The 240,637-nt window shown below is 49.2% G+C and overlaps 64 protein-coding genes across 64 annotated transcripts; 31 read left to right on the top strand and 33 right to left on the bottom strand.

Moving 5' to 3' along the window:
- Positions 1 to 1,385: 1,385 nt before the first annotated feature.
- On the top strand, positions 1,386 to 2,044 carry PG997_003941 (uncharacterized protein; the record flags this gene model as incomplete). The annotated part of the gene is made up of 3 exons (XM_066808256.1): positions 1,386 to 1,487; positions 1,630 to 1,895; positions 1,978 to 2,044. 3 exons carry the CDS (start codon positions 1,386 to 1,388, stop codon positions 2,042 to 2,044), a joined length of 435 nt encoding a protein of 144 aa, XP_066671874.1.
- A 564-nt stretch (positions 2,045 to 2,608) lies between these two features.
- On the bottom strand, positions 2,609 to 4,380 carry PG997_003942 (uncharacterized protein; the record flags this gene model as incomplete). Its single annotated transcript, XM_066808257.1, has 5 exons — positions 2,609 to 3,583; positions 3,639 to 3,801; positions 3,856 to 4,061; positions 4,136 to 4,180; positions 4,240 to 4,380. 5 exons carry the CDS (start codon positions 4,378 to 4,380, stop codon positions 2,609 to 2,611), a joined length of 1,530 nt encoding a protein of 509 aa, XP_066671875.1.
- Positions 4,381 to 8,621: 4,241 nt separating this feature from the next.
- On the top strand, positions 8,622 to 10,947 carry PG997_003943 (uncharacterized protein; the record flags this gene model as incomplete). Its single annotated transcript, XM_066808258.1, has 3 exons — positions 8,622 to 8,646; positions 8,740 to 9,421; positions 9,588 to 10,947. The coding sequence occupies 3 exons, from the start codon at positions 8,622 to 8,624 to the stop codon at positions 10,945 to 10,947; spliced, it is 2,067 nt and encodes a 688-aa protein (XP_066671876.1).
- Positions 10,948 to 11,353: 406 nt separating this feature from the next.
- On the bottom strand, positions 11,354 to 12,620 carry PG997_003944 (uncharacterized protein; the record flags this gene model as incomplete). Its single annotated transcript, XM_066808259.1, has 2 exons — positions 11,354 to 11,972; positions 12,187 to 12,620. 2 exons carry the CDS (start codon positions 12,618 to 12,620, stop codon positions 11,354 to 11,356), a joined length of 1,053 nt encoding a protein of 350 aa, XP_066671877.1.
- Positions 12,621 to 13,474: 854 nt separating this feature from the next.
- Positions 13,475 to 14,362, bottom strand: PG997_003945 (uncharacterized protein; the record flags this gene model as incomplete). The annotated part of the gene is made up of 2 exons (XM_066808260.1): positions 13,475 to 14,005; positions 14,129 to 14,362. 2 exons carry the CDS (start codon positions 14,360 to 14,362, stop codon positions 13,475 to 13,477), a joined length of 765 nt encoding a protein of 254 aa, XP_066671878.1.
- A 1,711-nt stretch (positions 14,363 to 16,073) lies between these two features.
- On the top strand, positions 16,074 to 17,594 carry PG997_003946 (oxalate decarboxylase family bicupin; the record flags this gene model as incomplete). Its single annotated transcript, XM_066808261.1, has 3 exons — positions 16,074 to 16,725; positions 16,761 to 16,850; positions 16,903 to 17,594. 3 exons carry the CDS (start codon positions 16,074 to 16,076, stop codon positions 17,592 to 17,594), a joined length of 1,434 nt encoding a protein of 477 aa, XP_066671879.1.
- A 533-nt stretch (positions 17,595 to 18,127) lies between these two features.
- PG997_003947 (sulfate permease) lies at positions 18,128 to 20,502 on the bottom strand (the record flags this gene model as incomplete). Its single annotated transcript, XM_066808262.1, has 8 exons — positions 18,128 to 18,229; positions 18,304 to 18,450; positions 18,522 to 19,066; positions 19,104 to 19,684; positions 19,739 to 19,803; positions 19,847 to 20,088; positions 20,194 to 20,308; positions 20,350 to 20,502. 8 exons carry the CDS (start codon positions 20,500 to 20,502, stop codon positions 18,128 to 18,130), a joined length of 1,950 nt encoding a protein of 649 aa, XP_066671880.1.
- Positions 20,503 to 23,137: 2,635 nt separating this feature from the next.
- On the bottom strand, positions 23,138 to 24,991 carry PG997_003948 (Cytochrome P450; the record flags this gene model as incomplete). Its single annotated transcript, XM_066808263.1, has 6 exons — positions 23,138 to 23,546; positions 23,615 to 23,696; positions 23,764 to 23,901; positions 23,960 to 24,176; positions 24,232 to 24,548; positions 24,616 to 24,991. 6 exons carry the CDS (start codon positions 24,989 to 24,991, stop codon positions 23,138 to 23,140), a joined length of 1,539 nt encoding a protein of 512 aa, XP_066671881.1.
- A 1,704-nt stretch (positions 24,992 to 26,695) lies between these two features.
- Positions 26,696 to 27,792, bottom strand: PG997_003949 (uncharacterized protein; the record flags this gene model as incomplete). Its single annotated transcript, XM_066808264.1, has 2 exons — positions 26,696 to 27,085; positions 27,130 to 27,792. 2 exons carry the CDS (start codon positions 27,790 to 27,792, stop codon positions 26,696 to 26,698), a joined length of 1,053 nt encoding a protein of 350 aa, XP_066671882.1.
- Positions 27,793 to 28,416: 624 nt separating this feature from the next.
- PG997_003950 (uncharacterized protein) lies at positions 28,417 to 30,930 on the bottom strand (the record flags this gene model as incomplete). The annotated part of the gene is made up of 5 exons (XM_066808265.1): positions 28,417 to 28,556; positions 28,627 to 29,914; positions 29,975 to 30,009; positions 30,079 to 30,383; positions 30,794 to 30,930. The coding sequence occupies 5 exons, from the start codon at positions 30,928 to 30,930 to the stop codon at positions 28,417 to 28,419; spliced, it is 1,905 nt and encodes a 634-aa protein (XP_066671883.1).
- A 1,049-nt stretch (positions 30,931 to 31,979) lies between these two features.
- Positions 31,980 to 32,908, top strand: PG997_003951 (uncharacterized protein; the record flags this gene model as incomplete). The annotated part of the gene is made up of 2 exons (XM_066808266.1): positions 31,980 to 32,334; positions 32,418 to 32,908. The coding sequence occupies 2 exons, from the start codon at positions 31,980 to 31,982 to the stop codon at positions 32,906 to 32,908; spliced, it is 846 nt and encodes a 281-aa protein (XP_066671884.1).
- A 379-nt stretch (positions 32,909 to 33,287) lies between these two features.
- On the top strand, positions 33,288 to 34,376 carry PG997_003952 (uncharacterized protein; the record flags this gene model as incomplete). Its single annotated transcript, XM_066808267.1, has 1 exon — positions 33,288 to 34,376. One exon carries the CDS (start codon positions 33,288 to 33,290, stop codon positions 34,374 to 34,376), a length of 1,089 nt encoding a protein of 362 aa, XP_066671885.1.
- Positions 34,377 to 34,451: 75 nt separating this feature from the next.
- PG997_003953 (uncharacterized protein) lies at positions 34,452 to 34,760 on the top strand (the record flags this gene model as incomplete). Its single annotated transcript, XM_066808268.1, has 1 exon — positions 34,452 to 34,760. The coding sequence occupies one exon, from the start codon at positions 34,452 to 34,454 to the stop codon at positions 34,758 to 34,760; it is 309 nt and encodes a 102-aa protein (XP_066671886.1).
- Positions 34,761 to 36,351: 1,591 nt separating this feature from the next.
- PG997_003954 (uncharacterized protein) lies at positions 36,352 to 36,789 on the top strand (the record flags this gene model as incomplete). The annotated part of the gene is made up of 1 exon (XM_066808269.1): positions 36,352 to 36,789. One exon carries the CDS (start codon positions 36,352 to 36,354, stop codon positions 36,787 to 36,789), a length of 438 nt encoding a protein of 145 aa, XP_066671887.1.
- A 754-nt stretch (positions 36,790 to 37,543) lies between these two features.
- Positions 37,544 to 39,439, top strand: PG997_003955 (uncharacterized protein; the record flags this gene model as incomplete). Its single annotated transcript, XM_066808270.1, has 1 exon — positions 37,544 to 39,439. One exon carries the CDS (start codon positions 37,544 to 37,546, stop codon positions 39,437 to 39,439), a length of 1,896 nt encoding a protein of 631 aa, XP_066671888.1.
- Positions 39,440 to 40,028: 589 nt separating this feature from the next.
- On the top strand, positions 40,029 to 40,445 carry PG997_003956 (uncharacterized protein; the record flags this gene model as incomplete). Its single annotated transcript, XM_066808271.1, has 2 exons — positions 40,029 to 40,101; positions 40,204 to 40,445. 2 exons carry the CDS (start codon positions 40,029 to 40,031, stop codon positions 40,443 to 40,445), a joined length of 315 nt encoding a protein of 104 aa, XP_066671889.1.
- Positions 40,446 to 40,930: 485 nt separating this feature from the next.
- PG997_003957 (potassium transporter 12) lies at positions 40,931 to 43,759 on the bottom strand (the record flags this gene model as incomplete). The annotated part of the gene is made up of 6 exons (XM_066808272.1): positions 40,931 to 41,999; positions 42,079 to 42,251; positions 42,306 to 43,070; positions 43,160 to 43,346; positions 43,422 to 43,469; positions 43,530 to 43,759. 6 exons carry the CDS (start codon positions 43,757 to 43,759, stop codon positions 40,931 to 40,933), a joined length of 2,472 nt encoding a protein of 823 aa, XP_066671890.1.
- A 2,211-nt stretch (positions 43,760 to 45,970) lies between these two features.
- On the bottom strand, positions 45,971 to 47,355 carry PG997_003958 (branched-chain amino acid aminotransferase; the record flags this gene model as incomplete). The annotated part of the gene is made up of 2 exons (XM_066808273.1): positions 45,971 to 47,193; positions 47,280 to 47,355. The coding sequence occupies 2 exons, from the start codon at positions 47,353 to 47,355 to the stop codon at positions 45,971 to 45,973; spliced, it is 1,299 nt and encodes a 432-aa protein (XP_066671891.1).
- Positions 47,356 to 48,251: 896 nt separating this feature from the next.
- On the bottom strand, positions 48,252 to 50,050 carry PG997_003959 (uncharacterized protein; the record flags this gene model as incomplete). Its single annotated transcript, XM_066808274.1, has 4 exons — positions 48,252 to 48,442; positions 48,516 to 49,198; positions 49,293 to 49,681; positions 49,754 to 50,050. The coding sequence occupies 4 exons, from the start codon at positions 50,048 to 50,050 to the stop codon at positions 48,252 to 48,254; spliced, it is 1,560 nt and encodes a 519-aa protein (XP_066671892.1).
- A 1,753-nt stretch (positions 50,051 to 51,803) lies between these two features.
- On the bottom strand, positions 51,804 to 54,697 carry PG997_003960 (glycosyltransferase family 20; the record flags this gene model as incomplete). Its single annotated transcript, XM_066808275.1, has 5 exons — positions 51,804 to 52,508; positions 52,561 to 53,179; positions 53,233 to 54,440; positions 54,473 to 54,575; positions 54,675 to 54,697. 5 exons carry the CDS (start codon positions 54,695 to 54,697, stop codon positions 51,804 to 51,806), a joined length of 2,658 nt encoding a protein of 885 aa, XP_066671893.1.
- A 2,617-nt stretch (positions 54,698 to 57,314) lies between these two features.
- On the bottom strand, positions 57,315 to 58,245 carry PG997_003961 (uncharacterized protein; the record flags this gene model as incomplete). Its single annotated transcript, XM_066808276.1, has 3 exons — positions 57,315 to 57,416; positions 57,541 to 57,634; positions 58,103 to 58,245. The coding sequence occupies 3 exons, from the start codon at positions 58,243 to 58,245 to the stop codon at positions 57,315 to 57,317; spliced, it is 339 nt and encodes a 112-aa protein (XP_066671894.1).
- Positions 58,246 to 62,254: 4,009 nt separating this feature from the next.
- Positions 62,255 to 64,194, bottom strand: PG997_003962 (uncharacterized protein; the record flags this gene model as incomplete). Its single annotated transcript, XM_066808277.1, has 4 exons — positions 62,255 to 62,305; positions 62,420 to 62,487; positions 62,806 to 62,869; positions 62,974 to 64,194. Coding segments are annotated over 4 exons (1,404 nt in total), but the record flags the coding sequence as incomplete, so codon positions are not given.
- Positions 64,195 to 64,933: 739 nt separating this feature from the next.
- PG997_003963 (uncharacterized protein) lies at positions 64,934 to 67,979 on the top strand (the record flags this gene model as incomplete). The annotated part of the gene is made up of 9 exons (XM_066808278.1): positions 64,934 to 64,991; positions 65,069 to 65,607; positions 65,668 to 65,989; positions 66,040 to 66,080; positions 66,131 to 66,400; positions 66,449 to 66,536; positions 66,585 to 66,985; positions 67,035 to 67,458; positions 67,513 to 67,979. The coding sequence occupies 9 exons, from the start codon at positions 64,934 to 64,936 to the stop codon at positions 67,977 to 67,979; spliced, it is 2,610 nt and encodes an 869-aa protein (XP_066671896.1).
- A 1,678-nt stretch (positions 67,980 to 69,657) lies between these two features.
- On the bottom strand, positions 69,658 to 70,647 carry PG997_003964 (uncharacterized protein; the record flags this gene model as incomplete). Its single annotated transcript, XM_066808279.1, has 1 exon — positions 69,658 to 70,647. The coding sequence occupies one exon, from the start codon at positions 70,645 to 70,647 to the stop codon at positions 69,658 to 69,660; it is 990 nt and encodes a 329-aa protein (XP_066671897.1).
- A 2,147-nt stretch (positions 70,648 to 72,794) lies between these two features.
- On the top strand, positions 72,795 to 74,326 carry PG997_003965 (uncharacterized protein; the record flags this gene model as incomplete). Its single annotated transcript, XM_066808280.1, has 2 exons — positions 72,795 to 72,938; positions 72,977 to 74,326. The coding sequence occupies 2 exons, from the start codon at positions 72,795 to 72,797 to the stop codon at positions 74,324 to 74,326; spliced, it is 1,494 nt and encodes a 497-aa protein (XP_066671898.1).
- Positions 74,327 to 74,533: 207 nt separating this feature from the next.
- On the bottom strand, positions 74,534 to 77,261 carry PG997_003966 (uncharacterized protein; the record flags this gene model as incomplete). Its single annotated transcript, XM_066808281.1, has 3 exons — positions 74,534 to 75,617; positions 75,659 to 77,067; positions 77,130 to 77,261. 3 exons carry the CDS (start codon positions 77,259 to 77,261, stop codon positions 74,534 to 74,536), a joined length of 2,625 nt encoding a protein of 874 aa, XP_066671899.1.
- A 1,264-nt stretch (positions 77,262 to 78,525) lies between these two features.
- Positions 78,526 to 78,804, bottom strand: PG997_003967 (uncharacterized protein; the record flags this gene model as incomplete). The annotated part of the gene is made up of 1 exon (XM_066808282.1): positions 78,526 to 78,804. One exon carries the CDS (start codon positions 78,802 to 78,804, stop codon positions 78,526 to 78,528), a length of 279 nt encoding a protein of 92 aa, XP_066671900.1.
- Positions 78,805 to 82,181: 3,377 nt separating this feature from the next.
- On the top strand, positions 82,182 to 83,499 carry PG997_003968 (peptidase S8/S53 domain-containing protein; the record flags this gene model as incomplete). Its single annotated transcript, XM_066808283.1, has 3 exons — positions 82,182 to 82,478; positions 82,556 to 83,045; positions 83,138 to 83,499. The coding sequence occupies 3 exons, from the start codon at positions 82,182 to 82,184 to the stop codon at positions 83,497 to 83,499; spliced, it is 1,149 nt and encodes a 382-aa protein (XP_066671901.1).
- Positions 83,500 to 84,393: 894 nt separating this feature from the next.
- PG997_003969 (endo-1-4-beta-xylanase) lies at positions 84,394 to 84,903 on the bottom strand (the record flags this gene model as incomplete). The annotated part of the gene is made up of 1 exon (XM_066808284.1): positions 84,394 to 84,903. The coding sequence occupies one exon, from the start codon at positions 84,901 to 84,903 to the stop codon at positions 84,394 to 84,396; it is 510 nt and encodes a 169-aa protein (XP_066671902.1).
- A 1,508-nt stretch (positions 84,904 to 86,411) lies between these two features.
- PG997_003970 (DNA mismatch repair protein Msh3) lies at positions 86,412 to 89,737 on the top strand (the record flags this gene model as incomplete). The annotated part of the gene is made up of 2 exons (XM_066808285.1): positions 86,412 to 86,511; positions 86,592 to 89,737. The coding sequence occupies 2 exons, from the start codon at positions 86,412 to 86,414 to the stop codon at positions 89,735 to 89,737; spliced, it is 3,246 nt and encodes a 1,081-aa protein (XP_066671903.1).
- Positions 89,738 to 90,345: 608 nt separating this feature from the next.
- PG997_003971 (uncharacterized protein) lies at positions 90,346 to 92,460 on the bottom strand (the record flags this gene model as incomplete). Its single annotated transcript, XM_066808286.1, has 5 exons — positions 90,346 to 90,745; positions 90,798 to 90,849; positions 90,896 to 91,244; positions 91,299 to 91,946; positions 92,020 to 92,460. The coding sequence occupies 5 exons, from the start codon at positions 92,458 to 92,460 to the stop codon at positions 90,346 to 90,348; spliced, it is 1,890 nt and encodes a 629-aa protein (XP_066671904.1).
- Positions 92,461 to 95,265: 2,805 nt separating this feature from the next.
- Positions 95,266 to 96,977, bottom strand: PG997_003972 (MFS general substrate transporter; the record flags this gene model as incomplete). Its single annotated transcript, XM_066808287.1, has 5 exons — positions 95,266 to 96,089; positions 96,161 to 96,301; positions 96,367 to 96,377; positions 96,448 to 96,505; positions 96,575 to 96,977. The coding sequence occupies 5 exons, from the start codon at positions 96,975 to 96,977 to the stop codon at positions 95,266 to 95,268; spliced, it is 1,437 nt and encodes a 478-aa protein (XP_066671905.1).
- Positions 96,978 to 98,360: 1,383 nt separating this feature from the next.
- On the top strand, positions 98,361 to 99,276 carry PG997_003973 (maleate isomerase; the record flags this gene model as incomplete). The annotated part of the gene is made up of 3 exons (XM_066808288.1): positions 98,361 to 98,425; positions 98,504 to 98,891; positions 98,962 to 99,276. 3 exons carry the CDS (start codon positions 98,361 to 98,363, stop codon positions 99,274 to 99,276), a joined length of 768 nt encoding a protein of 255 aa, XP_066671906.1.
- Positions 99,277 to 99,566: 290 nt separating this feature from the next.
- On the bottom strand, positions 99,567 to 101,046 carry PG997_003974 (uncharacterized protein; the record flags this gene model as incomplete). The annotated part of the gene is made up of 2 exons (XM_066808289.1): positions 99,567 to 99,961; positions 100,011 to 101,046. The coding sequence occupies 2 exons, from the start codon at positions 101,044 to 101,046 to the stop codon at positions 99,567 to 99,569; spliced, it is 1,431 nt and encodes a 476-aa protein (XP_066671907.1).
- Positions 101,047 to 102,376: 1,330 nt separating this feature from the next.
- Positions 102,377 to 102,990, bottom strand: PG997_003975 (uncharacterized protein; the record flags this gene model as incomplete). Its single annotated transcript, XM_066808290.1, has 2 exons — positions 102,377 to 102,498; positions 102,897 to 102,990. The coding sequence occupies 2 exons, from the start codon at positions 102,988 to 102,990 to the stop codon at positions 102,377 to 102,379; spliced, it is 216 nt and encodes a 71-aa protein (XP_066671908.1).
- Positions 102,991 to 103,920: 930 nt separating this feature from the next.
- PG997_003976 (uncharacterized protein) lies at positions 103,921 to 106,291 on the top strand (the record flags this gene model as incomplete). Its single annotated transcript, XM_066808291.1, has 4 exons — positions 103,921 to 104,076; positions 104,147 to 105,686; positions 105,739 to 105,756; positions 105,828 to 106,291. The coding sequence occupies 4 exons, from the start codon at positions 103,921 to 103,923 to the stop codon at positions 106,289 to 106,291; spliced, it is 2,178 nt and encodes a 725-aa protein (XP_066671909.1).
- A 525-nt stretch (positions 106,292 to 106,816) lies between these two features.
- On the top strand, positions 106,817 to 108,023 carry PG997_003977 (Metallo-hydrolase/oxidoreductase; the record flags this gene model as incomplete). Its single annotated transcript, XM_066808292.1, has 2 exons — positions 106,817 to 106,912; positions 106,989 to 108,023. The coding sequence occupies 2 exons, from the start codon at positions 106,817 to 106,819 to the stop codon at positions 108,021 to 108,023; spliced, it is 1,131 nt and encodes a 376-aa protein (XP_066671910.1).
- Positions 108,024 to 108,235: 212 nt separating this feature from the next.
- PG997_003978 (uncharacterized protein) lies at positions 108,236 to 109,062 on the bottom strand (the record flags this gene model as incomplete). Its single annotated transcript, XM_066808293.1, has 2 exons — positions 108,236 to 108,699; positions 108,759 to 109,062. 2 exons carry the CDS (start codon positions 109,060 to 109,062, stop codon positions 108,236 to 108,238), a joined length of 768 nt encoding a protein of 255 aa, XP_066671911.1.
- A 967-nt stretch (positions 109,063 to 110,029) lies between these two features.
- On the bottom strand, positions 110,030 to 110,894 carry PG997_003979 (uncharacterized protein; the record flags this gene model as incomplete). The annotated part of the gene is made up of 2 exons (XM_066808294.1): positions 110,030 to 110,772; positions 110,840 to 110,894. The coding sequence occupies 2 exons, from the start codon at positions 110,892 to 110,894 to the stop codon at positions 110,030 to 110,032; spliced, it is 798 nt and encodes a 265-aa protein (XP_066671912.1).
- A 1,264-nt stretch (positions 110,895 to 112,158) lies between these two features.
- Positions 112,159 to 114,047, top strand: PG997_003980 (uncharacterized protein; the record flags this gene model as incomplete). The annotated part of the gene is made up of 4 exons (XM_066808295.1): positions 112,159 to 112,192; positions 112,248 to 112,661; positions 112,718 to 113,643; positions 113,694 to 114,047. The coding sequence occupies 4 exons, from the start codon at positions 112,159 to 112,161 to the stop codon at positions 114,045 to 114,047; spliced, it is 1,728 nt and encodes a 575-aa protein (XP_066671913.1).
- Positions 114,048 to 115,075: 1,028 nt separating this feature from the next.
- PG997_003981 (aldehyde dehydrogenase) lies at positions 115,076 to 116,661 on the top strand (the record flags this gene model as incomplete). Its single annotated transcript, XM_066808296.1, has 2 exons — positions 115,076 to 115,114; positions 115,171 to 116,661. 2 exons carry the CDS (start codon positions 115,076 to 115,078, stop codon positions 116,659 to 116,661), a joined length of 1,530 nt encoding a protein of 509 aa, XP_066671914.1.
- Positions 116,662 to 116,974: 313 nt separating this feature from the next.
- Positions 116,975 to 117,894, bottom strand: PG997_003982 (uncharacterized protein; the record flags this gene model as incomplete). Its single annotated transcript, XM_066808297.1, has 2 exons — positions 116,975 to 117,794; positions 117,872 to 117,894. The coding sequence occupies 2 exons, from the start codon at positions 117,892 to 117,894 to the stop codon at positions 116,975 to 116,977; spliced, it is 843 nt and encodes a 280-aa protein (XP_066671915.1).
- A 716-nt stretch (positions 117,895 to 118,610) lies between these two features.
- Positions 118,611 to 119,399, top strand: PG997_003983 (Protein SVP26; the record flags this gene model as incomplete). Its single annotated transcript, XM_066808298.1, has 3 exons — positions 118,611 to 118,680; positions 118,760 to 118,993; positions 119,053 to 119,399. 3 exons carry the CDS (start codon positions 118,611 to 118,613, stop codon positions 119,397 to 119,399), a joined length of 651 nt encoding a protein of 216 aa, XP_066671916.1.
- Positions 119,400 to 122,208: 2,809 nt separating this feature from the next.
- On the top strand, positions 122,209 to 123,000 carry PG997_003984 (uncharacterized protein; the record flags this gene model as incomplete). Its single annotated transcript, XM_066808299.1, has 2 exons — positions 122,209 to 122,349; positions 122,416 to 123,000. The coding sequence occupies 2 exons, from the start codon at positions 122,209 to 122,211 to the stop codon at positions 122,998 to 123,000; spliced, it is 726 nt and encodes a 241-aa protein (XP_066671917.1).
- Positions 123,001 to 123,409: 409 nt separating this feature from the next.
- Positions 123,410 to 125,357, bottom strand: PG997_003985 (uncharacterized protein; the record flags this gene model as incomplete). Its single annotated transcript, XM_066808300.1, has 5 exons — positions 123,410 to 124,025; positions 124,058 to 124,802; positions 124,864 to 124,898; positions 124,984 to 125,260; positions 125,321 to 125,357. The coding sequence occupies 5 exons, from the start codon at positions 125,355 to 125,357 to the stop codon at positions 123,410 to 123,412; spliced, it is 1,710 nt and encodes a 569-aa protein (XP_066671918.1).
- A 1,131-nt stretch (positions 125,358 to 126,488) lies between these two features.
- PG997_003986 (Isocitrate dehydrogenase subunit 1 precursor) lies at positions 126,489 to 127,894 on the top strand (the record flags this gene model as incomplete). The annotated part of the gene is made up of 3 exons (XM_066808301.1): positions 126,489 to 126,521; positions 126,710 to 127,740; positions 127,810 to 127,894. The coding sequence occupies 3 exons, from the start codon at positions 126,489 to 126,491 to the stop codon at positions 127,892 to 127,894; spliced, it is 1,149 nt and encodes a 382-aa protein (XP_066671919.1).
- A 2,139-nt stretch (positions 127,895 to 130,033) lies between these two features.
- PG997_003987 (ste ste20 ysk protein kinase) lies at positions 130,034 to 132,193 on the top strand (the record flags this gene model as incomplete). The annotated part of the gene is made up of 3 exons (XM_066808302.1): positions 130,034 to 130,143; positions 130,226 to 130,542; positions 130,620 to 132,193. The coding sequence occupies 3 exons, from the start codon at positions 130,034 to 130,036 to the stop codon at positions 132,191 to 132,193; spliced, it is 2,001 nt and encodes a 666-aa protein (XP_066671920.1).
- A 1,761-nt stretch (positions 132,194 to 133,954) lies between these two features.
- Positions 133,955 to 135,570, bottom strand: PG997_003988 (uncharacterized protein; the record flags this gene model as incomplete). The annotated part of the gene is made up of 4 exons (XM_066808303.1): positions 133,955 to 134,513; positions 134,589 to 134,996; positions 135,076 to 135,183; positions 135,380 to 135,570. 4 exons carry the CDS (start codon positions 135,568 to 135,570, stop codon positions 133,955 to 133,957), a joined length of 1,266 nt encoding a protein of 421 aa, XP_066671921.1.
- A 7,941-nt stretch (positions 135,571 to 143,511) lies between these two features.
- PG997_003989 (proteasome-associated ECM29 like) lies at positions 143,512 to 149,184 on the top strand (the record flags this gene model as incomplete). Its single annotated transcript, XM_066808304.1, has 5 exons — positions 143,512 to 143,673; positions 143,737 to 143,783; positions 143,847 to 144,527; positions 144,629 to 147,938; positions 148,048 to 149,184. 5 exons carry the CDS (start codon positions 143,512 to 143,514, stop codon positions 149,182 to 149,184), a joined length of 5,337 nt encoding a protein of 1,778 aa, XP_066671922.1.
- Positions 149,185 to 150,340: 1,156 nt separating this feature from the next.
- On the top strand, positions 150,341 to 152,066 carry PG997_003990 (uncharacterized protein; the record flags this gene model as incomplete). Its single annotated transcript, XM_066808305.1, has 2 exons — positions 150,341 to 150,902; positions 150,964 to 152,066. The coding sequence occupies 2 exons, from the start codon at positions 150,341 to 150,343 to the stop codon at positions 152,064 to 152,066; spliced, it is 1,665 nt and encodes a 554-aa protein (XP_066671923.1).
- Positions 152,067 to 153,246: 1,180 nt separating this feature from the next.
- PG997_003991 (uncharacterized protein) lies at positions 153,247 to 154,067 on the top strand (the record flags this gene model as incomplete). Its single annotated transcript, XM_066808306.1, has 2 exons — positions 153,247 to 153,462; positions 153,540 to 154,067. 2 exons carry the CDS (start codon positions 153,247 to 153,249, stop codon positions 154,065 to 154,067), a joined length of 744 nt encoding a protein of 247 aa, XP_066671924.1.
- Positions 154,068 to 154,345: 278 nt separating this feature from the next.
- PG997_003992 (uncharacterized protein) lies at positions 154,346 to 155,872 on the bottom strand (the record flags this gene model as incomplete). Its single annotated transcript, XM_066808307.1, has 4 exons — positions 154,346 to 154,458; positions 154,555 to 154,788; positions 154,875 to 154,962; positions 155,090 to 155,872. 4 exons carry the CDS (start codon positions 155,870 to 155,872, stop codon positions 154,346 to 154,348), a joined length of 1,218 nt encoding a protein of 405 aa, XP_066671925.1.
- A 1,318-nt stretch (positions 155,873 to 157,190) lies between these two features.
- Positions 157,191 to 158,855, top strand: PG997_003993 (uncharacterized protein; the record flags this gene model as incomplete). The annotated part of the gene is made up of 1 exon (XM_066808308.1): positions 157,191 to 158,855. The coding sequence occupies one exon, from the start codon at positions 157,191 to 157,193 to the stop codon at positions 158,853 to 158,855; it is 1,665 nt and encodes a 554-aa protein (XP_066671926.1).
- Positions 158,856 to 159,336: 481 nt separating this feature from the next.
- On the bottom strand, positions 159,337 to 160,653 carry PG997_003994 (chromo domain-containing protein; the record flags this gene model as incomplete). The annotated part of the gene is made up of 1 exon (XM_066808309.1): positions 159,337 to 160,653. One exon carries the CDS (start codon positions 160,651 to 160,653, stop codon positions 159,337 to 159,339), a length of 1,317 nt encoding a protein of 438 aa, XP_066671927.1.
- A 751-nt stretch (positions 160,654 to 161,404) lies between these two features.
- PG997_003995 (uncharacterized protein) lies at positions 161,405 to 162,210 on the top strand (the record flags this gene model as incomplete). The annotated part of the gene is made up of 2 exons (XM_066808310.1): positions 161,405 to 162,026; positions 162,110 to 162,210. The coding sequence occupies 2 exons, from the start codon at positions 161,405 to 161,407 to the stop codon at positions 162,208 to 162,210; spliced, it is 723 nt and encodes a 240-aa protein (XP_066671928.1).
- A 212-nt stretch (positions 162,211 to 162,422) lies between these two features.
- Positions 162,423 to 163,853, bottom strand: PG997_003996 (Urmylation protein; the record flags this gene model as incomplete). Its single annotated transcript, XM_066808311.1, has 1 exon — positions 162,423 to 163,853. One exon carries the CDS (start codon positions 163,851 to 163,853, stop codon positions 162,423 to 162,425), a length of 1,431 nt encoding a protein of 476 aa, XP_066671929.1.
- Positions 163,854 to 164,318: 465 nt separating this feature from the next.
- On the top strand, positions 164,319 to 165,038 carry PG997_003997 (uncharacterized protein; the record flags this gene model as incomplete). The annotated part of the gene is made up of 2 exons (XM_066808312.1): positions 164,319 to 164,321; positions 164,397 to 165,038. The coding sequence occupies 2 exons, from the start codon at positions 164,319 to 164,321 to the stop codon at positions 165,036 to 165,038; spliced, it is 645 nt and encodes a 214-aa protein (XP_066671930.1).
- A 1,631-nt stretch (positions 165,039 to 166,669) lies between these two features.
- Positions 166,670 to 167,670, top strand: PG997_003998 (uncharacterized protein; the record flags this gene model as incomplete). The annotated part of the gene is made up of 6 exons (XM_066808313.1): positions 166,670 to 166,711; positions 166,769 to 166,808; positions 166,881 to 166,895; positions 166,955 to 167,004; positions 167,066 to 167,188; positions 167,254 to 167,670. The coding sequence occupies 6 exons, from the start codon at positions 166,670 to 166,672 to the stop codon at positions 167,668 to 167,670; spliced, it is 687 nt and encodes a 228-aa protein (XP_066671931.1).
- Positions 167,671 to 169,124: 1,454 nt separating this feature from the next.
- Positions 169,125 to 170,285, bottom strand: PG997_003999 (uncharacterized protein; the record flags this gene model as incomplete). The annotated part of the gene is made up of 1 exon (XM_066808314.1): positions 169,125 to 170,285. The coding sequence occupies one exon, from the start codon at positions 170,283 to 170,285 to the stop codon at positions 169,125 to 169,127; it is 1,161 nt and encodes a 386-aa protein (XP_066671932.1).
- A 2,395-nt stretch (positions 170,286 to 172,680) lies between these two features.
- On the bottom strand, positions 172,681 to 175,354 carry PG997_004000 (uncharacterized protein; the record flags this gene model as incomplete). Its single annotated transcript, XM_066808315.1, has 6 exons — positions 172,681 to 173,712; positions 173,771 to 174,110; positions 174,169 to 174,372; positions 174,426 to 174,556; positions 174,617 to 174,782; positions 175,014 to 175,354. 6 exons carry the CDS (start codon positions 175,352 to 175,354, stop codon positions 172,681 to 172,683), a joined length of 2,214 nt encoding a protein of 737 aa, XP_066671933.1.
- Positions 175,355 to 176,329: 975 nt separating this feature from the next.
- PG997_004001 (uncharacterized protein) lies at positions 176,330 to 176,727 on the top strand (the record flags this gene model as incomplete). Its single annotated transcript, XM_066808316.1, has 3 exons — positions 176,330 to 176,337; positions 176,420 to 176,547; positions 176,645 to 176,727. 3 exons carry the CDS (start codon positions 176,330 to 176,332, stop codon positions 176,725 to 176,727), a joined length of 219 nt encoding a protein of 72 aa, XP_066671934.1.
- Positions 176,728 to 177,289: 562 nt separating this feature from the next.
- PG997_004002 (uncharacterized protein) lies at positions 177,290 to 180,092 on the bottom strand (the record flags this gene model as incomplete). The annotated part of the gene is made up of 6 exons (XM_066808317.1): positions 177,290 to 177,691; positions 177,741 to 177,773; positions 177,831 to 178,317; positions 178,380 to 178,449; positions 178,506 to 179,653; positions 180,061 to 180,092. The coding sequence occupies 6 exons, from the start codon at positions 180,090 to 180,092 to the stop codon at positions 177,290 to 177,292; spliced, it is 2,172 nt and encodes a 723-aa protein (XP_066671935.1).
- A 358-nt stretch (positions 180,093 to 180,450) lies between these two features.
- PG997_004003 (Nucleolar protein 12) lies at positions 180,451 to 182,286 on the top strand (the record flags this gene model as incomplete). Its single annotated transcript, XM_066808318.1, has 4 exons — positions 180,451 to 180,461; positions 180,510 to 180,579; positions 180,635 to 181,803; positions 181,851 to 182,286. The coding sequence occupies 4 exons, from the start codon at positions 180,451 to 180,453 to the stop codon at positions 182,284 to 182,286; spliced, it is 1,686 nt and encodes a 561-aa protein (XP_066671936.1).
- A 676-nt stretch (positions 182,287 to 182,962) lies between these two features.
- PG997_004004 (uncharacterized protein) lies at positions 182,963 to 184,708 on the bottom strand (the record flags this gene model as incomplete). Its single annotated transcript, XM_066808319.1, has 4 exons — positions 182,963 to 183,444; positions 183,501 to 184,315; positions 184,377 to 184,435; positions 184,697 to 184,708. The coding sequence occupies 4 exons, from the start codon at positions 184,706 to 184,708 to the stop codon at positions 182,963 to 182,965; spliced, it is 1,368 nt and encodes a 455-aa protein (XP_066671937.1).
- Positions 184,709 to 240,637: the final 55,929 nt, after the last annotated feature.

Genomic DNA, 240,637 nt, shown 5'->3' on the forward strand with positions numbered 1-240,637 from the left:
AAGAACATCGCATCATGCCATTGGCCCGAAATCGTGGTTTGCCAACTTGGTAGTGCTACTCTTCCTACCAGGCCGTATATATTAACTGCATATTCATATCGTATGCCCACATCGAATCCTCGACCTGACCCAAGGTATCCATCCATCCATTATCACCGCTCTGATGTAGGTGCCCACGCCGTTTGGGTGACTGCATTGCGATCCTAGTAACATGGAGGTAAGTAAGGCGCTGATCAGTTAACAACAAACGACAAGCATTGACTCATGGCCGTATCGGGGAGTCGGTAATTGCCACCTGAGCTCAACCTTCCTCGAGGTCGTACAAACCTGTCTCGAGGACAGAGTCGAGTTTCGGTACGCAGATTGACAACGACGCAGGGCCAAACGCGGTCTGGCCTCCCCTGATCCAGATCAATCTAGATTGAAGGAGGGTATTCTCACTCAGTCGCTCGCCCGACACCATGCCCTTGCTGCTCTTGCTGCTCTTGCTGCTCTCTCATCGGACCATTTGCGAGGAATGGCGCTTCCCTTCCATGCACGACGAGGCTCAAGGGAAGCCTCCTTACTTCGTACCCCCTGCTCGTGACATGATTTTCTATGTTTCAGACCCCAATGCGATCAGGAGCACGTTTAGACAAGCCACCGTCGCAAGCCGATATTGTTGTTACATAGCCTTATACTTGATTAACGTGCTCATATGGCGGACAATTCCCACATATTTATAAATATCGAAAATTCCACGAGGGCATTAGAGACCCGGAGAACCTCGCCAGCCTGTCGTATGGAGTTGCCAGCGATAGAACCAAAGCACGCAGCCCCGACTAAAGCGATGCACGTCGAGTCTCCAAAATTCTCAGAGTAACTGAAACTGTACACGAGATTCAAATCTATCGATCAGTACAACTCGGCTGCCTTGCCGTATAATGATCCTGTCGGTGGGTACTATCAGGTCTCATGCAGATGGCACATATGAAGGCATCTCGACAATGAGTACACGAGATGTTCGCGGAAAGAAAACGAACATATTTCTAGCGACGACCACCCTGATGGCTATGATGATGTAAACGATCCTGGATAGGGATTACTGGGTAGAGACTAGAGACCTAGCAGTTTTGAGTCTGTTGTACCCGCCAGTTAGCTTGCGAAGGTCCATCTCAATATACGATTGGATTGATCCCACAGCGCAAAACATCTCGCCGGCGCAACTATCAGCTATCATGAAATCCTCTCGAAAAGAGGCTCAAGTGTGACATATACCCCCTCTTCTCGGATACACATAAGTTCAAATCCTCTGGCATTCCAAGTTGGATATTCTTTCCTCTACTCATCATCATCAACCATCTTCCACCTCTCCTACACACACCATCGCCGGTACACTCACCACCATGCACTTCCTTCGTCTTCTCGCCTTCCAGGCCCTTGGGGCTTCCGCATTCACCTCCTTGGTCCCAGACCTCGCCGAGACTAAGGCCGCCGCTGAAACAGAGGTAAGAATGCACCCCTCCCCTGCTACTAACCCCCTCTCTCCCACAGCCGTAAGAGCTATACGGCGCGAGAAGTGCTTGTGAGCCAACGGGGGTATGCCATTTGGAGATGTGCGTGGCTGATCTTTCTTGGACACAACCCAAGCCCATCGACAGTGCCTTCTTCCACGACGCCAGCATGGCTCTGGCGACCCAGCTCACCCAGAACTTCACGCGGATACCTAGTGCCGCCGACGCCCCGGGCTCGCTCAGAATCCCAAACGACGAAAAGCTCGACCCCAGAGTCTATTGCCCTCTGGCTTGCAGCGTGCTTCAGATCTTCATTGTGGGATGGCTTGAAGCACTGAAACTGAACAATACGATTCCGCCGGAGATCCCCTCCGAACAGCTTGCAGAGGAGTCCTTGATACCGTAAGTTCCACCGACTGTCTCCGTCTTTCCTTTTACTCTCCCCGCGGACGGATTATTGGTACTGACCGCAATGATTGAATAGATGTATCGGGAATTGCGAAGACGCACGCCAGAAGGGGGCGCAACCAGAGAAGCCACAGCAACAGTGAGGCACGCAGGGGAATCAGCGGAAAGGAAAGTGGCCTATGGTACTTATGGCCAGCGGAGTCGTTGGTTATATATTTTATACTCAACCTTGGGCGTAATTGTTGTTTAATAGAGCCCACATTACAAGATCATTCAACAAACAATATTATCACCAGCTTTGAAGTCATCCCTTCCCTCATTTGCTAGAGTTTTGACGGAACAAACGTCTTCGCCCATGGTCGGCGTCTAATGTGACATTGTGAAAAGTCCCGGGCATTACTATTGATGCAAGATACATACTTAGTACACAATTCACCACGCTGAAGAATGACGACATTAAGCAAATATATAGCTCAAACGAATCTGTCTATGAGGTTGTCCGCCGTTCTCTGCATCGCGCATTTGTAGCAAACTAGTGGCCTTGCCAGGTCTAAAGATGTAAGGGCAACGGTGCCTCTCTGTAGAGGACATCTTAGATCTTGCTCCTCATGAAACCAAAAATGGGCATGCAACAATTCGACGTCCAACTAACTTCTCACGGCCGATCTTACCCGAATCTCCGAACCCTTCCACGCCCGAAACGCAGCTCAAAGCGTGTAGATGAAATCGGGGCGGCGGTCGCCGAGTAGATCGATTTCCTGCTCCGTCTTTCCTTCCATCAGGTAATCGCGCTTTCCCTCTCGACGCTTCCTATTCTCGATGCGCAATAATGTCGTCATGAGAAGACTACCGCCGAAAAGGAACACGACCATGTAGGCAAGGATCACTGCATGACCTTCCACATACCGAGGTTGGTGAAAGTAGATGTTGGAACTGACGATCCCGTTGAGATTGCCCCATCCAATCACGAAACCGAGCACGACACCTCGCTTATAGACACCCTCTATATTGTTCGCCATCCAGCTGATGGTATTGGAGATGCATGGGTAGATGCCAAGCGCCCCTAGGAAAGTGCCTGCGTATTTGACGGCGGCGTTGTTGGAACCGACCATCATAGCAAACCCAGCAATGCCGATGGCACTAACAGCAATGTTGCATAGACCACGCTGGCGCGTGCGGTCGGCGACGAACCCAATGATGACGGTGAGGATAGCGGCGGCCACGTAGGGAGGGACACTCATGAGTTGAGCGCGGACAACGTCCTCCCCGTCAGCACCGCTCCAGCCAAGTTCGGAAACGATTGTGGGCAAGAAGAGCGAGAACGCATACAAGGGCATATCGCAACCCATATATATCGCCATTCCAAGCCACATCTTCCAGTCCTTGATCCCATCCCACAAGTACGAGGATTTCCAGTCCTCGTGCTGGGCTGAAGCCTGCTGGTCCAGCTTAAGTCGTCGAACCACACGAGCACGATCCTCGTCCCCGAGAAACTTAGCATCGTCGGGGAAGTCGTGAACCATCCAGAAGGAGGCAACACCAAAGCAAACGGTAAGGAGACCTTCGAGAATGAAGATCCACTCCCAGCCCTTCTTGCCACCGATGCCATCCATCCTCTCAATGGCAGCGGCGAGAAGGCCACCAAAGGAGCCAGAGATGGCGGCGGCAGAAAAGAAGATTGCCTACAGAGATAAGTGAGAAGACTGGCCCTATGACATATGTGCTAGAGTAACTCACGGCTCGAACACCAAACTCCGACCGCTTGTACCAGCAGGACAGGTAGTAGTTGACTCCAGGGAAGAGACCAGCTTCTGTTAATCCAAGGAACCAGCGGGCAGCCATGAGGCCAGACCAGTTGTAGACGAACCCCATACCCAGCATCGAACAGCCCCACAGGACCCTAGACCCAGGATTGTCAGCATAGCACCATAAGAGACCAACAGCAGCTGCTTACATGATGATGGGTATGAAAATGGAAGGACGGAGCTTCTTGAGGAGGACATTGGTAAGCGGCTCAAACACCGAGTAAGACACGAAAAAGATGGTCAACGTTGCGTTGTAGGAGGGCGTAGTGAGGTTGAGATCCGTGGACAGGCCCGCGATTTTGGCGTTGCCTATGTTTGTTCGATCTAGAAACGCCAACAGATACAAGACACAAAGCTGTGGAGTCCATGTCAGTCTCCGACCGTGATCCAATGGTATATCACAGATTGTGCCGTTGTTCCCATACTTACCCAGGGGATGAGAATCCAGTCTAGGCGCCAGACCAGAGCGCGGTCCTGGTATTCTTGTCAGTCAACTTGTCAGGAGGACTCAAGCGCAGTCACGAGGTTCTCACTATCTTTGCCCTTTCTTCAGGCGACAGGTGCGCGTCTGGGTCATAGAGTGATCCATGGTTGTATCCGCCGACTTCTGGTGAAGCATCACTCTCGTGGCGGGAGGAGACTGCCTTCCCTTCGCTCTTTTCGAGGTCACTCATCTTATGGATGTTGAGCCAATGTGTAAAGCGTGCCCCAGAAGAACAATTGTCGAATGGTCTTGATCCCAGTCGAAGCCAAGGCGCGCAGTGACAAAAGCCCGCAAAGGTTCTCGTAACCAGAATTGAATGTCTCCCGCCAGATCCACCGCGGCGTGCCGAAAGTTAAACTTGGGAGAGGATGGATTGCAAGTCCAATGCGGGTATGCAGTGGGTGTTGAACTGTGTGCTTATATGTAACCCCTATGTGGGTTTACGTATACAAATATATGAGAAGGGCCGCTTTACAGAATTGTGAAGAGGGCGTGGCGAAAATGAACAATGAAGAAGAAAATGGTAGGGTCAAGATACAGGTGTAGAGTTGGTGGAAGGAAGTCCCACGACCGGCTGTAGGGTAGATATTTGACCAGTCAGGCAGGGCGGGATCTGGGAGAGAAATGAGTGATCGACATCTGAAATATGGACGATGAATGAAGGGAGAGAGTCCAGGTTATTTTCTTATCCTGGACATGGACTTGGACTTGGACTTGGACTTGGACATGGGGGAGGGGGTGTGTGTGTGTGGTGCTCAAGGCGGAAGGAGCTAAGTACCTCACTTTTTCTGCATACCTTCCAATACTTACCACATCAATCAATCGGCACATCCATTGCATCTGGCGCCAGGGGACACACGCCACACACCATGAAATGGCTGGTCACAGCCTGCCTACTTGCAACAATCAGGAACCTTCACATCAATCATCCATGTCGTACTTATTCAGTTGATGTGCATTGCATTTGTCAAGGTACTTCGTCTCGGTAGTTCCGTCCCGCCATGAGGACTGTTGGGGAGCTACGGATGTTTGAGCCTTGCTTATGAATGCGGAATCGATATCTTCTCTACCTACTCCAGCTCTTAGCCAGGTTCGATACTCTAGTCGAGCTTCAACAACGAGGGGAGTGGCATTCATCGAACCTCTTATTGCGTGTATATCCGTCCTGCCAATCATAGTAATTCGTTAGGCGAGCCCTGTCTCCTGCACAGGCAAAGAGAGTCGGAACCTACGATTCGGTGTGGCCGTCCCGCCATCGCTGTCGGTTCTACATGGCGTCGGCTCAGACGCCGTTGTTTGGTGGCAGTTGTTCGTAGGCAGGTACGTGTCCCGTCTGTTTTCCCCATCACCAAGCATTATCGTGTACTTGTAGATCACCCCGTGGGATAGCCTTAGCTTGAGGCATGGTTCTTGGCGCGGCAAGCTTTAGACAAGCCGGGCGACTGGAGATCGTAGCAGTGCGGGGGCTAGGCTACGGCTCCCGGGTCAGGTAGGACCCTCAGGTAGTACTCCTACTGACACTGTATCCAAACTAAGTAGGTAGCCTGCCGAGAGGTGTGAATTATGAAGTCATCTTCAACTTATACTAAGCCCCCTCTTGCAACTCCAGCGAATTCCCTTTGCTCGATATGTGCAATATCCCACCCTCTCCGCACCCATGCCATGATTGCAGCAGAGACTGTCACATGGGTGTGGTATCCCAAGAATGTGCGTAAAATGGCCGAAGGCTGTGCTTGTGCTCCCCCAAGCTCAGGGTACAAAACGCAAGCATTGCACTCGAAGGCGTACAATTTGCGTGTTGTGTTATATTCAAAGTTATACGTAGGCCGGTAAATAACAACTAGGGCAGCCAATTCGCCTGGAGATCGGCCGGCTAGTTTTCGCTAAAGTACAGATAGATTCCTTGATGAGAATGATACATTGACGGCCATCCAAAACTTTGCTTGCTCTTGCGGCCGAAGCATCGCTCTCAAGACATTGAGGTCTTTCCATGGCCTGAATCCGATGCCCCCTACATAAACCCGTCGGCAAGGCTCTGTCGTACGAGGCAACAGCCAGGTCCGCGGTGGCCGTCTAGGCAGGTATGTAGTCTTGGTCATACAGATCGCTGCAGTGCTGCACAGGCAACCTGCCAAGTAAACAACAATCACCAGATACTTGCGGAATCACGTCGGCCTGGCGAGAGACTCAGACGAATCACACCCGAGGTAGTATCTTGCAAGCAACTAAGAGAAAAGCCCCTCGGAAGCAGCACGGCATGGGCAAACGCCATACATTTAGACCGAGCCGTCGAGTATTCCCGGAGCAAAGCTAAGCAGGGGGCCCAGTTATGATCCCCGTCGTCCACCATTCTACCCCGCGCGGGACCATTTACAGTACTGTACTAGTATGCTAGTAGTACTAGGTACGCACGCTATCAGACAGGAGCTTGAGGGCTGCTGGAGGGAAGCGCGGAACTTACGACTCGGCAGTCAGTGCCAGTATCGCGATTTCAAATCACTCGTGCCACTCGAGTCGATGCAATGCTATATCGAATCGAGAATGACTGAAGCTAGTGCGGAGTCTCCGGACGCCGTCATCGCCCTATTATCCACAACCGATGCTGCTGCCCGTCCATCCTGGTGCCCTGAAGGGGCCTGCCCAATTGCAACCTTATTAGGAGGGACTGGTGGGGACCGCATCTCGTAAGAACTGGATGCTCTGGCAGGTGTTCGTTCTTGAAGATGCCCTATCCCAGCGATTTCTTCTCCGGCCCCCCACCACCTCCCAAAAAGATATTCGAACGAGGTCTATGTAAACGCCCCTGAGCCAGCGCCCACGAGCCCCCAGGCTGGTGACACTCAATTCCACGCGACGAAGGTGACTCGAACCACTTTCTCGGCGCGTGGTTTTTCGTAGCACAGCCGGGGTTAAGGCATCCCATCTGACTCACCCTGGCTCGCCGTAATCTGATTTATGAGATCAGGCAAGACAAAACCGTACCGCTGTGCGGCTCGTAGGGACTTACCGGCCTGGCTAGCTCCCGTACGGAGATGCATTGCATGGAGAACTGTTGGGGCTGTTCGCGATTACGAGTAGCCCCCGGAAACAATCTACCGCACCCTACACGACGGCGATGCGACGCAACGATACCGTGAGTTCCAGGGGTTGGTCAAGCTGCGTTGTATATCCATTAGCATCTCACCCTGGCCCCCTTTAGATATAGTTTTATAGGAATAGCCACGAAGGGTTCGGGTGGCCACATGGTCGCTGCAGTTATGTCACGGTTGCAGGCTTTAGGCTGTTGGTTTTGTGAAAGCTGAAAGGCTTACGCCCGCCGGAGCTGTACGAGCCAGAAGAAGAAGAAGAAGAAGAAGAAGAAAAAGAAAAACCAGATGGACGGGCGGTCGCTTCAGCAAGAGACGGTGTTGTGGATGGTAATATCTGCATGGAAGCTGAGGAATGCGTAGAAGGCTTGGCAAGAAGCAGGGATGCTTCAGAGACATGTGGTGAGAGGCAGGAACCTCGACCAACAAAACCCAGTCCATGAGCCGGGTTGCACTTGATGACAAGCTGGCTCCGGCTCTGCTACCGGCCGGCACGGGTCTTTGAGTCTTTCGAAATGGAGCTTCGTGACCAGCAGTCTTTCTGGCTCTGTCTGGTCCAGTTTAGGACGTACGTGGGTCGGTGGCAGATTGGCGAGGATGTCTCGGCTATTGCCACTAGCAACGAGGCAAACCGCTTCAAGATGAAGTACGAGGTCAAGAGGATTATAGTGCTTTGAGACAAATATCCCAGCCATGGCGGGCGACCAGGAAAGGGACGGAGCCCATGGGTCAGCCACATGGAGGCATGGGAGATGCCGGTCGCAAGAGCTGGTCAATGTTCATCTGTGCCGGGCCCGATTCCGAACATCGCGTCTGTCAAACTACGGGTGCGGAAGTTGTTCCATGCGCATCTTGACTGTACAACAAAATGGATCTGAGTTGCGCAATAGTCCATGCTGGTGAGAAGCGGGCCTCTCAACACGTATCAACAAATGGCGAGCGTTATAGCTAAATGACGCTGACGTCCGATTGCTTATGAAGCATCAAATCTAGAATGTGAAGACAGAGCCCACAAGATCTCATCTCACCTAGACAGACAGAGGAACAACACTTTTCCACGTGGCAAGCATATACCACTGTTTCAAGTTGCTGCGTACATCCGGGCTTTTCAAAACGCCTACCTAGGTACCATTGAATTGATCAACAATTTGTAGTCGCCAAGAACTGTAACCCTTGGCTTGGGGTTTAGGTAGATCTCTCTTTAGCGCAGACCGCCTCCCCACCCAGCCAGCCCGTCGTTGGAATTGGTTCAGCGCTCGCCAAAGATCTGTTGTGGAGCAAACTCCGAGCCTCTTCTCCCGCCTGTCCACGCTCCTCTTTTGTGCGCTTTCGGCAACCCTGAACCATGACAAAAACCGTCTGCATCGTTGGTAAGCCGGTTCCTTAGCCACTTCTTCCCTGCTTGTATATCCCATACTCGCGATCGCAATACGCCAATACACCCCGACTCACTCAGACCTCAGGCGCCGGACCTTCGGGCTTGGTTGCAGCCAAAGCACTGCTGCACGATGTGGCTCCAGCAACCTTCAAGGTCACCATCTATGATGCGCAGCCACGGATCGGCGGACTATGGCCACTGACCAAGGACGATGCCGCCGGCTTAGTCCATCCGCTGATGGTGGCCAACCAGAGCAAGCACACGGTGCAGTTCAGCGACCTCGCATGGGACGACAATGTCCCGCAGATGCCAAGGGCATGGCAGGTAGGACAGTACCTCAAACGTTACGCAGAAAGGTACGGAGGTGCAGACGTGAGGCTGGGCCACAAGGTCGTCCGGACCGAGTTGCAGCAGGATGGCGCCTGGAAGGTTGAGACCGAGTCGGAGGAGGGGCCGCAATCTCACACCTTCGACCATCTGCTTGTCACGACCGGCTTCTTCGGCAAGCCGATCTGGCCCGACTACTTGCCGAAGGAAGCTGAGGTTCCCATACTACACAGCAGCAAGTATCGGGATTTGAAGGACCTTCTGGCCAAAGGGAACCAAAAGGGGCACAAGATTCTAATCGTTGGGGGCAGATGTCAGGCATCGAGATCGCCGGCACCATCGCCACTCACCTTTCCTCCGCGGTGCATGGCCCTGGGGAAAAGCCTTTCGAGAACCCGGAGAAGTATTCGATCCAGCACATTGCTCAGCGACCTTCTTGGGTATTCCCATTATTCACTTCCGCCAAGGTAAGGCCCATGCCCACACCGACCAACATAGTGTGTTTCTAAGTATTTTTTCCAAAGCCTGCTGCTGCTGCACCCCTTTTCTACCCTGCGATCTTCCGTCTTACAACTTAGCGAATCGGCCTCAACCCTTGATCAACAGCTCCGGACATATCAGCGTGGACTCGGCCAAGACATTCAACTCGATTTTCCAATCAGTTCTTGGGACCGACCAGGGCGAATTCTCTCCCAACATCAAGATTGGCGATGACCTCATAGAACAACAGCCATTTTTGGCAATGAGCAGTCACTACGCCGACTTTGTCAGATCTGGTTTGATATCTGTCAGCCAAGGTAAAGTGTCGTCCCTATCTGGGAACACGGCTGTGCTCTTGCCCTCAACTGAGAAGATTGAGGATATAGCCGCTGTTGTCCTTGCGACTGGCTTTGATCCTTGCCCATCCCTAGACTTCCTCCCATCGGAAGTTCTAGAAACAATCTCATATGCCCCCTCGCACCCCAGCCTCCCAGCTGCTCTCGCTTTTCACGGGACACATCACCCTTCTCTCTCCACTCTCGGCTTCGTTGGTTTCTACCGTTCACCTTATTGGGGCGTGATGGAAATGCAAGCTCGATTCATCGCCCGTCTTTGGGCGACATCAGAACCCTCTCAAGCGTGGAAAGAGGCGCTTGAATGTGATAATTCCATTCAAAATGTAATGAATCTTCGCTCAGACCCACGACTGGCACAGTTTCCGATGGGTGACTACGCGTTCCTGATGCAAGAATTTGCGAAAGCCCTGGAGATGAAGATCTCGACGCCTAAGGAGACACCGCCCTTAGCAAATGGGAAGAGCATGGATATTCTCACCCCTGCTCGGTATGTGTCTGAGGGAGCAGCCCAGTCACAGATTGCTGAGGTAGAGAAGAACCTAGCGTGCACGCACGAAACCGCTCTAGGTGGCTTGACTAAGGCCAAGTTCGTCGCCCAGGCCGTCTTTAGGTCATTACTGGGGGAGTGGAAACTGGAACGCGATCTGGTGTCGAAGCTGCCATCCCACCCAAGTGGGCGCTTTGTTGGAACAGCCAAATTCATTCTGCGACAAGGCACGGCGGACGGCCGCAATGCCGCGGACCAAGACGATCTGGGCATGGAATACTTGTACATTGAAGACGGCGACTTCATGGCAAGCAACGGGATGAAATTCCGAGCCACACGGCGCTACGTCTGGAGATACGACGAAACCCGGGATGTGCTTAGCGTCTGGTTCGCCAAGGCGGACGACAACATGCGAGCCGACTATCTGTTCCACGATATCGAGTTCATTGTCCCGGATGCCGATGATGAGGCAGCGCAGACCAAGGGATGGCAAGCTAAGGCGAGCCATCTGTGCATTGAGGATCTCTACAATGTGAAGTACGAATTCAAGTTCCAGGCTGTCAACCTGAAGGAATGGAGAATTGGGTACTCGGTCAACGGCCCCAAGAAGGATTATACTATTTCTGGGGTATATAGACGATAGATAAGACGTGTGTTGTTTCCCTATATACTGCATATCCATCGCTCACCCAACCCCCTTTCCGATAAGGGGGTCCGTGGTGTTTTCTTGTCAAGGTACATATACATATATCTATATAGGTTACGCAATTCACCTTGGAATATTTTGCCGCCAAGAAGGCAATCATAAATAGATAAATTACCATAGGATCATCTTGCGCTCTCAACTTTGCCTAAAGCAGTGTATGCAGTACATTTGTTTCTGATTAGGGCAGCAGCCGAAGCCGAGCTAGCTATCCATGTAATGTCCACTGGTGTATATGATACCTGTTGGACACAAGTAACAGCCTAGGCTTTCCCGAGTCTAGAACTGGCTTGACGCGTGACACTGTGAAGTTACTCTGGGCCAATCCCCCATGTCAAATAAGCATTTAGATGCGGACCGGGACAGAATCCCTCTTGACCAGGGCGTGCCCCTGAAGGACAAGCGAGTTCTTGCACTTGCGCCGCTGAACGAAGTCGGCCAGGTTGCGTATGGTGCAAGCCCCAATCTCCGACAGCGCCTCGTCGGTGAAGAAGGCCTGGTGCCCGCAGACGAGCACGTTGTGGAAGGTGGTCAGGCGCATGAGCTCGTCGTCGTCGATGATCTCGCCCGAGTGGTCCTTGTAGAAGAGGGCGCCCTCGCCGTCGTAGACGTCGAGCGCCAGGCCGCCCAGGTGCTTCGACTTGAGCGCGGCGATGACGGCCTTGGTGTGGATGAGGCCCCCGCGCGACGTGTTGACGAGCATGGCGCGCGGCTTCATCTTGGCCAGCGAGTCGCGGTTGATGATGTGCTTGGAACTGTCCGTCAGCGGGCAGTGCAGGCTCACGATGTCGCTCTGCGCGAGCAAGTCGTCCAGGTCCGTGTAGGTCCCGCCGCACTTTTTGAACTCGTCGTTCTCGAAGGGGTCGTAGGCGATTACTTTGCAGCCGAACCCCGCCATGATCCGCCCCAGCGCAACGCCGATCTTGCCCGTCCCAACTAGACCCACGGTCTTTCCATGCAGGTTCCTAGAGTATGCATGCAATTTTAGTAATGAGTTCTTAGGTTCAGTATGCAAGGACAGGCACGAGGCTGTGGTTGTGTTCGCATATCCAATATGTCTCCTGTTTTTTATTACCATTAAGGGGTATCTCAGGGGTTGATGGGCCAATGTAGTCACATGATTCGTGTACCAGGGAAGAACCCCCAAGTTTTGAGGTTTAGATGTTAACTTTTACATACCTGCCAAGCAGACCGTCCAGATTGAAGTTGGCCTCGCGTACGCGGTTGTAGGCGCGGTGGGTGTTGCGGTTGAGAGTCTGAATCAGGGCGACGGCGAACTCGGCGACGGCCTCGGGCGAGTACGAGGGCACGTTGGCGACGAAGAAATCCAGACGCTTGGCGGCCTCGAGGTCGACATGGTTGTAGCCGGCGCATCGCAGCAGGATGGCCTTGACGCCGTACTGCGCGAGCGCCTCGAGCACGGGGGCGTCGACGGCGTCGTTGACGAAGACGCAGACGGCCTGGGCGCCGCGGGCCAGCTCCACCGTCTCGAGCGAGAGCGGGAAGTCGTGGTAGATGACCTCGATGCCGGCCTCCGGGGCGAGCTCCGCCGCGTGCTCGGTGGTGAGGTAGAGCTTGTCGTAGGGCTTGGCGCTGAAGACGGCGAGCTTCATGGTGGTTTTGGATTTGCTTCTTGAGTAACGGTTACGTGATTAAAGGTAGGAGATTTGCTAACGAGTTCCACCAGCTTGGGATCTTTTACACATAGGCTGACGATAGCCGGAGAGAGCGAAGCTTGGCGGCGTACGGTGAGCAGCAGGCCGGAAGAGCGGGGCAAGTAGCATGTACAAGGAATACATATCACATCCTTACGTAGGACAAGACATGACAAGAGGGTGCAGGCTGCCGAATTGCATATACGAAAAGGCTGGTGCTACCTTGGCAAACAGGCAAACATGCAAAGATCCAACGATTTCGAGCAAGCCCCATCGGAACACATGGAAGGAGCACACGCACCTGAATCACTTGCACATACTCAGTAGAGTGAGCAAGGGGTGATTATGCCAGGATCGTTTCCTTATCTAAACATACCAATTCTAAGTATACATGATTATACGCTATGACCTAGGTAGCATCACTAGCATTGGAAGAGTGGAACATAAGGCTAATAATAATATGGTGGTAAAGTCCATTCGGACTATTATTAATTATAGGCCCAAATCGACCATCTGAGGCTTCAGCTGTAAATCGTGGGGTTGTTCTAGGCCTGAATCACCCGCTGAGCCATCCCGCTGGGTTGCAGTGGCCCAAACCCCACAGCGCTGCATGATGACGGCGATCTCTTCCATTTCCAAGCTACATCTTGCACGTGGTTATCTTTAGTTGATCGATTGTATTATATGTAATGGTATTTTACACAGTTTTAAACGTATACCATAGCTCAGACAGGCGGACTTGCTCATCCAAAAACACCCGCACCGCGCTATCTGCCCCCGCTGGCATCACAGGTTTTGGTCATGCCGAACCTTCATTGATCGGCAGCCGGCCAAAGAAACCAGGTGATGGCAGCAAGGAGCTTCAGTCCAGCTGCAATCCACAGAACCCCAACAATACCAACATCATTTCGAGACAATAAACCGCCCATGACAGCACCAGAGAGGAGCAGGAGGGCCGCCCCCACGCGTCGGTTCCTCTCCGGGTTGTGAAATGCGAACAGTTGCGTGTCCGAGAACAGATCGCAGTAGATGCTGGTCAGTACGACGCTCGTAAGCGAGTTGTACTTGAGCGCCCGGCTGGTGACGGCTTGGCCGCAGCTCTGGAAGGCGACGAGGGCCATGGGGACGAGGACGTTCCAGCTGATGCTGTCCCTTTCGTCGGCAGCAGCGGGCGCCAACGTCATGACGCTGGCGGCGGCGACGATGAAGGCCATCTGGAGCAAGAACGAAGTGCACAATACCCAGCGCCGGCAGGGCGAGAAGCGCCGGTGGAAGCGACTGAAGCAAAAGGATCCCACGCAAAACGAGATCAGCGAGACCCCCGACTTGACCCAACGCTTCGACTCATTAGGGGGCAGCTAATCCAAGGCCGATGTACACTGTGTTTCCTAAACGAAGCATTGATTAGCACGTATGTTTTCCATCGTGCCCGGGCTGCAATGAGAGGCACCTGTTTGCATGGAGACGAAGGATCCCCAGGTCGATATGGCCGCACTGTCTAGCAGGCCAGTGATGCTGTAGCACACCAGCAGCACCACATCTGCCCAATCGCGATGGACGTCTACGGTCAGCTTCTCGCGCCATATCGAGGTTTTTGCCGAATTCCTGCTGCCCAGCAAAGGGTGCTCCTCGTCGGCGTTGCGGCGAGCAGCCGATCTGGAGTGGCTCCTCAAGGAACCGTAGGCGCTGGAGGATGCCATGACGTAGTACGTAGGGGTTATGCAGGTAAGATTTACCCAGATAAAGTGTACGGTGACAAGAGAAGCGAAAGCCAACCGCGTTAACGATTACAGGTGAGAAGGTATTTCTCGAGGGGGGTGCTCAAGTAAGTAGATTGGCCCAGAGCAGACTACCGGCCTCGATAGGGACTGACTCGCATCGATCTGACGTATGCTGGCAGAACGATTACATACCTAGAGGTTCGAGCTTTTTCAAGTTCGTCTAATCTAAAACCAGATCGCGGACTGGCAGACTGGGGCTGGCATCGGGAATTGGATGCCGGGTATTGACCGTTCTTGCCGTTCTAGTTGTTCTAGCGCTGCGAGCGATGGGCAAGACGGGGCAGTGGGTAGCAGCACCCCTAGCAGCCTGGGCTTCACTTGTTTCAGTTGGCCAGGGCTGACATTTCAGCTTTTGTTCAGCTGCTACCGACTGTCTTTATGTGCCTAATGTAATTTGAAGCCCGGTGAGAGACGCGACAGAAGGTCCGAGAATCTGTTCCCGGTGTTCTTACCATTGGAACATAGTACCAGTAAATGCCACACTGGGTAAGTATGCTAAGTTGAAGGATGGGATCTCGCCTAATATTTTGTCTTTTCACAGGCCGCCCACTGCGAGGCGCAAAACTACTGACACTCGGCCCATCTGTCGGCGACAATTGGCCTGCAGCAGTCGGTGCATCTTTGTGGCTGAAGCATATCGTGCAATACCTATCTCGTACGAGAGTCAAACCTTCATCGCCTGTAAAGTAAAAGGAAAGATCGAATGTGTGCATTGCAGCCGGTGCTCATTGGAAAGTACATCATAGCTAGCTGCAAGCTTGTGCTCACTCACTTACGGTGTGTATGATGCGGCCAAGTGATGCACCAAGACCGATGTTGGCGGTGGTAGCATACATACATAAGAAGTATGTAGTTGAAGGCTAGAAACGCCTTCGGCCAAACTTCAGCTCATATATCTTTTCGCAGCAATCCGGGGGCGACTAGTAACTATGTACATGTACTGCTAGTGGCATCTGGTCTTCTGGCGCCATTCCGGAGATATCACAACGTGACACGACTCTTTCCCGGATCGAACTTGGAAGACGGCAAGAAACTAGGCGCGTAGTGTGCCAAGGTTCCAACACGCGGCCTCCGGTTACCACGGCCGTGGAAGACCCCGTCGCGGCTAACCCGGCATGGCGAGAGACTGCTCTCTTCACAGTTTATTGCGTTGCGCCTACACGTGTGATATGGGGCCTCCCAAGATCTCTTGTCATGGTTGCCAGGATCCCAGTCCCGAGAAGACCAACCGACAGCAGAAGCTCTACCCAGTCGACCGTTCGGTTGCTACTGTAACACCCACGCGGAGATGTTTCAGCACCCAACATAGCATGCGGCCTGCTAGTAGGAGGTGGCCTTTTGCCTTTTGGTCGGCATGCAAGTCATGACGAGACTTTGTGTGATCCCTGTCTGCATCCCCACTCAAGCTCCAAGCACGAGTGATCGCATACGTCAACAAGAAGTTGCAGACTTGCAGTTGCGCTCGCCCATTGACTGTCGTCGTACTTCATATGTAAAGTAGGCTTTAAACCCACCAGGGAACCTTACCGTAAGCCCCGGCTTGTTTCTCTCTTGTCTGCATTCTCTAGGTACTTCTCAGTGGGCTGGGACCTTGCCAGCATACCTACACACCCAATACCCGATCACCACCATGCAGCTTGCAAGCTCCTTTTTAGTCCTCGGCGCGGCACTGAGCGAACTTGGGCTCGCTGTCTCGGTTCAGGACAGCCCGCGCCAACGGCTGCTCGATGGCCATCCGCTGCCTGCAAACTTCGGAAAGAACAAGTCTCCTCATACCCCCGGCTTCAGGGACCCTCTTGATAAAGCAGTCGACTCGGTCGGCGATAAGCTGGATCCCCTTCCCTACCATACTGGCCTCGGCGCGTCCGTGCTGGGCCCCTGGAACTGGGAGCGATCCCGGCAGGGTCCGGATATGGTGCGCCCGCCATCCACCGACCACGGCAGTATGAACAACATGCGCTGGAGTTTTGCCGATTCTCACGTGAGGATTGAGGTAAAGTTCATCTCACGAGTCGCGAAGCGGCTTGGCCCCCCTACTCATTCACCCACCGCTAACGCATTGCTGCAGGAAGGGGGCTGGACGCGACAGACCACTGTCCGCGAGCTTGGCTCCAGTGTAGAACTGGCTGCGGTGAACATGTGCCTGGATCAAGGAGTCGTTAGGGAACTACATTGGCACAAGGAGGCAGAATGGGCTTATGTCTTGGACGGAGAAGTCCGTGTCACGGCCATCGACTATGAAGGTGGTAACTTCATGGATGACTTGAAAAAGGCGACCTCTGGTATTTCCCCAGCGGTGTTCCTCACTCACTTCAAGGCTTGAGTCCCAATGGTACCGAGTTTCTTCTCATCTTTGACGATGGGAGTTTCTCGGAGGAGTCTACGTTCATTCTGAGCGACTGGCTTGGTACGTAATCCCAGGTATACCCAGCACATGCGGATAGCTGACGTTGCCATAGCCCACACTCCCAAGTCGGTCATCGCCAAGAACTTCGACTTGGCACCAGAGATCTTCGCCCATATTCCAGAGAGTGAAAAGCACAACTTCCAAGGTACCAATCCCGGCTCTATTAATGAGGAGCGACCGACAGGCAAGGGGGTGAAGAAGTCCAAGTACAACTTCACCCATCGCATGCTGGACCAGGAGCCTAAGAAGACGAGCGGCGGAGAAGTGCGCATAACCGACTCCAACAACTTCGAGGTTTCCAAGACAGTGGCCGCCGCCCATGTCACTATCCAGCCTGGTGCTATCCGAGAAATGCACTGGCACCCCAACGCCGACGAGTGGTCTTTCTTTATTAAGGGTCGCGCCCGCATCACCATCTTCGCCGCCGAAGGCACTGCCCGCACTTTCGACTACGTGCCAGGCGACGTTGGCATCGTGCCTCGCAACAACGGCCACTTTGTCGAGAACATCGGAGACGAGCCCGTGGAGATGCTCGAGGTCTTCCGCGCTGACGAGTTCCGCGACTTCTCCCTGTTCCAGTGGATGGGCGAGACGCCCAAGAAGTTGGTCGTCGATCACCTGTTCAAGGACGACCCCGAGAATGGCGAGATCTTCTGGAAGAAGGTCCAAAGCGCAGAGAAGGACGAAGTCACTCAACCCGATGTAGACCTTGAGGAGGCACAGATCAGGGTTGATGAGCTGTAGGAAGGGTCGTATCACGGAAAATCAAGATGGAACACGATGGCGAAAGGTTTTAAATGCCTGCTAATCACTTCTTGTATCTAACCTGGGCAGACAGTTTCGTTGTACAATAAGAAGGTGTTTGGAAAGTCGAGATCTGGCAGGTAGACAAGCCCCTGAATTGACCAATGTTGCGCCAATTGCTGACAAGGATTAACCAACACCCGCGTCTCTCGCCTTGGCCTGCGCCGAAAGGTGGAAAAGGCACCTGCGCCTTGGAATATTCATTCCAGGAACTCAATTCTCGTGGGGTACATCGAATAAAGACCCCTTCCTATGCAGCTAACTTATAACCGAGACATGGAAAGAGTGGATGTTGAGATTCCTCAACAGCAGACCTAATACAGATTGCAAATAGCACGAACCTCATGGCAAAGTAAATAAGTAATCACATTGAAACATTCCCTGAATACCTAGAATCCGATATAGATGAACGCCAGGGTGCAAAGGGAAAGCTAGCCCACTTGTGTCATGCCAGCATGATTTCCCCAACCGTCTCAAACCTTCTCCGAAACGACGGCCTCGAGCACGTTGCCCCGTCGGCCCTGCACGGCATACTCCAAGTTCGGGTAGGCCACATCGGTGTCCAGCACGTCGGTCTCGGCCCCCAGCGCCCGTCGTTCGGGTCGAGGTCCGCGAGCGGCCACTCGGCGCGGGCGAAGCGCTCGCGCACCGCGGGGGACATGCCGACGACGCGGAACTGCACCCGCGGCCCGCAGTGGCCGCGGATGTCCTCCTTGAGCTCCCCGAGCGCCAGCACCGCGGTCACGTCGACGAAGGACATCATGGTCAAGTCCAAGACCACGACGGCGAGGGGTTCCTCCCGGACCGCCGCGGACCCCCGCCGCCGCGCGCCTTGCGTAGTCGCTGGATCCGCTGCGCCGTCGCGACGCTCCAGGACCGCTCGCTGTCCGACGCGGCGGCGGCGGGCGCGGCCGCGTCGTAGACGAGCTGCACGGCTTCGAGGGCGGTGCCCTTGCCGCGCTGCGCGTTGGGGAAGAAGAGCGCGTCGGTGAAGCGGATGATGATGGTGTCGTTCGGGATCTTCAGGGCCGCGCCCGTGGCTGTGGCGGTCGGGGCGAAGTTGTAGCTGAAGTCTGTCACTGCGTCGTTCGGTTTTTCGGTGGAGTGGGAGGAGAACGCCGCGGCCCGGTAGGAGGAGGAGGAGGGTGGAGAGAACTCGTCGTCGACCTTGCTGTCATCTAGTTGCACCAGAGGCTTGACGAAGGCGGAGCGGAGAAGTGTGTAGATGACGGACCACGCCACGGCGACGCCGATGCCGATTTCGGCCGAGACGAAGACGGTCATCCAGAAGGAGAGCATCGATGCCACAAAGTCGGCGAAGGAGACTCGCCAGTAACGGTAGAAGAGCGAGACGGGGCCGAACAGATGCACGACGGCCATGATCTGGAAGTTTTGCGTGTTAGACGGTGTACCTTGCAGTATTTAATAAGGGTCAGGCATGTAACTTACAATAATTGCAGAAAGGCGTGGCCTTGGGCAACCAAAAGAGCGCCGGCGAAAGGACGTAGATGGTCAGGAGAATGAAGCCGGCCGTAACCATGCCGTTGAGCGGGCTCTTGACGCGGCACTCGGAGTTGACCGCTGTGCGGGACATGGCACCGCTAATCGGCATCACGCTGAAGAAACTGTTGATGACGTTGGTGAAACCGAGATAGTTGAGCTCCTGGGTCTGGTCGATCGAGTAGCCATTGCGTCGCCCAAAGGCTTTGCCCACGGCCAAGTGCTCCAACGCGCACGCCACCAGCGGAGCAAAGGCCCGGGAAGCGACTTTCAGGAGCAGCTCGATATCGTGGGACTTCGGGGCCGCGATCCCCTGAGTCTTGACCTTGGTGATGGACCAGAGAGGCTTCGCGCCACGGTCCTTGTTGACGAAGAAGCTGACGAGGGTAAAGAGGACCATGACGAAGACGGCGCGGCTGGACGCGACGTACTTGATGACGAAGTTCTTCTTGCCCCAGGTCTTGCCCATCTTTTCGAGCGCGAGGAGGATCGCGACGGTTCCGAAGCCGATGGCGCATGTGGGACCGTCCCTATACGCACACAAAAAAAAGGCTATGTCAGCTACTTTCGAAACCCGAAAATACGGAGGGAAGACGAAACTGAGCAGGTAGGAGAACTTACCACTTAGGGAGCCGCTGCAGCACTTATCCTATGATGCTGAATATGCCGTCAGGGGTATCGCTGAGACCAACCAGGCTTCCAAGTTGGCCAAAGCCAATGGTCAGGGAGGTCGCAGATATGAAGCCTGTGAGCACAGGGACCGAGACGAATTCCAACAGGAAGCCCAGACCAAAGAGGCCCAGCACCAGGTTGTACACCCCGACCATGAACGCGACGGCGCTGGCAATGGCCGTGGGGCTGTACTCGGCCGACAGATCGTGGACAATCTCAGAAGTCAAAAGGCCCAAGACAGAGGTCGGGCCGGATGAGAGGTCTATATCACGCATCGTCAGAGCCGCTCGTAATATGTGTTACGTCGTAACAACCATATGAGACGAATGAACACACCTTTTGACGTTCCCATCAGGACGGCCATGACGGCGGGGGATCCAGCCGGAATACAGCCCATTCTCGATCGGTATTGTGGCGATCTTGGCATAGGCGAGGCCTTGGGGAATCAGCAGCACGCCGATCGTCAGACCGGCCATGAAGTCCTGTATCAGCCAGGAGGGTGGTAGCGCGGGAGCCATTGCACGATGGGGAACTTGTCGAGAAGGTATTGCCCGGCCGCGCTGGGGAGCTTGGGGGCGCCGACGACGACGAAGCTCTTGACTCTGTTGGTGGTCGTGTCGGTTCGGACGACGTCTTTCGCCCATTCTACCTTCTCTCTCATGTCCAGTCTCGCCATGGTGCCTGCCTGGTGTGTTGTCACGGAATTTAGGGAAAGGGGGAAGAAGCGCACAAGTCCAAGCACTGCTGACTCAGGATGGCGATGCGTCTCTGGTCGAGGCAGTGGCATGTCTTGATTCCTTCCCGATGGGAGACCCGAGTCCTGCCACTGCTTCCATGGCCGAGTCAGACGTTCGTTGGTAGAAAGGCTATGTTTGGTGTGCGTTTAGTCTATATCGAGACTGAGCCACGATGCACAGGGATCGGGCAAAGCTGGTGGCCTGTTCGGTTAGCCGACATCATCGGAAGGGTGACTTTTCTGCTTCTAACATGCAAATGTTTCCAATAAAACCCATGATGGCCGACTGGTCCTTGTTTCCATTGATTATGAGGGTTATGTTGGCCAATGATAAGTGTGTTGCATTGGGCAGGCTGGCTGACAGTGCAAGGTGACTGCATCTGGATAGGGGTATGCTGGCTCTGATCTGCCAGGCTCTACCCTTCTCTACACCGGAAGGGCCAGTGGGAAAGCCCAAGAGCGCCAGATTAATTCTGACAGCCATCCATCACATATATGCGCGAGGGTTGGCCCTCACGATCTTTGGTATGCATGCAACCAACTAGGTGGAGTGGAGGAGGGGCCGTAGACGCGGATCCGGGGATAACCGGCATCCCAAGCCTTACGCCCCATGACGGGGACAGCGATAATACCTCGTAGTTGAATGCGAGGATACCCTGCATGGCCTACAGGCCGCTTGCGGAACCCAGAGATATCCGGTAATACTAGCGGGGGCCCCGTGAAAGACTCCGGGGTTGATCCCGGGGGTCGAGCGAGAGAAAAAGGGGGGGGCGCAGGCAGGCAACGGGAAGGGAGGCACCAAACACGGACCAATCCAACTTGATTCAACAGAGAGAACAACTGTCACATCAATGACAAGTGCAGTTCGACCATCAGTGTAAATGGGGGCTATTTGGTCAATTTTAGAAGCACACTTGCCTTGAGGGCTAAACCCATCAGACGCCAAGAAATGCGCGAGTAACAACCACAATCACACCACACCTCACCACAGATGCTAAAAATTCTCTATTCCAATAGCAACAACGGATGATGGCATCGATCGCCACAGGTGTATGTACAAGAATACACCCCTTCCCAGCCGTCATGGCATGGTCATCGAGCCCGTGGGCGGAGGGAGCGAGCATGGCGACGGCGATCATATTGGCTGCGCATCGGAGATATACCCGTTTTCGTCCGTTCATGGGATAATAAGCTTCTCCTACCCGCGGCCCCGGTCATTGTGGCTTTTTCCTGTTCCGTTTCATGCACTAAGCGGTTGCGGGAAGTTACGGTGCTAAAAGGAGACCGCCTTCACTCGCCTCGTTTCAACCCACACAGGCCCTGGGGCGAGAGGCTATAGAGGCTATATTACTGCCGCGGCATGCAATAGCGTTTAGAGTTTGCTGATGACAGATGTCGGATAAGGGCTATCGGTATACATCATCATATTATAAACGTCCCTTTTTAAGGTTAAACCATGGGTAATTGACAGAGTTCATAGCCACTATACAGATAGATGGGCTATACCGATCCAGAGTATAGCATCTCAACCCCCAGAGCATACTAAACAAGCAGAATACAAGGCAAGGCAACGGAAATTGTCGAAAAACGATGGCATTCCCCGACCTCACAATACACCAGCCACTATGGATCTACGATGAGTGTGGGTTGCCAAGAGAAGCTTGTCCTCGTCGTTACCGGAGGACCCTCCGTCTTGGCTCGTGAAGCCCAGGTCCTTGGCATGCTAGTTTCACCGCCCACCTGGTGAAACGAGACCGATTGGACCTCCTTGATTTGCGATTTATACAAACGTTTCCACACGCACGCTGTGCTCGGCACCAGGTCTATGCACACTGGGGTAGGTGGAGCTGCCGACTGCCCACTTAAGTAAGAAGGATATAAGATGGCCTCCACTGTTCCGTAGCGCTCTTCCTATCCGCTGTCTCTTGTGCGGCTCTGGCTACAAACAACGTCTCATACCAAGGCAAGGAAGCCCTCGGTCCCATGAGTGAGTTGATATAAATATCAGCGAATGGGAGGAAGGACCTCCTCGATGGGGAACAGGATCGCAAACCAGGCACTACTTCATAGTTTCATCATGAGGAGCCTGTAGGCAGGAATGCTCTTTGTTTATTGTTTCCAGGTCGCGGCATATTAGAGATCGAGTCGGTCTTGAGACTGGGAGAGAACGGAATCACGAAAAGCATTGATCCGAATAGAAGCAGTATTGACTATAAATAATCAGGATTGAGACGAAACAAGCAAGGAAAAATACTCAAAACGCTTCTACATACGAGGAAGACGACACTGGGCCCGTCTGCCCAACATTTGTGCCTTAGTCATGGGTGTTTGTTAGGGGAAACTAGAATCACAAGAACACCGAGTGGGCATGCTGAGGCAGTTTCGGGTACAATAATACATGATATGTGGTTTGTAATATGACATGGACACGAAATCTGTCCACCTCGAAAGCCCAGCTCAATTGTTTCTAATGCTCGCATCGATGAACAAGTTTCAACAAGTTCAACCCAGAGGTTCCCTCAGCCATCTGGAGCACACAAACAAAACAATCTGCAATACAGTAAACCCGCCAAATCTAAACCTTCAACTTGTCTCGAACCCCGGCATAGCCCGCGAGGACCTGGGCGGCGCGCTCGTCGCTCCGGGGGTTGATGTCCATGGGGAAGGGCAGGGGCTCGAGGATGACGTGGGCGTTGGTGGCCTCGCTGTCGAAGTCCATCTCCTCCCCCGTCGAGGGGCAGCGTTTCTTGCTCAGGTCGAAGGCCCACAGCGCCGCGGCGCCCGAGACAAACATCTCGTCGTCGACAATGTGCTGGCCCAGGCACGTCCGCCGGCCCCAGCCGAACGTGTGCATGCCTTTGCCTTCGCGGAAGTTCGGGTACCGGCTCAGCGGCTCCTGGTACGTCGGCCAGCCGGGCTCCAGGTACCGCTCCGGGTGGTAGTTCTCGGGGTCCGGGTACACCTCGGGGACGCGGTTCATGCTCCTGTAAGAAACGTGAGTATACTGTCTCTCTGCTGGGAGGGGAAAAAGGCGAAAGAGGGTGTAACGTACCATTCGCACGCAAGGACGATAGTGCCGGCAGCAATCTTCTCGCCCATATACTCGTCGTCTTTCTCGGCTTGGTGAGGGACCCCTGGTTCTTAAGTTAGCATCGGGATATGATAACAGGAGCAAGAAGAATAACGAAGGTACAAACATACCGAGGGGTACACCAGAGCGCCAGCGTAGCGTCTCCTTGAGGCAGGCTCTGACTGTCGGTAGGTTGGGCGAGTCAGCCGTCGTAGGCATCCGGTCGCCACAAACGCGGTCGATCTCTTCTTGAGCTTTCTTCTGCCATTCTATATGATGCCGTGGTCAGCAGTGGAACAGCAATTACCATATTCCTGCTCGTCATACCTGGATTCAGTGTCATGGCCATAAGGAAGAACTGCATCGGGCCACATATCGTGACGACGCCAACGAGGTTGTGGAAGCCCAACATGCAGCTCGCAAACTCCTCGTCCTTCTCGCTCTGCTCGAGGGTCGTATTTCCGCCCTTGTAGAGGTTGTCGAGGTAGCGGAACGACCATGTCTCCACGGGCAGGTTGCCGCTCAGGTAGCGCTGCTTGGCCAGCTTCAGCGAGTTCAGCCACCAGGCGCGCTGCTTATCCTCGCGGGCCCGTTCGAACTTCTTCCAGGGGTTCAGGGCCCACGGGATGGACCACAAAGGGGGTCATGGTGTTGACAATGGGGCCCGACACGGACATCTGGGTCAGGGTGCAGTCGGCGCTGTCGCCGTTCTCCTTGCCGATCGACGCATCGTCCCACGCGAGCCTGCTCATGATGCGGCCGCAGTGCTCGCGCGTGTTGGCGTGGAACTTGGCCGGGTCCAGCATCAATACCGCGAGGTACCTCTTTACCTCCTCCTCGATCACGCCGTGGAAGTGTGCCCGATGGAAGTCGGCCATGGCCGCGTGAATCCACTTGCGTTGCTTGGTCCATGTATCTGTGAGGGCATCGAGTGAGCTTTCAGTACGGCAAACAGATGTAGTCATGGGTGGTTCGTGACTCACCAGTGCGGTCCATCAAGGCGACGTATCCAGGCCCCGTCTTGTGGTCAAAGAGAGCCCGGATCTGAGGTCGGCCGGAGTAGATGTGCCCCCTCTTCACGAGTAGCTCCTGTGCAATGGTTTCGTCTGATACGATGATGAACTGCTGGCCGAGCATACTTGTGCGATAGATAGGTCCATATATGTCCGCCCACTCCTTGAACTTTTTCCACATGCTGAAGCGGTCCAGATCGTGCACGCGGCCTATCACTGGATACTGCTTTGGGCCTGGGATGGACCGCTTGGGGCCCTTCTTCCTCCATGATAATATCTGCTGTAACACCGAGAACAGCAGACTGGGGACAGCCAGGTAGAGGAGGAGAATCCTGACGCCTTCCATGTTTGGCTGGTTTGTGGCACAGGGCGCAATACTGGTGAGGGGCTTCAACTGGTAATTATCAGTTGGTTGTATGTGGAAAAGAAGCAGAGCTGGACCCGAGGAGCGAGGGGACAAGAGAGGTAGGGCATTTTAAGGAGGATGGTACCCAACTAGGCTGACTCGCTGCTATGTGATTGCCCCCAGGGCAGCAGCATAATCGGCCGGACTATGATTATGGGGACTCCACGGTCCCGTCGTTTTTGTTGTGGCTGGCGCTCCATAGCTTTGCATTCCATGTTGGGCACATTCGGCTGACACCATTCCCTTTTGTCCCCGTCCAAACAGGTAGGGAGTCCGGCGCTAGATATTGCTTCCAGAAGGGGGTGGATAATAGTTGACCATTACTTCCGCTGACCGGTTTATGCGGTTTAGTATAGGTACTCAGGATCATGTATCTCCTCTGCCGGGACCACCAGACCCCTCTTGTCAGATCTCCGCACCCTCCCCTCTCCTCCCCCTGTTACCAGTGACCGACTGACCTCATTGGTCCCTGCCACCAATGCCTCTCCTCCAGCTTGTGTGGTGTGGAACCCAGGCCAAGCTTGATCTTGCATGTCAAGCTGTAAGCACCAGCCCTGCCAGGGCAACGAACCTCCCTGCTGCGTCACTGTCTCAAATCAGGTCCCTTGATCTGCAGTCAATACTGCGACCAAATTCGGAGGATCTTCCACTGCTTCACAGTTAGCGCTTTGTTCTGTTTTTGCACCGTGTATATGCGGGGGTATGGTAAGTCACTTGGCCCGCCTTCAGCCCGCGTCGGCATCTTCACACCCACCCACAGACGGACACCAGGAAATCTGACGCGGGGACGTACATGATGGGGAGTTTCATGTTTATTCGTCAGTTGCCAGAGAGAAGAACCCATACGGCCTTGATAAAATGCCGGTGCTGATGTGGGGATGTCCGGTTTCGAGGTGCAGGGGGCTTTTCCACGGCTCCCCGGCGTCCACACTGGCCAGCCTCGATTCAATGGTTGGTCAGACTGGGGGCGGCAGCCTGTTAGTTATCGCTCTGCAGCTTAGTGCTACCGAAAATTCCTGTGCCTAGAGTAGAACGACAGGGTATGTTGTCTTATAATTGCCGCATGAACTCGTAGTAAGATGATGCTAGGCTCTGCTCTTGATATGAACGCAACCCGGCATGGATCGCAACGGGAAAATGAAAGAAGAAAAAACCGAAAAAAAAGAGAAGGAAAAAAAAGCAAACAGCGACAGGACGTGTTTGCTGCGTCTAGCAGTCCTGTATTGGCTAGTATGCGGCTCGTAGCGAATCGGCCGCCACAGTACTTTGCTTGCTTGGCGCATGCACCGATCGATAGGAGGCACTAGCTGCTTATGATGCGTTGTCGGAGGCGCCAACTACTCGACGGTATTGTTTCAGCGCCGAGACATACAGCTGCCACGCCGCCAAGCGAGACAACACGAGGCAGCTTGTTGTCCAGGACCGCTCCAATGGTATGCTCCAGGCTAGCTATTACGCCCTCATCCGCTATTCTTGGCGGTGATCTCGAGATATAAACAGCGCAGCAAGTTGCCCACAATCATGGTATCAAGACGGGATCGTAAGGCAAGGGATTGGGTATCACATCATAATAATGACAAAACTACAACGCCACCAGACAGACAGGAATAGACCAAAAGCAAACGCCTCTGCCTTCCCTCTCACTCACTCCCTCTCGGGCTCATCGACATCCCGTTTGACGGAACCCACCCCGGTGGTAGCTTGCTCGAAGATCAACTCCCTAGCGTGCTGAAGCTCCGCCCGAGCCGTCTCGAGCACCTGCGCCTTTTCCTGGACCACCTGATCCTGCTGCTGAAATCTGCTGCGGGCATCGGCGAGCTGACACTCGACGTCCAGGCGACACCGCCCTACCTCGGCCCTCGAGGCCTTGATCTTGTCGTGGAAGGCCATGTCGGTGAAGATGTTGTCGAAGACGACGTCGCTCATGATGCTGCCCGAGGCGATGTGCACCGGTAGCAGCGGGGTGACCTGACGCTTCGACTGGCGCTGGGCCTGCTTCATGAGCCGCCGCGCCTCCTGGATGGCCAGCTCGGCCTTGTGCAGGGCGCTGCGTTCCATCATGTCCATGATGGTCCCACCGCCAACATGTCCATCCGGCTGTGGTCCAGCGCGTCTTCGATGTGGTACAGCGCCTCGTCCATTCGCTGCATGACCTCGCCGAGCGTCTTGATGACCTCCATCTCGCCCTCGGCCCGGACTTTGGCGTCGTGGTACGCCTGCAGCGCCTCCTTGGCCACCTGTTCCCTGCTGTCCTCCTCGGGGAACTCCGGCGTGGGGCCATCGAAGATAGCATCGTACATGGTGTCCAGGTCGTGCTGGGCCGAGTTGTGACGTGACATCATACCCTGTAGCTCCGTCCTGTGGACCATGGCTGCCTCGTGCAGGGCCTTGAGCGTCTTCTCCTGCTCCTTCGCTTTGTGCTCGTCCTGCAGCGCGTCGAAGTAGTCGCGCTCCTCCTTGGCCGCCTTCTCCTCAAATTTGTCATTATTTCCCGAGACCTTATAAGCAAAGCGCTTCACAACCGAGTCCCGATAGTTCATATGTTCCTTCAGCTCCTTTTGGCGCCTCTTGTCCACTTCTTTGACCCATTTGGTGGCATCAGCAAGCTGCCGTTCTAGATCGCCGAGGTAAAGCTCATGCTGTTGCAACGACGGCTTTGCATGGTCCGTCTCGGAGAGGATGGAGAGCAATAGACTATTCCTATCCGAATTCGTCTGTATGCGCTCTGTGGTTGAAGCCATAGTTTCTCTTTTGCCGATGAGAGTCAGTTGCGGTCGGTAATAGTGGAGACAGATGACAAACGACAGCACTCCTGCTTCAATGTGAACATCATGGGAAATGCTAACAATTTATCGAAACGCTGAGGCGAGCCGATGATGCCATGATTACTAGGCAGACGTTCCTGTTGGTCATTGCCACCCCCCTTTGCCTCTTGGCTCACGTAGCGAACCAGACCGGGCCGGCCAACCCAGGGCAGTGGTTCGTACTGCGCCCCAAAACAGCGTATGCACCGCCACCCACCATGGTACGATATCTTAGGTTCTACATCCACTACCAGGCATGATTACTGAATACTGCCACAGTACAGCCTGCGCTTTTGTTGTTATCAGCCCGATCTGGCAACATCACGCGCTCAAGGTTTGTATACCGCAACAATGCGACTGAAAGAATTAGTCAGTCTGAATCATGTCTGCTTCTGGTGTGAGCACACCATGTGCGGCCACAAAAGAGTATATGTACGTCCTCAGTTCGTATCACGGGTAGGTTGTGAGAGACTACATGTCTAACCAACAACGACTTGACTGAACATGATTTGTGTCCTCATCAAAAGATGGATGCCGTGTAGTGCAGAATATGGAAGAGTTTTAAGCGGTCGCCACCCACGACTCTGACGTGCCGACTTCTTGTCCACCGTCAATCATTAACATCACGGGCTCTTCAGTTCTTGGCCCAGGCATATCCACAGGAAAGTATGTAAAAGGCAAGCGTATATCCCAGAAAGAATCTAGATCATATTAGCCGTCGCTTCGTAAAAGGGGTATACACCAGTCTCTAGGTTTGTCTGCCTCACTCACCTTGGAAGACTTCAGATGGCATTAGATCAGTCGTGAAAAAGGCTGGCGAAGAACTTGCGTCCCCCGGCTCTTGTTGAGCGAGTGTCTCCTCGTCGAGCCGATTCAGGAATATGCGTAAGGCTTCGGCCGCTTTAGCAGCCTCAACTGATGTCGAACTGGCTTCGATCCAAAGGCCTTGTGATTTCCGTAGAAGTCTCTTGGTTTCCTGGAGCTTCTCGAACTCCAAATTGGCCCGATGATGCTGAAGGTAAAAACAGACGGCAAGGGCCCCAGCGAATAAATCATAGCTGACCAAAGAGTTGAACATAAACTGGCTTGAGTATAGTTGCCCGTGTGGTTTGCTCTCCTCCACAATGATGTGATGCAGTCTGAGGATTGCCAGTCCGGCCTCCAATGCCCTTTTTCGGGAATATTCGTACTTCTCCAGCCCCTGTTGCTGTCCCTGGGATGGGATATACTGGCGGTGAAGTAACAGTTTGCTCTTTTGGTAGATAGTATGCAAGAAGAACTTCTGACTGACAACCGCGGTGCTCGACAGGATGGATTCAGACATGCCTTCCCATCGAAAGACGTCTGGTACGTTTGCATATACATCGTCCAGAATGGCATCAATACGAAGGACTTCTTCATAAGAGGGTATTTGGACCTCTGTAACATGTTCCATAACCATGCCGATGACCCTCACAAGCCGGGTCTTTGTGATTGTGTACAGTAATGGTGTCACATCTGTTTCAGCTCTCGGAGCTGGCAGCTGGGCTGTTGAAGAGTCAAAATCGGTATCTGAATAATTGCCTGGCAGTCGAGTGTCCGAGACACTGTCGCGGATCAGCTTTGGCATCCCCATTTGCACAGATATGCTGAGGTCCACTTGGTAAAGAGTAGCCCAGACACGTCTTCTCATTTCACCCTCGTAGGGAGAGAGCTGCGGGAAGTGTCTGGGGTCGCGGTGGTAGCCTTGACGCATTGCAATGTTGACTGTGACGCTAAGGATGAGCCACGACTCGATTTGGGCATCCATGCTCGTGAAATGTTCGGCAGTAAAATAAGCCAGTAGTGCCTCGACAACATAAGGGCCGCCCTTGGTATACTGGCCAAGCATAAGTGCCTGGACGGCTTTTTCTTGGTAGCCGGATGTGGTCTCTGAGGTAGGCTTTGCTTGTTCTTGTGTGGACCGGTCCCTTTGGAAGCCCACAGTGTGTTGGACGCGAGAGGCGATGCAAAGGACGGAATACAGCATACTTATCCAGATAATGGAAACCGACGATGGATCGTCCCAGAACCTCTTGTACTGGATTAGGTTAGCTGAGACAAACATGACGCAAGTCAGTCAATTTCTGGGTTGACTTACGGCATTGAGAAATTCTCCGCTGTGAACAATTGCAGCTATGAACCGCATATAGAATTGTTAGTCTCTGCCGATGTCTTGGTAACTAGATTTATTGCTTTACGCACCTGCAGCTGAGTCCAGAAAGTTGAAGAAGGCAGAAATGAGGCGATCTGAAGTTCTCCTTGGTGGCAGTGATGCCAGAATATCTGCTCGAGTGGCGGGCGGGCAGCTGTAGAAGAGCTTCGGCCCCGGAGACGAGGGATGGCTTGAATGATCCGATTCCGCGGGGGACCGACTACTATCCGATCTCTGCTCTCTGCCCTCCGATATACCATCAAGAAGGACAGACCAATCTGTGGCGGTACCAGGTATGTGGTCAGCGGATACCAAAGCTGCAAGCGTGTCGCGAGGGGTAAGACAGGAGTAACGCCTACGATTCGAGTTTACCCAGGTGCATGATTGTAAGCTTAGCCTTCCTGAATCGAGGTCTCTGGGTACCGTCCCCACCCCGGAAGCGTCATATCTCGCTATATTTCCCATGTTGGTGTTTGAAGATGGGTTGGGAGTCCCAGAGGGTCTCGATGGGTGAACGTCACTTGTACCACGGTGCATCAGATCCCCAATCAAACTCTCCAACTGGGATACTCTGTCTTGGATGCCAGTGTATGGAGAGCTAGTGGGTGTATCACCTTGCCTGCCCCTATGTGACCGAGGAGCGTTTGCATAAATGCATTCCAAGTTCCTCCTTGAGCAAGTTCCACATGGCTGGTGCCTGTCACAGCGTAATCTAGGGGGTGTGAGATCAGCACGTGTTCAGCAATACAATTTACAAACACTCACTTCCGTCGGCGGCAAAGGTTGCAGCTCAGTTGAGGCTTGTCTCGTCGGCGATTCAGGGGTGGACGAGGCCGGCTTTGAGGCGTGGAGGACCGTGACGCGTTGTCGCCTATGCCGTTCTGAGGAGATTCGTCGGACATGGTGCAACACTGGCCATGTAGGATTCTGAAGGTAGGTTCATCAATACTGTCGGATGATATGTCTAGGACGGGCATTGCTGAGTGTTGAGTGGGATTTCCTTGTTCTTTCGTCGTCCGACCATCCGACCATTCGACCATCCGTTCCGATGCTCCGACCCTCCGACGCCCCCACCAATCAATTGATTCATCGCCAAGATGTCGACATGATCATCTTGCATGCTTGTACTCAGGACCATGGCAGTGTTTTTCAAGTTTCACGATGAGATTGGTGAAAATCCCTTTCCTGGTGCCATCTCAGAGATCTCTGGTTGAGCCTCTCGAGCCGCATCTCGCATAACGTCTACGGCGCACCAGCTTTGTCAGACCATACCACTGTAAGACCTGGAAGCAATGGCAAGCAAAGCAGACAGTAACATGCATTGCTATATCCATACGCAGGTACACAGGCATCACTGGAGGACCCTACTCCAGGCAGAATTGGCCCAGAAGCGGAGGCATGAAGTAAAAGTAAGGCCAGGGTTCTGCCATGATGCTGTGTTGCTGATGCTGTCATGGCCGTTGATCGAGGCGCCCGCCACGACGAATGACCCACATAAGCTGTGGCAGATAAGATTGGCAGCAACAGTGGCAGCAACAGTGGCAGGCATCCCGAGGGCCGAGGACGAACGACTTCTCCCCCGCCTTCACCTGCCACGGAAACCACGCTGTGCGCGCTTCCCTGCTGCCACGCCCAGGACGATGCCGGAAACCAGCACTGTCCAGACCACCTTCCTGGGGAAACTGGGCAAGCCGGGGAAAGCTGATGGCGACCCTATATAGGTAGTCCTATCACCGGCGGAGCTCTCTCTCCGTACATTGATACATTGATGCATCGTCACCCACACGTCATAAGCTGGATTGAAGTACCACTATCATTGATGCGACGAGGCCTTCATTGACAGCAGGAACAGCAACCATAATAATTCCCAACAAGCCTCAGCTACGCCTTTCACCTCGGAGGCTTAATCACATCATTTTCCTGCCTCTCGCCGCGACCCCATCCGACTACCATGGAAGACAAACCAATTGTGCCGGTCCCGGCACCATGGAAGCTCAAGGGTACGGTATACACGGTCAGTTTCTGGGCGCAAGCCAGTAAACTGCCGGATTTCGCCTACTCACCACTCGAGGCCGAATCCGACTTCTCCGACCCGGCGCGATCGGGGGAACATCTTGGTGGTATCAGCCAATTCCAGATCATTCGCTACACGGAAAGCCCGGTCGGGCCCTATGACGAGCTCATTGTCTGTCCCGGTTTCTTCAAATACCAGACAGAGGAGAACGGCCAGGTCAAGACGAAGAGAAATGCGCGCATCACCCGGATCTACGTCTCGCAGAAGTACACGTGCTGGAACGGAAGGAAGAGTGAGTTTGTCTCTTTCTCGTCCCTTGACTTCCTACCTAGCCTGACGAGGTGCAATTGTCCGCTGACACGGGTGCGGCTGCAGATTGGAACATACCGAAACACCTTGCGCGATTCGAGTTCAATGACCTGCCCGATAGTTCAACAACGGTCAAGGTCTACCCGCACGATACCACTGGCGATCTTGCCGAGACCCAGGCGAGCGAAAGCCCCTTCTTCCAAGCCACGATCCAGCCCTTGAAGTGGACCCCGTCGTTTCCGTTGTCATTGAACTTCTTGAAGTACATTGGAATCGACGCATCACTGGTGCAGCCGCCGCTTCCGACTGGGGATGGTAGCCAGCAGGAGCTACCGGGTACGGAGCACTGGTGCAAAGTCTACCCTGGGCAGAAGACGAGAAAGGCCTGCATCGCCTGGGTAGACATGAGCCAGAAAAGCGAGAAAGAGGTGCCACGAGCTGGCTACGAGAACTTCTGGCCGGGGTTGGGACGATGGCAATTGGGCTTGAAGATGGAAGACGCCGAGATTGAGTTTGGAGAGCCCATCTACTGGAACCCCTCACAGGCCAAGCTATGATGAGGTGCTGAGCGGCGGTATGCAGATCAGATTCTAGTGCGAAATGCCTGAAATCCAAGTTGAAGCTACGGGGGATGCTCTTACTAAAATGACCTTTGAGACTATTGACAAGAAGTCGGGCGGCTATTGCTATACTTGACATACCACATTGTCAATGTTCACGCTTGCGCTTTCCTATACACACAATGTCGGCCATCCCGTGTCGCATAACCACTGTGCCCGGCGTGATAAGGGGATCTACTCTCACGACGAACATTCTTCGTCATATATGACAACTCTACCACATGCTCAATCGTCAGCTCTACTACATGTCCAACTGGCAGCTCTACTACACATTCAACACTGGTCTATATCAATACAGTATCCCAAAGTCGGAATCATGAGTAGCTGGGCTCAGAATTCTCATCGCAACGACCCTGGAGGTGAAGCCATGGCTTTTGACCTTGAGGAAATACCCTCGTTATTCCTTGCCACGAATGGAGACGAGGTACACGAGGCTATGAATGATGACGGAGGTGACATATACGAGATCTTCAAGGGCTACAATGCGCTCCACTGGCATTGTGACACCCCCTCCACGTCGCCCAGTCTCATCTGGGCCCTCGTCGAGTACGGCATCGACATCAACGCATTTGATCAACACAAGCTACCACCCAACTCCGGTGCCGGGCGTCCTCCCCTCGCGCGACGAACGGCACTGGGCTACGCGTGCTTCAATGGCAACGTCAAGGCTGTGCGTACGCTGCTTACGCTAGGTGCAAACCCTCTAGGGGGCCCTGGCTCCTTGGAAACGCCATTTGAAAAGCTGCAGCTTGGAGGCCAGGAGAAACCAGCCGCCCGCCCGAAGTATCCCAGTCCACTACAAGACCTGCTCAGCCAGCGGATCGGTGGCCCGACTGGGGTCTGTCCCTTTTCCTACCATCTGACGACGAGTATTGCCGCGTCTGATGACAACAATGATGACGTGCCCCGTTCGTACTACCAGATACTCCATGGCTGTAGCCACGGGTACGGCTCAGGTGCTTCACGGCCCGAGTGCAAGTGCTGCAGCTTCGGCTTCGATGTCGTCGCGGCCGCGCGTCTTGATGCGGCAGGCCGTGCATCCCAAGCCGCCCGCGCCGAGGACATCTATGCTGCGCAAGTGGAGTTCGCAAGCATGCGAGTTTTGAAGTGCGGCAAATTTCTCCTGGAAAACATGAAAGACGAGCAGCTCTCCCAAGGCCACGATGCAACCCTACCGTCGCCCATTGACTGCCTGCTCCGTTCGGTGTGGCACTTTCTGGGGCCGACCATGTTGTGCTGGCGAAACCGCTTCGCGCAGAGATTCTATGGGCTCGATACGGCGACTCTCACCCGCAGGGAACTCGTCCGTTTCATAGCGCAGGACCCTTCCGTGACAGCCCTCGATCTGCAGCCGTGGGCCAACCTTGTCGTACACGCTATGGCAGCGAGTCCGCCTGGACCTTAGAGGAGTCAGACGGGTGAGCTAGCAGTCTCTCCGAATATCCTCAAAAAGACGGGCGTGGACCGTCTCCTGGCGATGATGGAGGCTTATCCCGGTCTAGATCAGTGCCCTGAGGGGCAGTACGTTGATGTCACGTTCGGCATGCTCCCCGGAGGTCTACCCAAGCCTTTACCACAGCCAAATGGCATCAGTAGCGACGAAGAAAGGGCTAGTGACGAAGAAGAGGCTAGCGACGAAGAAGATAGTAGCGATGACCAGACTGTGCAGGGTAACAATTTTGATGGGTCCGACATTGTTACAATCTACGATGGCAATGGCGACCCGTGCCAGCTGCCAAGGGAGGTATACGAAGAGTATCGCCGCGGGGGATACAAGTTCTCTCAGTAAAGCAGGAGTTGTCGAGGGCTCCGGCTTATGGCACGCCAGTTGAGAGCTGACGTACGTGTATAGCAAGAAGTAGGATGATGAGACTATAGCACTAAGACGACGTTGTTGTCTAACAGGCGACACGTCAATTCGTTGACAAATGTCTTTGCCCAAAATAGAACAGCGGCGGCATTTCTCCGTGCCGGCCGGCTTTAGCCGTACCTAACGTGCCTCCACCAGGTTCCCTTTGTTCCGTCCAGCCAGCGCCATTGCCAGCGTCCCATCGTCGGGCCAGGTTAAGTAAGTACTTAGCTAGGCTTTCTTAAGAACTCTTTCTAGAAAACGGAGTAATTGTGGAGAAGGAGAATGCAGAACAAGGTAGCAATTGTTCGTATTATGGTTGACTAGGTAACCAACCCATCGAACGGGCTTCTTTTCGTGTCCTGCTCGCCTTGCCCATGATGTGGTCCGGTAGTGCCGTGACGAGGCGAAGGGAGGGGCCGCGGGCGCAAGCGGGCGCGAATGCCAGATCGGGCAGTAGGCACATACCTACCTGGTAAGCACATACATTTTAAGACAGCAGCTGAAGACAGCGGACTACCGGCTGACAGATCGATCGAATGCGGCCCCCAAATCTAGTTTGATGTCTCTCTGTAGTCAGTTGGCAGTTGGGTGTGTCTACTGGGATTGGCTTGGGATTTACTGGACTAGGTATTCCGTCCGAAAGTAGTCGGATGCGAGCGTTTGCCTGGCAGCATGTGTGAAGTGTCCAAGTGGTGGCTTCTGGATCGGGCAATCGATAGTGCAATGTTGTCTAGGCTCCCTGGCTCCCTGGCTGGCTCCTATACCTCCATGAACTTAGTCGCCCGAATGGAGGCCCACTGAAACCCGCTTCTGCGCTTCTTGGGGGATACGAGATCAGCTGAGTGCCGATCACCTCGTGTCCCTTCCGCCCCGGTCTGCTGCCGGCGAGCCGCAACTTTGGCAAGCCACCCCGCCCGTAAGACCTAACGACGGTGGGGAGAGCTGAGTGGTGTGGTTGAATGAGGAGAAGACAGCGCAGCAGGCAGAGGATACGCCGGCTTGACACTTGGCAGGCTGGGCTGGCCTTCGCTTTCGCTTCGTATACGCACGCACATATGCACGTATACGCGCGCGCACGCACGCACGCACACATGCACGCACGGTACAGTACAGTACGGGTGCGGTGCATGGAAATAGAATCAAGATGGAGATCGGAAGGGGAGGGGAGGGGCAGGCAGATGCAACGTTGTCGTTCTGGGCCCAGGGCTTCGGCTCGTTCGACGATCTCCCCAGAGACACAGAGACAGAGAGAAGGGAAGAGGCGGTATGTTCGGGATGATGTAGACCGCGAATGGCATGGCCGTCCCTCTGGGATCTTGAATATATAAAGCGCCTCCTCATTCCCTCATGGTTGGGATCGATCGCTATCATCATCAGGATCTCATCTCATCCCATCACTCACATATAACACTACTAGTATTATAATCACCACCTACCACCTCCACCGACACTCTCTGTAAGGCCCTTTGATACCAATAACCTCTAATCAACCAAAACACCAAACGAAACATTAACATCAACCGCCACCATGCTTTACACCAGTCTCGTCAGCACCCTCTTCGCCGCCGCCGCCCTCGCAGCCCCTACCGCCAGCAAGTCCATGATGGCTTCAGGCGAGTGGACCATCGAGTCGCTGAAGCGGACGTGCAACGCCGACGACACGTCGTGCGACTGGGAGTTCAAGATCAACACCAACACGCCCGGCGTCGCGGTGCAGGCCTGCAAGGTCACGGCCAAGGGCAAGCCGGCGTCGCAGACGGACGTCAAGGAGCCCCAGTGGTGCGGTCCTTACCGCGTGACCACGGGCTGGAGCGACCAGTTCGGCAAGGACAACGGCTTCACCACCCTCGCCGTCGTCAACGAGGCCAAGAAGCTCATCGTGTACCCCGCCTACCAGGACAAGCAGCTCAAGAACGGCGTGCCCGTCGTCCCCGACCAGAAGTACACCCCCGCTGCTCTTCCTTAAGCGAGCGGTTGAGGCCAGACTTGTCAACGCATCAAGATGATGGACGGACGAATGAATGAATGAATACACGGATCAATCAATGGAGGGTTTCTGTACAGGGCAGGAAACAGGCCAGTAATGTTTAAACATTTGGTATCGGGGGCGCATATGATATGTACTTGCCAGTCATTCCTTTAATCAGATCAAACTCGGAATATTCCATACCAACCGTTGCTGCTCGTTGCCCTTCTCTACTTAAAGTGTACCGGTTGTCGTCGAAAGTTGCGGCTGGTAGTCCCAAGATCAACATGAATCAACTGACTGACGGATGAGAGCAATTGAGCAAGTAAATGACAGCCCAGCATCCGGGCGGTTACCGCCTAAACGGGACCTATCGTCGTTGGGCCCAGGACGTGCTCAGGACGTGCCCAGTCACCACGTCACAAGACTGGCCCCGAAATGGCTCCAACCACTGGCATTATCCACTGCCAGGCCAGGCGGTTAGGCGGTATAGGGCCTAGTCACTGCCTGGAAGGCCCCTAGCGCACCCGGAATGATGGGTCTTTCCCACAGCTGATTAGATTGATAAGATGAAACCGAAAGCGTACCGAAACCAAGAAGAAATCATTGCGGCCATCGGAGTCAGCAGGGCAGCAAGCGAAGACGTCTAGCACCTGCTTTCCACCAGGTACAAATATGGATCCGTCTGCTCAAGTCGTCTGCTTGCGTACAAGTCGCATCACACCGCAGACGAAAGAGCGCAGCGTCGGCGATCATGGATGAAGCTGCCACGCCGTGGGCTCGCGATCTCCTCCGCACAAGCCTGCGATATGCCAAGTCTCCTCCGTCTCCAGGCGATGTCGTCATCACCGACTTTACAGACGACCCCGACAAGGTCGAGTATATCCGAATCCTCATCTATCATATCCTGCATGGACGGGACATAGTTGCTTGCTATAACCTGGTATTGGCCGTCGTACTGGCCGGGTTCACGGTTCGCCACTTCGTCACGAAACGTCGAGACCAGGCAAGATGGAACGGCAGAGCTCATGCCCCCAGTTCCTCGGAGCGAGCAGACAAGTTGCCATCTTCGTCGTCGGGCACTACCTTGCAAGGCACCCGATCGCCTCGTGACTCGGTCAAGCTGGACGTGGACCTTGAGCGGCAACCGTTGCTGGCTTCCACAGCGCGGCCAGACCATCGAAGCCTGTCCAGTGCGATACAGGCATGGCTCATGTATCAACCGCGACCTGTTCCCTTCGTCAACCGTACACTACCTCCCAATGAGATGTCGCTTTTCGTGCTAGCATACATCGCCCTCAACGTCTTCTTCCAGTTCTTCCAGAGCCCCCTAGAGCCCAAGTACTTCTTTGCCTTTGCCGACCGGATCGGCTATGTGTTCATTGTCAACTTGCCTTTGCTCTACCTCCTTGCCGCCAAGAACCAGCCTCTAAGCTTCCTCACGGGCTATTCTTACGAGTCGCTCAACATCTTCCATCGCCGTGTCGGCGAGCTCATGTGCTTCGCCGCATTCGCCCACACCGCCGCTTTCGTGGCATGGCAAGTCTGGTGTTGTCCGACTTGGCTACTCGTTGGCGGCCTTTGTGATTTCTTGATAGAGCAGCGCAACCTTCTAGGCATGGGCTCCCTTATTGCTTACGAACTGCTCTATGCCACTTCTCTGGCCAGCTTCCGCGCCCGCTGCTACGAATTGTTCCTGGCGTCACATGTGATACTCCAGGTCGCGGCTTTGGCATTCTTGTATCTACACTTCTTCACCAGTCGGCCTTACGTCTTGGTCTCTCTGGCCATCTTCCTGATTGACCGTCTGGTCTGGCGTCTGAGTCTCAAGTCTGAATCCTTCACGGCCGACTTGGAGGTGTTGGAGGATGGGCAGACCTTGCTTCTATCGGCGAACTGGAGCACGCTTCACCAACCCGACCAGCCATTTTACTCCTGGCTACGACACAGCATCCGGCATGGTTGGAAGCCGATGGACCATGTATTCATCACCATACCATCGCTGGGCCGCACCCATTCATTGCAAACCCACCCATTCACCATCGCCTCGGCGGCACCAAGGCGCCATGATGCACATGAGGCGGGGACGCCACCACATGCGTGGCTCTCACTTTTGATTCGAGCGCGAGACGGCTTCACCCTGGACCTGCTCCAATATTCGCGTTCCCATTCGAGTGTCCCAGTGCGGATAGATGGGCCATACGGGAGCCCCGGCGCGCTCGAGATGCTTCGCGCATGTGACAGTACTGTGCTCATTGCCGGGGGTTCGGGCATCGCCGTGGTGTTTCCGCTTGCCTGGGCTCTCGCACAACATCGGCCATCTGCTGTCGCGCAGGGCCGACAAGACATAAACCTGTTGTGGGTGGTGCATTCGCGCAGTCATCTCAGCTGGCTGCCCCGAGAGCGACTGGACGAGCTCGCAGAGGCCGGCATCCACGTCACGATACCGGGGCCTACGGCAGAAGCTGGGCGGCCTGATATCGCAGGCTACCTCGCCGAACTAAGCGCCCGAGCCCAGACGCGACAGCAGGAGCTAGGAGTCGTCGTTTCGGGACCGGACAACCTCAATCGAGCTGCGAGGAATGCATGTGCCCTTGCTGTCAAGGAGGGCGCCAAGATAAGACTCAGTGTCGAGAAGTTTGGCTGGTGATATGTTCTTTGTGAACAAATCCAAGAGTCTTCTGAAATTGCATAGCCTTTTCTTTCTTTTACGGTTTCTTTGTTTCCTGGTATTTTTGGAGTTGTAAGGTGGCAAAGTCCCCAGCATAGCCGCCTCCCTCGCATCGCGGCGTACGGCTGAGCAAGGAGAGATGCCAAAAGGGATTGATTTAGAGGCAAACATAGCAATGACCTGAAGAGGTCTCATGACCTGAAGGTTAGCGTTCAAAGACAATTGCCCCTGTATAGGTATTGACGGTTACTATCTACTATGTCGACAGGTGAAGCCGCATTCAGATGTCACGAACAAAGATGGCCCTATAAAGAGAGTCTGGTCGCCCTCGGACTTGCAGAGACAACTCCATATACGGTAACACAACACTCACATTTTCTCCAAAACATATACACCCATTCGTACTTGACATATTTTACGTACAAACTCGAAACAATGATGCTCTCCTATACTCGCGCCCTCGGGCTCTGGGCTCTGCTCGCCCCCCGTCGCCCTGGCCATCGATATTCTCCAGGGCCAACAGTATGAGGACAAATGCACCTACACGACATGGATTGGCGAGACCAGCATGGAGTCGCCTCTGGCCGACGACTGCCTGGCACTCGCCGCCAAATTTGGGAAAGGTCATTACGGTTGGTTCGGTAAGTCCCTATTCGCCCCCTAGCACACTCGCACTCTACACTCCCATCCTTGTTCGGAAGAGAGAAGAACCCGATACTAATATGTGTGGTGTCCCATAACAGTGAACCAAGGTGACCCCAAAATTTACACACAGCTGTGGTGGCATGGCAGTTGCGCCTTGGGGGTGCGCCCGGTGACCAAGGGCGGCAAGGCCAACTTCTTCTTCGGGTCCACCGATGCCCACGACGTCGTCTTCGACGCGACCATGAGGTTCAAGAACAGCAAGACGGGGAGGATCGGGGCGCGTGGCGTGGCGCATTGCGAACTCTCCGACGTGGAATGGGCCGTCTTCCACAAGGCTTAAAGGACTCGTTATGGCTTGCTTCGATCTGGGGTTGTTGGGAAGGCTCACTCAACTCCCAGTCCTTTTTGAGGGGGCGGCTTTTGCTTGGGGGTTTAGCGGAAGCGATTCCACATTTCTTGGTTACTTTATTACTTTATTCGAACGAGAGATTACCTACTCTAATAAGAAGTTGAGACTGTCCTATTGATAAAGACCCCTTTGTGGCCCCCGTAATAACTCCGAAGTAACGACACGGTGACATCCTGCCCCGTAGCAGATACCTCAATCTTCAGTAAATCTGCTGAGCGCCTGTGTAATTAAAATATTAAATATATCCAATCCTTTTCAAGACAGAGATTCCCCAGAATAAAGTAAACTGTCACAACTCCCGCTGAAAACGACAAAGTGGACATCCAAGTAAACATAACATACTGAACGAAACATCTCGATGCCTGTTTGTTGCATGTGTAACTGCGCCCCCTTGCGCGGGTTCTGATTATGGTCAATCAAATCTCCTTCACGAAGCCGACCTCGACCACGCGGTCCATCGAGAGCCGCAGGTTCGCAATCTTGGCCCGGGTATTCTCTCTGATCCACAGGAAGGTGGTCAGGACAATGCGCCGGAATATCGAGGTGTCCTGCTTGATCTTCATCTGCTCCTTGCCGACCACATACATCACTTTGGCCGCGTACGAGCGATCGAGCTGCGCCAGCTCGGACCTAACAGCCTCGTTTCGCAGCTCGGGCGGCTCTCGGACCTTGCCTTTTTCTTGGGCACGTTCGCCGCTCGTCTCGGCGTCGGCTCGCTCTTCGACTGTCGGGCCGGCGGCAGCCGTGTGCTTGAGATGGGCGCTCTCCGGTTTCGCAAGCCCCGTAGTCATGGCTTGGTCCTCCCCTGGCTGCGTGTGTTCTTCTTCTTCGGGCAACGTATCGCCGCCGGCTTGACGGACGATGAATTTCCTTATCTGTTCGTAGATAAGAGCACCCAGGTCTGGGGAGATAACCTCATCCATGAACCCGTGCTTCACGACCAATCGGTAGCAACCTGGTATCGAGCCGAGGCGCGCTATGGAATAGCGCTCGCCATCCGGAACCGTTGGGGCTTCCACGGGATGGAGGTGGAAGAAGATCAAGGTGTCAGGTATGGCGCCAAATTTAGTCACGAACTGGGAAAAGACGGTTGGTGTCAAGACTCCCGTCTTGTCAAAGTAGATTCCGAGTCCGCGGATCTTGGAAAGAGTGCCACCGCCCCAACGGTCAGCAAGCGACAATTTTCCGTCTGCTTGTTTCGTGATCAGATACGATGGCTTGAAGCGATCCTCGGCTTCGGCGCGCCATTGGTTCTCCTTTCCGAAACGCCAAAGGAGAAACAGGCCCGCGAGAATCCCGGCGATCGTAAGTGTGAGCCATGCGCCATCTGGGACTTTGACAAGGGAAGACGATAGATACAGTCCGTCGATTGTCGCGAAGAACAACCAGGGAAGGAAGACGAGGAACGGCGAGAACTTCCAGACAATGAGCGAGACTAGAGTCACCATACAGGTATCGAAGAACGTCACAAACATGACGCAGACACTGGAAAGGGAATATCAGTTAGCCACGGTTGTCGTAGGACGACGGTTTGGGCTACGGAGGAGGACGGAGGACGACCCACCCATAAGCATTTCCGAGACGTGTCGTGTTGGAATAGGCGCAAGTGACGACGATAGTGAGGACCATGAGAATCCAGTTGAGAAATGGAACGTAGAGCTGCCCATGAAACGTTTTGGACGTGTGTACAATCTTCATGTGCGGGCAATACGACAGCTTCATAATCTGACTCGAAAGCTGTGTAGACTAGTCAGCTACTAGTCGCGATATTTCCAGTGCAGTATCGCTTACCTGGTATGTCGCCGTGATGATGGCCTGAGAGGCCACAATGGCCGCAAGGATGGCGACGACAAGGCTAGGATACAACATTCCGGGCGGGAGGCAGTTGTAGAAAGGGTTGCTGTAGGCGTCAGGGTGGACGCTGATGTAGGCAGCTTGGCCAATGTATGCCAGCAACAGGCAGGGATAGGTATAACACATCCAGCTCAGTTGGATCGCTCTCATGCTGAAGGCGCCCAGGTCGGCGAAAAGGGCCTCAACGCCAGTGAAGGCCAACAAGACTCCGCCGAGCATCCTCCACCCATCCGTCTTGTTGTCGATGAAGAAGTGGATGGCGTAGTAAGGAGAGAAGGCCTTCAGCACGGAATGGTCGTACTGGACCAGGTTGTAAATGCCAAAGCTGGCATTGAAGGCCAACCACAGGATGACGATGGGCGCAAAAGTGCTGGCCAGCTTGGAAGTGCCCAGGGGCTGGAGCACAAATAGCAAAACCAGGATTCCGCAGGTAGTTCCTACAATGGTGGACGACGAGATGTCGGGCTTCACGACGTTGAGACCCTGCACGGCTCCGAGAACCGATTGAGCAGGCGTCAGAACGCCATCAGCCATGACCATGGAAACGGCCAGGACTCCGATGGTCTTGAGTAAGCCGCGGATGAAGCTTGACTTCTCGATGCCGGAACGAATGGACTTGTTAGTACGATACAGATCCTGGGTCTTGTGCCGCTCCATCCTCACGAGCAGAGCTTCTCGCGGGTCCCGCTGGGTAATGTTGGCCTGTGTGTGTGTGCGCGCGCATGTCAGTATTACGCTGTGACGTGCATCTTATTCGAACAGATCGTAAGCAAAAGAAAAGCTTTGCTCACATATCGCGTCAGGAGGGAGTAGCAGCTAAACGTGCCTCCTTCTCCCTCATTATCGGCATGGAGAATGATGAGCACGTATTTGAGGGTCACCATGATGGTGAGAGACCAAATGATGAGCGAAAGCACTTGAAGTACATCATTGTAGTCTGGTGTGGCGGTGAAGGTAGACGAGAAGACGTATAGAGGACTATCAGACCATGTCAGTGATTGCACCTCTCGTCAAGGCCGCTCTTGTTTGGGGGGGGATGTTGGGGTCTCTTACCTGGTTCCAATGTCGCCGTAGATGACTCCCGTTGATTGGTAGGCCAGCCTATTCGACAGTAAGTGGTCAGATTGGGGGTAGTACAAAGCCACAGGCCATCAGTCTTACCAGAGTAGAGTGGTCCCCTTGAAGACCTGTTTCTTCCGGCCATCGTCGCGGTTCCAATCCTGCTCATCCTCGACGTCGCCGGTCTGGTCGCTATGCTCCTGCGAACTCCTGGAGGCGCTTCGCGCACGGGCGTCGTGACTGCGCGTACGGTAAATACCCCCGGCTTGGGATGATTTCTCGGGTTTGTCCAATGCCAAATCGTCCGCGATGGTGATTGTCGGGGCCGTCATGGCTGCGATCGTATACGGAACCCCGTGAGGAACGCAGTACGTAAGAGCAACGGGACGCAGCGGCAAGCAGCAGCGGAGGAGTGTGTGAGACAGACAGGAGCAATGGGAAGAGTTCCAGGTGTGGGTGAAACAGGGTTCGGTCAGCACATATAAGCGACTCCAACCAGCTGGATCAGGCTGGATTGTCGGAACGTGAACGCCACGTTCCCAGCGAGCCGATCGGGCCCATCCATGTCTATCTACCGTACATCCCTTATGTATGTACGGGCTGCCATACAGAGTTCATCGCTTATGGCGTCGTGGTGTGAACCAGAAGCTCGCATTGGACAGTTGGGACGAATCAAGTCGCTGGTCAACCGCATCCGAGGGTCCCAACCTACAGTACGTGTAGTCACTCACAAAAAAACAGCCCCAGGCAGGCAAGCCTGTCCTGTCCTGTCCTGTCCTGCCTTGTTTTGTCCTCCTGCTGCTGGGCTCAAGCCTCAAGGGAAGGAAGCCGTCCTCTGAGGCACAAGACACGGTGCTGATTGGGCAGATAAAGGGGGAGAGGATGGTCAGGACGCTGTGTAAAAGAAGCCAAGGGCCGGCTCGAGATAAGCTTTTCATTTGTCGACGCTAAGATGCTTGCCCACGCCCCCTTGGCCCTTGGTCTGCGGCACGCTGTTTACGGCTTACGGTATGATGTCAGTGGATTTCGCGGCCCTTGATCAACGATATCTATCTCCCAGCCGAGCCAGTCGAGAATGCCAAGATCTACCCGGGGCCTGCAGTGTCACCACGGAGAGATTGGTTGCCCGCGGCCCCCGTGAAACGAAAATGCCGCAGCCTGGCAGCGTCCAGTAGGCATGTAAAGAAGCTGTGGACGTGGGGGGTCGTCGGTGAGATCTTTACATGTGAGCAACGACCCTGAAATTGGGAATCCGTAAGTGCGGGTTCGGTGCGGTACTTGGACATACTTCGTGGGCTGGGGTCGATGGTGGGGAGGGCGGTTGGCGGTTCAAGGGCTAGACCATTCCATCGTTAGTGTACATACTTACCTAAAGTACTTCCTTACAGGTATGTAGGTAAGCATCAACAGCATCCATGGTACATATTCATATTCAGCAATCCCATAGCACGGAAAGACGGCAGAATATTATGTGTAACGCGTTTTCCCTTCTTCCTCTTTTTATTTCACCATGAGTTCACAATTACATGGTTTAGTCACCAGCCTGACGTACACTCCTCCAATCGAAGTGACCAGGATTGCCATGTACTGGTAGTAGCCAGTGGCTAGGTTCGATAGCTTCGCTGTTCGCAGCCATGCATGCCGTGCCCTGGCCATGGCATCCTCCTGCAGCCTGTCCCTGTCGGAGGCCGCCCTCGTCACGAAATGAAGACCGCCCACCTCAGCTTTGCACTTGCACTCTCTCTCCCTACAAGCAGAAGTATAGGTATAGAATGTATGGACGAGTGCTTATACAGATACCAGCAAGTAAATCCCGCAGTGTCCACTTCCGAAAACGCCTTCATGGTTTACACTTCAGCATGGGGTGGGCAGTCAATCAATTGCCGTTGCCATTCGCCGTTACATCGAACGGTCTGCCACCACAGCTCCCAAGACCATCAAGGAAGATTTTCGATTCCACTCTACACGACATGCGGGCATATGGCAAGCGTACATGGATATCAATTCTGCTGGCTATTTGTACATATGTAGTTGATCTTCTTAGCACTCGCGGGGATCCGAGCAAGCCTTGAGCTGTCGGGAAGAATGCCGACGTTAAAGGCGTGCAAGGCATTGGCCGCCGTGTCCGTAGGCCAATTTGCGTCAAAGACAGCTTGGGTGTAGCAGTGCATGTCGTCTACCTAGCCCCTCATCATCTCTCAAGACTCTCAAGACTCTCAAGATTTCGAGTGACCGGATCCACTGTTCAGCCAAGCTGAAGTGAAGTCGGGTGCTGTCGTTGGCTCGTCAAACGATTCCCTCGCCGCCTGCTCGTTCGCCGTCTTGTTGATGCGATGCTGAGACATTTCTGGGTGCCAGCGATCGACACAAACCCAAGCCAGTCACGGAGTCGTATCTGCGCGGCTCCATCAGCCCACCTTCAAGCATGGCCTGGAAGAAGTCCCTCATATTGAACACCCTAGATCTTGTTTTCTTTTTATATATACCATTTTGACCCCATCTATTTACACTTTTGTTTTTTTCTTCGTGTTGCCTACACCCGATTAGTCCATCTGGTCCACGGTCTGGCCGTTTCCGTTGGTTGCCGACGGAACACCTTCGACCTTGGAGCCATCGGCGGCGCTAACGGCAGCGTTCCATCCAAACTGGTCCTTGGCCTTTCCTTGCTGGATGGCCTTGAGCTGTGTCAACAGCTTCAGGCAGATGGGGTCGGCATCTTCCTGGCTCTCCTCGATGAAAGTGACCTTCTCGGACTCGCTGTCGCTCGACAAGCGGGCGTGCTCCTTGACGGTGGATGTGATGGAGGCTGACGTCGTAGGCGCCACGCGACGGGTGATGGAACGGATGGGCACCAAAGCAGCAGCGGTGCCAGCAGCCATGACCTCGGAGAATTGGGGAAGCTCTCCGTACTTGATCTGCAGTTGGGGGATATCCGTGTAAGTGAGTGCCAAGCTTCTCCTGCGGGGGTTGTTCATCATGATCCTTCCTATTAGATGAGTACTCACCGAGCGCTTCTCCACCTTCCAACCAAAGCTGCGGCCAAGCTCCTGGATGCTGTCCGAGGTGACACTATCAATGACCGCCTTGGAGTCGGGCACGACCAGTGTCACGTCCTCGCCGTTCTTGATGGCCCCGATGAAACCACTGGTGCTGAACTCGTCAATCTCCGAGTGCGAAGCGCTGTCCAGGTGCAGGGTGATGCCGAAGCCCTGGTTTCGTGCTCTCTCGCTCCAGCGCAGCACCGGCGCGTAGTTGCCGCCGACCTTGGCGCTGCCGGTGCCGTTGGGCGCGGCGCGGTCGAACTCGTCCAAGATGAGGGCGTTGACCGGGTGCGTGCCGTGGTAGACACCGGTGGGCAGGACGTAGACGCAGAACATGTACTCCTCGGGCGGATTCAGGCCCAGCTGGGCGCTGGAGCCGTAGATCTGGGGGCGGATGTACATGGCGGCGCCGGTCTCGTGCGGGGGCACGTACTCGGCATTGAGGGAGACGGCGGCCTTGACGGCGTCGACAAACAGGTCGTTGGGGACGGGCGGGCAGGAGATGAACTCGGCCGAGTGCTGCATGCGGGCGGCGTTGCGGTCCGGGCGGAAGACCTGGATGTCGCCCGAGGGGGTGCGGAAGGCCTTGAGGCCCTCATAGGCGGTCTGGCCGTAGTTGAGGGCCGGGGCCATGCCGTGGATGCGGATGAAGGGGTCCGTCACGAACTTGAGCGGCGACCAGTTTCCGGTCTTCTGGGAGTAATGCGACTCGATGTGGCCGTTGACTACGACACGGGACGGAGGTCAGCGCACACGCAAGAAACCATGGCTATACATGACCAAGACACGGCAGCTTGGGTCCTATGCACACCTTCTCTGACGCGGAATCCGACGTTGGACCAGTCAATCGTGTTGACCGGAGGCGGCGGGAAGGCGGCGGCGGCCATGGTGTGCGGCGGGGGATCGTGTAAACGGCGGTGACTGACTCGAGCAGCTCGAGTGGCGGTTGTATTGTAAGGACGAGGTTGGGAGAAACTGGGCTCTCAGCTAGGCAATTGGTTCAAAGACTATGCGATACAATACAGATCGAGCAGGCTATCAAGACTGTATGTAGTGAATACGTGGTTTGTGTTATCTTCTGATAGGTCGAGTCAAGAGTCAAGTATTACATACTACTATGTCCGTCCGGGGGACCTACCAAACTTACTCATCGCGCGACTGGATACTACTAGAAAATGTGCCGATCTTCGGAGGTCGCGGGGCACTTTTTTTCTATTTTACTTTTTCACCCTCACTTTGGGCAGGCCGACGTCAGATCATTGGCGGGGTTGTGACAGTGCCAAGGCTCCTTGCAGCGAACGCAATTCCTGTTCATGCGATATCATCCATGCAACATAAGTAACAAACAGAACTTTCAGATCAATGTAACCTGCGCGATATTGCTTACTGCTTTACATTAAGTAATACAGCCATACTTGCACACTTTGAAGAAAGACATCGCAGATCAAAACAGTGAAGGAGGTGGGCAAGGTGGAATTCTACTTGCCGACCTAAACGTGGATATGTAAAAAGTACATACTTAGTGTACTCTGTTGTCTGTAGTGTGTCTACATGTACTCCTCCCTCCCATCGTGCCACAGTCGCATGTTGCATTAAACTAACGGGTATGTCTCTACTAAGAAAAATATAAACAACTCCTCAGCCGACTACGCAAGTATCTAACCACGCCTCCGTCCGCACTATCCCGCACCGCTCGAAATAGCGGAGGGGAGGGGACCCCTTCGTACATTAGATAAGCCCCTACTCGTATAGGTTCCGTGGCCCGCCGGCGAAAACTCCGCCCTCACATAATGATACGCCAACTCGCCTGTACGTGTCGTATCCTCGCGCCGTACATGACCAACAAGACGGCCCCAATCGCGATGATGCCCACGAAGATGCCGCACTGGGTCCCGAAGCAGTTGATGTAGCCCGCCTCCTCGGCCCAGGGCACGATGCCGTACAAGAATCCGAAGGCGACGATGTTCTTGAGACCTGTGCATCAACCAATTAGTCGCCCGTGTACCAATAATTGACTAGGGGCTGCAACGCTTGGTATTGTGCTTACCATTGACTAGCATCAACGCATCCGCATTGACCGCCAGCACGCAGTCACTGACGTAAGCCATGGTGATGGTCGGCACGGCCGTGAGGGCGAAGCTGATCATGCCGTACCCGAAGAAGAGACTGGTCCAGTGGAGGGCGCGCTCGACCCCGTAGCCGAACACGAGGCATCCCGCGCCCGTGATCAAGGTAGGGAGCACGAGCAGCGCGAGCCGGCTCTCGGGCTCGAAGACGCCCTGGTTCTTGCGGGCGCGCCAGTCGCTCCACACGTCGACGAGCCAGCCACCCGCGTAGGCGCCGCAGACGTTGCCAAGGAACCCCGCGATGTTGATCAGGCCGCTGATCAGGGGCGACCAGCTGTAGGGCGGCGCCTGCAGCACGAACGGGTTCAGGATGTTGACGGCCACCGTCAGCACCAGCGAGACGGCGTACCCCAGGAACGCGTATATTACACACGGGTACACGATCAACGGCAGCGGCCGCACAAACGACTTGAGCAGCGTCGTGTTGGGCGTCACGCCCGTCCAGAGCGCAACCTCCTGCCGGTACGTCTTCTTGGGCAACTCGGCCACGGCGTAGCGCTCCGGCGACCGAGACCGTGAGCATGTGCTCGGATGGCCGCTGGCGGTGGCCCGGCTCTTCTCCGGGGTCGGCGATGGGCCCGCGGGCTCCCAGCACGTAAAGAGGCTATCTGGGCGGGCCAAGGGTGCGGATGGCACCTCTTCTGGCACAAGGCTGTCTTCCCCCGCGGCCGCTGGGCTTGTCGCTCGTCCGGTAGTACCTGGTCTCCGGGACGAAGAAGAGCACCCCGACGAAGGTGATGGCCGTCAGTATGGTGGTGATCCACTTGTGCCAGCGCCACGAGAGCCCCTGAAGGACGAACGAACAAAAGAGCGGCCCGATGGTGTTGCCGCCGCTGATGGCGTTAGTGTAGATGCCCATCTTGGAACCTCGCTCATGCAGGAAGTATAGGTCATTGACCATGCTGGCCCCCAGCGCTTCAGTCGAGCTTCCAGCAAATGCGCCGATAATGTTACTCCACAGGAGGCTCTTGAAGCCATCGGCCGTCGCGCCCCATATGGAACACAGGGTCAAAAGCAGGCTGGCAAAGACGAAGACAGGCCGCTTGCCAATGTAGTTGGCGACGGGGACCCAGAAGAAATTGAAGGCCTTGATTGGGGTCAGTTACTTGGCTCGAGTCACGATGGCTACGTAATAATGAGGGGGCTTCGGAGCGCTTACGCCAAGAACCAGGATCGGCCAGAGAAGCAGGTCGCTCGTCTCAGGCACCGTCTTGTCGAACTCCTTTGAGAGGATGTAGAAAGCCGGCGCCAGACCTCCGATGCCGTAGTTTGTGAGGAAAGCAAAGGCGCAGACAGATCCAAACGCAACATGCTTCTTCCATTTCGGCCACCGCAGCGGGTCGTTTGGGTCAGTCTCGTTCGGCCGCGGCACCAGTTCTAGGGTTCTGTTGCCGCCTTTGTGCAGCTGTACCGTGCCCTCGCTGTTATCGAGCTCGCGGAGTGTGTGAAGACGCATCTTTGGCTGCGAATGTCGAGCCAAACCGTAGATTCTGTGAGAGGGTGTGCCTATAGATGCGAGTTCATCACCCAGTTCCAGAACCAGGTGGAATCACTCGGGATAGGCACCGAAGGTGAAGTTGTCTGGCCGCTGGGAGCAGCTACCGTTGTCTCCGCTTCTGGCATTGAGTTGGTCAGCGTCTAGTGTTCTGTATTGACCGGCTGGAGGAGAGACGAACGTGTCTTGGACGGAATGTTAGGGTGGACGCCGGCGGTTTGCACGCTTTTATCAAGGCCAGCATTCTCGCTGCTGAACAAGCTTCCGGGATGAGTGGCCCTTTATCTCTCGCACTAAGGTCCCTGGAAATTCTAATCCTGCATACTCTTGCATTTGGTCGGCTGGCCGAACCCTACACATCGTTTCCCGGACATGGTTGGGGTAAAACGGATGGGTGACCCGATGACCAGTGTCTGAGACTTCCCTGGGCCATTCATTCATTCATAGCATATCCCCAGTGTGCCGAAATCACAAAGGCCAGTACGTATAATTACCAACGTACGTTGTAGTCCATGACCTCTTGACATGAAACGTGTGTAGCAGGAAGAGAACATGGGTTGAACGGGACCTCGAGTTGTCACGGAAGTCCGTGTGGATCCGGCGCCGGCAGGCTTATGGTCCCACAAAAGCCGGCGTTTTGTTCGCCGAAGGGTAGTCGGCCATGTACCTACAGTACAGTAACATTAATTGGCCTGGCCTATCAGAGGACAAGGGATGGCATCTAAGAACCTTACTTCTTTTTCTTTTTCTTCTCGGTCTCGGGGAAAGGCTTGCTGGACTGTTGTTGGATCGAATCGCTTAATAACCTGCTAGGTACGATGCCGCCCCCTTACCATGTGAAAATACTCATTTTGCCACTGCACCTGGTCGATTCGTATAGCCCCATCCGTCGCATTGTGGTGGTGTGTTTTTTGTTCATGTTAGGTCTGTGTGTCTGGCCAGAAACATAGCGTGGGCATCAACACAAAGGCCGAGGAAGGGCCTAGCGATAGACACTTGCCTAGCCAGGCTCCAGCATCGGCTCACATCGGGCGCCAGCCAGGCTGCCAGGGGCGCCTACAACGTGCATATTCCGTGCCGCCAACCCCCGCGCACCGACGCATAAATATGCATTAGGAAACCTCGACAGGCTGATCTACAAGAGAGGTGGAGACCTCTGACGACTTCGGCGGGCGGGCTATCATGCAGATTTCCGGGCTATTGGGCAAGCCCACTCGGCATGGGTGCGGCGCTGAAGCTTGAGCAAAAAGGTGGAACGTGCCATCGCGATATCGAGAAGAAAAGAGAAGAAGCACCATATGGTTCGCGGGGGCTTCTCCAAATGCGATGCGTCCTATCACAAGGATGTATTCATGCCTTTAATAGTAAATAACTATCTATTCTATCCCTGCTTCTATGCCGACTCGGTTCAGAGTATTCCATCGCTGGTGTCATGTTTACCCACCTCGTGCCCCAGTCATTCATTCCATTGTCCAGGTTAATGAGCGTACACGGCGTACGATTTCCTTCGGTTCCAACTCCACACTCCGTGCTCCATTGGCCATACAAGAAAACAAACGAGATTCAGGAAAACTCAAAGAAAAGAGGACAATTAATGCCCATGAAGTCCGGCACAGCTTGTATCAGAGGATGCGAGCGTAGGAAAGCTACCGACTCGTCCCTCTCCTCCACCGGCTCCACCGAGTCCTCACTGCGTCTGCTGCCAGCTCATTGATTAGGGTGAGTTGGCCAGCTTCTGTAGAGTGACGAGGACGCCGGTGACACCTTGTGTCAATGTGCTGGTTGCTTCTGTGTTGCGGTTCCCAAGGCTCACGGTGTAAACGTCCTTGACAGCAGTCTTTCCTAAGCAGTTGGCCCATTTGAAAACCTTCTCATCTTCGCGGCCGTCGCCAACAACCATCACGAAGTCGACGGGGCTGGCCTTATCAGCATAAGGCGCGTTGTTCTTCATGTCATTGTAGATCCGCTCAGCTGCAGTGTGTTTCGTGTAGTTGGTGGACTCCACCACCACACAGCTGTCCAGTTGGGTGGCGTGTACATGCTGTCCCTCGCAGGATTCGTTGATGTGCCCGGTCCAGTCACTCGCTTGTCGTTCGGCAGTGGAGAAATCCTCGGCGTGCTTATAGTCGAAAATGAGGGAGCAGCGTCGGTCCTCAACCTCAACACCAGGGGTGCGTTCAATGTAGTATTGCAGAGTCGAGCGAACCGACTCCTTCCAGGCCGCAACACTGGAACGATCGGCTATCTCAGTCCAAGTGCTGTTGCCAGTATACTTGATGAAGGAACCGTTCTCCGCAATCAGGCCCAGATTGGGAACCAGGCGGAAAAGCCTGTCCATCTCGTCGGGCCTGCGACCTGACATGACGTAGACTGTATTGCGGCTATCCTCCACAAGATCATTCAACACCGAAAGAGTACGCTAAGAAACAGTCAGTAGGGGGTTCGGTAGTAGTAAAGACACCGGGACATACCTGAGCATTCATAGGCACCGTTGAGTTCATAGGGTTATTCGGGATAAGGGTGCCCTCCAAATCAAGGAAGAACACGCGTCGCTGAGATTGGGAATATCTCAGGCTAAGCTTCTGCAGATTAAGACGCGGAATCGACGTCTGGCTGTGACGATGTTGCTCCTCGAAGGCGTCATCCAAGGTCTTGAGGTACTTGGTAAACCATTGACCGCCCGTGTGGTTCTTGATGGTCTCGTGGAGTTTCGTCCAACGCGTCGCTTTCTCTTCGTCCGACATCTCAACAGCCTTGCCAATGGCGTCAGAGCATTGACGGTAGCTCCAAGGGTTGACCGAGAGTTCATTGCCACCGAAGAGTGACGAGGTGCCAGTGAACTCCGAAAGAATCAGGGAGCCGTGCTTCTGCTCGTCGCAGACGCCGTCCTGGCAAGCCAGGAACTCGTGAGAAGTCAAGTTCATGCCCTCGCGCTGACTGGTGATCATCAACGCGTCGGCAATGGTAAGCAGAGCCAGATACTGCGAGTATGGAATATCCTGCTTGAGATATACCAGGGGCTGGTATGCAAGGTTTGCCCATGACGAGTTCACGCGCGTGACAATGTCCGAGACGGCAGCATCGAGGTCACTGTTCTCACCCCCGACAACGCGACTTGGATAAGGACAATCTTATCACGCCACTGAGGGTTCTTGTTGAGGAACAGCTCGTAGGAGAGCAGCTTCTCGCGCACACCTCGGACATGGTCCAACTTGTCACGAGCGACAATAATCTTCTTGTCCTTGTACCGGTCCTTCATAATGCTGATCCACTTTTGGACTTCGTCATCTTGGCGATGTTGGTTGAGGCTGACGGGATCGATACCAATAGCCTGGGCCACCACGTTGACGAATCGGTCTTCAAGGTGGATCCCTTCCGCCGTCGCCTCCACGTTCAGGATCCTACTGCATGTTTGCAGGAAATGTCGGGTGTATTCCGGAATCTGGAAGCCAATCAAGTTTGCCCCAAGCATGCCCTCCAGGAGCTCCTTTCTCACGGCCAAGCAACGGAAGACCTCAGATGAAGGGAAAGGGACATGCAGGAAAAGACCAATTTTGGCGTCTGGGATCTTCTGGCGGACCATGGCTGGAACCAAGAGCAGGTGATAATCATGTACCCAAATGGTGTCGCCGCGCTTCCAGTTCTTGACGATCTTGTCGGCGAAGTTCTGATTGACATTGACATAGAATTTCCAAGAATGGTCTTCGTAGGCCTTGCTCTTGGGGTTGTCGGGAATTTGATAGTGGAAAACGGGCCATAGGATCTGCTTGCAGAAGTGCGAGTAATGGCCATCAAAGTCCTTGTCAGAGCAGAAAACAGTCAACATGTTATACTCGGTCAAAAGGCGATCGTGGATGTCATCTCTCTGCTGCGTTCCCTCGAGGGCATCAGTCGGCATTCCCAGTGTGCCAACCCAAGTGTATTCGCCCTCGTAACCATCGCGCAGTGCGGCCTCGGCGGCATTGCGCAAACCGCCATTGCCCTGGTCTGAGTGGACAATGCGCCAGTTGGCGTTGGCAAAGACCCTGTCGTGGCTGTCGCTGCGGTGTTGACGAGGTTGCGTTACACCCTGGCGGCCCAATTCCTTGGCCTTTTGGAGGATCCGCGAATGGTCGAGTATGGAGGAGGGGGGTGGCGAGTTGGCCCGCGACGTTGGCTGATCCCTTCGGGCGCCCCATTTGGGCGACTCTCGGTCAGTCGGCCCAAGGTCTACACTGCTGTCATCATCCGAGGCAGTGGTGACGTGCAGCCGCACGCCGTCTTCATTCGTGAAGAGGCCATCGTTCATGCCGGCGTGCTCATCCTCAGTGGGGTCTCTGGAGGGGTTACGGTGGGGTTTGGCGCGAACAGACTAGGTCGGGTATCTAGAGCAGGGCGAGCCACCTTGTTGTTGGCTTTGGGAGGCTTGGCGTTTGGCGCCTTCTGCAGACGATCTCTTTTCCTGGGAGCATCTGGCAGCTTGAAGTGAACAGTTTTGGGGAGGTTGCTGATTGTGGTTTCAGTAAGCGCATCTTCTTTTCGTGTTGCGGCGACAATGGCAACAGGACGGGGAGGGGGCCCAGGATCCAACAGAAGGGCGACTTACAGAGAAGCTAAAAACACCGTCATGGTGGGCTAGAGGTCTGAGATCGGATCTCAGAGGCGTGTGTTCGAGTTTTCCGGTCTCTGGGGGCAGTGGTATGTTCTGAGGTATGCAAGTAGAATAGCAGTAGGTATTTGTGTTTGGGAAAAGCGGATGCGTTCAAGTTTCCCTTTGAAATACGCTCTTGCTGCAACAGAACAGACGACCAGTCCGTGTAAGATGAATAATAAGCAAGTGATAGCTCCAGCTGTCAAGGGCGAGTGGCGAGGGTGCGACACCTGAGACTTGAGGCTCTGTCAGCTATGGTGGACGAATACAGCCGCTGTTCAGTGTGCAGCAGTCTGGTCAGGGAAGGGAAGCAAGTCCAGCAGTGGTGGTGGCAGTAGTGGCAGTTGGTAGTTGAGTAGATCAGGTAGGTAGATAGTGAGTAGTAGTAGTAGTAGTAGAGTGCAGAGTGCAGAGTGCAGGGTGGTTGCGGTGCAATGGCAATGGATGTAGGTTGGGATGGAGACTCTTTGGGTTTTGAAAGTGACGGAAACTGTCATTACATAAATGCGAACCTGAAGTGAGAGTGTGAGCCGCCGTGGTCCCAGTTTCAAAGATCAGGTTGATGTCAGTGGATGTAAAAGAAACTGGGCCCGACGTTGGAGCTTACTTAAACTTTCACGTTGCGCCAGCCAGAGACTGCCAGACTGGACATGCACGCCGAGAGACGGGTCTCCACCAGCGAGCGTCGAGGTACTGTAGGTACTGTTCATCGCAACATAAACATCAAGAGCGAAAAAATAGACTCCAGGCCGGGGAGGGACGGACCAGGGTCAGGGGCAAAATAAGGTAAGAGCACAACAAGAGGATAATCATTACGATCGGGGTGCCTGTCCGCGCTGCATGCTGCTGCATGCAGTGTGTACTTACACACGCACGCTGTCAATGTCACTGTCACTCACTGTCTTCAAGGCTCGCTCCCTCTGTGCCTCCCTCCCCGCTCTCTCTCTGCCTGCACGCACGGCTATACGGCGCGGCTGGCGAATGGAAGGGAACGGAGACGCCCGTGACGTAACCTGATTTGTTCGGGACTGCACTGCATCTGCCCATCCACAACAACTGCAGGCACCACAACAGCCACTGGGTTGAGGTAGTGCGACTTGGAGAGGGGCTGAACCTGCGAAGGGAGGATTTGGTGGTGCTTTGGGCTCGAGGGGCTAGAGGGGTGGTACCAATTGGACACAAGCGCCATCCAGACAGGGGGCCCTAGTCCGACGGGAAACAACTTTAGAAACCGCTAGGCTGAATTGTACGTACCTCTTTTTTTTTTCTCCCTCTCTTCTTCTTTCTCGGCGCTACTGTAGCAGCCAGCAGGACCAAAATCAGATTGCAAAGCCACAAGCACGCACCAGCAGGCTGTTCTGCAATGATTTCGCTTGTCCCGTTCGCACCAGGGCTGGCAGCTGAAACGTCATCCGGCGGCTTTCTTTGGCACCAAAACTGCTTGCAACGCGGAGCATGCAGAGGGATGGGGAGATGGATGGGTCGAGAATGTTGTCGTCTGTGACGCTATCGAGTGTATGTGGTGACTTTGAACTCTGATCTCGTAAGGTCGAGCAATAATGGGCAATACCTGCGAGCCTTGGCGAGATAGCTGGCTATAGGTATGCTCTCTTTTGACTTTTGGAGCCTCGTTAGATATATGCGACGATACAGCCAATCCTCATGTCATGTTATGGTGGTGGTGGTGCTAAGTATACTGCAGATGTACATACTATACAACGCCCTCTTTTGGCGGAGAAAGCTCCGAGGGGTACAGAGCAGATGCACGAGAACCAAGGCGGGACTCGCAGGTCTGGATTCGAGAATCAAACGGGAATCAAGTCTTTGACGTGGGATCGGGGTTTGTTGGACAAGTCATAAAATACCGGACAGCCAAGCTTCGCCTCAAAGACCTCAGCTCCAGTGATTTTGTCGATCGGCGTAGGAGCCTTTAGTCCGGGCGCACAATAACAAACAAGCAAGCCCGCCCTTTCTTTGTGTGCCGATAGCCAGAAAAAAAAACAGGCGTGGAGGGATTGCAGAACAAATTGGGCAGGGTAGGGTAAGCAATGCAGTAAGACAGAGATCTCGATAGATGGAGAGGAGAATCAAGTAATTGGGCCGTCAAGGATCATCAACAATGATACTCTTTCTCTCCTTCTTCTTCGGCAAATGTGTAACTCGTGTGGGCGCAGGGCGCAGGCCACCTGCACACAGGCAGTCGAGACTCGAGATGTTGGGAATCGGGAGCTTCGACCAACTTCGTCATTTGTCCAGCACACAAGCTAAACAAAGTACGATTGTTAGTAAGGATTCATCCCGGATGGATCCCATCGATACCTTAAGTATGCGAATCCTCGGGAATCCTCGAGCAAAATCTCTGCGCTAGCTTCGGCTCAAGATCCTCCAGCCAAGGGAGAGGATTGACAGGGGTTCACACACCCACTGGTTCCAACAGAGGCATGGCTAGCAGGGATCCTACAAAATCGCAACAAGCCTGCCGCCGAGTTTGCACGTACGGGCAACAAATATCGGCCTGCAAAGGTCGGGTCTGCATTGCCCATGCTAATCAATGTCCGGCTGGGGGGGAGTATGTAGCTACCTACCTAGATGTAGCTAGATGAACTGTTCGTTCGAGTTACGAGTACCGCGCCCATCATTAGCAGCATCATCACCATCATCCTCATCCTCATCAGGTTTCTTGTCTGGTGGTCTGGCCTGGTCTATCGAGGCAATCCCCACCCATCATCTATCGCTAGATATGGCCGCGACAGCAACAACGACACCAATTGCGTCGGCCACGATATGATATGCGCACGTTGGCTATATGGTGCATGCATACCCCCGTCTTGATGAAGTCCATTGCCAGCTTGGCCAGACCGGCAGAAGTTTGGGGCAGGGGCTTCGCGGTTCCCGTGTTCTTGGCCTCGCCGGATCTATCTGCGTAACTAGGTAACTACTAGAACAAGACTCGATGGGAGGGAGATCCCCCAGGAACCTGAAACCGGAGGCAGTGGCTTCTTTCTGACAGAACATGCCATTGACTCGACCGCAGAAGGGATTCATCGTGTCCTGTCATCCAGGGGTCCAGTGATCACGGTACCCGGCTACTGTTGGGCCCCAGCATGTACATACTGTATCGGAAGGTGCAACGAGGGTTGTACGCCGACTACGATGCCTAGTTGCCATACGGAATTAGCCGTTGCAACAGCGGCATAGACTCTCAACCTTAGGTAGAGCCATGATTTTTCGTTTACCCGAGCATGTTCTTGGTGCAAAGAATTACTTAACCTACAGTAGGAAGCACGTATGCCAAACTCAATGGTGCGCATAACCGACAGGTCTGTTAGCTGCTTGCTGGCTGTTGCTTGGCTAGCTGTTGGGTGTTTTGACACCCGCCTTACGACATGTTGACACTAAAACAAGCGTCTATGCGAAGACTTGCCCAAGATGGAAATCCGGCTGGCCTGTGAATAGCCTCTCGCTCGCTGACATAGTCGAGGGTTCTAGAATGTAGTACGACGTTTGATTTGACAGCGACGTGCATCTTGGCGGCGGCAGTGGAGATACAGAAAACTAGCCGTCGACGTGCGGGGGGTGGTAGAGATGTAGAGAGGGGAAGCTGGGCAGCTTTTCGAAACTTCCCCTCTCTTACGAGAGAGCTTCAACAGCATGTGGTTTTTACGTCTACATACCGTAAGCAAGGTGACATAGGGGCTTTTTTTTCTTTTTTTTCTTTTTCTCTCTTTTCCCCCTTCGGCTGCTAAACCACCAAATAACCAGATAACTAGGTTAGGCAGGGAGGGATCTAGCTGTAGTCTTGGCCAGCTCACACACACACGGGAAGTCTAACGCAACTACTCGTCCTCTGGGAAGGAACGATGCTACGTCGCAGTTTCATCTATCTCTCTTTCTCTGTGTGTGTATGTGCCATCTTCAGCGACAACCACTTGATGATACAGGCTGCATGCACCTACACACAGAGAGACCGAAATAGAGAAAGAAAGAGAATGCCTGCATGTACACACTTGACCCACTTGCAGTGCATTGCGACAATATGCACAAAATGCCCAGCACATCCCATTGCCAATCCGACGTGCAGTTGACGCAAACCGAACCGTCCAGACCCCACGTTCTGGTTGAGAGAACGACAGTCGGGCAGAGAGGGTTCGAGCGCCCAACGACGCTCAAACGGCCAAACCCACCAGTCAACATCGCCATGCCCAGCTTGTGGTCGATCCGGGTAACGATAGGCAAGGTCTGTCTGACTGTATGTATGACTGTATCTGTTGATGTGCACACAAATCCACCCAGGTCTCTATACGTGTTCGCAGAACAGAAACCAAAGAAGAAGAGGGGGGAACGACGATAGAACAAAAAAAGGGTGTCCTTCCCTGAGTTGCATTCGGGCCAATATGAAAATGGCATCCAACACAATGGAAGCATGTATGTTGTGCATGTGTGTACCTAAGGTACCTACCTACCTACGCTACTACTACTACTGCCGCTAGAGCTTACCCACGATGAGGCATGAGACAGACAGCCACCAAGTGGATGAGGCATATACTTGGATGGATGATGAGTCTTATTGTTATCTATCACCATGCATCAGAATTGGAATGAAGGGGAGGTGGGCGCGTCTGAGCTGCCCGAGAACTCCCCGAGTGGGTGTCGCGAGGGTATGGGTATGGGTCTCCGGTCCCAACTCATCGACGGCCTTTTGCAGGCAGCTCCAAAGCTCCTAATCCGGCCTGCCCGCTGCCCGGCGCTCCTTGCGAGCAAATGACAGGCTCCAGTCTTCGGCCACTTTCCCCAGACATCAATGAATTGTCCATCGTGGCCTCCACTTGGCACTCCTGCTGTGCATGCTGCATGGCTTTCTAGTTTTCTAGCTAGTTTTAGTTTTTTCTCGGGTGACAGGTCAGAATGCTCTGATAGGACACCCGTTGCCGAGTTTTGCCTGGCTCCTCTGGTTTTCCCGCCTCAAGTTACACACCTTCCCTCCCCAACCATGGAAGGGTTTGCTCTGCCCAACCTGACAAAATCAGTGAGCGGGTGTGCTTGAGCGTGCATCTATCTGGCCAGTGCTCCGACCCTCGTGCGCGCGCGTCGCGTCAATCTGGCCCTCCCCGGAGTGATATCATGGAATGCAATTGGGTCTACTGGGACGGGCCGAGACCCATTGGTGCAAACGCTCCTCCATCCACCCTGCCCATCAACGGATGGTCGGTCGGGCTTGTGGCCGAACTGTGAACATCGTCCATACCTTAGGTGAGGAGGTAGGGAGGTTTTCACTCACACAATGCCTGCCCATAAAGACCAACACGACGGGATCATGTCAAGTCGATCCAATCATGCACGGGTGTACTTGCCTGTTTAGAGTAGAAACCGGCTAGAAGCAGTAGCCTCGCTCCAATGGAACGGTTCGTCGGTATTCGGACCTTGCATACAGGGTGCATAACGCATCTAGATTTACCCCGATAAACGCCCTCGAGCGCCCGTGAAAGGTTGGACCAGCAATGGGCGTGCATGACGGATCTGCCTCGACGTGCCACGGATCCCACAATGGGCCCCGGGCTGGGTGGTTGGGACAACACAACACACCCATCTCGACTCTACACGTTCTTTCGCCTTCTTGTGGAATCCCGTGGGTTTTGCCATATGACAAGGCTAGATCATGAGGACCGGCTGGTCTCTGTGGGACAATGGTGCCGCATGGCCCATCCCACGGTCACTGGATGCAAATGGTATCGACGTCGAGAGAGGGAAAAGGGGGTCGCACACGAACCAATAAGCCAAGTAATACATGTCGTCGCACAGAAACCATTTTTTCGGGCTGGGACTTACCTCCTTTACGCGATAAGAATGCCAGCCGTGAGTCAGTGCGTGCGTGCGAGCGTGCGTGTGGGTGTGTGTGGTATTCGCATGTTCTCGGCATCGGGACCAACGCGCGGCTTCTTCGGGATTTCAGGATGACTGCAATAGACAAGTTGTTGCAAATAACATGTGAGATGGGGTGGTCGTTAAGTGATTTCCCCCTCCATCTCCAACACGGCAGCCTACCATCTATTCGACGCTCAAGCGCCGAGAAGGCCCGTCACCCCAGCTGGTCGACCTGCATTGCTGTTGTCTTCCCCAGGTGCAGCTAAACCCCCATTTCACGTCGAAACATGAATGCAGCAGCCGGATCCTGTCCTTCCAAGAAAACCCCCCAACAGGCTGTTTGCTCAACTCTTTTGGTGGCCATGTGCTCGAGCTGCTGTAGAGGCCCCTTCTTCTTCTGCGAGGCTGTCTGAGCTGGCCCAATCAGTTCACGTTTTGATATTACATCGCCGAGCACGGGCGAAACGATTAGATGTGAAGTTTGCACGGGGAAACCATTGCCGGTTGATGCGGAGGATAGATACGAAAAGATGATCGACGGAATCGTCTTGGCCCGGGGTAATACTTGACAGATGATCATTCCAAACTCACTCAATGGCCCAGGACCCGAAAACCATCCCCCTTATCCGGCAAAGGAGTCAGTCGTACGAGATACCGGTAAAGGTGAAGAGACCCCTTCTTCGTCCTCTTTCCCTTTCTCTTTCCTTTCTTCTCCCTGAGGCATGCATGTTTAGATCCTCGGTCTATTGGGGAGTTGGGATGTTCCCCCATAATGGTATGCAGCATACACCGCGGCACTCCGCAAAGGAAGGAAGCTGTGGTTTGCATTCATTTATATATGCCAGAATACTAGTGCCTCTTGAGGGTGATGGCCCCAGCCTCTGGTGTGATCTATGCACACATAGGGGTGCCTACTTGTAGTCGGGTTTACCTATCGTATAGCGGGATATCACCCGTATTACCTATTATCTGGTATCCGGTAGATTGGCGGGAGTCCGCTAGAGGTAGTCTAGCCAATAAAATTCTAAATTCGAGGCCAGAGATTTGGATATGTACTCAACAGCAAGATCTGAATTATACATCTCCTCGTACTCCTCATCAATACGCCTCTCTCGGCTACGATGTGCCTAGCCCCTAGGAATCCCGATTCCCACCCTCTTGGTTCACATACCATCAACAATGCTTTTGACATGTAAGCATACCTTGAGCCTAGATCGCCGCAGAACGTAAGACGAAGGAAATAAAACCTTGCCCTCATCGCCACGGAATGAATCTAATTCAGTAAGGATCAGAAAAGGGGTGGAAACGCATGTTGAAAGGATAGTAGTGTCGACAAGTGGGTTCTGCGACATGGGAAAAACACTGATTACAGACATTTATCAGCAAAAAGCTTCGACAGGGGTACATGCCATGTTGTTGCCTTTTGTTTTTGATCGTATGGAGATGTCGTTTGGCCAAGGTGCTAAGGAGGCCACATGGGCAAGTGCGAGAATGCAAACCATGGGCTGTACTTTCATGTTGTCCGTCGTTCACCTCGAGTCGCAGTAGATCGTTGAGAGGTACTCATCATGACTACAACATGCGTGGACAACGAAATAACCCCGGTGTTCTCTGTTCACATAATCAAGTGGTAATCTAGATCGATATTACAATCATCGACACCACAGTCGTACCGCCTTATCCTTTCCGCCACTGCCTACTCGTGAATCGGTGGGACTCCAGTCCTAATTGAGCCAAAGTTAGAACTGCCCAAAATATTTACGGGGATCTTGCGGAAGCTTCGTAGGCGTTCTTCTTGAGAACCCTAGATGGATGAGAGAAACGCGAGATATACGTACCACTGCCCACACTTCATCCTCATGACCTGGGAGGTCCACGGCTAGTTTGAATGTTTGCATGTTCCACACTTTACGCCCAGTTAGCAGCTATCCTTCACGGAAAATAGAGCTCAGCTTACCTTTCAGGGTGGTATCCTTCGAGCAAGAAACCAAGAGCCTCGAATCAGCCGAGAAGGCGCATTGGTAAACAGGAGCAACATGACCACGCAAGCTGTTCAGGAATCTTCCGTCCCTGTGAGGTATATGGATTAGCAGGCCGGCGGAACCATAATATAAAGCATTGTCGGTTCAATTTACTTAGCACTCCATATCTTGACTACACAAACAGGTTGGTTAGCATGATGCGAGCGGAGATAGCCCTCGAGCACACCCTGGGAATAACGTACCATGGTTATCAAAGCTAGCACTAGCAATCAGGTTGCCATCCGGCGAGAAACTGCAATGGTTTATCTGTATCACCAAGGTTAGTTGCGATCGGTATTGCGTGGTGGTCTCGCATGCTGCGGGACCCAACGGTAGTCCATGTTCAACATGTGAGGAGTGAGTGAACTGACCTGCTTCTGATGGCCAACCATCCTCTGAAGGGGCTTTGTGCTCTCATTCGGGTCACCCCATAGGTACATCGTGAAGTCGTCGCTTGCTGAGACAAGTCTCTCGACGACTTTACCTTGCCGCATAGCAGCCATTTCAAACCGCTCTTTTGCCTTTGCTCGCTTTGCTTCTGCGGTTTCGGGGACACTTCTCGTATGATCGTGATAGGAGGTCCTCAGAACAAAGTCGCTCGAAGTAGCCAAGTGGTTTACCCAGTGAGCATGGCCATTGAGAGTATGCGCGAGCGTTCCATCCGCCGCGTTCCAGCACTTTATAGTCTTGTCCTGGCTAGCAGTGTAGATCAATCCAATGCCTCCCCACCGAACACACGTCACGTTCCCTTTGTGGCCAGAGAGCACATGGTCAGCACGACCAACAATGGGATTCCAGACCCGAACAGTTCCGTCTTTACTCGAGCTTGCCAGGCGCGGCGCCCCATCCTTCCACATGTGATAGGGTTCCCAAGCAAGACCGGTTACCCATTTAGAATGGCCCGTCAGAGGTTTTCCTATGGGCTTGCCAGTCTCGGGGTCCCATATCCTGACAGTCTTGTCGTAGCTACCCGTTGCGAGCCATGACCCACAGGGGCTCCATGACACGGCCAGAACCCATCCTGTATGCCCGCTAAAGGTGCACTTCGGGGTGCCAGTATCGGCGTCCCAGATCCGCGCTGTGCAGTCTCCCGAGCCAGTAGCAAGATACTTGCTGTTTTTCGGCGAGAACTGGCAGGCGAGAATGGGCTGTCCATGCCCTGAGATCTTGTGGGACAGGCGAGTCACCGCCTGGACGCGAAAAACACTCTGAGGTTCGGCGGAGAGGGTCAGGGTCGTTTCAAAGGGGTTTGCGACACCGTGTCTTCGCAAAACAGCCAGGAATTCGGAGGGCGAAGGATATTTGTCTAGTATAACATCGGAGCCGGGCAGATGGATGCGAAACTTGTACGGGGTAAACTCGTCCTTGTCTCGGCCTAGCAGTGTGTTCAAGACCAGCGAAACATTCTTCTCGCTTGCATCTGCCAGAGGAATCTCGACAACCTCGGCCAGTTGGTTCGAGTCGCTATCAATGAATCGAGCCTTGAAAGAGCCGGCCTCGATCGGGGCGGGTGTCACGTCGGCCTGGATCTGCGAGCGCTCCAGAACTTCGCGACGCTGCCGCTTGGACGGGGGAGGGGCAATGGTTGCCATGGCTGGTCGACTGTGCTGTTTGATCGTATGCGCCGTGTGCAACAGAACAAGTTTCAACAAGGCACCTCGGAGGATGAGTTGGATTGCGCGGACTGATCTGGACAAAGAGACTTATCTACATAGGTAAGCTACCTAAGAATCGCCCGCCAGAAATAACGACCCTACGGCACCTCAGTAACACGGCCAAAAAATAAAAAGTTCAGAGGAGAACCCCACACTGGGCCAATTGCCCGATCTAATCGTTTATCGATAAGATGGATAATGTGGGTGTGGGTGTGGGTTGGGTGAGCTGACGGCGACAGGGAACCCCCCACTTGCCCACATCCAAATGCAGGGGGAAGGAAGGACCGGCCAGAACCACCTGCAGGGTCCCAGCTTGTCCAGCTGCTACTTCCACTTACAGCATACCTTAGGTAAGGTTCCAAGCTTCAATTGCCCAGTATTGGCGAGATAGGAAGGCGCGAAGTCGAGTAGAAGAGGCCCGGTGGCGCCTGCCTTTCATTGGGCGACCATCCAGTCGGCAAGCATCAACTGCGGTAGGAACTTAGGTACCTTAGGAGGTAGGAGGTAGGTGACATACTTCGTAGAATCCATCATCAATCACCGACAACAGAATTAATGGCTGCTTCAAGTCTGTACTTCAAGACTTGGATGTGTGAATTGTGTACTGTGCGTTCATGTTGTTCCCAGTCGGCTCTCCCGCGTCTCTAAATCGGTTATCTTGATATGCAACCCCATCATGTCGTCTCCAACACCATCAAGACTGTCGTCAGCGACGTCATTGCGCTCTCTGGCTGGTAAACGACACATATCTAATTCCTCGGCCCGGACTTCTACTTCAACACCGCATCCTTCAGTTAGGACTGGCCGGCAGACCCCGCTACCCAATCCGCCACTCACTCGCGGTCCGGCAGTCGGTCTGGCCGTTCCGTAACCAGCTCATCCCGTCCATCCGGACACCGCCGCAATGCGAGCATTGCATCTGGCCGAAGATCTACTGCAGCATCCTCAGTCTGGGGCTCCGACGGCCATCAGGTTATCTGTGCCATCAGTGAAGCACGCGGCGTGTCTCCATCGGTTGGTCTGGCCTTCATTAATGCCACAACAAATGAAGCGGTGCTCTGCCAGATATGCGACTCTCAGTTCTATGTCAAGACTGTCCACAAGATACAGATTTACGGGCCTTCGGTTATTCTGATGGTGAACACTGCGTTTCCGCCACATCCCAAATCCCACCTGCTGTCTATACTAGAGGATGCTCTTTGTGGGACGCCGATAGAGGCCGTTGATCGCAAGTATTGGTCCGAGGCGTCAGGACTCGAGTTCATTCAGACGCTCTCATTTCGGGAAGACCTCGATGCCATTAAAGTCGCAATCCAGGGCAACTACTATGCAACCTGCTCCTTTGCAGCAGTATGTGTCTGGTGCAAACTTCGGTGTTGCGACGCATCAAAGCTAACCATGTGACCATAGGCTGTCAAATATATGACACTTGTCTGTCACTTGACGATCATGTCTCATTCCTTGCGCTTGAGCTACCAGCCATCCGAAGATACTATGATGATTGATATCTCCACTATCCAATCCCTGGAGCTCATCCAAAACATACAAAATGCCATGTCGAAGGACTGTCTCTACGGCTTACTGAACGAGACCGTGACGCCAATGGGATCCCGAATGCTGCGCAGTAGCATCCTACAGCCATCTACACAAGTGGATGGCACACTGACACCTCGTTATGATGCCCTGGACGAGTTGGCCGTAAAGGAAGATATGTTCTTTGAGATACGGAAGGGTAAGGAGTCTTATCAGATCATCGCATGTGCCACTGCTGACCAACTAAAGCGTTGAGGGGGTTCATCGACGCTGAAAAGCTCTTGACAAAGGTAATTAGTAGCCGTATAGTGTGTGGGAATACCAAACTCACCCTCGCTAGCTTGTGATCGTACCGGAAGGAGCATCAGTCTATGCTTCGGAGCAGGCTATCAACCACGTCTTGATGATCAAGGTCTTCGTGTTAGCCATATCATCACTACATGAGGCGTTGCGTGAAGCCGAATCGGAATTGCTCTGTCTAATCCGAAATATTTGCCGGCCAGAACTTATTCAGCCTGTTATCGAGATGATCAAGGAGACCATCAACGAGGACGTGACCTTGATGAAACTTCCCATCGACATGTGGCATCAGAGAACGTATGCGGTCAAGGTGAGTCTAGTCAATGAATATGTCCGACCTTCGCTGATGGCACACTAGTCTGGTGTGAACGGATTGCTTGACGTGGCCCGTCAAACATACAAAGAGGGTACAGACGATGTGCATCAACATGTGGATGATATTAATAGTAAGAATTTACCCTCGCTGATGACAAGCCTTCTGACTTGGCGAATAGAAGAGTTTGAAATCTCCCTTGATATTAAGTTTGACCAAGATCGGAAATACTGGCTACGAGTGCGGGAGTGCGACCTGGAAAATCGAGTCTTGCCAGACATCCTCATTAACCGAGTTCGAAAGGGAGGCTACTTCGAATGTCAGACTCTGAGCCTCGTCCAACTCAATACCCGGATTACAGATTCTCACAATGAAGCCGTCATGCTTAGCGACCGCGTTGTACATGAACTACTCGATTCAATTCGTGGACACATCCCTAACCTATTTCGCGTATGCGAAAGTATTGCCCTCCTGGACATGATATCCAGCTTCGGACAGTCAGTTACCGTCAGAGATTACATTAGACCAGAAATCGGGAGTGTGTTGGCACTCAAGGCAGCTAGACATCCGATATACGAGAAAGTAAGTCGGCGCGTGCAGTCAAACCTCACCGGGAACTGACGAAAATCAGTCGATGCAGCCAGGGTTTACTCCAAATGATGTCTTTGCCAACGAACAACACCGGTTCCAGATTATCACTGGCTGTAACATGAGCGGTAAAAGCACATACATTCGAACGGTGGCTCTGTTGCAAGTCATGGCACAGATCGGCTGTTTCGTCCCGGCAGAGTATGCGTCCTTCCCAATAATCGACCAGCTCTTTGTCAGAATGTCTACCGATGACAGTATTGAAGCCAACATGTCGACTTTCTCCATAGAGATGAGAGAAATGGCATTCATACTCAGGAATATCACCAAGCAGAGCCTGGCTGTGATCGATGAGCTTGGACGTGGGACTAGTACGAGAGATGGCCTTGCAATTGCCATTGCAATATCAGAAGCCTTACTTCAAAGCGAAGCTTTTGTGTGGTTTGCGACACATTTTGAAGAGCTGAGTATGATTTCAGCCTCACAACTTGTTTATAGCGATATTCTAATTGCTTTTCTAGCTGCGGTCCTTGGAAGTCGTCCGGGTGTGCTCAATTTGCATCTCGAAACTGAGGTTTCGCGAGGTAACAATCAAGAAAAGCCAAAGACGACAATGCTATACAAAGTCAGCTCTGGTCCAGCCCAGGAAGAGCATTATGGGATCAACATGGCCCGAATGATCGGGTTCCCCGGGCAGTTCATCGAGGTTGCAGGAGAGGTGTCGAGCACCCTCAAGAGGCAGATAGAAGAGAAGAAGAGAACATCACAATCAAGACAGCTGTCCGCGAAGCGTAACCTCATTCTGAACCTAAACGAAAGTTTGCTTCAGCTGAGAGGTTCTGATATGGATGATGCTGCTCTTGGTAGCTATTTGAAGCAGCTGCAAGGCGAGTTCGTCCTACGCATGGACGAGATCGCGCAAAACGGTCGAGGATCATACGACGATGGCGCTGAGAGTGTTGCCGAGGAAGTGGATGCACTGGAGTAAGACGGAGATTGTCATCATGTGCTTGTCACTCCAGATGATACAACTTGTATAGCTTGACAGGTTCCGCTGGATTAAGTTAACTGATTTCAAGATGTCGGGGAAACTCCCGAATGCCGAGGGCATCTAATATAGTCACCACGATGCTGCGTGGGTAGGTATAACACGACCTATTTCCATAGCGTGACGTCTCGCATTCCCTATAATGTTCTTTTCTACCGCTTCCGGTACCGAGTCATTCGTACCAACAGGCTCGCCATGCGTAAAGTGTGTGAACAAGGTGCTGTGAGAAGTCAGCAGATCGATACTACGGTGGATGCAACTATGACCAACCTATGTGGCATGCGGGCAGCAATGATACCACAGAGTAGGTCGCATCTGATTCAGCCCCCGTTTGCCGTCTTTTGCTCCTGAAATGCAATGCTTGTGGGAGTATGGGATGGAAGATTGAGCTCCGGCAATGGCAGCGGTACCGGCAAGGATACAACGAGCGACGCCGCCGATACCAAAAGCATGAAGATGGCGCTTTTCATTGTCGCTATTGCGAGGACGCAGTATAGAGAGTTCCCGTGCTGTGGAGAGTGTTTTGAATTGTATTACTGCCGTGTTGAGTATGAATACTACGCAACGTAGAGGTAGGCGGGATATTCGTCGCAGCGCTTGCTTAGGCTAGTGTGGCATCGAATTAACCGATGAAAGAATGATAGTATTTGATGGAATAGGACCAGGAGTCTTATGGCGCCTCATCAAGATCTGGGCCGAGGATAGGTGAATGGTTTATATATATTCTCTGATAAGGCATGATTGTGTGCTCTTTGCTACGCATAAAATCTACTGATATAGCATGATCCATGAATGGTACGAAACAGATCCCCATGGCCACAATGCATACCGAAAGCATATTTGTACAAAGGTTCCTGTTCAAACTGAACGTATAGCATAATGATGAGCCAATAGCAACATTCATATGCCGAATTCGTCCTCATTTGGCCGATTTAACCGACTTGGTTGTGATCTTGGGTGGCCATCGTTTTAACTGAACAATTCCCTCACTGAAAAAGAGTCACGGGCGCTTATGAACCAAGAGGTACGGACATTGACAATGACAATGACCATGACCTAGACGGGTGGCGCCATCTTTCGTTTGGCACTGCATTCGTCGGTCAATACCTCCAGCGTCGTGGAGCGACCCAAGCTTTTCTCTTGAGACCACCATTGGGGTTGCTGAGGCCAAACTTACAGCGCGGCCAGTGCGATGAGTCGGTACAGACTCCAATGCGCGCAACCAATGAGATGATCGTGCCGCGTCTCTTCGCATGTGATCTGGAATGCGATTGGGCGACACCCCCCCAGCCTTGATGAAACACACTTAACGCGCTTCACCTGACAGCTTGGCTTCCTCCTTTCTGGCCCGGAGCTGGAGGTCTGGCGTCGAAAGATCCAACATGGTTCGTGGAAAGGACTCGAACCGCATGCCGAGACTTGTGGCGGCATACCAACATCGCTCCCCAGGTAATTATGCACCCTGCTAAGGTCAGAATTCAGGATGCAATCTAGTCGCAGTGCACCCCGAATTTCCTGGGGCTTAGCATCGGACGGCTGTCTCCCCAACGAGGCCCCAATATGAGGGGAGCTGCTTGATTGGCCTAAAGTCCCCCTCGAAGATAAGGATGCTCGGGGCCTAGACAGGTTCGACCACGGCTTCGGTAGTGGTAGTGACCGTCACCTGGACAGCCGCGTTGATATCACTCCACGAGATGCGCTCCTTGACCCAGCCGACGTCGATCTGGCCGCAGCAGACGACGAAAAGCTTCGGCTGGCCGTTCACCTGCACTACTTCGACGGCAGTGGGGGAGACCAGGTCGGACATGACCACGGTGGCCTTCGCCTTGGCGCTGGCGGGGTCGACATCCAGTTTCCACAGGAAGCCGTCCATGTAGTTAGCGAGGTAGAAGGTCCTCTTCCCGTTGGTCATGGCCCAGCCGTCGCAGTCGACCACGTCGTTGGCGGCTATTTTGACGGGGCCCAGGGTGCGCAACCGTTCCGGTGATTCGTGCTCGAACGGCACCTTGCATATGGTGCCGGCGCTGGTGTTTGTGAAGACGATGAAGCCGTCGGCGACGCGCATGCGGTTCAGGCCGAAGAAGTCGCCGGCGGACTTGATCTTCATCGAGTCGTCCGAGATCAAGACGGAGCTCTCACCGGTCTCGATGTCCAGCTGCCAGATGCAGTGCTTGCCGGAGTCGGCGAGGAGCAGGACGCGGTCCGTCGCCGCCGTGAGGCTGAGGATGCTTCCGGCGCCGGGGATGGTGGCGACCTTGACGGGCTCCGGGGCAGGCGCGTCGGGGCCGGACTTGAGGGCGATGCGCCAGACAACGAAGTTGGAGAAGTGGGACTTGGCCATGTTGATGGTGGCAGACAGGACGGCGTACTCGTCGTGGCAGCCCTTGAGGGGGCAGAGGTTCATGATGCCGTTGGAGCCGGGAAAGGTGCAGAGCAGCTCGGGGGCGGCGTCCGAGTCCTCGGCCTGGAAGGAGTAGACCTCGGGCTGATCCAGACGGGCCGTCAGCACGCGTCCGTTGGGCCGCACGGCAAGCCCCTCGATCCATGCGTCGGAGGGCATTTGCGTGACGAGCACGACCGGCAGCGAGCCGTTGTCGATGACAGCCATGTTGGAATATAAGCGGTGGCGTTCTTTTTGGGGCGAGGTGTAGACTGGAACCGGCTTCGCACTCGTGCTTCGGCTGGTGCTAAGTTTGTTTGTCAGGCTTGAAGAGAAGATGGAGGTGAAGGTTTTATGGAAGCTGCTGGACAAAGTATAAAAGCCGGAAGCGAGAGAGGACTCGGAGGAGAGGCGGCATAGTAGCGGTAGTCGTCGCTGTAGCACTGCTTGGGCTGCTGGGACTTCTGGGTAGTACTAGACTAGTAGTCAGCTAGTACGACCTAGCAGCTAGCAGCTCGACTACTTAATTTAGAGGGAGGGGAAGGGGGTGAAGACCAAGTCTGAAGACTAAGTCTGAAGAGCCATGAATGATGGAGGTCCGAGGTCGTGGCTCCCGAGCTGGCGGAAGCTAATTAAACTCTATTGTGTAGTGGCTAGAGAGCGGTACTTGCATGATCAAAACGTTAGTATCGCACTGCTTGAATTGTGCCGGTTGCCCAGGTCTCCAACATTGAACCACTGGACTCGACGGGCTGAACTAGCTGGACGGGTGCAGCTCGACCTCGATCGACCTGGACCTGGACCTGGACCACGACCACGACCACGACCACGACCTCGATCTGGAATGGATGCGTGACACGAGACTGTACAATAGGCCAACCACCACCGTCCGTGGGAGTGTAGGTAGGTACCTGCTTGGTGTGACTTGTGACTTGTGACTTGGAAACATCAGATGCGGCAGGACATGTTGTCAATAGCTGAACGCCCCGCCGACGCCCCTTCGAAAAGCCTGTACCTACCTAGGTAACCAACCAGTACGACGTGGAAAATACAGCAGCTGTCGAAGGGCGTATCGGAAGCCATCCATGGCATCCATGGGGGCCCTTGGGAGCCCTTGGGAGCCAAGCTGGCAAGTACTTAGTGGAAGTGGGGGGGACCCCTCCTAGCTGAGCTCGCTAAAACCCCATCTTCCCTCTCGGGCTGTAAGCAGTCAGTCAGGCCGGCGGAAAGTCGGAGCCGGCACAGGATCCACGATCCGAGGAACATCCGCCTCACTTATGCCGTTGTGTCGGCTGCTGGGTGTCTACCTTGGTAGTGGGGCGGATGAATAACAGGGATGGCAAGAATTGTCTGATTGTCTGATTGTTCTTGGTGCTTGGATGGTCTCGGACGCTGGAGACGGCCTCGTGTAAGGGAGTACATACCTACCTCCTTGGACGACAAGCTGCAACGGACGGCGGGGTTGCAGACAAGATGGCATGCATGGATCAATACTTGCCTAGTCTCGGTAGTGGCCACGACGCTCACTCGCCGTGGTTATCAGCTCTTTCATCTCGGCTGCCATTTGATTGTTGACTGTTGATCCGACAGCTCAGACCAGAGACCTCGGCTCGGCTTGCCTACCTGCCTAAACTTACTTTCCCAAAGTACATAAAGTACTTCACGTACTTCACCCATTCCTTCCTACCAGCCAGTACAGTATGTACACTTGCTAACTAACAGCGCGCTAAAGTGTCGATACTGTCGATCTCACCCCAACTTGGTGGTCAGTAATGCCTTACATATCAATCCCGCTGGCCGAGGCACTAGACGCTACTTGAGCCTCCAGTTAGTTGTCCGACTAAGCCTGTCAGCCCTTCCTTGCACCCCTCCGGACCATTTGATGCACGCACCTCCTGGGATGAATGGAATCGATACCGCCAACGACGAGCCATGCTGCATGCAAGACGCCATTGCCCATCTTCGGGGGAGACCCTCAGGCCATACATAGCCCGGGGAAGGAAGGCCCAATCAGTCCTCCATCACGCAACATACAGGAATACCTCTTCAAGCACTTGGCATGCCTTCTCCCGCGGTTGGCCGGAAAGCAGCAGCAACCCCTGCCCGTCATCAACCAAAACGAAGACGGGAGCGTTGCACACCTCCCCCGGAAGAATGGCAAAACTGGCAATTTTCCGCCCAGCATCATTCGGCCGACTTGCAGAGGTAGTAGTAACCAACAATGAATAGAAGTGAACAAATCGCAGACCACTTGTGCTTTTCATGATACCCTGATCGCGTGCTTCTACCGGCATCCAAGATTTGCTCTGCTTCAGAATGCGATCCATCTCCGGGGACTGAAGCTAGCTAGGCAGCCAGGCACCCGATCTCCAGGCATGGCGCTCATTCATCACCGCTCCGCCATCCTCTCCACTTGTCTGATCATCCTCCCACTCCTCTACCTACTCTGGCGTCCCCCGACCACCTGGCCCCCGCCCTCAACCCAACAGCCGGCCGTCAGCACCAATGCCGGCGGACCCGTAAGCTTTGATGTCCGGCCGCCGCCCCTCATCACAAGCACAAGAGCGGCTTCGGTGGCTTGCGTGGCGGCCGTCTCGATCTCTCGTCGCCGCGCGCCCCTTTTGTCGCATGGCCGCTCAAGCGCCTCTGCGACGAGCAGGCGGCCGCGGCCAACGCCTTCGTCCCGGGCCTCGTCTTCCAGTGCGACAACAACAGCGGCGGGCCCGGCAATATCCGCAACTACATCCTGACCTGCATCCGCTACGCCATCGAGGCCGGCGCGTCGGGCCTCGTCATGCCGCGCATCGCAACGCGCTCGCCCACGAACCTCGCCGGCCTCCGCGCCTGGTCCCAACCCCTTGGCTACATGTTCGATGAGGCGCACTTCCGCATGGCCTTGGGCGCCGCCTGCCCCCAGATCGAGCTCTACGAGACCCTCGAAGACGTGCCGCGGCACGGCCGGCCGGCCACAGCCCAGACGGGTGGTAGCAGTAGTATGGGCGATGATGGCCTGGCGACGCGAGATGATGGCGCGGCGACGGGCGCCGGCGCAAAGCCCAAGTCGCAAAAGTCGTACGAGGAGATTCGCCCCAAGGACTTCGGGGCGCGCGGCGGGTGCGACCGGCGCGATCAGAACCGGCACGCCCACCGCTTCGGCCCTCGATTCCACAAGTGGCTGAACGAGTCGGCCGTCGAGCGCGGACTGGGGCCTGCGCGCCGCGAGAACCCGCGCGTCGTCCGGCTGGCGTGGGGCGTCGTGTGGGACTGGATTGCGCGCGCCGACGGGCCCGAGTTCCTCGCCACGTTCGGGGGCCTGCTCAAGGTGCGCGAGGACGTGATGGCGCTCGGCGAGCGGGTCGTTGAGGCGATCCGGCGCGAGGCGAAGGACGTTGCTACGAGCAAGAAGAACAAGAAGAGATTCCTCGGCATTCACCTACGAACGGAGAGCGACGCGTTGGAGAATTGGCCCTCGTACGACTTGCAGGTCGGCGGGTACTTGGCGGTGGCCGAGTCGCTGGGGTATCGCGAGACCGTGGCCTACCTCGCCACGGGCAACCAGACCGAGGCTTCCAAATTCGCCGCCGCCGCCGCCTCGCGGCTCCAGATGGCGGTGCGGACCAAGGCGTCCCTGCTGCAGGGCAAGGACCTCGAAGCGCTGAAGAGACTGAGCTGGGACCAGCAAGCCCTCGTGGACTTCGTCGTCCTCCTCGAGTCCGACTACTTTGTCGGCGTCAGCCCGAGCAGCTTCAGCATCAACGTCGCGCTGAAGCGCCACCTCCGGACCGACGACGTGCACACAAGGGCCTGGAGAGTCGGCGGATCGGGCGACGGCCTCAGCTGGCTGACCGGTAACTATGAGAAGTATTGGGACGATTGGCTGTTCATGTTCGACGGAATGTGGCCTTGAATGGCAGGAGCCTCCCGCGTCTGGTCAAACGAACGGCCCAGATCGGCGACTCACTCCTATGTGCATAGTAACGACGAAGATTTAGCGACGTATAGTCATGTATCAATTCGTTCTTCGTGTGCAATCTAACAGTGCATGGTATCAATCTACCGCCCGCAACATGAGGATATCTAAAACACCAGGAGCAAAACATTAAAAAGGAAAGCATTACACGTTGTCGCCGCCGTTGTCGCGCCAGACATGGGTATCTCCGAAGCTGAAGGAACTCGACCCGCTGTTAATCCCGCTATTTCTCCCATTCGCCTCACTCGGTGGCGTCCTCCTGCCCACATCGTCCACCCCTTCTTCCACATCGATAAGATCGTCCATGAACGCAACGGCCGATTCGTCCGGCGACAACGGCGGTGGTGGGTCCTGATAGACCCATGGCTGCTCGAGGGGAGCCGTCATGCTGGGGTTGACGAACCGCAAGCCCTTCTCCCTATCCTCATCGATTGTGCTCATCCGTCGGGCGAGCCCGGTAGGCATTGAAGCTTGTCGGGCATCATGATCGGGGCTACTCTGTGTTCCTGGATCGGAGTCGCGTTTCAAGCTACGGAGAGCCACGAACACTGTCAAGGGCTTGAACCGCCGGTTGAAGTAAACGCTGTACCATATGGTTAAAATCAGCAGCGGGGCCACCAGCCCAGCCTGGATGAAGGCCTTCCGAAGTGATAAGGTACCCAGCATGACAACCTGGAAAAACAGCATGCCTATAATGATGCGTGACGAGATGATACGCCAAGCGCCACCGGTGGCATGTTGAGGCTGGTCCATAGCATATAGGAGTTGGTACTTGTAGGCGTAGTAACCCAGTGTGAAATAACAGACACCCACCAGCAGCACGAGGTATGACCGCGGCATAATGCTGTAGACCACACACAAAATGAAAACCAGCAGCGCAGTGGGCAGGTAGAAGCCATAGTTGAACAAGGTCGGCTGGACCAGTTCGGCAAAGTCGCGTGGTGTCTTGGCACCCATCCGATAAATAGGATAGAGGGTGACACTGCCGAACTGTAGGAGCCTAAAGGGCATCAGACCGAAACTCTGCAGCATAATGAAGCTGATGTAAAAGTCGATCATGCTAGCGATAGAGGTGGCCAGATTTCTGGCAATGGTCCCTGCATCCTGGCCGACGGCATTCCGAAGGAGGACCAGAAAGTAGAGGCCGATCCAGTAATAGTGAAGACCAGGAACACGTTGAAGAAGGTGAAGAAGAAGTTCTTCGAAACCACTGAGAGCTCCACGTCGCCTTGTGAAATCGTACCCTGCAGATTACTGAGATAGTCGTACAAGTATGGCACAGCTATGTTGAGCAAGGACACCACCGTTACAGGCAAGGCGGTTCGGACAAGGGCCTTGATGAGTTCGTGGTTGTTGAGTACTTCAGCGAGCCCCGGCAATACTTTCTCGATGGTGCAGATGCTGACAAGACTGGCCAGGAAAATGACTGGAATCACCCAAACCAAGGTGAGCAGAGTGATGAAAATGGTAATGAGCCACGACTGGGTTCGCCTCTTCACGCGTGACGCGTACGTATTGCGCCAGACTACATCCGACGGGCTGGGAGCTGGCTTCGAAAGGAGCTCGCCCGGACGCGGGTCGACCAGTGCTTGTATAGCCATCTGGCTAGCCGCGATAGAGTCCATCGTAACAAAGGCGGTGGCCTGAGGCTCGTACTCCTTCTTCCTGGCGGCCACAATCTTGGCATCCAGGCGGCGAAGCTTTTCCTCGAAGTAGTCGATTGCATCTGTCTGGCGGCTTCGCATCTTAAAGAAGCCGAACCGGATCCGAGTGGTCGGCCGTGGTCTTTCGCTCATTAGATTGCGAAGGCTCTCGTTGGCCAGCAACCGGCTTCCCTCCCGGACAGTTTCCTGGTCCACATCAGCATCGTCGTTGGTAGCTTCACCATTGACAGCGTCGCCATTGCCTTGTCCTGGTGTCCTGAGGCGAGGCTCCACGGCTGTTGGCTTCTTGGACAGATAAACCGACCAGGCCTCCTCTAGCTTACGCAAGGCGGCCTTGCGGTCGGCCATCAAACCGTCAATCTCGGCCCAGTTGCGACACAACGTCACCGACTTGACATGGCCGATCTCGAGGCCTTCGACAAAGTCTTTGATCTTCTCTTCTGTGCGAAGATCCTTGGGGATGCCAGTTAGGCGGAAAGTGCGGTCTGTTATAGTCCTCTGGGTGCCGAGGTATTCCTGCCTGACCTTGATGATTTTAAACGTCTCCGAGTTGAGGTAGTATACGACCAGAAAGGAGAAGAACCAGGTAAAGGCGAGATAGGCCCACAGATAGTTGGACTCGGTCTGTGACCCAAAATCACCGTTATCCCCATCGTCTACCGCGGTGAAGGGATCGTAGCCGTTATTGTTGAAGTTGTAAGAAAATGGAGTTTTGTTAGAGTCGTCGCTGCCGTCACCAGGGGCCGGGGCGATGGCGCCAAAAGTGATATTGATAGGCCAGAGTACGACGGCGGCGAAGAAGAACATGACCGAGAACAGGCGCATCGACATTTTGAAGAAGGAGAGGAAGACGTAAGCGTCAAGGCCAGCCGAGGCCAGCACCTGCTCGTCGGTGACACGGTACAAAGCCGGAACCCATCCGAAGAAGGTGTCGGGGAGGGCGGGAAGAGCGATTTTCGGATCGTTGTGTCGCTTTCGAGCGGCGTATAAGGAAGGCCATCGCGGCCGAAAGAACTGTTTGGTTGTGAAAGGTCAGACAGAGATCCGGGCATAGCATACTAGAGGACAGGACATACACAGAAGGCGAGGAATGCCGCGACGCCCAGGGATAAGGAGATGATGAGCTGGACTTGAATGTCCTTGTTCCCCGGGACTACAGCTTCATTGTCGTTGCATGTAGTCTTGTTGGACTTTGCCCAGGCATCCATGATCGGAGCAAATCAAGGAGCCGGTGTCCGATGGTGATGCGAAGTTCGAGCGGCAGGATGTCGGGTGGTTTCTGAGGCTTGTTCTCCTCCTCGTGGCCCTGGGCTTTGGATGCGATGCAGAAGTTTAGGGGACGGGGGTTGTTGATGGAGATCTATGATTCGAATGTTTTGACCGACGGATGATGGCTTGGCGTGTCGAGTGACGTAGCATTCGCCAAAACGCCCTTCTGCAGCGGCATGAACATTGCAAATTCATGCAGCCACAGGCACCAATCCACTAAAACAGTCCTCTAAAACAGTCCACTACTACTGCTACAGTGCTACGTACTAGTAAGCAAGCATGAACCCATACCCTTGCTGATTGATGGTTGTCTTTTTTTCTTCCTCACTTCCAATGCTACCTACATCCATCTTACATGTATGCAGTGTGTACCTGAAGTATTGACTATAGGCACCTACCGACAAAAGAAAAGGCATTGCATAAGTATGTATGTACATAATACAATTACAGTCATGTGGTATTTACATTGATCAATATTGATCTTTAGCTACTTGGTAGAGAGCCCCACCACCACTACAGTTCCAGGGGTCAATCCCACATGCATGCTGAATGAACAGAAGCAAGCAGCGCATGCACGTACATCAAATTGTACATAAAACTTAGACCTCCCGCCTCAGCGGTGTATACGTTCGTTCCTTCAGAATATGATACATGGAGACTGGACTCGGACTGCTCGTGGAACAACACGCACAATGGAACTCGGATACAACATATACGGACATGCATGTGGACATGCATGTAGACATTGTATTGACGGCTGCTAAAAAATGCACCCCATGGCAAATTCTCGTCATGAATGATGACAGGCAGAATTTCCATCCAGGGAACCCCAGTATATACCTATATATGCAAAAGTGCCGTGCAAAAGAGAGAGTCGGTCGTCGTCCGGAGTCCAGCAAAACTACCAGCATAAGTCATCGGTAATCTAAAATTGTAGTAGTAAGCAAAATGAACCAATCATGGCTTCGAGACGATATCATTGGAAGTTCACAGACTCGATCAAGAGTGGGAAGCGTAAATGTGAGACTCATAAAATACGTCCAGTGGCCTGGAGGAAAAAGGACCATTTACTGGCCGGGAAGAAAGCCAGACGTAATCACTGCAAGGCCACCTACCTGGAGAAGAAGAAGAAGAAGAAGAAGAAGAAGGACAAATCGTCTCTCACTGCGAGACTCGGCGGCATCAAGAGCGCCTTGGCCTCGGTTAGACAGAGCGTCCGCCGTCAAGGCTGCCGACAGGGACGGGCCTCGCGCCCAGCCCGGCGGTCTTATGGCCGTACGTATCACGGATGTGTGTGGCGGCGGCGAAAGGGAACTCGACGAGGCGGCCGTCGATGATCCAGGAGTGTCGAACGGAGTGGCCCTCTCCCTTGGAGATGTAAACACCCGGGCTGATGGTTCGCTTGGTACGGTGTGCCGTGACGGGGGACACGGAGGGGGCGAAGGAGGTGAGTAGGCCTCGCTGGCCGGGCTCATGGCGCATAGGCTGCGAGGGCACTTCCAGGAGCCAGAGAACGAGGACGAGGACGAGGACGAGGATGCCGACGAGATCGAGCTGGAGTTGCTGGGTCTCCGGGTGGGACGGTAAGCCTGGCGGTCCAGATACGGCAGAGTCGGAGTTGGGGTGAACGGGTCGTCGCCACGCCTGCCTGCGCTAGGAATGGTGGAGACTGAAGGTGAGGGCATGCAAGTGTCGGAGAGAGGCATTCTACAGCGGCAGTGGTGTACCGTAGACCGGAATGGAAAAGGGAAAAGGAGAGTTGCGCATTCGCCGCCATTATATATCCCGAAGGCAAACAAGCTTTATGGGGGCAAGTAAGCACCTTCCCCGGGAACCTACGCTGGAGGCTTGGAGCTTGGAGCTTGGAGCTTGGAGGCTTGGAGGCTTAGAGGCTTCAGGGCTTGGGCTTAAGGGCTTGGGCTTAAGGGCTTGGGGGGCGAGCTTGAGGTTTGTGGGATGAGGGGGACCACTCTGCCACTGTCGGGGGCACGACGCGCGATGGCACTTGGCCTTTGCTTGGCTGCTTGGCCCGAACTTTATATTCGCGTCATTGGGCACCCGGAGGTCGACCTGCTCGACAAGTGGCTGCCGTCCCAAGATCGGTGAGACGTTTTGGAAAGCATGCCAGCTGCTTAGGTACGACGACCGGCAAGGCGCATGAGAGCATTCGGGGTGGCAAGACTGCCTTGGGCATCTTGACTTCTGTCTTGGGTCTACAGGCTTGGCAGACGAAGAAGGAGGGGACGAGGGGGTCAACGCGCGATGCGTCGGTGGTATGGCGTGAGACGGTGAGTGACCACGGTTTTACTTGTACGGGGTTAGCCGCCCGCAGGCAGTAGCGGTGTTGCTGTTGCTGTTGCTGGCTGCTGTCCTCCTCATGGTGCAGTGTCCCCCCCCCGCCTCCTCAATCTCCCTCTTCCCGGAGGCCGTCTCGTGCAACGGAATTGCTGCAACGTCGTAACCATGATAAAATCCCGCAAACACGGGCACAAGCGTGATGGACAATGGCGAGTAAAGTAAGAGATGACGGCCACGAGATCCTCTGGGTTCCGAACATGATCGGCGTGCGGGGGTCGCAATTGCGGCCATGGTTCGTTCATGTTGACAGCCACGGAGCGAGCCCCGGATTTTCCTGCTGCAGGGCCAAGCAGACAGGGAGTTGCCCGTTCAGGAAAGCCGGTCGACTGTGCGCGCCGTGTGATTGATTTGTTTGACAGTGGACCGAAGACAGGCTGGTAGCATCTCACACCGGAAACACCTCTTGGGGTTCGAGTTCTAGGAGCCGGCCTAGGCGACACGGCTTGGCCCTCTTCTCAGGTTAAATATTGCTATGCGCCATCCCCCCCCACGCAACCGCCAGCTCCTCCTGCCCTGGACTGATGCTATCACCAGCCAGCCAGCCAGCCAGCCATACGGCCATGCGCACATACATACACTCTCGGGCGATCGGTCAAGGTCGCTTGGCTACGTGACCTTTTCTCTATGAGGCATTTTTTTTCTTCAAGGCGCCTTGGGCGCTTGGCCTATCTTCGTAGCGAAGGCATCGTATTCTTGACCCGAGCGGTAGGCGTGGCGTGCAAGAAACAACAACAAGGAGCAGGCTGGTGATTACACAAAGTCGCAAGATAGTAGGGGTTGGCTCGCGTCTTGATTCTGTCCGTATGCCGTCACGGTCAAGCTGCGCTGCCCGACGGACAGCCTTATTGCTACCATGACCCTGTGTCGACTACACTTCCTTTGCCTTGACGGTCAAAAAGGGGCTACACGATGAATCATATGTCAGGCTCTACGAGTCAGTGTTGAACGACTCACGTCAAGCACTGATCGGTGAGTTGGTATCTGGTCACATCTTGTATGCTGACTTCCGGCTGCTTCCAGCTTAGCCTTCTTGGAGAACCACAGCTCCCCCATACCCTTGTCGTGCGTTTTAAGTATTGAACTCCGAGAGACATGCGTATGTATAAGACATGACCTCTGTGTGAGTCCAGTTTCTCTGTGCGAGTCCGGTTTGAGACCCTGAGGCCAAGCCCCGTAGCGTATGTACGACCGATTACCTAACTTGGCATCATGCTGTTCGTGTCAGTGACTATCACGGGACTGTTGTCATTGCATCGTGCTTTGGGTATACTACTAACGAATGCCGCCGTCGCCTATCTAACTACCCCTTTGCTTATGCATAGCTAGATTCACTCTCAGCTGCTGAAAAGCAATAATGCAATTTCACATCGTGGTCCATTAAGACCGAGACGGGGCCGCCGCCGCCGCAGCTCAAGAACCAATAGCAGTGACCCGAGCAAGTCCATCCAGTTACACTATGAAGCCACTGTGACAGGCAGAACGCCATCGGCCTCTTTTCAACACTGTTTCCCACTGCGGTAAGAATTGGAAGGAAGCCAAGGATAACTTGGGAGATTTGTTATGCGCGCAGTGTGGAATTTTGGTGTTTTTCTTGCGAAGTGTATCCTCGAAGCTGAGGTGTTTGTTTACTTTCAGGCATCAAACCAAGCTCAACATTGGACATGATGAACAGCAGAATTCGCATCGCGAGCTTCGAAATGGCAAATAAAAGACCTTTCCGTGCCCCAGCCGGCTGATTGAAAATACCGTGTACCTATTATTTCCAAGACAGACTGTACAATTTACCCCCTATTCAGCTGTTTTGGCAGGTCTTGGTGGCGCCAACCACGGTGGTAAGACGCGTCGGGAAAAAGGGGCTGTTCAGCGCACTCGTCGCTTCCACCTACAGAACGCCAAACAGCCTCTTGGCCTTGGGGGATGATCAAAGCATGGAAGCGCCTCGAATGAGGAAGGTGACGTCGAGCAATATATTGGTGGGCGAAGCCGAAGAGGAAAGACTATGCGAGTTCGCCCGAGATTGGGAAGATACTCTGGGGTCCAACCGGGGTCAATGTCGACCGATCTTCAATATATCTACCTAATAGTCATACTAGTAACCGACGGTGACGCCGGACATACTGCTAATGTTATCGATGCTCTATGCACAGATAGGAGTGGGAAGAGTAGGATGGGGATTGACATAGACGACAGGTCGCTCGCGCGCCATTCTTCTCACACGAAGAAGTGCAAACATTTCTCACTGATAATGCAAATACAAATATAAATTCCCAACTCCCCTCCCCCTTTTTCTGAAAACACTGCATACATATTGACAGGCACACTTGTACACGGCCTTCACCAAATCAGATGCACTCTCCAGAGAATCTGCCCACAGAGATCCGTTCAGATGCGCCCGCAGCCTAGACAAATAAATAAAAACTTCATATTTCAGAAGCCTACTTTTCACATACGTCGCGATTCGGCGCACCGCTTCTTCTTTCGCTTCCCTGTCAGAGAACAAGATGATGCTCATCCAACTGATGGCCTTGTGCCTCTGGCCACTCTGTGTTCTCGCCCAGGCCCCTCTCCTGAGCCGCGACGCCAAAGACGCTGTCGACAACAACTGGATCGTGGTCCTGAAACAGGACCTCGCGCCGCCAGCAGCAACAGACTATTACAACTCGCTGCGCACGCTGTCCACGCCGCTTCTCGGCCCCCATCGAGGCCTGCGCAAGACTTTTGAGAACATCAACGGACTACACGCTTTCCACATCGAGTGCGACAAGGCACTACTGGAAACAATCAGGAAGCATCCCAACGTGAGTACTTGCCCACTCATATGCGTGGTTTTCGAGAGACCTACTTGCTTCTTGAAGTTAACACCATACTTTTATAGGTTGCTTACATTGCCCAGGACGGCAAGGTCACCGTTCAGGCGGCCATCAAGAAGCCCGTAGCCCGAGATGACAGCAGCAACTCGAATGCTGCGTCCCCTCCGCCGTGGGGCCTCGCCCGGATCTCCCACCGCATGCCGGGGATGATCGGATACCTCAAGACGTCGGCACCCAAGACGCGGCTGTACGTTCTCGACACCGGCATCCAGCTGAAACACCAGGAGTTCGGCGGCCGCGCCATCTGGGGCAAGACTTTCATCGACGGCGCTCCGGTACGTCGGCGGAACAGAGACTGCATCGGAGCATGGGAGCTGGGCAGGCAGGCTAACACAGCACAGGATGATGACGATAACGGCCATGGAACCCATGCGGCAGCCACGGCGGCTGGCAACACAGTGGGAGTTGACAACACCACCATTCCCGTGGCGGTAAAGTGCCTCGACAAAAACTCGGCAGGGACGTGGTCTGGAGTTATGGCAGCCATAGATTGGGGTACGAAACCCTTCCGGATCTCCTTCTTTTCCATTTTCTTTTTATCCTTGCAATATTTGACCGGTTCAGAGAAGACTAACGGCACATCCTAGCCTGCGGCAACGCCACCGCCCTGGGCATGATCAAGCGCTCCGTCATCAACATGTCAATCGGGGGCTCGGCGTACCAGCCGCTCGACGACATGGTGCAGCGGGCCTACGCGCAGGGGATGACGGTGGTGGTGGCCGCCAGCAACTACGGCGCCGACGCGTGCGGGTACTCGCCCGCGCGCGGGGCCAACGCCACCACCGTCGCGGCCATTGACAAGTCCGACGGGCGGGCCGGTTGGAGCAACTGGGGCGCCTGTGTCGACGTATTCGCGCCGGGCGTCGACATCACGAGCGCGTGGCCCGACGCGGCCGGTCGCGCATACGCCACACTGAGTGGGACTAGTATGGGTGAGTTTTATACGTGAGCCCCTTTCCATAGAGCTTGAGTTTTCCCACCCCCTCTGTCCATTCATCGCGTTATGCTGGTTCCGATGTCGTGCCATACCAGGCTACTCTCCTGTGTGAATAGGATGGTGAAACTGACAAGATTTCTTGGCTGCTGGTAGCCTCTCCGCACGTGGCCGGTCTGGCAACATATCTGATTTCGCGCGAGAACCTGCAGGGCGCGGATATGGTGCGTCGTCGACTGCTCGAGCTGGCCACGCCAGGCATGGTGCGCGACCCAAAAGGAAGTCCGAATAAGATCGCATTCAATGGTGCTAGCGACACCGTACTATAGAACCCGACCTACTGGATCTTACGAAACATAAGGGGGATGGCATGATAATAGGATGCGTCGTCCTTCATACAAGGGCTGGAAAACGTCAAATATGACCATTTGCGGAGAGCCTGGGAATTGCGTGGGGGTTTGGCTTCTCTCGTTAATGCTGCCAAGATGTTCCTCTGCCAGGCGCTTGTCGGCATCGAAATAATATACTGTTTGCTGTCACGATGCATGCTGCGTTCACGTATGACTACACATATCTCCTGTATATGCAAGGGCATCAGTTGTGGCCATGCAAGCCAGACTGATGACTGAAATTGGTACCAGTATCGTCATGTAGGTAAGGTACTTCCAATGAACAAGATATGTACATCAGCACTGGGCCGAGAATGAATGAGAAGATATAGGACAAAGAACAGCCCCCAAGATTCGAGACAGTTACTTTTGTGCCTACTGAAAGCCCACGAGACGAACCAGGGCTTGCGGACAACAACTCTAGGCTGGCGCGTCGGGTCAGAGCATGAAACCCCTTGGCGTAATCCACCCTAGAGCATTCAGGCGGTGTTGTCGCTAGTCACCGATCCTGCCCAGAACTCTACGACTGCTGGACAGTAACAGAGGCAGAACCACTGCTCTGGTATCCCTCAGTAGCAACAATCTGGTAGTCGTGGCTGCCGAGCCGTAGGCCAGAGGATGTCCAAGCGTCAAAGTGCTTCTTGACGTTGACAGTGCCGCTGGTACGCTTCTGGGTACGGACGGACCAGAACTGCGGGAAGGTCGAGGTGCCCTCGATGGATGGTTGGTTGACACGGGTAGTCTGGTAGATGTCGTAGGTGCCGCCGTCGTCGGTAACGGTGCCCTTCTTCTGGGCCCCCGAGGCGGGATTGTACGAACCGTAGGCCTCGACGACGTAGTACTCGACGAGCGGGTTGCGGGTCCAACCGTAGACGGCCAGGTAGCTGTTGACGCCGAAGTTGTTCCAGGTGCTGTTGTAGCTGATGGTGCGAGCAGATCCGGGGTTCCAACCCTTTCCGCCGACAAAGTTGTTGCAGTTTTGCCAGTTCACGTTGTAAGAGCCGGCAGCCGTGTTTTGCTGTTTGGGCATGGATCATCAGCCCTGGCTTCAGGCCAAGTCATTTTCGCGGGGCATTACTCACGTAGTTGACATTGCCTCCGCCGTCGGTCCAGAAGCTGTAGTAAAAGCCGTTGTGGGTTCCGGTGCTTGAGGGGTGCCGGCTTTCTTGATGAGCTCAAGGGGGGAGGAGAGGACGCCAGTGATGGCCGTGGCGGCGAGCGCGAGAGCAGTGAAGGAGACCATGATGAGTGATGGTGAAGACTACCGGATTCTTGAAGGGCGTGTCTGGTGAGAATCATTTCTTGTTCAGGCCGCTGGCGATCATGAGGCTTCTTATATGCCCGGGGAGCCCTATCGAGGCCTACACACCCCTCACCATGCCAGCCTCATGCCACTATCCCTAATAATAATGCATGCTTGAGCTTCCGGGAGCTCACACGAAGGGCAATTCCCATGGCGATCCTGTGGCGTACGACTACCGGCATTTGTGGGGTATAGATTGCAATTGTGGGATGTAGGTTGGGTGATTGGGGAGCCAAGCTATAGAGTTGCAGTCTGCCAAGCTATAGGAACCGCAGCTGCATGCTGACTGATGGACTATGTCGACGATTTCCCGGCGGCTAAATGCCCTTGCGATAGTACGGTGGCTTGAGCGTTGATTGCGTATAGATGAAGGGCTTCTCTTGGCTGGCTCATCAGGCGATCGTCAGTGAGCTGGGCACGGCGGTGGATGTTTGCTCCACGGAGGACTGCCCAGAACGGCCATGGGCCCGTTGGAGCAAGTCTGCACCGCGGTACAGAGGTGCCGACAAGGACTTCCGAGAAGCAATCTATTGCCAGCTGCCAAGTGTTTCGCGATAGGCCGCCCCAATAACGCTGGGGGCAATGCAGGGTAAAGCAGGCACCTGACTCGCCGTATAGAGAGGGTGTCGTCGCTCTTGGCAAGACAAACACAGACGGCTGTGCATGGCGAAGGTGGTCAACCATTGGCCAGGGACAAAGAGAAGGGCAATGGCTGCCATCTCCCAATGCTCTGGGCCGGAAACGCCATTCCGCAAGGCGTCTTGGAGTTTGAAGGCAGCGTGGCAAGCAGGCTGATCTCCATCTACCTATCTATCGGTACAGAATTAGGTTAGCGGGTTAATCGAGATGCAGGCACTGTTCAGGTACCGGCTAGCCCCTGGTCTTAGCACGTCTTAGGTGCCCTCCAGTCCTCTTAGGTACCCGTTGGGCGGTATGTACAGTAGTCTTGGTCCCCCCAGACCCACCTAGGTACCTACCTAATCTACCGAAAGGTATGTACCTACCTTTGTTAGGCAATGACTTAACCTAGCTTTACGCGTCTCCAATCGTGGAAAGCGCGTTAAGCAGGTCGCGCTCACCCGACGTCACTCACGTCACCACTTACTTCACTGAGGTCGAGCCAATCCGATATCATCATCAAATCCTCGCCTCTCATTTCCAAATACACCCACCCTCGGCCTCTTCCTAACCGACTTGCATTTGCTGGCGGTCTAGCCAGTACCAAGTGCGACAAGATGGCGGGTGCAGGGAAGGAGAAGAAGCAGCAAGCCCTTACCAGCTTCTTCACTCCCAAGAGCGTCAACGGCCTCAACGCCATCTGGAAAGCCCAGCACAGTCAGGCATCCGAAGGGAGCAGCTCCAAAAAACGATCATTGGATCCAGCATCCGATGGCGAAAACGAAACCCCCACAAAGCGATCCAAGCCCCCCCGACCGCACCTGCCCAGCCGACCTCTCCCCAGCCGACCTCGCCCCAGGCTGCCTCACCATCGGCCACCAAGTCCGACTCCAAGAGCACTGCCAAGCCCTCCACTGCGCGAACAGAGCGCTACATCTACGATGAATCGGCTTCACAGAGTGGCTTGCAGACGGAAGATGACGGAGATGATGCCGCAGAGAAAAGACGCAAGGCAGAGTTGCATGCCAAATTCGTCAAGAAGCTCGGCCGCCCAGATAGCTTGAGGGGACGGGTGTGGCAGACCAACGACGAACAGACCAACCCGGAGGACGCCGAGGATGCCGAAGAAGATGAGGAGGAGCAGCGTCCAGCGCCGAAGGGTCGGAAAAGGGGGGCAAAGACGGGCAAGCTCACCCCCATGGAGGAGCAGTTTCTGGCCATCAAGCGGAAGAACATGGACACCCTTTTGATCATGGAAGTGGGCTACAAATTTCGCTTCTTTGGTGAAGATGCTCGCATAGCCGCCAAAGAGCTTAGCATCGTCTGCATACCAGGGAAAATGCGGTATGATGAGCATCCGTCGGAGGCACACCTCGATCGGTTTGCCTCGGCCAGCATACCCGTACCGCGACTTCCAGTGCACGCCAAACGCCTGGTGGCCGCTGGGCACAAAGTCGGAGTCATCCGGCAGATCGAGACGGCAGCCCTCAAGAAAGCCGGAGACAACAGAAATGCGCCCTTTGTAAGACAGTTGACCAATGTCTACACCAAGGGGACCTATGTCGATGAGATCGGCGAGCTCGAACAGGGAAGTTCGCCTTCTGGCGGGTACTTACTTTGCATCACCGAATCCAAGGCCAAGGGTGGTGGCACGGACGAAAAGGTCGATGTCGGTATCATTGCCGTTCAGCCCGCTACTGGCGACATCATATACGATAGTTTCGAAGATGGCTTCATGCGTAGCGAGATCGAGACGCGGTTGCTCCACATCTCTCCATGCGAGTTCCTCATTGTCGGCGAGCTTACCAAAGCCACGGATAAGCTGGTGAAGCACTTGTCCAGTGGCACCAATGTCTTCGGAGACCGAAGTCGTGTCGAAAAGCTACCCAAGTCGAAGACGGCTTCCGCAGAAGCCTACTCGCACGTCACACAGTTTTACGCGGACAAACTCAAGGGGAGCGAAAACAACGAGCACGCCAGCTCTCTGCTCGACAAGGTCCTCAAGCTCCCAGAACCTGTAACCATCTGCCTTTCTTCTATGATCAACCATCTGAAAGAATATGGCTTGGAGCACATATTTGATCTTACAAAGTACTTTCAGTCCTTCAGCACTCGCTCTCACATGTTGATCAATGGTACGACATTGGAGAGCCTCGAGGTGTACCGAAACCAAACGGACCAGGCCGAGAAAGGCAGCCTGTTCTGGGCCTTGGACAAGACTCTCACCAGGTTTGGCAAACGCCTTCTACGCAAATGGATGGGTAGACCCCTATTGGACCAAGGCCAGCTCGAGGAGCGCGTGGCGGCGGTAGAGGAACTGCTCAACAACCAGAACTCGCCTAAAGTTGACCAGCTGCAGAATCTGCTGGTGAATATCAGGACAGATCTGGAACGCAGCTTGATTCGTATCTACTATGGCAAGTGCACTCGACCGGAGCTATTGGCTGTGCTCCAGACACTCCAGAAAATCGCCGTCCAATACTCTCAACAACGGACCACCACAGACTTTGCCTCCCCGGCGATCAGTAAAGCCATCGCTTCGCTTCCAGCCATCTTACCCTCGGTACTGTCATATCTGGATCGCATCAACGCCGAGGCGGCGCGTAAAGATGACAAGTACACCTTCTTTCGGGAGACCGAGGAGACGGACGCCATCACCGACCACAAGCTAGGGATCGCGTCGGTGGAGCAGGAACTGGATGCTCATCGCCAACCAGCAGCCGAAGTACTCGGCAAGAAATCACCCGTGCAATACGCCACCGTGGCAGGTATCGAGTATCTGATCGAAGTGGCCAATACCGACTTGAAGAAAGTCCCGGCATCGTGGATGAAGATCAGCGGAACGAAGAAGTTGTCACGGTTCCACACGCCCGAGGTCGTCCGGTTGATTTCGGAACGCGACCAACACAAGGAAGCGCTGGCTGCTGCTTGTGATGCGGCCTTTGCCGAGCTCCTATCCACCGTTGCCGCCGACTACCAGCCGCTACGCGATGCCGTCTCGGGCCTAGCGACGCTGGACTGCCTGCTCTCCTTGTCCAAAGTGGCCGCCCTGCCCGGCTACTCCAAACCTACCTTCCTGCCCTCCGACTCCCCGCCTACAATATCTGTGAAAAACGGCCGCCACCCCATCGCCGAACAGACACTGACCACATCCTACATACCCTTCACCACCACGTTAGCAGCGCCGGGCCCCCTGGCCCAGCTCATCACCGGCCCCAACATGGGTGGCAAGTCCTCCTACGTGCGCGCCGTCGCCCTCCTCGTACTGCTGGCCCAGGTCGGCTCCTTCGTACCGGCCGACGCCCTCAAACTCACCCTCACCGACGCCATCCACACCCGCATGGGTGCCCGTGACAACCTGTTCGCCGGCGAGAGTACCTTCATGGTTGAGGTCTCGGAGACGGCCCACATCCTGCGCGCCGCGACGCCGCGGAGCCTCGTCATCCTCGACGAGCTAGGCCGTGGCACCAGTACCCACGACGGTGCTGCTATCGCACAGGCTGTGCTACAGCAGGTTGTTGAAGAAAACAAGTGCCTAACGTTGTTCATTACGCATTACCAGAGTCTAAGTCGTGTTGCTGATAGTCTCGAGGGCCGGATAAGGAACGTGCATATGCGTTTTGAGGCTACCAAGAGCGGGCGCGTCATGGACGAGTCCGCAATGGAGGATACAGACGAAGCTTCGTCTGGCTTGGATGAAGAAATCACGTTCTTGTATGAAGTAGCTGATGGAGTTGCTCACCGGTCTTACGGTTTGAATGTGGCAAGACTTGCGCGAGTCCCATGGAAAGTAATGGACGTGGCAGCGAAAAAGTCGAGGGAGCTCGAGAATGAAGTCGCAAAGCGCAGGTTGCATGGAACAGTCCGACTGCTGGCCGATGTGCTACAATCCGACGGGGATGACCAGCTTGACCAGCTAGTGTCTAGTATAGAGCAGTTGTAGCCGTTCAGGCCAGCGCAGTGCCAATTGTATCATCACCTTATTATCGTTCAGGGACAGCATGGAAATCCAACATAAGAGGGAATGATAGTGAGAAGTGTAAATCTTTATGCGACTAATATACAGCTATGATGAAGGCGCAAATGTCTAATAAGGACATCCTCACCTGGTATCCCCGGGTAGTGTGCCCTCTGTCCGAGGCCTGCCCATATGACTCCCCTTTACCGGATGATGCACCACATAGCGCCATGTGGTAAGGGAAATACGAAAAAGAAATAACTAAGGAGAAAAACAAATAGTACAGTATCCCGATGCCCATGTGCTATGGTTATCTGGAATTCGCATTAGTACGAGTCGTCGACCAAGTCGCAGCTAAGTATTCTCAAAATGGGCTTACCATGCGCCACTACCCATCGAAAGCTCCAATGTATCGAGACTGGGGAGAGACGTTGAGAAATCGCAAAGGCTTCCTTTCTCTGGAATTCCACCAGCTCTCCTCTGTGTTCTTTGGTCGTCTTAGCGACCCACTGTTAGTGTTGCGTTGAACCAGGCCTGAGTAGCTTTCCGGCCGATATCATTGTCAAGCAACACCTGGCCACAGCCTGAAATACTCAGATATTGAAATTGTCGTGATGGTGGCGGCTAGATTGGAACGTCGATGGAGTATCTCGAGAAGGAAAATGAAGTGAGTTGTAACCGTTGTGCCCATTGTGGGCGTTGATGGGCTGGAACCCATTCGTAATAGGTTTTGCATCGTCTTCGTACGGCGAAAAAGGGCGGAATCCGACGCCGTCTCGAGGCTGTATGCAAAGCGGGTTGAACGAGTTACCCTCGTGAGGACTGAGAGAAGGAAGATAAGGGTTCGATGCGGGCTCATGTTGGAAGGCGAAAACATCGTTCTCTTTACCGCTGTACAAGCGAGAGTGTTGCGCCTTGTGGGTAGGTGTTGGTGAAAGCAAGTTGAGGTTCGGATGACCAGGCCGCAATGCGAGACCTGGGAGGCCGTCGCTGCTGCAAAATGTTAGCTTTCTGTCCTCATAGTATCTTAGGCCAGTAGACTCACGGCCGCTGACCGAACGGAAATCCAAAGTGGCCTGCTGAGAAGGAGTTAGGATCTGCAGAGTTTCTGTGCCATTCCGAAAAAGGGGAGCCAACCCTCACCTCGGCTGGAAACCTCCGAGTCTCTGAAAACGTCCTCCGGGCCATCTCCGTATACCTGTTCCTCGGGCTCGACTTTGATTTGATCATCGGCTTTTAGACGACTAGAGCGGGTAACCCGAGTGTTTGTCGGTACGGCATTTTCGTCGTCTCGAGATGCCAAGGTAGCGGGCCGGCCACCTCGGCCACGGGTGGTACCACGAATTCGCCGTGAGCCGCGTGAAGCGGGACCTGATTTGGGCAGCTGCGTCGCTTTGGGCTTTCTGGCTCGAGGCTTGGGGGATTTGGCTCGTGGTGCCTTGGAAACTCGAGGTTTTCTGCCTCTTCCTGTGCGAGATGCTTTCTTTTCGTCCTTGACATGGTATTGTTAGTACCGTCTTATAGTAACCAGAAAGAAGTTGCCTACTCCACTACCATCAATAGATGGTTCATCGTAGACATTGCGCTCTCTTTGCTTGTTGAAATGCAAGTCGCATACCGTCTCAGTCTGGGCCACGAGCCCCGAGTTGAGTTGCATTTTTGCCAGAACAGAAGGATCCTTCCTCTGGTTTCTCTTGCGACGGTCTTCCTGGGACGCCGCATCGAAAACGTCCATGCCCTTCAGCCACTCTCCCTTCTTGAACTTAGCATTGTGAGCGTCCTCAGCGGTCAATCCCTCTGGCAGATCCGGGATCCCGATCAGGCTCGTATCGGCTGTATTGTCGGAAGGAAATGAGGTGACGTCATCTTCGTCTTCAACATCCTCGTCCTCATCGGACGGAGCCTGGTAGTTGGAAAAGCCGTCATCATCCTCGTATTCGACAAAGTGTCCGCTGGCTATACCATTGTACTGGGAGTAATCAGGGCCATTCAACATTGTCGAAAACGGGAAGCCAATGCTTGCAGGGTAGGAAGGGGGCCCGAATGTCTGCGAATCATGGCCAGGGTGCCACAATGGAAATTGTAAGCCATAGGAGAAAGGCATCCCATCTGCGACAGTGGCGCTCTCTTCATCGAAGTCGGGCTTTATGTTGCTCGTCCGAGGCTTGGGACGAATAATGTTGTTGCGTTGACCCTATGCCAATGTCAATAAAACGCCCTTACAGTTGTGCCATTTGGCAACTCAGAAGAGCTCGATAACTACTTACACCTCGACCGCGCTTCATTACGCTGCCACTGCCATGGCTGGTCGGTGCCTTCACTTTCGTATTCGTCATACTTCCAGGCCTTCTGCTCTGGCTGGTGCGCTGCTTCTGCTCACGAGCATCGCTACGGGCTCGGAGCAGATCCTCGATGCCATTTCCTTGGTACCATGAGTCAAACTGCTGCATTCTGCGTGCAGCTCCCTGGTCAGTCTTTTTGTCGATGTCCATTTTGAACTTGTTCTGTAAGTGGCCCTTGGATGAGATGTGGGTTAGCAGGTGAGAGATGTCCGAAAAATGAGGGCTATTGGGGCAGATGAAACAGGTGAGAGGGATACTATTGGTGTTCGAATCGGACTCGACCTGAGTACTTTCCAACACCGACTGAGATTCATCCCGTATGTCATCAAAGCCAGATTCTGGCACGGAACGCTTCTTCAAAGACATTTTTGCGTTGTTGCAGCTGCTGATTTCGGACGGTAGCCCGCTTTGGACGAAAGTAGACCCATAGTCGGCTTGAGAACAAAGTAGAGACCGGACGGATGAACACGAGATGAATGAGGATCAGACGGAAGGCCGAAGCTGGCCTGCAGAACGATTCCAGATGGATAGGAACTTAGGACGGAGAATAACTTCAGATCGTAGCTGAATTCAAAACCTCCCCCAGAGTACAATGTGAGCGAGCCACGTTAAGGCCTGATGCGTGTGCTGATTACGCAAGCACGTTAGCGCCCAACACAGAAACCATACGAACCAAACCATCAAATGCTAGTCAAATGGGCGCTACACAATACCCGGTTCTCCTTGAAAGCTTTGTCCTCTGGGATCGTGACTTGTTCCAGTTGGTTCATCTGCATCTCTGTGAAGGGTAATGCGTGCAGGGTCTTAACACAGACAAGTGTGTCCACAGCACGTGTGATCCTTCAATGTGCCCATAGGCTCGGGATGGGAATAAAAGCAAGACTGCATAATGAAACACGACGCGTACTTACCTCTTCTAGTAGAACAACTCTGAGAAGCATATGACCACTTGTTAATGTTGAAGTGCGGGAAGACCTGGGAGCGTTCAGATCTGTGAGCACCTCTTTGGTGAGCAACAATGACCAGAGATGATTGGTTTGAAAGATGGTATCAGCATTGACCTACAGGCAGTTGGATGCGAAGTAGTTTCGAAACTGGTCTCAAAAGCAACTCATATGCTGATTGGGCATCGAAGACGGCGATGATCTGTAAGTTGGTCGGACCATGAAAGCTTGCGGCCGAGAACTTCACAACTGTGCTACAAGATCTCTTGTTGTAGCGTTTCAAAAATGCGTGGCTCAAGACCGACGGTGAAGTTGGCGTGGTTGGAATACTATGTTGGGAGAGGAGACCTTCCAGGTATTGTCGATCGAGCGTCGTGACTGAACAGATGAGTGTGGAAAGACCGACGTGGTTTGGCTGGAGTGTGTAATAACGAGGCACTCAGAGATATTGCCGGCCCTGTATCGTTGGTGAGCTGGTGGATGCTCCGGTGTAGGGTTTGTTATTCAGAGAAAGACAACTTTAGGGGAAACCGCTGTAAAGAAGAGGAGTGATTCGAGACTGAGTCGTTATGGTGCTTCTCGGCGCAAGGCTAGCTTCCTTTGTGTACGGAGAAGATGCGACTTTGGTCCTTTATGTCCGAGTGCGTTGGAGCTCAGCTGTATGCAGGGACGCTGTTCGGGACTCTTGCTGCTCGAAGATTGAAAAGGGAGTCGATCATGCCGCAGTGGCCAAGACTCAGACCTAGCACCAACCCATTGTATTAGCTGAAGTTTCACTGGGCTAGTATGCAACAGTGAAAGGAATGCCAATGGAATGTTTCGACTGTCTGGGGGCGGATGGTCCAAAGGATGGCCAGACGGGAGATCGGGAGATATGCGAGAATACACCACCAAAACATGGATGGAAACATACCGAGCGGCTTGCTGTGGACAAGAAGGGGCACTGGTAGGTACAGCCAGTCATGTATGAGTATCGCCAAGTGCCAACTGGTCGAGTGGTGATGTGGTAGGTAGAGGTAGTCACAGACCATTGAGGGTTGAGTGGGAAAGGTCAACAGGCCGTGAATTTCGGAAAGGAAGGCTTCAGGCAGGATGGCTCCAGACGATGAGCTGTTCACCAGAGGTGCCAGGCAAGCACAGTGAGAGCACCTGACGCGGTGATGGAAATGCCACGCCAGGAAGAACAAGAATAGAATAGAGAATGACGGACACCCAAGACAAGAAATTAGATCCAGAGAGCAGGCTTGAGCTCGAGTCTACCGGCCAGGCTCAGGACTCTGGGTGCGCAGATTGAAGGATCCGGGGATTGGAAAACAACAAGCGAGGAAATAGGCTGCCAGACAGCTTTCAATGTTGCCCTCAACTTCAATGTTTACCTGCGTCAACTGCCAAAGGCCCAGATCCAATCTCACCAAGCAGATACCTAGGTAGGTAGGTATTACGTCAATGTATATGTAGGTAGGTTGGGCACTCGAAAAGGACCAGCCTTGAAATGTTGAGTTAAGGAATCAATGGAAGGTAAGTACATACAGGTACTTACCCACCTCAAGTACTTACTTTAGGTACATATAAACGGTAAGGGAGGTGGGCAGACAGCGATTTCATCAATGGCCATTTGGGAAGGCACATCCTGAGATAAGTGGGCATTCGTCAGGCTTCCACGGCGGGTGAGGTCAGAGTCCAGAGTCCATTTCTGGTACACTCCATAACATGAGAACTCTGTCGACCTATCTATATGCACGGTCGAGTAATCAGACCTGAAGAACGTGCTGTGTAAGTACATACTTACCTAAGACATGTGGCTAGCAGCGACTGCTCTTCGGCTTCTTCCAGTCTCCAATTGAAGGAGGCGCTTACATCACTGCAAGCCTTGGGCACCCCGACTCTATCAAGCATTGGCAATGCATCTACGCCGGACCTGAACAGATCGTCAGCATGGGCTTCTGAAACCCTTTTGATCCTACTTGAGTAAGTACACCTGATATGCCTCTACACAACGTGCATTGTAGACATCAACACCCACTTGACACAACGGAGGGAGAAACAACCGCAGGAGGGATGATTGACTTCTACCCAATACCCCAAACATGATAAAGTATTTGGGCATCTTGGGATTGGCCTTTAGAAATCGATTGAATAAGATACGCCGCATAAAAGGGATCCAGCTTGATATTAGGCGGCAATGGATGTTTCGCAGTGTGCTTTCCAACAGCAGCCCCTCAAAGACCTACAGGACAAACTTGAAGTAGACTTCATCGTGGCTGTCTCGCTCAGCAGCCGTCATTTGCAACCTCAGCTGTTCCCTCTTCTTGTTCTTCATCACAAGGAGCATACACACACAGCTGACCAGTATGAATCCAACAATGGTAAATGCAAGCCCCGTCGTGAAGCCGGTGACATAGCGTGGCGCCTCGGCCTTGATGAAAATGTTGCTGGAGACGAAGTTGGCGCAGTTGCCGAACCCGATCATCCATGCCATGCCCACGGCAAGGTACTTGCGCCCTCGGAGGTTCGCAGATAGCCAGCCCATGAGAATCGGCATCTGTGGGAACGTCCCAATGGACATGAGGAAGAGCGCGAGGTATCGTACACCGGCCTTGGGCACATAGACCCGCATGATGACCCATCCGACGAGCTGAAAGAGGATGGCCCCGAGAACGAAAGGGGTCCGGCAATTCAGGCGCGACGCCAGCCAAGTAACGAGAAAGGACGAGATGATGCCAGAGGCCCAGACGGGCATTGTCATCAGTTGCGCCACCGTGTTGGTCCAACCCAGCTCGGTCAGAATGGTGGGCGAAAAGGCGGACACCGAGGCCGCCGTGATATCGCAGCAGAAGAAACAGAGGGTGAACAAGTGGATGCGCCAATCTATCAGAACTTTCCATATCGAGACCTGGTCCGAGGCCGAGCCTTTGGTCTCGACTCCTCGGGATGCTTCCAGCTGGGCCAGCACGTGTTCACGCTCGGCAGGTTTCAAGAACCAGCTCTGCGCTTGATGAGGGAAGTTTGGGCAGAATATGATGACTGGCACCGAGATTACAACAGTCATTACTGCGATTGATGATAGGTTAGTCCTGCCAGCCATCCACCAGTTCTTTCCAGGAGCTATGCGAAACACTTACAGCCTTCGATGATGAATACCCAGCGCCACCCGGCGTAGCCACCCGTTCCCTCGAGATTCTGGATAGCATAGGCAAGGAGACCCGAGAACAAGGGGCCAGCCAGTGCAAAGTTGAAGAACCATGCAAACCGAAGAGCAGCTTCTTTTTTCGTGTAGTACATAGAGATCATATACGTAGCTCCGGCAGGGAGGAGGCTTCAAACGTACCCATCAGGAACCTGCAGAGCCATGATACAGTCAATATCCCATAAGACTTAGACATCGAAGGTGACGTTGAATTGATCTTACCGCACGGCGAGAAGACCTCCATAACTCTTCGCAAGACCCTGGCACATTCCAAGGATGCCTATGCGAGGGGTTCAGGTTAGCCTGGGCCCAGATTGAAGCCGACGTATACCAAAAGCGGCACACACACCTAGTAGAGCCATTTGTCCACCAAGAAACAGTCCGGGCCGGATCTTGTTCTGATTCAGGATCAAATTGGCCGGTATTTCGGCCAAAACAAAGGGGATGTAGAATATCACCAAGGCTATGTTATAACCGTTGCTTGGCATCTGGAGCGATGCTTCCAGTCCGGTGGGGGATCCGATTCCCAATGCTCGCGCATTCGCTATGTTTGTTCGGTCCAGGAACAGCAAAGTATACAAGACACCCATGATGGGGACAAGAACGATATCGCGTTTCCATAGCAGTCTCCTATGCAGAGCAGCGTCGGCTTCCAGCACGGCGGCTTGGCCTGAGCTCGTAATAGAGCCATTGCTCCTTTCTGATGGTTTCCGGTCCACACTTGTCGTTGTCTTGTGCATGGAGTCTCCCATTTTTTCCTAAGATCCGCCCGTCAAAGGGGCAGCCAGGGTACTGAGTAGGGTTACCAAACGTTCCCCGCCGCAGGTCCCGAAACGGCGGCGGCGGCGTCGATGAGAAAATCCGGGTTGGTGCGTAAATAAACGCCAGAGGATGACTGAGTCGAGGTAAGCATGAAAGGCTCACACGAAAGGACCTACGATTGATCCAAGGGCATTACGGAATCGTTCGATAGGCTCGATAGATCAGGCGAGTTAGGAGAATTGGCCCAGCATTTAAGAGCATTGCTGACTCCTGGCCCGTGTAGATAAACTCGCCTGTGGCCCCCGGCTTGATGCAAGTGGTGTGGTTGCCAGTCATCCTCCATCTTTGCCCTAAGTTGTCAAGATACAACACGGCACAGTGGCCTCGGCGATGGCACTCGGTTCACCGGTATTGCCGACCTGGACGAGGCGAGGTAGGTAGGAATACATGGCCCGACAGAGCACTCCTGGGATAGATGGCCGTAGGGGGCGAACGCCGGCAATGAAGCTGCATGCCAGGGGTGATCAGCGGCTTCTCTTCAGTGGCCGGACGCGGTGCAACAAGACACCGCATGATCTTGGGACGAACTCAAGAACTGGCCCATGGCTGACAGACAAGTGGGGAACAGAGTTCTGGGGACGTGCCGCTTTCAGCCAGGCCTGGCGTAGATCATGTAGCTCCAACCTTTTCCCCTCCCTTCGTCTTCTTTCCGGTGCAATGTGGTGGGCTGGTGACGGCAGAGAGGCCAGGACCAGGCTAGTGAGCACTAATCAGCGGAGTCGTCTCCTTGAGGCTTTCCGTGCGTGAAGATAACATTCGTAAGCACAAGTCGAGGAAACATTTCCTCATTGGGACGAGACGGGACAGACCAGGGTAGGGGGATCCACAGATAGGGACGGGCTGGTGTGGGCTCGGAGTTGGCAATCGACTGACTTGACTCCAAGGCGGATGCGTTCACACTATGCCACTGGGAAGCAATGCAAACCCGGGAAACGATCCGCGAACCAATCCGAGCAGCGCCTGGTGCATCGGGAGAGAGGATCCGGTCACCTGCCATCCGAAGAGGCGTATACCTCGTCCTAAGCTACAGCGGTCCCGATGCTGCATACTCCGTACAGCATGCAGATAAGTCACTCACTACGTATGTAGCAGTGCACTTTGTGGGTGGGCGAGCAGTCTGGCTATGAGTTTATAGCGGGGTAGGTTTTCTCGTACCGCACGAGGACGGTATGTATGTGTGAGGCTTGTACATGTCGTGATATCTGGGATACTGATCTTGAGGCTCAGCCTTAGCTGTGTGGTATTTATTGAATTGCGACGAAAAAGATTCCTTACCGGCCGGTCATCTGCTTCCACTCTTACCACCGGACACAATGGCGACCGCAATCCAAGCGCCCGTGAGCTATGTCTCCCCAAGGGCCAGATTTGGGCTGTTAGTGTAAGTGTACATATGACCGACATCACGAGTTTACGCATTCGTGGAAAGGATGGCAGCTGACTGAGCATGAGCTCAAAGACCCGCCACCAACACCGTGGTCGAAGCCGAGTTCAACTGGATGACAGTCCCTGGCGTCTCCTGGCATAGTGGGCGCATTGAAATAACCAACCCGTCCCTGAAGGACGATGCGACCATGGTGGCTTTCCTCGAGCAGTTGCGCGAGACCATCGGCGGAGCGGTGAGCCGCGTTTGCGCATGTCTGCCGACCTACATGGTCATGGGCATGAGCGCAGAGACCTTCTGGGGCGGCCAGGACGGTGCCAAGAAGTTCGAAGACTTCATGGTCGAGAAGGCTGGTGGCCTCCAGGTCACTACCGGTGCGCTAGCAGCCAAAGCCGCTCTGGACTGCTACGGCGCCAAACGGATCGGCATCATCACACCATACCAAGCCGTTGGCGACCAGCAGGTATGCACCCTTTCTCTCAAGTTCTCTTCGAGGACGTGTCGCCCTATCTGCATTCTAACCGAGATGCTAGGTTGTCGATTTCTTCACCCAAATAGGCTATCAAGTCTACATGATACACGGATTACGGTGCGAGACAGCCACCTCGATCGCGGAGGTAGACCCCGACACAATCAAGGATGCCTTCAGAAAGGTCAACGCTCCGGAGGTTGATGCGCTTTTACAAGCAGGGACCAATCTGCCCGCTGCCAGGGTTGCTGCGGACATGGAAAAGGAGCTTCGGAAGCCGGTCATCGCAATAAACACCGCGACAGTTTGGCATGCGTATAGAACGAATGGGATACTGGACAAGGTTCATGGTTTTGGTTCCCTTTTGGAAGAGCATTAACCCTTCGTTGGTAAATGCTCATCTAATTTGTCGCGAAAATCAGGGTAGAACCAACGCTCTTATGTTTCAACCCAATCTGTGCAGCGTGCTGGTGATGATGACATGATTTCCAAACAGAATACTCTTCATACAAAAATACGTTGTGGATGAGATACTGATAAGCCGCTACGTATATGTAACGTAATAAATGTGTGTGTGTTGGTATATCCAGTATATAGCTAGCTGGCCTATATATATGTAGAATGCAGTGGTACAAGCCTTGTCTAATAGCAGGGTGAAAGGTGCTTCGCTCACGACAATGAAGCGGCAATCTCGCTCGATTTCATCGCTGGATGGATTTTGTTGTCAGGCATGCTAGTCTGGATGTTGCAATTTGAAGAAGACACGAATCTCATAAACTCGCTCTCGGCTTTCTCCAGGTCACCGGGGATATCATGTTGCCAGATCCAGTGGAGTCGCTGGTTGGCATTTTCCACAATCTTACTCATGTCGTCCCCGATCTCAGGATCCAACCAGGTGTAGATAATGCCAGCCTCGAAACTGGTCGAAACCACTCTCTGCGCACGCGGCCGCCGAATGGAGTCGTATACTTCAAAGGCATACTCAAGCTGGTCGGGCGTCTTGACCAATGCCAAAAGGTGGGCAAGGACAACAGCATCCTCCAGACCTTGGCCGGCACCAGCGGCTTGATGGGGGGCTCGATGCATGGGCGACATCTCCAAGCAGACAAACACGGCCCTTGTAGTATGTTGTTGTTTGCGGGTGGTGCCAAGTAGGCCATTTGAGAGGTTTGGCCCAGTCTAATAGTTTCAAGAGCCTCGGGTCAAAGCCCTCGAGATCTTCCAGCATCTCCTCTTTGGTACATGCTACCGGAGAGTCCCCTTGTTTCCAGGGATTATGGTCTGTGACGAAGAAGACGAAGTTCTCTTCTTTCCCTTGAGAGATGGGATAGATCGCAACACCCTTTTCCCTCATCATGAACCACTTGGCATCGCCGGCATGTTGTCCGAGTATCTCCTTGGCTTCGTCCATCGGGATGATACCACGGTAGATGTACATGTTGCAGTATGTCGGTTTCACCTGTTCTGGTGCAGTATCCTGCAGAACCAGCCCTCTCGTGATGCCTTTCACTCCGTCACAGCCAATGACGGCGTCCACAGTCACCGTTTCGCCATTGAAGAAGTTGATGATGACCTTGGACCCAACCTGCTCAATTGATTTTGCTCGCCTGTTGAAAGTGACGGTGTCAGGCGGGATGAGTTTCTCCATGATGTCCAGCAAGTCCTTGCGATGGGCGCTGCTCCTGGTAAAGTACGGAGCACCAATGAGGCCTTTTGTCCATCCTCTCCTCGTGCCAAAGCCATCTTCAGCATACAGCGCATCGAATACGCTGTGCTCAAACTCCGGCTTCTCATTAGCTGTCTTGGCCTTGTCGTACTCCTGGCGGAAGCGGGGGTCGATCAAATCTATGGCGTTCAGGGAGTTGGGGCCGAACCCGATGCCGGCCCCGACGGTAGAGAAGGCATCTGCAGCCTCATATACCGTAACAGCGACACCACGCTTAACGAGGCCGATAGCTAAAGCCAATCCACCGATGCCAGCACCAAGAATGGCTATGGTAGGGGGCAGCTCAGTGCTGTCCATTGGCCCGGAGATGGACGAGGCCGGGTCTCGGACTCGGTGATATTTCAAGAATCGATTGACGAAGGACTTGACTTGCAAGATGGCGGACTTTCTCTTGGTGTCCTTGGTGTTGGCGATGGTGGCCATCTTGATCACGCTTATGACGGGGTCGGGTACGCTGGGGCGGGCCAATGATGCAGGAGCATGCCGTCGTGCATGATATGGCCGTTAGGCCGTGAGACTTATTACGTGTCTGGAAGAGAGGAGGTATCGGATCCCGCAACCGCCGCAGAGAACCCAGAGCGGCAGATCCAGTGGAGCATTCGGTATCATGCCTTGGCCTGGCTGTGGGTAACTTCCGTAGAGGCCAAGTGTTGCCCATCTCACCGGGAGAGGTAATACGGACCCATACCCCGGCCCAAGAGAACGCGGCTTGGCGGGCTACCGATCTCCAGGCTGACGATCTAATAGGTAGGTATTTGGGAACCAGAGCGACAGACGGCAGTATCGGCTCGCGACCGCAGCAAAGACGGGCCCAATCCGACCATTTGTTTGCTGATCGCCGGTGTAAGCGCGTGCATCGTCAGGGAACGGAGACACATGGCTGGGCGTGCTACTCTCTCCTGTAGCACTCGGTCTGGCTGTCTGTTCTCAGCTCCGAGAAGCACCTCTCAGCAGTGATTGGTATGACCCAGTTGCATCAGAGGCAGCAGCGCTACGGAGCAATTGCTAACGAGGCTTTCAATGAGGCGTTCCATGATCGTGGCCGTCATTGCAGACAGGGCTGCGGAAGGGCTGGAGATGGTGTTGCGCTAGCGGGAGATCAATCCCGAAGCGACTGCCGCTACTTTGACGAGTGAACTCAGCATGATGGTTCTGTGCCGGAGCGATATATACCTGGCTCATACCTGGCTCATACCTGGCTCGGGAGTCGGTTCTTCCACTGCAAAACAGCAGATGGCAGTACGTCTACGTACGGGCTTATGAAATGTAAATGGGTAGAACCGTGTTGCAACTACATAAAACCTTTATGATTTCTGGCATGTTCGGGTCAGAGCCGTTCATTTCGGGCGAGGTACATACATACATTCATATACCTAGTACTTTGCATGTAGGGGGCAAGTCGTTTCAATTGATGCACTTCCATTCTTGACCCGGGAATAAAACCGGAATTGCAAGTACGAACAGGCTGTACCGCCATTGGAGGTAGGTCAAATCAAATGCACGTTAATAAGCCATGACCCCCAGCCTCCAGGGCCCCAGATGAGATGCGGGCCAAGACCAGATGCGGGGAATTGAGGGCAGGCTCTGTATCTGCCTAGGTAGGTACTTGTTCAAATGAAGACCTACCAGACTTACTTATCTCGACATTTGGTGCAGTACTCCGTACTATTCGTACCTACTGATGCTATGGATCACCAGACGTACGACAGACACTGCACGTATTGAGGTTATAATCATACAAACTGAACGAACGTCACGTCAGATTGGACATGACCGATGATGCCGTATCGACGCCGTCCCAGTCGCGCTGATGTCGCTTTTCGTCGCGCAGACCGTCGTCCAATGTCGCCCATTTGATAGGCTTGAACCTTAAATCTGGTGAAACAACGGGACTGAATCGGGACTGAATCGGGACTGGGAGACTGTGCCGCGCAGTCACGTCAAGTCAAGCACGGTGATTGGCGTAAAAATATCATTCAATCAATGGGTGGACGATGGACGATGGACGGTGGGCCTGATAGGCTGTATCTGGATCTTACCTACCACGACAACCTTGCATATCCACCACATACCTACACACTACCTGACACTGTACCCAGCATACCTACTTCCTGACATACTTGCTTACCCAGCATGCCTACGTGCACAGTAGTACATACTCGTACATATGCCCGGTGAAGTGACCCCGAACTCCACCTGGGGATCTGGATTGGGTACTTAGCACAGGGAACCAACCGTTTGAGTGAGTGGTCGTTCAAATGTTGTGAGTCCACCTTGGTCCTGTGCCACAGTAGCACCAGTAGGGATCCTGATGCTCAGCAGCATGGGCCGGTGCCCGTGGCCCATGATCCATGATCCATGATCCATGGTCCATGGTCCATGGCCAGCAGATTCCCGTGTCTGTCTGAAATTTCCTGAGCAATGCCCGAGTTCAAGGTACTCCCCAAGCACCGCTCCCAAAGCTTATCTCAGCCCCCGCGGACGCCAAAGGGAATAAGTCCCAATCTTGGAGCCACCAGATCCAAGTGGCAGCGGCATTGGCGGCATTCGTGGCGCTCTGGTACCTCGATCCATCCACGACCAAGCTTCGCCGACAGTGCTGGCCTGACCCCGATCCTCTTTGCCTTACAGTGCAGGCCGCGTCCCCCAGACCGAGCTTGGCATCGCATCAGCTGGTCCTGCCATTATGAGAGGGTTCTATTGCGTTTGCTCATCATCTACCACCACGGCGTGCCACCAGGAGGAGTCTCATCGCCAACTACGACCAAGAGCGGTGACAAATCGGAAGGGAATGGAATGACGGGGGCGGGAGTGTGTATGCCTTGCACCAGATCTCGCCACCGCGGAAAATCGGGGAGCGGAGCCACCTCGGTGAGGAGCGGCGAACAAGCACCCAACCGAGCGCTGGGTCGCTAACCCCCGCCTTATCTGCTGCCTGCTAATTTGGCATATTGACGATATCTGCCTGCCTACTTACTTACTTACCCATCCACCACCGGCCATCTTGTTCCGGAACTATACTATACGACCCAGACGAGATCGGCATCCGTTCGCTGCTTGTAAACGCGTACTGCCAACAGCACACGGGTCAGCTACCGTACCGTCTCCGAGTTCCTCTGCTTGGAGCTTAGAGGATCCCATGCTCTTGACCATCGGCAGCTGCCGGCACAAAGCGGATCCGACACCTTCCAGACTTCGGCGTGCAGAGCCGCATGCTATCCCTGCTCTGGAACCCTAGCTCTTCCTTACTCGCCTCACACCACGTCGCTCCATATCACACCATTGGCCCTCACAGCAATGGACGCCACCGGATCCTCTCCGGACACCACTGGGACCGGCCAAGGCACCTCGCCGAACGCTCCCGCCACGGAAGCTCCGCCAACCCAACGCAAAGCCGGCAAGCGTGACCGGGTGGCCCTCGCCTGCCAGCGCTGCAAGACGCGGAAGCAGAAGGTAGTCGCCTCGTGCGATCGATCCGACATCCATTGTATCAAAGCTAACTCGCTGGCTCATTCCCTTGTAGTGTGATGGGCAACGGCCGGCTTGTGCATCATGCGCTCGGCTGTCTCTCAAATGTGTCTACATTGTTCCTCTCATCCCGGCGGCGGGCGAGAAGAAACTCTACATCAAGGCACTCGAGCAGCGAGTGGCCGAGCTGGAGTCTGTCTTGGCCTCACTGGGCCATATGGGCGCAGGAACCGACCACTTGAGAGGGACGGCCGGTTCAGTGCTGTCATCGCCGCACCTCCCAACACCCGGTCGCCAGGTGCTGCAGCCATCACAACACTACATGCAGCCAGATTCGGATGACGATGAGAATGACATTCTCATTGCTGTGCGCGACCTGTCGCTGTCTGCTTCGGGTCACTACGTTGGAGCCTCGTCAAACATCACAATCGGGCGTGTCCTCAATTCGGTCGTACAAAGCCAAAGAACTTCCGTAGCCAACGAACATGACAGCCATATTGTAGGAGATGAGGACGACCCGGCCCCCAAGTCTGTTTACTCGGCCCAGCTGTCCGATTTTGTGGGCGTTCCCATGCTTAGCCCGAATGTTGCTCACAGACTGCTTGAGGGCTGGTTTAGACATATCGCGACCCGTTACCCAGTCCTACACACTGCCCGAGTGCTAGAACTTCATGCCAACCGCGATAGTATTTCTGATGAATACGATAAAAGTATTCTGCACTTGGTATATGCAGTCAGTGGGCGCTGGCTAGAGTCAGCTGGCGAGATGGGGCATTTCTTCAGTGAGCAACACTACAACATTGCCTTCGGTTATATGGACTCCTTACTTCAGCTTCGCAATTCGCGTACTGTGGACTACTTGCTTCTTATGGCGCTCTACTGCACAAGAGCACCGCGAGATCCGGGGGCCTGGACTTACGTGGGCGCTGCCATGCGCCTATGCGTTGAGCTGGGGCTGCATCGCCGACCGAGGCGCCAGCTACCGGGCGTCGAGGCCGAGATGAACAAGCGCCGGTTCTGGACAACCTACTTCTTGGATCGTGATATATCCATTGCCATCGGCAGACCGCCAAGCTTGTCAGACCACGATATTGATGCAGATTTGCCTCTGGATATCAACGAGGACACGCGTGACGACGATCTTGTGCGCCATGCGTCCGCACGCATATCCAACATCCCCGTTAACCCGCCGACAACGCTGACATCGTTCATCCACCGCACCAGGCTCAAGCGGATCGAGTCGGAGATTCAGCACATTGTATACAGAGTGGACAAGCCAGGAACCATTGCGGACACCACAATCGACGCATTCCTGGACAGGTTAAACTCCTGGAAGGATGCTATTCCATACGATGCAACCAATTACGTTCAGCAACAGAATGCTGCATATGAAGGCGCGGAATTCTACACAATCCATTACTACCGATGCATCCGCTTTTTGCTTTATCCTCGGCTTGCGAAATCGCCTATGAATATAAAGTATCTCGAACTTTGCGCCAATGCATGTTCCGGAATCATTACTGATTATAGGAGGCTACACCACGTTTTCCCGGTCGGATTCTCGGCCTTGAGTATACAGTCGGTGTTTTTGGCAGGTAAGAGATACCTCGGAAGCTAACAGTTGACGTCGATTCTGACATGATGCAGGACTGACCTTGATATACTGTGCGTGGTTGGCTCCAGCGAGTTTTCTCAGTGTAGACGGCCCCCTAACTGACTGTCAACTGTTGTTGTAGTAAGTATTCTGGGGTTCCTAGGCTTTTCGTCTCACTGGAATGCCTTTCTAACTCTGGGCCGCCTCAGCATTGTCACCGAACGATATCCTTCGGCCCGCAAGTATCGAGACGTGTTCGAGCGCATCAAGAAAACCATCATGGGCCTGGTTGCCCAAGGCAAACACGAGCCTCGCAACCCTGTCAACATCGAGCCTCCGGTGCAAGAAGGTTTCAATAACTTTGCCAACCAATGGGGCCAAGGTGGGATGGGAGCCGATTTCTCATATATGATTAATACCATGACGGGCAACGTCACGACACCGCCGTTCGACTTTGGCATGGACTCTACTTCGACAGACATAGTAGGAAATGGGCCATTGCAGCAGCAGCCCGATTCGTCTCAATTTCCGGTTTGGCCTACGGGATTGCCGCAAGATACAAATGAAATGAGTTCTATGGATGCTATGAGCGGCATCTATCAATAACCTCCCGGACTAGGAGATCAGGTGGCGAGGAATCAGGGATTCGAGTCGCAGGGCACTTCGAACGGGAGCGGGCTTGCCAACATGTATATACCATCTGGAAATAGTCTGGGTTTGCAAATCGCAAATCTCGACCGTGATGTAATGCTCGTCCTGTGCAGTGCCTCTCTTGCAGAAGGTTGACCATGGGCTTGGACTTGCTGGTTGATTACTTGAATACTGCATGCTTATCTGAAATCCCCGCAGCTGAGCCCTGCCACTCGAAAACGGCCTAGTGTATCCTTGGGTGCGAGGTCACCCGGCGAGCAGATCGGGAATGGTGTTGCGATCGCCTCTCCGGTCTGACTAGCCGGGAGTATAAATCGATAACAGGACGGAGGGGTTGTTCCACCCTAATGCATCGGAACGCCAACCTATCTCGTAGGGTTACAGTAACCAGCTTCTTGTTCTCTCTTTTCCCCTCGAAACCATTTGTTTCCTGTTTCCCTGTATCGGGGCCTGTGTAAGTCCGAGTATATCCACTTGGTCATGGCTTCGCTTCCGGAACTGAATATTCCCACGTCCACCTCTACCGTCGAGGTCTCCATCATCAACAGCAGCGGCATTATCCATGGCATCAACACAGTACGCAGTGATCTCCGCCCGAGCCTCTTGAGATGATCAAGGATGTCCTTGCTGATAAAGCCGATGTACTTACTAGTGGAGGTTTGTGGAGCCCGCGATCGCCGGCCATGACTGGCTCGCCACGCCCTGCTACTCCTTCCTGATCCGGCACCCTGAGCTCGGCCGCTCGTTGGTGTTCGACCTCGGGATCAAGAAGGACTGGCAGAGCCTTCCCCCGCCTCTAGTCCAGCGCTTTCGCGACAGTGGATACACGCCGATAGTGCCACGGCACGTCTGCGAGATTCTCGACGCGGGCGGCGTAGACACCAAGGCCGTCGAGGCTGTCATCTGGTCGCACTGGCACTTTGATCACACAGGTGACCCGTCGACGTTTGAGCCCGAGACGGCGCTGGTCGTGGGCCCGGGATGTAAGGAGATGATATTCCCCGGCTACCCCGAGAATCCGTCGGCGGCCTTCAACCAAGCCGACGTGGCGGGCCGTGAGATCAGGGAGATAGACTTCGCCACGTCCGGGCTGAGGATTGGCAGGTTTGCCGCGTTTGACTACTTCGGAGATGGCTCTTTCTACCTGCTCGACACGCCCGGGCACGCAATCGGACACATGTGCGGGCTGGCCCGGGTCACTACGGAACCCGACAGCTTCATTGTCATGGGCGGCGACGCCGCTCACCACGGCGGGGAGATACGACCGCACCCGTGGCGGCCGTTGCCCGCCTCCATCTCGCCCAACCCCTTCACCGGCCTGTCCACGACGCCTTGCCCAGGTGACATGTTCGAGAGTGTATTGCGAGATGGCAAGGAGCAGCCGTTCTATCTGCCGGCCAAGCCGGCCAACGCGCCGCAAGTCCACTACGACATCCCCGAGGCCATTGAGTCCATCAAGAAGCTGCAAGAGGTCGATGCGTACGACAACTTTCTCATTGTTCCTACGCACGACGAAACGTTTCTACGTGTTGCAGACTTCTTCCCAAAACCAGCCAACGACTTTGCAAAGAAGGGTTGGGTGAAACAGGCGAGGTGGGCGTTCCTCAAGGATTTCGCCAAGGCCGTTGGATACGAGGGAGAAGTCATTGGTAAACAGGACTTCGCGCCCATCGCAAAGAAAGAATGACACGTAAACTATATACATATTTGGGATGCAACCAGAGCACGGATTTTCACACCTCTCTTGACAGTTCAAACACATAACCGTGAGCCGTAGCCCAGTGCCTGGCAATAGATCAATGGAGAGCCTGATAATCCTCCCGCCGCACATAGGGGGGTCTGTAACAGTTCAGTATCCGACTAAGTGTTGTACTTGGACCTCGACAGGAGAGAAACCACTTACCGGAGACAGTTGCGGACCACGACAAGCCCAGCAACGATAGAGACGTAACCGCCAAGCAAGTTGCTCCAGGCGACGTTTCCGTAGACGCGCTGGCCCACCCAGAGAGCGATCAGGTCGTAGGCGAGGCATCCGCCGAAGATCCAGTCGCTACAGGAGGCCAAGGCGGCGAAGCCGAGACCGGTCAAGACCTTGACGGCCGTGTTCGGGGCTTGGCCGACGGCGTAGGCCGCCGAGCTGTTGTGAAGAATGTCCAGCAGCCCGTTGCCGGCAAACATCTTGGAGACGACGTGGGTCAGGACCGAAGTCCAGGAGGCAAGATCCATCGGGCCCAACCTCGTGAAGACGTAGTAGAGCTGTAGGCAGCTGTTGACAATGACGAAATCGTTGGCGGTCTTTAGGTCGGAGTGGTTCCAGACGACCATCCAGGCTGTTGTTCCAGCACCCACGCCGGCGTCAATGGCTTTGTTTCCCTTTTCGGTCTGCAGGAGGAAGCGGACGAAGGCCAAGAGAGGGACTCACCAGCAATGCAGAGATTGCCCACGGCATAGTAGGGCACGTAGTCTATCATCTGCCTCAGGGCGCGGTCCTCCTCCACGTTCTCTGGCTTGGCCTTCCATAGCATCCACAGCCAGACCGCCTGGAATATCTGCTGCGGGAAGAAGAAGCAGGCAATGAACAGCGGCAGCGGCGAGAAGAACGAGATGTTGGCATCGTGCACGTCTTTCATGTTGGGACTGCTCAGCAGCCCGTAGAGCTGCGCCGCAAAGTCGACGAGGAATGCGGCTGGCGCCAGGTAGCGCGCAGCCGATAGAGAGATGCCCATTTTGTTTTCTTTTTTCTCTTTTGTTGTACGGTGTTTCTCAAGGATGGGTTTTTCCGCTGCAACATGTCAAGGGGATTCAATTCCTCAGATTTCTGATCTTATGGCTGATTGGTTGCACGACCATTGTTGGGGTCGATGTAGGACGTCATGGACGAGCTCTTTTTATGGCGTGTCTTTTTTTCTTTTTTCTTTACAGTTTTGGCCATACCACTTGTGACCTGGGGGGAATAAACTGGCATCAAAGGCCTGGTAGCTTTTGCTGTCGTCGTCGGCTCCCCCTTCCCAGATCGGATGAATGAATAATCGAGGGGGAAGAAGGCCAAATTCAAGAGCTACTGTCAGAATAGGAATAAGTATTGGCAAAACGCAACCAGTCCGTATCAACTCCAGCTAATAAATATATATTGTACCCTAAGCCCCGCCGTCTATGGGACCTGGGATCTAGGATCAAGCCGGTGTATATTGTTCTCAGTGCCGCTTACACCGACTGGCAACCTAGACTTTCTCGCCAGCAAGCCCGGTCGGCTTTTCGCTTCCTCGATCGTCCGAACTGTGGCGACTTGCAGCAACGCCCAACACGACAGGCCCTGGCAAAAAATCGATGTCTACCTGCTCGCCCAGTCCAGGTGGCGGGAACAGCAGATTAAGGAGGTAGTACAGCCCTCCGGATACGCCATATCCAAAGAAAAAGGAGGTCTGGTATAGACGGTACCAGCCCTCTGCCATAGGGAGGCCGCCGACCGCCATGATGAAGCCAGGCAAGGCCCATATCATGCCCAAAAAATACGACAGCAGTGCTCTCCAGTTCACCCCATTCCAGAACCAGTAGATACCCCCGGCGAGTAGAGGTCCGGGATGTTCCACTTTGTCCGTCGCACCAGCCAGAAGTCCACCACCAAGACGGCCGCAGCCGGGGACATGAAGACCCCGAAGGACGACAGGACGGTGATGAAGGTGGTGGCCTGCGTCAGGAACCTCCAGGGGTTGGCCAGGACCCCAGAAGCGCGAAGATGACGGAGCCCCGTCGGCGCGACACGTAGCGCGGTACCAACATGGCCACGTCCATGCCGGAGCTGACACAGTTCTGCGTATAGTTGATGAACACGGTGACCGACAAGAGTCCCACCCCCGCAAAGAATGTCCCGGCCCGGCAGGAGGCGGTGTAGTACCGTACTTGGATCGTCTGGAGCATCATCATCGGGTTCCATTCCACCTGCCCCAGCATCTCGGCACATGCCGAGGTCGTCACGATGCCGATCAGAGCCACCAGTGTTACGGTAACAGGGAGCGCCGTGAGCTGCGCCAGCGTGGGCGAATTCCGGTGCTTCGCGTACCGGGTCCAGTCGCTGACGCGTTCGCTGCCGCCGGTATAGGTCCCGGCGACCGAGGTGATGCCATGGACCATCATGAAGCCGACCTGGGACTTGGAGATCACGACTGGGGGCGACGCGAGGTTGCCGGCTCCGCCGTTCGCGTGGACTGCCCAGCCCATGATGCCGAACAGCGTGGCGCTAGAAATGAGCAAGTTGGCGACCAGAAACCTCTGGATTTGGTGTGGCGGCACGAAGTAGACGACCGGGATGTACAGGAAGATAAAGAGCACGAATCCGATTAGCTGAGGCGTGGTGATGCCCGCGCTCTCTGGTAGAGTGTTGGCCATGTGGAGGAAGCCTGGGAAGACGGCATTCAGGATCAGGACGAAAGCCATGCCTGTTGGTGACGGGAGTTGTTAGCCTCCGGCACCAAGACTTGCCATTTGTCATCTTCTGCGTCTTACCTCCAAAGTACATCTGTGTCCCATAGAAGACGAAGGACTGGAACACATTCAGCATGACGACAAAGTACGCGCCCCATAGACCGAAGGCTGCCCGAGCAAGTGTCCCGTAGCCAAGGTGATGAATCGTCCCTGCCGCCCCGTTCAAGTAGGAACTCAGCGACGCAATGACGCATCCGACGACCTGTCCCTCCGATCAGCCACATGCGCAAGATAGAAATAGGGGGCGGAGCAGGTGTGTCGCACCACGACGCCGCAAGCCTGCCCGGCTGTCAGACCTATTCCGATGAGACTGCTGCCGATGGTCCAACTAGACAGAGATATCCCGCAGGTTCCCAGTAAGCATAGAATGACAGCCATCCGTATGTCCGTTTATCCCTTGGGATCGGATACACGTCTTTGTTGCCCCATCGGCTCGTGGCGATAGACTCGTATTCGTCGTCTGTCGGCTTGACCTCGAGCGTCTGCAAAAGGCCTCTGATCCCCATGTCGTAGGCTCTAAGGCGTCTGCGCCGTCAACATGGAGATACTCTGCGAGAACCGAGACAGGCAGGCTTCCAAGCAAACCGCTTAACCGTGATGGTACTGGACAGCGTCTTATCACTGCACTTTCTTATACGACTGGGGGTGGGCGTTCCATTTGTCCCGCAAAAGAACGTGCTTACATATACATAGGTATGGCCTATTGCGGTAGCATTGCCAAAAGAATAACAATACACACCCTGTGCAAGACTTGCAGCAGATGCGACATCCTTGGTGGCACAGTCGTATTCTGGCCGTGTCTGGGGTACATACTCAGATAGGTAGGGTGTGCTGGGTTGGGCACCGGTTGGCCGAGTGTGTCTGACCACCCCCCTCTGCCACTGTAGCCGTCTCTGCATTCATCGGCAGGCCCATCCCGATATCAGAGACCTACTGCTCTGTACTTGGAGGCGAACCGAACGACGGGGAGGAGACCTTGGGTGTTTCATGAAATCTTGGAATGCTGCCCCCTGTATCGCTGGGTGGGCGTCCATTGCGTTCGCATAGTACTGTACGTCAGCATGCTGGATACTTGGTGCCGGGCTATACAGATGAGCGGTATAAACTACCGGACCCCAGTAGGGGCCATGACCCGCCATCTTCGGCTCCATGGCTGGACCCATCGTACCCAATAATCACCCATCATCTGACGGCTTCTGTTCCGCACAAGAAGCAGAGCGTTTGGCTGTATCACCTTGCGTGCCATCACCTCATGATCCTTGAGCACCGGTTGGTTGAATAGGGAGGGGTTGATCAAGTTCCTACAGACCAGCAGACACCATTGTCCATAACCGTGGGAAATGGCAGAAGTTTTCGATTTCATCGTCGTCGGAGGTAAGTTGCTCCTCGGATCCAGGAAGGCGCCATCAAGTAACGTCCGTTTTCGTAGCTGGTGCGTCTGGATGTGTCATCGCCTCACGACTAGCCCAGTCGCCGGCCCGGTCGTCTGTTCTTCTGGTAGAAGCAGGGGGCCCGAATGAAGACGCAGCTCACCTAACCGGCGCCGAGCGCTACGAGGTGGCGTTCCGCGAAGGGTCGCCCCTGAATTGGGCCTACAAAACCGAGCCTCAATGGAACGGCCAGCAGATCGACTACTCGCGGGGCAAGGGGTTAGGCGGCAGTACTGCCATCAACTTCTGTGGCTGGGTCGTCGGCTCCTCGGAGGACTACGACGAGTGGGCGCGGCTGGTTGGTGATGAGTCGTTCGGCTGGGAGAACGCCCAGCGCTGTCTCCGGCAGATTGAGAACTTCCACAACGATGTACCCGCTGCTTTCCAGGGACGGATTGTGCCCAATAGCGACGGTAAGTAGAGACCCCGCGCTTTCGTGAGAACTGTGACCCGTGACTGACTGCCCCAGACCATGGGATGGGAGGCGCGGTTGATCTATCGTATCAGGACGAGTGGCTCTCTACGACACATGACGTCTTCAAAGCGGCGGAGGAAGTCGGCTTTGGAATCAATCCGGATGTTAACAACGGCTCCCCGATCGGCATGGGTATTGGGACAGCCTGCATCTACAAGGGAGTCAGAGTGACATCTGCCAGTGCATACCTGTCGGGCGCCCCTGCCAACCTTACGATTGCAACCGATGCAATGGTCCAGAGGGTGCTTTCCGAAGACAATGCAGCTGTGGGTGTGCAACTGGCATCGGGGCCCCGGTACAGGGCACGCAAAGAGGTCATCATCTCTGGCGGTGCCATCAACAGCCCTCAGCTCCTCCTTCTCTCAGGCGTCGGGCCCGAGGAAGAGCTGCGGAGACATGGCATACCTCGGGTTCTTGACTTGTCCCAAGTGGGGAGGAACCTGCAAGACCATTGCTTCTCGACGGCAGGCATAGTCATCAAGAAGGGCAGCGACAGGATGCTCAAGCAGAGTCCATCCCCAATGGGCTGGTTTCGGCTACCGGCTGTCCTCGATTCAGAGGAATTCCAAGCACTGCCACTGCAGACGCAGACGTACCTGAGGAGACCTTTGGTCCCAAGCTGGGAGATGGCGACGCATACCCCTTTCTTTGGCGATATCGAGGTAGCGGACGATGAAGAAGTCTTCTCGGCCATCTGCCTGGCGATGAACCCCCAATCAAGGGGCACCGTCACTTTGAAATCGGCAGACCCAAAAGAAGCGCCCGTCATCGACCCAGAGTTCTTGACTCATCCCTTCGACCGCAGAACCGCCATCGAAGGCATGAGGGAAATGCTTCGCTTCTTCCAAGCCCCTGTCTGGAAACAGAAGACGGTGCGGACTGTGTCCTGGCCCCGGGACGACTCGGACAGCGCCATCTGGGTTCGGCCGCTTCCCCCTGCGTAGTTCTTCTCCAGCTTCACGGCTAACAGGCGACACAGGATGCGTTTTCATCGGGGCTGAGGAGTTCCTGGCATATGTCCGGGACAGTGAGAATGGGCCACAATGCACAGGAGGCCTGTGTGGACTCGTCATTCAAGATTATCGGCATGCAAAATCTACGTGTGGCCGACATGAGCGTCTGCCCCCTTATTCCCAAGTACGTCCTCGATTACATGAACATGATCAACTCAAAAAGGCCCAGTCAGCCCAAAGCTAACAAGGCCAGCAACCATACCCAATCGACAGCCTACGTCATTGGTGAAATAGCAGCAGACAAGATCATGGCGGAACATGGTTTAGACCAGGCCTGGCCAGCTGGACAGATGAAGCGCAGCACTCTGTAATTAAGACCATCATCCCGTCTATCGTATGCGGCGGCACACGACTGATTCTGATCCCTTCGCTGCTGTTCTCTGTGTCTTTAGTGGCTCGGAGCTGGCGCCGTTGGCCTGTCATGCATGATGTATCCCGGTCGGGTGGGTGGTAGAAGGTATCGCATGTACAAGCAGGAACGAATCAGCACCAGACTGTCGGTACCCCAGTCCCGTCGATGTGAGATCTGGTCTGATCTGATGCCCACGTGGAGACGGCCGACCGAGGCGCATGGAGGCACAGTTCCATCGGGCATGCTATTCCGATGACAGAAAGCCCCCGGTGTCAACCCCGCAGCCCAACCTCCACCATTCCCCATCCTTCTCGAATCAGTAACTCAGCGGCCTCCCTCGAACACGAATCATGCGGCTTACTCTTGCCGAAGTGGGCTCATCCCTCTAACTAGTGCTATTGGTGGCCTATGTACCTACGCAGTTGTTCCTGCGGCATATATTAGTATTGGTGTTCCAGATAGACCCCGACGCCGGGTGGGTTGACCCGCCCGGGAAAACGACCGCTTACTTACTGTGGATCTGACGAGAGTCAACCCCATCGAAGACGGTGGGTGCATGACGATGGCAGTATACGGCTATTGCCTACACAGGCGAGAGGCGGGTCGAGGTGGTCCGCGCCGTACTCCGCATCTCCTTCTGATTAATGCAAGCCGACGTATATCATCATGTGAGGCTTGGTGAGAGTGAAAGTCTCAAGGCAAGGAGACATAGAGAAAGAGAGCAAAGGTGGGATAAGCGACATTGCCAAGGCACAATACACCAATTACCAGCGCCTCAGCAGAGTCCCTGTTGAGACTACATAGTACTCTGAGTATACTGATTGGGCTCGGGGTTCGTTCATATCCTCTATGCTGGTGTCATATCGAAGGGGCGAGCACTTGGCCTGCAAAGAGTCTCAAAGAGTCTCACCGCGAAGATTCTCTTCTCCTGAGGAACACATCCCCACTGCCCAATAAACTCCTCGGACGATTGCCTTGCTTTACACCATGGCTCCTATCGAGGTCAAGCAATATATAAACGGAGAGGTGAGTACAGACTCCCGGTCGTAGCAGTGACCGAATGTGCGACTAATGCATGGCAGTTTGTCTCCTCGGACGACAACAAGACCTTTGATATCTTCTCGCCATATTCAGGGGACTGTGTAGCTCGAGGTATGTTGATCGATGCGAACATGGTGCGAGAAGTCGCTGACCTCTTCGCAGTCTCTGAGGCAACCACCGTCGATGTAGACAAAGCGGTAGCTGCTGCTCAAGCAGCTTTGCCAGCCTGGAAGGCCTTGTCTCCGCAGCAACGAGGCAAGCCTTTGGCCAAGCTAGCCCAGATGATAACCGATGCAGATGCCGAACTGGCGCAGCTGGATGCTCTGTCCCTCGGCAGACCGGTCAGCACGTATTTCGACGGATACTATGCCGCGACACATTTCCGCTACTTCTCGGAAGCGGCATATCCCGTGGGCACATCCAGCCTGAACACCCCGGGCTTCATGAACATCTCGGTCCGCCAGCCGTACGGCGTCTGCGCCGCCATCATCCCCTGGAACGCACCACTCGTCTTTCTGAGCAAGAAGCTCGCGCCGGCCCTGGCCGCGGGTAACACCATGGTCCTCAAGACGTCGGAGAAGGCGCCCCTGAGCTCCGATCGGGTCGCCGCCATGCTGGGCGAGGCCGGGTTCCCGCCGGGTGTGGTCAACATCGTGCACGGGCACGGGCCGGTGTCCGGTCAGGCCATCAGCAGCCACATGCAGATCCGGGCGCTGTCGTTCACGGGCTCGGTGCGGACGGGGCGCGCCATCCAGACGGCCGCGGCCGCGTCCAACTTCAAGCACCTGACCTTCGAGCTGGGCGGCAAGTCGCCCGCGCTCGTCTTCGCCGACGCCGACCTCGACCACGCCGCCCGCGACACCCAGCACAGCATCTTCTTCCACAGCGGCCAGACCTGCATGGCCAACTCGCGCATCTATGTCCAGAAGAGCGCCGCCGCCGCCTTCGTCGACAAGTTCAACGCGCTCGCCGCCGCGCGCAAGCTCGGCGATCCGAGCCAGCAGGAGACCACGTCGGGCCCGCAGGCGGACAAGGCGCAGTACGAGACGGTGATGCGGTACGTGGAGGAAGGAAAGAAGACCGGGCAGATGGTGGAGACGGGTGCGTCTCTCCCTGCCAAGAACGGTGACCTCTTCGTGCAGCCTGTCGTGTTCCTGCAGCAACCCGAGGACTCCAAGATCATGAAGGAGGAGGTTTTCGGGCCTGTCGTGTGCATCAACACGTTTGAGACGGAAGAAGAGGCCCTCAAGATCGCAAACGATACCGAGTACGGCCTGTATGCTGCCGTCTACACCAAGGACCTCGACAGGGCCATGCGCGTGGCCAAGGGCCTGGAATCGGGCATGGTGGGTGTAAATTGCACGTCTCCCACGGGTGCTTGGGACATGCCCTTTGGCGGCTACAAGCAAAGTGGCGTTGGCCGCGAAAGCTTTTTACTGAGCATGGACGACTGGCTAGAGCAAAAGGCTGTATTTATCCGTGTTGAAGGGCTGGATGAAGCTGGGACTGGCAACACGACACTTGGGAGGTAATGGCAATAGAGCCTTTTGTACCTTTGGTGTGTGCAGCAGTGCCTCATGATAAGTTGCTCAAGCCAAGTAGAGCCTGTGTTCCTCGGTATATGGCAACATTAGTGACAACTCGGGTGTTGCCGAGCCCTGTGTATTAGCGGGCTACCGTCTACCTCCCCATATGGTGCCCCTTGTGAACTAAACAGAAAGACAGTTGAACGAATCTGACATCAGTATTTCTTGACCTATGGTTTCCTGCTTCGCAGTCAATGCATAGAATGTGTAACTCCGTGAACGCCGCAGCCAATGCAATGGTATCTCCCGCCGTTCAAACCTAGAAGGCAACCCGTCTCCTGCGTCCGGTATACTTGGAGGTGGCTTTGACCACCTTCCCCTTCCGTTCCATTTGCTCCTTTTTCTTGACGATCCATACTTTGGATCCCTTCTTGATCTCGCCACTGCCAGTCTTGCCCCTGTTCCTGGCGTCCATGACATCTACACCTTCCATGCCCTGTACCACTCCTGTAATGTCGCCGCTCTTTCCGTCGACAACGGCGGCACCAACAGTGAGGACAAGGTAGAGCTTGGCGTTCTTGGTGTCCGGGTCATCTTCTAGCAGACCGGCTCCGAAACCAGCCTTGACAGCCGCGCCTGTTATCATCTTCTTTTGCTCATCGTTCTTCGGGTAGAATTGGCAGACGGCCCTTCCGCCTCGCTTCAGACTCGCGTACAGCCCGTTGAAGAATCTTGACAGCCGCCCAGCAGGAGAGGTCTCGCTGCTCTCCGCATTGCACAGCCATTGTATCGCGCTGATGCTGATGGCGGCGTCGAATGTTCCGGCGCGGAAAGGCACTCCTTGGCCGATGTCGGCTAACAGTAGATCGCCTTCTACATCTCGCTGCAAGGCCACATCCAACATGGACGCCGAAACGTCCATGCCTATCCACACGTGTGGGCCACCTTCTTCGGGCGACAGGGAGGATAGGATTTCGCCGGACAAGCCACTGCCGCAGCCGACATCGAGGATCAAGGACGGAGAAGGCAGATCTAGCAGCTCGAGGGCACGATGGGTCATGGAGGCCTGGATGTTCTGTATACGCGACGAGGTTGTGTATTTACGGGCCTCGGTATCGTCGTAGTGGACGTCGGCGGACCTGAAGCAACAGTGACGCTGGTCAGAATGCGACGCTTCTCAAGCAAATAAGGGAATGGTGGAGAGGTGGCTTCCTACAGTGTATCCTCGGGGCGAGACATGACGGGCAATGTAGAAGACTTTGCGCGCAACCTCTAGTCGGCCACCGGAAATCGAGCTGGAGTCGTCAGTGGTTGGTAGCGATCGGGGGCAATGCTGACTGGTTTGCAGGTCGCCGTCCAGGTTAGGTCACAGCATTTACAGCATGACGGCGGCCATGGTGGAAAATGCAGGACCCCTCTGAAGGGAAGGATAATTTTAGTGGGGGTGTTCTAGTTATCGATATGTGCTGATAAGAGCTTGAAATGGCTTATCTCAATAGAGGCCAGGGTTCGCAGGCGGCCATCAATTGTTGATTGGAATGCATCAATTGTATGTATGTATGTATATAGGTAAGTACCTGTCTGGCAGCAGCAGTCGGGAACGCTACATACTGTACATACATACTTTACCTATGTCTCCGAGTTAATTGAATGAACCAGCTAGCCAGGCCCCCAGCCTGCACGTATGTAGGCTCAGGTTACTCTGTAGCCTGCCTACCTACTTACATTAGATACATAATGTACATACATACATACCTTACCTAGCGTGTCGCCATCAAAGGCCACGCTGGCTGTCGTGCGCGTTGTGATCCATATAAAGCTACCTACCTAACCTGCCATCACGATACCATTCGAGATAAGGAAACACCCGTCCTCGACAGAAACAAAAGTGAAAATTTTCCACAACACATCAATTAGTCTCCAGCAGATAATGAGATTTTCGCTCGCCTGATAAGATGTGGATTCTACCTCTGGTCGGCTATTTAGGCTCCGTCGTGGGCTTCTGCTTTCTGACCTTGGCAATTGGTAGGCCATGCTCCCGCCGTCAATCGCATTGATGCGAGTCGTCCTCTGGAAACTGACGACTTCAACCCCACCACTATAGCTTCGGGCCTCTACTACCTCTCGGAGCTGGTCGAAGAGCACACCGTCGTAGCCAAACGCCTCCTCACCCGGCTCATCTATGCCATCATCGGCCTTCAGCTGATCCTGTGCCTCGCCGATGGCTTTCCCTTGCCCTTGACCCTGATGGGCATCGCATCCCATGTGGTCTACCTGGGCAACATGCGACGCTTCCCCTTCGTCAAGCTGACAGATCCCTTGTTTCTTGCCTCATGCCGTGGGTCCCCCTTCTCTTGGGACGTGGCAGCGCCTCGGTACTAACGTAGACCATGTCAGTCCTCGTCCTAGTTAACCACTACTTCTGGTTCCGCCACTTCTCCAACGCGCAGTCACGCTCCTACGCGGCCATGAACAGCGTATACGACCAGCCAGACATCCCGAGCTTCACCGAGATCGCCTCGTTCTTTGGACTCTGCGTTTGGTTCGTTCCCTTCGCCCTCTTTGTCAGCTTGTCCGCCAGCGACAACGTCCTGCCTACCATCGGTAGCGAGCAACCCTCGCACGACTCGGACGGCAAGAACAAGAGGCAAAGTATAGTCAAGCTTGGCGTGGACCACATCCTGTCTGGTCTAGGCGAAGTGAGTCGGATGGCTGGCTGGAAGAAGCCCGAAGACCGCTTCTAAGCCATGACGGATGCTGCAGCTATCAGCGTCGCAGATCAAGAGAGCATACAAGAGTACTTCTGCTTTGAGGGATATTCCTTTGGGGTTCGGGATGATGGTAATTCATTGTCGCATTCTACAAGTCGCTTGTATCAAAATCCCAGGGGAGAATTCCAGTCAATTTCCGCGTACACTTACGTAGAATACTCTGGGTACTACCTCCACGAACCATCCGTAAGTCTCACTGATGCTGCCTTTTTCTTTTCTTCACCCAGCCCTTTCCATGATGAATTATCCAATAATAAGCTAGATTGTATTTGAATCACCTACTACAAGGTCGATCTTGATGCGAAATATTGTTTTATCTGAAAAAGATCTCCCCTTCTACTCATTTCAAGATGTATCGTTGAATTCAGAGTACCGTTGCTGACCTGGCAATAATTTAGCAACGCGTTGGACACACCAGAAGAAGGCTACGCATGAGCAGTTTGCGGTCCAGGGATATGGATCACCAACTTCTACTGGCTAGCCCGGAGTCTACACGATAAGCCCCGGCACCCCTAGCTTCTGGAGTGCTTTGCCCAGCCGGTGTGGAATAGGGCAGGATATATCCGGCGATTTGGGATTCGGGATGTCGGTCACTGCGTTGCTTGTGTCCTGGGGTTCCCGTGTAGGCGCAGGCGTGAATTCCCAAGGTTATGGCCGCTGGGAAACAGTTACATTGACTGGACCGATCGAGTCGAGCGGTGAATGCTCCCCTGAGGCATTGGTGCTTGAGCCAAAACGCTCTGCAGGAAGCTCGACTATGTATACTTATCGTAGCGAGTTGCCTTGTCAACTGTGGGCTAGATTGCAATATCACAAAATACAAACTGAAATGTATATAATACCTCAACTCCAAGCAAAGGCGGTCCGTTTCCACCCAGGCCACTTTCCAACCTCTCCATCTGCATGATTCATAATGAAGAAAAAGTAAGCTGGTACCATGCCGTGCTTGATTCCAAGGTTGTCTATTAGCACCTCCCCAGGAGAAACTACTGGCGAAGCCAAGTCGGGTGCGGGATAAGGCCAGAAGGCAGTTTGAGAGGTAATCTGATCTTGTATAGACCACATTTCGTTACCAGATCTAGATGTCTCACATCATTTGATACTATCTTCAAAAAGGGCGGGATCAACCATTGGATTGGGGCTGCTGTGGGAGGCCCACCATCTCGGTGACACGAACATGCAACGAGCCAGCCGACTTCTTCAACTGCACCTGATATAAACCCCTCAGTAACGTCTTCGTTCCCATCTCTCCAAATCCTACAGTTTTCCTTCGTACCCATCAAGCCTTCGTATATCTCAAGGTATCAGTACCTAGACAAACAGCATATTGCAAGTTGCAGGAGAACAACGATGCAGCCGTTTAGATACGCCATTCTCGTCCTGTCCATTGCTGCAACTACCACGGCAGGGCCAGTGGCCTACGGCATCTGCCAGGCAGGGTGCTCGGCAGTCGTCGTTGCTTGCTATAGCGGTGCTGGCTTCACCTTTGGCACTGTGGCCGCTGCAGCTGCTCCTGCTGCAATAGTTGCCTGTAACTCAGCATATGGGACTTGCCAGGCGGCCTGCGCGGCAGCCCTTGTTGCCCCTATTCCATAAGTACCTCTCTCTGTGTCTCTCTCTCTGTCTCGTTTGGATACCTACAGTGAGTCGTCATGTCCATCAACTAACATCCATGGTCTCGGACAACCTAGATCTCGACGCAGAACGATTGAATCGATTGTCCATGGTGGTAATGGACAATGGAGGGCCAGACAGTTTGCAATCAATATAAGGTCCGTGTTAGCTGGAATGCCACAAATGGGGCAGTGGAAGAAGCAGCTGCCCAGACGGGAAAACAGATCATTGAGGAAATCCGCCCAAACACGAGATGATATGATGTTCTAGGCTGCTGTTCAAATCAGCTAGGCCACATCACTCCATGGACTGGTGCACTGGTACATTGGTCCTGCCGTCTTGAGATGTTGGGAGGTACGGGTTTACGTCCAGATGGACCAATATAACACTGAGTACACTTGATTTGATCTGTGTTTTTGAAGTCCAGATTGGATACGGGTTATTAGCAAAGACTCGTAAGTTCTGCCAGAGTAGACAAGCAAAGAACTGCATCTACTTACTCAACTATGTGCCTTTTGTGTGTTGCGATTATGATCTGAATTTAGCTGTGTAGGTAGGTACCTCCTGAATGAATACCTACCTACCTACATAACCTACAAAGGCCCGATGTGGTCCGAGGTAAGGCACATCGTGACTTCCTTCCTCACTTGCTTACACGCACCCCACACCCTGCTTTTGCTGCGATTTAAGCATCAACTGATCAGGCATCAATTGATATATATTGATGTAATACCTCACCTTAGGTAGGTACCAGATGTTAGTCGATACCATTAGGTGCATGTACCTACCTACCCTACAATTGATCCCATTTCAGGTGCCCAAGGCAGCCACCCACGATTTGATAAAAGTTGTTCAATTCCTGGATTGGACCTCTGAAACTTCGGGTTTCCACTGACTAACACTGTTGGACCAAAACCGACTTGGTTCAAGGTATCCCCAAACAACCATACATCAATGTACCAAGGGAGAGACTGTGCCACTGGAACACGAGCAGGTACGTCAATCATTGTGCCGGCGCTGATCGACGTACTGATCCTACCAACGATCAAAAACTCGACGAGACTCGTCCTTGCCTACATACGTAGGTAGGTAGGTACTTTCCTTGCCATCTTGCCCGAGTACCTAGGCCCACCTCTCACGGGTCATTCACAGACCCAGAGCAACGAAGATGTCCTCGCTTCGGGCTGAGATGCTAGATCACTTGCTGGACAAGTTCGAAGACAAGGACAAATCCATCTTGCGCAAGATGATCAAGGTTTCCGTCGACAACGATGACGACGCTGCTCTAGCCCACCGCGTCTTCAAGTCGGTAAGCTTCACCGAGCTGTCATGGTCTTGGTTGCTCCAACCACCCCAGAACACTGACAGCTTACAGGTCGTTGCTTACGTTGACGCTCACTCCACCCTGAGTTGCTTCGAAGCCACAGCCCTCGACAGTATCCAAGAGACGCTTGCGAACTTGGCAGAGACTGCTGATACGGCAGCAGCTACCAATGGCTTCAATGCCCCAGGACCTGTCCGACCCAAAATCCCGAGCTCCCAAGTCGTCAACGAGGCTCAAGAGGAGGCTGCCTACACCTATACTGGTGGAGAGAAGCATTCCCGACCCCGCGTTGAGACCCCCAGATCTACTGCTCAAGCTCTGTCATCCGGGCTGGCTAAGATGCAGCTGGATGGTCAGCCAGCCCCTGTTCACTCTGAGATGCCGAAGTCCTTGCCTGTGAACTACGGAATGAAGATGATGATGAAGAATGGCTGGACACCCGGCCAAGGTTTAGGTGCAAAAGGTGATGGTATTACCGAGCCTGTTCTTTCACCTGAACAACTTGTCCCGGACCGAAAGGACCATAACCTGGGCGTGGGATCTCAGAAGCGAATGACTGTTAGTGATGCTGCTCACGGCAGAAATCCCCAGGTCAGTACGGCTTATCCATTTCCACAAATCCCCAGCCTCTATTGAGGTGCTAAGAGGATCAGAAAGAAGCAGCACGTTGGTACCAGTCTCCAGGTCCTCGGTCAAGCTACCGATGAGAACCAGACGTCGACCACTGGAAAAAGCGACAAGGATGATGGAAAGACCGAGGTTTGGGAATGCCCCTTCGATCGGGATCCGCTCCTGTTCCAAAGCAGACCGAGATATCCGAACTCGTACTGTAATGGCCGGTGAAGGTCCAATGATGCCGGGCAAGTAATTTGGCCCTGCTCTGGGCACTTATAGTCGTCGAAGCACAACATGTAGCAACGAGCTCGGTTCGAGTTGACCAATGTTTGTATACATGGCCGTTGAACCTGTACTGAGCATGAGCGGCAGAAGGAAGCTGTCTAGTCTAGCGAACAAGTAGCAAACACGGAAACTCTCCTAGGTTGCTTCACAGCCTCGCTCTAGGGCCACCACGTGCCTTGACCACTGTTCCTTGGTTGCCCTGATTGGCCTTGTCCCGCAGGATACGCCGTAAGATTTTGCCACTTGCACTCTTGGGGATTTCGTCGATGAACTCAATCTCCTTGACCCACTTGTGCTTGACCTTGCTTCCTTCGACGTACTTGATGAGTTCTTGGCCGACGCTCTCGTTACGGGCTATCCCTTTCTTGAGAACAACATATGCTTTGGGTCGCTCGCCAGACCAATCGTCAGGGATTCCCAGCACTGCGGAGTCCTCAACTTTTACATGCCCCAGGAGAAGGTCCTCTAGCTCGGCAGGCGCCACTCCAATTCCGTTCACCTTGATCATCTCCTTGATACGATCTGTAATGGTAACAAACCCTTCGTTGTCAATCACCCCCTGGTCCCCCGTGTGCAGGAAGCCATCTTCATCAAAAGTCTCTCTGGTAGCCTTGTCGTTATTCAGGTAGCCCATGACTATTTGGGGGCCGCGTGCCCAGATCTCGCCAGGCTCTCCAATACCCGCTTCAGTGCCATCGTCCTTTATCAGCTTGACTTGGGTGGAAGCCACGATGGACCCTCCCGTGTGCGCGTAGTCATAGCTATACTTGTCCGGGGGTGGGCCGTAATGCACGAGCAGGATTCGGTCATGCCGTAGCCTTGCTTGAACCCCGTACCCGGGAACTTCTCTCTCAACTGCTGTATGATCTCCGCGGATAAGGGAGCTGCACCGCTCGAGAACCGCTTCACGCAGCTTAGGTCGTACTTCGCAACGATTGGGTCGCGCACCAGTCGTATCAGGATAGGCGGCACCAGAAGGAGCTCTGGGACCTGGTACTCTACGACGGCGGAGAGCATCGAGTCCATGCCGAAGGCGGGGAGCATGACGACTTCGGCGTTGATAAAGACGGGCAGGATCATGCTGTGTACGATGCCCGTGATGTGAAACAGGGGCAGGACGCCGAGGGCCTTTCTCGGTCGGTCGTCGGGTTTGAGCATCTCAATCTGGAGCGCCTGGGCAATGGCGTTCTGGTGGCTGATCATGACAGCCTTGGGCAGCCCCGTGGTGCCGGACGAGAAGCTGAGGAACGCGCATACCTCCCCGTTCTTCTTGCCTGGCGGAAGCTTGGACGCCAAGGCTTGTTTATGCTCTCCCTGGCTCTTCCCCATCTGGATTAGCTGCTGTATCGTGGTGTACCCTTCGAGCTCGCCCTCGAGCAGGAAGATGTGGGATCTGGGGATCCCAGCCATGCGAGCCGCTTGTTCAGCGACTTTGATCGACGTCGGGTGCGTGGCCAAGTACTTGGAGTTTGCCGTCTTGAGAGCGTAGGCCATTTCTTCCACGTTGTATGCCGGTGATGCACCCGATACGACACCACCTGTGTGGCGTTAGCTTGTCGATCCTCGGCATCGGTCTGGGCAGGGGCAAGGCAAGCTCACCTAGACGGACGGCCGCGAACAAAGTCACAGGATACCTTTGCGACCCTACGGTTAGTTACTGCATCAAAGTTTCAGATCTGTGCTCATGTGGCGGGGACCTCGTGTAGTGGCCAAATTCACGACAGGCTCAGCCGGATGCTCAGATGGCCAGCGAGAGTCTCGTACCAGATCGTATTTCTACTAAAGAGAGAAATAGTGTCGTTGGGTTGGAAGCCATATTGGGATCTCAAAGCAGTGGAGATATGAGTTGCGGCATCCTTGACCCCTTTCCAGGATAGGTGCTCCTTGGTGGCGGCGTCGGTGTAGCCTGCCCAATCCGACCGAGGGAACCTATTCAGGGGAGAGTACGCAGACTGCTCATCGAAAAGCCATTCCCAAATGGTGCAATCCCCGGGAACTTGGATGGGCATTGGTCAGATATACGACGGGCATTTCCCTGGGTGTGGTCTGTACATACAGCTAATGTCGGGGTGTCTGCTTTTGAAGACGGGCATGGCTGCTGGCCTGGGTTCGTTGCTGGTTCCTTTTTGGTGAACAGGCACCGAATTGTGCTCGAGAGCCCGGGTTCAAGACTCAGATGCGAGGCATGCGGTCCTTCTTTATACAACCCGGCAGCCGGTGACCTACCTTGCACTTGGCGCTGGTGAGGGGTGTCGGGGGTGTCGGGGGTGTCTGGGGGGGGGTTTGCGGGGTAATGTCCGCCGATGACATCGACTTTCTGCAGCCCGAGGTTTCCATGAGAGAGGATATCCTCCTTTGGGCCACAATGTGCTGCTGTGTGGGACAACAGTATAGGATGCAATACGTAGGTAGACAACAGCAAGCGATGTGGCGTTGCGACGGGGAACGCAGTGAACTACGAATCCCGTGTTGGTTACTTAAGTTAACCTTAGGTTGCGAGGGCCACACGGCCACACGTCACTCGAGAGAGCAACCGGCTTGGTCATGATAAGTCTACTCGACCTCGACGAGACTATACCAAAGCCGATGTCTTCTTCCCTCTACCTACCTACCTGGCTTTGGTTGCTGTTGGTGGCCAACGGTTCCCATTGGAGGATGGTGGATCAGTTGACCCCCTTCGCCACATGTGGCTTGGCAGAGTGAAAGGGAGAAAAGCAGAAGCAGTCGAGTCCTGACGCCTGACGCCTGACGCCTGCTGGCCTGGCTCTGCGCTGGAGTCTGGACGCCTTTTTTACGTACCCTGTCATACTTAGCGCATTGGCGGCAGACCCATGCAACTGGGAAACCTACTTCCACATTTTCCTACCTTGGGAAGTACTTAGGCTTGGTTGTATCCTGCTTCCTTAGGTACCCTACTAGGTACCTAGGTAGCCTAGAGAAAGTCAGCGACTGCCACCTCCAGGCTGTTGTACCCAGGCCTGGCTCGGAAGTCTTCGGCATAGAGGAGATAACAGGAGCTAGCAGATCTTTTGCGCTATTTGCATGCGAGCTGCAACCAACCCAAGCAGGCATTCCAATTTGTGATATTTCTTCTTCACATGCACTATACACTATTCGCCCGCTGTCTTCAACTCTAGTTTCTACCGTCTGCCCTAGACACCCGCTGTCTTCCCTTCTCACCTCCCGCCTAGACATTGCAATAAGACAATCGCACATCTGCCACAATGCTTTCGCGCAACTCGGCTCGTGCAGCTCAGGTAAATCCAAAACTCTCTCTCTCTCTCTCTCCGCCCTGCCCTGCTCTGCTCTTGACGACAACGACCCATTGAGGCACGCCATTGGGTCGCAAGCTGGCTGCGCTACGCTTCAAAAGGCATTGGGACTTTGCACTTCTTGTCTCGACGCCGACATTTATTGACGTGTGTGCGTGTGTGCTCTACTTTAGCGCCTGGTGCGAGCTGCTGCTCACCAGCAACCCCGTGCCGCCGCCCGATCCTACGCCACCATCCAGTCGGACATCTTCAAGCCCACCAAGTTCGGCAGCAAGTACACAGTCACCCTGATCCCCGGTGACGGTATCGGTACCGAGGTCGCCGAGAGCGTCAAGACCATCTTCAAGGCCGACAATGTCCCCATTGACTGGGAGCAGATCGACGTGTCCGGTGTCGACTCTGGCTCGCCTGGCAGCGCCGAGGCCGCCTTCCGCGAGTCCGTCGCTTCGCTCAAGAGGAACAAGCTGGGCCTGAAGGGTATCCTCCACACCCCCATCAGCCGGTCCGGCCACCAGAGCTTCAACGTCGCCATGCGTCAGGAACTCGACATCTACGCCTCCATCTGCCTCATCAAGAACATCCCCGGCTACGAGACCCGCCACAAGGACATCGACCTCTGCATCATCCGCGAGAACACCGAGGGAGAGTACAGCGGTCTGGAGCACCAGAGTGTGCCTGGCGTTGTCGAGTCGCTCAAGATCATCACCCATGCCAAGTCGGAGCGCATTGCCAAGTTTGCCTTCTCGTTCGCCCTCGCCAACGGCCGCAAGAAGGTCACCTGCATCCACAAGGCCAACATCATGAAGCTGGCCGATGGCCTGTTCCGCAACACCTGCGCCAGTGTCGCCAAGGAGTACCCGACCCTGGAGTACAACGACATGATTGTTGACAACGCCAGCATGCAGTGCGTCTCCAAGCCCCAGCAGTTCGACGTCCTGGTCATGCCCAACTTGTACGGTGGCATTCTGTCCAACATTGGCGCCGCCCTCGTCGGTGGCCCGGGTATCGTTCCCGGCTGCAACATGGGCCGTGACGTCGCCGTCTTCGAGCCTGGCTGCCGTCACGTCGGCCTCGACATCAAGGGAAAGGACCAGGCCAACCCTACCGCTCTCCTGCTGTCCGGCTCCATGCTCCTGCGCCACCTTGGTCTGGACGACCATGCCAACCGCATTTCCAAGGCCGTCTACGACGTTATTGCCGAGGGGTATGTTCACAACCCCCGAGTCCCTTCACAGTTGTCCCGGGTTTGCCAAGTTACTGACCGATTCCACAGCAAGTCGCGAACACGGGATATGGGCGGTGAGGCCACCACTCACGAATTCACTCGCGCCATCCTCAACAAGATGGAGACGCTGTAAAGCCTCCTCCTGTGAATCCCTATACCCACCCAACCTTGATACCACAGCCCCTGTTTTTGTATACGACGCGTTTCATAGACCGGAGTCGAACACTGGGGAGATGCTAGCATGAGTGCATGGAGTCACGGCATCTGATGAATCTTCAACTGTACTGTAGGTAGATTAGGATAATATCCACATTGATCCAAACCAGTTGCTATATCCGCTGTGGTGAATTGGCAAATCCAAGACAAGATGATGCCATACCGACATTTATGATATGGTTATACCTGCTGAGTTGTTCCCTGAAAAAAAGAAGAAAAAAAGAAGAAAAAATCGTAGGCCACGTAGACGAGCGGCCGAGAGTTGTAGCAAGAGAGCCCCCAAAAGATCCCACTGGTGGCATTCTTTTTCACCTTTCTGTTCCTTTTCTTCCTCTTTCTCCTGATACAAAACCGTAGCCGGATACCAACGAGAGCTCACCGGCATGTCGTGAGGGATGGCATGGTCATGTTTGGGCACGAGCAGATGGGTGTGTGCACTTGGCTTGTACTACCTACCTGGCTCCTAAGTTACCTAGACCTACCGACCTCGAGAGCTCGAGGCTACCAAGGTGCACGTGCTGTGCAATATCTACCTCGATGCAGGAGGTACAGGATGTGAATGTAGCCACGCTGAGTGGGTTAACATGAGCTGGGTGATGAGCAGGGAAATGAGAAGACTAGATTCGCTGCAATTGAATATGGCACTACCTACTACTTAACCTGTGACGTATATGTATGCAGCATTGTTTCTCGGGAATGTAGGTATCTGTTTATGTTGGGCGGGCAGCTACTTTACCCTACCTGTGTAAATTTTGCCTATGCAGGTAGGTGGCATGCCATTCATGCCTTGCCGTCCAATAGACTGACTGACTGACTGACTGGTTGACAGGGAACAGAAAGCAAAATACATAACAAAACATGCACACCATTGAAACATGAATCTCCCTGGCGACCCTCCCATTGTTTCGTTGTCAACTAACTATATCCAAGAAAGACAGAAACTATTTGTCCTATAGGTAGGTAGATAGTAGATGGGATGTATATGACTTACATATATACTTCACATGCGTAGAGCCCCCCTCACTCAGTCCAGTCTATGTACCTACCTACCTTACCTGTACCTACATGTACTTTTAGTCAAGTGTCAGTGCCAGTGTCAGTGCCTGCGGATAGTGACAGTGACAGTGACAGTGTCCAGCGACAGTGTCCATCCATCCATTGATTGATCAGTGCAGTGCCAATCCAATCCCACCTGGACCTTGGGAATCCCACTTGCAACTGGAATCCCATTCGTTCACCCCGCGCTAGGTTAGGCTGGGTGAAGCCATCAACGCGAGACGCTCGAATGATTGATTGGACTGGATTGGCTGGACCTGCAACTGCTCGGCTCTGCCATAAACAACAATACAAACCCAGACGGACAAACAGACAGAGAGAGACAGACAGACAGACCGTCGGAGAGACAGACGCACCGCATCGCATGTACGCACGCACGCACGCCGCATGCACGCTTGCTTGCACGTACCGTCGTCGTTCGCATGCACCCATCCCCATCCCCATTCCCATCCAACATCCAACCATCCACCATAATCCGTCATTCACCCGCCCACCGTTCGTTTGTCATTTGTTCGCTCGCTCGCCCGCCCGCCCACTCGTTCCTTCATCCCGGCCATCGTGAACCTGTCCGGGCTTCCTCTTCGTCCCTCCCCCTCTTCTACATTCTTCTTTTTTGTTTTGTTTTGGATCTCGACCTGGGCTACCCAAGGAGTGCAGTGCATTGCTCGCCCAGGGTGAAAGTGGCATGCCACTTCCCGTGAAATAGTCCTCTTTTGCTCGGCTCCGGCGCATTGCGAGACCTTCGTTCACTTGTCTATTGTTATCCTCGACTCCAGGTTCAAGCGGTCAGGCCATCCGCCCCCAACACCTACACACATCGAAGCCGCCGCTTGCTCCCGTCCTCTCCATCGCTTACCGACCACCCGCATATGCTGTGCGCAGAGCCGCCTGCGGCCAAACAGAGCCTGTCCTGTATCTGTGCCTGTGCCTGTGCCTGTGCCATTCTGCACCCTTCACGACTGACGACCACTACCAACGAATTCACGAGTCTACATCGATCATGGCTGACCGCGACTACGACGACAACAGCAACGAGGCTTTGGACCCGGAGCTTCTGTATACCAAGGAGTATTGCATAGGAGGAGGCAGCTTCGGCAAAGTCTACAAAGGGTACGTACATTCACGCCTCTGGCTCTCGGCACAGAGAAGCACCAGCGAACGACCCTGTACTGACTGCAAACCTGTGCGCCAGTGTGGAGAAACGAACCGGCCAGGCAGTCGCCATCAAGGTTATTGACATTGAGAGCGCCGAAGACGAGGTCGAGGATATTATACAGGAGATTGCCATTCTCTCCGAGTTGCAATCTCCATATGTCACAAAGTACTATGGCTCCTACGCCAAGGGCGCCGAGTTATGGATCGTCATGGAGTTCTGCTCCGGCGGCAGCTGCGCAGACCTGATGAAGCCGGGCATGATTGGCGAGGACTACATTGCCATCATTATCCGCGAACTGCTGCTGGGGCTGGAATACCTTCATGCCGACAAGAAGCTGCACCGCGACGTAAAGGGTGAGAGAGCAAGAGAAAGACCCAACAGCAAAACTGGCCCGTCTTGGCTCAAGATGACTGACTTCGTTCCTGTGTAGCCGCAAACGTCCTCCTGGGCCACAATGGCCAGGTCAAACTGGCCGACTTTGGTGTGTCTGGCCAGCTGTCGGCCACCATGACCAAGAAGAACACTTTCGTGGGAACCCCGTTCTGGATGGCCCCCGAAGTCATCAAACAGTCAGGTTACGATCACAAGGCGGACATATGGTCTCTGGGCATCACCGCCCTCGAGTTGGCCAACGGAGAGCCTCCCTACGCCGACATCCACCCCATGAAAGTGCTTTTCCTCATCCCCAAAAACCACCCACCGAGGCTGGAAGGCAACTTCACCAAAGCGTTCAAGGACTTCGTCGAACTTTGCCTCCAACGTGATCCCAAGGAAAGGCCCTCGGCCAGAGACCTGCTGAAGCATACCTTTATCCGACGGGCCAAGAAGACAACGTATTTGACGGAGCTCATCGAACGACACAGCAGATGGAGCGCCACACACAAGTCCGAGGACGAGGAGGCGATGGAGGGCGGCGACGAGGTGCGCGAGAGAGAGCCGGTAAACGAGGACATGTGGGACTTTGGCACCGTACGTCTTGTCGGGGACCGCGGAGGCTTCGTGACGAGGCCAAGCCTCAACCCTATGGACGATTCGGCTCGGAATGCTAGGGCGTCGAGGCCGCTCGAGGGCGATTACGGCGAGAGACCAAGGGGACAGTCGCCTGTTAAGATGCAGGAGTTCAATGGCTCGTCTGTTTCTAGCACCCTCAAGGCGGCCAATTCCCCCTCGACCGGCACGTCACGCCAGGTGTCTCCGCAGCGGAAGCCTGTGCCTGGCTCTATCCCATCGTCCCCGACCAAAGTGCCGCTGCCGTCTTCTCCTCAGAAATACTACGGGGATCCCGACACGCCGCGGCCGCCTAATAAGCACACGTCCACTGTGCCCACCATGAACTCGACTGACTATGACCACGCTCTGCAGGAACAGCTGCGATGGGACATGGGGCATATGAACATTACCTCTCCTCCGTCCCAGCCCCAACTGAACTATCAGCAGCCAGATTTGGCCCTGAGACAGTCCCACACTCAGCTCTACCCACCCGGGCCACCGTCACAGCGGGTTCCCTCCAAAGTCGGGCCTCTAAGCCTTCCCGAGATCCCTCCTTTCCGGGGCCCTGCCTCGCAGTCGTCTTTACACAAACCCGCAATGCAACAGCCGGCGTTCCCAAGCCCGCAGGCGTTCCCGTCCAAAGCCCAGCCCAAACAACTTCCTGCAGCCCCCGAGTCCTTCCCTACGCCGGCGCCACCAAACCCCAACGGTGAGCTGGACGCCTTGAACGATGTCATCTTCCCAGCACTCGAGGAGGCCTTAAAGCGGCGGCAGATTCGCCTGCAGCAGATCTACCGCAACGAGAGAGTGACGCCCCAAAGGCAACGGGCCGAAGCGGCACACGACAAAATTAGGAAGCACGTGTACAAGCTCGCCAATGTCTGCAAGGAGATTGACCGGCTGGACAAGAGCGAGCCAGTTGGGATGGGCAAAGAAGTTGGCACCTTCCTAGAAGGGCTCCTCGAGGAGATTCTGGTTCGGGTCGAGCCCCTGGACGAAGAAGAGCTGGCTTGACAATAAGCGGCGCCGGCAAGCATCTGAGTAGGGGAAAAGGCGACGAACCCCTAAAGAAAAGCACGGTGTACGCAGGTTCTTTTTGTTTGATGTAACAAGGAAAACGGAGTAAAAGTGAAAGGTGTTTGTTGGGAAGGGGGTGGCTGCATGATATGATTCGAGTCGGCTGCCCGGTGTCGATTCGCAGGCTGACGACGTCCAGTAGACGTAATGTATGGAGTGTACTATACCCCCAGATTTTCATCAGTAGGCATTGGCGTGGGGACTGGTGTACAGAAGACGCGTTATCCCCGGCCAAATCTGATTTCTTGCCGAATTCGCATCTTGACTTGGTCCTGTCTTCTCTTTTCGCCCCCACGCTTTGCTTTGCAAAGGCAAATAAGCAATAAGCAACCTGTAGGCCAATCGCCCTAGACTCCTGACCTCACCCTTAAAAAGCCAGTGTGATTGGCTAGTGGTGAGCGGTCATTAAAAGGCTGCAGGGAGTGAGTTTGCTGCTATCATAACAGGTGGCATAATGTGTGAAGAGGATAGCATGCCTACGTGCTTGGTAGAGAAGGATGGCACATAAACGTGTCGTCCCTAGGAGTTTTGGTTGTGTTCAGAGATGCGTATTTCATTTCTCGTTTTGCCCGTCTATATAAAGCGATGACAGTAGGATTTCGTCATATCCTTTACGAGGCTCGAATTTCCATCGACTTATACTATCATTTTTGAACTCCACTGGCACCAACCGACGCCCCAAGCCCCAAGCTCCCAAGCCCCCAAGCTCCCAACGCAAAATAGGTGGTGGACTTTTCAATGACGGCAGCCTTACCTACTGGCAGTACCATAGTCACCTCCCCACCCCCAAAGGCAAAGCCTGAATACGCCTCGGTTGGTTTACCCAGCTCTGTGGTTGGTAATACGGATAAGGAAAGAGACGGGGGTTTGGAGTTTCCAAACCAGGTGTGAGAATATCCCAGGAAGCCCGACTTCGAGCGCACAAATCATATGTCGCCGGTGGTCCGGCCATGCAAAAGGCCAGCTCCGCCGTTCGGATACATCATGGAAAGGACTCGAGCAATATCCAAGTCGCCAACAGCCGTCTGTGCGCAAAATCAAGACGGGTCACAAATAGAAGGCAAGTAAGACAGAAGATGAAAAAGCATCTATTTTAATGCAACGCGAAACTCAAATGCTCAGAAACCACGCAACCCCGAAACAAAGGTCATCCCTCGTGAAGGAAAGCGCCAAGTCATCGCGTAAAGACGTTATGAGACGGGTCATTGGTCTCGTCATCTGAATATCGAATGTCGGAAATCTGCAAGTAGATCGCGCCCCGCCACCTGCGTGCCACCAGCCTTACTGGCCAAAGGGTGCAGTAGTAGCCAACGGCACAGGCTCGTCGCGCTGACCGGGGATCAAGTTGCCACGTCACATGGCCGGCTTGAGCTGTATGTCCCAGTCCACCGACGACGTAATGGCAGGAGCGGGATTCGGTCGGAAAAAGGTTGTAAGGAAATGGGTGGAGGCAAAGGAATATGCGTCGGAACGGGCATCGCCCAGACGACGGTCAAGGAGTGAAGACGTTGTATGCGAAGGAAAGTGTAACCAGCCGAAACCAGAGTGCAGGACCCGAAGATGTACGCGCAGTAGAGCGACCAAAACGCCGGAACGCAGGACGCCTCAATGCTAAAATCGTATCAAGGCGTTTACTATATATCGAGGTTAGCTATCGACTCCGCTTGCCAGGAAACGGCAAAACACGAACCTGAGGACCTAAGCCACCAGGAGGAGGGCCTTGTCCATTGCCGCCGAAGCCAGGACCGCCGAAAGGACCTCCAGGACCAGGGGGGCCGGGGGGCCAGGAGGCCAGTAGTGGGGAGGAGGGGGTGCAGGGCGATACGGAGTACCTACGCCTGAGTTGTTCTGAGAACGGCCCCACGACAAACGAACACGAGAGTTCCCGATAGGGTAGCCCTGCATTTGGTTAATGGCCATTTCGGCAGCATGGCGATGAACAAATTGGACGAAGCCGCATCCCTTTCCGGGGGGGATCTTGACGTAGGTGATTTCACCGAAGCCCTGGAAGAAAGAACGCAGTTCGTCCTCGGTGACATAGCCAGACAGGCCGCCAACGAAGACGGTAGTGTTGTTGGGGTCGGTAAATTGATTCATGGCCATGGGGTTGAATCCACCGCCGCCCTGCTGGAAACCGTAGTTGGGCTGCTGCTGAGCCATCCACTGGTTGTTCATTCCGCCCGAGGGCTGCATGCCACCCTGAGGAGGCATCATGGCCGGGTTGCCAAAGTTCTGGAACTGACCACCTTGGTGGCTTCTTGAATCGCGTCAGTCATGCCTTCTGGAATGTAGATGCCAAAAAATTCGGAAGAAGTGGGAGAAGTTGGCTTACCTGTTCTTGGGGGTGGCAGGCGAAACGCGCATGGGTCTGTTGCCGCAGTAGACACCCTGCATCTCGACCAGGGCGCGCTGTTGGTCCTGCTCGTCAGAGAAGCGGACGAATCCGTAGCCGCGGGATTGGCCGGTTTGCTGGTCCGTCATGATCTTTGCGCTCTTGCACGAGGGGAAACGGGCTTGGAACAAAGCAACCAAGACAAACTCGTTGACTTCGTGGCCGAGGTCACCGACGAAGATGGAGAACTCGGGGCTTCGGGTATCGCGACGGTCGACCAAGCCACCACCCGAGGCCCAGTTGAGACGGAAGACGCGATCGGTGTTGGGAACGGGAGTGCCGTTGAGCGCCAGTGCCTTCTGCGCAGCTTCGGGGTTGGAGAACTCGACGAAGCAGTATCCGGCGTTGCTGGAGCGTGTTAATACAAGCAGGGCGACAAAGCAGGAAAGTGCAGGGCCGGGCCGGCAGGTGAAGGACAGTGGCTTACCCTGAATGACGGTCACGGATGATCTTCACCTGGACATTCTCGTTCATAGCAGAAGAATAGATCGAGCGAATGAAACTTTCATCCATCCAACCAGCAAGTTCGCCCATCCTGTGCGCACAACGTCAGTCAGCTGCGGTATTGTTGTTGCCAGAACTTGGGTTTGGGAAGGCACAGTGGGCCCCGGGTGGGTCCGGCTGCGTTGCGGCTGCCGAATGGAGCGCAATACGCAATACGCAAAACCCGGAGGGGCAACACCAGAACCGGAAGGTGCTGCTGCCGTAACAATGGCGGGGACTGGACTTACCAGAGGGTTTGACGAGCAGCATCAGCCGAGGGGAAGCCAGTAGAGCCGTCACCGCCGGATTGCCCGTTGGGAGGAGCAATCGGGAGACCGGACGGAGGTAGGCCGGGACCACCGCCCTGGGAACCGCCCTCGCCTTGAGAGCCGGACCCGTTGGAAGGAGCCTTGCCGTTGTAGGGATTGAAGTTATCCATCTTGACCTGTAGGGAGCGTCTTGGGTTAGAACTGGAAGCCGGTCCGGTGTCTTGTGACAAGTGCGTATTGCCAGAAACAGAGCTGGTGCGGAAACGACTGGGAAGATGTTGTGCAGCGAAGCAAGATGGAGCAAGGCAAAGACCGGAGAAGCACTTGCGAAACTACCAAAGCATCAAGTGCACAAGTCCAGGAATGTGTGCACAGTGGAAGGTTGTAAGTGACTGGGGGAGATGTTGAGAGAGTACTGGGGGCTGGGTGTGTGGGAACATCGGTTGTGCTGTAGTGTCAGGTGGGATTTTGTGTCATCTGAAAGTAGATGAACTAAACAAATTTTCCCATTGTTTGGAAGGCAGCCTTGGGCGACGACACCTTATTCGACGCCCCTCGTTCAATGCCCCTCTCTCGGCGATCTCAGTCCCTTGTGTACAAGAAACCGCCAAGATACGAACTCACGAGCGACATACAGGCCACCACATAAAATAGATGCCTTTGGGTTATCTATTAAGAGAACCCAGACAGCCTATCGCGGAGAGGACAGGACCGAGGCGAGAACACATCAAGGGGCAAACAGGGCAGAACAAGCACACCCACAGAAGCTACTGCCACCTCGAAAGGGGGAATGTGGAGATAGGTTGTGTAGTAGCCCGTGGCAGCAAGTTGTTCGGCCCCTATACCACCCGTCGGGGCGGTGTCAACTGCCGCAGCTTCTCCCGACAGGCAGGCAAGGGCAACACCTGGATTTATCAGGAAGGGACTGGTGGAGAAGACTTCGGATAAGAAACACTCAATAAGATGCTAACTAGGCATCTGACAGGCAGCATAGCTTGGCAAGATGGGGATAACGAGGCTTTGGCAAGAATTATGGTGCTGGGAGTTTGGGTCTGGGTTCACAGTAGCCAGAGACCTTGCTCGACCTGTCCTACCCATTTTTAAACCTCGGGTTCAGAAGGACGCAACTTCGTCCCATGGATTTGCTACTTCTGAATGCCGGTCGGGTATGTCATCTCAGTGCGTATAAGGGAAATAAATATCGTGCCGAACTTAGGGGTTGCGTGCGTATCAAGGGCCAGGCTGTAGGACTACTTAGTCCCAGAGGTGCGCTTTGGGCAGCCAGGGAAGAAGAAAAAGACCCGACATGTCCCGGATATGGGTGCATAAAATCGCAGGGCGTCTTACACCTCACTCGGTGGTACTTACTAGAGGCTGACACCAATGTGCAGATGACAGCAGGGTAAGATTCGTGAGATGGGTAGAAGCTGGAGTAAAAGGCATGTTAGCCAACGGAATCGTTTAGATAGAGGAACCAAAGCTCAGCACAAATAGTAGCAATGATGACGTTGACAGGTCTTCTCGCCCTATCCTCTGTCCACCAGCAACTTGGTCGTGATCAAGGGACCCAAGAATATGCTGAACAGAAAACATATTGCGCCATGGACCATGATGGCAGTAGTGCAATGCCAGCAATCCATGCATGGGACAGTCCAACCACCACACGATTCCTCTTCATTTCATCACCCAGACGTAGACACCGGTCGTCATAAGATACAAAATGAATATAGCGTAGGCTCAAAAACAAGGGGCGTTAGGCTGAAAGCACACGTAGCACGATCGCCAAGGGACCGCCAGAGCGAGAAGAAGAAAACAAGCCAGCCCACTAGGGTTGAGGAACAGTAAATCGACTTACCAACTGATATCCAGATGTACTTATACCAGCAACGAACGCCGACGCCGCCAAATTTTCCTGCCTGAATGCGGATTGAAATGCAAACGTCGACAACCGAGACCTTGCTCTAATTTTTTTTCCGATTCGCCAACCAAATATTTGAAGAGACGCTTGATCAAGAGAGACGAAGAAAGTGAACGTCAAGTCGTGATGGGATCTAAAGGATAAGTGTTTCAGAATTCCTAACCTGTGTCGGCCCGTTAATATGTAGCTGAGAGTAATAATGAGCAACTTCCATGAGGGTAGTAGCGATCAAGCGGGGCTAGTTGTAAAGACCTCGTTAGACCGATGCTGGCGCCGTCGCTTCAGATCCATGGTGCATAGTGTTGACAGAAATTCCACGCTGCCCAACTTTCCAAAAAAAAAAAAAAGGGGGGGCGGGTCATTCGTACGGCGCGGAACATTGGATGAGCGTGCTCGGAGAGTGCGCAGCTCGTTTTGGCATTGAAGCTCAGAGGGACTGCCAAGGCCCAGAGAAATATCCGTATAGGGAGAGAAAACTGAACGGTACAACGGATAGCTGGCACTGCTTCAAGCTGATATGCCGCGCCAGGTCCGATCTGTTTGACAGAGGCTGTGTTTTAGAAGCTCATCACTTGCTTGCCAGAGGGCGACCAATTCTCTTCTCATGAAGAGGCCAAAGAGTAGCGGACCTCATCGCGAGGGGGCGTCACACCTTCCCAGAGCAGCGCATAGGTATGTGTACATTTGCGCAAATAGCCGTGTGCGTGAATCCGGAAACCGCAGGCGCCATAACAAGAAGTTCAGTCCCTCCACCAACTTGTCTGGAGCCGGCTGCCGCGGACGGATAAACTGTAGAGTCTCAGTGGAACAGAAGAGTCTACTCAGGAAACGGTGCCACGATTCCAATTGAATTGCCTGTGATGAACATAGACCCCGGACAGGACAATTTGCGATGAGTCATGCGGGCATAGTGTCGAGCGGAAGAAGTATTTCGGTTCGGTCGAGCGAGACGAGAGACTTTCGAGAGTCGCACCGCGCCCTGTGCCCCTAGTGGACCTCATAAATGCCCCGCGGTCCAAGGTCCCCGGGGCGTTGAGGGACGAATAGCATTCCGCGTGCTGATTTGGTTGGCGGCACGACCAATAGACCAAGGGACAAATCCGGGCTCATGTCGTAATGAGAAGTACAGGAAGGTCGAGGGCAGAGCGGACATCAGGGCGACAGGCCAGCAGAAGCTTGATCGCTACTTACCCCAGCATGAAGGAAGGAAAGAAAGCCGGGCACTTACTTTTGTGCACCAAATGACGCCCTTTTTGGTCATGCAGACGGGAGAAAGCAGTAGAGATCACAAGCGCCGTGGAAACGAACACCCGCAAGACCGAGAAATACCGGGAGGGACTGAAGAATAATGTCGAGGGATCGAGTCGTCGTGTCGCACGTCGTCAAGATACCGGGGTAAATTTTCGCGGTGCGATCTGGAGTAAAACTAGAACCGGCGTGGGACTCAGCAATGTGAAAAGGCCGCAACGGCGGTAAAAGTTTTGCGCGACGATGCGGAAGTTGACGAGAAGTCGGCGGCTTTACCGGAAACGGGCCGCGCACGCGCACACAGCAGGAAACGAACCAGCACCAAAAAGGAAGCTTCTTGCAAAACGCACACAACGAATACAAGTAGCGAGCCAAACAGGCAGCGGTTTCGCAAGCGGCAGAGGGGGGTGAAACGAAGCTGGCGGGGGAATTAGGGTTAGAGGAGGGAGAAGAGGAAAGAAGAGGAAGAGAGAAGAAAGAAGGAGAGACCGAGCCTGTGTGGAAGAGATAGAGACCGGAAAGCAGCAAGAAACAAAAGCAGACAACGATGGTGCCGGTTTGGTTTGCGTGTGAGTGGGAAAAGGATGGTGGAATGAATGGGGAATGGGTGGAGGAGACGACGCTTGACTTTGCGGCTTTGGCAGGCCTGGTGGAGGACCGCAAAAACTCTGTGAGCCGCTAGTCGCTTAGCACAAGCCCGTCTCTCTGCCTGTCGGCCATTAGCAGTACATGCTTTTACCACCTCAGTACAGATCAATACTTCTTGGGCCTACCAGGACTACCCGCAAGCAAAGCACTGAGTTCACCACGCCTGCGATAGGCTCGCTCCCTACAGGTCTGCAGTCCGGCCTGCAGGGTGATACGCTTTTGCTTAGGAGGTACATACCTAGGTATGCAGGTGGGTTGGGTCCGTATGTTTGTCTGTATGTGTCTAAGTATATGGAAATAGGTAAGCTCCAGGGGCAGGTGCTCTACCGGGCTGTGATGTCCGTCCGTCATGGTGGTGTTTGTTGCGTTGTGCCTGCTGGTCACCTATACCTACAAACGCCGGAGCTGATCCTCTTCTTCCCCCTGACTCTCTCTGTACCATTCCGCTGCCGTGCGAAATCATATGTTTCAGGGTTGTAAATTGCCATGGTGCAAGGTCGGCACTGTCTTGCGTCCTCCTGCAAGATACAGGCAAGATACGGGTGGTGGACGCGACTCAAGTGCTGAACTTTAATTGCATGAGTTGGTTGGTGTGCCGAAGATGCAGGTGCAGACATGGCACAGATACAGTAGATCAACGCACTGGATCGATCTGTCCGGTCGGTCTCCTCCCTTAGGTTGCTCCAAACTCACACGTATCCCCTTACTCGCCCCTACGCGCACATTGTTCGGTGATGGTAGAGTACCTACCCAAGGTAGAGAACATCAAGGTACCGGCAGGAGGTATGCATTCGCCAAGTTGGCCATGTTTTCCCCAAGGTATAGAGTTGTATGTACATACATCTACCTACATACATACATACCTATGTATTGACCAACCAGGCAGGTTCGCAAAATCCCGAACTACCGACTAAGATGCGGTCGCCTTGTAGGGGCTAGCCCATAGCTGTTGAGGAGCCGGGGCGTGACCTAAAATGACGTACGTCCTGTTTGGGGTGAGTACTCCGAGTGCGCAGTGATGGCCAGGCCCCGTCACCAGCCGTTTGCCCCCGGCGCACATCAATCAATTCAGTCAATGTGTTTTCTGTATCGGGTCCGAGGAGGCAGGCCATGTCATGTGCAGGGGAATCCCCCTCCCCCCGAAAGGTGTTCACATCAGTTGCTGTTTGAAAATGGGCAAACGCCTGGAAGGTAGGGCAGGGCAAGCAAGCATTGGGGAAAGACTTTGGTTGGATGCAAGCTTGACCTTGAAGGCTTGTGCGTCGATCCGGAATCAAATATTCATTGATCGAACTAACAGTTGCATGGTTTATGCACTAGAGCACGTCCCATAGATGTTGCTGCCCTATGAAATTGTTTTGGAACTACGTCAGTTCAAGTCCAAGAATCGCGACTGGAGATTGCGATGGACGATACCACGGCTCGGATCGTGCATGCAACAAACGGGCTATTGATCGGAGAGAATCAGATGTGCAAGGGGCACGGCTCCTGGGTGCTAACATTGCAAATATATCAGGTATCAATCGTGGTTTTTGGATGCCAGACTGCAGCCGCAGAACCTCCCTTGGGAGCTGCGAAAAGCATGGTAGAGATGGAGCAGCAGGGCTGGCGGCCAGTTTAACCTGGTGCCCACCCCCTCATCAATGATGTGCATATTGTCGAGAGCTACGCAGGCTCGTAGTGAAGACTGCAGAATCCATCGCCCGGTGCGCACCCGGAAGCACATGTTGACCCCAGAGGCGATCTTTCTTATTGTTGCGATTATTTTTGTTATTAATGTTTGGTCATGCATAGCTACTCTCTACAAACGCAAAGGACGGGAAGCCAAGCACTGGGTTGACCATAGCAGTGGTGGTTCACGGGCTGTTTGTTTGCCGACCTTTCCACGTTGGGCGATGTTTTTCTTCGCTTCGGCTCGTCTCCTCCTGAAACGCGTCCTGGTCTGCATTCGTGTACACATCGGGTGCTACGGTGCTACCAGTGATTAGCTCCTGATCAAGTCCACCAAATGGGATGCCCAAACATGTAGTCTTCAAGGTGCTAAGGTCCATGTCCAGGGCACTCACGAGATATACATGCATGTAGCGACCGACGTAGGTCTACTACTGCGAGGCGGTTGTTTGAGAGATATTGCAAAGCCTTACCCCCATAGAACATCCTCGGCTTGTTTGCTCCGCACTCGTATTCAAACTGCATCGCCGTGCGCATGCGGTAACGCCCCTTCAAATACCTACCTCGCCAGAAACTGATGCGCGAGTGTTGCTTTCAAAGCTTGGTCGTAACGTTTGAACGTCTGCTCATTGCGACTTTGACGGAAGTTGCCGCATATCGAGATTTTCCCCCTGCTAGGGCTAATAACCAGGTATTTCCCACGTGTAAAAAAAGCGACAGTCCCGAAGATCCAGGGAACGAAATCTGGGAACCGCATCTTCGAATCAGAATGGAGGAGAGCGGCCCCGGAATTTTGATGATCTGCAAGCATCCTTGTTCAAAGCCAGCCCCTCCACCTCCAGCAAAACACTGCCAACCTATTATGTACGAACGATTATCCTATCACGGCACGATACTTGATCAAAACGGTTACAATGTATTTCACCAGATGCTGGGAGATATTATTTGCTACTATATAGCGTCCGCAATACTCGAAATCTACCACCACCAGCAACACCTTTTCCGCGCAGTTTTGAGAATCTGAAATCCCTCCCATTCGGCAATTGACTTTAGGCATGGGATGATGCGATGCGAACGAAGAATAGTCGTGTGGCCTGGCTAGCTTCGATCTAGTCCAAGGTCGTGATGAAGGGACCCCGAAGTTGAAGTCATGGGGGTGTGTTTTCCATCTGTCGCGTCACAGCTAGCGAACCAAAACTCTATTCAGCCCTTTGAGAACCAATTGCGCATGCAGGCAGCCACTCAGCCAAAGAAAAAAAACCACTTGTCATACGAAGAACTGCGCGGTTTGCAGGAGTATGTTCCATTCCCCGGCGCCAGCCGACGACGGACGGCTTGAGCCTTCGCAGTACTGAAAACGAGCCAAAGCGAGCAAGTTAGGTAACTTGTCCAGTGCCCGCCCGGCTGCCCCTATGAAATGGCTCGCACAGCAAGATTTGCGTGCAGAGACGCGCTGTTGCACCCCTTGGATGAGCCAAGGGCGCGCAATATCAAACCGTTGTGTTGTTGCGCAAATCAGCCGTCCATCTAGCATGATGCTCGCCCTCGACAGCGCGTCCTTTTCAATTACAGGCAACTTGGACCGGTCGCATATGGTCCCATCGTCAACGGCAATTCCGGTCGTCCTACAGATTCAACTGCGAGTGTGTGCGACTGGGAAAACTCCTGATAAGCTTCAGACTTGGACAAGCCCCTCCGCCATCTGATTTGGTACTGTTGCCCAGTTCGCAATGAAGCGACCCATCATTCTCGGCCCAAAGACTAGCCTGGACGAGCCACTCGCTACAAAATGTACCATCTTGCGACTGGGGATGGCCATGTGAATCCGCAAAATCATCCGCAGAGTGAGTATAATCCTCAAGTTGAGATCCGGAAACAGCCGGGACACTTGCGGCATATGATGCTTGCAATATATATATATATATATCGGGCAGGACCAGGCAGCTCAATGTCGGAATGTATGGGCATTTGTTGGTCTGGTTGTCTGGTTTCTGGTTTGCAATTCCAATGATATCTCGACTTCAGTTGCCTCAACAAAGAACGGGCGAAGTCACTACGGCTACTCCAAATGCATGGAGAAGTGAAGAGATGCGTGCATCTTGCGCTGTAGGCAACACAAAGGCCAATGATCTCAGTCGTACGAACAACCCGTACGTAAGACGACGAATGTTTGAGATGGCGATCGAGAATTTGATGTAGCCTAGACCAGATGACGGCGTGTTCAACAGCGAAGAATTGGCGATTGAATCTGAGGATCCTGTGTAGTGTGTAGGCGAGAGGCGAGCTCCAGGCAAAAAACCAGCACCCGCCACTTGTGGCTGAACGTGCGCGTTGGCCAGTTGCCTGCTGGCTTGAGTTGACGCACTCCATTGCCGTCTATCAGTCGGGATGGACACCTTCCAACAAACGTCGGCCAGAGACTGTTGAAGATCCTGCGATTGAAGACATCCTTCTTCTGCTGCTGATTTCTACCTTCTGCTTCTGCTGCTAACTACCGACATACTCCTGGACAAATTCCGATGGTCTGATTGAAGTTTCATTTTCTGGGCTATTCAAAAATGACATTGCACCAGGCTTATTGATAGTAGTCTTGTCCCATTCGCAACCCTCCCTTGCCAGGCTAGAAATGGCAGCAACAGAGGCTGCGGGTCTCAAGACCGTTTCCGCGATTCGTTACCGAATTGCAAACGTCTCAACTGACGAGGTCAAGCTCAGCGAGGCCTTGGAGACTCAACTTGTTCCACTCCTTGAACACGCAAGCAGCCAGCACAAACCCGTTCGCGATGCAGTATGGGACGATCCTACCTCCCCGTATTCATACAAATGGAGAAGCTTCTGACAACCGCCCCAGGCCTTTCAAGCATATATCAGTGTTACCAAGCTTATTCAACCACCATCGTAAGCAACCCCTCTCCAACACACTTGGTATTGTGGATTCTTACATACAACCGATCTGGCTAGGGTGGTTCTGCCGGTTGCCGCTCTCTTAAGACAATACAAAACCACCGGATCTCCGGTGGTGAAGCAGCTGGATCTGGGTCTTGTGAAGAAAGGTCTTGCTCGACTGGATCAGTCAAAACGTCGCTCACTGCTACCCGTCGTGACTGCTTCTATTTCGAACGAACCCAACCAAGCCGGCTCAGCCGGCATCTTCATTGTCCTCTTACGGCTATTGCTGGAGATCCAGGTCCCGCCCAGAGGAAGCAAGGAAGATATTGCACTTCGTGACAGTATTGGGCTGGCTTCCGTCTCAGATGCTCAATATGTTTCGCGGTGGTTAGGGAAGTTATTCTTGCTGAGGCAGGACATGGCTACAGCTTCCAACGGGACCGAGCTTGCTCGGCTGTTGGCGTCTTCGCCCACGGGCTTGAACTCGGATGAGGTCAATTTCCTGCGAGCCAGCGATCCCAAGACATGGGACCACAAAGAGCCTGGAAGCTTGAGTCTTCCCGAATGCAAGCTGAAGGCCATCGGCCTTCTGGCGAGTGGCGCTTTCACGGATGAGGAACGCTTCCTGCCAGCCTTTTGTGCAGCGGGGTTGGCGGATTCCCGAGTGACCTCCACTGCCGAAGATTTGCTCAAACGGACCAAGGTAAACCTGGAGGACCATGATGTTGTTCAAAGGTTGTTTGCGTTGCATAGGTACGTCTCCAAAGCCAGCACGGTGTTGCAATGACTGTTGTTGGCTCGCAACTTTTCACGGCTCTTACCATAAAATGTATTTGCTGACAGTCACTGAATAGCGAGCTGCCGGCGTCTCACCGGATACAAATCCTCCAAATACTCTCGAAATCAGTGGCTGCTTGTCGTATGGGCAACCTGGTGGTGCAGTTGGTAAAGGATGACTTTGCGCTCACAACAGGTGAAACAGCTCCCGTTGGAGGCCTGGAGTCTCTTCGGTTACACAAGGCTCTGCTCGGTTTCCTGGCTTGGATGGCTAGAAACAGCTCAGGGGCAGCTATAGATGCGGGCCCAAGCCTTGTTCTGTTGCTCAAGGACTACATTTTGCAACAGGGCTGGCCTAACGCTGCATCCGCTGCCAACCAATTCAGAGCACTTGATGAGCAAAGGCTTCGCGCAACCGCATATGAGACGATCGGCACTCTTGCGAGAGCGAGCCAGTTTGAGCACAAGGTCAAGGACTCGCTCTTGAAATGGCTGTTCGACTCCCTTGTATCTGACTCGACCTCGGACATTATAGTCTATATCGAAAGTGCGTTGTCCAGCATGATGAGTTTGTTCAAAAGTAATCATGAGGATGATCATCACGATCTTGAGATCTTGCTCGTCGACTACATGACCCTACCGGAGCGCCAAGGATTGCGAACTGCGAAACATGTCGCTGCCCGCTTTGCCAACAATTGTTTGCCGTACAATAATGTCAAGGCGCGCTGGGTCGACCTAATCGCTCTGGGTGGTGGCTCATCTGAACGCCGCGATATCTTGGAAGAAGGCCAAAAAGGGTTGGATCCCTGGTGGTCGACTAAGTTGCGCCCTGACGAAGCATTGGTCCTTCCAGACTGGACAAAACTAATCGACTGGTTCTTCGACTTGGCGTCTAGAGATACGTCGGATGACCAGATGAGCATTGACCAAAGATCTGCATATCCCCTTTTCGCCGATGAACGGCTACGGGCCTTTCCCGCTGCTATCAGATATGTAACGCAGATGGTTAAACTCGCGGCAGTGGGAGACAGTGCGATTGAGATCGATTGGGAGCCACTACTTGAGAGACGTCTTCAGAATGAACTTCCAACTCGTGCTAAACTTAGGGGTTATCTCGCCAGTGGTAACCACAAATGCCTCGTCCGTCTGTTGAATGCGGCCCTAGATGGGATTCGGGATCACCCAGATGTCGGAGAGGAAGACTGCATTCGCTCCTTCGCCGAAATTGTTTTATTCGCGCCGGTTGATGGGGTCATCAGAGAACTTGCGCCACGTGTCGGCGAACTTCTATCATTACTGAAGTCAAATAACCAAAGAGTCAGAAAGCTAGCAGCGGAAGCTTTTGGGATAATTGCGCCGTGGAATGAGCACGCTGCCGCGTACCTCTCTCAGCTGAGGAATGCGGTGGAGTCGTCCGAAGAGCCACCGGCCGCACTGAGTGGTCACTACCAAGGCTCATTGGCCTTTCTCGGCAGCTACATGTACCATGCAGCACTCTATGGGAGGCTTTCTGGCGAAGTTGTATCACAGAATGCTGAGGTCCTGACGCGCGTTTTCATGTCGGCCATGCAATATTCAGATGGCCAAGTACAAACTGCCTCCATTGAGGTGATTGGTCGCTTATGGACTGTCAACCTGGCGTTTCCAGTCGGCGGTGATGGCTTCAAGAAAGTGATCAGTTATCTCGAGCGACTTGGGGAATCTCACAATGAAGCCGCAATCACCGCTTTGGGGAGACTCGCAGTCCCTTCGGCAGCCAATTCTGATGCAGTGGATTCTGTCCTCGATGCGCTGTTCGGCTTATCTGATATAAAGAGGACCGAGGTGCATTTTGCCATTGGTGAGGCCATCGCGGCCGCCATCTTTCGTTGGAACTCGGACGCCATGTTACTGGGTCTGGATATTGAGAGTCCAGTTCTAGCCAATGATACAATCACGCAGACTCTCTGCAGGCGACAAGCACGTATCCCTGAGATCGTAGAAAAGCTGATTTCGGGCTGCAAGGCGACCAAGCCGTCCTTGCTCAAAGCAAGCGGAATCTGGCTATTCTGCCTGATTCAGTATGGTTCACACCTCGAAGAGATCCAAAATAGGCTCAGGGAGTGTCAAGTCGCCTTTACAAGGCTTCTGGCAGCACGAGACGAGTTAGTTCAAGAGACCGCCTCGAGAGGTCTGGCCCTGGTCTATGAAAAAGGCGATCCTTCTCTTCGGAGCGACTTGGTTAAGGATCTTGTCGCAACTTTTACTGGTACCAAGACTCAGCTCAAGGTCGATGACGATACGGAGCTGTTCGACGCGGGAGCACTACCTACTGGCGAAGGAAAATCTGTCACCTCCTATAAGGACATCATCAACCTCGCGAACGAAGTAGGCGACCAGACTCTCATCTACAAATTCATGGCCTTGGCCACTAATGCTGCTACTTGGACTGCCCGTTCAGCATTCGGCAAATTCGGGCTTAGCACCATTCTATCGGACGCCGAGCTTGATCCTAAGATATACCCCAAGCTATATCGCTACCGATTTGATCCAAACTCCAACGTGAGGCGGTCGATGGATGACATTTGGAAGGCTGTTGTCAAGGACCCAACTACTGCACTTGATATTCATTTTGACGCCATCATGGACGATCTGTTGAAAAGCATCCTTGATGGCAGGGAATGGCGCGTGAGAGAAGCCAGCTGCGCAGCTATCGCGGATCTCATTTACGGTCAGCCTTTCCAGCGGTATGAGAAGTACTACACCAACGTGTGGAGGGTGGCATTGCGAGTACTCGACGACCAGAAGGGATCGGTCCGGGAAGCGGCCATGAAATTGTGTATGGGGCTGTCGAAGACCCTCGTCGCACAACTGCAAGAGAATAATGCCACATCCTCGGCCAAGGCCATGGTGGCTCAGGTCCTCCCCTTCCTGTTGTCCGAGAAAGGCATTGAAAACTCTGTGAAAGAAGTCCAGTATATGGCTATCATGACAGTCCTGGACGTAGTGAAGAACGGCGGAGATACACTGAAGCCTTTCATTCCGACGATCGTTATCCATTGCTTGGGTCTTCTGGGCACAATCGAGCCCGAGGCCATCAACTATCATTACCAACGTGTTGGGGAACAGGATCGGGAAAAGCTTGACAAACTTAGAAGCAACGCCGCCACACGTTCTCCCCTCTTCGAGTGCATCCTCAACTGCCTACGCTTCGCCGATGACGAGGTCATGAAGCAACTGGTACCCCAGCTTGCCCAGACGATCAAGTCGGCGATTGGACTGCAGACGAAGGTGGGGTGTGCCGAGATTCTCAGCACGCTTTCGCTCCGGCACAGCATTCTCTTACCACCGTATAATACATTGCTGCTGAAATCCATGGAGAGCCACATTCTGGAACGAAACCACGAAGTTAGCAAGTCCTACGCACGGAGCTCGGCATATTTGCTGCGCACCGCGCGGCCCCGAGACGCGCGAGCACTTCGCTGTCAAACTGTCAGATATCTATTTTGCGTCCCAGGACGATAGCCGCCGGCAGAAAGTCGCTGATACAGTTCTGGCCATCGCCAAGATATCCCAGGACGTCTTCGGCGACCTCGAGACCCGGCTGCTACCTCTGGCCTACGTGGCCAAGCATGACACGGACGAATATGTTTCAGAGGAATTTGAAGCCGTATGGGGCCAACACGCTGGCGGGGATCACACGGTGATGCGCTTTGTCGAGGAAATCGTGCAGTGTGTCTCGGTGGGTCTCGGCACATCACAGTGGGCACTCCAGCACAGCGCGGCGCTGACCATGGCGTCTCTCTTGACGGCCATCAGTAACGTTGTAGGTAGAGATGGGCAATTCTCCACGTCCGTCCTCCAAAAGACATGGCCGGTCCTGGACAAGTCGTTGGCGCTCAAAACTTTCCCAGGCAAGGAAAGACTGATCAAGTCCTTCCCGGTGTTCGTCCGCCACAGTAAACCCATGTGGAGCTCCGACGCTGCGGTGGCGGCACAAACGAAGAAGATTGCCCTTCGTGAAGCGAAGCGCAACAATGATGCATACCGGCCCCATGCCCTGGAGGCTCTAGCTGTTTTCGCAGCTGAGCGCGAAGATTTGGACATGTACAGCGAGGTGCTTGCCGTAGCTTCACCCCATCTTGGGCCCCAAGACGAAGCCAAGGGGGATTTGACGGAGATGGAGCGCACGACCATGGCGGCGGCATTGAGGGTTGTTATGTCAGCCTATAACCGCCCCCGCCTGTTATCGAAGCCCATGGAGGTCCTGGAGACGGTCGTGTCGGAAGTCGAGAAGACTAAGCTAGCACGTTCTGTTGCGAGGGACACCTTCTTTGCATGCGCGACGGACCTTTTCAAAGCGGCGCTGGCCTCGGAAGCACCCAGTAGCTCCGACTCGGGAGCCTTGGCATCGAGGTGGGTTGCTGTGCTCACGATAGATGAGACGGATGCCATGGTCGAGAATCAACGGAGCGGGCGGGCCAAGGCGCTTGAGGCTCTGGGTCAAGGCTGGAGCAAGGGCATCTTCGGACCGCGCGAGGAACAGGGCAGTGTGCGGGAGGAGGCACAAGAAAGGATTCGATCGATGGTGGAATCCGAGCGGTCTCTGGACGTGCAAAGGCTGCTGAGACTTGCCACTGTGGCATTTTCCTAGATGCTGCGGTGCATTTGTTTTCTCGGTGCCATATTGTCGTTGTTGTTGGTGGTGGTGTTTGAAAGCAGTGGTAGCCTTCATTGAGGTCGAAATATGTCACATGACTAGGTATGTAGCTTGGCCTGCCCTTGGTCTTTGATGGCTGCCAATGCATTCTCAAGGGTCCACCGGCACGGCACGTATGCTATTTACACCTACCATGGTAGCGGCGAGGAGGCTGGCATAAGGATTTCCGGACACGTGAACTTGAGAGCGTAAAGGTCATGTGACGCTAAGATAAGGAAGTATGACAGCCATTTGCGTCATGAATAGGGAGCTCAATAGATTAAAGGATTGCAGGCCCGGTAGATACATCTGTAGTTATTCCGAAAGAAATGAGTCGCATACAGACTGGAGGTATGTATCGATAAACCTACTGGGTACTACATGTAGAGACTGGAGCATATATCTGTAGGGCAGGTAGATGCTACGGATTAGGAAAGCACATTACATACATCCCACCTGAAGTATGACAGGAAGTAGGCACGCAAGTATGTAGATGCCTAACAGGTTGTCCTTCTAGAAGAGCAATGAATGAATAAGGGAATAAATGGGAATAAATGGGAAGGTAGTGTGATGCGACTCGGTCCGGTCGTTCAACAATCAATCAGTCAAATCGCATTGCTGGCAGTACCGATTGTCGATTAACCGTCCGCTTTCTCCATTGCATTGATTGCAGCGGGTGCCAAATCCCCATTTTGCTCCAACAAGTCCATCCCTACCTAAGTTGCTAAGTTAGGTATCCATCCGTCCATCATCCATCCCACCATCAACCACCGCATCCCACCTTTCCACCTTTCCACCTGCCGGCCGCCGCCCGCCTCCCACCTTTTGCACCTCCTACGTACGGTTACAGTACCTACAGTACACCTACGACCAAACGGACATCAACCTTGCCTCACTTACCACATCCAGAACAGAACCTGCATTCGGCTTTGTTCAGGTGCCCCCACCGACCAGAAGCCCACTGCTGGACAGCACAGCTTTCGTACATACCAACTAAACCATTGCATAGCACTTGCCACTGTCGCGCCTCGAGTTTCCCCTCCACCACATCACACCTCACCTCACCTCACCTTTCCACCGCAACTTCCCGGGCAGCAAGAGCCATTCCAACATGGACGAAGACGTGGCACAGTTCCAGGCCATCACCGGCACCGACAGCGAACAGGTCGCGCGCGGCTATCTCGAGATCTCAGGCAACGACCCCATGCAGGCCATCCAGCTCTTCTTTGAGAACCCGGAACTCGCCTCGAGCTTCACTGCACAAGCAAACAACGCATCCGCTCCCGCTTCCTCTGCACATCCGCCCCGCGCCTCCTCGGGTCGCCAAGACGACCATGGCGTCATACATATCGACTCGGACGACGACGACGTCGAAATGAGCCAGCCCCAAGACCAGCGCAACCGCGCCTCCATTCCAGACAACAACAACGAGCGCGACGATATAGCAGCCCTGGCCCGCCAAGCCCAAGAGGACGAAGATGCCGCAATGGCCAGGCGTTTACAGGACGACATGTACTCGCAAGACCCGGCTTCTGCCGACGGCGTCAGGGCTCCCATGGCCCGGACCACCGAGACACTCGTTGCACCCGACCCTTCCTGGAGCCTGGATGATGACGACAGAGAGTCGGCTGTGCTTGAACAACTTCGCCGCAGGCAGCAGTCGAGAAACAACAGTAAGGCCAGCCCAAGTAACAATGACCGCCCCGCAAGAACCTACTAACCCTCCTGCGATAGGGCCCGCCCGAAATCCGTTTAGTCAGTCAGTCTGGGATGAGCCGACCGCAACGAGCGCCGGTGTACCACCAGTACCTATGGGGTCCCGTCCCGGTGGTCCCGCGCCATCGACCTCACGAAGCCAGCGCCTCGCTGATCTCTTCCGCCCTCCCTACGACATCATCTCGCGATACCCGTGGGACGAGGCCAGAGAGGTCGGGAAAGATGAGAAGAAATGGATCATGGTCAACGTGCAAGACATGAGCGACTTCAACTGCCAGGCCCTGAACAGGGACCATTGGAAAGACGAGAACATTGCGTCGTTGCTCAAGGAGCATTTCATCTTCCTGCAGTACGAGAAAGGCAGCGCCGAGTCGCAGACCTACGTATCCTTCTACTTCAACACGGGCCACGAAGACCCCGGCAGTTACCCTTACGTCTCCATAATCGATCCGCGGACCGGTGAGCAAGTCAAGACATGGTCAGGTCTCCCATTCCCGCCTGCTGGCGAGTTCTATAACGACCTTGTCGAGTTTCTGGATCGGTACAGTTTAGCTGCAAACAGCAAGAACCCCGTGAGCGTGTCCAAGCCCAAATCCAAGCCCGTCGACGTGGACCGCATGACCGAGGAAGAGATGCTACAGATGGCAATGCAGAACAGCCTTGACTCCAATGGCTCCTCGTCGAGAGCAGGCATTCAAGATCCTGATCAGCTCACCAAATCTCAGCTGGCGAGCGGAAAAAGCGACGAGATGGAAGCAGTTGAAACATCGGCATCGGCATCGGCGGCGGCGGCGGCAGTACCACCGCCGTCCAATTCGCCCTTCGACCAGATCTCCACGACTGCACCACATGCCGAGCCCGAACCGAACCCTGCCACAGTTACACGCATACAGTTCAGACACCCTGCTGGCCGCGTTATCCGGCGTTTCGCCGTAGCAGACCCGGTCCGTCGAATTTATGAGTGGTTGAAAGCAGAACCACTCGAGGGGAAGGAGGGTGTGCCGTTTGAGCTCAAGGCCCAGCCTGGCGGAGACCTCGTTGAGAAGCTGGAACTGTCCATCGAGGAAGCTGGCCTGAAACAGGGCACTGTAATGATCGAGTTCATCGAAGACGATGCATAGGAATGATCTGGCATGTCACGGAAATCGAGTCTACGTTGGGGGGGGAGCATGTATCTACACGGGGGCCAACTACTAGGGTAGCTGGCTGCCCTTGCCCGTACTCATTTGGCGTCGGAGCGAGAAAAGACTATTGCATTCGAGTTGGAATGGGATGGGATTCATGATAGACGGAATGCACGCATCTAGATGCGGCTTATGCGACGAAACAATTGCAGCAAATAGATTATTTTGCGGTTCACTCGGGTAATGAATGGCCCGGCGAATAGATAAGTTTTTACTTATTATTATTAAATATCGTTTCTTTCTTTCTTTCTTTCTTTCTTTTATTTAAAGAAGAAGAAAGAAAGAAGTGAAGAAATCACAGGCAGGCGGTCGACGGTGTTTCTTTGTGATTTGGGTTGGTGGCCTTGGCCTCGGGGGAGCTGGCCCTGGTGAACTGTTCGCTGTTGGACATTCAAGACAGGGACCGGGATCTCAAGGGGCCGCGTTGCATTTCTCCTGTTTACAGTACTCAACTTAACCTACAGCCAAGACGTGTTTATGACAGCAGTCGTCGGCATTCCTGGCAAGAGGTGGCGGTGGTGGAAAGGTTACCCCAAGGTTTATATAAGGCCAATCAGCCGCCTTGCTCGGTCCCGAAGACTGCTTGAACCTGAAAAAGTCTCGGACTGGCAGGATTCCGAACCCGCACATCCCCATGGTACTCCGGAGGGAGGCATTACGCAATGCTGCGACTCTCGAGTCGGCTGTCCTTGCACATGCGTGCTGCGTCTATTGCAGTGGATGGTTTATATATGCAGTGTGTTGCGGCGTCGGTGCGGTTGCAACACTCCCCTCTAGCTCCAGGCACAACCCGGTTTGACCAGATAGCGAGTTGCCTGACATGAGGGACACTATGCGATACAGGCTGCTGTTGTGTGCGCCGTCTCTAGGTAGGCAGCACTTTGCTCCAGTTTGGCGGCCATCTTGCTAACCTTCGCTCGGCACACCAGCGGCGACCGGGGCCCAGGCTCAGTTTTGGAGCTCGGGGTGGAATCCTCCATGGCTTGGGGGCTCGGGCTCGGGCCCTGGCAGTGGGAGCGGGAGCGGGAACGGGGGGTCGGGATCTGGGCAAAGTGGTGATGGCGGCAACGGCTTTGGCTCCTTCCAAGACGGTGCCGGCTTCGATATTGACCAGGCCATGTCCATCCGCCAAATCCATGGCATCTTGGCCGCCATCGCCTTTGTGGGGCTGTTCCCGATTGGGGCCATTCTGATGAGAGTCGTCCCTGGACGGTTCACCTGGATTATCCATGGCGTCTTCCAGATCCTGGCCTACGGCCTCTATGTCGCCGCCGCCGCCCTGGGGATCCGGCTGGTCCGCCTCGTGCGCATCCCTCCCGACGGCGCTAGCATGGTATGTGGGCCACCATTACCCTTGGTTTGCTGGGAGAGATTGATTTTCATGGTAGCTAACAAGCGGTGCACGTATAGCTCTCTTCTGCCCGGGCCAACGTCCACCCTATCATCGGCCTGGTCGTGCTGGGGGTCTTGGCCTTCCAGCCCCTGCTTGGCTGGCTGCATCATATCCGGCTGAAGAGGACTGGCCGGCGGACGGCCTGGTCTCACCTGCATCTGTGGCTCGGCAGAAGCGCCATCATCCTGGGCATCATCAACGGCGGCTTCGGCCTGGAGCTAGCCAACGCGCCTGACTCGGCCGTCACGGCGTACTCGGCCGTCGCGGCGGTCGTGTGCTTGCTGTGGCTGCTCTCGGCCCTCGTCTTCGAATACCGACGCTGGCGGACCCCTTGCAAGACCGCCCCTGGGCATGCCTTTCCACCGCCCCCTGACTACGACGTGCCGCCCCCGTACAACCACGCCACCGCCACCCAGCATGCTTCGGATCGTCTTGGACCAGATCACCGGGCCAACGATATCGAGATGGGTCCTGTCAAACAAGCGCGGAGGAACTCGCCGGCATCCATCTCTTCCGTCAGCTCGGGCAGAGTGGCCCACCCCTAAGCTGAGGATCAGATCAAGTATAGGGTTACATTGCTGTTCAAGAAGGTCTGCTGGTTGATTTTCTATCTTCTGTGCTACGGCACGTGAAGTTGCCTATAATAGGAATCTGATACTTTATTACAATAGGATGTCGAAGTCCCCGCATCGTCCCCAATCACTGGATCCTTTGGTAGACCGCTCATGGGAATTGATGGCACTTCCACCGTTCATCTTGCATACCAACTTCCCGTTGTAAATCCTTCTCGTGGTCTAGCGAACACGGGCAGCGATAGGTAGCATCAGAGACATTGTGAGTAATAGTCGTTCTGGAAACGACAGGTTGTCCCGGCAGCGCATTTGGTGCAACCACTCCAAGTCTTGCCGGCGCACTGCCCGTACTTGGCAGACGTGCCTGGATCTCGTGTCAGTACTAGCGTCATCGTGGTCATTGTATGAGAGGCTAGGCTAGGCTCAGGACGAATCCAAAGGCCAAGCAAGATTCTCTTACATCCATTCCCGCCTCCTGGATTCCCGGGACTTCCAGGATTTCCGGGGTTTGTGATCAAGACAGGGGTACCGACGACAGAGGTCTCGTCTATACTGCATACGGTCTTGCACGCGGTGGACGGCTGGCCTGGAAACGGCCATCCAGGATATGGCTGGGCTGGCGGGGGCTGGATGGTGTTGTTGTAGACGATGTCTATCCACTGGACCTGCAGATACGCCTCGGTGAAGAGGCTCACTAGAGTACACAATATACACTTGGTTAACAGGCGCAACACGACATTGTGGAGTCCATCTGTGGCTGGGTCGGGCGGGAGTGCTCACTGTTGCCGCTCCAGCTGCCGCCGTTGCTCCATGAGTTGAAGATGACCTGGCTGCCGTCTCGTGGCACTTGGAAGGATATGGTCGACAACTGCGGAAGAGGAGGGCGGACGGTATAAGCCACGTTCTTTGATCGGACGGGCACAAAGGGGAGGAGGAGGGAGAAGGGAAGGGAGACAGAGAGCGGAGGGCTTCGTACCAGTTTACCGTTGACGAACCAGTGGCTCGCCTTGGGGTCCAGTCCATTCGGTGGACCTGCCAGGCCCCCAGTCGACATGGCGCGGGTCGGAGATGTTGCGCGTGGCTCCAGGCACATCGCCATCGTCGTTCCACGAGGGCTGGTTGGTGTATTGGATCGAGTACGAGGGGTCGGCGGTTCGGACCTCGAGGTCGGCCTCCTGCACCTTGGCCATGTCCTGGGCGGGGCGGTAGGTGAACATGGCGGTGATGGCACCCGGGGAGCCCTTGGTTCTTGCTTTCATGCGGACGCTGAGATAGCGGAAGTCGAGGGCGGCCGACTCGATCTCGGCGGCGGACTGGAAGGTGGCGTGGCGGACGGTGCGCATGGTCAGGTAGGTCTGGGAGGAGGGGCGGGCGTCGGTGTTGCTCTCGAGGTAGACGTTGCTGGGCGAGTTCACCATGAGGACGGTGGCGTCCGAGATGGTCGTGTTGGTCTGGTTGCCTCGCGGCAGGGTGTCGCTGTTGTTCCACGACTGGATCTCCCACCAGCTCTTCCAGTCGCGAGACGCGAAGTAGCTGCTCGACACACCGGCGCCTGCGCTTGACGCCGGGTCGTCGACGGCCTTGGGCACGTGCACATATTGCGGCAGGCTGCGGAAGTCGAAGAACTTGTGGTGGCTGAGAAACTGGCTCGCCGTCTCGTTGGTCTGGTAGCAGGCGCAGTTGGAGTCGCTGGTGAGCGGATAGTTGGCCCGTTGACCCCGGACGCCGGCGGCAAGACAGCCAGCCAGCACGCCGAGTAGCCGGCGGCACGACGACATGGCAGGCTCTTGCGACCGAACGGGCATGTGCTGTGTCGTGGGGCAGAGCACCCGGTAGAGTCGGTCTTTGTTTTTCTTTTCTTTCCTTTTCTTTTTCACTTTCACTGTGGACGCCGAGGGAACATATCCTCGATATCGGTCTGCAGCGACGACAGCTACAGCCACGGAGACCCTCATGGGAGGGGCCAGCAAGCACATCAGTGATATTATAAGCACCTGCCCACACTACTACAGCTGCTGCGTAAATGACCTCGGCGGGAGGGGGGAGGAGGGCACTTTAGAGATTTTGCCTAGGCCGAGATGCCGCAGCACTAGGTGAGACTATAGGTGGTTCACGGTACGATCCGTGATGGCTTCTACCAAAGAACCCCTGGCCAGGCCAGTTCTAGACCCGGACAAGCTTCTGGCGTCCTGCAAAGGATCGAATCAGGGTCGCATGCAGTCTCGACGGCTCCTTTTGCCGGACACGAGGCTCCGAGCCCGGCTAAAGTGAAGGCGCAATGTGCAGGTCATGGATGAAGAGCCCACTGATCGGCAGATCTTCAGCATCGCTTCATTTTGTGCGTCTGTGAGTGTGCCTGCCAAGCAATTGAGGCTAAGTTACATTCGTTCACTTGTTAACGACGGCAGGGTTGGCGATGCGGCTTCCTTTCCCTCTTCCTTCTCTTTGGGGGTTTCCTTCCTGCCTTCCTGCCTTCTTTCCTTCCTTCCTTCCTTCCTCTTCCTCGTCCCTCTCCTCCCTATCCTCCCTCCTCCTCATCGGCTGCATTCAATGCACTCATTCCTCGAGCCCATCTGCCTTCACTCATGTTAGCCTAGGTATCTTACCTGCTGCTGTTGAAGCCCACCGTATTCCTTTCCCGCGGCCTGCTGTCGATTTCTCTTCAGCCTCCAAGGTGAACGAACAACCACAGCTTGGCAAGTGGCCTCTTACCCACCTTCTGCCTGTCAACTCTCAACACAAAGCACCCTCGATGAGCTGGTGAATACACAGGCTCACTTCCCTCCACACGCTTGGTAGAAGAACTGGCCTCACTTGGGGAACGTCAACTTACCATAACCCTCCTGCTGGAACCTGCACAACATAACAAACCCCCGACAACCATCGTTCGGTTACTTACTTATCCACCCATCTCCCTCACCAGCATCCCGGCCTTGCTTGTCCCATCTCAACCTAGTCCCTGGTAGACGCAGCAAGGTAAGAACTTGTTGGAAGCTGCAAATCAACTTCAACGTCCACCTTGTCACACATACCCCCAAGTGTTCCTTCCGGCTCGCATCAAGACCACATCTTTTGGCGGTCGGTGGCGCAACCACCATGGCTGATGCCCACCCCCGTCGGCCGACTGAGCCTGACTCCCATGAACGCGTCATTCACTTTTCTCATGGCGACCATCAAGGCTTCGAGCACTTGCAGGACTTGTTCCAGCTGATCCGTGCCGAGCTTCACCTTCTGCCACACACATCTCAGGCCAAGTATGCCAGTGCTATCGCTGGCATGGCAACGGCTCAGCTTCATGCAGTGAAGCAGCATCGAGAGCGAAACCTCCACGACTTGGTGCAGCTCAACACGGAATACCCTGCTCGTCATCCCAACAATGTCGTTGCGCTTCAGCGCTTTCGCCATGCTCAACGCCAACTGAGCAGTCTCGAGGACCAGCTTGCAGGCCAGCTCACCCACTGTGCCGTCCATAGCACTGCCCTTGGCCAGGCCTATGAGGTCGATGCAGTGGAGCAATCGTCTGTGAGTGACCTCATCCTCTTGGAAGATGAGCCAATCGCTGAGAAGCTCCAGGTCGGCCCAGCATCCCCAGCGTCCCCAGAGTCTCCGGCCACCCCGAGCGACAGCTCCGAATCCCACAGCAACACCCACAGCAACATGAAGCAGCCTACACTGATCATTCCGGCTGGCTGTGCTGCTGCACCGGCCTCCAGAATACCTGATGGTCATGATCCCCCCTCTACCGGCCGTACCGACGCGCCCCGTGGCCAGCCAGAAATCATGGTGCCCAACGAAGATCTGCTCGACAACCTTTGGGACAATGACCGAATGCGCAACCAGGCCATTCGTACTTACGTTAGACAGAACGGATCAGTCTCACCCATCTTTCGATATGGCATTCGATATCTTCCCAAGCCGAATCTCCCCCTGCGCGCAGAGCAAGAGCGATCAGACTATGAATGCCGCACCGTCGTCATCTCCCATCTGAGCACCAGGGCAAAGATACGAGACGTGTTGGGGGCGGTGCGTGGTGGAAAGCTCCTGCGGGCAACCATTGTCCAACTCGACGGCATAAGCACAGGTGCCACGGCCATGGTGCAGTTTGCCAATTGGAGAGACGCCCACGCCTACAGTGAGCACGCCAAGTCGCATGCTATCGTCTTGTATGGCCGCAAATGCTCAGTTGCCCTCGCTGGTTCGCCTTCGTACCCCATATCGCCAGCATCCATGAATGCGCTGGAGCAAGGCTTCACAAGGTGCATCGAGATCAAGGAAGCCTCTGTGGAGGAGGTGGCCGCTCTCATTAGCTCGTTGCGACGCTGGTTCCCACGTGTGCAAGACATGCTAGAAGACGTCTTGCTCGACCTGGGAGGGAACAAGTTGGTGCTGCGCTTTAGAGACCTGGATTTCGCCACAAAGGTTTATCGGCTTGTCAAGAACGGCGAAGCCCTATTCCCTGTGCTGCACCGCATCCTCAGCTTTGTTGCCGACCCCTGTGACGAGCCATTCAAGACGACCCTGGATGAGCCACAGACTACGGCGAACGGAAGCATTTGTCTCATGGATGTCATAGGCAACCCTTCGTGGAACATTCAAAGTGCCTACCCAGAGCTGGGCCAGACCGCCGGGACCAACATAGACATCGACACTTCGAACCCGTCGTCGTCGACGTCGTCGTCGACTGCTGCTGCTGACCCGACCCCCGACCTTACCCCGATCGTTCTCTTAACCGTGTGGCCGGCCATGAGGGCGGACACATGAGCGCTGCTGAGTGCGCACGATCGAACCTTAAGGCAGTCGATGAGATCACCGCGGATCCGGACTGGATCTACTCGGAAGAGCAGTACCAAGAGCTAAGAGGCTTCACCGCGTTCTTGAGAGACCCGAAGGAATGGTCCGAAAACAGCCGCTACTGGATGGGCCGAACCCTGAAAGACCTCAAGCCACAGAACTAAGGCCCGCGGTGTTCCGCTCGACATTGTACTATTATGAACGCCATTATCCCCTGGGTTGAAGCAGAGATGGATGCATGCCTACGGGGCGAAGACAAGAGGCGCAAGTGGGGGGAGGGGGCGTTTCGGTTTTCCAGGAGACAATGGATGAACTCCATAGATAGGTCCTTCCTTAATGCAGAAAATCCTCTAGTGACTACTTCTTCTAAGCGATTCCACCGGTGCCGTGCTTGCTCTATACGATACTATGCAAGCAGCAGTGAATTACCCGAGATTTGGCCAGGGATGTCCTAGAAGGCAAGGTCATCCTCTTCAACTAACAGCCGGTCGTCGTGGTCACTTTCTACAGCATCAGCGGCGGCAAGCTGGTGTTGCGATTCTTCAATCTCTCCTTCGAATGCTTCGGCGACACTCGAGTACTTTCTAGGTGGTCTTGGGGGTATGGGTAACGGAGACATAAAGTCCGTGTCTGCCCTCTCCGCTTTTGCCTTCTTCTTGAGATACTGCTTCACCAGCTCGGGGTGGAGGTTTTCCTCGGGCTCCCATGTCGGGTTCTCGCTTGGCGGCCAATCGCCTTCCCAACGCACCTTGAAGAACCGTACGAGCTGGCCGTCTACGTCGGATATCCTGTGTCCCTCTAGTCTCTTGACCTCCCATGCCGGCTCAAATTCAGGCCCTGGCTTGGACAATTTGCGCCTTTTCTTCCGGTGGGACTTGGGATTCGCTTCCTTGTGGGGGTCCGACGCAGGTGTCGATGTCCTTTCCAGCTCCGGGCTCCTCGAATGTTTCTGCGGACCCCAGAGCCCAACCGCCCTCCCCACTGGCGTAAAGCCACTGGAAGGTACGGCTGGTTCGTGTGTGCCGGCATCGTACTCGTTTCTCCTGCTGAGTTGCTGCGTCAAGGCCTCCTCCAGGTCTGCTTCTTCATCGTCGATGCCAGACGTGAGATCTTCGGCAAGGCCATCTGCGTAGAGACTAGGAGCAAAGGCTTTTTGGGGCGTTGACAAGGATGGCTCCGTCCCTTTCTTGGGCGTTGCTGCAGGCGGAGGCCCCGATATACGGCTGGGCGACGGCGGGCTCCCGGCGGCGGCTACATGGCCCGTTGAGAGGAGAGACGGGCTTGGCTGGAAAGGGGCTCGCCTTGGGCGCCCGCGCTTCCGCGGCGGACCGGTTGCTTTGGTTTGCGACTCTGCTGGCTTTTGTGATTCTGTCGGCCTGTCGCGCGCATGCTTGAGCCGGCTCTTGCCGAGTTCCTGTTGCACGGGCTGGTCGTCTTCCAGCGACAGCTGATGCTCGTAGTCCTCGAGTACGCGGGGAGAGACGTAGTCGAGTATTTCGGTGGCAGGGACGGCCAGGGCGGCGGCGGGCAGGTCTGACCAACGGACCAGGTAGTGCATCTGCTGTTTGTGCGGGTGGTGTGGGAGGAAGCGCGCGAACTTGTCGACGATGAAAGCGGTAGAGTCGTTCTCGAGAGCAAGGGACAAGGGGGGCCATGGGCGGGCCGTCGCCGCGGCGGTAGGCTCTTGGTTTGGTGGTGATGGGGATTTGGATTTGGATCTGGCTTTTGTTCGGACTAGGCCTCGCCTGGGCGCGCGAAGTCGGGCCATTGTGGTGTGAATTTGCCATTGCCCAGGAGCAGCCGAGGTGCACGGGGTGGCATGCTTTGGAGTAGATGCCGGGCCAGACAAAGGAAGGGTGAGTGAAGCTTTTCGTCGTGTTGTCTGTCGCGTGGATTGGCTGCTGCTGCTGCTGCGACCACTGGCGGGCGGTACCTGGCTGCCGACATTTCACGCGTCAAGCTTCCATCCTTCCATCCATGGGCGGGCATCCTCTCAGGCACACAAGTACCTGTCGGACCCTTGTCTGCGCTATGGCTATGGGGAAGCAAGTACCTCTTCACAGGCCCACCGGCGCTAAATGCCCCTCTATCCCTGCTAAAACCCCTAACCCCCGTCCGCCGGCATCCGCTATTTCACCCTGAAGTCCTCGGGGACTGTATACCTAGGTATACTTGTACAGTGCGTTTGAGTGGCTACCTACATGTACCTACCCACATACTCTACCTAATGTACATCATCGGCAAGAAAAACTTCCAATCCAGCAGCCAGCTGCTGTAGTGGGCACCGGGCACTCTCCCTACCTACCCTACCTAGAGCTGGAGCTCTCCCGAAACGGCCTGGGACCTGGAGCTTTGACTTTTCACCTTCACCTTCACCACCCGACAGCTCGTCTTCACGATCCACCACCTACCTCATCGTCTCCCGGCCTTTGTTGCAGTGACTACATCCACCCAAGTCGTCCTTTGCTGGGTTCCCCAGACCCGGGATTGCCTCAGACCTGCGAACAGAGTCGCACGCCATGCTGGCCACCAACGCTCACATCATGCGCCTCGGCGCATTGGGTCGGCGGAGCCTCCAGCTGCCCTCGGCCTCTGGCGTCACCAAAGCTGCACCATTGACCACGCCATCCTGCTTCTCGCCCCGCCACTTCACCACCTCCATATTCGCCCGCCACATGCGCCCCGACACATGTAAACCCAAAAGCCTACAATGCCACTTTGTAGCCCGACGCACCGCCTCTACCACCACCACGTCGACGTCAGCTCCCGCTGGCCCTGCCGCCTCGGCACGCGACCTCAACTGGGACACCTTTTTCAAGCTGCGCAAGACCCGAAGACGCTACCAGCTGGCATGTAGCTTGGTCACCATGCTGGTCGGCGGAGGCATGGCCAGCATCGTGCTGGTCAACCTCGACATGGACTGGATGGGCAGCATCCCCCTCGACCCTTTCATCACTCTCGGCCTCATGACCCTGGGCTCTGCTGCCCTCGGATGGCTGGCTGGTCCCAGTCTGGGCTCCGCCATCTTCTATACCCTCAAACGTGGCGTCAAGCAGCCCATGGCCATTAAGGAAGCCGAGTTCTTCGCTAGAATCAAGAAGAACCGCGTCGACCCCAGCGTCAGCTCCGTTGGGAACCCCGGTGAGTCGTGCCCCCTCCCCCTTTTGTATTCTTCTCTGGCCGACCTATTCTGGTTACTGACTGACCATGCTCCCTGCCTGTAGTTCCGGACTACTACGGAGAGAAGATCTCCAGCGTTGCGGGCTACCGGCAATGGATGAAGGACCAGAGAGCCTTCAACAAGAAGCGTACCAGCTTTGTCTAAACTGATATCTCACCAAGCAATCACAACGCGGTCAGGAAGGGGGTATCTCGTCTAGCTTTCGGCCGCAACTCTCTTTGCAGTCGCCCAAGGGCCTTCCACTCCAGTGTACTATTACCAGAGAGGCTTGCTATGTACTCAGTCAGGAATTTAAAAATAAAATAAAATAAAAAACCCCGTGATCTCCTTTTCGAACCTTCTTCATGCTATGCTAGCTAGATAAACGGGATTGACTTGTCCACCTCCCTTTTCCACGCTTCCATGCCTCCTTGTATGTCGCCGATAAATCGATGTTCTGAACCCGACCGCATCTCCTTTAGTTTGCGAGCCGCCAGTTGTGAGTCGTTGCCCACGCGGCAAACCACATAGATTGGGGCGTCGGGTGGTAATGATTCAGGTAGCCAGTCTGGCCGAGTCCCATCCTGTCCACCCATGCCTGTTCGCTGGAACATGGAAAAGGGCACGTTCACGGCGCCCGGGATGCTGCCTATTGCGTGGTGCTCACGGTCTCGCACGTCCAATAGCACATGTGCAAACCCAGGCTTCTCGGCTACCATGTTGCTATAGGCTGCCGCAGTAATGCGCTCCTCCGGGGTCAGAACCCGGACGGGGCTCCGAGCCCCGCAGAAAAGCACATAGTCGACCATGCCGGACGTGAGGGCGTCAAGCGTCAAGCTGGAAGACGTGCCACAGGCGAAGCAGTCCGGTCGCCGGCCACGCATGCGTATCGATCGGAAAGTCGATGTGCCAGTCGCAGAGAAGAGCAACAGGCTTGGTGCCGGTACCTCGGGCTGGGCAGGTGGGCCAGCCGCCACGAGCTTGATGGCCTCCAGCGCTTGCAACACGCCCATGACACCGACCACGGGTCCCAGAATGCCGCCCTCGCCACAGCTAAGAACACCATCCGGGGGCGGGGGTTGGGGGAAGACACAGCGGTAACAGGGGCCGCCATCCTTGCTTCCCTGTGGCGCGGGCGGGTTGTTCAAGACGATGAGCTGGCCATCGGTTCGAAGCGCAGAGGCCGACACCAGCGGCTTCTGCAACAGGACGCAGGCGTCCGAGATCAGATAGCGAGATGTTGGGTGATCGGTACAGTCCAGGACGACATCATACTTTGAAACAATCTCGGCGGCGTTCGCGGGCGTGAGAGGGGTGGCATGCCGGACGCAATTTACGCGGGGGTTGAGGTCAGTACAGTACTCGGCCAAGCTATCCACCTTGTTCATGCCGATCTTGGTGTGGCTGTGGGCTGTCTGGCGATGCAGATTGGAGACCTCGACTATGTCGCCGTCGACCAGGCCGAGGACGCCCACGCCTGCGCCGGCCAGATATGTGGCAGCAGGACACCCTAGTCCCCCGGCACCGACAACAAGGACGGCAGCCGACTTCAGACGCAGCTGTCCGGCGATGCCGACACTGGGGAGAATGAGCTGGCGGGCATAGCGCTCATACTCCTGTTGCTGCAGAGGCCACTTCCACGGAGACTCAATCTCGGGAGGTGTGTTGTTGTGCAAGGACTGGTCACGAGGGGCGTGTTCCTGGCTTGTCTCAAGTTGGCTCAGCTGCAGCCGGAGTCCTCTCAGCTCGGCCTCAACCTTGGCGATCTGCAGCCGGAGCTGGTCAGCTCGGCCGGAAGCAGGCTCCATTTCCAAAACCACCCAAAGGAGGGGGAAGGAGGAGGGGGAAGGGAGTTGGATTGAAGAAAGACGGCGCGATGTGGATGTCCTTGGTTGCACACTTCTGCGCAGTTGCTACTAAACAGTGCGGCCCTCAGCTGCTGCCATGACATGACCCGATTGAGCGAGCTGTGCTGTGATATCCTCCTCCCTACTTGAAGTGCATGGGCTTTCGGTCAGTCGCATTGTGTACATGTAAGTATGTACTAGGTTACCTCTTTACCGGATATACCCCCACCAATAACTCCCGACCCTAACCTATAAGTACCTAATCGACATGTAGGGTGGGGGCGGTTCTTATCGTTATCGCGCTCAACACTTCCTTCCAATTACTTCACGGTAGGTAGCTACCTACCTACTTAAGCTTACTGCCGCCTCGACGCCTCGAAAGCGGCCTTCAATCTCGACCTTTTTCGACGCGTTTGATGCACCACAATGGTAAGCAAGACGGTTCCACCTTCACGTCGGCGCGTGCTGTATGCATAGTGCCCACGGCTCACGACCCATCTACAGGCACCGACCGCACCGACGAAGAGGCGCTCCTTGCGCGCCAAGTTGGCAGCCAAGACTAACGGCCCCGAGCCCTACGCACCTCGTAAAGCCCCACGCCCCGACTCAGCACCCGTCTCGGACGACTTCATCAGCTCCAAGAAGGACAAACGCCTGGTCAAACACTCGTCCTTTGTCTCGCGCATCCAGAAGGCCAACAAGAAACCCCTGAAGCGCCGCCGCCCGGGCAAGAAGCTGGTCACGGACCTGGACTCGATGAAAAAGGCCCTGCCAGATCTGCTCGAGGGTGGCACAACGGAGGAAGGCCTGAAGCAGCTCAAAGAAGGCAAGGTACGTCTCAAGAGTCTGCGCAGCCGCAAGGGTGCCCTGAAGCGCAAGGAGAAGCTGGTCAAGAGCGAGCTCGAGCGCTTCCAGGGCAACATGGCGCAATTGAATGCCATGCGTGCCAGCGGCCAAGACGACGTGGCCATGGAACAGCAGGCCACCGGTCAAGATGCTCCCTCGGCACAAGAAGTGTCGCAGCAGAGTCAGGCGACGACAGGCAGCAGCAATATGCCAACCCGATGGGCTGCCCTGCGTGGCTTCATCTCATCCACCATGGAGCAAAACCCGGCCTTCCTCGAGCAAGAGGCCGGCAAGAAATGAGAGAGAGAGAGAGAAGCGGGCCACCACAAGACAACATATACCAAGTGCCAAGCTGCTTGCATGGACGGACACATGCCTGTCGCAACGACGCTCCCTTACCCCAGACACGCCGGGCCAATCTACCGAGGGCAACTCTGGTCTGGACTTTGGTGGTTACGCGTAGCTACTACGGTCTTGTTCATATTCCAAGATGAAGTGGGGACTGGGTTTCACCAGTCGGGAAAGGTGATCTGCTGTTGTGACCTGCTACCGCCCTGCTCTCGGCAACGATATGAAAAGGAGGAAAAGTAGGGAAGGGGTGGAGGGAGAGTAGTGGAGGAGTGGAAGGGCGAGGGGGCTGGATGCCATACTCACATCCTGCAGTTTGTTCCATTGTCCTTCTCGGCCGTATTTGCATTCGCGTCATGGCGTCGTGTACACTCGGTCGAGCATGCCGGGTCGGGAGACGGGGGAGACGGGGGAGGGGCATTATTGTCTACTTGCGCGTGCCTACTTGCCTGTATGCGGATATAATAATGCATCTCGTGATCTAGTGAGCCGTCATTCATAAAAGAGACGCGAGTGCATGAAATGACCATTGCAGGGTTAATGAACAATGTCGCATGGCGACCCTGTCGGTGATCGTAACAGACAGTATCTTTGAACCAAGCAAACCAGAAGCAGTAGGTAGGCGACAATCACTGCCTAAGGTAGGCTGACATGATTTTGGTTCCGCCCCCCCGCAGTTCTTACTTTAACTTTCTTTCGCATCCAACCCCCGTTTTTTGTTTTGCACGATCCGCTTTGCCCCTCCTTGCAGCCAGTCAGTGTCAGTCTTCTCTTCCCTTGCCCGAAACTGGATGAGGATCTGGAAGCTTGGTTTTGGAGCCTCTCTTTTCTCCGTCTCTCTCTTTTCTCTCCGCCAATCTCCCTCTTTCGCTCCCTCCCTCTCCATCTGTCCTCGCTTTTCGTGCAGTAGGAACCGGGGGCTCTCTCGGCCTCGCATCTCCCAGGCGGCACAGCAACGGCGGCGTCATCCCAAGTACATACCTACCTACCTACCTACCTACCTACCTACCTACCTAGGTACCTACCCAGTAGCCCCCCCCGTGCTGTACTGTGCTTGTATCCTCTTGACCCAGCAAATCAGAAGCCGTCCTGTGTCTCTCCATACCAACTACACCCATTACGCCATTACGTAGGTGCCGACCGACTGTCATCACCCGTGCCCATTCGCCGGCCAAGCGAGATCCCTCCATCCTCTTGCCTCGTGCCCCGTGCCTCGTGCCCCGGGCCTCGAACCTCGAACCTCGAACCTCATTGCTGGGCCTTTCCGACAGACAATCGACAGGCGCGCGCCCGCCACTTGCCCAAAGAGCGCCAAGCCTACCCAGCTCGGATCCCTCCGTCTATAGCTCGCCCATCCGAAGGCTTTCCATAGAGTTGCACTAGGTCGCACTGTCGCAGTAACCTCCGCCGCCCGGCCTCCGTTCTTCTTGTCAAGACACAGTCCCCTGCGCGCGCATACATCACCTCGCTCGTCATCCGGTTCCACTGCCTCGTCCAAGTTCTCGTCGCTTGCCCACGCACACTTTCGCACCGCATCATTCAACAGCTCTCTTCCAATCCAGACGGGACTTTCGTGTACCAAGATGCCTATCCGAGACAGGATCGCTAGGCGGTTAGGCGATAGCGTGAGCAAGCAGCACCCTCGGTGGTTGCCGTCTTGTGGTTAACTGGTGCCTCCGTAGCTTTCTCCCTCGCCCTCGCCAACGCAACCCTACCTTTCTTGTAAGTTGCTGCAACCCCGTGGCCCCCCTCTTGCGCCTGCTGGCAATAAAGCTGACTCTACTCCTGCGATAGACCATGATGTCCTCTGTACGCGATTGAACGCCTTTCTGCAATCCCTCCAAAGCCCGCGCTAACATGGGGAAAAGTAACGTACGAAGACATCAAATGTCTCAAGGGGGACTGGTTGACAGACAATGTGAGTTGGCACAGCACTCGCGAATCGCGACTTGGAGGCTTACTGTTGCCGCCTTGACTAGAACATCGCCTTCTGGGAAGAGTTCCTCGAACAGGAAATCCTGTCCAAGTACCCACAGGCCCATATCGTCCTCTTACGACCATCCATGACCTTCCTCTTGATGAAGAACGGGGACACCGAAGGAGTCCGGTCTGCACTCCCCGACTTTCGAGGAATCACCCACATATTCCTGCCCATTAATGATAACAGAAACGTCAGCATGGCCGAGGGGGGAGCCACTGGTCGCTCTTGCTCGTGAGCATCATTGACGGCGTCGCATTCCATTACGATTCCCTCGAGGGCGCCAACAATGAGGAGGCCTGGGTCGCATGCAAGCGGCTGGCCAGTGTGCTCGGCAAGCCGCTTCGCTTCCATTACCTGTCCGAATGTCCCCAACAGGAGAACGGCAGTGACTGCGGCGTCTTTGTCTGCATCATCATGCGTCATTTGCTGGTCAAGCGTCTGCTTGCCGTGAACGCGGGTGAGAAGATCTCGATGAGCATGGCGGGTAAAGCTATTGATAGTATCGGCGCCCGCAAAGAGATGCTCAAGATCATTGAGAGCCTACGGAAAGAGGGGGAACGAAGGCGGCTGACCCCAAGCAATACACCCCCAAGGATCGAATAAAGGGAGAAGGCGGTATCATGGCCCCATACTTTGCTACAGCCTACGGGATCGACATCAACTGGCCGATATCTTTGAGCGGGGGGTAAGGAGTTCAGGATAGGGTATCATCACTGCGCACGTTCTATTTCCTTCCTTCTTTCTTTCTCTCTTGCTTGGATTGTTTGATACACTTATTTTGATTGTGTCCGACTTCCAACACGACCCCATCGGGGGTCCCTGCCTTGCAAACCAGCCTCCAGGTGCTCCCGGAGGCCCTGACCATGGATGGCCAGGTCATATTATGATATCAAGAGGGGGTCCATTCATGGGGCAACTGTGCAGCCCTTCGGGGCGGTGCGGGTTGGCAGTGCCCAGTGAGGGCCCCTTGTTGATTTAGCTGCTATCTCCGCCCCCCCCTGGTTCGATATCGATATCATGTGTCATTGGGTATGTGATTGGAAAATAGACTCTGTGTCCTCGGTTGGCCGGTGGTCGTCTTCACTTGGTCTTGTTGCTGCGCCATCGGTGGGTGAATTGTCGTGACACATCAGGATACCTAGCAGGCCATGTACGAGATAACAACCAGGCCTATTGTTAACATAGAAGATTTATTTATTGTTGCTGGTAATACCTCGTATGATAATCCATCTAGTGGCTTCAAGTCAGAGAGGTACCCTAGTCAGACCGTCACTGCTTGGGTGACGACGGTCTATGTCGCCCAGGAAGTTCAATACTGCTTTCTGTGGCAGAGCAAAGCCTTGCTCTCCTTCCCAGAACAGTTTCGATGACTATTAATTATCCGCCCCGAATGCTAGATGCACTCTCAGGGTGGTTTCTGCTATACGTCTCCCGTTTGTCCATGGATGGTATGGAAAGCTAGGTGGCTTCCTGTACCCCTAGTATGTGCCTGACAGTATCTGCTACCAATGTTCTCCTGCTCCGGGGCGAACATTCCCCAGAAAAAGAAAAAAATGAGAGAGCTCGAGATGCACTGGGCAATGCCAGGCATGAGCGGCCGCGAATGTCGGTTTGTGAAACGGTCCATATCTTGAAGTTTCGAGGCTTATAGTGTATGCCGGCTGTTGTCCAAGTCCAGGAGCCCTGCTGGACCGTTCACCTTGGCTCCTGTGCCTCCTGACCGCCTGAACATGCATGCGTCCTAGCCCACCTGGTGGGGAGGGGCGTGGACCAAAGATGCTGGGAGACCCAGAACTATCCTGCGCAGTTGGGGTCCCTAGTAGCCCTCGCTCCCCTATTCGATCTCGAAAACGTCGCGCAGAAGTGCGCAAGACTGAAAGAGAGCTCAATGGGATCGGAACGCCGTAGGAAACCAAAGAAATTCTTGGGGGTGGTCTGCAGGGCATCCCAGTCTGGGGGGCCTGTTGTCGCAGTTGAGGTATGCCCCCAACGCTGGCCTAATTTTGCGAGGCCGGATCTCGAGCGGCTGTAATGCCCCCTTGTGTGCAGTGATGTGATCATTGGGCTCCGGCAACGTTCTTCTTGACGTTCAAGGCCCACCGTAATTCGCCGAGTACTCGTTTTGTCTCTTCGATGGTTTGTCTCTGCTCCTCCTCCCGCTCCCGGGCGGCTCGTTTGATATTTCCCAACAGGTTCTCCTGCTCCCTCTTGTATTCCTCGAACTGGGTGTCGATGCTGTCCTTTTGCTCGCGTAGGTCCCGGATGTTCCCGTCCTGCTGGTCGCAAAGATCGCGTAGCGTGTTGATCTTGTCGTCGTCGTTCCGCCGTTCCAAGACGAGTGCCGCAATCTCCTCGTGTAGGCCGACGGCCGTCCGTTTCACCTCGTCGCCCTGGTCTTTCCAGTGTGAGGCTATAGCATTGTACCGGCCTTCCATCAGGGTGGCATGGGCTTTGGCCTCGTCGACTTGCACGTTGGCGTCACGGCGGCCTCGTTCCAGCTCCTCCTTCCAGACGCGTTCGCGGTCTAGTGCCTCGAGGGCGCGCTGCTTCTCGTGCTCCACGGCGGCCTGCAGAGACTCGACCTGGCGCTCCTTGCGGCTGAGTAGTGTCTTGGTGACGTTTGCCTCCAACAAGCGTGATTCGTACTCGGACACGGTGCGTTCTATCTTGTCTTCCATGAGCTTGGCCGTCTGCTTGGCCTCCTCGGCCTTCATCCGTTCGACCTTGAGCTCGCGCCGGAGAGCCTCGTTGTCGGAGACGAGCTTGTTGATGACGCGGCCCGTCTTGCCCAGGGCAGCCTTGCCGACGGCCGAGTCCCATTGCGGTGACCCCTCGCGGATAGCCTGTTCTTCCATGGGGCTCCCTTCCGGGGACGACGAGGGGATTATTTGCGGCGGGGGTTCCAGACCGGTCTGGCCGGTGCGAACGGTGGCGTTGCTCGAATAGATGGGCGTCTTGGCGGCCTGGGGATCTGTGGTTGTACCTGGAGAAGGGGATCTTAAGCGTACTGTCGGACCATTCGGGGATTGGGAGGTGTGGGAGGCAGCGCTGGTGTTGCTGTTGACAGAACTAGAGAACCTGCTATTCCTGGCAGACGGGGAGCCGGAAGAGGAGTCTGAAGGAGCGTCGAAGCTTGGTACAGTGCGGATTGTGGAGGGAATGGTACCATTGGTAGACTTGGGGGAGTTGGCGTGAGGATTGTATCTCGCCTCGGCCATCATGGCGATAGCGGATCTGGCGGTAGGGGGAGATAGCGCATCGATCGGCAACTTGCCGGGAAGAAGTGTTCCTGCAGGACCAGGTCACTACGCATGCCCCCTCGACTCAACTCAAGCTGCCGTGCGTGGGTGTGGTGGTGTTTGTGTGTGCTTGTGTGTTTGTGTCACGCACATGCGCGGCCGAAAAAGAAAGAAGCAGAAGGGGGGTGGTTTTGTTCAAAAGAAGAGGGGAAAAAAGGAAAAAGAAAAGCGGCGGGCGGGCGGACGGGCGAGCGAGCGTACGTTCGGAAAGAAAGAGAGAGGAAGAGAGGCAGAAGGGAGCTAGCAGAAGTGGAGAGAGGCCGAGACCAAGACAGCAGCGAGATAGAGTGAGAGAGAGAGGGAGTGTGTGTGTGTGTGAGAGAGAGAGAGAGAGAGAGAGAAAGGCAGGATGCGATCAAGCATAGAGACAGACAAAGGAAGCAGATAGCATGCCCAAGTCCCCAAAGAAGCCGAAGAAGAGAACGACACGCAAACACAAAACACACACACACACACACATAGACAGACAGACAGACAGACAGACAGACAGACAGACAATGAAAGTGCTATTGCATTGATCGCCAATTGCCCTTTGGGGCGGCGGCGGTTGAGTTGTCGGTGTCGGTGTCGGTGTCGGTGTCATGTCAAGCAGCTTTGCTTGGCGTGACGGCCTGCAGCGACTCTGGCGATCCGGGGTCCTGTTTAATTGGGCTGGGTCGGCTGGGCAGGGCAGGGCAGATGATATAATCTCACGGGCGGATGGGGTCGCAATCATTCTCCAAGATTAAACCAAATCAATCGAAAGGGAGCCGCTTACCGTTTTCGTTATAGGGCCCGGCATCGACATGGACGGATTCGCGACTGGGACTGGGACTGGACGAGCTAGGACTGGGACTTGGGCTGCCACTGCCACTGCCACTGCCGCTTCGGGATGCACGGTGAGACCGCATCCTCTCTAATCGGCTCGGCATCTTGGACTTGGCCTTGGACGTGGACTTGGCCTTGGATTGGGGCTTGGACGGGAGCATCGGGGAAGAGAGGGACCGACGACGACGACGGCGGCGACGACAATGACGGCGGCGGCGACAATAAGGTAACAACAACAAACAACAACAACACAACAACAACTAAGGATGGGTGGGAGTGCAGCACATCCGGGGAAGCCGCGATGGACAGGCTGTTATTATTGGGTTTGTTGTTGTTGATGTTGTTGATCCGTTGATTCGTTGACGGATTGTTGACACCGGAGTCTCGACCTCATGTGGAAGGAAAGTATATGTCTGGTACTTGCATATCAGCATCGGATGGGACGAGCCAGTGAGGTAGGTGAGTTGGTGAGTAAGGCGTAAGGCGGCATACCTGCGAAAACGCCCGGGTAGGCTAATGTTGTTAGATTACTGTAGATACAGCGCCTCTTTCTCTCTCGTCTCTCGCGGCTACGGAATCGACCATGATCCAGGCACACAAAGGTAAAGCAGCCGTCTGTCTATCAGGCCCAGGTCGCGGATGGAAAAGCTGAGACAGAAGCAAACAAGCTACATGCATGTATGTCTACGTCTACGTCTGCTGGCCTGCTTGGCCCGAGTCGGCTTGGTTTAATATGTAGGCAGAATGTAGGTAGGTAGGCAGCCGGCCCAGCCACTGCTCAGTAGATAGGGATGGTAGGCATGTAGGTACCTACCTACCTACCTATTAACCGGGCCCCTGATTGATTGATTGATGATGGGTTTCGCTTTCAGGAGACCGAGCAGCCCGACGCAATGGGCCCGCCGCACCCCAGAAAACGCCTATTAAGTAATTTCGCAGCCGGTCGTGGCCCAGGCAACCCACTGACCGTCTGGTCTGATTGATCTATCCGACCTGTCTTGCTTGGGTCATTAACCTTTGCCTAGCGACAGAAGCTGCACACGTACACGCGACATGCAACAGGCACGGACGCATTAATATACCGGGCTTGGGCTATACTCGACTGCCAAATTCTGCAGGTAAAACATCATGCACCTCTGGTAGCAGATCAATGTCAGTCAGTGGGGCTCGGCTCATGCACGCACACTAACTTATATTTGGACTGCGTGAGCAACATTCATCAATTCTCATTCTGCTTGCTGGCCTTGTAGGTACAGGGGTAGGTAGGTTATGTAGGTAGCTAAGTACCTACCTATCATAGGTAACCTACCTACCTGCCAAGCCGGCATGGGCCTCTATACATCCACACGTGCAAACCCCCAAATGCCTATACCATGCCAGGGCTCTCAACATTACATGCCCGCCCTCTGAAAGAAATGAATGATGCCTAAAATACATGATGAAGCTAGCTTGTCCCTCTGTTTCTGTCGATCTCGAGAGCCCCGCCTGTTCAGCGGCCATGATCCCTTCATGTCGACACGGCGGCTGTTGCCGCGCCCATCGACAGTTGACCGCTGCCTTCGCTTGCTTGTTTTTGTTCCTCCAAGAATGTCGGCCGCCACTTGGCCAGGTGTCTCGCCGCCGACGGCCTGGCTTCTTCGTACTCTAGCCAGATATCCTGCATCGTGTCCAGCGCAATCTCTCTCACCGGCGGGCGCATCATGACCAGATACAACAGACTCGTGAGAGCCAGCGTGATCATACTCGGATCACGACACAACGTCTTCACCCGGCTCAGCAGTGCCGCGTTGATTTCCGGAATCTCGCTCAGGAACCGCGTCAGCACCTTGTCCTGCCCGTGTAAATACGGCAGGAACGAATCCAGTAAACGAAGAGCCCACTTCTCATACTGCAACCGCACCGATCCAGGGTCCGACGCCGACTTCTGCTGTACCCTGTCGTTGTACCACTCCTCGCTGAGCCATGACACTGCAACATCGATCCGCTTCCGGAAGTCTTCCAGCACGTACGTGTACAGCGATTCGCGGATCGAGTTGCCCAAGTGCATGCCGCTGGCTGGGGCGGACTCGTCTTCGTCCTTCACCGAGACCCCATTCAGTCCGGCGGGGGATCGAGTGGCAAGGCGAGTAATAATCGTGATCCAGGCGTCTCGGTCATACGAGCTAGCGGCAAGCCGATTGACCCCGACCTTTGTTCTTCGCATGGCCGGGTCGCCTAGGCCGCTCATCATGCCAAAAACGCGGGCTACCGTTCCCTGTCCAACTTTGACGGCTTGGTTGGGATTCAGGGGCTGCGGGGGAGGTAGCTTGAAGGTAGGCAGGCCTAACGAGCTGAGCACCGCCGGTCTTTGCAGCTCTCGGCTCTGAGACGACGGCTCCGAGTCGAGTTTGTTCAGGATCTGCTCGTCGTTTTCGGCGGGGCCGTAGGCCGGCTCGTATGGCTCGTAGTCGTCGTCATCCTCGACGTCAAGGGCCGTCGTTTCTGGACTGGGAGCTTGGCGCGCAGCTTCATGGAGCTGTGCAAGCCGGTCTCGTACCCCCTGAAGTCATGGCGGTCAATACACATGTTCCACTGGATCAGATAGAAACCTAGCTTACCTCGATGGCTCGATCCAGAATGCTGGTATCGATCCGGGCTATTGTGTTCACACTGATTTTTGCTGCCAGGGTTGCCGGCACCTGAGATACATCAAAGGTCCTCAACCCGGCGTTCTGTGTCAATGCGAAGACGTCGGCAAGCGAATGGGGTCCAGCCCCCAGCGGTGAGATTTGGAATGTAGGTTGGGCAGGCCCCATTCGCTGGCGCTTGACTTCTAGACCGCTTGCAGGTTCGCCGTGTGCGCGCTTTCTACTGCCCCCATCCAGCACTTCGGCCTTGGATGCCATGAGCCGCTCAAGATACTGTTGTATTCGTGGGGCATGAGGGTTTCGAGGATCGCTATTGCCATTAGTTTCTGCTTCGTAAGAGATGAAGATGCCAATCTGCAACAACATACCGTCTGGCCAAATGGGCCAACAACATCCGTGTCGTTTTCTCCATCGAACGCACAATGACCTTGGTCTTTGACGTCAGCGGCACGCCTGCCAGTTTCAAGGGGTTGAAACTGAAGATGGCGTTCAGTATCCGGTTCGATGCCGACGGTCTCGCCCGAATGAGGACGGACAAGGCATTCAGAGTTGCATCCACTATGAGGACTTCGCTATAGGATACATTAGCACCACTTCAGAGGGGGGGGGGGCTCACAGAACCTACCTGCTGCTGTCCTGCAAAACACCCAGCATTCGATCTAGAAGTCCCGATGCCTCTGCCTCCAGGCTGTGCTTATCTAGGGCGGGGTGGCCTGAAGGTATCATGGCCAAGGAGACGTCGAGCGGGTCGTTCTTCTATAGATGTGTTAGCTTGTCGTAGGAAGCACCAGGAAGTTTGATTTGATCGTATCTTACCCTCGGCTCGGCGTTTACGCCTGGCATCTGGGCCAGCACTACTCGTTGGGCAAATTTGACACAACATATGCGAACAGTGACAGCGGCGGTGTCCCAGAGCCGCAGGATTCTAGACTTGATCGCCGACATGTGATCCCAGGCGGCAGTATCGTAAGGATTATTAATTCTGGTACAGGGGCGAGTATCAGCACACATGCCTCTTCAGATCCAGGGCCCTCTCGGGGAGAGCCGAGACGCGCGTTGCGCCCCGCGAGAGGGTGCAGGACGAAGAGCGTATAGCGCCTACACACGGATCGACATGACAGCTAATGGCAATGATTCGGACTACTACGTGGAGGGAGAGGCTAGGTCTACGAAGTCATGCGAGGCGGGGAGCATGGAGAAAGGGCCTACCTACGTCCATCTGAGTGCCAGCGGATATATACTAGCTGCCGTCTGTATGACGCTGCGTAATACCATTGGGTCTTGTTTTGGATCTTGGGCAAGCAACATCAAAGTCTCCAACACCAAGAGAGACAGGGTCTCCTTCTGCGATAAGGGGACGGCTGGCGTCGCAAATGCCTCTGAAAGGAAGTCGGCACCCCATCGGCGAAACTCAACCTGGGCTGTAGGCCCTATTATGGGCAGCGTCGCCTGGATGACCTGTGGGTAATAGCTCACATCGCCCAGGACGAGCTTGCGTGCTCCTTCGAGTTGTCGGATCTGGTCGGGAACCGACAGCTGACCTGAAGCCGCCATGCTGGGCAGTGAGAGACGCCGAGCGCAGGGGGAGAGGCCTAAGCTCGAGGAGGGCGGAGGTCGAAGGGACCGCGGGTGGAAACGGTGCGAAAGAGGATGGGCGCTATGCGCGCGCGAAGCTGTCTGTCGCAGGAGCGATGCCGATACAATTGCTGGCAGTCGGGCCAGGCGGTGGTGTGGTGTGGCGTGCGCGGTGTGGTGACGGCAAGGGCGGCGATGTCGAAGGTATGTATGGAAGTGAAAATGTCTCGGTGATGTCAGGGACCTGGACTTGTGACAAGAAGCGCGTATGGGCTGGCGCAGTCTCGAACAATGGGCAATCTCCACCTCGCTGGGGGATTTTGCACTAGGTTGAGATCATTCATGCGATGATAGGCCGATTAGCATATCCCAATGGTCGAGACTGGAGGAGGGAGAGAGAGAGGGAGAGAGGGAAAACACCGCCAAACGGACAATAGATAGCACTGCGTTCGCGAGGATTGAAAGAAACCTCGAGCCGAACTTGAGGATCGCGTGTCGACCCTTTCCGTTTGGTTTGGTTGAAAGAAGTACATGTATTGATGGTCTGGCAGACGGGAGGTAGCTGGAGCTCAGGTAGGTACCTAGGCGGGTAAAGTACCTCGAGTGGTACAGTTGATGGATCGGTACCCGTGCTACATACACACATAACTTGAGGTGCTTATCGAATCCAGACATATCCGCTAACAGACATACATTATTCAATGCCGTACACATATGCAGATAAGCCCAAGTAATAACTCGCTCCTTGCACATACCTACTTAGACCTACACCTACACCTACCCTTCGATCGAAAAATCACCTTCCTTTCCGCCGATACCCCGTTTGCGAGCGAGCCTATGCCATCACTTATGCGCTCTACCCTGCTGTTCAAGGGCTAGTACGCAGCCAGCAGCCGGAATCACTCGATCCTCCCCCAAAACAACCCCACGTTCCCCAGCTCGATCCCAACAAAGATGCCTGGGTATGTCGCTGCATCGGAATGCGCTCTTGGCCCAGGCCTATACACATGATGGCTGTATCGCATTTCTAACCTAGCATCACAGTCTTGGAAGCTCCTCCTACTATGACAGGCTATCCCGCCAGTCACCCGCCCTGATCCGCGCACGAAGACCTTACCTCTTCAAGAATGCCGTCGTCGGATCCGCAATCGCTGCCTTGACTATTGGTGTCTGTACGTTCTGACAACATCCCATATCTGTTCGGCTGGTCGCCCAAAAGGACCCGAAGCAAAGGCAGAAGTGCTTACACAAGGGGCTCCCCCGTACCAGATGTCTACACCATCCGAGCCATTGGCCAGGACGAATTCGAGGATGTCAAGGTCCCCGAGACGCCACGGCCTGCCCAGAAATAAGCGGCCCTCGGCCGGCCCAGCTATCTAAGTCGTGTAACGGTCTATGCAGAGGCTGTATGTATGTATAATTGGGCGCGCTGGAAATCACGGTTTTTCGGAGCTGGCGAAATAGCGGGGGAAAAAAGAAGAAGAAAAATAGTCCGTATACTCGCATCACACTGTAGCCGAGCCTTTTTAGTTTCCAGATCACGCCACCCTTGCGTGGAAACTTGTTGCATATACGGCATACGCTCGTTGGGTGCTATGTGCTACGGATAGGCGCACGACTATCTCTACTCGGATGAGGGCTGCTGCAGAAAAAGTAAACGCAGATGGATCATAACGCAACCGGAATGATCCATCCTCTACTGCGTCCGGCAATGGGTGGGCTGATAACATGTATTTATAAATGCTATGGCAGTCCATTCGACATGAAGAACAAAACGCCAAAATCCGTAAACAGGGTCCTAAGGGACATGGGTATACCTCTCGTTCAAATCCCGCTTCAAATGCTACAATAAGTGTCGCTTACCGCGAGTCATGGCTGTCCCGCCGCAGTATACAATTCCATCAAAAGCCGTCGTCAGTGGTAATTGCTTACTTGTAGCGTGGTCTCGCGCTTGATCGCTGTCGCTTGCTCGGCGGCGGCGGCGGCAGCCGCCTTGCGACTTCGAGCACTGGTTTGTTCTAACATGCTTGCGGCACGCGCAACCTCGGGCGAACTCGACGGTAACCGCGCACCGTTTTTTTTCACCCAAGAGTTGGTTTGGTCCATGATTCGACGAGTTGGAGATGGTGCTCGAGGAGAAAGGGTGAGTGGGTTGATTAGAGTGTCGGTGGCCGTTTGAGCCGTCGGGAAGCGGGCTTCGCCTTCGTGAGTCATGGTGTGCTGGGTGTTGCCGTTGGAGGAGGTGCGCATTGGACGGGTGGTTCGGATTGGCCCAGGCGGTCTGTTCCAAGAACTGTTGACCAGCGGCGCCAAGCTCTTGTCCGAATGAGATGCTTCCATAGTCCACGTATGCAGGACGCGGTACCTGTTGGGGTGGAGGCGCCGGCTGTCTCCCACGCTACATATTTTCAGCAAAGTTATTCTGAATGCCGATCACTCCGGGGCTTACACTCACGTTCATGGCGTCGAAATCATCCTCCATCTCCTGCATAGAGGCGCCGCTCATGTCTGGAGCGGCTGGCATGCCCTCGTATTTGGCTACTCCTGACAGTATCGAAACCTCCTTGTTGTATGACAGAGAATTACGGACACGTTGGGCCAGGCTTTTCGGATAACGAAGGCCGAAGTCGGGGACGTTGTTGGCGTGTTTTCGGCGCTCGTGCTGTATCGCATACCAATGCTGGCCAAGCTCCGCCATTGTCCTTTCACGTGCCTCCCGAATGTCCTGATAAAACTGTGAATGAATCTGGGCGCGCCGAGCAACTGCCCATCGGCCCAAGGATTCAAGCTGCAGCTCAAGCTCTTTCTCTGCGACGCGAAGCTTTTCGTCCCGCCTCGAGTCTATGCACTGCATCATAGCGAGGTATTCTGGGTGTGTGGGATTGTCCGCGCGGAGCATGGCTTCTTCACGGTTCAGTTGTTCAAGCCTTTCTTCGTAGAGCCTGCAACTGTGGATTAGCAACTTCGGAGAATGGCATGGCGTAGTCTGCACCACAGAACATACCTTTCTCGGAACGTAGCAAACTTCTTCTCGATGCTGGTCAGCTGGTCATAGGCTGCTCTTTTACGCTCAACTATTTCTATCGTTAGTCCAGAGGGGCGATGAGATGAGCCGTTGGGGTTGTCTTACGTTCTTCTTCGTTTTTATGTGCAGCCTCGGCCTCATCGGCATCTGCTTCGAGATGCCGCTCGTCTTCACCGGTCCGTGTCCCATCGTCCTCGGCTGCAGCGACACCTGACCCCGTGTCTTCGGCCGGCCCTTCATGCCCGACACGCTTCTCGGTGTCCACCGCACCTCTCTGGCGCCTGGCGCCGCTGCGCGTTTGTTTACGGTATGTGGGTTCGTCCGCTTTCTGGTCCCGTGTCTCATTCCCGTCAGGCCCGCCAACACGCTCATTGGCGCGATTGTACACCGTGGGATCGACTGCATCGACGGTTTCGTCGGCTGATTGCTCCCCGCTGCGAGAGTGAAATCGATGGTCCTCTTCGTCGGCCATAGTCACATCCCCATCGGAGTCTTTCGCTTGCTCGGCATGAGCAGGCACAGCGAGCTTGGTGGGCGGGGCATCATCGAGCTCCGCAGCATGCAAGGACGGGCGCTTCCTCTTTCGACCCTCGGCTTCTTGGTTGGCGGCGGCTTCAGCGAGTATATCTAATGTGGGTGACGGCAGTTTCTCGATGGCAGGCGGGGAAGGGCTGTGCGCTGCCGGGGGTGGAGGGCTCGAGTTGATAGACCTCTCCGAGAGGATGTCATCGTCCTCATCGTCTTCCATGTCGAGTTCGGGGTGGGCTGCTGTAGTCTTTCGTAGCTTGGTCGGGGTGTGTTCAAAGCGTTGTTCGCCTGCGTTTTGCTTCAGGGTCAGGTCTCTATGGCGAGTGGCTGTATGTGGTGTGTCGTAAAGGCGCTCTGTTTCGGCCTCGGTATCGTTTGCTTCTGAGAGGTCGCCATCATCAGAGAGATGAGTGTCGTCCTCGACAGCATCGTGTTTTTGCTCGTGGTTTTGAGCCAAGAGGCTCAAGCCGTCATGTTCGTCATCTTTATCCTCGACGTCGCTCAAAGGGCTGGACCCGTCCTCTGAGAGTGGCTCGATGGGAGGAGGCGGGATGGTCAGGGGAGGAGGCGGCGGCGGTGCCGTGCCCCGGTCGTCATTGCGGCAGCGAATCTTGTGATGAAGTTGGGTCGGCAGGGAAGCGCGAGACAGGCAGAGCACGACAAGGCCGGGGAAGGGGTCGCAAAGAGTTAACGGTGCGCTACCCAGAGGCTTTGGATGCGTGCGACTCGACGTTCATGTAAGTTAGTACTCAGGTTAAGCCGACGAGATAGGATGGCGGGGCAAATGGGACGCGCTGGAAGATGAGACCTGCCGGAAACGCAGCGAGGCACCTCAATGGAAAAGGAAGACGGCGATTGCTGTTGCGGTGTTCTGGCTGCAGCAATCAGATCACGGTGGTGGCAGAGGATCGATGGTGCTCTTTTGGTGGATGGATAGCAGCAGCAGCCCGTTGCGCCCACGGGAAAAAGCAAGGATGACAACACCTGCAGTTACCACTCCGGTTGATTGGCAGTTGCAACTTCCAGTGGGTTTGGTTTGGGTGCGTAGAATAGATAAGTAGGTAGGTAGGCAGGTAGGCAGGTTCGGCAGGTAGGTAGATGTAGGTAGGTTAGGAAGGTACATCAAAGTTACCTTCCATCAACTGACTTGACGGATAAGTGCATGTGGGCGGCCTACTTCAACATTGAAGCACTTGAGTGCTAGCCGTGCTGGGCTAGCTCTGCACATCAAGTCTACTATGTATGTACCTGCCATCAGTGTATGTAAGTAGGTACAGACTTAGTCTGGGTCGGGTTATCGATAGCGAGTCCCGCTGGTCAGGTACATCTCTTAACTTTTTTTTTTTTTTTTTGGATGGCCTTTTGATGGCACGGGCAGGTTCGCAGGTAAGTAAGCAAGCAGGCAAGCAGGCACTTACTCACTTTCACTGTCAACCCAACAAAACGCCCATCAAACGTCGGGCTTGCTCTTTTACTGCCGCATAGCATAGTCGCCCTTGCAGCGAACGACCCATTGCCCAATATGGGATCTTCGTACGTTGCTGTGTCTTCACTTCGTTTCGTTTACTAACACAGTCGTAGGAAGCGAGCCACGCTTGCAGCTTCCAAAGACCGCGTTGATCCAACCCTCGACGCTCTTTTCGCAAGCAGTGTAAGAAAGCACGCCACTGGCCCGACTCGTCTCCATCTACTAACCACATCTACAGTCTGGTCCTGTGAAAGCACCACCGCCCTCCCGCTACAAGTCGTTGGTGCCGGCAAAAGTCGACAAGGCCGAGCGACAAGGCGGCGCCGACAACTCGCCCAGCGGTGATGACGAGTCACTAAGCGAACTCGACTCCGAAGAAGGTAGCCTGACCACAGATGTCGGGATCGACGACGGCAGCGAAGACGAGAACGTCTCAGGCACCGAGCCAGAGGATGTGACGGTTTCAGCTTCGGACGCAGCAACTTCAGATATTGGCAAGAAGGATCGCAAGCGCAAGCGCAAGGACTTGCATGACGATCTTGAATCCAAGTACATGAGCAAGCTGGTCAGCGAGGAAGGCGACAAGAGCCATGGCGATAAACGGCGTAAGGGTGAATCTGGTCAGGCTGTGACCGACCAAGCTCCTGAAACCGTATTGGATGAAGAGGAAGTCGATGACGGCATTCCCATCGTTCACGAGTCGCTTAGGAACGCCGATGACGGTGATGCTTCCGAGATCGACAAAGCGAACCGTACTCTGTTCTTTGGCAACGTGTCTGCCGAGGCCATCAACTCCACCAAAGCGAAGAAGCAGCTTCTTGCCCACCTCGGTTCCTCGCTATCTACTCTTGATCAATCAACCGGGCCTCACAAGATCGAGTCGCTTCGTTTCAGGTCAACCGCTTTTGGTGCCGGCAGCATCCCTAAGCGCGCGGCTTTCATTACGAAATCCCTTATGTCATCAACCACCAAATCTACGAATGCCTATGTCGTGTATAGCACTCTATTGGCGGCCCGGACCGCATTGAAAGCCCTCAATGGCTCAGTCATTCTCGATCGCCATCTTCGAGTTGACAGCGTGGCACATCCCACTCCCGTGGATCACCGCCGCTGTGTCTTTGTTGGGAACCTGGGCTTCGTAGACGACGAAACCATAGTTGAAACCAACGCTGAGGGGGAGACAGTCACCAAGAAGCGAAGCAAAGTTCCGGCAGACATTGAAGAGGGTCTGTGGCGTGTCTTCGAAAAGGCGGCTGGCAAAGTCGAGAGTGTTCGTGTGCCCCGCGATCCGAAAACCCGTGTCGGGAAGGGGTTTGCCTATGTCCAGTTCTACGACGGGAATCACGTCGAAGCTGCTCTCTTGTTAGAAGGCAAGAAGTTCCCCCCATGTTACCACGCATCTTGCGTGTAAGTCGTGCAAAGGATCCACGCAAAACGGCCTTGAACCTAGAGAGGTCCACAAAGTTCAAGGCAGGCGCTATGCCAGCTGAGGCTAGCAAGGGCAGCTCTGAAGGACCAAAAAGTACCAAGTATAAGTTCAAGGCAACGCCCGAGCAGCAGTCACTTGCCGGCAGAGCAGGGAGATTGCTTGGTCGGGCAGGAGCCGCAAGGCATCAACGGGAGATCAGAGGGGACAAACGAAACTCGAGAGACGACGGACCAGCAACTGGCAGCAATGCTGACACACTGAACATCATTAAGACGCCGGAACAAATAGTCTTCGAGGGTCGCCGAGCGAGTGCCAAGGATGGGAAGCCCAGAGACCTCAAGCTAGGCAAGGGCAAAGGAAACAAAAACAAGAAGTCGGTGACAAGTGCCAAGCCAGGACGGGGTGCTAAACGAGCTGCAGAATGGCGGAAAAAGAGCAGTGGCAAGCCTTCCGTCCATTGAGGCACTGGATGTTGCGAGACCACCAAATACATAATTTCCACATTGTTCATCTGTTTCCGTTAACCCACGCTGTCAGGCTCGCTTAGCAGTTTTACGAGGTGAATTGACATGTAGCCCGTTCCGTGACACGTAAAAGGTCCTTCCAATGTATGACGATAAAATGAGCAATTATAATGGTCAAGGTGGGCATAACCCCCCGGGCTCCAGTCCCTATAAGCATGTAGATTGGCAAGCACCCAACCCCTCACAGCTTACATCAGCCTCAAAGATCACATCCTCATATCACTCACCACCATTTGAAAAGGATATAGGCAAAGTCCTCCAGCAACCACAACATGGAGAAAGAGCAACAATTTTGTAAGCGAATGCAGAAGGGATACTCAGTCTATTTGAACAGGCAGAAGCTTTACAAGGCGCTGTGCAACAGGCTGACAGGCCTCTCTAACCGGATGTCTTGGCCATCCAACTACCAAAAAAGGGCTCAGCAGCATCGGAATGGATCCCGAGCTGAAGAGGTTTAGAAGTACAACATTTTCGCAAAACGGCAGGGCCGCTGCTGCAACTACTGTCCAAGCTATTAAATGTGCAACATCGACTAAATGACAAACCGGCGGGGGGGGTATTGAACAAAGATGGATACGTACGCCAGTCGTGGCACCCGCCTCTAGTGCCCGATCTAGTACTCCGCCTCACCCTCGTCCGGCTCGAAGCTGTCGGCGGCAACCTCCTCGTAATCCTTCTCCAGCGCCGCCAGGTCCTCACGAGCTTCGGAGAACTCGCCCTCCTCCATGCCCTCACCAACGTACCAGTGCACGAAAGCACGCTTGCTGTACATGAGGTCGAACTTGTGGTCAAGGCGGGACCAGGCCTCCGCAATGGCAGTCGTGTTGGACAGCATGGAGACGGAGCGGTCGACAGAGGCCAGACCAGCATCCTCGGGGCCGGAGGTAGGAACCGAGATGGGCTTCTGGAAGTTGATGCCCAGCTTGAAGCCGGTGGGGCACCACTCAACCAAGTTGAACGAAGCCTTGGCCTTCAAAGCGCTAATGGCAGCGCTGCAGTCGCGCGGGATCACGTCTCCTCTGTACAGCAGAGCAACCGCCATGTACTTGCCATTGCGAGGATCACACACCACCATCTGGTTGTTGGGCTCAAAGCCTGCATGGCCATGTTTAGCAAATGGCATCCGGGTTCGGCTTGGGGGTGGTACTTACACTGGAAGGTCAGGTCGTGGACCTTGAAGCTCTCGTGGGCACTCTTGGCCGCTGATACCACAGGAGCGTAGCTGATCAAGGGGTAGTGAATGCGGGGGTAGGGGACAAGGTTGGTCTGGAACTCGTTCAAGTCGACGTTGAGGGCACCGTCGAACCGGAGAGACGAGGTGATGGAGCTGACAACCTGGGCAATCAGACGGTTCAGGTGCTGGTAGTCAGGGCGCTGGACACCCAGGTTGCGTCGGCAGATGTCGTAGACAGCCTCGTTGTCGACGAGGAACGTGCAGTCCGAGTTCTCGATGGTGCTGTGGGTGGAGAGAACGGCGTTGTAAGGCTCGACGACAGCGGTCGAGACACGCGGGGCGGGGTAGACGGCGAACTCGAGCTTGCACTTCTTGCCGTACTCGGTGGAGAGACGCTCGAGGAGAAGGGCGCCGAAACCCGAGCCGGTGCCACCGCCAAAGGAGTGGAAGATGAGGAAGCCTTGCAGCGAGTTGCAGTTGTCGGCGACGCGTCGGATGCGGTCAATGACATTCTCGACCATCTCCTTGCCAATGGTGTAGTGGCCACGGGCGTAGTTGTTGGCAGCGTCTTCCTTGCCGCTGATCAGCAGCTCGGGGTGGAAGAGAGTTCGGTATTCGCCGGTGCGGATCTCGTCAATGGGCGACGGGTCCAGGTCGACGAAGAGGGACCGAGGCACGTGTTTGCCATTGCTCGTCTCGGTGAAGAAGGTCTCGTACGAACCGCCCTCAACGATGTCCTTGGCGTTCGGGTCGGGGCGGCCATCCATGCCTAGGCCATGTTCGAGAAGGTAGCTGTCGTGCAAGTCAGCATGTGCATGTGTCTGTTGCCGAGAAGGCGGTGAGCTTGACTTACAGCTCCCAGGCGCTGTTGCCCAGCTGGGTACCAGCCTGGCCGAGGTGAAGATGGAGGATCTGAGGGTGAAGGAAAAGTCAATATTAACGTTGAAGAAACAACCGGCTTGCGAGACATGTTGGTTTCAACCCGTCTCAGGTTTGGGCGTGTCTTGCTTTGACGCCTGCCTTCTTCTTCCTTTGTTTTTTTTTTTTTTACCGTCGGTGGAAACAGCAAGCGGTAAAGCTAGCAGGAGGCCAGCCAGGCACAAGCAGAGCAGCATTGCATTGCTTTGCTCCAGGAGTTATACAGGTGCTATGCCTGGGAGAGGGGAGACTCACTTCGCCCTTCATGGTGGAATCGCGGTTTGGGGAATTGGTGTGGACGCAGTAGCTGAGGAATATGAAGGAGGACGGACTGAAGCTCTGCGCACAGCGCTGGATGGCTTGATAGGCAATGTTGCACGACAGGCCAGCTTCCAGCACGAAGAGGGAAACGAAAGGAGGTGAGGGCAGAACCAAGTGGGTCCCGGCACGACGCTAACGTTAGTACACGCGCCCGGGGGGTGGGGGGGGGTTTAAAAGGAGGGGTAGTTTAGCTATTAATTTAATAATAGTGTATTAAGAGACGGGGGGGGGGTTAATTTTAAAATAATAGTAATAATAATAGTAATAGTAATAGTAATAATAATAACGTGGTTTACTAGTAAGCGGGATATATTATATATTGGGATACTTTTTCGACCGATTATATTTTTTAAACTTTAATACGTTTTAATTTTATAATTATAATACTTAATCTTTTATTAAAAAAACGGATCGATTTAACGATTTAAGCGACGCGAAACCCTGTAAAGTATATTAATTAAAAAGCTACTGCGAAAGCTTTTAATATCTTACGAACTTCTTTAAATTACGAACTTTACGATTAATTTTTACAACGCGAAATCGGACACTTTCGACGAAAATTAAATCCGATTAAAAAAAGGTGTTTCGTAATTATATAATTAATTTAAATACCCGAAAAATACTTCTTAATATAATTAGTGTAAAAAATATAACTAATTTCTTTACCGCGTCGCGCGGCGGCGAACGCGTTAATAAGCACTAAGTTAAGCGATTTATTAACCGTAATTTAAACCTTAAGATTAAAATAAATCGTCGATACGATTACTAGAGGGCCCTTTACAAGGATCCGAACGTTATTTTCGGCTAGTTTAAATTAATCGCGAATATTAAGGCTAAATATAATATCGTTAATAAAAATATATATAATTTCAATAAAACCGGTTTTATAATAAATATAATCGGGTTAATTTTTATCGTAATACGCGTTAATTAACGTGAGAAAGCGAAATTAATTTAACTTAATAATCGGGAATAATCGATAGCGATTAAATGTATTAATTTAAAAAGCTAATATATTTCGTTATTCTTAATTGTTTAAGGTTAATATTACTTAACGAACTAAGTTACCGAATACGATTTACCGGGTAATTAAGTGATTAAATCGATTTCGAATAGCTAAATAAATAATAAAATAAGCCTAAATTAAATTAAGCATTTCGATAAGTATACTAAGTCGCGAACGAAGGGTTTATATCGTTTTTTAATCTTCGACGGCTACGAGAGCTATATTTCGGCCGAATTTAAGGTATACTATAAAAATAACGGTATTATTACGTTTAGTATATTTCTTTACATTTTTTATTTACTTTAACTATTAAATATAGCACTTTATTCGCCTTTAAAGCGCGCGTATTCGAAGGAAATCGAGCTATTTATTAAAACCTCGATTAATTATATTACGAAGCTCGAGTTTTTTATCGCGTTTAAGGCCGCGTATTTTACTGTTTTTACGAAAGCTAATATTAAATCTAAATTTAACGTATTTAATTTAATACCTTATAACCTTAACGAGGTAATTAATAAGCTAAATATACGTCTCCGAATACCTACACCTAGCTCGTCGCGTTCGAGGACGGCTAGCACCTACGACCCTTAGACGCCGTTTAACCTTTAATAGATAACTAAGCATTTTTTTTATTAAAAAGGGTGTTTACTTATTAAGGAAGCTCTTTAACACTAATTTTAAAAACAGTAAACTAAATAACGAAAAATATATATATAATCGTGTATAAAATAATTTTTATAAAAGATTAAATACGTATATTATAAAAGGCTAATTTAGCCCTTTCGAAGCGCCGGAGAGCTAAAAAGTCGCGAGTCTAGCTTAAAAAAGCCCTTACGATTAAGGAATCTCGAAGGCTGCAGGACGAAAAGGCAAAAGGGAAGCGGCCAGCGATTAATGAAGGCGAAAATGGTGGTTTGTCGAAAAGGCGCGCGACGGGCGGCAGGCGCTGTGGGATCTGCGGCGAAACAGGCCATAATGCGCGAACATGTGAAAAGGATATAAAATCGAGTAGCGAATCGAATAGCGAGTAAATTTAATTAATAAAGCGCGTTATAGTTAAATAAACCTATATAAAAATATCGAAAAGTAGAAAAAGTGTCCCGGTATATAATATATCCCGCTTACTAGTAAACCACGTTAATAATAATAATAATAATAATAATAAAGAGATTTTATTTATTTTATTTTAAAAGAAGTTTAATATAAAGTGTTAAAAAATATAAAGAAAAATAATAATTATATTTATAAAAGCCGATAACGTGGTTTACTAATAAGCGGGTTATATTACCTCTCGCATTACTTTTTCTATATTTTAACACTTTTATATAAGTTAATTTAACTATAACGCTTTAAATTAATTAACATTACTCGTTATTTAATTCGTTACTTAATTTTATATCCTTTATATATATTCGCGCATTATAACCTGTTTCGCCGTAGATATTATAACGCTTGCCGCTCGTCGCGCGCCTTTTCGATAAACTACTATTTTCGCCTTTATTAGTCGCTGACCGCTTTCTTTTGCCTTCTCGTTTTATAGCCTTCGAGATTCTTTAATTATAAGGGCTTTTTAAGCTAGATTCGCGACTTTTTAACTCTTCGGGGCTTTAAAAGGGTTAAATTAGCCTCTTTTAAAATACGTATTTAATTATATATAAAGGTTATTTTATAAGCTATTTTAATTATACTTTTCGTTATTTAATTTATCGTATTTAAAATCGGTGTCGGAGAGCTTTTTTAATAGGTAAATACCCTCTTTTTAATATAAATAAAGTGTTTAGTTATTTATTAAGGGTTAAACAGCGTTTAAGGGTCGTAGTACTGGCCGTCCCTAAACGGGATAGGCTAAGTGTAAGCGTCCGGAGACGCATATTTAGTTTATTAATTACTTTATTCGGGTTATAAGGTATTAAGCCGGATACGTTAAATTTAAATTTAATATTAGTTTTTATAAAAATAGCGAAATGTATAGCTTTAAACGCGATAAAGAACTCGAGCTTCGTAATATAATTTATTAAAGCTTTAATAAATAGCTCGATTTCCTTCGAATAAATACGTTTTAAAGGCGAATAAAGTACCACATCGAGTAGTTAAAGCAGGTGAAATAAATAAAGAGGTATACCGAGTATAATAATATTGTTATTTTAGCAGTATACTTCGAAATCGGTCGAAATATAGCTTTCGTGGTTATTAAGAATTAAAAAGCGGTAGAGACCCTTCGTATGCGTTTTAATATATTTATCGAAGTGCTTAATTTAGTTTAAGCTTATTTCGTTATTAGTCCAGCTATTAAAAAGTCGGCTTAATCACTTAATCGCCTAGTAAATCGGTTTCGCGAGACTAGTTCGCGAGGTAATATTAGCCTTAAATAATTAAAAACGGCGGAATATATTAGCTTTACGAATTAATATATTTAATCGCCGTCGACTATTCCTAATTACTAAGCTGGACCGATTTCGCCTTCTTACGCCGATCGGCGCGTATTATAATAAAGATTAACCCGATTATGCTTATTATAAAACCGGTCTCGTCGAAATTCTATATATCCTCGTTAACGATGCCGTATTTAGCTTTAATATTCGCAACTAGCCTAAATTAACAAGAAATAAGGTCTAGATCTTTATAAAGAGCCCTCTGATAATCGTACCGACAGTTCATTCAGGTCTTAAAGTCCGGGTTCCGATTAATAAAGCGCTTAACCCAGTACTTGCCGACGCGTTCGCCGCCGCGTAACGCGGTAAAGAGATTAGTTATATCTCTTATAATATTAATATTAAGAAATATCCCTTAAATATTTAAATTAATTATATAATTACGAAGCACCTTTTTTTAATTAAATCTAATTTATATTATAAATTTCGGGTATCGCGTTGTAAAGTTCGGCTATATATTCGGTCGCGTAAAGTTTCGTATAAGACGTCGTACGTAGCGGCAGCGTGTTTTTAACTTAAACGGTTTAAAAGGTTTCGCGTTATTTAAATTATTAAAACAATTCGCTCTTCTTAAAATAAATTAAGCATTATAGTTATAAAGTTATTACGTGTTAAAGTTTAATAAAATAGGTCGAGTAGAAAAGTGGGCGACTTAGTAATATAGGCGACTCGGTGATAAACTACGTTAGTGCTTTTTTAATTAATTAATTAATAAAGCCGCTTTAATAAAGCTTATTAAATACCGGTAAAAAAAGATTAGCGTCCTCATTAATTTTACATATATTAACTATATTTAATTAACGCTTTTTAATTTCGGCTTAATTAATTAATTTTTATTACTTTTAATTTTACACCTCTAATTTTTAATAGCGCGTACCGGCGTAAGTAATTAACCTTTTTTTAAATACGTTTTTTACTTTCGTATTATATTTATTAAATATAGCTTTTTAAGTTAATATACGTACTATAAATAAATATATAAAGCCTTTAAAAAGATTGTTAATACGTTTTTAAATTAAATTAAAATATAAAATTAACATAATATATTATATTAATCGGTTAATATTTATTATTAATAAATAAATATTACGATTTATAAATTAATATTAGTTTAAATTAAACTTAAAATAATTTTATCGAAAATCGGCTCGATTTAAATACGTTTTTAATATTTTTTAATCATTAATAATTAATTAATTTAATTAATAAAGCTTATAAAAAGCCGATTAAAAGTTTACGCGTAATAAGAAAATAATATTAATAACGTGGTTCACCACTGAGCGCATTATATTACCGAGCGCATTACTTTTTTAATTACTTATACTAATTAAACTTTAACGCGTTTTATCTCTATAATTATAATGCTTAATTAATTATTAGAATATCGAATCGTTTTAACGATTTAAGCGACACGAAACCCTTTAAAACTTATTAATTAAAAGGGTATTACGAAAGCCTTTTAAGTTTTATAAGCCTTTATAAACTACCGACTTCACGGTCGAACTTTACGACGCGATACCCGACCGAACGGACTAAAATTAAGTCCAATTAAAAAAGAGGTGCTTTCGGAGTATATTATTAATATAAATACTCGAAGGATATCTTTTAACTTAGCTAGCATGGCAGATATGGCCACTCTACTCACCGGGTCGCGCGGCGGCGACCCCGTCGGTAAGCACTAAGCCAGACGCTTTATCGACCGCAACCCGGATTTAAAGATTAGATTAAATCGTCGATACGATTACTAAAAAGCTCTTTACAAAGATCTTAAGGTTATTTCTACCTAATTCACGCTAGTCGCGAATATAAAGACTAAATACGGCGTCCTCGATAAAAACCTTTAAAATTTCGACGAAACCGGCTTTATAATAAATATGATCGGGTTAATACTCATCGTAACACGCGCCGATCGGCGTAAAAAGGCTAAATCGATTTAGTTTAGTAATTAAAAATAAATAACGGCTATTAAATATATTAATTCGTAAAGCTATTATATTCCGCCGTTTTTAATTATTTAAAGCTAATATTACCTCGCGAACTAGTCCCGCGAAACCGATTTACCGGGCGATTAAATAATTAAACTAACCGCGAATAGTTAAACCGATAACGAGATAGGCTTAAATTAAATTAAACATTTCGATAAGAATATTAAAGCGCTAAAAAAGGTTATTACCGCCTTTTAATTATCGATAGCTATAAAAGCTATATTTCGGCCGAATTCGAGGTATACTATTAAAATAACGACATTATTACACTTAGTATACCTCCTTATTTATCGCACCTACTTTAACCACTTAATATAGCACTTTATTCGCTTTTAAAGCGTGCTTATTCGAAAGAAATCGAGCTATTTATTAAGGCCTCGATAAACTATATTACGAAACTCGAGTTTTTTATCGCTTTTAAAGCCGCGCATTTCGCTGTTTTTACGGAAAATAATATTAAATCCGGATTCAGCGCCTCTAGTTTAGTCCCTCATAATCTAAACGAAGTGATTAACAAGCTAAATGTGCGTCTTCGTACGCCTACACCTACTCCGTCACGTTCGGGAACCTCTAGTAACTACGACCTTAAAACGTCGTCTAACCCTTAATAAACGACGAAATACTCTTTTTTTATTAAAAATAAGGTCTCTACCTATTAAAAAAGCTCTCCGATACTAATCCACGAAGCTATAAACTAAATAGCGAAAAGTATAAACCGAATAGCCTATAAAATAACTATTATACGTAAATAGGTTCGTACCTTTTAAAATACTAATCTAGCCCTTTCTAAGCGCCGGAAAACTAAAAAATCGCGAGTCCAACTTAAAGGAGCCCTTACTATTAAAAAGTCTCAAAAGCTACAGGATAAAAAAAGCAAAAAAAACGTCTAACGACTAATAAAGGCGATAATAGGGGTTCATCGAAAAGGCGCGCGACGGGCGCTAAACGCTATAGCATTTACGGCGAAACTAGCCATAATACGCGAATATATAAAAAGGAGGTAAAATTAAGTAGCGATTCGAATAACGAGTAATTTTAATTAATTTAATACGTTATAATTAAATTAATTTATATAAAAATATTAAAATATAAAAAAGTGATACGCTCGGTAATATAATACGCTCGGTAGTGAACCACGTTATATAAAATCGATTTATATAAAATATAACGTATTAAATTATTAATTATATTTTAATTAAACGTAATATATTAAAACATTAATTATACGTAATTAAATATATTAATTTAATATTAATATTAATTTTTTTAGAAAAAATATATAATGCGTTTAATTAAAAGAACCTTATATAAGTAATATTTTTAATTATATATATTAATTTATATAGAAAATCGAAAATTATTATTTCGAAAACGCGTATTAAATTATCGACGTTTTAAAAGAAAGAAATCCGTAATAATATATTAAAACGTTAATTATTAAACCTTTTAACCTTTTAACCTTAATTATTACGTTTTAAAAATAATTAAATGAAGTATTAAAATATCGCCTATTAATTTATAAAATTTTGTTTAAAAATTAAAGAAAAAACTAAATAAATAATTTTTAACAATATTATTATTTAATAACGTGGTTTACTATTAAGTCGGTTATATTACTTCGCCGGTTACTAGTTTAATTAACACTTTTTATTAAATTTTAACACGTTTTATCTTTATAATTATAATGCTTAATTCTTTATTAGTAAGTAGGCTCGAATTAGTAATTTAAGCGACGCGAGACCTTATAAAACCTATTAATTAAAGGGCTACTACGAAGGCTTTCGGCATTATATAATCAACGATTAGCGACCGACTAAACGGCCGAATCCCACGACGCGAAATCCGATATCCACAGCGAAAATTAACGTTAATTAAAAAAAGAGGTATTTCGAAATTATATAATTAATTTAAATACCCGAGGAATGTTTCCTAATATTGTTAGTGTGAAAGATATAGCTAATCTCTTTACCGCGTCGCGCGACGGCGAGCGCGTTAGTAAGCACTAAGTCAGGCGCTTTATCGACCGCAACCCGGATTTTAAGACCTAAATAAACCGTCGATACGATTATTAAAAGGCTCTTTGCGAGGATTCGAAGGTTATTTCCGTTTAGTTTACGTTAATTATAAATATAAAGGCTAAATACGGTATCGTTAACGAGGATATATATAATTTCGACGAAACCGGCTTTATAATAAATATAATCGAGTTAACCTTCGTCGTAATACGCGCCGATTAACGTAAAAAAGCGAAATTAGTTTAGTTTAATAATTAAGAATAAGCAACGGCTATTAAATATATTAATTCGTAAAACTAATACATTCCGCCGTTTTTAATCGTTTAAAGCTAATATTACCTCGCGAACTAGTCCCGCGAAACCGATTTACCGGGCGATTAAGTGATTAAGCCGACTTTTAATAGCTGAACTAATAACGAGATAGGCCTAGACTAGATTAAGCACTTCGATAAATATACTAGATTATAAATAAAGGGTCGTTACCGCCTCCTAATTCTCAACGGTCACGAGAGCTATATTTCGGCCGAATTCGAGGTATACTATTAAAATAACGACATTATTACTATTAGTATACCTCCCTATTTATTACACCTGTTTTAACCTCTTAATATAGCACTTTATTCGCCTTTAAAGCGTGTTTATTCGAAAGAAATCGAGCTATTTATTAAGGCCTCGATAAACTATATTATTAAGCTCGAGTTCTTTATCGCCTTTAAGGCCGCGTATTTTACTATTTTTATAGAAGTTAATATTAAATTCAAATTTAACGTATCTAGTTTAGTACCTTATAACCCTAACGAGGTAATTAGTAAGCTAAATATACGTCTTTAAACACTTACACTTACGACCCTTAAACGCCGTTTAACCCTTAATAAATAACTAAGCACTTTTTTTTTATTAAAAAAAGGTGTCTACTTATTAAAGAAGCTCCCTAACGTTAATTTTAAAAACGGTAAACTAAATAACGAAAGGCATATATATAATCGTGTATAAAATAACCCTTATAAAAAATTAAATATACATATTACAAAAGGCTAATTTAGCCCTTTCGAAGCGCCGAAAAGTTAAAAAGTCGCGAGTCTAGCTTAAAAGAGCCTTTATAATTAAAGAATCTCGAAGGCTACAGGACGAGAAGGTAAAAGGGAAGCGTTCAGCGCCCGATAAAGGTGAAAATGGTGGTTTGTCGAAGAGGCGCGCGACGGGCGGCAGGCGTTGTGGTATTTGCGGCGAGATAGGTCATAATGCGCGAACATGTAAAAAGGATATAGAATTAAGCGAGGAATCGGATAGCGAGTAATTTTAATTAATTTTAAGCGTTATAATTAACTTAATTTATATAAAAAGGTTAAAAAGTGGAAAAGGTGCGTCGCTAAGTGATATGCGTCGCGTAGTAGTAAACCACGTTATATAATTTAAAAGGTAAATTAAAGTTAAAAACGTAAATATTTCTTACCCGATTATTTAAAAAACCTGATTTATTCCCTCTAATAAATCTTTTACCTTCTTTAATTATATATATTTTAAAATCCCCGCTCGCGTTAAATTAAACGATAAAGATATTTATATATACTTAAACGACGATATAAATATAATATTTATTATTTAAAAATTTTAAAAAACTTTCAAGTATATTATTAAAAAGCGCTTAATTATTAAATTAATAAATATAAATAAAAAACGCATTAAAGTATTTAATTAAACTAAGTTTATATTATATATAATTAATATACCCTATAAGCGAATTAAATATATAAGCGAATTAAACACTTTTTAAGACTTTGTATTACGAAATAAATATTAACTTTATTATAACGTATATAATTTATTAAAACTAATCGGAATCCTTATCTTTAAATATTTATATATTATTTTAACAGGTTTGCGCATTATAGCTAAGCTCTCCGCAAATCCTATAGCGGCGTCGGCGCGTCTCGGCCCTCTTAACACGACCACTGCTCCGGCGCGATTCGTCCTATAACTGCCTATCGACGTTCTTTTGAGATTGTAGGTCTTTTTAACTTGTATACGAAGTAATCCTTTATCCTGTAGCTGTTTTTTTTATACGGCGACGCCGGCTAAATATTTTATTTACTTTTCGAAGTGTAGCGTTTTTACTTTTTAAAAAACGAGCCGGTATATAATCTACGTTATACCTTTTGTAATTTAATTAAGTTTAGTAAAAATTAATATTGGAGAGCTATTTTAATATTACGCGATTCGATTTTTTACGTATTTAGTTTAAAATTAAGCTTTTATTAAATTATTTAGCGTTTTAAATTCTTAAAATATAGGTAAACTGGAAGAGATCGTCGAAGGTGTTAACGTATATAGTTTTATATTTAATTATAAAATAATAAATTCCAAATCGTACGGTATAAATCCTGCGTCTCGAAAACCTCCCTAAATATTAAAAACGGTAAAAGTCGCCTGGAACGCTTTTAAAAACGTTAGTAAAAAGTCCTCTTTAAAAATATAAGTAATATACGCCCGTATAAAACCCTCGATTTCTTTTTCGTACACCCTTTTTAATATATAAAAACAGCCGACGTTAAAAAGCTAGAGTTCGTAGGACAAATAAATAGGTATATAAAGTATAATAATCGAGCTTTTTTTATAATAAAATTTAAAAATTATCGAATAATAATTTTTATAGCCGTTAAAAATTAATAGGCAGTAAATATCTTTCGTACGAGACTTAATATATTTATTAAAGTATCGAATTTAGTCCTCGCCTTTTTATTTATAGTCTAGCTATTTTTAATAATTACGATTATTTAATCCTTCGGTAATAGGCTATTTTCGTACCAAGAGGAGAGGTAAGTTTTCTCAATAAAGATAATATACGGAGAAATAGCGTAGCCATACGATTTAACGCCCTAAATAACGGTAACTTATTCCCAATTCCCTTATTAAATTACCCTAGGCTTCCCGCGTCGATCGAAGGTTATTACGACTATTTCAAACGAAATTTAGCTTATAAAAAACCCGGTCTCGTCGAAATTATAAATATTTTCCTTTTAAATTTTATATTTATAAATTATATTCCGTACTAAAGTAAACTACGCGCGATACGCGTTAAAACTTTTATAAGAAACTCTCTAATAGTCGATTTTTCGATTAAAACGCGTTTAAAAGTCTAATTATCGTTATATAAAGTTTAAAGCCTGATTAACGCCGACGCGTTGCGCGTCGCGCGCGTCGAATAATCGATTTACTATATTTTTTATATTATTTAACCGAGGAAAAAATAATCGCAAATTTAACTCTATTATATATTAAATAATTAATTATTTTTCAAAATTAATAAACTTTTAAAAATTCGCAAAAAGTTCGCGTTTCACAGGGCGACCGAGCCGTCGGTTACGAAAGGTTATATAAAACATTTTATACGTTTTAACTATTTTTCGGGTACCTAATCCTAGGTCGTTTTAAAACGTTTAAAAGGCTAAAAAGATTTATTTCTCTTTCTAAGTACCAATTATAATATATTATAATAAAAATAAAATAATATAGTTTACTACCGAGTCGCTTATATTATTAAGTCGTTTACTTTTCTATTCGACTTATTTTATTAAACTTTAACACGTAATAACTTTATAACTATAATACTTAATTTATTTTTAAAAAAGCGAATTGTTTTAATAGTTTAAATAACGCGAAACCCTTTAAACTATTTAAATTAAAGGCACGCTACCGTTACATACAACGTTTTATACGAAACTTTACGCGACCGAATAGACGGCCGAACTTCATAACGCGATACCCGAAACCTATAATATAAATTAAATTTAATTAAAAAAAGGTGCTTTTTAATTATACAATCGATTTAAATACCCGAGGAATACCTCTTAATATTAATATTATAAAAAAATATAGTTAATCTTTTTACCGCGTCGCATAGCAACGAGCGCATTAATAAACACTAAATTAAACGCTTTATTAATCGGAACCCGGACTTTAAAACTTAAATAAACCGTCGATATAATTACTAAAAAGCTTTTTATGAAAATATAAATATTATTTCCGGTTAATACGCGCTAATCGTAAATATAAAGGCTAAATACGGTATTTTAAACGAAAATATATAAAATTTCGACGAAACCGGCATTATAATAAATATAATCGGGTTAATACTCGTCGTAATACGCGCCGATTGGCGTAAAAAAGCGAAATCGGTCCAGCCTAGCAATCGGGAATAGTCGACGGCCATTAAATACATTAATTCGTAAAGCTAGTGCATCCCGCCGTTTTTAATCGTTTAAAGCTAATATTACTTCGCGAACTAGTTACGCGAATGCGATTTACCGGGCGATTAAGTAATTAAACCGATTTTTAATAGCTAGACAGATAATAAAACAGGCTTAGATCAAATTAAATATTTCGATAAATATACTAAATCGCGAACGAAGGGTCGCTACCGCCTTTTAATTTTCGACGGCTATAAAGGCTATATTTTAACCGAATTCGAAATATATTATTAAAATAACGATATTATTACTATTAATATACCTCCTTATTTATCGCACTTATTTTAACCTTTCGATATAGTATTTTATTCGCCCTTAAAGCGCGCGTATTTAAAAAAATCGAGCTATTTATTAAGGCTTCGATAAATTATATCACGAAGCTCGAGTTTTTTATCGCGTTTAAAGCTATATATTTCGCTATTTTTACGGAAATTAACGTTAAATTTAAATTTAACGTATTCGGCTTAGTACTTTATAACCCGAATAAAGTAATTAATAAACTAAATATACGTTTCCGAACGCTTATACTTAGCCCGTCGCGTCCGGGAACGGTTAGCATTTACGACCCCTAAACGTTATTTAACCCGTAATAAAGGATTAAATATTTTATTTATATTAAAAAAAAGGGTTTTTATTTATTAAAAAGGCTCTTTAACACCGATTTGAAATATAATAAACTAAATAACAGAAAGTATACATATAATCGTATATAAAAAAACCTTTATAAAAAATTAGATACGTACCTTAAAAAAGGCTAATTTAGCCCTTTCGAAGCGCCAGAAAGCTAAAAAGTCGCGAGTCCAGCTTAAAGAAGCCCTTATTATTTAAAAATCTCAAGCGTTGCAGGACGAAAAAGTAAAAGGGAAACGTTCAGCGATCGGCGAAGGCGAAAATAGGGGTTCGTCAAAGCGGCGCGCAACAGGCGGCAGGCGCTGTAGTATTTACGGCGAAACAGGTTATAATACGCGAATATGTAAAAGAAATATAAAATTGAATAGAGATTCCGATAGCAAGTAATTTTAATTAATTTAATATATTATAATTAAATTAATTTATATAAAAATATCGAGAAATAATAAAAGTAGGCGACTTAGTAATATAGGCGACTCGGTAGTAAACCACGTTATAAAAGATATTCGAATAAAATATTACGAAAGTGTTTAATTCGCTTATAGGGTACGTTAATTATAATATATAAAATTATTTTATATTAAATAAAGTTATTAAAAAACTAGGCTTAAATAAGCTTAACACTTAATATTCTTTTTATAAACAATTTATTAATTTTATATCGCGTTAATATTAATTATAAAAATAACGAAATAAAGTTTACTAATTTTAATAACTTTATTATAACCTTTAAAATTATTTGTTACTCGTATTTTTATTAACACAAAATAATTAATAAACGTAAAATTACGCTTGTATTAAATAAATCACCTTATACTGAATTTAATTATAAACTTCTTATTATTAAGTATAGTTTTTATTTTTATTTAAACGAGTTATATAAAATAAACTCGATTGTAAATTTTAAATTAATCCGGGTTATCTTAATAATTAACCTTTTTAAAAAAAACTCGTAATTATTATTAAAAAATAAAAACTTAAAGAAATTAAAAGAAATTAGAATAACGATTCTTTTTTACTTTTTAAAAAGGGATTATAATTATTATTATAATAACGGCTAGTATTATAAAAAATTAGTTTTACGTTAAACTTTTCGTTTATATTAATCGCGAAGTTATTAATTTTTATATTAATAAAGCTTTAAATTATTTCTACCCCGACGTTTAACGCTTTTTAAAAGCTTATATTTTAAAATATACTTATTTAAATGAATATAGAGTTTATTTTTATTTTTATATTAAGCGCTATAATAATAAATATAATTTTAATTAAATTTAATATAACGTGGTTTATTACTACGCGACGCATATCACTTAGCGACGTACTTTTTCTATTTTTCGACCTTTTTATATAAATTAATTTAATTATAACGCTTAAAATTAATTGAAACTATTCGCTATTTAATTTCTCGCTTAATTTTATATATTTCTTATAAGTTTGCGTGTTGTAACCTGTTTCGCCATAAATACCACAACGCCTTTCACCGGTCGCTTTCCGTTTTAACGAACCCTTGTTTTTGTTTTTATTGGGCGCTGAACGCTTTTTTTTTGCCTTTTTATTTTATAGCTACTAAGATTCCTTAATAGTAAGGGCTCTTCTAAGCTAGACTCGCGATCTTTTAGCTTTCCGGCGTTTAAAAAGTGCTAAATTAGCCTCTTTTAATATTTATATTTTTCGCGTATAAGGGTTATTTTATAGGCTATTTTAATTATACCTTTCGCTATTTAGTCTACCGTATTTAATATTGGTATCGAAAAACTTTTTTAATAAATAAATACCCTTTTTTTTAATATAAACAAAATATTTAATTATTTATCAACGTAGTTTATTATTAAGCGGATTATATTATTAAGCAGGCTACTTTTTTTTAGTTTTTAATACACTTAAATTTTAATACGTAATATCTCTATAATCATAATGCCGATTTAATCTAAAAAAAAATAGAATCGTTTTAACAATTTAAGCGACGCGAAATCTGATAAATCTTTTAAGCGAACAAGCTGTTACGAAAGTATACGACGTCCCCCGAGCTACTTTAAATTACCGAATTAACGGCTAAACCCTACGACGCGAAATTCGATACTCACGATATAAATTAGATTTAGTAAAAAAAGGTACTTCGTAATTATATAATTAATTTAAATACCTGAGGGATACTTTTTAATCTTAATATTATAAGAAATATAGCTAATCTTTTTACCGCGTTGCGCGGCGGCGACCGCGTCGGTAAATACTGGGTTAGGCGCTTTATCGATCGGAACCTAGACTTTAAAACTCGAATAAATCGTCGATACGATTACTAGAGGGTTTTTTGTAAGGATTTAGGTATTATTTCCGGCTAATTTAAACTAATTACGAATATTAAAGCGAAATACGGCATCTTTAACGAAGATATTTTTAATTTCGAGGAAACCGGCTTTATAATAAATATAATCGGGTTAATACTCGTCGTAATACGCGCTAATCGGCGTGGAAAAGCGAAGTCGGTTTAGCTTAGTAATCGAGAATAGTTAACGGCTATTAAATGTATTAATTTTTAAAGCTGGTGTATCCCGCCGTTCTTAATCGTTTAAGGCTAATACTACTTTGCGAATTAGGCTCGCGAATACGATTTACCGGGCGACTAGGTAATTAAACCGACTTTTAACGGCTAGACCGATAACGAGATAAACTTAGATTAAATTAAATACTTCGATAAATATATCAAGTCGCGAACGAAGGGTCATTATCGCCTTTTAGTCTTTAACGGCTATAAAAGGTATATTTCGGCGTAATTCGAGATATATTATAAAGATAACAATATTATTACGCTTAATATACCTTTTTATATTTTTTACCTATTTTAATTATTAAATATAGCACTTTATTCGCCGTTAAAGCGCGCGTATTTAAAGGAAATCGAGCTGTTTATTAAGGCGTTAATAAACTATACTACAAGGCTAAAGTTTTTTATCGCTTTTAAAGCTACGTATTTTTGTATTTTTACGGAAAACAATATTAAATTTAGATTTAACGTATCTAGTTTAATACTTTATAACCCGAACGAGGTAATAAATAAATTAAATATGCGTCTCTGGACGTTTATACCTAGCCCGTCGCGTCCGGGGACAGCTAATATTTATAACCCCTAAACGCCGTTTAATCTTTAATAAATAATTAAATATTTTATTTTTATTAAAAGTAAAGTCTTTACTTATTAAGGAAGCTCCTCGACGCTAATTTTAAATGCTATAAACTAATTAACGAAAGGTATAAATAGAATAGTTTATAAAATAACTTTTATACGCGATCGGATGTATATATTAAAGGAAGTTAATTTAGTATTTTCGAAGCGTCGAAAAGCTAAAAAGTTACGTGTCCAGCTTGGAAGGGCCCTTATTATATAGGAATTATAAGAGCTATAAGACGAAAAAGCAAAAAGAAGCGTTAAGCGATTAATAAAGGTGAAACAAAGGGTCCGTCAAAGCGGAGGGCGACCGGTGGAAAGCGCTGCGGTGTCTACGGCGAAATAGGTCATAATGCGCGAACATATAAAAAAAACGTAAAATTAAATAACGATTCCGATAACGAGTAATTTTAATTAATTTAAAACGTTATAATTAAATTAACTTATATAAAAATAGTAAGGTATAGAAAAGGTGGCCCGCTTAATAATATAGCCCGCTTAATAATAAACCACGTTAACTTATTAATATATAATACCGTTTTTTACGTCCGGATTTTATAAATAAAGCTTATTAATATTAAAATATACTTTATTTAACCGGCTTTAATTATTATGATTAAATTATAATAACTTTAATAATATTAAAAGCTTCGTTTTAATACTTAATATTATTAATTATTAATTACTATTTATTTTAAAGACTTTAATCTTACTTTAAACCGTCGGCTATTTAAACTTAATAATGTTTCCCTTCCCCTTTTCTTTTATTTATTAAACATATTTTAAATTTTAAAACTATAACGTAGTTTACTACTAAACGAATTATATCACCTCTCGCATTACTCTTTTAATTAATTATACTAATTAAACTTTAACGCGTTTTATCTCTATAATAATACTTAACGAGTTATTAGAACATCGAATCGTTTTAGCGATTTAAGCGACACGAGACCCTTTAAAACCTATTAGTTAAAGGGCTACTGCGAAGGACTTCCGAGTCCCACAATTCTTTATAAGCTACCGACTCCGCGGCCGAACTCCACGACGCGAAATCGTATACAATTAACGTCGATTAAACCCGATTAAAAAAGAGGTGCTCTACGAGTATATACTTAATTTAGATACTCGAGGAATGCCCCTTAATCTCGCTAGTATAAAAATATAATTAATTTACTTACTACGGCGCGTAGCGGCGACCGCGTTAGTAAGCACTAGGTTAAGCGTTTTATCGATCGTAACCCGGACTTAAAGACTAAAATAAATCGTTAATACGATTATTAAAAAGCTTTTTATAAAGATTTTAAAGTTATTTTAACTTAGTTTATACTAATTATAAATATAAAGGCGAAATACGGGATCGTCGACGAAAATATTTAAAATTTCGATAAGACCAGTTTTATAATAAATATAATCGGGTTAATACTTGTCGTAATACGCGCCGAGCGGCGTAAAAAAGCGAGATCGGTTTAATTTAATAATCGGGAATAAATAACGGTAATTAAATATATTAATTCGTAAAGCTAATGCATTCCGCCGTTTTTAATCGTTTAAAACTAATATTACTTCGCGAACTAGTCCCGCGAAACCGATTTACCGGGCGACTAAGTGATTAAGCCGACTTTTAATAATTAAACTAATAACGAAATAACGTAGTTTATCACCGAGTCGCCCATATCACTAAATCGCCTATTTTTATTACTTTTTAATACTTTTATATAAATTAATTTAATTATAATATATTAAATTAATTAAAACTATTCGCTATCGAAATTATTACTTAATTTTATATCTTTTTTATATGTTCGCGCATTATGATCTATTTCACCGCAAATGCTACAGCGCTTGCCGCCCATCGCGCGCCTCTTCGACGAACCCCTATTTTCGCCTTCGCCGGTCGCTGAACGCTTCCTTTTATTTTCTCGTCCTGCAGCGCTTGAGATTCCTAAATAGTAAGGGCTCCTTTAAGCTGGACTCGCGACTTCTTAGCTTTCCAGCGTTTTAAAAGGGCTAAATTAGCCTTTTTAAAGTACGTATTTAATCCTCTATAAAAGTTATTTTATATACGATTATATATATACTTTTCGTTATTTAGTTTATTATATTTAAAATCGGCGTTAGAGAGCTTTTTTAATAAGTAGAGACCCGTTTTTTAATATAAATAAAATACTTAATCGTTTATTACGAATTAAATAACGTTTAGGGGTTATAAATATTAACCGTTCTTAAACGCGATAGGCTAGGTATAAACGTCTAGAGACGTATATTTAATTTATTAATTACTTCGTTTAGGTTATAAAATATTAAGCCGGATACGTTAAATTTAAATTTAATATTAATTTCTATAAAAATAGCGAAATATATAGCTTTAAACGCGATAAAAAACTCGAGCTTCGTAATATAGTTTATCGAGGCCTTAATAAATAACTCGATTTTCCTCGAATACGCGCGCTTTAAAAGCGAATAAAATACTATATCGAAAAATTAAAGCAAATATAATAAATAAAGAGGCATATTAATAATAATAATATCGTTATTTTAATAATATACCTCGAATTCGGCCGAAATATAGCTCTCGTGGCCGTCGAAAATTAAAAAATAGTAACGACTTTTCGTTCGCGACTTAATATACTTATCGAAGTATTTAATTTAATTTAAACCTATCTTATTATCGGTCTAATTATTAAAAATCGGTTTAATTACTTAATTACCCGGTAAATCGTATTCGCGCGATTAATTCGCGAGGTAATATTAACTTTAAACGATTAAAAACGGCGGGATACACTAGCTTTACGAATTAATACATTTAATCGTTGTCGACTATTCCCGATTACTAAACTAAACCGACTTCGCCTTCTTACGCTGATCGGCGCGTATTACGACGAAAGTTAACCCGATTATATTTATTATAAAGCTAGTCTCGTCAAAATTTTATATATCCTCGTTACCGATACCGTATTTAACTTTAATATTTATAATTAGCCTAAACTAACCGGAATTAACGTCTAAATCTTTACAGAAAGCCTTTTTAATAATCGTACCGACGGTTTATTCGGGTCTTAAAATCCGGGTTCCGATTAATAAAGCACCTAACCTAATACTTATCGACGCGTTCGCCGCCGCGCGACGCGATAAAGAAATTAATTATATCTCCCATAATACTAATATTAAAAGGTATTCATCGGGTATTTAAATCGATTATATAATTACGAAACACCTTTTTTTAATTAAATTTAATTTATATTATAAGTTTCGAGTATCGCGTCGTAAAGTTTGGCCGTATATTCGGTCGCGTAAAGTTTCGTATAAAACGTTATACGTAGCGGCAGCGTGCTTTTAATTTAAACGGTTTAAAGGGTTTCGCGTTACTTAAATTATTAAAACAATTCGCTTTTTTAAAATAAATTAAGTATTATAGTTATAAAGTTATTACGTATTAAAGTTTAATAAAATAGGTTAAATAGAAAAATAGGCGACTTAATAATATAAGCGACTCGGTGGTAAACCACGTTAATATCTTTATAATTATAATACTTAATTAATCTTAAGAAAATCGGATAGTTTTAATAATTTAAGCTATACGAAACGAACCAAATTAAATAAGTTAAAGAGTAATAATAAAAGCTTATAATATACCCGAATTAATTTTATGTTATCGAATTTACGGCCGAATTTTAAAACGCGAAATCCGATCGAAACGACGTAAACTAAATCTAATTAAAAAAAGGTACGTTGTAAATATATAATTAATCTAAATATCCGAGGGATGCCTCCCGATTTCGCTAGTGTAAAAATATAGCTAATCTTTTACCGCGTCGCGCGGCGGCGACCGCGTCGGTAAACACTAGGTTAAGCGCTTTATCGACCGTAACCCGGACTTAAAGATTAAAATAAATCGTCGATACGATTATTAAAAGACTTTTTATAAAAATTTTAAAATTATTTCCGGCTAATTTACGCTAGTTACGAATATAAAGGCGAAATACGGGATCGTTAATAAAAATATCTAGAATTTCGACGAGACCAGCTTTATAATAGGTATAATCGAGTTAATACTTATCGTAATACGCGCCGAGCGGCGTAGAAAAGCGAAGTCGGTTTAACTTAGTAATCGGGAATAGGCAACGGCGATTAAATGTATTAATTCGCAGGGATAATATATTCCGCCGTTTTTAATTATTTAAAGCTAATATTACTTTATAAACTAGTCCCGCGAAACCGATTTATCGGGCGATTAGGTAATTAAGCCGACTTCTAATAGTTAAATTAATAACGAGACAAGTTTAAACTAGATTAAATACTTCGATAAATATATTAAAGCGTAAACGAAAAATTCCCACCGCCTCCTAATTATCGACAGCCACGAAAGCTATATTTCGGCCGAATTCGAGGTATACTACCAGGATAATAATATTATTATACTCGGTATACCTCCCTATTTATTTTATTTACTCTAGCTACTTATTATAGTATTTTATTCGGCTTTAAAGCGTATTTATTTAAAAGAAATTAAGCTGTTTATTAAGGCCTTAATAAACTATATTACGAAGCTCGAGTTTTTTATCGCCTTTAAAGCCGCGCATTTCGCTGTTTTTAAGGAAAATAATATTAAATCCGGATTTAACGTTTCTAATTTAATCCCTTATAATCTCGACGAAGTAATTAATAAACTAAATATACGTCTCTAAACGCCTATACTTAACCTATCCTATCTAGGAACGGCTAGTATTTACGACTTTTAAACGTCGTTTAACCCTTAATAAATAACTAAGCACTTTACTTATATTAAAAAAAGGGTGTTTACTTATTAAAAAAGCTCTTTAACGCCGATTTTAAATACGGCAGACTAAATAGCGAAGGGTATAATTAAAATAGCCTATAAAATAACCCTTATACGCGATAGGATATATATATTAAAAGAGGCTAATTTAGCACTTTTTAAGCGCTAAAGAACTAAAAAGTCGCGAATCTAGCTTGGAAAAGCCCTTACTATTAAGGAATCTCAGTAGCTACAGGACGAAAAAGTAAAAGGGAAGCGTTCAGCGCCCGATAAAGGTAAAAATAGGGGTTCGTCGAAGCGGAGGGCGATCAGTGGAAAGCACTATAGTGTTTGCGGCGAGACAGGTCACAATGCGCGAACATATAAAAAAGATATAAAATTAAGCGAAGAATCGAATAACGAGTAATTTTAATTAATTTTAAGCGTTATAGTTAAATTAATTTATATAAAAAGGTCGAAAAGTAAAAAAGTGCGTCGCCAAGTAATATGCGTCGCGTAATGGTAAACCACGTTAATTAATAAAGAAATAATATTAAAATATTTTATTTTAAAATTTCTACTTTACGTTTTTTAAAACTTTAAATTTTATTAAGTTTTAAAAACTTAGATAATGTTATCCTTTTATTACATTTAACGATAATTCTAAAAAAAAACACAAAGCAAATATAAATAATTTTATTTTATATCAAATATATTTAATATTTAAATATAATTTATTAATTTGATAATGAATTTAAACTCCGCCTCTTCTATGTTATTTAATTTGACACGAAAAAAACCATAAAACAATACTATTATTAAATTTAAAAATAATATTATTTTTAATAAAGTTTTAAACTTTATTATTAAAAACGATCTTTCTTTTAATATTATAGATTCTAATTTTTTTAAATTTAATTACTTATTTTAAACCATAAATTTATTTTACTATTTAAATATTTTTTATTTAATAATTAGTAAATAACGTGATTTACTACTTAATAGATTATATTACTTAATAAATCACTTTCTCGGCTAATTATATTAATTAAACTTCGACGCGTTTTATTTTTATAACAATAATGTTTAACCTTTATTAAAAGAATCAAGTCGCTTTAACGATTTAAGCGACGCGAAATCCCATAAATCGTATTAGCCAACGGGCTGCTGCAAAAGCCTTCCAAGTCCCACAAGCTTCCATAAGCAACCGACTCCACGGCCGAACCCCACGACGCGAAAGCGGACTCGAACGACGGAAATTAGATCTAATTAAAGAGGAGGTGCTTCGCAATTATATTATTAATCTGGATACCCGAGGGATGCCTCCCAATATCGCTAGTGTGGAAGATATGGCCAATCTTTTTACCGCGTCGCGTAGCGGCGACCGCGTCGGTAAGTACTGGGTTAAGCGCTTTATCGACCGCAACTCGGACCTCAAGACCCGAATGAATCGTCGATACGATTATTAAAAAACTCTTTACGAAGATTCGAAAGTTATTTCCGGCTGGTTTACGCTAATTATAAATATTAAGACTAAATACGGTATCGTTAATAAAGATATATAGAATTTTAACAAAACTAGTTTTATAATAAATATAATCGGGTTAACACTCGTCGTAATACGCGCCGATCGGCGTAGGAAAACGAAGTCGGTTTAGCTTAACAATTAAGAATAGGCAACAACTATTAAATAAATTAATTCGTAAAGCTAATATATCTCGCTATTTTTAATTATTTAAAGCTAATATTACCTCCTAAACTAATCGCGTAAAAGCGATTTACCGGGCGATTAAATGATTAACCCGATTATTAATAATTAAACGAATAACGAGATAGGTTTAAATTAAATTAAATATTTTAATAAATATATTAAATCATAAATTAAGGGTCGCTACCGCCTCTTAATTCTCGACGGCTACGAGAGCTATATTTCGGCCGAATTCAAAATATACTATTAAAATAACGACATTATTATTATTAATATACCTCCTTATTTATAGTACTTATTTTAACTTTTTAATATAGCATTTTATTTACTCTTAAAGCGTGCTTATTGAAAAGAGATTAAACTATTTATTAAAGTTTTAATAAATTATATTACGAAACTCGCGTTTTTTATCGCGTTTAAAGCTGTATATTTCGCTATTTTTACGGAAATTAATATTAAATTTAAATTTAACGTAACCGGCTTAATATTTTATAACCCAAACGAAGTAATCAATAAACTAAATATGCGTCTCCAGACGCTAATACTTAGCCTATCCTATCTGGGGACGGTTAATACCTACGACCCTTAAACGCTATTTAACCCCTAATAAATAATTAAGCACTCTATTTATATTTAAAGGAGGCTGTTTATTTATTAAAGAAGCTCTCCGATATCAATTTTAAATACGGTAAATTAAGTGGCGAAGGGTATAATTAAAATGGCCTATAAAATACCTTTTATGCGTAAATAAGTGTGTACCCTTTAAAAGGCTAATTTAGCACTTTTTAAACGCCGGAAAGTTAAAAAAACACGAGTCCAGCTAGGACGAGCTTTTACTATTAAAGAATTCTAAGAGCTACAGGACGAAAAAATAAAAAAGAAGCGTCCAGCGACTGATAAAGGCGAAACGGGGGGTCCGTCGATGCGGAGGGCGGCCGGTGAAAAGCGCTGTGATATTTGCGGTAAAACAGGTTATAATGCGTAAATATATAAAAAGAATATAAAATCGAGTAGCGAATCGTATAACGAGTAAATTTAATTAATAAAGCGCGTTATAATTAAATAAACCTATATAAAAGTGTCGAAAAGTGAAAAAGTAATCCATTAAGTATAATAATCCATTAAGTGGTAAACCACGTTAATTATTTTAATAATATTATTTTAAATCGACAAAATATTCGTAAAACTCTTAAATTTAAATTTACTAAATATTTAACATTATTTAATTTACAATAAGTAATCACGTAAATACACAAAGTGTTTCTCTTATATAAGAATTAATCTATTGTTTATTAATAATGATTTTAAATTAATTTCTAAGTTAATTAATTTTAAATTAATTAATAATAATCACACCGATTTAAAAATATTTGATACAATTTTAAATACTTAACGGCCTTACGAAATAATATCTTTAAATAATATTTTTAAGTAAGTTTATCTTATTTTATATTAAATATTAAATATTTATTTTATTTCTAAATTTGGTTTTTTGTAATACGCTTAATAATAATATTTTATCTTAATGTTACTCAAGATAATAGTAATAATAATAACAGATTTTTATCGATTTTTAGCACTAATTATCAAACCGAATTACACCGTAGTTTTGAAAACAGTTTAAAATACACAGCATATATTATTAATTTAATTGTTAAAAGTATTTAAAATATTACATTACATTAAAAAAGTCAAACGACGAAATATTTCGATATATAAATAACGAGTTAAACGAAAAGGAATTAAATCAAAATTCAAGTATATTTTTTAATATATATAATGCTTATTGAAGGTTCATTGACTAGTTATTTTATTAAATCTAATAAATTAAGTTCGTCGAATTATTATTTTAAATAAATATACTACTAAAATTAAAAAATAATTTAATTAAAGCATTTTTATAAAAGCAAATACTAGAAAATTAAATACCAATAAAAACTCATTCTAAATAATTAATATTTATTTTTATGTTTATTTTAATAGTAAAACTAATGTTTATTTAATTTGAATAATTTAACACGTTAAAGCTCTACTTACTATATAATTAATTCTTTTATTAAACTTAATCCGGCCTTAAAATACATTCATTGAAATACTAAAAACATCGAGTTTAAATCTTTTTATTTTCATAATACCGATTAAACTTTATTAAAAAAATCGAAAAGGTTTTTCAAATATTTATTAAACTAGCTATTAAATCACAAGGTAAAAATTATACTACTTTGCCTTCTACTTTATTATTTATCTATAAATTATATAATAAACTAAAACATTTTATTAAAGAATTTCAAAATAAAAAAAGGATTCCTGATATAATAAGTTTATTTTTCACATTAACTTTTTAAAATATTTAAAATATATATACATTAATATTAGTTCTTTAAAAGTAACCGAATATTCTAATTTAATTTAAATAATTAAATCTAAATTAAGTAAATTCGAAAGATATTTGCCCCGGCGTTTAAATAATACCGCGATTCACGATTATAAACCTTATATATTGAATTTAATACTAAACCTTTAACTTAAAAGTACGTACTTTAAAAGTCGAAGGTTAATATCCTTATATTTTACTATAGAAACCGATTTTATTAATTTATTAAACACCGTTAATAATTTAAACAAAAAATTTAATTTAAATAATTTAAACTTAAATTTAAATTTATGTAATAAAATTGTTTAAAAGAAATAAAAATCGAAATATTATAAAAAAGTATAACGCGGTTTACTAGTAAACGGGACATATTACATACCGGGACACTTTTTCCACTTTTCGATATTTTTATATAGGTTTATTTAACTATAACGCGCTTTATTAATTAAATTTACTCATTATCCAATTCGCTACTCGATTTTATATCTTTTTCACATGTTCGCACATTATGGCCTATCTCGCCGCAGATTCCACAGCGCCTGCCGCCCGTCGCGCGCCTTTTTAATAAACTACTATTTTCGCCTTCATTAATCGCTGGCCGCTTCCCTTTTACCTTTTCGTCCTATAGCCTAGACCACGCAAATCCAACCTGCCACCTCTCCGCGGTGTGGTCTAGAAACGTCTGTCGGCGACGGCTAGGAGCAGGCAATGGTTCGACAGGGTTCATCTCTACGCGTGTCGTCGACGCCTTGGTGCAGCGCGCGACGACTCCGGCGAAGGCTTTGGTGGCAGCCTTTATCACCGGCGACGGCGATCCCCCTCAACCCCCTCGATACCCTCCTTCAACGCCGACGACCGTTCCGGCAACGACGAAACGTATCACCATTTACAGCACGCCCTTGAGGCACGCACGCACCGATCTACCTACCTACCGAACGGCAACGGGCCACCGGGAGAGCTCGCCGATAAATTTCCCGATACTGTTAAATATAGAACACAAGTCAGAATAAACACTACACTACGACACACACTACACCGATACATATAGCCTCTTTCTCTCTCGAACGAAACGCGCCGACGACACTTACTCGCAACGGTCGACGCGTCCCCCCGCCGTTCGAGGCACAGAAAATTTTTCACTTTATACTAAACAATTACCCGATATTTTACCGAACATACTATTAGCCGCATTATCACTTATAAATAAATATTCGTATACCAGCGCACAAAATTACCACGAGCCATACACTCATTTTATATACAGCGAAACGACAAAGCGATTACCGGTCGAATCGTCAATCGAAATAAACGAATAAGGACGCCGGAGTCGAAATTAAGGCTATCAAACTAAAGGCTTGCCTCTCGCGCCATAAAACTACATCTAGCTAGCATAAAACCAATATCTACATAAAGCCTAGGCCTTAAGACGGATAATAAATTAACTATCATCATCATTATCATCATTATCATCATCCTATAGCCTTCGAGATTCCTTAATCGTAAGGGCTCCTTTAAGTTAGACTCGCGACTTTTTGGTTTTCCGGCGCTTCGAAAAGGCTAAATTAGCCTTTTTTAAAGTACGTATTCGATTATATATAAAGGTTATTTTATAAACTATTTTAATTATACCTTTCGCTATCTAGTTTACCGTATTTAAAATCGGCGTCGAAGAGCTTTTTTAATAGGTAAATACCCTCTTTTTAATATAAGTAAAGTGTTTAGTTATTTATTAAGGGTTAAACGGCGTTTAAAGGTCGTAGGTACTGGCCGTCCTCGAACGAAATAGGCTAAGTGTAGGCGTCCGGAGACGTATATTTAACTTATTAATTATTTTATCCGGGTTATAAGGTACTAAGCCGAATACGTTAAATTTAAATTTAATATTAGTTTCCGTGAAAATAACGAAATATATAACTTTAAATACGATAAAAAACTCGAGCTTCGTAATATAATTTATCGAGGCCTTAATAAATAGCTCGATTTCCTTTAAATAAGCACGCTTTAAAGGCGAATAAAATGCTATATTAAAAAGTTAAAGTAGGTGCGATAAATAGGGAGGTATATTAATTATAATAATATCGTTATTTTAATAGTATACCTCGAATTCGGCCGAAATATAACTCTCGTGGCCGTCGAGAATTAAAAGGCGGTAGCGACCCTTCGTTTACGATTTAATATATTTATCGAAGTGCTTAATTTAATTTAAGCCTGTTTTATTATCGGTTTATTTATTAGAAGTCGGTTTAATTATTTAATCGCCCGGTAAATCGTATTCGGTGGCCTAGTTCGCTAGGTAATATTAGCCTTAAACGATTAAGAACGGCGGAATATATTAACTTTATAAATTAATATATTTAATCGTCGTTAACTATTCCTAATTATTAAACTAAACTAATTTCGCCTTTCCACGCCGATCGGCGCGCGTTACGACGAGGGTTAACTCGATTATGCTTATTATAAAGCCGGTTTCGTCGAAATTCTATATATCCTCGTTAACGATACCGTATTTAGCCTTAATATTCGCGATTAATTTAAACTAACCGGAAATAACGTCTAAATTTTTATAAAAAGCCCTTTAATAATCGTACCAACGGTTTATTTAGGTTTTAAAGTCTGGGTTCCGGTTAATAAAACGCTTAACTTAATGCTTATTAACGCGTTCGCCGTCGCGCGACGCGGTAAAAAGATTAGCTATATTTTCTACATTAACGATTTTAAGAGACATCCCGCGGGTATCTAGATTAATTATATATTTACGAAGTACCTTTTTTTTATTCGTATTTAATTTATACCGTAAGTGTTAAATATCGCGTTGTAAAGTTCGGCCGTGAATTTAATAACGTAAAGTGGTTTTAAGAACGTCGTATACTTTTATAATATCTTTTTTACTTAATAAATTTAAAGGTTTTCGTGTCGCTTAAATAATTAAACCGATCCGGTTTTCTTAATTTAAATTAAGTATTATAGTTATAAAATTATTACGCGTTAAAGTTTAATTAAGGTCGAAAAGTAATAAAGGTGAACTATTTAATAATACGAGCTACTTAATAGTAAACCACGTTATAAAGTTATTACGTGTTAAAGTTTAATAAAATAGGTTAAGTAGAAAAGTGGGCGACTTAATAATATAAGCGACTCGGTGGTAAACCATGTTATAGTAAATAATTATTCTATTAACTCTAATATATTTATTCTAATTAACTTAATTTATTCGTTTTATAAACTAATCTTTTAAATTATTAAAATTCGAATAAAATTTAATTTCTTAACTTAACTATTTTAATAATATCGATATTAATAAATAACGTGGTTTACTATTGAGTCGGATATATTATTAAGTCGGACACTTTTCCACATCTCGACACTTCTATATAAATTTATTCAACCATAACGCTCTAAATCAATTAAAATTACTCGCTATCCGATTCGCTACTCAATTCTACATCCTTTTCACACGTTCGCGCATTGTGACCGGTTTCGCCGCAGTTGCCACAGCGCCTACCGCCCGTCGCGCGTCGTTTCGACGAGCCACCATTTTCGCCTTCGCCGGTCGGTGAACGCTTCCCTTTTGCCTTCTCGTCCTGTAGCGCTTGAGATTCCTTAATGGTAAGGGCTCCTCTAAGCTGGACTCGTGATTTTTAGCTTTCCGGCGCTTCGAAAGGGCTAAATTAGCATCTTGAAGGGTGCGGACCTGATCTTCTAATATGGTTACTTTGTGGGCTATTCGGGTTATACCCTTCGCTATCTGGTCTACCGCATTTAAAATTAGCGTTAAAAAACTTCCTTAATGGGTAGACACCCTCCTTTTAATATAAGTAGAGTGCCTAGTCGTTTATTACGGGTTGGACGGCGTCTGGGGGTTATACGTGTTTAGAGTCCCGGGTCGCGACTATTTCGGTGTAAGCGTTCGAAGTTACATATTTAGCTTGTTTATCACTTCGTTTAGATAGTAAGGTACTAAGCCGAATACGCTGAATCTAGATTTAATATTAGTTTTCGTGAAAACAGCAAAATGTGCGGCTTTAAACGCGATAAAGAATTTAAGCTTCGTAATATAGTTTATTAAGGCTTTAATAAATAGCTCGATTTCTTTCGAATAAGCACGTTTTAAAGGCGAATAAAGTGTTATATCGAGAGGTTAAAGTAAGTGCGATAAATAAGGAGGCATATTAATAATAATAATGTTGTTATCTTAGTAGTATACCTCGAATTCGGCCGAAATATAGCTCTCGTGGCCGTTGAGAATTAAAAGGCGGTAGCGACCTTTTATCTACGATTTAATATGTTTATCGAAGTACTTAATTTAGTTTAAACTTATCTCGTTATCGGTCCATCTATTAGAAATCGGTTTAATTACCTAATCGCCCGGTAAGCCATTCTCGCGCGATTAGTTCGCGAGGTAATATTAACCCTAAACGATTAAGAAGGGCGGAATACATTAGTTTTACGAATTAATGTATTTAATAGCCGTCGACTATTCCCGATTACTAAGTTAAACCGATTTTGCCTTCCTATGCCGATTAGCGCGTATTATAACGAGTATTAACCTGATTATATTTATTATAAAGCCGGTTTCGTCGAAATTCTATATATCCTCGTTAACGATGCCGTATTTAGCTTTAATATTAATAACTAGGCTAAACCAACCGGAAATAATCTTCGAATCTTCATAAAGAGCCTTTTAGTAGTTATACCGACGGTTTATTTTAGTCTTAAGGTCCGGGTTACAATCGATAAAGCGCCTGGCCCAGTGCTTACCAACGCGGTCGCCGCCGCGCGACGCGATAAAGAGATTAGCTATATTTTTCACACCAGCCATCTTTAGAAGCATCTCTCGGGTATCCAGATCAATTATATGCTTACGAAGTACCTCTTTTTAATCGTATTTAATTTATGCTTTAAATATCGGATTTCGCGTCGTACAGTTCGGCCGTAAAGTTGGTCGTTAAGAGTGAATAATAAAACGACGTAATGTTTCGCCGTAGCTTTTTAATTAATTCGGGTTAAACCGTTTTGTAACGCTTAAATTACTAAGGTTATCCGCTTTTTTTAAAATAAATAAGGCATTATAGTTATAAAGTTATTACGCGTTAAAGTTTAATTAGGTAGGTCGGTAATAAAAGTGTTCGACTTAATAATATGTCCGACTTAATGGTAAACCACGTTAATTTTTTTTTATTCCTAATAATAATAATAATAATAAGAGTTAATTTATCGTTTAATCCGAGGCCTACGCCTTATACGGACGTTAGGGCTATACTAGCTGCTATAATATACTAATACGGCGCTTTAGTAAGCTTGTCTCGGCCCCCGCCGCGGTATTCGTCCTCCTAAGCTTTAATACCCTTCTACCGGCTCTTACCGCCTTAAAATCGCCGCACAGGCCTTGCACGCGCCACCGCGTCCCCTATTAAACCTGTTATCTGTTATTATATAGCTATTTAGGCTACGGAGACGCTGTGGTAAGCGTAATGATAAAAGGAAAAGGGGAGGGAGGGAAAATAAGGTGAGGGCCGCGATGGCGGTATAGGGTAACTGCGGAGGCAGCTCCGGGGTAAGTGGTGGCCGGTGTAGTAATGCTTTCGCTTTTGGTAACAGGTCGTGTTGGGTGCCTTTTTAGGGCCACTATTGTTTGGTAATAGCGACTGGAGCTGGCTGGGTAGGTGATGTTCCGGCACTAGACGCCCCGAAAAATGGTGCGTGGGTGCCGGAAACGGTGCTGTAGCACCGAGGGTGGCTTTAATGATGCGCTAATATACGAAAATCCACCGGTGCGTTGCCGGTGGTAGTTAGATGGCGCTCTTTTAACGTTTCCTTTTCGACTGGAGAGCACCTGCCGATACCGATGCCGATACCGACCGATGTTTCCCGATCGATCCGGACGAATATATATATTATTACCGGGTAGCTCTCCCGGGTAGGTTACAGGGTAGCTACCGGGTAACATGCGATTATAGGGTAGCGTTCGCGCGTTTATAGGGTAGCTTTTTAGCCGTGTGTGTGTGGCTGTATAGTGATGGTGGCTGATTAAGCCTGAAGGGTTTACTATTCACCGCGTTGAGCTGTGGAAGGGCCGTCCCTGGGAGGGCCTTTTTTAGGGGCCCCTTTCGGGGCTTCCTCGGGAGGGAGGCCTTTCGGAGGCTCCTTCGGGGGCTTTCTCGGGGGCGGCTCGTTCTCCACGGCCTCCCGAGTGAAGCGTCTTAGTAGGCCCGTTCGCAGCATGAAAATGGCGGCGGTTTTAGCTCGTCGTAACTCCTAGATTTCCTTCGTGCTAATAGGAGGCCTAGGGCCTTTCCAGCCGGAGCTAGCGAAGGCCTAGACCTTTTCCCGTAACTGGTTATATTTGCTATAGTGTAGCAATATATGCCGGACCGTTTGGCGGTCGCCGTAGTCGCAGAGTGGCGAGTCGGTTCTAAGGCACCGGATGGACCAGAGGTAGTCCTTGAGGCCTATTTTACCGGTACGCATCTAGAATACAGTGGCCGCCACAGTACGCTTTAAGCCTTGGTATTTAAAAAGCGTGGCCTTTTCGGGCCGAGGGAGCTGGTGGTGCAGTACTTTTCCGTGAAGTATACCTTCCTACTCGTTGGCCTAGCGCTGCTTGGTGGTTTTCTTGGCTAGTATACGTTGGGCAGCTACTATAGTGAAGGGGGCCTGGTTAGTAACGGGTCGTCTCGGGCCTCTGGGTGTGTACTAAGTCCGGGCCCTGGGTGTATACTGTGCCTTAGAAGGCCGTTGTGGCACCGGCCGGGCCACTGTAGCCCCGGTGGCTGCTAGTGCGGCCAGCGTCGCAGCAGTCGCTGCTGTCTCCTGAGCGAGGTCTAGGGTAGGTTCCAGGGTAGGCTCTAGGGTAGTCGTCGAGAGCAGGTTTAGGGTAAGCTCTAGGGTAGTCGTCGAGAGTAAGTTTAGGGCATTGATCGAGGGCCGGTCCCGGGGATTAGTTAGGGGTAGGTTTAGGGTATTGGCCGGGGGCCGGTTTAGGGTAATAGTCGGGGCTAATGGTAAAGGGCTGCGTAGTGCGAAGCTGGCGGCTGTGTATAAAGCTTTATTTTTAGCGGCCGCGGCTGCCTTAACGGGTGCTTTAACGGCTACTTTAGCGAGCTTATTAACTTTTTCGTTATTTAAAACCTCGGTGTAGGTTAGAATTTAATAGATATTAACGTTAATACCTTAGTATTATAAAGTGGTAAGCTGCCTTGAAATTTACCGTAGTAATTATTAACCGAACTAGCGTTAAGGCTAAGCCGACGATGCGATAACGACTTAATTATTAATAAAAATATCGATCCGCGTGAATTACTTATTTTATAGCCGTAAAGTGTAGCCTAAGGATATATAAATGCTTTTTAACTTTATTAAATATATCGTAAATTACGTTAAGGTATTTATATAAGCCGTTTCCTTATACGAAAGCTTAGAAATATATTAAGCTAGTGCGTAAGTCGCCGTTTTAACCCCGTTATTATAATTATTTTTATCTGTGTAAAAAATTAACGATTTAAAACCGAAAATTTACACGATATAATCGTAATATACTTTTTTTTTTTTTCCTTTTTTTACGACCGTTATAATTCGTTTTTATTATAACGAAACGACGAAAAGATAGATCGTTTCGAGGGGAGGCTAGCTTTTATAATACTATTAATAGTGCTCGATAAGCTTCGTTAAGGGAGATCTCTAGTGGGCCTTACGGGCCGTGTCGATTATAAAGGTGCTGTAGCCGGCCGTAAGGGGGTTCGTTCGAAGCTGAAGGTAGGCTATATAGTTAATTTAAAGGAGCTATTATTTAATCGGTAAAACGTGCATCTCGGCGGCTATCGCTAGTAATGCGGTGGTTTTTAAGCTACCCGTGACCACTTATAAAGCCTTTTACTATAGCCTTCGCAGCGCCGTAAGGTGTTATTTCGTTAAGCTTTCCTTTATAGCTTTAACGTGAGGTTAATACTATACCGTGTTATAGTATATAATTTACGGCACTATTATAGCCTAGTATAATTACCGTAGCTATAAAGTGCCGCCTTTTTAATAAACGCCGAAAATAGCTTTAAGAACCTAGATTAATTTTTAAACCTTAGTGGTAACTTTTTAAATATAGTAATATTAAAAGAGGCTTAAATTAAACTAGACTCTTAAGTAACATAGCTTAGCGGCCGGCTCGATAAGCTTAAATTCGGGGAACTAAATATATTTTATTAGCGGGGTGCCGTTAAAGCTTTTAGCGGCCTAATAAAGTGCGCTAGCCCTTATAAGTAATATTATAAGTGCTACGTTTTTATTAAGTGCACCGGGAGCTTAAGCCCTCGTAATAAAAGCTTAAGCTTTTTTAGTGCGGAAGTATATTAGCTTATACTTTTATAGGGTAAAAACGTAATTATATTTCGTCGTTTAAATTACGGCTTTACCGTATACTTTTTTTAATATTTTATAATTCTTTACGATATTACGGCCGACTATTAAAATACTCGTATCGTCGATTTAAATAGTAATAATTACCCTGGGGCTACCTTATAGCTTACCCGGTAACGTACCTTATAAAGTTACTCGGGAGCTAGCGCTGTCACCGGTGCTAGTGCTTTATATTAGCGAGGTGTCTACCCCTGGGGTAACCCTTGTAGTAGCTGCCGTGCTAGCGTTTTTAGTATTAATAGCAGTAATGCTTTCCCTTAAAATTTCGTCGAGAAGGTTTACGTTATAAAAGAGCTATAACAGTGGTGATAGAGACGACCCCTGTAAGATGCCGTAGTTTTAAGTGATTTAGCCGGATTCGCCTTTTTAATAGCTTAAGTTTCGTGCGGCGGTCTTTAAACTAGTTATTAATCCAGAGAACAATAAGTACTAAGAGGCTACGGCGAGTTAAGCAGTCGACGAACTTATCGTGGTCGACGTTATCGAAGGCCCTTAAGGCGTTTAGTATAAACAGTGTAATTATTAAATATTCCTTTAAGTCGGCTAATTTATAGGCTTTATAAATTCGCTTTAAAAAGACGTGAATAGCGTGTTTAATAAATCGAGTTTTTCGAGCATTAATATAGTCTTATAAAAATAAGTGAAATTACTCTACGTAATAATTAATACGTTTTACGATATAAGATTTTAAGGCTTTACCGATAGTTTTTAAGAGAGCGATAGGCCGAAACGCTTTAATTATACTATAATCGTTTTTCTTAGGTTTTTTTTAAACTATTATAGTGGACTTTTTATAGGGGTAAATACTTTTAAAGAGGCAGTGGTTAAAAAGGGGGTGTAAAAAGGGTATAAAGAGGTTTAGTAAGATCCGGAGAATTTAATTAAGGATCCTTAAGGGTTTAAGGGCTTTATATAGTCGTAGCTTAAAAATAGCCTACTATACTTCGTTTTTAATAAATAAAAGGCAGGGAATTTAAGTGCTAAAAGTTAATTTCGGGCTAAGGGCGTTAAGTATTTCTAGTGGTGCTAAAAAAAGGATTTATTAAGGGCTGCCACCTTTCCTTCGAAGGTAGTCTACTCGTTAATCGTAGGGGTAACGTTTTATTATGCTACCCCTTAGCTTTTAAACCTCGTTATTTTTACTAGGTCTTATAAGTAAGCCTTTCGGTCCCTCCGCGTAGGCCTTGGTTACCTTCTCCTGCTAGGCTTCCGTTAATATTTTCCGTACGGCTATACTCTTTTAGTTCTGTATCTTCCGGTATACTTCCTAGTCTCTCGGGGTTAAAGTGCGTTGCTAGATCCTTCGTAACCTTTTAGTTTCTTTATATTTAGCTTTACACTCCCCTGTAAAACCTGGTAGGTATTATATAATAGCGTTTACTGTGGGCACGGTATTTTTTATAGTATTATTTAAAGCTTATTCGATAGTTTTAAACGTATAAACCACGTTTTTATTAATAAGCCTACCTTATAACGTAAGGAGCTTCTCTTTTAGCTTAGTTAGAAATACGTTCACCGGGGTATTCTTTTAAAGTTTCTAAGGGGGTTTAAAGGGGGTTATTAATAATTATAATTAAAGTATTATATAAATAAGTTAATAGTTCGAGTCGTGGTGTATTTTATTTATCCGCTTATATTTTAAAAGCTTATTAACGGTCGTTATATTATAAATAATTAAATCGATAATAGAAGTTAATTAATTTAGCGCCCGGGTAATCGTTTCGAGTGATAATATTATTTCTAAGGCTTTCGTCCTTAAGAACTTTTTAAAGTACGATAGTGCCTCGCGGGCCGAGCCTTTATCGCCGAGGTCTTAAGCCGATTACTCGGGGCCCTTTATATTAAAATCCTTAACGATAAGGTGTTTTATTATAGGGTAGCTTATTTTATAACGGCGAAAAATAGTGGTTAATTTTTAAAGGATATAAGTGGCTGGCTCGTTTTTTTAAGGCTATTATAAACGTTATAAATATAAGTGGTAATAGTAGTAATAATAGCGAGGGGTTTATTAAGTACGAGGTTAATAAAGTAAAGTACCGAGGTAGCGTTATAAGTAATAATTATAGTCGCTATATTTCGAGTGTAATTAATAAAGGAAATGCGAGATTAATTAAGTCGTTTATTAATATAGAAAGCTACCTTAAGTTTTTAAGCCTTAAAATTAAATAGTTAAAGCGTGAAAATAAAGGCTTAAAGGTTATAAGAGTTATGTTTTAATAAGTTAATCTAAGGCTTTTAAACGGCGATAATATCGTATTCTAAGATTTTTAAGTCCCGAAAAAGGGCGATATTATTTTTTCCTTAGATTTCTATATATTATATTATAAAATACGTAAAAAAAAATAAACTATTTATTATAACGTGGTTTACCATTAAGTGGCCCGTATTATTAAGTGGTCCGCTTTTACCACTTCTCGACACTTTTATAAAAATTATTTTAATTACGACGCTTTAAATTAATTAAATTTACTCGCTATTTGATTCGCTACTTGATTCTATATGCTTTTTATATGTTCGCGCATTATGGCCTGTTTCGCCGCAGATCCCACAGCGCCTGCCGCCCGTCGCGCGCCTTTTCGATAAACTACCATTTTCGCCTTTATTAATCGCTAGCCGCTTCCCTTTTACCTTCTCGTCCTGCAGCCTTCAAGATTCCTTAATCGTAAGGGCTCTTCCAAGCTAGACTCGCGACTTTTTAGCTCTCCGACGCTTCGAAAGGGCTAAATTGGCCTCTTTTAAAGTACGTATCCGATTATGTATAAAAGTTATTTTATAGGCTATTTTAATTATACCCTTCGCTATTTAGTTTACTGTATTTAAAATCGGCGTTAGAGAGCTTTTTTAATAAGTAAATACCCTCTTTTTAATATAAGTAAAATACTTAGTTATTTATTAAAGGTTAAACGGCGTTTAAAGGTTATAAGTATTAGCCGTTTTCGAACAAAATAAGCTAAGTGTAGACGTCCGGAGATATATATTTAGTTTATTAATTACTTCGTTCGAATTATAAGGTACTAAACCGAATACGTTAAATCTAAATTTAATATTAATTTTCGTAAAAATAACGAAATATACAGCTTTAAACGCGATAAAAAACTCGAGCTTCGTAATATAGTTTATTAAAGCCTTAATAAATAGCTCGATTTCCTTTAAATAAGCACGCTTTAAAAACGAATAAAATGCTATATTAAAAAGTTAAAGTAGGTGCGATAAATAGGGAGGTATATTAATTATAATAATGTCGTTATTTTAGTAGTATACCTCGAATTCGGCCGAAATATAGCTCTCGTAGCCGTCGAGAATTAAAAAGCGGTAACGACCTTTCGTTTACGATTTAATATATTTATCGAAGTGCTTAATTTAGTTTAAGCCTATTTTATTATCGATCCATTTATTAAAAGTCGATTTAATCACTTAATCGCCCGGTAAATCGTATTCGGTGGCCTAGTTCGCTAGGTAATATTAGCCCTAAACGATTAAAAACGGCGGGATGTATTAGCTTTACGAATTAATGCATTTAATCGCCGTCGACTATTTCCGATTACTAAGCTGGACCGATTTCGCTTTTCTACGCCGATCGGCGCGTATTACGACGAGGGTTAACCCGATTATATTTATTATAAAGCCGGTCTCGTCGAAATTTTATATATCTTTATTAACGATACTATATTTAGCTTTAATATTCGCGATTAGTTTAAATTAACCGGAAATAACGTTTAAATCTTTATAAAAAGCCTTTTAATAATCGTACCGACGGTTTATTTAAGTTTTAAGGTCCGGGTTCCGGTTAATAAAGCGTTTAACTCAGTGCTTACTAACGCGCTCGCCGTCGCGCGACGCGGTGAAGAGATTGGCTATATTTTCCACACTAGCGATTTTAGGAGATATCCCGCGGGTATTTAGATTAATTATATATTTACGAAATACCTTTTTTTATTCGTATTTAATTTATATCGTAAATATCGAATATCGCGTCGTAAAGTTCGGCCGTAAATTCGGTAACGTAAAATAGTTTTAAGAACGTCGTATACTTTTATAGTATCTTTTTACTTAATAGATTTAAAGGCTTTCGTGTCGCTTAAATAATTAAACCGATCCGGTTTTTTTAATTTAAATTAAGTATTATAATTATAAAGTTATTACGCGTTAAAGTTTAATTAAAGTCGAGAAGTAATAAAGGTGAACCACTTAATAATACGGGCCACTTAATAGTAAACCACGTTATATAGCGTGAAATATTAAAGGTAATATAAGGGATATTTTTTTAAATTAAGCTTTATATAATTAAGGCGTTATGTTTTAAAACGTTATTTTATCGGCAATGGTTTTAAGACGTTAACCGCGGTGCTATATTTATAAGGGGTAGCGTAGGCGATAGCGTCGTTATTCGGCTTAATTAGCGTTTTATAAGCTTAGTTTAGGGCTCCTTTCCGCTTTTTCCGGGGGCTTTGTTAGTGAAATCCACGGAAAGGGCTTCCGTAGAGAGCTCGTTGTCTAGGCCTTCGCTAGCTCGTTACCGCATCCTAGCCCGGAGTTTTATAACGGTCTTCCGGTAAGTCCTCTTTTTATTCGCTATTTATTCCTAGAAATTAAGGTTAATATTATTTGCGCTTAATTAGAGAACTAGGGGGCTGTGGAGACTAAAGGGCTTACTAAGGGCTCGTTCGCTATTTTCGGCTTTATAGTTACACTAAGGGACGCCGGGGTGGCCTCGGGTAGGTATTATTAATTAAGGCGTCGAAAAAAAGCGTTAATATCGTAAGTTAAATCTATTAGGTGCATAAGGACGGCCGGGTCTAAGGTAAGCTTTAAGGTAAGCTCTCGAGTAGGTTTTAAGGTAGCGGTGATTATATAAGCCGGTGTTAACGCCGGCGTAGTTAATAATAACTATCCTTTAAGGGCTTATAGCGAGGGTAGCCCCTACGTTTTAATAGTGTTAATAAGGGTAGCGATAATAGCTAAAGTTAGTGCCGATATTAGTGTTAACGTTAATACTAATGTTAATATTAACGCTAATATCTCCGTGGTAAGCTAATAGGTGGTTTTATTTTTTAAAGCCTCGGTAACTTTTTAACGTTCTTATTTCTAGTATTCGTATTAAAAACTTTAGTTATTATATTAATTACGGTAATTAATACACTTTAAAACGTTACGAAAAAAACGAACGAGGTATTTTCTCGTATTATAAGGGTTTAAATAATAATCGTAGGTATTGTAAATAACTACGTATTAAATAATAATGTGATCGTATTTTTAATATCGAAAACATTGTTTAATCCTATAAGTTTTATCGTAGCGTTCGACGCTGTAAGTCTCGTTAAACTATAAATATCCTACGTAGATTAGCCGGTTCGTAAACTCGGGGCGGTTAAATTCGACGATAATAGAGCTTATAGGCTTAATAGCCCCTTCCTTTATTAATTAGCCCATGTAAATAATTTTATCCATCGGGAAAATCCCGGTGTTTAAAGTCTATAGCTATACGGCCATTTCGGGGGCTTTAAAAGGGTCGAAAGAAGCCGAGAGAATACTGTAAATAACTATTTTATATATTAAAACGACTACGGCTGCTTTATTTTCTACGTACTTCTCCCACTAGTCGGCGTGCTTAATTAATAGTTTCGCCTAGGCTACGAAAGCCGTGTATATTTAAATATCCCCGGATTTAAAAAATACGGCGCTATTTACCTAGATATCGCTATACGGCTTTAAAGGTGCCGGCCTTTTCGGGGGCTATTAAGGGCGTTTACTATCTCGACGTCCTTCGAACTCCCTGAAAATATAAGGGATTTAACGGCTGCTTAAGTAATAGCGTTATTAATATAGTTAATAAAAGCTTTAAGGTTTTTAATTAATATATCTTATAGTTAAAATTTAATAGCTTTCCCGTCGTCCCTCGAGGAAGTATATAGCTTTATAGTGATCTCCCTCTCGATCGTTTTCGTAATATACTCTCGGTAAGTAACACCGGTGGCCGAGACCCAGGTGCGGACCGCCTTGATAGCCGGAGGGGGCTCTGCCCCTCGGGCCACCGCCGCCCATGAGCGGTTACCCTGTGCCGGGTTACCCTGTAGGTTACCCGGTAGCGGGTTACCCTATGACTGATTTAAAACCGTCGTGGCGGCAGTCTCGACGGCCTTCGTGAGGCTCGCGATCTGCTTAGCCTGGTGTTTCTAAGCGGCGGCGATCTCGTTTAAATAGGTCTCCCAAGCTTGGACCCCGGACTCGCGAGAAAACTTTTCCAGGAACGCTTAAACAGAGGCGTATAAGGGCAGCAGCCGGTTCGACGGCACGCCTACGGGGTTGTCGCCTCGCTGCCGGTCCTTGATAGCCTGCTGCAGAATAGTGAGCTCTCCTGTAAGGGCGTGGGCGTGTGCCGATATACTGTCTGCGGTCTTGCCTAGGTTCGGCCACTGCTGGGGCTTTCGGGAGGCCATGGTGAGCCGCGAAAAGCGCTAAGAAGCGGACTTCCGACCACCAACGGCTGCGCCGGCGCCGCGCCGAGCCCAAAGTAGGCTCGGAGCGTAGTAGGGAGCTAGGTAGCCTAATGACCGAATTTATAGGCTCGTAGAGGCCGGTATAGAAGAGTTATTTTTAAAAATTTTGTTCTAACTTTTGTTATTATCCCTCTATTCCCAATAATGTTATAATAAAAAAGCGTAATAAATTAAATTCTAATATAAATAAATAATTCATTTTATTAAAAAGCTAAAGAATTATAAATATAAACAATTTTAATTTTTTAGAAAATAAAGCGGATTAAAAACTATTGAATTCTAATTTAAAAATATATTTAAAACATATTTTATTAAAGAATTAAAAAGAATAATGTATTTAAATTAACTTTATTTAATAATAAATATTCAATAAATATTTTTTAATATATATTATTATATATTTTATAATATATTTTATATTGATAAAATGTATTTACAGTAAGTTTTTAATCGATTAAAAGGATTAACTTAATTCGAATAGTCTAATTAAATTATTTAAGCTATTTAAATGATTAATTTATTCTGGATTAATTTAATTAGTGATTCTTTTAATTTTAATCAGGAAGTTAATTAATTTAATAATAAGCTTAGTATAAAGTATTAAAAAGAGGTATAAGGAAAAATAGTGATTATATTTATAAAGGATAATAGGAGTTAACTTAAGCTTAGTACGTAAAGCTACTACTTACTAATAAGCTTTATCAATAAAACTAATGCTTTTTTAATTAATTAATCAGAAAAGCCCCTTTAATAAGGCTTATTAAATACCGGTAAATAAAGAAAGAAATTAACCTTTTTATTATTTTTATACGTATTGATTACATTTAGCTAACGCCTTTTAATTCTGATTAATTAATTAATTTCTACTATTTTTAATTTATACCTTTTATTTTTAATAACGCGTACCGGCGATTATTATTAATCGATTAATTAATCATTTCCTCTTTAAGTTCGTTTTTCACTTTCGTATTATATTTATTAAATGTAGTCTTTCTATTTAATATATAAATAAATATATAAAAGCTTAAAAAGAAATACTAATAGTATTTTACGCTAGCTTTATTTTTTAAATCGATCAATTTTAAATAGACTTTCAAATTAAAATTAAGTATAAAGTTAGTATAATATATCGTACCGACTTTAATCGTGTTTATTATTAATAAATAATTATTATAAATAAATAAATTAATACTGGTTTAAATTAAACCTTATAATTTTATTAAAAGTCGGTTTAATTTAAGCGTGTTTTTAATATTTCTTTAATAGTTAATAAGTAATTAGTTTAGTTAATAAGGCTTGCGCGTAGTAAAAAAATAATATTAATATATAAAATCGATTTATATAAGATATAATGTATTAAAACGTTGGCTATATTTTAATTAAGCGTTATATATTAAAACGTTAATTACGCGCGGTGAAGTATATTGATTAAGTATTAGTTTTACAGAAAAGATTAAAGTTATTTAATTTAAAAAACTTTAACGTGGTTTACCACTACGCGACGCATATCACTTGGCGACGCACCTAAATTCAATTCCAATACAATTAAACTTTAACGCGTAATACCTCTACAACTATAATGCTTAATTAATCCTAAAAAGATTGAATAGTTTTAGCAATTTAAGCGACACGAAACGGAGCGAATCAAATAAGCTAAAAAGCAGCAGCAAAAACTTACAATATACCCGAATCAACTTTACGCCATCGAATCTACGGCCGAACTTCAAAACGCGAAATCCGACCGAAACGACGTAAACTAGATCCAATTAAAGAGAAGGTACTTCGTAAATATATAATTAATCTAAATATCCGAAGGATACCTCCCAATCTCGCTAGTGTAAAAAATATAGCCAATCTCCTTACCGCGTCGCGCGGCGGCGACCGCGTCGGTAAGCACTGGGTCAGGCGCTTTATCGACCGCAACCCGGACCTAAAAACTAAAATAAATCGTCGATACGATTACTAGAGGGCTCTTTACGAGGATTTTAAAGTTATTTCCGGCTGGTTTACGCTGGTCGCGAATATAAAGGCGAAATACGGGATCGTCGACGAAAATATTTAAAATTTCGACGAGACCGGCTTTATAATAAGTATAATCGGGTTAATACTCGTCGTAATACGCGCCGAGCGGCGTAAAAAAGCGAAGTCGGTTTAGCTTAGTAATCGGGAATAGGTAACGGCGATTAAATATATTAATTCGTAAGGCTGGTATATTCCGCCGTTCTTAATCGTTTAAGGCTAATATTACCTCGCGAATTAGTCCCGCGAAACCGATTTACCGGGCGACTAAGTAATCAAGCCGACTTCTAATAACTAAACTAACAACGAAACAGGCTTAAACTAGATCAAGCATTTCGATAAATACACCAAAGCGTAAATAAAAAGTTCCCACCGCCTCCTAATTATCGACAGCCACGAGAGCTATATTTCGGCCGAATTCGAAATATACTACTAAGACAATAATATTATCACACTTAGTATGCCTCCCTATTTATTTCACCTGCTCCAGCTACTCGATGTAGCACTTTATTCGGTTTTAAAGCGTGCCTATTTAAAGGAAATCGAGCTGTTTATTAAGGCCTCGATAAACTATATTACGAAGCTCGAGTTTTTTATTACCTTTAAGGCCGCGTATTTCGCTATTTTTACGGAAAATAATATTAAATCTAGATTTAGCGCTTTTAATTTAGTCCCTTATAATCCTAACGAGGTAATTAATAAATTAAATATACGTTTCCGGACGCCTACACTTAACCTATCCCGTCCGGGAACGGCCAGTACCTACGACCCTTAGACGCCGTCCAACCCCTAATAAACAACTAAGCACTCTACTTATATTAAAAAGAGGGTATTTACCTATTAAAGAAGCTCTCCGACGCCGATTTTAAATACGGTAAACCAAATAGCGAAGGGTATAACCAAAATAGCCCATAAAATAACCCTTATACGCGATAAAATACATATACTGGAGGAGGCTAATTTGGTACTTTTTAAGCGCCGGAGAGCTAAAAAGTCGCGAGTCCAGCTTAAAAGAGCCCTTACTATTAAGGAATCTCAGCAGCTACAGGACGAAAAGGCAAAAGGGAAACGTTCAGCGCCCGATAAAGGTAAAAATAGGGGTTCGTCAAAGCGGAGGGCGACCGGTGGAAGGCGCTGTGGTGTTTACGGCGAGACAGGTCACAATACGCGAATATGCGAAAAGGATATAAAATCAAGCGAAGAATCGGATAGCGAGTAGTTTTAATTGATTTTAAGCGTTATGGCTGAATTAATTAATATAAAAGGGTCGAGAAGTGGAAAAAGTGCGTCGCCAAGTGATATGCGTCGCGTAGTGGTAAACCACGTTATAATAATTAATAATTACCGTTTCATTTTAAAAATAAGTGGGGAAAAGCTAGCTATTTCGAAAACACGTATTAAAACCTCGGTGCTTTTAAAGGGGTATTATTAGTAATAATTTATTAAAACGTTAATTGTTAAGTTTTTAAATTTAATCATTACGCTTTAAAAATAATTGAATAAAATATTAAAATATCGTTTATTGATTTATAGGGATTTGTTTAAAAATCGAGGAAAAATTAAATGAACGAGTTTTAAAAGATATTACTATTTAATAAACTTAATATAAAGTATCTAAAAAATTATAAAGAAAAATAATAATTATATTTATAAAAGCCGATAAGAGTTAATTTAAATTAACTATATAAGGCTATTATTTATTAATAAAGTTTATTAAATACCGGTATATAAAAAAACTAACGTTTTTGTTAATTTTATACGTATTAATTATATCCGGTTAGTGCTTTTTATTTTCGGTTTAGTTTATTAACTTTTATTATTCTTAGCTTTATACTTTTAATTTTTTAATAATACGTACCGGCGTAGTGATTAATCCCTTTTTAAACATAATTTTTATTTTTATATTTTATTTATTAAATATAGCTTTTTCGGCTATTATACGGGCCTATATATATATTATAAATAGGTATATAAGTGTTTTAAAAGGATATTAATAATATTTTACGTTAGTTTTATTTTTTTAATCGGTTAATTTTAAATACGTTTTTAAGTTAAGATAAAAGACAGTGTTAACGTAGTATATTGTACCGATCGGTCGATATTTAATATTAATAAGTAATTATTGTTAAATAAACTAACTAATATTAGTTTAAATTAAACTTTATGGTTTTATTAAAATCAGCTCAATTTAAGTGCGTTTTTAATAATTTTTTAATATTTGGTAAATAGTTAATTTAATTAATAAGGTTCGCGCGTAAGAAAAAAGTATAAAATCGATTTCCAAAAAAATATAACGTATCGAAATGTCGGCTATATTTTTAATCGAGCGTAACGTATTAAATTATTAACTATACGCGATTAGGGTAAAAGTTTAATATCGGTTTTAAAAAAAGTAAAAAGGAAAAATAAAATACATTTAATTAAAAAGGTTTTAACGTGGTTTATCACTACGCGACGTATATCACTTAGCGACGTACTTTTTCTATTTTTCGACCTTTTTTATATAAATTAATTTAACCGTAACGTTTAAAATTAATTAAAACTATTCGCTATCCGATTCCTCGCTTAATTTTATATATTTTTTATATATTCGCGTATTATAACCTATCTCGCCGTAAACACCATAACGCCTTCCACCGGTCGCCCTCCGTTTCGATAAACCCTTATTTTTACCTTTATCGGGCGCTGAACGCTTCCTTTTTACCTTTTCGTCCTGTAGCTGTTAAGATTCTTTAATAATAAGGGCTTTTCTAAGCTAAACTCGCGATTTTTTAGTTCTCCGGCGCTTAGAAAGTGCTAAATTAGCCTCCTCTAGCATATGTATCCTATCGCGCATAAGGGTTATTTTATGGGCTATTTTAGTTATACTCTTCGCTATCTAATCTACCGCATTTAAAATCGGCGTTAAAAAGCTTTTTTAATAAGTAAACACCCTTTTTTTAATATAAATAAAGTATTTAATTATTTATTAAAAATTAAACGACGTTTAAAGGTTACAAGTATTAACCGTCCCCGGACGAGATAAGTTAAGTGTAAACGTCCGGAGACGTATATTTAACTTATTAATTATCTCGTCGAGATTATAAGGGATTAAATTAAAAACGTTAAATCCGGATTTAATGTTAGTTTCCGTAAAAATAGCGAAATGCGCGGCCTTAAAAGCGATAAAAAACTCGAGCTTTATAATGTAGTTTATTAAAGCCTTAATAAATAGCTCGATTTCTTTTGAATAAATACGCTTTAAAGCCGAATAAAGTGCTATATCGAATAATTAAAGTAGGTGAGATAAATAAAAAGGCATACCGAGTATAATAATATTATTATCCTAGTAATATACCTCGAATTCGGCCGAAATATAGCTCTCGTGGTTGTCGATAATTAGGAGGCGGTGAAAACTTTTCGTTTACGCTTTAATATATTTATCGAAATATTTAATTTAATTTAAGCCTATTTCGTTATTAGTCCAGCTATTAGAAGTCGGCTTAATCACTTAGTCGCCCGGTAAATCGGTTTCGCGGGACTAATTCGCGAGGTAATATTAGCTTTAAACGATTAAAAACGGCCGAATACACTAGCTTTATAAATTAATACATTTAATCGCCGTTGTTTATTCCCGATTATTAAGCTGGACCGACTTCGCTTTTTTACGCCGTTCGGCGCGTATTACGATAAATATTAACCCGATTATACTTATTATAAAGTTAGTCTCGTCGAAATTTTAAATATCTTCGTCGACGATCTCGTATTTCGCCTTTATATTCGCGATTAATATAAACCAGCCGAAAATAACTTTAAAATCCTTATAAAAAACCTTTTAATAATCGTACCGACGATTTATTTTAATCTTTAGGTCCGGGTTACGGTCGATAAAACGCCTAATCTAGTGCTTACCGACGCGGTCGCCGCCGCGCGACGCGGTAAAGAGATTAACTATATCTTTTACACTAGCGAAATCGGGAGGTATTCCTCGAATATCTAAATTAATTATATATTTACGAAGTACCTCTTTTTAATTAAATTTAATTTACGTTGTTTCGGTCGGATTTCGCGTTTTAAAGTTCGGCCGTAGATTTAATAGCGTAAAATTAATTCGGGTATATTGTAAGCTTTTACTACTACTTTTTAACTTATTTAATTCGGTCCGTTTCGTATCGTTTAAATTATTAAAACTATCCGATTTTCTTAGGATTAATTAGGCATTATAATTATAGAGGTATTACGCGTTAAAGTTTAATTATATTAGAATTAAATTTAAATATATCGCCAAGTAATATGCGTCGCGTAGTAGTAAACCACGTTATAACGATTAAAAGTTTCGATGTATATATTAATTTATATAAAAAGTCGAAGCTTATTATTTTTACAACGCGTATTAAATCGTTAACATTTCGAAAAAAACGATTGATAATAACGTATTAAAACTTTAACCGTTAAGCTTTTAAAACATAAAAATCACGTTCCGAACATAATGAAATAAAATATCGAATTATCGCCTATTAATTTATAGGGATTTTTTAAAAAATTAAAAAAAACCGAATAAATAATTTTTTAAAATGTGATTATTTAATAAACTTAATGTGAAATATTAAAATAAAAAATAAAACTAATTATAACTATAATTATAAAAACTAATAAAAATTAATTTAAATGAAATATATAAAGTTATTACTTATTAATAAACTTTATTAATAAAACTAATATTTTTTAATGAATTTATTAATAAGGCCCCTTTAATAAGGCGTATTATTTAATTAAATTAAACAAATTAAAGAAATTAAATTATTTACTAACCTTAATTATATTAAACTTTTAAACGTATAATGTTTTATTTTAATAATATTTAATATATAATAAAAAATATAAAAAAGTTTTAAAACTTGAGGTTTTTTTTTAATTAAAAAGTCTTATAAAGCAATATATTTAATTATAGTTTTACATTTATAAACGACTTTAAAAAATATAATTAGCTTAGTATAAAGTGTTAAAAAGAGGTATAGAGAAAAATAGTGATTATATTTATAAGGGCCGGTGAGAGCCGGTTTTTAATTAAGTGCGTAAGGTTACTACTTATTAATAAGCTTTATTAATAAAACTAGTGCTTTTTTAATTAATTGATTAGTGGAGTCTTTTAATAGAGCCTATTAAAGTATTTAAAATTATCTATTATATTTATTATTTATAACTATATAATATTTTTAAATAAATTGGTTTTCAAATACGAAAATAAAAAATCGAAATTAATATTCGTTTTTATACGTTTATATTTTTTAATAAAATATAAGTAATATTTATTAACGCGTAATTAATTATATATTTTATAAATGAAATTTAACTTTAATATTTTCTTCTTTTACACGATATTACTAATATTAACATTATAAAAAAAATTAATTCGTTTTATTTATATAAATATATTTATAAAAATACTCTTTCTATTATAAATTATATAGTTATTACTATTAAATGTAACTATAATATATATTATGAAATTATAAAATTTAACGTTAATAACGAAGTTTATTTAAAATTCCATTAAAGCTATTATTTATTTAATAATTTATTTAAAAAATACTAATACTAATAATCTTGTTTAATTAAAATATATAAATATATAAAAGTTTATTTAATTATCTTTATTAAATATTTAACGTTATTTTTAATAATAAGATCCTATTTAAAATCTTATTAAAACCGATTAAAAAAATAAGCTTCCTTGTTATAATTTTAAAATTATTCTTAACTATAAATGAAATAAAATTCAAAATAATTATCAATATTTTATGAAATAAAAAAATACGTTAAACGACTTTAAACGACTTTAAAGTTCTGATTAAAAATACTAAGTATAAAAAATAAAAAGCTTATTAATTTATAAAAACTTTATTATTAAAAACTTAAAAATTAACGTTTTACTTTTTTAAATAATTAACCCGATCGTATTTTATTTTTATTTATTATAATTATTAAAAAACTTAAGTAACGTGGTTTACTATTAAGTGGCCCGTATTATTAAGTGGTCCACCTTTATTATTTCTCGATACTTTTATAAAAGTTATTTTAACCACGATACTTTAAATTAATTAAAACTATTCGCTATCCGAATCGCTATTTAATTCTATATCTTTTTTACATGTTCGCGTATTATAACCTGTTTGGCCGTAAATGCCACAGCGCCTGCCGCCCGTCGCGCGCCGTTTTGATAAACCACTATTTTCGCCTTCGTCGGTCGCTGGACGCTTCCTTTTTGCCTTTTCGTCCTGCAGCCTTCGAGATTCCTTAATCGTAAAGGCTTTTCCAAGCTGGACTCGCGACCTTTTAGCTCTCCGGCGCTTCGAAAGGGCCAAATTAGCCTTTTTTAAAGTACGTATCCGATTATATATAAAAATTATTTTATAAGCTATTTTAATTATACTCTTCGCTATTTAATTTATTATATTTAAAATTAGCGTCGGAAAGCTTTTTTAATAAGTAAACACCCTTTTTTTAATATAAATAAAGTGCTTAATTATTTATTAAGGATTAAACAGCGTTTAAAGGTCGTAAATTTTAGCCGTTCCCGGACGAAATAGGCTAAGTGTAAGCGTCCGGAGACGTATATTTAACTTATTAATTACTTTGTTCGGGTTATAAAGTATTAAGCCGGATACGTTAAATTTAAATTTAATATTAGTTTCCGTAAAAATAGCGAAATATACAGTTTTAAACGCGATAAAAAACTCGAGCTTCGTAATATAATTTATCGAGGCCTTAATAAATAGCTCGATTTTTTCGAATAAGTACGCTTTAAGGGCGAATAAAGTGCTATATCGAAAAATTAAAATAAGTGCGATAAATAAGGAGGTGTATTAATAATAATAATATCGTTATTTTAATAGTATACTTCGAATTCGGCCGAAATATAGTTCTCGTGGCCGTCGAGAATTAAAAGGCGGTAACGATTTTTCGTTTACGATTTAATATATTTATTAAAGTGTTTAATTTAGTTTAAGCTTATTTTATTATCGGTTTATTTATTAAAAGTCGGTTTAATTATTTAATCGCCCGGTAAACTATTTTTGCGCGATTAGTTCGCGAGGTAATATTAGCTTTAAACGATTAAGAAAAGCGAAATACACTAGCTTTACGAATTAATATATTTAATCGCTATTAATTATTTTTAATTATTAAACTAGACCGACTTCGCCTTTTTACGCTAATCGGCGCGTGTTATAACGAGGATTAACCTGATTATATTTATTATAAAGCCGGTTTCGTCGAAATTTTATATGTCTTCGTTTAAAATGCCGTATTTAGCCTTTATATTCGCGACTAGCTTAAATTAGCCGGAAATAACGTTCGGATTTTCGTAAAAGGCCTTTTAGTAATCGTATCGACGATTTATTCTGGTTTTAAGGTCTGGGTTGCGGTTAATAAATCGCCTAACCTAGTGTTTATCGACGCGTTCGCCGCCGCGCGACGCGGTAAAGAGATTGGCTATATTTTTTATATTAGCCATTTTAGGAGATATCCCGCGGGTATTTAAATTAATTATATATTTACGAAGTACTTTTTTTTTATTCGTATTTAATTTATACCGTAAATGTTAAATATCGCGTCGTGGGGTTCGGCCGTAAATTCGGTAACGTAAAGTGGTTTTAAAAACGTTGTATATTTTTATAGCATTTTTTTTACTTAATGGATTTAAGGGTTTTCGTGTCGTTTAAATAGTTAAACCGATCCGGTTTTTTTAAATTAAATTAAGTATTGTGGTTGTAAAGTTATTACGCGTTAAAGTTTAATAAGGGTCGAGAAATAGTGAGGGTAGACCACTTAATAATACGGACCACTTAATGGTAAACCACGTTATAGAAGTTTTTATTTTCGTAATCGTTATAATTTTATCGTTATTAATTTAATTAATAGTATAAACTTAAATTTATTTATATTTTACTCACTTAATTAATTAATAATTGATTAAATGAAATAAAATTTGTTTTCGTAAGAACTTTACTTATATACTATTAATTTAATTATTAATAATTTATAAAGCTGTGAAATTTCCGTTTAATTTAAATATAAACGCAATAAACCTTATAAATACCCGTTATTAAAATTTTAATATAATATTTTTAATATATAATAATAAAAACCTATATAATAAATTAATTAAAAACATATAACGTGGTTTATTATTAAGTCGAATATATTATTAAATCGGACATTTTTATTATCGACTTATTTAATTAAACTTTAACGCGTAATAACTTTATAATTATAATGCTTTATTTATTTTAAGAAAAGCGGATAACTTTAATAATTTAAGCGTTACAAATCGGTCTAACCCGAATTAATTAAAAAACTACGGCGAAATACTATGTCGTCTTATTATTTACCCTTAGCGACCGATTTTATGGCCGAACCGTACGACGCGAAATCCGATATTTAAAATATAAATTAAATACGATTAAAAAGGAGGTGCTTCGTAAGTATATAATTAATTTAAATACCCGAGGGATGTTTTTAAAAATAGCTAGTGTGAAAAATATAGCTAATCTCTTTATCGCGTCGCGCGGCGGCGACCGCGTCGGTAAACACTAGGCTAGGCGCTTTATTAACCGTAACCCGGACCTTAAGACTAGAATAAACCGTCGGTATAACTATTAAAGGGCTTTCTATAAAGATTCGAAGGTTATTTCCGGCTGGTTTAGCTTAGTTATTAATATTAAGGCTAAATACGGTATCGTCGACGAGGATATATAGAATTTCGACGAAACCGGCTTTATAATAAATATAATCGGGTTAATACTCGTCGTAATACGCGCTAATTAACGTAAAAAGGCGAAATTAGTTTAGTTTAATAATCGAGAATAATCGACGGCTATTAAATATATTAATTTATAAGGCTAATATATTCCGCCTTTTTTAATCGTTTAAAATTAATATTACCTCGCGAACTAATCGCGCGAAAATAGTTTACCGGGCGATTAAGTAATTAAACCGATTTTTAATAAATAAACCGATAACGAAACAAGTTTAAACTAAATTAAATGTTTTAATAAACATACTAAATCGTAAATAAAGGGTCGCTACCGCCTCTTAATTCTCGACGGCCACGAGAGCTATATTTCGGCCGAATTTAAAGCATACTGCCAAGATAATAACATTATTACTATTAGTATGCCTTTTTATTTATTACACCTGCTTTAACCTATCGATATAGCACTTTATTCGCCTTTAAAACGTACTTATTTAAAAAAAATCGAGCTATTTATTAAGGCCTCGATAAACTATATTATAAAGCTTAAATTTTTTATCGCGTTTAAGGCCGCACATTTTATTATTTTTACGGAAACTAATATTAAATCTAAATTTAACGTATCCGGCTTAATACCTTATTATCCGAACAAAGTAATAAATAAGCTGGATATATAACTTCGGACGCCTACACCGGAATAATCGTGACCCGGGATTCTAAACACGTATAACCTTTAAACGCTATTTAACCCGTAATAAATAACTAAGCACTCTATTTATATTAAAAAAGGGTGTTTACTTATTAAAAAAGTTTTTTAACGCTAATTTTAAATGCGGTAAACTAAATAGCGAAGGGTATAACCCGAATAGGCTACAAGGTAACTATATTAAAAAATTAGGTCCGCACCCTTTAAAATATTAATTTAGCCTTTTCGAAGCGCCGGAAAGCTAAAAAATCACGAGTCCAGTTTAAAAGAGCCCTTACCATTGAGAAATCTCAAGCGCTATAAAACGAAAAGGCAAAAAGGAAGCGTCCAGCGACCGGCGAAGGCGAAAATAATAGCTCGTCGAAACGACGCGCGACGGGCAGTAAGCGTTATAACAACTGCGGCGAAACCGGTCACAATGCGCGAACGTGTAAAAAAGATATAAAATTAAGTAGCGAATCGGATAGCGAATAATTTTAATTAATTTAAAGCTTTATAATTAAATAAATTTATATAAAAATATTAAAATATAAAAAAAGTGTCCGACTTAATAATATGTCCGACTTAATAATAAACCACGTTAATTTTATTATATATATTAAATTTATAATTTAATTAAAAAAACTTAATAAAAACTTATTAATATTAATAAACCTTTTTAAAACTATTGATTACTTAATAAATTCTATTAAAAACTTACTTAATTAATTTATTAATATAATTTATATATTATATTAGCTTTATTATTAATTTTACGTATAATTAATTTAATTATTTAACGTACTCTATAAGCGAGCTACGTATATAAACGAGCTACGTATATAAGCGAGCTGCGTACTTTTTATTATTAAGTATTATAAATTATAAATTAACTTAATTATAACGCTTATAACTAATTAAATTTATTAATAATTATTATTTTTAAAAGTTTTTACATTATTTTAATAAGTACGCGTATTATACCCGGGCTCCCCGTAAACTTTACAGCGCCGCGCGCGCGTCTCAGGCCTTCTCGTACGACCACTACTCCGGCGCGATTTATTTTATAATTATTTATTAACATTTCTTTAAGACTAAAAGTTTTCTCCAGTTTATATACGAAGTGATCCTCTATTCTATAGCCGTTTTTTTTCGTACGGCGGCGTCGGCTAAGCATTTTATTTACTTTTTTTAAGTATCGCGTTTTTATTTTTAAAAAAAGTAACTCAGTATATAATATATATTATAGCCTTTACGATTTAATTAATGTTAATTAAAATAAATATTAAAGAGCTATTTTAATGCCGTATGATACGGTTTCGAACGTATTCGGTTTAAAATTAAGCTTTAATTAAGTTATTTAGGGTCTTTAATTCCTAAGGAATAAGTAGGCCGGAAAACGTCTCCGGAGGTGTTAAAGTATATAATTTTATATTTAACTGTGAAATAATATATTCCGGATTGTACGGGACGAGTCCTGTTCCTCGAAAACCTCCTTATATATTCGAGACGGTGAAAGTCGCCTAGAACGCTTTTGAAAACGCTGGTAGGAAATCCTCCTTTAAGATGTGGGTAATATACGCCCGTATAAAACCTTTAATTTCTTTCCTATACACTCTTTTTAATGTATGAAAATAGCCGATATTAAGAGGCTAGAGTTTATACGACAAATAAAAAGGTATATAGAGTATAATAATCGAGTTCTTTTTATAGTAAAGCTTAAAAGCTATTGAGTAATAACTTTTATAGCCGTTAAAGATTAATAGGCGGTAAATACCCTTCGTAAGAGACTTCGTGTGTTTATTAAAGTGTCGAATCTAGTCCTCGCCTCTTTTATTCGTGGTCCAGCTATTTTTAATAACTGCGATTACCTAGTCTTTCGATAATAGGCTGTTTTCGTACCAAGAAAAGAGGTGCGTTTTCCCGGTAAAAGCGTAACCGTGTAATCCGACGCCTTGGATAACTATAACCTATTCCCGGTTCCCTTACTATATTGCCCTAGGCTTTCCGTGTCGATCGGAAGTGGTTACGACTATATCAAACGAGATTTAACCTATAAAAAACCCGGTTTTGTTAAAATTATATATATTCTCTTTTAAAATTTTATAACATAGTTCACCACCGAGCGCATTATATCACCGAGCGCATTACTTTTTTAATTACTTATACTAATTAAATTTTAACGCGTTTTATTTTTATAATTATAATACCTAATTAATTATTAGAACATCGAATCGTTTTAACGATTTAAACGACACGAAACCCTTTAAAACCTATTAATTAAAAAGGCTGCTACGAAAGCCTTTTAAATCTTATAAGCCTCTATAAATTATCGACTCTACGGTTGAACCTTACGACGCGATACCCGACCGAACGGATTAAAATTAAATCTAATTAAAAAAGAGGTATTTTCGAAGTATATAATTAATATAAATACCCGAGGGATATCTCTTAACTTAATTAATATAGTAAATATAGCCACTTTGCTCACCGGGTCGCGCGGCGGCGACCCCGTCGATAAGTACTAAGTTAAACGTTTTATCGACCGTAACCCGGATTTAAAAACTAAATTAAATCGTCGATATAATTATTAAAAGGCTTTTTATAAAAATCTTAAAGTTATTTCTACTTAGTTTACGCTAATCGCGAATATAAAGATTAAATACGGCGTCCTCGACGAAGACCTTTAAAATTTTAACGAAACCAGCTTTATAATAGGCATAATCGGGTTAACACTCGTCGTAATACGCGCCGATCAACGTAGAAAGGCTAAGTTAATCCAGCTTAGTAATTAGGAATAAATAACGGCTATTAAATATATTAATTCGTAAAACTGCTATATCCCGCCGTTCTTAATCGTTTAAAACTAATATCACCTCGCGAACTAATCTCGCAAATACGATTTACCGGGCGACTAAGTAATTAAACCGACCGCGAATAGCTAAATTATTAACGAAACAAGCTTAAATTAAATTAAACGCTTTAATAAATATATTAAAGCGTTAAAAAAAATCGTTACCGCCTCTTAATTATTAATAGCTATAAAAGCTGTATTTCGGCCGAATTCGAGGCATACTACTAAAATAACGACATTATTACACTTAATATACCTCCTTATTTATTACACTTACTTTAGCTATTTAATATAGCACTTTATTCGCTTTTAAAACTTACCTATTCGAAAAAAAATCGAGCTATTTATTAAGGCCTCGATAAATTATATTATAAAGCTCGAGTTTTTTATCGCTTTTAAAGCCGCGCATTTCGCTGTTTTTATAGAAAACAATATTAAATCCGGATTCAGCGCCTCTAGTTTAATCCCTCACAATCTAAATAAAATAATTAGTAAGTTAAATATACGTCTTCGTACGCCTACACTTACTCCGTTACGTCCAGGAACCTTTAATAATTACGACCCTAAAACGCCGTTTAACCCTTAATAAATAACGAAACACTCTTTTTTTATTAAAAATAAAATCTCTGCCTATTAAAAAAGCTCTCCAACGCTAATTTACGAAGCTATAAATTAAATAACGAAAGATATAAACCGAATAACCTATAAAATAATTATTATACGTAAACAGGTCCGTACCCTTTAAAATATTAATTTAGCCCTTTCTAAGCGCCTAAAAGTTAAAAAATCGCGAGTCCAGCTTAAAAAAGCCCTTATTATTAAAAAATCTCAAAAATTACAGGATAAAAAGGTAAAAAAAAAGCGTTTAGCGACTAATAAAGGCGATAATAAAGGTTTATCAAAGAGGCGCGCAACGAGCGCTAAGCGCTATAGTATTTACGGCGAAACTGGCCATAATGCGCGAACATGTAAAAAAGAGGTAAAATTAAATAACGATTCAAATAGCGAGTAATTTTAATTAATTTAATACGTTATAATTAAATTAATTTATATAAAAGTATTAAAATATAAAAAAATCATACGCTCGGTAATATAATACGCTCGGTGATAAACCATATTACTTATTAATTATATTTCGTACGAAAGTAAACTACGCGCAATACGCGTTAAGATTTTTATAAAAATTTTTTAATAGTCGATTCTTTAATTAAAACGCGTCCGAAGGTTTAGTTATTATTATATAAAATTAAAGGTTTAATTAACGCCGACGCGTTTCGTGTCGCGTAAACTAAATAATTAATTCGCTATATCTTTTATATTACTTAGCCGGGAAAAAAACGATCACGTATTTAAATTAATAGTATATCGAATAATTAATTCTTTTTCGAAATTAAAAATCTTTCGAAAGTTTATAGAGATTTCGGATCGTAGTCGAATTCCGCGTCGTCGGCTAGGTAACGTTGACTTTAGGATATAATATATCGCTGCAGCTTTTCGTACACTTAATTTCGTGTTATTTTAAAACGCTTAAAGCGCTAAATTAAACTCTTTTTCTTTAGTTTTTAGTTCCATGCTTATTAAAAAAGAAAAGTTAGTATAACGTTAATTATAAGAAAGTTAATTAAAAGTGCGCAGCTCGCTTATAAAGTACGTTATTATTTTTTATTACTTTTTATAATTACGTTATTATTTTATATAATTAGGTCACTTTTTTATATATTATTATTAAATATATGATTATTTAAAAAAATATGAAAATAAAAATAATTTATTAAATTATTAAATTAATGAAATTAATAACGAAATTCTAAATATAAATAAAAAAGAATTTATATTCACAAAAATAAAGTTCTCTTTATTATAAATAATATTTAAATTGTTAAAATTAATTTTCAATCTTTATATTTTAATCGGAATTTAAATTTGATAAAATAAACAAAAGTTTCCTTGTTTTAATTCGAGTAATTACTGTTATTATTATTATAAATAAATAAATTATTAAATAATATATAAAATAGTTTAAATAAATTATTTAATAATAAAAGAAACGTAATATATATACCGGTTTATTATATATTAGAAATTTAATTAAATTTAATTAAGTGAATAAACTCATTTAATAATAGGCTCTATAATATATTTTATTTTTTAAATCATAACTTAGCTTATATAAATAATAAATATTTTAAAAAAAGGTTTATTTTTACTTATTTTAAATCATTTATAAAATATTTTAATTGAAATCATAATAAAAATATTAAACCTTACATTAAATTGCTTTATTATTTTATTTAAAACAGAGTTTATATTTTTTCAAACTTTTTAATAAAGCTAGTGTTTTATTTTTATGTATATATTTTA

Source organism: Apiospora hydei (genome assembly GCF_038363865.1).
Source record: "Apiospora hydei strain CBS 114990 chromosome Unknown utg000004l_segment0_segment0, whole genome shotgun sequence".
NCBI lineage: Eukaryota > Fungi > Ascomycota > Sordariomycetes > Amphisphaeriales > Apiosporaceae > Apiospora > Apiospora hydei.